At 33.8% G+C, this 288358-nt stretch overlaps 7 protein-coding genes and 3 long non-coding RNA genes across 30 annotated transcripts; 5 read left to right on the top strand and 5 right to left on the bottom strand.

Moving 5' to 3' along the window:
• The first annotated feature begins 53172 nt into the window (after nt 1-53172).
• On the top strand, nt 53173-105307 carry LOC145306539 (uncharacterized). Of its 3 annotated transcripts, none has more exons than XM_080148714.1 (20): nt 53173-53338; nt 58325-58431; nt 60672-60776; nt 61414-61465; nt 68810-68905; nt 69422-69580; nt 75064-75196; nt 91327-91409; nt 92403-92504; nt 93094-93184; nt 95069-95145; nt 95508-95537; nt 96549-96603; nt 97215-97318; nt 97804-97860; nt 98805-98962; nt 99508-99571; nt 100244-100471; nt 104244-104545; nt 104773-105307. In XM_080148714.1, the coding sequence occupies exons 1-19, from the start codon at nt 53300-53302 to the stop codon at nt 104298-104300; spliced, it is 1797 nt and encodes a 598-aa protein (XP_080004840.1). In that variant the 5' UTR covers nt 53173-53299; the 3' UTR covers nt 104301-104545; nt 104773-105307. The 3 variants fall into 3 exon arrangements, with proteins under 3 accessions (XP_080004840.1, XP_080004841.1, XP_080004842.1); XM_080148715.1 differs by having other exon boundaries at nt 104759-105307; XM_080148716.1 differs by having other exon boundaries at nt 104742-105307.
• Nucleotides 105308-108838: 3531 nt separating this feature from the next.
• Nucleotides 108839-131748, bottom strand: LOC145305241 (uncharacterized). 10 transcript variants are annotated; one of them, XR_013874544.1, is made up of 13 exons: nt 131673-131748; nt 130653-130726; nt 129706-129808; nt 125245-125328; nt 121002-121095; nt 119688-119799; nt 116550-116629; nt 114943-114988; nt 113715-113769; nt 112926-113000; nt 112577-112678; nt 109462-110780; nt 108839-109235 (listed from the first exon to the last, which is right to left on the bottom strand). XR_013874544.1 is itself a non-coding variant. In XM_080146840.1 (10 exons), exons 2-10 carry the CDS (start codon nt 130699-130701, stop codon nt 112964-112966), a joined length of 660 nt encoding a protein of 219 aa, XP_080002966.1. In that variant the 5' UTR covers nt 130702-130726; nt 131673-131748; the 3' UTR covers nt 112605-112963. The 10 variants fall into 10 exon arrangements, 1 of the variants encoding a protein (XP_080002966.1); XR_013874543.1 differs by having other exon boundaries at nt 108839-109230; XR_013874545.1 differs by having other exon boundaries at nt 109462-109550.
• Nucleotides 131749-138081: 6333 nt separating this feature from the next.
• Nucleotides 138082-194741, bottom strand: LOC145305238 (uncharacterized). The gene is made up of 22 exons (XM_080146834.1): nt 194658-194741; nt 193817-194040; nt 189947-190007; nt 189568-189656; nt 189038-189089; nt 188049-188166; nt 182660-182773; nt 181222-181303; nt 179098-179146; nt 178048-178110; nt 177304-177394; nt 175890-175944; nt 168605-168671; nt 164324-164383; nt 163830-163931; nt 163380-163492; nt 162794-162935; nt 161738-161827; nt 160611-160694; nt 160116-160175; nt 159107-159157; nt 138082-138465 (listed from the first exon to the last, which is right to left on the bottom strand). Exons 2-22 carry the CDS (start codon nt 194029-194031, stop codon nt 138364-138366), a joined length of 1860 nt encoding a protein of 619 aa, XP_080002960.1. The 5' UTR covers nt 194032-194040; nt 194658-194741; the 3' UTR covers nt 138082-138363.
• On the top strand, nt 144133-145393 carry LOC145305540 (uncharacterized). The gene is made up of 3 exons (XR_013874607.1): nt 144133-144337; nt 144880-144966; nt 145307-145393. It is a non-coding gene; the product is annotated as an uncharacterized LOC145305540 (long non-coding RNA).
• LOC145305635 (uncharacterized) lies at nt 147644-151325 on the top strand. The gene is made up of 6 exons (XM_080147335.1): nt 147644-148771; nt 149077-149228; nt 149741-149830; nt 150126-150218; nt 150363-150488; nt 150981-151325. Exons 1-6 carry the CDS (start codon nt 148300-148302, stop codon nt 151053-151055), a joined length of 1008 nt encoding a protein of 335 aa, XP_080003461.1. The 5' UTR covers nt 147644-148299; the 3' UTR covers nt 151056-151325.
• On the top strand, nt 152016-154200 carry LOC145306120 (uncharacterized). The gene is made up of 2 exons (XR_013874895.1): nt 152016-152147; nt 153091-154200. It is a non-coding gene; the product is annotated as an uncharacterized LOC145306120 (long non-coding RNA).
• Nucleotides 194658-199222, bottom strand: LOC145305242 (protein POLR1D-like). The gene is made up of 6 exons (XM_080146842.1): nt 199149-199222; nt 198800-198904; nt 196888-196963; nt 195865-195976; nt 195183-195450; nt 194658-194745 (listed from the first exon to the last, which is right to left on the bottom strand). The coding sequence occupies exons 1-5, from the start codon at nt 199178-199180 to the stop codon at nt 195314-195316; spliced, it is 462 nt and encodes a 153-aa protein (XP_080002968.1). The 5' UTR covers nt 199181-199222; the 3' UTR covers nt 194658-194745; nt 195183-195313.
• On the bottom strand, nt 199213-205633 carry LOC145305243 (uncharacterized). The gene is made up of 5 exons (XR_013874548.1): nt 205512-205633; nt 204898-204927; nt 200620-200667; nt 200214-200253; nt 199213-199992 (listed from the first exon to the last, which is right to left on the bottom strand). It is a non-coding gene; the product is annotated as an uncharacterized LOC145305243 (long non-coding RNA).
• On the bottom strand, nt 205616-214299 carry Dph1 (diphthamide biosynthesis 1). 5 transcript variants are annotated; one of them, XM_080146836.1, is made up of 13 exons: nt 213858-214299; nt 213403-213570; nt 213199-213254; nt 213050-213090; nt 212682-212822; nt 212091-212217; nt 211493-211614; nt 211085-211221; nt 208379-208540; nt 207988-208088; nt 206622-206676; nt 206286-206450; nt 205616-205775 (listed from the first exon to the last, which is right to left on the bottom strand). In XM_080146836.1, exons 1-12 carry the CDS (start codon nt 213927-213929, stop codon nt 206331-206333), a joined length of 1302 nt encoding a protein of 433 aa, XP_080002962.1. In that variant the 5' UTR covers nt 213930-214299; the 3' UTR covers nt 205616-205775; nt 206286-206330. The 5 variants fall into 5 exon arrangements, with proteins under 5 accessions (XP_080002962.1, XP_080002961.1, XP_080002963.1 ...); XM_080146835.1 differs by having other exon boundaries at nt 205616-205754; XM_080146837.1 differs by having other exon boundaries at nt 206317-206450.
• A 5538-nt stretch (nt 214300-219837) lies between these two features.
• LOC145305236 (F-BAR domain only protein 2) lies at nt 219838-285221 on the top strand. 6 transcript variants are annotated; one of them, XR_013874538.1, is made up of 45 exons: nt 219838-219967; nt 220652-220747; nt 220867-220936; nt 221173-221248; nt 221627-221676; nt 222968-223011; nt 224896-224966; nt 227611-227681; nt 229835-229911; nt 230613-230699; nt 235446-235529; nt 236335-236414; nt 236805-236863; nt 242681-242826; nt 243754-243805; nt 244471-244560; nt 245874-245950; nt 246571-246627; nt 247330-247369; nt 249797-249883; nt 251177-251234; nt 252890-252965; nt 253501-253563; nt 256355-256469; nt 258510-258595; nt 259121-259185; nt 259965-260167; nt 260688-260767; nt 261337-261404; nt 261881-261997; nt 262871-262950; nt 263715-263777; nt 264315-264471; nt 264733-264824; nt 276340-276410; nt 276811-276950; nt 277665-277782; nt 278710-278820; nt 279522-279685; nt 280081-280225; nt 280687-280768; nt 282802-282844; nt 283349-283474; nt 283873-284243; nt 284640-285221. XR_013874538.1 is itself a non-coding variant. In XM_080146831.1 (43 exons), exons 1-43 carry the CDS (start codon nt 219911-219913, stop codon nt 283380-283382), a joined length of 3687 nt encoding a protein of 1228 aa, XP_080002957.1. In that variant the 5' UTR covers nt 219838-219910; the 3' UTR covers nt 283383-283789. The 6 variants fall into 6 exon arrangements, 4 of the variants coding, with proteins under 4 accessions (XP_080002957.1, XP_080002955.1, XP_080002958.1 ...); XR_013874537.1 differs by having other exon boundaries at nt 283873-285221; XM_080146831.1 differs by lacking the exons at nt 283873-284243; nt 284640-285221 and having other exon boundaries at nt 242696-242826; nt 283349-283789.
• Nucleotides 285222-288358: the final 3137 nt, after the last annotated feature.

The following is a 288358-nucleotide window of genomic DNA, read 5'->3' as shown; positions in this document are numbered from 1 at the left end:
AATCACTAAACCTTTGTTTTAAAAAATGTTTAAATCTGAGGTTTGACGGACCTAGAAAATTAGGTCCTGGGAATGTTTTAAACTATTTTTGGGGAGGGTTTCTTGACCCCCCCCCCCCAAAAAAAAAAAATATAAAATATTTTTTTACTCTTTTGAAACTCAAATTTAAAATGGGATGAGGTAGACTTTTCCCCCTCCTACCTTAAGTGCCCCTAGAGGCTTCTAGGGGCGCAGCCGCTAGTTTCCTCAATAGTGATAAGAATAGACATAATACATACATCTAGATGGTCTATCTGACTCAAAATTTCGTCAAACTTAAAAAGGGATATTAAGCAAACAGAAATCTTTTTTTGTATCAAATTAAATCTCATACTAATTAATTAACAATAGATAAGCTCTAAAATCAGAAGGAATGACCAACGAACAATAACTCTTGTAGATAACTTAATAAGCAGAACATTAATTTTTAAGTTTAAACAAAATTATGCATAAATTTGTTGCAAAATTGTACAATAGATACAGAATACAGAAAATACATACTTTTAGTTTTACACATTTTTTATAAAGATTCCTGTTATGATAAGACGATGATTTTTATTTCTGAGAAATTGAATTTGTAATATTTGTAATAATGAGGTCAAAGAGTTGTTTCTCTTTGATAGATCAACCATGTTAGAATTGTTTTGTTATATAATATACATTTTGTATAAAGATTCCTGTTAAGATAAGAGAGTACGTAGCAACTCTATATTCTTAGTTGAAACGTGTAGATTTTAAGACCAAATAATGACCGTATGACTTATGAACTTATGGGAAAGAAGTCAGCTTTTGCCAATAAGGAAATTAGTTCTGAAAAAAAATCACGAAACCTATACGTATTTTTCAGCTGTCGTTTGGGGGGGGGGGGCAACACATCGTAAAATTGACGACCTCTTCATTTGTCCCCCAAATATTATTTTAGATTTATTTCACTTGTTGGTTATACCTTAATCCTCTATACTTTTTTGGAATGACGATTCTTTGAAGGATAAGGAATGATCTAAAAAGCACATCATCTATTAATGTTTGGTTATTAAGCGTTGCTTTATAGATTTTGACATCCTTTGTTCTCAACTAAATGTATAAAGACCTTCCAAGGACCTATTAGAAGCTACATATTAAAGAAGAACATGACGGTTTAGCGGTTAGCGAGATCCTTCGGTACAGACAGACAGAGATCCTGTTACTTTTATATAAAGATTGAATGTAAAAATCCGTTAGTGTTATACAGCAATTTTATCCAGGGAGGAGGGGCCAATGGCAAGGACGTCCAAGGGGTCGGGGTAAAGTGGTGATTACCCCCCCCCCCCCCAATACCCCCCTCAAAATATAAAATCCCTAACAAAAAAAAATTTGGCGCGCTTCGCGCGCATTTTTACTACTAAATATTTCATAATTAGGTAGGTACCTTTTTACATTATTAAATTACCCCCCCAAAAGTAAAAAAAAATTACCCCTGCCAACAGATTTCAGTGGGGATAATTATCCCCCCCAAGTAAATTTTACCCCCGGGGTATTATAAAAACATTTTCTTATTCATTCGCTTATAAATTTTGGGGAATTGAGTGTCCAAACGTTTCAACACTAATTGTAATCAACAGAAGAGGTAATTTTGTCTATCATCATTGGGGATGTACAATGTACATCAATTAATTGTTTTATCCCAGACTTTTATCAGAGGTGGATTCTTAAAAAAAAATTGCCCCATTAATCGCTTAGTGGAGCAAAATTGTTTCTCGAAAAATCCCCCAATATCACATTAAAAATCTACAAAAATTAAACAAAATCATAGAAGGGTTATTAACATAAGATTTTATCTAATTTTTGTAGAATTTTTATGTGATTTTGGAGGATTTTTCACAAAAACAATTTTGCCCCACCAAGCGATTAGTGATTCAATTTTTTTTTAAGAATCCACCTCAGAAATACATACTGTTTGAACCATTTAATATTAAAGAAAAAGTTTGGTAAAAATTGTAAATAACCTCAAGATTTGATTTCCTATGAACAATCAATTAATCATACCCTTAATTTAAGGAGGGAGGGCACATTGGACCATGCACTATACTAGTGCCTAAAGTTCAACAAACACATTCTTAGTTAATAATTCTTTGTAAAAATTCGCACCCCTAATTTGTGTGTCAGCGAATTTATCTGACCTTTAAGTGTACTTTTTATGTAAAACCAGCGGCTAAGCCCCTAGAGGGGGCCCTTGGAGTGGAGTAGGGGGGGGGAGGGGGGGGGGTAAGTTTGGCCACCATTGTAGAAAGTAAAGTCCAGTAAGTTATAGAGTACTGCCGTATAGAAGCAAATAAAAAATGTATTTTGATATTTTTTGGCGATTTTGTAAGGGAGAACCATATCGGTTCTTTTAGAGAGATCCCTCGGTATAAACAGACACACACAGTTCCTGTTACTGTTTTATTTCTAGTTTAAAGAAAAAAATACTCACCCCACTTACTGTCCATTTATTATGAAAATAAGGGAGGGGTTGGTTTGGTGGCTGTGCTCGTTGGGCACTTGGAGGGAAATACCCGTTAATTTTTATGCTAGCTTTCTTGGAAATATGGACGTACTTATAAAGTACATTTATACCTTAATTATAGAGTAGCTGCATAACTAACAAAAGAAATATTTATTTTGCACTGAGTTTTTTTTAACAGAAAAATATTTATACAAAAATTTTGTTTATTTTCAGTTAGAAACAGTCAATTATTTCAAGGAATGCAGTGATATGACAATGGGCAATAAATTAATCCTCTACATAATTAATATTAAACAAGGATGACAACACCCATAAAAGCGAAGCAAAGAATCGGTAGGACAAACGGACATTAACACTTGTATAGTGTCAGAACTGGATAATCAGAATATAAATGTATAAGAGTTGAAGCAAAATTGTAAGTAAATTTGTTGAAAAACTGCTAGATACAGGATAATGTTTATTGACCTACTTATATTTTTAGGACTTGATTATAGAGTTGTCTCGCTTATAATATTGTTCTTTCTTGTCCCAGGAATCAGTATACCAAAAATTAGATCAATCAGATAATTAGATCACATACAAATTGATAGGACAATTCTAACATGCCTAAATTAACGAAAAAAGCTATCCGTCACGGACGGACGGACCGACCCTAATTATAGAAAAGCTTTGCTTTTAATATTGTCTACCTTTCTTTAAATTTCACAGCAAAAATTTCTTTTACAGTATTTATACAAAATATTGGTAGCTTATTAGTGTTAAATGATCTCCTTAACCGCTGGACCGATATGGTTCTCCTTTAAAGTGAAGCCTTTCATATGTCCAGGGAAGTTATATAACTATTTAAGGGGGAGGTAGCACTACCCTCTTTAGAAAAATCACCCCTGGAAAATAATTCCTCTCCCCTTTAAAAAAAAACATTTTATTGTCTTTTTCTTTTTAAAACTAAAGGATCAACTCAACCCTTTTCTACTTAACTATCCGTAGAAGCCTCTAGTTGGGTAGCCGCTAGTATTTTAAAATGCAAATAGCTACATCTGTTAAATGTTTATGGTGCTTAAAGTACTATCTTTTTAGAAGACCAATAAAATTGATTTTAAAAATTCTAGAATTTGACATCATTAGTACTTTTTGAACTTCTGCGAGAAATCGATGTATAATAACTTGGATATTACATCAGATTTTCATGTACACTAATAAAATGATACTCCCAGCTGGCTAAAATATCAATACCCCCCATCGACCCCCTTTAGCCCATTCCCTCCCCTCCTACTTGGTGAACGAAATGACCAATAAATAAAGTCCATATTAGCAACCTAAATAGATGATAAATATTCGCCTGTCAATTTATCCACGTATTTTACATCCATTATGCATTTATTATTTCGTAATGACATTTCATTTTTACACAAAAAATGTGTTCACTTTTACTTATATATATCCTATTATATAAAGTTGTACGGATTTTTTGTCTGATGCTTTAGATCTCAATAACGATTAGGTTCTCATTCAAATACACATGTGGTTTATGTTTCTTTTATTACTTATGTTATAGCAATTATTTATATTATATTCACTTCATTTTCTTGTTTTAACAATTGAAATCCATCTTGACGAAAAACGGTTAGCTGCACAAAAAATTTGACTTAATATGAATTTTAGAAAATTAAATTTCCTAAATAAAAGTATTTCAGAGTGATCTTGATAAATCAACGTCTTCTTACCAAAAATGCGCATTAAATCCTCGGGAACGGCAAAAAAACGTAAAAAATTCCGCCTTTAGCAGTGAATAACGGCAAAACGGTTCGGTTTTTGCGCTTTTTGCATAAATAACAATTGATGTATCTTGAAAAGTTCTACAAAAATGAAAAAAAAGTTTCAGAGTCCCTGGATGTCTAGATATCTAGCTATCTATGAGGGTAGGTAACAAAAATTTAAAAAACACCCATTTTTTCACAATTTTAAAAATTAATTTTTTCATCAATCTTACATCCAACCTATACATTTTATACACCAAAATGATCATTTATTCATGTAAAAAGCGCACATAATGCTACTTTGGCCAAAACTCTAATTTTACAGGGTGTCCAACAAAAAGTGTATTTTGGATATCTAGCGTAATACCCAAAATACCTGTCCAAAAAAATCATTTTTTTTGGCTTAAATCCTGTGTTTTATCTGTGGGCATATGTGGTATATAATGGTTCGGAGGACCCGGGACTATAAGGTTGTCAAATTTCATTTTGGGACACCCTGTAAATGTGATTTTTGTGTCTGTAGAGCTAAAACTTGGTCCAAATTGGCTATTTTTTTCAAATTACTCTGATATGTGTCTTAGTATGTTTGGCCATAGTGTTTTCTGACCAGATCAATATTTTCCTATTTTTTGGACACCCTGTATTTTCAAAAAAAAGAAAAAAAATTTTTGTTTTTTTAAAGATTTTTTTTCTATTTCTAAGTTACTTAAAACTGCCATATAGATACAGATTTTGACTAATAACAATAATATTTGCCTATTTTACAAATTTTTACACTTTTGGGACACCCTGTGCATGTTTTTGAAAAATGATGGTTTTTGCCCATTTTTGGGAGGAAGGAGTCGTTTTAGGGCCATAGACTATTTCTTCATTTTTGTAGAACTTTTCAAGATACATCAATTGTTATTTATGCAAAAAGCGCAAAAACCGAACCGTTTTGCCGTTATTCACTGCTAAAGGCGGAATTTTTTACGTTTTTTTGCCGTTCCCGAGGATTTAATGCGCATTTTTGGTAAGAAGACGTTGATTTATCAAGATCACTCTGAAATACTTTAATTTAGGAAATTTAATTTTCTAAAATTCATATTAAGTCAAATTTTTTGTGCAGCTAACCGTTTTTCGTCAAGATGGATTTCAATTGTTAAAACAAGAAAATGAAGTGAATATAATATAAATAATTGCTATAACATAAGTAATAAAAGAAACATAAACCACATGTGTATTTGAATTTTTTTTTGACAAAAATCGGTTGGATATACAAAAATTTTTACATCACATGAAATTTAGTAAATTAAAATGCCTAAATAAAAGTATTTCACAGTTATCTTGAAAAATCAACGTCTTCCTACCTCAAATGCCCATTAGAACCTCGGGAACGGCAAAAAACGTAAAAAATTCCGCCTGTGGCAGTGAATAACGGCAAAACGGTTCGGTTTTTGCGCTTTTTGCATAAATAACAAATGATGTATCTTGAAAAGTTTTGGGTGTTTTTTAAATTTTTGTTACCTACCCTCATAGATAGCTAGATATCTAGACATCCAGGGACTCTGAAACTTTTTTTTTGGCCATCCAGCATCCTTGAATCACCCAACGGACCAAAATATAGAGTATTAACAAAATCGGAGAGGTAGTGCAGAAAAGTGGTACATTTGGCAAATAATGCACCTAGTACGTCATAATCAGTCAGACACTATTACTGTGTTCGATAGTTTTAGGCTATTTTATTTTCATATTCAAGTCTTGAGATGGTTTAAAACTATTTTTTCAAATCGATTACAAAGATCTTAGATACTAGGGGCGTATCTGCTAGTTTTTATGTAAAAGTAACATGATGTGTGTCTGTGTCCATTAGGTCTATTATATTTAACTGGCGGCTACTAGGAGCACTATAAATTCTAGTTTTGAAAAAAAGTGAAATGAATTTTTTTGGAGGGAGGGATTTTTTCTAGGGGTGATTTATCTTGTTAAGTAATTGGTACCCTCCTCAAAAACAGCTATATCCTAGAACATATGAGAAGCTACACTGTTCAGTAGAGCCCTATCAATTCAGCGGTTAGCAAGATCCTTTGGCACAGACAGACATACACATATCCATAGACGTCCAAGGGGGGGGGGGTAATGGGGCGATTACCCTCCCCCCCCCAAACGAATTTGGGGGGGGGTAAAAAAAATTCGCGCCATTTTACCCCCCCCCCCCCCCACCAAAAACCGAATTACCCCCCCCCCCCCCTTAAAAAAATTTACCCCCCCCCAAAAAAAAAAAGCTTGGACGCCCCTGCACATATCCTGTTACTTTTTAATTTGTCTGTCTTTTTTGGGAAGTATATGGAAGAATGGATTTTGGGAGGTATATCTCCCCCCCTTATTTGCGCCTTGTAATTGTATTTATTAAGATGACTTTTTAAAATATTTCTGCTCTTAATCTTATTCGACCGGAAATTTCGCAGGATAGGATTTTTTTTATGAAAAACTATTTTAAGGATTTTTTTATGAAAAACTATTTTAAATGATCATTTTGAAATTTTTCGAAACTGGGGTAATTCATTTACAATGAAGCTTGATATATGTCCCATAATTATTTGCGGGTTGGTATCAAGAGAACGAGAAGAGAGACCCCCCTCCCCCTCCCCCCGTACTAAATAAAACCCCCGCCACTAATTACTATTTTGTTCAATATGATTAAAGTCCCTCAACAGATTATGACGTCATACGATAGAATAGCCAAGGAGAGGCCAGTATACACTGTAATTGCCCAATGGTAAAATTTATGCTGGCCTCTCATTGGTTATTTTATCGTATGACGTCATAATCTGTTGAGGGACTTTAATCATCTTCTATTTTGTTAAGTTTTCATTTAAATTATGTAACTCTTTTTAAATGGCAATAAACGCATTAAACCAGACTTTAAACATAACAATGCATTATAATTCGGAAAAATCACGAAACCTAAACGTGTTTTTCAGCTGTCGTTGGGGAACAACATGTCGTAAAATTGACGACCTCTCCAGTTGCCCCCCAAATATTATTTTAGATTTTTTTCACTTGTTTGGTTACACCTTATTCCTGACTAAAAATACTTTGTTAAAGAACCAATTTTTTTCGTCATCAACAAATAATTATATTTTTACAAATATGCCTATTCAGAAGAATTACGCACATACTTGGATGTTTGTCTGTTTTCAAAAGCGAAGCTTTTTTATAATTAGGGTCGGTCCGTCCGTATAATCGTTACCAGAAAGTCCGTAAGACCATTTAAAACATGCTGATTATTACTTTTTAAAGTGTTATTATTATCCTGATACTTGGAATACTGATTCCTAGGACAAAAAAGTACAATATTATAAGCGAAGCATCTCTATAATCAATTTGCATTTGTTAAAACTTACAAAATTTATATTCTGCTTTTTCAGTTCTGACACTATACAAGTGTTAATGTCCGTTTGTCCTATCGTTTCAGAGCTTCGCTTTTATGGATGATGTCATCCTTGATTCATTAAAGATAAAGGAAAGTGTTGCTATAGATTATACCTACCGTCCAAAATTTGGTTCAATTAAACATTAAAATTATTAGTTGAATACTCAAGAACCAATAGTTTGGAACCAACTAATAAAAAAGATTTCTGTATAAAACTTTGGGTACTTTGTATTGTGGGTACCCGTTCTCCCTTGTTAATTTGCATCATAGATAAGCGTGTAAGATATATTATGCATTTGTAAGAGAATCAAGGGAAAAGTAAAGTGGTCAAAAAAAATTTATAATTCTTGTTTTTCGGTCATGAATAGGATATTTTTAATGGACGTATGGACATTCTGGTAGCGATCATAAAGTTGCTACGCTTTCAATATTTTACATAAATATTTTAGGAATGCCAAGTTTGAAAGCCATAAGACAATTTTAACTTGTAGAAATTAATGATAAAAACTAACCTTTACGAGCGGAAGTATGGACCGACGTAATGACATAATAACATGCAGGCTTCGCTTCCAAAAAAATATCTATTTTCCAACTTACCTAACGCTTGCACAAAACATACTTTGTACAAATAGTATTTTTAGTAAGGTCAGCTGAATATGACTTGTCGATTGTGTACATAGTTTCCTCATCCTATCTCAATATTTAGTACTAGCTAAAAAAGCTTAAAACTTTTTTAAAATTTTAAATTTTGAATGTATAATGTATAAATCGTTAATACAGTATATCGCTTTTTCCTTTGACCGAAGTAGCTGAAAATAGGTTTTGCAATATTTAAGTTATTTAAGCTGTACAACTTCGGAAATTAGGGAAGAAATAGGCAATTAATTTTTAGTTGATCTTTAGTGATGCATTTAGTCTCAGGGATACAGGGATTGCACATTAAATGGTAAATTATTTCCACTTCCTACCCAAACAATAGAATAAGAGTTTAGTTTCTCGACCAATATAATAAGCTTTAAAAGAATAATAAAAAATCCGCTAATGATTATCATCAATTTTCCCCTCCACCCTGTATAAGTCTAGTAGTAGTACTTAGGAATATAAGATCAGGGATTTAAGGGAATAAGACAATGGCCGATAAATTGATTTCCATATCCAATGATAATACACATTATCATATTATTAAATAACATAATATACATTATTGGTTGAATGTTTGGACACTTATTAAACCAACTAATGAAAATAAATTAAAGTTCACAAAGTTATTAAGCAACCAAATAAGAAAACGTTATTAAAAAAAAATTTGGGGACTAATGTAACAAACAGCCCAATGTCTACTCCCTCCGTGGACATATGAGACATTGTGATGCTAGTCAATGTACTAAAGACCTTATTAAGCGAAGCTTATGGTTGATTCGTCCGTCCGCCTGTCCGTAGCGGATATCTCTTAACGTTATTTTAGACATGTTAGAATTTTCAATTCTGTTGATGATTCCTGTACCAGTAAGGTAAGATTTAGAAAGCGTAGCAACTCTACAATCGTTACCAGAAAGTCTATTTTGTCAAATTTAAATTTACTGATTTTTGACTTTGTAGACAACAAATTTATATACAATTTTGTTTAGACTTAGAAGGTAATAATCTGATGACACTCTACAAGTGATTTGTAAGATCATTAGGTATAATCTTTTAAGCAAAGCATCTCAAGAATCAAGTCTTAAATGAAAGTATGTCCATCCATATTAATCATGTTATACGAACGTAACTTTATTATTAATAAATCAATTTATTGAAAATCAAGTTGGTTCCACGTGATTAATTATTCAGAAAATCAGATGTACTATTACATTCATCTTTGATTGTTTATTCAGAAAAAGAATCGTTTAGACAACTGGTTCTTATTCACTAAACTATTTTGACAAGAGAATTGATTTCCATTGGAAATATCTTTACAATCACAGCAGCCAGTTAGTCAACAATCATTAATTAGCATTTTTAAAGCAAAGCTTTTCTATAGTTAGGGTCGGTCCGTCCGTACGTCTGTAACGGATAGCTTTTTTCGTTATTTTAGGCATGTTAGAATTGTCCTATCGATTCCAAATTTTGCATGGTGATTCCTGTAGTAGTTAGGTACGATTTAAAAAGTGTTGCAACTCTATAATCGTTACTAGAATGTCCATTTTAAACATGTTGATTTTTAACTTTTTTAACAACAAAATTTGTATCAGATAAAATTATCCGATTGATCTGATTTTTAACAAACTGATTCCTAGGACAACAAAATACAATATCATAAGCGAAGCATCTCTATAATCAAGTCCTAAAAATGTAAGTATGTCCATACATTATCCTGCATCTAGCAGTTTTTCAACAAATTTACTTATAATTTTGCTTCGACTCTTATATATTTATATACTGATTATTCAGTTCTGACACTATACAAGTGTTAATGTCCGTTTGTCCTACCGTTTTAGTGCTTCGCTTTTATGGATGTTGTCATCCTTGTTTTTCAAAATTTACACTTTTTCCTTTAGACGTATAGCCTAGAAAGAGATGAGAGAGACAGACATATATTTATTTACAGGGTTTAAAAGAAAAGAGCTTTTGAAAGAATAAAATAAGAAGAGTTGAAAGCAAGGACGTCCAAGGGGGGGGGGCATTTTTTTCATTTTTCCCCCCATGTAAAATTTACCCCTACCTTACCTACCCCCCAAACAATTTTGGAGGGAGTAAACACCCACCCAAAATAGATTATTCCTTAAATAAAAATTTCAGCGCGCCTCGTGCACATTTTTACTTCCACTATCAAGATTTTTTACCACCACCGCCAAAAAAATTTACCCCTAGGGTAAAACTTTTGGAGGGGGTAAAACAAATCGTAACACGCTTCGCGCGCCATCTTCTTAACCCTCCCTCCCCCCCTAAAAAAAAATCTTTTACTTTAATATTAAATGGACAGTACTAGAGTGACACGTTTAAAAGCGAAGCTTTTCTATAATTAGGGTCGGTCCTTCCGTCCTTCCGTCCGTCCGTTACGGATAATTTAGGCATGTTAGAATTGTCCTATCGGTTTTAAACTTTGCATGATGATTCCTGTAGTAGTTTGGTACGACTTGGAAAGCGTAGCAACTCTATAATCGTTACAAGAATGTCCGTACGTCCATTTTAAACAAGTTGATTTTTAACTTTTTTTAACAACAAATTTTTATGTTATATAATAATCCGATTGATCTGATTTTTGGAGCACTGATTCCTATTACAACAAGGTACAATAATATAAGCGAAGCATCTCTATAATCAAGTTCTAAAAATGTAAGTATGTACTTAAACAGTATTCTGTATTTGAGAAGTTTTGCAACAAATATACGTATAATTTTGTCAAACTTTGTTTATTTTTGCATATATAGTTCTGACACTCTACAAGAATTAATGTTCGTCTGTCCTACCGTTTCAGAGACTAGCTTTTATGGATGTTGTCATCCTTGTTTATTAATGAATCATGAAGAGTCTCTGCAGCAAATGAATGATAAAATTTTCTGAAACTGTTTTGGTTTTAAAGGAAATAACAGTGGTAAAATTTATATTTCATGTAATACTGAAAATCTAATACATTAGCGTAATAAAAAAGACTTTATTTTAATTTTAGTTTTAAAAAGAAAAAGTATACAAAAAATTAAGGGAGATATTTTTTCTTCTGGGGGTGATTTCTCTTTAGGATGGCGGTACCCTTCCCCCAAAATATTTGTAGTCCTTCCCTTGACCTTGTAAAGAAACTTCATTGTACAGGAGACATACACATAGACATCCTGTTAATTTATATTTTTTAGTAACACTGTTCCAATAATGAACTAATATTACTATCTATAATATAAAGTAGAACGATTTCTGTCTGTCTGTCCGTCCGTCCGTCCGTCTGTCCCTTAATATCTCGGTAACCACTGAACCGATCGGATTCTACTCTTCAGGGTATATACCTATTGGTCCTGTGGTAGTTTTACGCTATTTTCTTGGAGGGTGGGACACCCTCAACCCCCCCCAAAAAAGAAAATCTCTCCCCCCCCCCCCAAAAGCAGCACCAGAATTTTTTTATTTTTTTTATTAAATTACCTCTTGGGGCAAAGCCCCTAGAGGCTAGGGGCGAAGCCGCTAGTTATGATATAAACTAAACAACCAAGTATTTCATAATGGGGTGAAGGAGGGCATGGAAGAAAATTAAATCTAATTTGGTGGGGGGGATTATATCTTGCGTAATATATAAATTTAAAGTTTTCAAAAATCTTTTGCTAATCTTTTTTAAACTTTATTATTAAAAAACCCGCAAAGTATATATTTTGGCAGATTTTAATATATTCATGATATTGAACTTTTCTAAATGCCAAGAATGACTGACTTTCTTCAAGATATTGGGATAGGAAAATTAATTCAAGGCAAAAGTTTTTTATCCTTATACTAAAATGACAGGATGTCTGTTTGTGTGTTTGTTTGTACCGAAGGATCTCGCTAACCGCTGAACCGATCGGGTTCTCCTTAACAGGGTAGTTTCTCATAGGTCCTGGGAAGGTTTATAACTATTTTTGGGGAGGTTACCACCACCCTCCCAAGAGAAATCGCCTATAGAAAAAAAATTAACAACCACCAAAAAAAAAATTTAAATTTTTTAACTTAAATCAAAAATGAGGTGGGTGGGGGTAACCCCCCTACCCCCGCCCCCCCAAAAAAAATCCAAAGTAATAAATTGGGTTATCAAATTCGACTCTCTCCTCCTCAAGTGTCCCTAGAGGCCTCAAGGGGTGTAGCCGCTAGTTCTTTTAAAAGTAACAGGATGTCTATCTGTCTTTCCTTAAACTGGATCAATGTAGTTCTCCTATACAATGCTACTTCTTATAGGTCATGGAAGGGTTTTTAACTATTTTGATGGAGGGTACCTCCACCCTCCCAAGAGATATAGCCCCTGGAAAAAAAAATCCCTCCCCCCTACTCAAAGTGGCTACTTATACTCTTCCCAATAAAATGTTAGATGTTAATGCACAACTTCCTTTACGACCCCTCCCCTCCCCCCCCCCAAAAAAAAAATAGTGCTTGATAGTGATAAGTGGAAAGGGTTAAGGCCTTTTCTCTCATGAGTGAAAATTGGGCTGTTTAAGCGCTGCTGTAATGATTTTCTGTTCTGGTGATTTGATAATGTGATTTAGGGGCAGTAGTAAAAATTCACTTATGAAAACATTTATTTCTCTGTATTTATTATTTAACTTAAATACCAGGATATGATTAATTTAATTTAATCACATTAATTACTTATTATTCATTCATTATCAAATTAAAATCATTCATTGCTACAGAATACTAGTGGTTGTGCCTCTAGAGACACCTGAAAGAGGGGGAGGGGGGAAGCCGACCCTTTACTTTCTATTCTAGTTGTAAATGAAAAAGAAAAAATGTACAGGGCCATATTTTTTTCCTGGGTCGATTTTTCTTGGAAGTCTAAAATATTTAGTTACAAACATTCCCTGGGCCTATGAGAAGCTGCTTTGTAAATGAGAACCATATTGGTTCAGTGGTTAACTAGATCCTTTGAACAGAAGAATACATGTATAGCATCGTATTATAGGCAATTATCCGAGAATATTAATATAAAGATCATAGAGTTAATAAAAGATTTGTTAGCTCTAGCTTTTCGCTCCTCGGGGCTAACCAAACTGGTTTTAATTTTTCATTTTAATATCCGCGGAAAGCAGTCTATGATAACATGCGATAAATTAGTATTAACATTTTTCTAAAGATGAATTAAGCTTTATATAATTGAAATTAAATTATGGAGATGCGACCCTCAATTTTCAAATTCTTTGAACGTACATATGAGACTTTTACAGAAATGCTTCGCATCCACAACTATCTATCTATGCTTGATATAAAGTCAACACTTTATAGAGCATATTATGAATACTTGATTGACACGTGCCCTGCAATTATCTAGTAGCACTCAGGGGCAAGACACAATTACTTTAGCTAGGCCCAAGGCATTATTTGTATCAATTTATGCATTCATAGGCCTATCTTTACCTATATGACACCATATATGGGTAACGCTAGCCTATTCATGGTAATCTGTATGTGATTTGCTAATAGTATATGTTTATTAAAGATATTATGTTTATAGTTAATGTAATCATATAAACAACCAGTACATATATGTATGCCTACAACCATGCCTGATTTACGTCACATATTAACACACAGATATTTAATTGCACAGACAAACACTAAAATCCTGGTCCAGAGCTAATGTTATAGCATGTACCTCTTGAATTTATTCAGTTATTTATTAACTCTCCTACCATCAACTTCTCTTTCTGGCCTTAAAAGGTAATGACTTAGTTGTTTGGCATGCATTGTAGTTTAAATTTAGGCCCCTTAGTACTTAGCATGAATTGAGCTCAGGCCTTATGTTAGAACTCTAACACTTAGCACAATTCACTGCTTGGGACTTAGGGCACATTTCTGTCCTACTCTACTTATAATTTTAACACTTATCCTGTAAATATTTTCATACTTAACTTATGCACTTGTAATATAAATACACTTTATAAAAACATTTTCCTTCCTTAATACTTAATATACTTATATAATTCTGATCGAATATCAAAACCAACCATTTATTCTTAGGTTAAAGCAACATAATACTTCGCGTGGGTCTTTCGTTGAGCTTCCACCAGCTCAACCAAATTCGTATTATACTTGTGGGAATAGAGGGTTAAGCATTCTAAACAAACGAACCGACGATGAGAATGTCTATGTGTATTGCATTAAAATTAGGTTTTAGTAGTACTCATAGAAGAGCGGTCTCCATACCTAAATATGGACAAACGCCCCATTCGCACACACAATGGTGCAACTTACCGGTTGTATCTTGGAAAAATTTTACTTCATAAATTTTTTTTCTTTTTTTTCCTTACCGTACCCGAACCGCCTAAGGCAGGTATTTTTACCAAAATCGAATAATTGTAGTTATGGCAAAATCGGATTTACCAAAACCTGTGAAACTATTTGAGAGCAAGGTTAGGACTATGAGGCGTTTGAAGAGATAGGGACTGAAAGGCACGACACAAATGCAATTGAGAGCCTCGTGTACGAGCAGTTGCACTAGCTGACACTCTAGAGGCCCTAGAGAATGCTAGCATATTTGTGGCCATTGGTCGCCGCCCTATAAGGACACTCGCACTGGTTGACACTCTAGAGGCCCTAGAGAATACCAGCACACCGGCACCTCCATGTCCGCCTCTCTTTAGTAAAACACTTGGGTTGGAATAATCTATGATTGAGCTATGTGCAAAATTTTGATTTCTGGACTTAGTCAGAATTTTGAAATTTAGGAGTTGTGCTAGGTGGCGGAGTATATATATAAATCTTCGGACTTAGTATGATTTTTACTTATTCGGAAATTCTCTAAGTGTTGAAATACTTGAATCTTTGATACTTAAACCAGAACTTATTAAGAATCAAGCATGGAGTAACTTTTCATTTATAAGCTATCAAAATACTATTTGTAAAGGACCATTTTGAACTGTCTTATTAAATGAAAACTTAGGAGCAAATCCTATAGAACACGGGAAACGCTGTTAGTTGGGATACATATTGTCTTTGGAGCCATGTTTCTGAAACAATATGCCGAAAGCAGTTAGTACTCTTGAGTCGTAGTAAAGGGCCAAAAGATTATTACAAACTTGTAGCATTTATACTCAAGTTAAACTGTACTAATACTTTGGTGCCGTTAGAACCGATTTTCTGAGATTTGCACTTACTTATACATGCCTAGGACTTATATTCTTAATGCAATTCTGATTTATATGCGGATGTATCAAAATAACTATTGCCTCCAAAATTTTGAGTTAAACAAAATATTTCAAAGTCTCAAAGATATTCTCAACATCGATCGGTTGGAATGATATAAGTGTAGACAAATTGCTGTATGCAATCAGAAATAATTCCAGAGATTTCCTGAGACTCTGAGCAAAATATTCCACTTTTGGACTTAGCACCGTTTCTATTTCTTTTGTTACAGAGAGAATCTCGAACTTCTGGACTTATAGTAATTTTATGAAATTGTGAACTTGGTTGGAAATTTACCAAAATTCGGACTTGTAATAATTGCGATTTTTCCAACTAGATTAACAAATTTCATTTTCCACACTTAAGAGAAAATTTTGTTTTAGAGTATTTCTGTCTTAGCCAAAATATTCCAATTATGGACTTAGAGAGATTCTATTTCTTTTGGTGAAGGATAATTCTAACACTCTAATACTTTATAATTTTAAAATCCTTAACTTAGCGAGATTTGCATTTAGTCAAAATACTCCAACAGTGGACTTAGAGTGATTCTATTTCTTTTGACTTATAGGCAATCTCTAAAGTAGCTTTGTGAATGAACTGTTAGGAAATTTCATCTCGGACAAAATATTCCACGTCTGGACTTAGAGTAATTCTATTTCTTTTGTCTCAAGATAAATTCACTATTTTTGTACTTAGCATAATTTCATTGAAAAGTTTTGGACTTAGTCAAAATTCACTAATTTTGTACTTAGTATAATTTCATTGAAAAGAAATTTTTGGACTCAGTCAAAATTCACTAACTTTGTACTTAGGATAATTTCAATAAGAAAATTTTTTTTTGACTTAGTCAAAATTTATTAATTTTGCACTTAAGATATTTTCAGAATTTTTTTTTCCTAAGCAGAAAAAATTTTTGATTTTGTACTTAGAATAATTTCATTAGAAACTTTTCGGACTTAGTCAAAATTTTCCAACTTTGGACTTAGAGTGATTCTATTTTATTTTGACTTAGAAAGTTTTTAATTCAATCTTAACTTAGAAAATTTTCTTTTGTTTGTATGTTCCTTACAAACATATACATAAATACAATAAACAGTTCACTCAACAATAAGTAGGACATGAAAACTAAATTTTTACTTGCTTTGCTAATGCTACAATTTCTATTTCATGTGCCGCCAGAATTCAACAGACAACTTGAGAAGAGTTATAAACCATCAATCATTAGTGATAGTGAATATTAGTGATTTAAAAGTATAGTCAACAACCTAAGCCCTATGTGTAATTAAAAAGCACACTTATAAGAGACAAAGTTCTAGTAACCAAACGCAGCAAAAGGTTGCAGCAGCCTATATTGGGAATCTTGGGACGTCTCTAAAAGAAGTAGCAAGTAATATTGGAAGTACTCTACTGTCTTTATAAAAATCCGGATTAAAACAAAGAAAGAACATTTTCTTTTTATACCATTGAGAAAATTTAATTTTACTTAGGATTATTAGCATAAAGACTATAACCAAGTAAAATAAAGTGTGTACATATAGTTTATAATCTTTATAATCTAAAATTGTTACCATTTAGAAAAAAAAAGTGCACTAAGTCAGCTAATTTGATTTTCAATAATATTTGACCAAATAATAACAACCTTGTAGTCTACTTTAAAGAGTTTGATTGACAACTTCCAGCGTATAGATTGATCACCTTGCGTAGGATATCACACTTCAGTAAGACACATAGAATATTGTGTTCTCACTAATTAAGTGGAGCACATCCGGTCTATAATAACCTTGAAAACAAACTGATTATATTCATATATATAGGACAATCTAAATTGAGTCTCAATAACATAGTTATAAGGATTGAAATCACAAGTGAAGCCCCATAATAATTCGCGAATAATACTTAGTAGGATTGGTAGGCATACCCTAATACAACTATAAGTATTGGGTGCGAGATCTTTGATATTCAGGCAAAACTGTTGCAATACTATTAGAATATAGACGATCCTTTGGGAGTGAACCTTAGTAAGTTATATTCATAAAGCCTTACAGGAATAAGCAGATTGTAAGCTACATATCCTTAGAGTGGAGTAAGAATTCAACAAGGATTATAAATTGCTGCTTTTCTCAACAATAACATTTGCTAGGAAAAGTCGACGCCTAAGCAAATAACAGTTAATTTGTGATAGTATATTAGCATACCCAAATTAACTTCGCTGCAAACCTTAACATTCTATTTAACTTTATAGCTAATTTGTACAGCTAAACAACCCACATTAGCTTTATAGGCAAATATAGAATAAATCTAAGCAGAAGTGTTTCTACAGTTGAGCTTAATTAAGGATAAGAGTGCATTAGCGCACACTCCAGAATAAGATTCAAAGCTCACACGCAAGCATTCACGACGTAGAAACAACTGTAGGAGAAGTAGACAATACATACTCATCTATATTTAACAATTTTAAAAGAAAAATTTGTTATTGTAAACAATTTTTGATTACTTTAACTTTAGGCGCATTATTTAGTTTCTTCTTGTACCTTTGCTATTTAAATCCTAAAATAGTACAACATCTCATAAGCTTCTTTAAAGAACTCATAGAAAGTTTTAAAGCTTTAAGCTAGCTGTAATGCCATTATTTAATAAAAGTAAGAAAGATGACAACGCTGAAAAGGCGAACACTCCACGTCGAGGACGCTCGACGACGCCTGGAAGAAGAACTCCATCAGCTGATGCAGCTTCTGCAGGAGATGATACACGAAGGGAGGAACCGATGCCCAACCAGGAGGAACCAGAACAGAATGGTGAGAGAACCAAGACGCCAGAACCAGACACGGAATCTGTAAGATCCATACCTATGCGCGAGGACTCACCAGACGCATTGATCAGAGATCGATATGTTAGAGCAACACTATCAGATCCTCTGGGAAATTTCCTGTTCCCACAATTCCTGGATACAATAAGACTTTGTAACCCCAATATACGTGTGGACTCAGAAATGATGAGGAACTTCTGTACCAACTACACACAGAGTATGAGGGAATACAAAGAGGAACAAAGACGTGAAGTTGAGTTAGAGGCCCAGCGTATTGTACACGAGGAGAATGACAAACGCACTCAACGACACTTCAGTAACTTCACCAACCAAACTGGAATTAAACCACCAAGCAGCTATGCAAGCAAGAGCACCCTATGCAACGATCAAAAGCTTAAGTTAGCCAATGGAACCTTCCCTCTCAAGCATTGCTTCAAAGGAGACGGCAAGCCACCTTACATTACTGATTATCTGTCAGAGATGAACACTGCTCAGGAATTATGTAATCTCTCAAGATCAGAATTCGAAACCTTTATGCTTAGAACCACAACTGGCGAAGCATATACTACTATCCAGCAGAGTTTCAACCTTGGACTATCTATTGAAAGTGTCTACAATAGCTTACTGCTACAGTACGATATACTCATCAGCCCACAGGAAGCTCAAGCTAAGCTGATAGCTTTTAAGGGAACCAAAGCCATGTCATTCCCTAAGCTTGTCAGTACCATTCAGAATCTTGCCAGCAGAGCCGCTGTTCACTATACAGACAAGAAGGAACGACAGAATGTATTCAACATAACTGCAGTGGAGGCACTCAAACGTAGCTTACCAACAAATAGCCGCAATATAGCATCTGAAAACCATTACAATCTCAGACATGATCTTGGAAGATCCCCTACATATCATGAGTTGACCGCTTCCATGTATCCTAGAACTGAAGACCTAGATCTGGACCTACAGCAGAATGGTGTATCAGCCAGTTACAATGGAGATTTGTCGCTTCATAAAAAGACAAACAACACCAACTACTCACATGACAGGGATACAAGAATGAATAGAGATAAACAGCCTGCTAAAGTTGCCGCTACGTCAAGCTATTATAAAAGGCCAACAGTTAGAGAAGTTACTGCTAAACCAGCCTATCCTAAAACCTACAACAGAGAAAACAGGGATAACAGAGATAGACAACCACAAAAGAACACTAAACAAGATTATCATATCTCCTATGGTACATCCAATAAGCGCTATTGCGGTGCATGTGGTCAAAATACCCACAAAATATCAGATGGATGCAGACTACTGTGCGATGACCAAGGACGACAATATCAAACAGCACTAACATCCGGATACTGCCCAAGCTGTCACAAGAAGTATGGCAAAGACCTATACCACGCTCAACACCTATGCCCTGGACGACCAGCGATGATGGAACTGTACCATAGTGGTAAAGTAAGACCTGGTGGTGTGTTTAAACAGGCATATGAAGAATGGGTTGAGGCCAAAGCCAATGGACAATCCAAAGAGCGTGGCAGAACAAGTAGGGTTAACGCTATCACCGTTCGAATGGATCCTAATGACCCCAAGATTTTAGCGGTAGATAGTTCTGCAGCTATCATGGATGAAAACAGGAAAATGTACCTGAACTGCTCCGGCTGTATGTCAAATGGAAACTACGATGTATACATGACAGCTTTGTTTGACTCAGCAGCAGACAGAAATATCATGTCAACCAGCTATTTTGGTATGTTATTTGGAGTACAACAAAATGAGGTTAAGAACCATCTGGAAAAGAGTGACATGGTTCTTGTCAGCTATTCTGGACACAAAATCCCAGTAGCTGGAGAAATAACTCTCATGATTCGTCTCACACAGTTCTCAGGCATCTATAGACCAGTACCATTTATGATTGTACCTGAGGAACACAAGAATGTCACACCTATGATCATCGGAATGAATGGCATTAGAGATCTCCAATTAGGGTTGACTTTCGTTGCGGACAACCACCCGCCAGCACCATATCTATACTCTATGTTCCATCCTGGGAGAGTACTAGATAGCCTGTTCTGTTCTGATTATGAGTTACAACTCTGCACAGGGACAATTGACAAAATTGACTCTAATGAAACTCAGACTATAGAAATGAACATCAACCATTTCTTCAACTTGGCTCCTGGAACAAAAGTCATTCTCAGCGATGACCACATTGCCAATGATAGAAACGGAGGAATTAAAATTCAACCTGGACAAACGCAACTGACTGTCAACAACCGAGGACAACTTAGTGGAAGAGCAATGATAACAAATGTCACTGAACATGCAATCACTAACACTGTTATCACCGGATACTTGGAACCAAGCAACCAATTTGTAGTCAAGGAGATCACCACAGACTTTGATTTCACACAATCATTCCTACACAATGTATCTGTGACAACTGAGCTAGATGAGATTGTACAAGCCCTGGAGCAACACGCAGAGAAAGCTACGGCTCCAGCCATCAATCAGATCTCACTAGACACCAGAAACCACTCAGTTCAACTCTTATAGCTACCAAAATACAGCGCCATCAATCTGGTAGAGCGATCTTTTCCTTTAGCTGATGGATATATACCGAATCCTACAGCTATAAACAATGACACTCCAGTACCAGGAGTAGCCTTATCTGACTATCGTTCTAATATTGATGAAATTCTAACTACACCCGATCCTGAAAAGAATAAACTCTTTGAAAATAGTGATGACGTTATTGAACTTGGCTTAAAACATATAACTGAATCTGATAACCTCATGGACTATGTAACAGAACCTACTGGCTATAGTGTGCCAAAGGACCAGTTTGTTAAACCAGAGGATCTTGTGGTGCTGTCAGACTATCCACCAGAGGTAAGACATTATATAGAAGACATATTCCTAAAATCTTACCCCGATATCATATCTACACATTCTACTGATAGAGGTAACATGAGTAAATATCTGGGCAATTATACAATTAGACTAAAACCTGGTCAAACCTTACCCCAGCATAAGAAATTATATTATTTATCACCCGTAGAGAAAATGCAAATGCAATCTATCTTAGAGTTTTTGTTAAAGAACGGCACCATTGAAAGAGCTAATTTGGATGGGGATTCCTATAACAACTATGCAAGCCCAGCTTATCTGATTCCAAAGTCGGATCAGGGGAGCTGTCCTCGTTTAATTGTAAATTTTCAACAATTGAATCCTTGTCTGCAGTCTGAACCTGCACTGTTACCCACGGCAGAAAATTTGATTCAGTCACTAAGGGATAAATTTGTGCATAGTAGTAGTGATATGGCTAACGCTTTTCATAGTATAACGCTAGAACCTTCTTGCAGAGACCTAACATTGTTTGCAACCCCATTAGGAGCTTTTAGACACGCATCCTTACCAACTGGCATTAAGACTTCACCTGAAAGTCTATCACGCTTTATGGAAAAGATATTACACTGGGAATTGGTTTATGATGATAATGGCAATGTTGTAATGGACGGTGATTTAGCCAAAATGGTATACTCACCTATCCCAGAAGTCCAACACATTTATGATGATTTCATTGTCTCAACTGAACTAGCTAAAACTAGATCAGAATCATTGAATATACATTTTAAGATTTTGAAGAAAGTTATGGGGAGAATACACACGCATAAAGGAAAGATTAGTTTAAAGAAATCACAACTTTTTAAAAGTAGGGTAAACTTCTTTGGATTCTTCATTTCGCATAACTATTGCTGTGTAGATCAAAGGCGAGTACAAAAACTTCTAAATATTCCCATGCCTACTGATATTACTATAATGAGATCTTTTATGGGAGTACTACAAAGTATGCATAAACATTTAAGATTTGACATTATGGCTCCTACACATATTCTAACTTCACTTACATCTACTAGATTAGGTAAAACTTTTGTCCCAACTCCAGAACAAAGACAAGCATTCGAAGACATTAAGAAAGCTTTAGCTTCAGGACCAATTTTCAGCAAATTAGTTAACTTATCGGCACCTAAGATTATCTTGTCAGATGCAGCCGGCACCTCAACTGGCTCATATTCAGCAGTCTTAGCGCAAATAGTGACACCAGAATTACAGGCTAAAACCCTACCCCCTGGGCTAAACTTCGATGATCCTGTACACCATGTTATTTATGATAACAGATTACCAATTTTACCCCTACCTTTGCAGATTGAAGGTGAAAACATTAAGGATTATGCTAAGCGTATGTCTGAAGATGGACCGCCCGAATTTGAATATTTGGCTAGTAAAACTTTGGGCTATCCTGAAGACGCTGTACACAATAGTCTTGGGATATCTTTACAATTGCTTTTGGAACTAAATAAAGTTCAAACACCTTTGACCACCATCCTGCAAAGAGCATCAAAAATTATACGTTCTACGATGTTGAGACAAAAGTATATTCAATTTGTATTTAATAATGATAGGGATAAATTCTTAGAATTTATTCGCAAACTAGAGCATGGATATGTATATCTAGATCCGCAACAACTCATATTTGAAGCTCTTAGTGTAGCTATGTACCGTCCTGTGATAGTTATCACAAATATAGAGGGTGCCAAACCTGTCACTCAACACTGTTCAGACAAAACAAAACCCCCTTTTGTATTTTTACTATATGGACACAAGGAGCAACACATAGTAAGACCCGCAATGGTTTCATCAACCAATAGCTTTAATTTAAAATCTTTAGCATCTATGTTTGAAATTATCGCATACACCTCAAAGAAAATTACCGTTGCTGAGTCAAGATTACATATCATAGACATTGAAATCCTAGGAATTATTTATGCAGCAAACTCGTTTAGAACTCTAATAGGTCCAAGCTGTGAATGTACTTTGCTAACAGACGCAAAGTGTGCTTATTATCTCTTCAATCCTAAAGCATTAACAGCCGTTAATAAATTGAAGAGGTGGAATACCACTCTGTTAACTCTAATACCGAAGCTAACAATGTCTTTCTTAAGAGGAGAAGACAATTTGGCAGATTTCTTAACAAGGGCATATAAGGCTACTTTACCAAGCATCAAAAAGGTAGCCCTACCTAAATTTGTTAAATCTGGGTTTGAAGATAACTTACCCCAATATAAAGTTTGGACTATTGAAGAATGGACACAGTTCATTATGGATAACCCCGACTATTTGGGTTATGATGAACAACCCCCACAGCCAAAGCAACAAAAACCCAAAATCACCATAAATTCACTTGCCGCAGAACATAGAGTTATAGGCAAAGTACTAAGACCTTTGGAAATCCTAAAAGAAAGGATTAGCATAGAAAATATAATTGCAAACCAAAAAGAAGAATACTCTGATATTTACACACGTTGTCTAACCTCTAAATCAAACACCTACACTTATAAAAGACAGAACTACGAACTTAAAGACACGATTCTGTTTACAAAAATAAAAGGAGATTTAAAGGTTTATCTCCCAACCAAATTATTACCAGTATTAGTATGCTATACTCATCTTTTGTTAGTACATAGTGGAGAAATTAAAATGCTTTTGAATATGCAAAATTTCTTCCACCCTAACCTTAAGAAATATGTTAGAAATTACACTAGATCTTGTTTAAATTGTCAACTTCAAAATTCATCTACAAAACTAGAACAAGTAGGAACTTATAGTACAATTTCAAGACCTTTTGAATGTGTAAGTATTGACTATATACAATCCTTACCCCCCTATCGTAGTTATAATCATATCCTCACTATAGTCTGCCAACTAACAGGAATGATTCTTGCATATCCCATGAAATCACTCACATCCCGTGAATTTATAGACAAATTCATGTTTTATTTCTATCCTAATTTCTCCCCCAGACAAATATTGTGTGACAATGCAAAATCATTTTTAGAAAAGCAAAATTTGATATTCTTTGCTTCTATTGGCATCCGAGTTTTGTATTCTACTGCGTACTTTTCACCCTCTAAAGGATTGGTGGAAGCTAGCAACAAAGTAATAAAATGGCCAATCATTAAAATTTTAGCGCAAGACTCAACAACCTCATGGTTATATCTACTACCGTTAATAGTCCGACAATATAATTGCACTAAAATACCAAAAACTGGATTTTCACCCATGGAATTATTATTTGGGACACGCAGCTCCCTGTCTAAATTGTTCTTTGGAGCAATAAAACCGGATGAATATCACCCTGAAATAGCACGCACAGAAGCTTATGTACAAGACCTCTCAGACGGTATACAAGAAAACTTGGACATTTCAGCAAAAGCTATTGAAAAGGGAAGGGAGGCAAGACTAAAGTATATTAACAAAACCCGCATACACAAACAATTTGATATAGGAGATCTTGTCTTGGTTAGAAATAACACTATTACACCTGGTGTTAACCCAAATCTTACTCCTATCTATCATATTTCACCCTATAGAGTTTTGGATGTAAGCCCTAACAGTTGCAAGCTTGAAAGAATTTCTGACAAGAGAACTGAAATATTTAAATACTCTTTCAACGAAATCAAAAAGTTCAAGCCAATTGACGAACATTTTGACACCCTCCCAGAGGAAATAAAGGGAATTATTACAAAGCCTTATAATAAACTCACAAATCAAGAGATAGCCACATTAGTTAAAAATGACACACTTCCGCTTATATTCCCGGTTAATTCAAAGGATCCACAACCAGGAATACGCGCACACTCACCCTTAGAAACACGAAAACAAGCGTCACAAAATAAGAAACCATTAGACTCTGATTCGGACATAGAGGACTCAAGTGCCGATGAGGACATGACAATAGATTCCGTATTTATTACCGGAGGTCGACGACTTAGGAAAATAAATGATAGACATGTCAGATTTCGAAATGGCACAAGTTCACAACCATAATTTACATTTCCATTTACCCTGTAAACTTGTGAACAATATGATAATATGTTATTCTAATCTGATAACTAAGTTATCATATTCATGTAAATTTCCCCACTCAAGGTTATATATCCAGTGGTAAAATATACATTTTTTCTCTTCAGCAGGGGAGACCAACTATATGCAATATACGTCGACTAAAGAGTCGATCCCTTCAAAAACACTTACATAAAAAAAATTGCATATAGAGAGTTTTGATTCTGTATAGGCAAACAGAGTCAAACGATTGATACAGATTGTACAAAAATACAAATGTTACGAATGTTAAATACGCACCCTGATATATACACAAAAACTATTTAAAAACATTTAATACAAATTGTATAAGGTATACAAACATAGCAGTACTATTAGGCAACCTATATATATACGCCTTGAATTGTGATGAGTTGATTAGTTATTAGAAACTATAACCACTCTACATACAAAAAAATATGTCAAAAACTTTAATTATAACTTCGGACAGGAAACGCCCACTCAGAATTTTAGTAGTAGTGAACAATAACGATAACTTAAATTTTATCCTGAAATTGAGTCAGTTTACTATAACATATCCACAAGTGAGGAAATCACCAACCTTGTGAAGTACTACAGTTATCACATAACACGTAAGTCTTAACAGAATATTTTACAAAAGTTATAAAATGCAAACTAGATTCCGAAAGCCTATGCCTAGATCACAACGAATTCTACATGAGACCTTCGCAAACCTAGTAGAATATTGTTATAACTTGCTTACGATGATTAAAGAAATGTTATCGTTTAAAATTAGTTGTGGAATCAGCCAACCTAGTCGTATTGTACGATACTTGCATTGTCGTATACTTAGAAACACTTATAGAGACGCATACAACCGTTTGGTTATACGGTATAGACAGCAGGAGTATAGAAGCCGACAGACTATAACAGACGAATTACGGGCAGTAGCACGCCAAATAGAGAATCTGAGAGACACAGTCCTCCTCATTTCTGGACATTGTACTCTCCCCACTATCCACGAAGAGTAAACTAGATTAAAACTGATGCTTATAATCTGATTTCTAACAATGACGTACGGACGTATCCTAACGATATAAAAGTTTTGCATATGATAAAACCTCTTGTACATATGTGTATTGATGTAAAATACTTATATTCTCATATATCTCTATGTAATTATTGAAAACGATAGGAAATTAATCGCATAAATCATAGTTGAGATATCAACAAGAACATAGCAAGAAAGTTTGTTAATTATAAAAGTTATCATAAACCAAGTGAATGTAAGCTAGCCTAAGCACCTTGCAAAAATAAACTTTAATTATGTATCTAACTAAATTAAGGAACAGACAGTAATACTTATAGAGTAGCTACGTAAACGGAAGTTGTACACAACAAATACTAAATCAGTAAATAACAGTGTATATGCTACTTAAAATCTCTATATTTATTTTAACAAAAGTAAATAATCTTTAGAAAAGGTATAAAATTTTTGACAAATATTTTTCTTTGGTGAAAATATAAAAATTAAATCAATTTTGAAAACAGAACATAAATTTTTATTTTTACAGTATTTGAAAACATTATGATAGTAAGAAGTTTTCTGACAATTTAACATCTTAGTTAATATAATTTGGACATAAGCTGTATATTGGCACATAATAAAACTTCAAGATTGCTAATACTATTAATTGAACGCTAAATGTTGAATTTGTACATATATAAAAGGCACATAGCCTAACAACAAGCCAACGTGAGCCAAAAATTTAACTCTACTTGTTGGAAATAAGACTTAGGTTTAAATTTAAAGGGACATAAGAACATTTTACCTTGAAACATTAAGCTTTATGACTATTGTATTGAAATTTAAAAGGGAAACGCTATTTATTCTAAGCCTTACTAATTAAATAAAGCTTCCTTAATGAGATCATCCAATCAATGATATTACTTTAACTACTTGAATCACAAACAGTCTTTACATGAGTTTTCTTAAAAATACTTGAATAAGCGTATGTAAATAACTTTGTCTAACGTCAGTCTTTCGGTCTACTTAGATATTGGTCACAAAAAAAATATATATGCTATTTACAAGTCCTCTCTATATCACAGCACAATTAAAATTCACGATTAATGCACAGGGATGGATATAAATGAAATTTAGAGAAAAGTTACTGAAGTGCGAGTTCGATTAAATATCTATATATACATAACCCTTACAAGCTAACAAGAATGAATAAACTGTGACATAAGGCTGTAATTACAGTTGTTAACATACTATTGAGAAAAGAAAAAGATTAGTTCGCTTACGAAGAAAGTAATTAAGATTGAATGAAGTTTTAAATTATGGGCATAAAGAAAATACAACCTTATAATCATTTCCTTACATACTAAATATCCTTACAGACTAAACATGTATATACATAACATAATGGCAGAAGTGTAAATTAATATTTGGTTTTGTACAGTATAAAAAGTCATAATGTCTAATAACAAAAGTCTTTACTTCATAGTGATTACTATTTTGACTAGTTACATAAAAAATTAGAAAATCTGTAAATTTAGTCACATGTTGTCTAAAACTGGTCATTGTCTTAAAATTTGTATGTCATATTTCAACCAAGCTAACAGCGCCACTTTACGGCGTACGTTTAGGGAACGTGGGACCCCGACGTCGAGGGACTCCCTCAACGCCGGAGTCCTCTGTTCTGTTATTATCTGAGGAACGCGTAGCTGAATTGAAGCTACTCTCCGCTGATGTTATCTCTTCCAAGATGGCAGGAGTTGGAGTACGCATGGAGCGGCGCAGACGCTCTAAACTGAGAACTCGTAGTGGAGTGGGGTACTCGATTTCATCACTCACCGCATTAAATCTAATAGGCGGGAGATCGGCGTCCTCGATATCGTCAACCAGTGGGACTAAACTGGCCGCATCCTAAAATTAAGAAAAGGGGCATTATTAGACAATCATTTTAATAAATGTTCACAAGAAAATGTATCAACGCTTATCCATACATGTTTGCGAGTCAATTTTTTTATACATCACTAATACTTTATTCGGAATCTTAATATTAACTATTAGGAAGGAACTACACCATAGTTAAAGTAAAATTATTGTCTAAAAGCATAGCTATCTGAGCTAAACAGCCTAGTCTAAGTTACGAAATTTTTTTTGCAACAAAGAAAATAAGAATATTATAAGAGCTTATCAAACTTACCACAGACAAATCAGCTGCAGATGGAGATTCAATGCAACTAAGGCACATAATAGAGCTCAAGGAAGAGCTGTCGCTGGATCCCTCAGCTGTCCTCTCAGAACTGACCCGATTACACCTCCCCATAGTGGTGTAGAACTGCGTCAGGGGGATTGAGTTGGTCGCCTAAAATATAATAGATTTTATTAGTTTAATCGCAACACCAACAAAGAATCTAGGAAAATCAGGAAATGAGAATGCCTAAAATCCTGTAAAGCTATATGATTAGGTAGCGATTCGACCCACTTTATAATAGAATTAAAATCTTAGATCGGTTCAAAAATGCTTATGCAACCATACATTTTAAGATTAATATTCTACCAATAAAAGAATTTTAGTTGCAAATACCTCTAGATACGTGTACAAATGTACGGCCTCTTTCTGAAAATTAATAGAAAAACTAAAGCATGGATACTTACATGTAGACGCTCTGTTTGATCAAAGATCAACGGACGGAAGCCAGGACTTCCCGACGGGGTGTCCAATCCCGCAGGCACATTACTTCCAGAAAATCGATCCTCAGTGGCAGACAGGCGGTGTACGGCAAACAGCCCAACTCTGGATCTCACTTCGGCTGGAGTCGATGGACTAGCAGAGGGAGCCTAAAACAAAAAGAAGACATTAAAGTCTTGATCTAACATTTAAAACCCCAATGAGAAACGTGCGGCACGAGCAAACTCTCAACCTTCCCAGAGGGAAATAATATTAGGTTGCTAATTAAGATTTTAGTAAATGTTAACTGGTATCTCAATTTAATTGCGGTAACCGAGCAGATTTCTCTGGTGACATAAAACGACGACAAACGGTGAGCGATATATATGGAAGAGCCGAAAGTCAACGTTGAGGAAGTGAGAATAGGACAGAACAACCCTGCAACATCATGATGCTTTATTAGACAAAACGGGTGGCTAGAAAAAAAAAATATACAAAACAGAAAAGAAATATACAACAGAAGAAATCTCACCTGTGTATCTGACAGAATATCATCCATCACAGAGGACGCGGCTTCATACATGCCTGTATCCGACGGCTCCACAGTTGGCGACGTAACTCCAGATCTAGTCCTGTTGGTCCTGTTACCGCAGTGAAGAAGCTCAATGGTCCTGACGCCTATATTACGGAGGCGCGTACATACATCTCTTATCCAGCGAGCCAGCGACCTGTCTGAGGTGTTGTCTAAACGTGTTAGAGTCTCAAGCCCTACAGCACCGAAGAAGACCACTATGAGAGCACATGAAAACAAGCCTAAACCCAACAACATGTTAATTAAGCCATCCATGTTGAGTGCGTCCAGACTCGTCTTCTGGTCTCTCCTCGACTCGGCAGACCCAGAATCACCTCCGGCAACATCGTCACCAATGTCACCGCAGGAGTTCTGCATCACCGAATTGAGGAGAGACCAGATGATTTGTATCGTTCTACTAAGCATCAGTGAGAGATGCTCGTTGCCAAACATCTCCCCTTGATCCCTTTCGGACTCTACAGTATCAAAAGTACTTGTACTCCCATAGTCATCGACATCAGCAAGGCTTGGCATCCCAGACGCGTTGCTGTACACTGAACTCGAGTCGTCTAAGGAGGTTTCGAGAAGCGAGGAATTGGCAAGAGTGGCCGCAGCCGCTCTCATCGATTCCTCGAATCTTTCCTTAATATTCTGATGCGCGTCGAGGCTGTCAGGAATATACATTATGAGCGAATGTAAATTTAAAATAAAGGACTAGTGATTCTGAAAGGCAATATAGTAAAATTGATTTTATGAAAAAGACTGTACACACGAATATTTTTCTTAGTATTTTAAGCAACTATGGTTGAGCTTCCTAACCATTAAAACTTTGATTTATCATCTAAAAGTAAAATTCTTTAAGTTAAAGAATATGTAATTAATCTTACATGATTCAACGCTTAAAAATAGCTATCGTTAAGCTATCCAAACATTAAAACTTTGTTTTATCAGATTCAATTAAGTTAAAGAATATGTAATTAATTTTACATGATTCAACGCTTAAAAATAGCTATCGCTGAGCTATCAAAAACATCTTCATTATGATGTATCAAGCAATTAAAACTTATGTACTAGCTAAATCTGAATATTTTCAATGACGTTTTAAAAGTACTTTCGATAAAGCTAGCTAAATATAATTTTTGTAAGCGACCATTTTAAAATAAATATGGTTGAGTTACTCGTAACGTAAATAACCTATCAATTAGCATCATTATAATTGAATTAAGTAAAAGGAAAATCTTATTTTAAAACCTATAGTAAACTTGTTTTAGAAGATTTGAGTCAGGACTCAATACATTTTGATTATAAAAAAAGGGACGCAGTAATCAAAAGTTAAAACGAATAAAATGATGGAACATATCTGTGTCAATATAAGTTTTGCTTACGAAGAACGAATTCAACTTTTGCAGACGGAAAACGTAAACAAAACAAGGTACGTCAATTTACCTGATGATTCAGATATGTCCTATCAAAACTACAAATATTATATAAAACAAAATTGTCATAGATTGAGGATATACCAATATTGCTTCTAACCCACTTTCGATCAAAAATATAGTGATAAAGGCCTTATCGACAAAGAAAGTAAGATTCTTGAGTCTTAAATAGAAGCTAACGAATGCAATAATGGGCATATCAACAATCTATAACATAAAAACATTCATATAAAACAAACGGGTTACTATATTTTATCACTTTTATATAAATTCTCTTGGAATTTAGCGGTAAAATTAAACACTCGAACGCAAGCTCCGCTCGCAAAGACAATTATTAATAAAATGAGCATAATTACTGGGCCGCCAGCTTTTTATAACCTCGCTCAAATCCAACCCCTATCACTTTTGACCGCCCAAACATAAACAAAGGGTTGACAACTTATTGTTACGTAAAATTTAATTACGGACGTCGAACGATATACTTTGTAGATAATAAGTCTAAAAGGTATACTTGACAAGCGATGTAATGTAAGACATTAGTCTTTAAAATGATTAAAATTTATTCGTGTTACAAATAAAATAAATACAGCTAATGCCAACAATGGTATAAACCATATGTACATATACAAAATATACAAGCAATGGTTACCAACTATTGTTAGTAAAATCTTATATTTATACATATATACGAGTAATGTAACCAAAGAAATTAATACGATATGTAAATACTAATTGTACTTATACATTTTTATATAAAATATTGTTTAAATTCAGGAAACAGTTATATTTAACAGAAATAGAGATAACTAATCAATCCATTATAGGTCTATCTGTAACGAAAAGAATTTCTAGAATATCCCAGGGATAAAATGATTAATAAAAGATTATTAAAACTTCTTTTGTTTAGATTACCATAGCCAGGATACCCCAAGGAACCGGTTGGAGCACGCGCACTAACTCTTTTTAGGATCTACCATGGACCAGCCTGGAGATAACCTAGATGATCATGGAGTATTGGAGCCCTACCACCACCCTACCTTGGACGGATTGCGGTTGTGTTCCTGTCAACACCTTGACACTATAGACGAGAACAACAACATTATCACCACACCAGAGTACGATGGATTCTCAGAGAACCTGTCAATCACCATCAGGAATTTCTTGTTAAATACAGCCCTGAATACCAGAGAAGATAGTAGAGTGGAGACCGATAGTGACATTAGCTCCAGCAGCACACTATCCCTCTCTACCAATGACCTCAACCAACTCTACTATGACCTGGAAAATCACTCAATCACCTTGGACGAGAATGGCAACGAGGTAGCACAAGTGGATGCCCTTGGCTACATATCTACCTCACCCCCAACCTCAACCTACACTTCGAAAGAGAGCATTTCACCACCTAGTTCATCATCAGAAGAAGCTGAACTATCCAGAACAACCAACGCAAAAACATTTATTGATGTGACAATGTTAGATAAAACTAAACCCCTCAAGAAAAGAATGTATTCTATTTGGGAGGTTTATCATCTTGTATACCCAGCTATGAAAATACGCAAAGCTTACTTTCTTAATGGAAAGCGTATTTAACTTAGCTTGGAATACATTTATAGTTTATTATATATGCCTATATACTGGGACTACTAAACTTTTTCTTTTTCTCTTTTTTCTTTTTTAACAACTTACCCCCATTGGAGATGCGACCCTCAATTTTCAAATTCTTTGAACGTACATATGAGACTTTTACAGAAATGCTTCGCATCCACAACTATCTATCTATGCTTGATATAAAGTCAACACTTTATAGAGCATATTATGAATACTTGATTGACACGTGCCCTGCAATTATCTAGTAGCACTCAGGGGCAAGACACAATTACTTTAGCTAGGCCCAAGGCATTATTTGTATCAATTTATGCATTCATAGGCCTATCTTTACCTATATGACACCATATATGGGTAACGCTAGCCTATTCATGGTAATCTGTATGTGATTTGCTAATAGTATATGTTTATTAAAGATATTATGTTTATAGTTAATGTAATCATATAAACAACCAGTACATATATGTATGCCTACAACCATGCCTGATTTACGTCACATATTAACACACAGATATTTAATTGCACAGACAAACACTAAAATCCTGGTCCAGAGCTAATGTTATAGCATGTACCTCTTGAATTTATTCAGTTATTTATTAACTCTCCTACCATCAACTTCTCTTTCTGGCCTTAAAAGGTAATGACTTAGTTGTTTGGCATGCATTGTAGTTTAAATTTAGGCCCCTTAGTACTTAGCATGAATTGAGCTCAGGCCTTATGTTAGAACTCTAACACTTAGCACAATTCACTGCTTGGGACTTAGGGCACATTTCTGTCCTACTCTACTTATAATTTTAACACTTATCCTGTAAATATTTTCATACTTAACTTATGCACTTGTAATATAAATACACTTTATAAAAACATTTTCCTTCCTTAATACTTAATATACTTATATAATTCTGATCGAATATCAAAACCAACCATTTATTCTTAGGTTAAAGCAACATAATACTTCGCGTGGGTCTTTCGTTGAGCTTCCACCAGCTCAACCAAATTCGTATTATACTTGTGGGAATAGAGGGTTAAGCATTCTAAACAAACGAACCGACGATGAGAATGTCTATGTGTATTGCATTAAAATTAGGTTTTAGTAGTACTCATAGAAGAGCGGTCTCCATACCTAAATATGGACAAACGCCCCATTCGCACACACAATTAAGTAATGGTATTAAAGAAACGGAAGACATTAGATTTTTTTCTCGTATTCATTCGAATCCGGTGGATAGGAACCGGTTCTCATCCATACGAAAAAACTATGTCTAGCATCATATTATATCCAGTTTTCTACGAATATAGAAATGTACAATCATAAGATTAAAACCAGTTTTTTTAGCCCGTGCCTTCGGCATCTCGGGGCTAAAAAAACTGATTTTAATCTTTTAATTGTATATTCTATATCCGCGGAAAGCCGTTTATAATACGATGAAAGAAATAACTAATATAATTTTTTGTAGCTTAGTTACTCTTTATGTATGTAAGTTTGTCCGTCCGTATGTCAAAAATAAAAGTATTTTAAAATTCGCAAAGCTTTTCAAAGCATTGACTTGTAAATTAAACTTGTACTCAATTTTTATAACCACATATAAAAACATTGGGTACTTTTATTGATTTTCTATTAGTTCGGTTCCAAACTAACAGAGTTTTATATTTTTATCCAATAATTTTAATCGATAGAAGGGGTTATTTTATTTATGATCATTAGGGACGTATATCCAAATATCGTCTATTGTCTTATGCCTTTTGATTCTCTCTCTCTCTCTCTCTCAATGTTACTCTTCTTTTGTCGTTTCTCAAAAAAAGCTATCGTACAAAAATGCCATTTTGGTTAAATATTTCCTTGTTTAACATTCATCTTTAATCTTATTAGATTCATTCCTTGTACTCTTTTTGTATTCTCAGCTGGGAAGAGAAAGATTAATGGCCCAAAGACGTCCAAGCTTCGTTTTTTCTTTATGGGGTGGGGGGTGGGTAGTTACAAAATCTCATTGAGGGGTATAATTGCACACTAATTGTGACGACATGTATAGCCCCCCCCCCCCTACATCCCCTTGCCTTCTTTTTTTTACCTGGGATAGAACTCTAATTTTGGGGGATATAGTCTTTTTGGTCGCTCTGTCAAAAAGTTCCTACAATTGCTTGTATTGTTCAATATCAAAATTTTGGGGGGGAAAGTGTTCACGCAAGCTGCTATTTAAAATAGTCGACTGCAAGTCCAGTGGATATGGCTGAACTATTCATGAGTGATGTCAACCTTGTTTGTCTCTTCTCATTTTGGTTATTTACCCACTCTTTTCAAAAGCAAAGATTTTCTATGATTAGGGTAGGTCCGTAAAGTTAGCTTTTTTACTTTCAACGGTTAGCTCTTTTCGTTTATTAACACATGTTAGAATTGACCTATCGATTTCAAACTTTGCATGATGATTCCTGTAGTAGTTAGAAACGATTTAGAAAGCGTAGCAACTCTATAATCGTTACCAGAATATCCGAAAACGTGTTGATTTTTAACTTTTTTAACAACAAATTTAAATGTAATATGATTAATTTGATTATATATCCGATTGATCTGATTTTTTGGAATACTGATTTATAGGACAACATAGTACAATGTTATAAACGAAGCATCTCCATAATAAAGTTCTATCATTTCTGAGCTTTACTTTTATGGATATTTTGTTAGATTAGATTCTGAGGACAATTTACGAAGAAAAATGTACCCCTCACACACCAGTAGTGTTATTCTACTTTTGGTGTAGCTGGACAAAGTTTCTAAAAAAATCAGCCTTGTGACGTCATTAAAATGAGGGATCACCATCTCTTTTTTAGGGCTTCACATCTCCTCTCATCTACCTCATTTTTTTGACGTCCCATGGCTGATTTTAGAGACACTTTGTCCAGTTACCCTTTGGTAGCTGATAAACTTTATAAAAGAATTTAAACGGTGAAATAAATTTTAATAATACTTTACAACTAAATTTTTAAATGTTCTTTTTGCATTAATTCGATTTAAAACCTATATATAATTTAAGGTGTAAGTTACATGGATAATATCATCAATTTTGGAAAAATTAAAAAGTGAAAATCATTTTGTTCAGTATTAAGATTACACAAGAAGCGTTATTTGGATATCTAAGAAATAGATATGTGTTATGTAAGGATTTATATTAAACTAGCGGTTTCGCCATTAGCCTCTAGGGGCTTTACCCCAAGAGGTTTGTTCAAACCAATTTTTCGTAATTTAGATTTTAAAAAATAAATATAAAAAAAAAATTGGGCGGGGGGGGTTAGGGGTGTCCCACCCCCCATGAAAATAGTTATAAACCTTACGGGACCTATGAGAAGCTACCCTGTTAAGGAGAACCCGATCGATTCAGCGGTTAGCGAGATCCTTCGCTACAAACAAACAAACAGACAAACAGACACACAGACAAACAAACAGACAGACATCGTTCTACTTTGTATTATAGATATCAAACAAGACCGAAAACTGTCTTCACACGCAAAAATTTAATGAACTATAAATACAGACGTTTTAATTCTTTCTATAGCTTATCTTTGAAGCACAATTATTAATATAATTGTCGCTCCTGTAATAACAATCTGACATACAGGTCCTAATTAAAAAAATCTTTTCTTTTATAAATTGATTTCATATCTAGAGAAATTTGTCAACTACTTATTATTAATAGTTTCATATTTATAACACCACCTCTTTTCTCATATTCATTCGAATCCGATGGATAAGAACCGGTTCTCATCCATACGAAAAAACTATGTCTAGCATCGTATCATACCCAGTTTTCTACGAATATAAAAATGTACAAACTTTTGATTAAAAACCAGTTATTTCAGCCCATGACTTCGGCACCTCAAGGCTAAAAAACAGGTTTAAATCTTATAATTGTACATTTTATATCCGCGGAAAACTGTTTATAATACGATGCGAGAAATAACTATTATTATTTTTTTAAATGCAAGACACTAACTCGCTACTTTTGGAAATTTGTTATAGTTTTTTTTTAAGAGAAGCTTTTCTATAATTAGAGTCGGTCCGTTCGTCTGTAATGGTTAGCTCTTTTCGTTAATTTGGACATGTTAGAACTGTTCTATCGATTTTAAACTTTGCATGATGATTCCCATAACAGTCCGAAAAAGGTAAGTATATCCTTAAACAGTATCCTCTATTTAAGCAGTTTTGCAAAAGAATTTTACAATTTTCTTTATACTTTTACATTTATATTCTGCTTGATCAGAATTGAAAATCTACAAGTGTTAATGTTCGTTTAACCTTCCATTCCAGAGCTTCGCTTTTATGGATGGCATTCTTGTTTTTTACGTAACTATCCGCTTTATTTCTTTTCCTTTGAAAAATCTTGATCAGCAAGTTTAAAAATCTTATAAATCAAATTCAATCCTATTTGAATAATAATATGAAATTTATCTTTTTTTCACTTTATCTTTTTTCTTATGTGTCTTTTTACTTAGTATCAACTCTTCTATGTAAATCTACTTCTACAAAACAAAAAAAAAGGTTATAATATATATAAGTTCACAAAAAATTAACCTAGGAAACTTACACATTTTAGAATTTTAGCATCTTTTTGAAGGGGAAGCAGTAAATAGCATAAAACCATCCCAAGTCTAAATATCGTATTGCCTAAAACCATCTCCCAAACTATGTAAAGCTTACCTAAAATGAAGAACTCAATCAGAAAAAAGTTTAATACATAAAATCTTACTACTTTATACCATAAGATAAATTAATAAATCTAATAGAAAAAAAGATTATATTTTCTTATTGTTAATTGTATTCTTATGATTTGAAATAATTATTTGCACTAACGCCAGAAAACTAATCTAAATTCAACAAAAATATTCTTTCTCGAAACACTTCTTTTTTTGGGGAGGTGGGGACTTATGAATACCCGCCCCAAACCAATGTTTATAAAGATTTTAGTAACACTCCTAAATAGGGTTAAGGAAGTTATTTTCTCGTATTTATTCGAATCCGGTGGATAGGAACCGGTTCTCATCCATACGAAAAAACTATGTCTAGCATCGTATTATATCCAGTTTTCTACGAATATAGAAATGTACTACCCCTTCTATAGATTACAATTAGTAGTTAAAACGTTTGGAGTCTCAACTAAATGAACTAACCAATCAAAATTCAAATAAAAGTCCTCAAAGTTGTTAAGCCAAGGGATAAAAAACGATATAATAAAACTTTGGGAACTAGTGTAATAAACAGCCCAATGCCCCCTCTTTCTCTGTGTTATTTTACTTAATTTTCTAAAATATTTTGTAAATTACAGTTACATTTTTATATTATTCATCATAATTATTCATTTAGTTTTTACAACTTTTTGCAAAATAACAATTGAATAACAAATCTTTTATCACGATGATTGCTTAATAGAAATCTTCAAGGAGGAGGGGGAGGACAATAGGCTGTTTATTACACTAGTCCCCAAAGTCTAATCATTACGTTTTCTTGTTCGTTTGCTTAGCAACCCTGGGGACTTTTATTGGATCATTAAGTTAGGTGTCCAAACGTTTCAGTCACTAATTGTAGTCTACACAAGGGATATTTCGTGTATCATCATTGGGGATATACATCATTTTTTTGGTAAATTGTCTTATCCCTTTAGATCCCTGGATATCTTATATAAATGTTACATTTTAAATTCTGTTTAAGAATCAAAATTATCTACCAAAATAAAAGAACAATAAAAATATTTTTTGTGAGAGCTGAGTGGCAACCTCCAACATATAGGTATAAACCTTCCCTGTACATCTAAGAAGATTTACTGCTAAGGAGATCCATATCAGTTTAGCGGTTAGCGAGGTCCCTAACGTCTTTCCAATATGGATAAGAACCTGTTCTCAGGACGAACCCCAATCTGTCCTACTTTGAGAAAGACGATTCCAGTGACGTCATATATGTTTCGGGAAAGAAAAAGAGAAGAGGGGAAGAAAATCTCTTCAAAAGAGATCGGAGAAAAGGGAAGAGATTTTCTTCTCCCCTTCCCTAAACGTATATGACGTCACTGGAATCGTCTTTCTCAGAGTAGGACAGATTGGGGTTCGTCATTCTCAGTCATACTGAAATATCATGTATTTCATTGTATTACAGACAATTTTCCACGTATATTAAAAAGATCATAAAATTGTATACAGATGTTATATCCCGGGCCTTCGGTTTCTGGTCTAACAAAACTGACTTTTAATTTTGATATCCGCGGAAAGCTGTCTATAGTACATTGTGATAAATAACTATTATATGTCTTTATATAAGTGAGCTTTAGAAAAAAAAGAATATGTTTAAAAATAATATTTTACAGTTTTTTATTTCATTTGTTATTACTAAATATTGGCAAAAATAGGGAAAAAGATTTTCTTCGTAAAATTTCTCACTTGCAAATTTTGGATCAAGTTTGGTTTGTTAGGTACGTTAAGTATTGATAATCATGGAGGGAGGGGACATTGGGCTGTTTATTACACTTGTCCCCAAAGTTTTATAATGACTATTTTTATTCGTTGGTCATTTGGGACTTTGTTGGATTTTGATTGGTGGTTTAATAAATCGAATATCCAAACAATCCAAGCATAATTTTTTGTATCATCATTGGGGATATACATCAATTTATCGTCCCTTGTCTTATCTCTTCAGATCCCTGGGTAATAATCTAGGGTTAATTAAGGGATACGATGCTAGACATAGTTTTTTCGTATGGATGAGAACCGGTTCTTATCCACCGGATTCGAATGAATACGAGAAACAAGTTTATTCCTTCTTTAATTGGTTGAAACTTTTGGACACTACTAGCTTGGAACTAACAAATCAAAATTCAACAAAAGTATCCAAACTTTTTAAGCAATCAAATAAGAAAACTTTGGGTACCTATGTAATTTATTTTGTGTATCGTCATTGGGGATGTACATCAATTTATCGGGCATTGTCTTATCCCTTTCGATCCCTGTTCAAAACTACTTTGTTTGTAAACAATGTAAATAATGCCGTGCATAGGGTTTTTTTCCAGGGGGGTGCGCGAAGGAGGTGTATTAGAGACAACAAGAGGGGTGTAATATTATGATTTTGCCAAGGTGGTGCACCCTCCTTTCCCCCATATGAACGCCTCTGTTTGTAGTTTATGTTATTTTCATGTGATTAAAATTAATTGAAGATTAGGAAATGTCAAAATAGTTAATCATCTATTAGGTTAACAAGGATGACAACATCCATAAAAGCGAAGCACTGAAATGGTAGGACAAACGGACATTAACACTTGTATAGTGTCAGAACTGAATAATCAAAATATAAATGTATAATGTCAGAACTGAATAATCAGATTCAGAATATAAATGTATAAGAGTCGAAGCAATATTGTAAGTAAATTTGTTGAAAAACTGCTTGATACAGGATAATGTTTATGGACATACTTACATTTTTAGGACTTGATTATAGAGTTGCTTCGCTAATAACATTGTACTTTGTTGTCCCAGGAATTAATATACCAAAAATCAGATCAATCGGATAATCAAATTTGTTGTTAAAAAAGTAAAAAAAATAAACATTTTTAAAATGAACGTACGGAAATTCTGGTAATAATTATAGAGTTGCTACGGTTTCTAAATCTTACCTAACTACTAAAGAAATCACCATGCAAAGTTTGAAATCGATGAACAATTCTAACATGCCTAAATTAACGAAAAAAGCTATCCGTCACGGACGTACGGACGGACCAAACCTTATTATAGAAAAGCTTCGCCTTTTAAAGATTTTAACAATCTGATTTTATTGTTAATATTATTTGCTTCTCTAGAATTGGTGGTTAATTTGTCACACACCTCACCCGAAGGCGTGTTAGGTTAGAAAAAAAAACCGCAGAAACGGTTTACACAGGATGTACTGGGACCTTATGGTGACTTCAGAACATGCTTTCCCTAAATTGAGTTAGTACCTTCCCATAGTAGAAAATTTTAAAATTACTTTTGGTTATCAAATTTTACTTTTATTTTTAGACCACCTTCACCTAACATGCTTTATTGTCTTATTTTGTCTTTCATGTTAATCATGCAAATTCGTTCACATTACAGTTGAAATGACAGATATTGGAGCTTTCTAAAAAGGTCTCTAACATTTTTCTAGCTCTAATACTTTTTGAGATATCTTATTTCAAAGTATTGTTGTAAAATCATCTTTTACACAGCAAAAAGTTGAAATAAAAAATTAGTTATTTTAAAGAAAATTTCAAGTATCTTCATGTAAATCTCTCTAATTTTGCTCCAAATTGACCAAATTGGACAGTTAAGGTGCCTAAAACTATCTACATTCAATGGACAATCCAAATCCACACTTTTTGAGACTTTATAAGTCAACAGGAGAAGGCTAAAATGTAATATCAACGAAACAAATGTAATTTAATTTTAATTATAAATCACTTTTAAAGCATTTTTAATAATGTAAAATGTGTTTTAAGGTACAAGAAACTCATAATTGATTATAACTTATTATTTTTAAAAATCTCAGTACTTGTTTACAGTACCTAATAGTGTATATTAACAAAAAAATGTGGCTTAAGAATAAATTGTTTCTTTTATTATATATGAGATCATCCATGAAAGTCTTTAAAATACTATGATTTCTTATTTAAGGTGGCAAAAACTAATTTTGTTTCATAAGGTTATAAAAAATTTAAAAGGCCAATCAACTATTCTTAGAAAAAATTACTAGAATTGGTAGATTACATTTGTAAACTGCTTGGAAATGCTTAAAATTCTAACAAATTTTTTGTTTATTTTCAATGATTATGTCTATTTTTCTTATGATATGTTTCTATTGGTTCAAAATATCATATGATTGTGTTTTATTGGCTTTCTCATTACAAAGTGACAACTTTATACACCATAACTTATCTTAAAATCCTTGCTAAAGTCAATTAAATTTTAATTTATTTTAATAAACAGCAAATATTTTTTCCTTTAGCATTTTTAAAATTCACTTCATCATGCTCCTGTTGACTTATAAAGTCTTAAAAAGTGTGGATTTGGATTGTCCATTGAATGTAGATAGTTTTAGGCACCTTAACTGTCCAATTTGGTCAATTTGGAGCAAAATTAGAGAGATTTACATGAAGATACTTAAAATTTTCTCCAAAATAACTAATTTTTTGTTTCAACTTTTTGCTGTGGAAAAGATGTTTTTACAACAATACTTTGAAATAAGATATCTCAAAAAGTATTAGAGCTAGAAAAATGTTAGAGACCTTTTTAGAAAGCTCCAATATCTGTCATTTCAACTGTAATGTGAGCGAATTTGCATGATAAACATGAAAGGCAAAATAAGACAATAAAGTAGGTTAGGTGAAGGTGGTCTAAAAATAAAAGTAAAATTTGATCACCAAAAGTAATTTTAAAATTTTCTACTTTGGGAAGGTACTATCTCAATTTAGGGAAAGCATGTTCTGAACTCACCATAAGGTACCAGTACATTCTGTGTAAACCGTTTCTGCGGGGGGGTTTTTCTAACCTAACACGCCTTTGGGTGGGGTGTGGTCAGGGAGGAAGGAAACAGTGGATTATAAATTTTACTGGTCCCCAAAGTTTCTTAATTTTTAAGGTTTACTTTTATTAGGTTGTACAACATCATTAACTTTAATCTACTTGCCGAGCATTGATAGATTTTTAGAATTAATTAAAACTATTAAATGTTATCTTCTTAGAAGAAAAATTTAAGCGCAAAAAGCTTTGAGGCCAAAATGCCATGGATAAAGAATTTAAAAGACATATATATATAAAAGATTTTGCTGCAGTATATGACATAAATATCTGAAATCTGAAATTGTTTAAATTTATGTCAGACGGAAGACTTTACTTATTAAAAAACTGTACCCCTTAAAATTCGCATAATGGCAAGATTAGCGAAAATTGGCATAGAGAGAAATGGGGCAATGGGTTGTTTATTACACTGGTCCCCAAAGTTTTATAATAACGTTTTCTTATTCGTTGGCTTAACAACTTTGGGGACTTTAATCAATTGTAATAGGTTGGTTCATTAAGTTAATTTTAATTTAAAGAAGGGGTAATTGGGGATATACATAAATTTATGTGCCATTGTCTTATCCCTTTGTATCCCTTAAAAATTTGAGTCACTCTTTTGCAAAGCAACCGGATCCAATTATTTAACAAGTAGAAAGCGATGATTATCAGGCATTTAAAGGGATAAGACAGTGGCCGATAAATTGATGTACATCCCCATTGAAGAAACACAACATTACCCCTTCTGTAGATTACAATTAGTGATTGAAACGATTGGACACTCAGCTTAATTAACCAACCATCAAAATTTAATAAAAGTTTTCAAAGTTGTTAAGCCAACCAATAAGAATATGCTATTATAAAAGTTTGGGGACTAGTGCAATAAATAGCCCATTGTCCCCTTCCTTCCTGAGTAGAGTGGGATAGGTACCAATATTTATTTGTAATTTCCAATGAAAAGTGGACTATTAGTTTCAGCTCTTTATATTCTAGAATCCAATTTCTCCAGGAATAAAAAAGTAGAAAAATTTCTTAAAAATTAACCAGTGCAGTGTATAGGTTCATTTTTAAGTGAAGAAATGGCAAAAAGTATCATGTTAAATGACATAAAAGATCATATAATAATCTATTGTTTGATTAGCTTTCTACAAAAATGTCAATTTTAGTGGCTACTTGGCCCAAGTCAGGTCAGTTGAATTTTAGTTGCCGAATGTGTACACAGTTTCCTCGGTGTTTCCTCATCCTATCTCAATATTTACTACTAGATAAAAACTTCAAACTTCCAAAAAAATCAAAATTTGAATGTATAAACGATTTATACATTATACATTCAAAATTTTAATTTTTCAAATTTTGATTATTTTTGTAAGTTTGAAGCTTTTTTAGCTAGTAATAAATATTGAGATTGGATGAGGTACACAGAGGAAACTGTGTACACAATCGGCAACTCAAATTCAGCTGACCCCAAATCATGCCAAAAGATTTTCAAACAGGTAGGAAAATGGATATAATATATACATATATGGATATATTGACAATTGAAAATTTGTCGTCAAATTGGCTTGAAAATATGAACCTCATTTATTGGTTAGTTCGTTCATCCAGTAGAGGTGGAGAGGGGACTTGGTAAACAGGGGGTAGATGGAGATTTTTTTATTTTAGCCAGCTGCATATATCACTTTATCAGAGTACATGAAAGTGTGGTGCAACATCCAATTAATAATATATCGATTGGTAAAAGCTAGAAATGAAAAAACCAACAACTACACCAAATTAAAACGAGAAAGAAAATTTACATGAACTCCATTGTCCTATTCGTGTATTTCTGTTTTCTATGATAAAACGTATATTTATAATAAATAGAGAGAATAGAGAAAGAGAATAAAACATATTTGCGAAGGTATTTCCCAGAACTCTATAAATGTTTAAAACTTTTCATATTTGAAATTTACTGAAACCCTGAGATCCTGTTAAATATCATCTAGAAAAGCCAGAGCATCATCCACTTGTAATAAGTTTTGCCTGTTTATAAGAATTCTCGCGACCATGACAGTGGCTCAACATGTAGCGCATCCGCTCGTCGTCGGGAAGGTTAAAGGTTCGAATCTCGGTCCGACACTGCGTCATAACTAAAGATGTTAAAAATGGTTCCCACTGCTACTATGTCAGATGAGCGACGTAAATAGTTAGAGTGGGGGGAATGCCTTGGCCCAAAACAGGCACAACTTCTCAGACAAAGGTCGTGCATCTCAGAGAGTTGGTTGTCTGATGTGTAAAAACGCTTTACACTGCAATCATGAGCAGAGTATGTTTCAAGGTGCGTGGAGAAGAGGTCTAGTACCCGAAGCGACACCTATCCCTCTAGAGTCTTATCTTATCTTATAAGAAATCTCAAGCTTGTTTACTGTAAATATTGTACCTTTGGAAATCGTTTAGCAGTCTTAATAAAATATCTTTAATATTTTTTATTAAAATTATCTTTATTTATACTATTATGTATCAGATTTCATTATTTAAATGAAAACTTTAGTTAAATCTTGTGTAACCATGACAATAAGTTTTTGTTAATCATTTAAAATCCAATTAAATAATATCTAATCATATCCTGAAATTATCTCTTAATGTTTAGCAATTTACAGAGTACATGTTATCTTTAATAGTAAAGCTATAAAGGTTTGAAATGTCAGTCTGTCTGTATTAAATACTATTTATCAGCTACTATTAGATATAGATGGCAGAATATATGTTTGTGAAAATTCCCTACACAAATAATTAGCCTGTAATTGACTTAGTCTGTCTGAATATTGTTATTTTTTTTCTCTTCTAAGTTTTTTATTTAAGAACTTTTATACTTTTCGATGTTGTCAACCTTGTTATATAGGTAAATGTTTTTGGTTTGAAAGTTAATTATTTCTTAACATTAATCGTTTTCATTTGTTTATATTTAGTCTGTTTGATTATATTTGCTATATAAATCTTTAAGATAGGTTGCTGATATTTTTCAAAGAGCATCCAATATACAACCTAATTTGTCTGCTTGTCCATGGGTTATGCAATAAGAGCTATCTCCTAAGGACGGTCTGAAGGACGGACAGACAGACATGGATGGACTGATCCTATTTATAGATAAAAAAAAAATTACCAAAACCTTCTGACATGCCTAAATTTCTTATAGAACTTAATTGTTTATTGTAAGTTACAGATCAAAACAAATATAAGCTGACTTTTATTGGCTTCAAATAAAAAAAAGATTATTAACAAGATTGAAAAATTATTACCAAATAGTAAATAAAAATTAAATTATAAATGTATATATAAATTTTACGATTTTTTAAAAATATATTTATTGCCAATAAAAACAGCTTTATAATAATTATTACTAATATTTTAGATGTTCGACTCCCTCTACCCATTTCCCCTTATGACGTCAAAAAAGCATATACGTCAAAACAATTTGAAATTTGTCCCCATTTTTTGCGCCAATACTTACAGCATCGTTTTTATAAGAAGAAGTTCTAAAATCAAAAGTTTTGAAATAACATTTTACGCAAACCCACTTACTCACACACACACGTAGCGTTCCGCAGAAAAAATGGATAAATGGACGACCATATGTTGGATGTCAGATTGAAATCATATGGACCATTGACCAGGATTTGTCCGAGGATAATAATATTATATGTATATTGTAATATCATGGAATATTTACCTTAAGTGTTAAAATCCTTGTTTTAAGTCATAAGTCATAATGTATGTTGACGTAAATAACAAGCACATTTAAACACAAACCTATGTAAGGTTCTACAAGGATTTTAGTTCTAAGGTTAGGTTACGGGTTTGAGTCTTGACAATCTTGACAATTTAATCAATATCTTTTTTTAAGATACTTCTTTTTATATTTTAAACTGAGGGAAAAAATCCATGAAACATACGCACATACTTTACAATAACTTATGTACATGTACATCATACTTTATAACAGTTCCAGGTATTTTTAGCAGCAAAGCTACTCCATAATTCAATTTGTCTGTCCGTTAGTCCATAACAGAACAGGGGAAATATGTTTTTTCTCGACAATTATTGAAGTTAGACAGCTGAAATTTGGTGTGCAGATTCCTATGACATATGCGCATCTAGTTTATACATTGTTTTGTCCGTCTGTCTTTCTGTCATGCTTCAAAATACATAAACCTTTTAATTTTTACAGGTTTTAAGATTTTCTTTGAGTTTTTTCATATTCACTAGCTCTCTTTCTTTATTTATTATGACAACTGAACATTTGCTTTATAACCAACTTTTTTTGTCCTTTCCATGATTTTTGTGCTTTGCTACTTATGGATGTTGTCATCATTGATTTACAAGGTGCTAAGATAAATTTGCCCCTAGAAAATTATAATTTGAGATGGACGGTAACAATAATTGTTAAAAAAACCGGCATTTTTAAGTCTTTTTCGCGCATTTATGTGTGCTGCGATATAACTGTATAATAAAGTAATGACTATATCCGATTATTTGTCCTTAAGTTCGCCTTATGCTACGGGGGAGAGAAACCCAATTTTTTCGGCTGTATTCATAACACCACCCTGTAGTTGTATGTTCCTGAAAATTGATTTTTATTTTGTAGAATGTATAGAGGATATAAGTTTGTCAGAGAGGGAGGGAGGGGACATTGGGCTTTTTATTGCACTAGTCCCCAAAGTCATATATTAACCTTTTTCTTATTCGTTAGCTCAACAACCTTGGGGACTGTTATTGAATTTTGATTGGTTAGATCATTTGATTGAGTGTCCAAACATTTCAACCACTAATTGTAATCTACAGATTGAGTAATTTTGTGCATCATCATTGGGGATGTACTCTAACTTATCGGCCATTGTCTTATCCCTCTAGATCCCTGTAAGTTTGTACTTTAGACATGTCTATTGTTTTCTTTTACTTTCTATCAAAGACGAAATGTAATATAATTGGTAAATTAAAAAGTTTCTTAATAGTAAGTTCAAAAAGTTCCTTGTCAGGAAAGAACAGTTTGTCTCTTTTTCTTGTCATTATAGAAGGTAATTCTATGTCAATTTTAATCATTTTATTCCATTTAAAATTTATAAAATTTTGTCTTTCTGTACATTTACTCAAATTCTCGTGACCTGTGAGCGCCCTTACTCTGACTCTTAAAAACCGCATAATTTAGAAAATGCCTACTCAAAAAACTACATATATGTACATTACGACTCACTTAATCCGTCGGTCTTTATGTAATTATCTAAAAGTTCTACGGTAGAAAATTATTAAAAGCGAAGCTTTTCTATAATTAGGGTCGGTCCGTACGTCCGTCCGTCCGTCCGTCCGTCCGTACGTCCGTCCGAGATAGTTAGCTTTTATTCGTTAATTTAGGCATTTTAGAATTGTCCTATCGATTTCAAACTTTGCATGGTGATTCCTGTAGTAGTTAGGTACGATTTAGAAAGCTTAGCAACTCTATAATCGTTACCAGAATGTCCGTATGTCCATTTTAAACATGTTGATTTTTTTACTTTTTTAATAACAATTTTTTATGTGATAAAATCATCCGATTAGTCTGATTTTTTGATTACTTATTCCTATTACAACAAGGTACAATATTATGAGCGAAGCATCTCTATAATCAAGTATTAAAATGTCAGTATGTCCTTAAACAGAATTCTGTATTTAAGAAGTTTTGCAACAAATTTACGTATAATTTTGTCAAACCTTATATTTTCATATTTTGTATATTCAGTTCTGACACTCAACAAAAGTTAATGTTCGTCTGTCATATCGTTTCAGAGCTTCGCTTTTATGGATGTTGTCATCCTTGTTTTTCTTAGCTCCTATGAACGATAAATGTTTTTTTCCAAAGATTTTTTTAAAAATATTCTAATACTCCTTCAGTACAACGGACTTTCTGAAATGATATTTGAAACATTTAATTTCTATTAAAAACAAGGATGACAACATCCATAAGTAGCTATGCTCAAATAAGAGCCGAGAAAATCACGTTTCCCCATAGCGTTACGAACGGACATATAAAGTGAATTATAGAGTAGCTTCGCTACTAAAAAAAACTGTGTGTTTTCTCAGATAGCCAGAAGACAGTTTTTTGGTCTCAAAATCTACACCATAGCTCACCCCTCCACCAACTCACCTCTAATCTTAGAAAGTGTCCTAGAATTGGTAAATTTGCCAGGGTGTTAAATACACCACCCTACTGCCCGCCTCTGGTTAAGTTCCTACCTACATTCTATTTCCTTAGAAACAAAAGATTAATCTGTTATAGTAAAAGGGTAATATAATACGATGTATTCTATACGTAAGCAACCCATGGAGGAAGGGACATTAGGCTGTTTATTAGACTAGTCCCCAAAGTTTTCTTATTCGTTGGCTTAACAATCTTGGGGATTTTATTGAATTTTGATTGGTTGGTTAATTTAATTGAGTGTCCAAACGTTTTAACAACTAATTATAATTTACAGAATGTGTAATTTGTGTATCATCATTGGGGATGTACATCAATTTATAGGCCAATTTAGATCACTATAAACAACCTATATGTATTGTGGGTTTATTATAGCAAAAGAATAGATGATCTTCAAAGCAAAATTACAAAATAAAATTTCTAAAAGATCCATTTTTAACTAGTTTATTTTGGTCTTGACTTTTTCATTTTAAGTCATTAGCAAAAAATGAATAAGGATGGCAATATCTAAAAATGCGAAGAACAACATATTAGACAAACAAACAAACATTGATATATATAATACAAATTAGAATGATGTCTGTCAATCCGTCTGTCTATCTGTCTGAAGCTTAAGATCTCAGTAACCGCTGAACCGATTGGGTTCTCCTTTACAGGGTAGCTTTTCATAGGTCCCGGGAAGGTTTTTAACTATTTTCTTGGGGGGGTGGGACACCCCCAACCACCCCAAAAAATAACCCCCCCCCCCCAAAAAAAAAAAAGATTTCTCAATAAAACTGAAATTAAAATACTTGGGTCGACTAACCCCTCCCCCCCCCCCAAAAAAAGTCGTTTTTTTAAAATTTTTCTTTTAAATCTAAAATACGAAAAATTAGTTTAATCAAACCTCTTGGGGCAAAGCCCCTAGAGGCTAGGGGCGAAGCCGCTAGTATCAATATCAATAATACAAAGTAGTACGATGTCTGTCTGTCTGTCTGTCTGTCTCTCCGTCCGTCCGTCCGTCCGTCTGAAGCTTAAGATCTCGGTAACCACTGAACCGATCGGATTCTACTCTTGAGGGTATATACCTATTGGTCCTGTGGTGGTTTTAAGCTATTTTCTTGGGGGGTGGGACACCCCTAACCCCCCAAAAAACAAAAAAATCTCCCCCTTATTTTTTATTTTGCTCTAATACAGGCTGCCGCAGGCTGCCCTTTTTATTTTTATTTTTTATTCCAGCATTTTTTTTGAATGAAAGAATAGCAACATTCTCTCACTAAAAACAATAAATATTAATTTTTTTTATCACCTTTTGGGGCAAAGCCCCTAGAGGCTAGGGGCGAAGCCGCTAGTATACATATAAAGTAAGAAAGAATTCATCAATGGCTAGAAGTTCAAAAATCTCTATAATACTCCAAGAAAACATTATTCTAACAAGGATGACAACATCCATGAAAGCGAAGTATTGAAACGGTAGGACAAACGGACATTAACACTTGTATAGTGTCAGAATTGAATAATCATAATATAAAAGAATAATAGTCAAAGCAAAATTGTAAGTAAATTTGTTGAAAAACTGCTTGATTCAGGATAATGTTTATGGACATACTTACATTTTTAGGACTTGATTATTGAGTTGCTTCGCTTAATACATTATACTTTGTTGTCCCAGGAATCAATATACCAAAAATCAGATCAATCGGATGATTATAACACATAAAAATTTGTTGTTAAAAAAGTAGAAAATCAACATGTTTAAAATGGACATACGGACATTTTGGTGATGATTATAGAGTTGCTATGCTTTCTAAATCGTACCTAAGTACTAAAGGAATCACCATGCAAAATTTGAAATCGATAGGACAATTCTAACATGCCTAAAGCAACGAAAAAAGCTACCCGTTACGGACGTAAGGACGGACCGACCCTAATTATAGAAAAGCTCCGCTTTTAAAAATAAGATGAAAAGGATAATTGTGAAAAATAGTTATAAATTAACATGTTGTTGTAAATGGAGCTATAGACTTTCTTGTAGTAATTATATATTTTCTTAAAAGTACCTACCTGTTACAGGAATCATTATGCCAAGTTTGAAAATGATAGGATAATTCTACCATGCCTAATTAAAAATAAGAGTTACTGGAAGGAAAGACCCAAATTGTAGAAAAGTCCTGCTTTTAAAACATAACTAGCAGCTTCGCCCCTAGCCTCTAGGGGCTTTACCCCAAGAGGTTTGATCAAACCAAATTTTATTATTTTAGATTTAAAAGAAAATTTTTTTTTAAAAATCTTCTTTGGGGGGGGGGATTTTTTTTTTTGGGGGGGGGATAGTCGACCCCACTATTTTAATTTTAGTTTTAAAAAGAAAATAAAATTTTTTTCTGGGGGGGGTATTTTTCATTTTTTTGGGGGGTTAGGGGTGTCCCACCTCCCAAGAAAATAGTTATAAACCTTCCCGGGACCTATGAAAAGCTACCCTGTAAAGAAGAACCCGATCGGTTGAGCGGTTAGTGAGATACTTCGGTACAAACAGACAGACATACAAACAGACAGACAGACATTGTTCTACTTTGTATTCTAGATAACTTGTATGTTTCTATTTCAGGATTAATTCTGGTTAAAGAAAACATATATCCAAATAGTATTATTCTATTTTGTTTACTAAAGACTTATTATTAAATTTGTCCTATTTTAGAGTTCTTATTAGAACCCTAGTTTCTAGTAGCGAAGTTACTTTATAAATCACTTTGTCCGTCAGTCCGTCCGTAACGCTGTGGGGGAAATGTGATTTTCTCGGATCCTATACAAGATAGACAGCTGGAATTTTTAGTGAAGATTCCTATGACATATGCCCATCTAATCTATACATTGTTTTGTACATCAGTCTGTTACTTGGGGTGCTAGATCGATTCTAAGATTTTCAAGTTTTCGTATTTTTCTCAATTCCTTTACAAGATAGAGGTCTGAAAATTTCAGGGATTAATTATGATTAGATTCTACTTATTTTCACGAAGTTTTCATAAGATTTGTCTATTAATTGGGGTGCTAGATCGATTCCTAGTTTTTTTAGGTTTTCTTGATTTTCTTGATTCCTATTTAGGATTGACGGCTGAATTATCAGGGATTGAATATGCTCATATTATAAATATCATCATCAAGTTTCATTAAGATTTGTCTATTAATTGGGTTGCTAGATCGATTCCTAAATTTTTAAGTTTTTGTAATTTTTAAGGTTGCATGATTTTAAAGCTTCGCTACTTATGGATGTTGTCATCCTTGTTTATTATATTCTATTCCTTTAAATTGTATTTAAGCTACATAAAAATAAAAAAATTAATAAGAACACATTGTGTAATAACTACTTAAAACAAACAGATGCCAAAAAAGAATCACCTGTAGGAAGAAAAACAAAAAGATAAAAACAACCTTTGTGTATTTTTGGTAATAAACTTTTTAAAAGCCGAGATTTACTATAAATAGGGTGGGTCCGTCCATCCGAAACGGTTAGCTCTTTTCGTTAATTTAGACAAGTACATAGACAAAAAGATATGTGGTATAAATTGCTAAAAATTATGTTTTTCAAATGTAAGTATATCAGTCCATTTTTAGCATGTATATTTACTTATTGATTTTTAGAAGCGAAGCTACTCTATAATTCGAAATGTCCGTCCGTCCATTTGTCAGAGACAGAGTGGAGGAAACGTGATTTTCTCGGTCCCTATTTAAGATAGAAACCTGAAATTTTCAGGGATTAAATAAATTGACATTCTTTATATTTTCACAAAGTTTCATTAAGATTCGTCAATTAAATGGGGTGCTAGATTAAGTTTTTATGAATATCTCAACTCCTATTCAAGATAGACGGCTGATATTTTCAGGGATTAAATACCTTAATATTCTGCATACTTTATTAAGTATTACTGATATTTGCTTATTGGTTGGGGTGCTAGTTCGATTCCTAGTTTTCATGATTTTCTTTACTCCTATTCAAGATAGGCGGCTGATATATTAATAAGTTTACAATTTACATATACCCACAAAGTTTCATTAAGATTTGCTTATTTGTTAAGGTGCTAGAACGATTCCTAGATTTTCACGTTATAAGTCTTAAATGGTTTCATGACTTTTTAGTTTAATGTTTTTTTTTATGAAACTACTCTATAGTTCATTTTTTCCGGATATCATTCCAAATTTTTTGAGCTTCGCTACTTATGGATGTTGTCATCCTTGTTAAATTAGACTTCTAGAATTTTACATCCCAAAAAATAATTTAACCCTATCCAATCCAGTATTTTCTGTTAGAAAACGCTTTTGAAACCTCCCCCCCCCCCCTTATTATTATCTTTTTGTCCTTTTTTACCTCCCCTCTCTCATTTGATCAAAACGAACCGCCGCCGTTTCAATTTTCCTCTTTATGCATAGCTCCCTTTTCCCCCAAAAACCCATTTTTAATATTGTTATTTGAGTATTAACCCTTTAGTGTATTAATGCAATAGACATGTTTTCAATTTTTGAATCGGGAAAAAACAGTGACATCCCTTTTTGTTAACCCTTCCCCGCGTTTTTTATTTTTGAATTCATGAACTATCTAGTTATTTAGCCCCCACCCGATTTTGGTGCCGTCTCCTCTTCCCTTTTTGTTTTCTTAACCCTTGCCCCGACAGGAAAAAAATGCTTCTAGTTGCGGCTAGTCCAACTTTTGTGGCTCCCCTCCCCCTTCTCCCAACCCTTCTTCTTTTCCAACCCCAACAAAACGCAGTTGGATTTTGAGTGTGTGTGTGTGTGTGTGGTGTGTGTTGGTGTGTTGATAGAAGGGTTAAATTGTTGTAAACAATTTTCACCTTAACTCCCTTCCCCTATTATATGATTTTTTCAGCCCCCTTTTTTTTAACCCTGTGCTTGTTTGGAGTTAAAATAACAGGATAGTATTAGTCTGTCAATGACCTTTTGAGGCGAAGCTAAGGAAATTTCAGTAAATTTAAGCATTTTTTGCAGTGATAATTACAAAATTATGCTTAAAAAGTGATTGTTGTTAGTTGAAGATAATGGATTATTTTAAGATTGAGTGTCAAGGCGCCTTTAAGGTATTTTTTCGTATTAAAAATATTGTTTTTTAAAATTTAGATAAATTTCCTTTTTTGCATACCTATTTTATTTTTTAAAAAATATAATATTTTTTTTCAAGTTCTGTTATATAAAGTAGCGTTTTAATTTATTATTATCTTTTAAAAAGCCGATTCAGGATTTTTCTAAATATTTAAACACGTCATAAATTTTCATATTTCAATGGTTAAAAACCTTGTTATTGTAAATTCTATGTAATAGGGAGGTAGACAAAGAGGGGGGGAAGGGGAGTACTGTTATATTGGATTAAAACAGAAGGAATAGGGGAGAGTAATAAAGGGTAGTGGGTAAGGTAGGTAAATGGGCTGACCGATTTTAGGTATTTTTTCAATTTCGCCGATTTTTTGTGTCTAATCTACATATATCATTTTCGCTCTATATGGAAATCAAACATAAATTACAATAGATGCAGCTAGCTATAACCAACAAGCGAATTAATTATTTAACCCTATTTCACCATACTTGCTTAAAACCTGTTTTTTCGAAGATACAACTTTAAGCATTAAAACAGACCCACTATAGTAAATGATCTATTATTACATGGATGTTGCACCAGATTTTCGTGCACCTTTAGAAAAATTTACTGTTAGTTGGATAAAACAACGAAACCCACAATCCACATCCTTGACCTTATCCCCTCCCCTCCTACTGGATAAACGAACCGACTAATAAATGAGTACCATATTAGAAAGGAGGAAGGGGCCATTTGACTGTTTATTATACTAGTCTTATTTTATAATAACGTTTTTTTATTCGTTGGTAAAACAACTTTGGTGATTTTACTGAATTTTGATTGATTGGTTCATAAAGTTGAATGTCCAAACGTTTCAACCACTAATTATAATAAACAGAGGTTATTTTGTGTAGCATAATTGGGGGTATACATCAATTTATTTATTTATTTGTCATTGTCTTATATTCCTTTATATCCCTGTTTATTAGCAACCTAAATTGACGACACATTTTCCCCTGTCAATATATCCACCTTTGCTATATCCATTGCAATATGGTGAACTACGTGTAAAAATTTTATTGGGTGCTCATTGGTTCAATGTTAGATATAATCTAGATACATAATCTATAAATCAGTCAACAGGAAAACAGTTGAGGAATAATCAGGTAATTCTAATGGTTAGAAAATGTACCGATAAAGCCTAGGATAAAGCATTTTCTTTAGCTTCGTTAAAAGTGAAACATATGAGAAAACAAATATAAGTCAGATATGCATAGTTTAATTTCTAATGATAGAATAACTTTCAGGAAATTATATAGGGAAAAAAAATTTCATGTGTATTAATGGAACAAATCCTATATATGTATAAATAAACAAAAAGGTTTGTCTGCTTAGAAACTCATTGTTAAGTTTGACGGAAAAGAAGCCAGATTTACCATCTAGATCTACTATATCTATATTTTAAATCTAAAACTTGTATTTGTACTCTCAATTAGGACTGTACAATAGGAAAAAAGAAATAAAAGTATAAATTTTACTTTATTCATATAACAATTGCTTTCTGTTTGGATTTTATATTGAAGCATAGCAATTGGAGCCCATTGAAAAATTTAACCTCTATCCTGTAAGCGACATAAAGCAATGTTGGAGGCAAAACTAGGATAGAAAACTATACAGGTCGCCAATAAAGGAGCACAAAAAACGGGCGGAAACCTTATAGTTGGAGGTCAGAAGTTTTAAAGGGATATATTTTGATTCTGTTAATATATATAGTATGCTTAAAATTTTAAAAAAATTCTTATGGACAGTCCTTTTCATTATATTGTCATTATACATAAAATTATTGTCTGCTACTAAAAGATTGTTATGGTTATTGATGATGCACACAATGCCGCGATTACATATATTTTATCTATGGTGAAATAAAAATTTTGCGCCCCAACGACAGCTGAAAAAGGCAATATAATAAAGGTTGCGTTATTTTGCCCCCCAAATCAATTTTCGAATTAATTTGCTTGTTGGTTATACCTTATTCCTGCAATAGATGATTAAAAGTTTTCAAATATTTTTTTCTTTTAATTTATGAAATGAGGTATGATGGTGGATGAGAGATTGTAGATTATTATAATTCCTTTTTCGAAAAAGTATAAAAAAAAATCATTTTACCACCACCCTCCCAAGAGAAGTCTCCTTATTTAAAATGGGGAGATTGACCTCTACCCCCCCCCCCCTTAAATTCCTCTAGGATCGTAGCGACTAGTTGCAAATAAATTGACACTGTTAGTGCTGGGTACTTTAATTAATATTTAAGAATACTTTTCTGCTTACTTGAAAGAACACTTTATACTTTTTACAATTTCATAACAACAACACTGCTATTATATGATTTTATTGGGGGTAGGCCCGTACGTCCCTCCGTCCTAGAGGAATTATTATCCATTTAGAATAGCCCTATAGATTTGAAACTTTACAAGATGATACTTTTGTAAGCGTACTTACTCCAAAATCATTTACTGAACATATGTAGGTCCACATGATATTGTTTTCAGTATGTCTTCAAAACCGATTAATATCCGCTGGATTGGAACTGGTTTTCAGGCATACTAATAAATCATGTTTAGCATATTGAAATAGAAATCTTAAAATTTATACCAAATTTGTTAGCTTATTACTATTACTTTATAAGTTAATCTACTCTATAATTCACTTCGTCTGTCTGTGCGTCCGTTTGGCCGTTACGCTATGGTGAAATGTGATTTTCTTGGCTGCTATTTAAGATAGATGATTGAATTTTTGTTTGAAGATTCCCTGTGTCAATGAGTATCAAGTATATAAGGTCCTACGACAAACGCAGGAGTCCCAAACGTCGGAGTGGACACTTAAACTAACCTAACCTATTTTAGACCATCTTATAGGTTTTTTAAATGACTAACCCCTGCGGGGGGCTTATTTGTTCATTCATATCTTAACCTAACCTAATCTGTATAGAAATACTTAATAAAATAAATATTTTAACCTTCCTGCGTTTGTCCACTCCGACGTTTGTGACTCCTGCGTTTGTCCTGGAACCGTACATAATATACTTGGTCTGACGGTCGGCCAGTAATGCTACAAATCTAGTCTTTAAATCACTTTGTCCATATTTTCTACTAGGGTTGGCAATCCGAATCCGGGATCCGGAATCCGCCCAATTTTTGGCCAATTTTGGAATCTGAATCCGGAATCCGTTTTTTAATAGCGGATTCGGATTCTTAGTTGGTAGGCTAAAATTAGCGTCTTAAAGGACGCCTGCAAGAAATAACACGCTTTAACTGCTGAAAGACTGCCACAAGAAGACCCAATACCCCAAATTATAAGCCTTCAGCTTCAATAACAAAAAAGTTCTAGGCATTTCAAAATAGCATTTTATGTACAATGGAATTTTTGAAAGATTTCCAATGCTCATAAAAGAAAAAACAATATTAAATTACGTTGCCTAGACATAAAATTATAACCTTATCTTTGTCAGAAACTTAGATTGCTTGTAACTTATTACATTTTTACAATAAAAACACCACATTTCATAGTCAAAATCTATGAAAAAAATTCGATTTAAATTGCATTTTTAAACGAAAATCATAGCGGAAACAAAGGGGTAAACTAATACAAGCTTAGCTGTGATTGGTTGTTAAGCTGATTCAGCCTTCTGATTGGCTACAGTACATTCGGTACAACGCAAGTAAAACTTAATTTTTTAAAAATGATTTTGACTATAAAAATGGGTATTTTTATTGTAAAAATATGATTAGTTACTGGAAACCTAAATTTATGACAAAAATAAGCTTATAATTTTGTTTCTAGGCCACGTAGTTTAATTTTAAAGTTTTCAACATGAGCATTGCAATTCTTTCAAAATTTCCATTGTACATAAAATGTCATTTTAAAATGCCTAGAACTTTTTTGTTATAGAAGCTGAAGGCTTCAAATTTGGTGTATTTGGTCTACTTGTGGCAGTCTTTCAGCAGTTAAAGCGTGGTATTTCTTGCAGGCTTCCTTTAAGTTTTTTCTTTCAATTCCCCCTTTTTGAAGGCAAAGATTAGCATCATTATATATAATATCTTTTAAAATCTGGTTTAATTCTTGGAAGTGAATTATAGAGAACACCAAGAACATTAATTTTTAGGACCTATGTCGCACTTAAATTTTTTAAAAAGCCTTTCAAAATATTGCTAGAATCCGGAATCCGAATCTGGAATCCGCCAAAAATAACAATCTGGAATCCGCAAGAATCCGTTATTTTTTTGACGGATTCTTGTAAGAATTCGAATCCGGTCCAAAAATTTGACGGATTGCCATCCCTATAAAGAGAGGGGTAGGTTTCTGGTAGAATCCGTAAAGGTGTGTGTTTTAAGGCTTAAAAATAGTAGTAGAACGATTATATTCACTTATTTCTTATTGAAAGGAACTATAGACAGAAAAAAACTTTAAAGTTAACATCAATTTTTATCGTTCTACTACTGTTTTTAACTTAAAACACTCAATCTTTACGGATTTTACCCGCAACCTACTTCTCCCCTTATCGGCTATTGTCTTATCTCTTTAGACCACTTCCAAATGGTAAGTTAATGGATGTAATATGCGTGAATAAATTTTCGTCCATTAAGTTTGCTATTTCCCCTGTTATTTATTGGTTAGTTTGTTCATCCAGTAGATTGGGAGGGTAAGGTATGGATCGTTATCTTAGCCCTCTACCAGTGTTACTTTATCAGAGTACATGTGAATCTGATGCAAGATCCAAGTAATAATAAAACATCGCCTCTTAAGGGGTCGTTTCGTCTTATTTTCATAGTAGCTTTTAATATGTTATTTTAGGTTAGGATAGGTGATTGCAACGCAGAGTTAGGCAATGGCCACGCAGGGGCAAAAAATAGGAGAAAGGCTACTGTAAAAATACGAAACCCCCCATAAGAGGCGATATCACAAAAGGAACTATACCAATAAATGCATTGTTAAGGTTGACCGCGGAAACCTGCTTGTTGGAAGTGTACACGACACTGTCAGATCACAGGATGCTGATATAGTCCTCGTTAGCGCGGATGGAGATATTATACCCACTCACAGGTAAAGAAGAGTTATTTATCGCATCGTATTATAGACAGCTTTCCGCGGATAGTCAAACTAGAAAAAAGATTAATTTTAAGTTTTGTTAGCCCCTAGAGGCAGAAGGCTTGGACTAACAAAACAGTTGGGTATCAATTTTCTTATTTTTATAGTAATATTCGTGAAAAATTTCTGTAATACGATACAATACGTTGTTTTTCAGTATGGCTGAGAACTGGTTCTAATCCAGCGGATATTAATCGGTTTCGAGGCCATACTGGTAACAGAAAGATACTGTGCCCCTAGAGGCTTTTAGGGGGCGTATCCGCTTTAAAGTACAGCGAAATTATTTAGGAAATTCTGATATGGATTTAAAATTTTACCAAATTAAAACACTTAAAACTAAAATTCAAATATTTCATAAAATATTAAATTGAACCTCTTTACATCTTTTTTATCAAATATTAAAAAAAACAAGGATGACAACATCCATAAGTATGGAACCTAAAAAAAATGATAGAAATGGCAAACGGACAAATATCGGATCATGGAAAGAAAACGAAGTTGCCGGTTTCATCGCATTTTCACAGTAGCTTTTGAAGGGTTATTTTAGGTTAGGTTAGGTTAAATAATGTTAATGATTGCCCCGCAGGGCTAGAGCCCCCCGCAGGGGCTAGAAATAGGAGAAAGGCTACTGTGAAAAAACCACGAAACCGGCAACTTCGTTTTATTTCCATGATTCCAAATATCTTTTTAAGCATGATTGATATATTGACTGATATGTAAAAGGAATCGAAAGATTTAAGCTGCCTATCTTTAAAAGCATCCGAGGAAATCACACTTCTTGCATTGTTTTACGGACTGACGGATAGACAAAGAGAGATATATAGTATAGCTTCACTAAATCTAGGAAGTATTTTAAAAGCGAAGGTCAGTCCGTAACAGATAGCTTTTTTCGTTAATTTAGGCATGTTAGAATTGTCCTATCGATTTCAAACTTTGCATGATGATTCCTGTAGTAACTAGGTACGATTTAGAAAGTATAGCAACTCTAGAATCGTTACCAGAATGTCTGTACGTCCATTTAAACATGTTTTTTTTTACTTTTTTAACGACAATTTTTATGTGATAAAATCATCCGATTGATCTAATTTTTGGTTACTAATTCGTATTACAATAAGTTACAATATTTTGAGCGAAGCATCTCTACAATCAGGTCATAAAAATGCCAGTATGTCCTTAAACAGAAATCTGTATTTAAGAAGTTTTGCAACTTTACGGTATTCTTTAGAAACATAGCAACTCTTTACTTGTTTTAAGATAGCACGTACGTTCATTTAATACATGCTGATTTTTAACATCATTTTATGTATGATATTATCCTATACATCTGATTCCTTGGACAACAAGGTACAATATATTATAAATAGCGGCTTCTCCCCTAGCCTCCCCAGCAATAGCGCTCGAACTACATCAAGGGCGTGCTCCAGCCTTAGGGCTACGCACTGCACCTGGCCAGCTTGACATGGATAATATCCGCATTAATCATTATGCCAGTTTATTATTATTATTATTATGTCATACTATTTTGCTGTATGATTGAATAATTGGATGGGAAATAAATAATAACCATCATGTAATGTTTATGTGATAAAATTATATTAATATGCCAAATAATATCATGTAATTGTACATAGTTTATCACAATTTTATAATATCATTTTTATTTTTCCCGTTGGAGGATAATTGTCCGAGATCGGGGGCTTGTCGGATCTATGGTTAATAAATTGAATTTTGAATTTGAATTTGAAAGTGATCAAAAAAATTAAGGTGAAATTCGTAAAAGGACCAGGGAAATCTTATGCAAAAAAAAGGACCAAGGAAATCTTCTGCAAAAAAAAAATGGGGGGATTTTTTTGTTTTTGGGGGGGTTGTGGGTGTCCCACCCCCCAACAAAATAGCCTAAAACCACCACAGGACCAGTAGGTATATTCCCTGAAGAGTAGAATCCGATCGGTTCAGTGGTTACCAAAATCTTAAGCTTCAGACGGACAGACAACATTCTACTTTGTATTATAGATATCTTAAACCAAATCCTAAAAATGTTCCTTTTACTTTATTTCACTGTACCCTGAATTAACACAATTTGCAACAAATTTTATTTTTTCGTTTTTCCTACCGCGCGTTATTATAAATAGCTTAGTTTTTATGGATATTATCCTTTTATTTATTAAAACTAATCGTATGTTTGTATTTTCCAGATGTGTGTTGGGTCTGTACAGTCGCACCCTGCCAGACATAGTCGATACAGTGCCATGCTGCCAGAATGTTGCTGTGTCCCTCCCGTTCAATGCCAACACCATTAGGAAATTTATTTTCTTAGATAGGGGACGGTTTCTTGGAGTCTGTCCATCTGTCTGAAGGTTAAGATCTCGGTAACCGCTGAACCGATCGGGAATAGGATTGAGAGGAAATTTTCACTTAGAATTGTTTGTCAGAATCACATTCCCTTTTTTCCTGATTCCATGGGTATATAAGAAGCTTTACTGTAAATGAGAACCATATCGGTGCATCGGTTAGCACAATATAACGTTTCGGACAAACGGGCAAACATCTGAAGTGGATTCTTAAAAAAACTTTTTGGCTCTGTGCCTCACTAAAATTAGTGAGGCTCGCTAAAATTTTTGTGAAAAATCCTCCATTATGACATTAAAAATCTACAAAAATTAAACGAAATCTTATGTTAATAACCCTTTGATGATTTTATTAAATTTTGTAGATTTTTTATGCGAGTTTGGAGGATTTTTTACAAACTTTTAGTGAGGCAGTGAGCCAAAAAGTTTTTAAAGAATCTACCTCTGGTTACTTCTATTTAAATATCTATATAATATATGCGCATTTGGTTAAAAACTCTTAAACTGAAAATCATTACTTTGTTTAAGGCGAAAACAATTAGTAAATAACGCTTAATAAGTTAATTATGAAAATAAAATTTGAAATTAGTTCGCTGTTAAAGCTTATCACTAACGGTACATCAGATCCTGTTGATCAAAAGGTGAGGGGATTTTTTTATAGCGAAGCTTTCTACATCTATAGGGTTTGTTCGTCTGTCTGTTATTATAAAATGCAAAATTGTTAATTAATATTTTACAGCGTACAGATAGACTAAATATACTAGACAGTTTTTACAGTAACATGCATGGATCTAAAGGGATAAGACAATGGCCGATAAGTTGATGTACATCCCTAATGATGATACAAAAAATTCCCTTTTCTGTAGATTATAATCATTGGTTGAAACGTTTAAATACTCAACTTAATGAATCAACCAACCAAAATTCTTTAAAAGTTCACAAGCTAACAAATAAGAAAACGTTTTTAAAAACTTTGGAGACTAGGGTAATAAACAGCCCATTGTCCCCTTCCTTCCTGTTAAACATGAATTAATTGACTCCAAAACAAAGTCATACAGATTATTCAAAATTAGACGTAAGAAAATTGGGGTATAGTCCCTTTTGTAGCAACGCCCCTTAAGGGGCGATTAGTCGTAATAGGCTTTTAATAGGTTATTTTAGGTTATATTGGGTAATGTAATTGCCCCGCAGAATTAGATCCCCCCAAAAGGGGTTAGAAAAAGGAGAAAAACTACAGTGAAAATACGAAGAATTGCCCCTTAAGGGGCGTTGCCACGAAAGGGACTATACCCGAAAACTATGTTTGATGTTACGGCTGCCTAATCCCGCTTATAAAACTAAGGAAAAAAATTTATTAAAATGTTTGATTTAATTTTAAAAATTGCAAGTAATTAGTATTAATGATATTTAGATTTACATTTCTGTTAAAGTGTCTTGACACTTTTAATTAGAAAGGGGGGGGGGGGGCGAAAGGGACACTTTTTGAAACCAAAACTAAAAGTCAACAAAGGAACTCAACTAAAAAAAGAGTTACAGGTCTGAGATTTTGCATGGCCGTTTCCCGCCGAAATTTTTTTTGACTTTTCTCGGCGGTTTTTGGCGGTTGCGACGCCATTTCTTCACAGTTCCATATTGTACCCCTGTAAAGCTCTTTTTTAGTTGAGTTCCTTTGACTTTTATTTTTGGTTTCAAAAAGTGTCACTTTGGCCCCCCCCCCCCTTTTATGATGAAAGTTTATTGCGTTATTTTATTGAAAGTTGCCCGCGAATGTATATGAGAATGTAAAATAGTATTATTCTTTTTTTTGTTGGTCCGAGAGGTAACCAAGTTTTTAAAACCACTTCATATTATTTATTTTAATACTTGTTTTGTAGACTAAAAAGTTAAGTTTTACCATTGTTTTATATGAAATTAACTTTGAAATGTAAAACATTTAATGATGCAATATCATTAAACGCTTTGTTGAGTTCAAAGGACAAAATAAAATAACACGGCAGAAAAGCATCAAATGCTATAAATTGCAAAAGTACTTTAATTAAACTGTTTACCATATTACAAGTTACCAACCATTTTTTAAATAAACATTTTTAATCAAAATAATATACTTTTGCAGTAAGCTTTTAAACAACAGTTTGAATTCATCAAAACATTTGATGATATCGCACCAAAAAATGGTTAACATTTTAAAGTTTTTTTCATATAAAACTATGGTGAAACCTAACTTTTTAGTTGATTAACTAAATATATATAGTCTTCTTTAATCTACAGGAAGTGTATTTTTTATGAGCATTTAACCTTCATTGACTTATCCCTAAAGATCCCTGTAATTAAGGCATGTTAGAATTGTCCTTTTGATTTCAAACATGGTATGATATTTTCTGTAACGAGTTATATACGATTTAGAAGGCGTAGCAGCTCTATAACAGCAAAATTTCAAGAATAAGTAATAATTTGGTTAATTTGACGAGCTTCGCTTTTAAGGATATTGCTTTCTTTGTGTTATTTGATTTGTTTAAATAGGAAAGTAGATAAAAATACAGCAAGATATCGGGGATCATGGATATGACATCTGAATAAAAACTAGTTGAAGATAGACGGCTGAAATTTTTAGTGAAAAATCCCTATGACACCAATTCATTGTTTTGTCCGTCTGTATGTTGTTCATGCTTCAAAAGATATAAGCTGTTTTTTTATCCTTTGCAAATCATTAATGTTGTCATTCTTTATTAAAGGGGACTATTTACGAACAAGAGCAAGTGATTCTAAGCACCTTCCAGCAGTGTTTCTAAATTTTTTTTTTTTTAAATATACTAGGGTTATGTTTAATGTTGATATATCGATTTAAAAAGTTTAGTTTCACCATGGTTTTATATGAATAAAACTTTGAAATGTTAGACATTTTGTAACTAAATATCATCAAATGTTTTGTGGAGATTTGCTATGGCACAAAAGTAAACTTTCTTGATAAAAAATGTTAATTTAGAAAAAGGGATGGTAACTTGTAATATTGTACACAGTTTTATCAGTGTACTTTCGTAATTTATAGCATTTGATTATGTTTTGGCATATTATTTTATTTGAACTTTTGAACTCAACAAAACATTTGATGATATTTTGTCAAAAATGCTTAACATTTCAAAGTTTTGTTTATAGAAAACCATGGTAAAACTTAACTTTTTTAGTCGATATACATAACCCTAGTAAAATCACAAAAAAAAAACATCTAAAATCACTACAAGAAGGTGCTTAGAATCACTTGCTCTTGTTCGTGGATAGTCCCCTTTTGTTTGTTAAAATATTTTTTGTGCAAATGTCCTATCCCTGTCCCTGTGACTACGTTCAGGAAGTTTGGGACATGTTGTTTATTACACAAGTCCCCGAATTTTATAATAACGTTTCCTTAATCATTGGGGACTTTTATTATATTTTGTTTGTTTGGTGGATGAATTGGAGTGTCCAAACGTGTTAACCACCAATTGTAATCTTTAACAGGGATAATTTTGTGTATTATCATTAGGGATGTATAATGTATGTCAATTTCTCGGCCATTGTCTTATCCCTTTAAATCCCTGGCCTATATCCATGTTTTGATAACCTGAGAAAACCTTTCTCTTCAACAGAATAATAAATTATACAGAGTGCCGATTTCTAACAGTTTCCTATTTGAGTTGTTACGAGAATTGGTTGACTTCCCCCCCCCCCCTTCTTCTTTTTTTCTAAAAAGATATTCTAGACATGGGTATAGTCTCTTTCGTGGCAACGCCCCTTAAGGGGCAATTCGTCTTATTTTTAAATGGCTTTTAATAGGTTATTTTAGGTTAGGTTAGGCTATATTGGGTTAGGTGATTGCCCCGCAGGGTTAGACAATTGGCCTCGCAGGGGCTAGAAATACGAGAAAAGTTACTGTGAAAATACGAAGAATCGCTCCTTAAGGGGTGTTGCCACGAAAGGGACTATACCCCTAGATTTATTAAAGGGAATGGTGTATATTTGACCCCCTTCCTTTTCAATAACTCACCCCAAATTGATAAAAACCTTTCCAGGACCTATGCGAAGCTATATTGTAAAGGATAACCATATCGAATTTTCGGTTAGCGAGATCCTTTAGTACAGACCGACACACACACAGAAAGGCATAATGTTACTTATTATATATAGATTATTTAAAGGCAGCTGTATAGTTTAAATGAAAATATTTTCAAATGCTATGCTAAAGTCTAACTTAATATTTATTCCAATTTTAATTTTATTATTTTTGTTTTACTAAAGTACTTAGTTACAAGGGACACGTTTGGAACTTTTTTTATTAATATAATTTTTAGCTTAAGCAGGAGGAGGGGGGGGGGGGGTGGTGGGTAATAGTATCATAAACAAATAAATAAGGGAAATTATCTATTTAGAGACTCATTATAGTGGTATATACCGGGTCAGACCTAGCCATAGGCTATCTACAAGTAGCGCAGCTGTTCTATAATTCTCTTACTTGTGCTTACAAAATAATGGATGGACAAACAGACAGACAGACGTAGTAAAAGATCATAAACGACAGACAAACGGACAAAGTTTATTATATATTGGATGGCTATTGTCATATAAAATCTTCCTAAAAAGTCTGTTGGACAGGCATACAAACGGAAACATAGAATTATAGAGTTGCTTTTCTACTAAAATTTTGTTTTTATGTTAGACATTACAAGTTTTTATTTCAATAAAAACGCAAAAAGAATTATATATAACTAGCTGCTACGCCCCTAGCATTTAAAGGGGCAAAGAGAAGCCAGGAGAATAGCTTAAAAGTGCGTTCCGGAGCCGTTTAATTTTGATGCGGCTCCGGCTCCTACCTTAAAATTAATATATCAATTTTTGTTCATTATTGAATTTGATAAAATAAAATAAATAATATAAAATATTTTGCTTTCATTTTATTTGATTAAAGCTATATAAAAGTAGAAGGATGTGTGTCTATTTGTTAAGTAATAATAGTTTTTCAGTTTATTATATGGAAATAGACCGTTGCCAAATTATAATATTACTTTAAAAAATCATTTTTAGCTAATCTGGAGCCGGAGCCGTTTTTAACGAAAAATACGGCTCCATCTTTACCAAAAATGTTGCGGCTCCCGGCTCCGGCTCCGAAACGCTGCTTAAAACCATCAGAGAACCTGTAAGAAGCTCACCTTAAAAAAGAACCAAAATTGGTTCTGAAGTTAATGAGATCTTAATCTTCAGACAAAAAGACCTTACTACTTTAGGTATATAATACCAATATTGGCTACGCCCCTATAGAAGCCTCTAGGTGCACTTAAGTTGGGAGAAGGATAAGTCAACCGTACCCACATTGCATTTTTTAATTTGTGTTTTAATAAGAAATATTTTTAAAAAATTGTTGGGGGGGGGATTTTTGGGAGGTTGGAGATACGCTCTCCTAAAATAGTTTAAAACCTTCCCTGTACCTTAAAACAACTTCACTGTAAAGGAAAACCATAAAGTTCAGTAGTTATTGAGATTGTAAGCTTCAGACAAAAAAAAACATTACTACTTTGCATAGTAGCAGTGTTGTGGAGCCGGAACCTGAGCCAGAAGCCAGAAGCCAATTTTGCTGGAGCCGTTATTTTCGTTAAAAAACGGCTCCGGCTCCGGATTAGCTAAAATAAGAGATATTTTTTATTAATTTTAATTTTGTAATTCTGTTGCGTCTGTTGCCCTTTTTAAAATTGAACTTCTAAAACCTTCAAAAGTAAAAAATAGACTTGGCAACAAAAAAATATCATGAGTTTTTCTTGATTTTAGATTGTAGCCGGAGCCGGAACCGGAGCCGCACCAAAGTCAAACGGCTCCGCAACGCTGCATAATAGGATATATTTCGTTCTTTTAGATATTTTGTTTTTTGTCCGTTTGAGTGTCTGTCTCATTAAAAATAAATATAACACGGATGGAGTATTTTTCTTAGGAACAATTAATACATCCTGTCTTATTATGTACTAGTGGCTGCGCCTCAAGCATTCTAAGGGGAAAAAATAGCCTAAAACCACCCCTAGGCTAATATATAAAACTAATTGCTATGATTAGATTAGGGGACATTAAACTGTTTATTTTACTTGTCCCCAAAGTTTTATACCTAATTAAGTTTACTTTTTCGTTGGCTTAACAACTTTAATTTTTTAATTTTGATAGGTTGGTTCATTAAGTTGAGTTTTTAGTCCCCAATCGTAACCTACAGAAGGGTTAATTTTTTTTTGTATCATCATTGGGTATGTACATCAATATATCGGCCATTCTCTTATCCAGGGTTCCGGAGCCGGGAGCAGCAACATTTTTGATGGAGCCGGATCCGGAGCCGTATTTTTCGTTAAAAACGGCTCCGGCTCCGGACTAGCTAAAAATGATTTTTTAAAGTAATGTTATAATTTGGCAACGGTCTATTTCCATATAATAAACTGAAAAACTATTGTTACTTAACAAATAGACACACATCCTTCTACTTTTATTTAGCTTTAATTAAATAAAAGCAAAATATTTTATATTATTTATTTTATTTTATCAAATTCAATAATGAAAAAAAATTGATATATTAATTTTAAGGTAGGAGCCGGAGCCGGAGCCGAATAAAAATTATACGGCTCCGACACCCTGCTCTTATCCCTTTAGAACCCGGAATATTGTAATGAAGGTTGTAAAAAAATAGCTTAAAACCGTAAACAAAAATTAATTTATCTAACAAACTAGGGAATTTTTTAAAGAAGTTGTATCAACTTTTTTTTTTATAGCTAGCCGGTTCTTTTAGTAAGTAGTAGATGTAAAATTTTTCATAGAATTCAAATATGCAATCGGTTTTTTTGTAGACCTCTTATTTTTTAAGTAATTTAAGTTTTTAAAAAAAATAATTAAGTCGGTTTTAAGGTACTAAAACGCAACAAAATAAAAGAAGAAAATGGTCAGTAAGAACAAAAATAGTAAGATCTTTAATTTGACACCTTACTTTTAAAATTCTGTTAAGTAATTATTGAAAAAATCTATTTTTTTAACCTCGGTATAATAAAAACTTTAGACCTAAATATTTTCTCAAACAGACATAAAAAACATGGGTTCATATATACCATTAGAATCAGAAAAATATTACGAATCCATTGTAAGCAAAATTGAAAAAAATTAAAAAATTAAAAAATTACAGAAATGGCCAATAATTTTTTTTGTTCAGACAACACTATTGTCTTCCCTTTTTTACCCCCTCTTTACCCCCTCTTTACCCCCTTCCCATTTTTATACTCAATTGAAGAATTAAGACGTTGCCTGTACAACATAATATGATATTTTCATATAATTCCTTTTATTGTAGTTTATATACTATATTGTAAACTTTTTTTTCAATTTTGCTTACAATGGATTCGTAATATTTTTCTGATTCTAATGGTATATATGAACCCATATTTTTTTATTTGTGAAATAATAAAATTAAGTTCAAAGTTTTTATTCTCGTGGGTTTAAAAAAATCGATTTTTTCAATAATTACCTGACAGAATTGAAAAAGTAAGGTGTCAAATTAAAGATCTTACTATTTTTGTTCATAATGACCATTTTCTTTCTTTTTTTTGTTGCATTTTAGTACCTTAAAATCGACTTAATTTTTTTTTTTTAAACTTAAATTACTTAAAAAATAAGAGGTCTACAAAAAAAACCGATTGCATATCTGAATTCTATGAAAAATTTTACATCTACTACTTACTAAAATAACCGGCTAGCTATAAAAAAAATAGTTGATACACCTTCTTTGATAGGTTGGTTCATTAAGTTGAGTTTTTAGTCACCAATCGTAACCTACATAAGGGTTAATTTTTTTATATCATCATTGGGTATGTACATCAATATATCAGCCATTCTCTTATCTCTTTAGAACCCGGAATATTGTAATGGAGTTTGTAAAAAAAATAGCTTAAAACCTTAAACAAAAAGAAATTTATCTGAAAATTAACAAACTATTTATTTAGAGTTTGGCCAGTTTGACTGAATGTGCACAAGTATTGGGAATAACTCTGAGTGGGCTCGAGATTGTTGAGAAAAAGAAAAATGTGGTCACTCTAGAGGTACACTTTGTTCTAGGGTTGGGTGGGCAGGATATCCGGCTGATTTTTAATGCCGGATATCCGGCGATTTGTCGGATTTCGAACGTGGCCAGATATCCGGCCGGAACCGGATATCCGAGATTAAAAATCCGCAGGATATCCGGAATCCGGCCAAAAAAGTATCCGGCCTAACCCTACTTTGTTCTTAATGTTATTTCAGTAACTAGCGGTTTTGCTCTGGAGGTTTTTTTTGGGGTGTGTGGCATTTTTTTTAAGGGCAACTTCCCTTGGAAGAGTGGTGATACCCTCCCCCAAAATAGTTATAAACTTTCCCAGGACCTATGAGAAGCTACCCTTTAAAGGAGAACCACATTGGTTCAGCAGTTAGCAAGATCCTTCGGTACAAACATACTAACACACAGACAAACAGACAGACATCCTGTTACTTTAGTATAAGGATTGTCATGGAACTTTGTACATACGTACGGACATGTAGTTATATAGAAGCTACGCTTTTAGAAATGTTGATCATTCTAGGTGAGAGATGGATTAGACCTAAAGTCGATGCTCCTGCAAAATGGCGGCAATGTGGCAACAGGTGATCCGCCAATTTTGGCGGGAAAAATCAAGGCACGTGGCAGCGCAGGCGCGGCAAAGCGCAAATCTACAAAACCCCGCCCATTGGATCCTTCTAAGGTAAACTTTTGTTAAAAATAGAAGAAAGAACAATGGATTGTAAATGATTCTTCCCCTCAAATTGTATAAACTCATTTTCCCATTGCTTAGCTCGTAATTTTTGAGGGGATCGGTTGGATTAGATTGAACAAAGTAACAATCTTCACATTTTTTCTCCAATAATTTTTTTTCATCTAAAAAAGAAACTTGTTTTATAAAAATTAGAAGGGGTTATTTACCATCAATTGTCCTATCTTTGTATCCTACATGTTTTTATAATCTTAATTAAGTTATTATCATTGACAACGTAAAGACATATTTTAGTTGTAGAAATGGTAAGCTACTGAAAGGAACTCTGCAGGAAATCCACAGCTTTAACTGCTGAAAGACTGCCACTTGTAGACCCAATACCCTTCATTTATAGCCTCCAGCTTCAATAACAATAAAGTTAGTCATTTAAAAATGAAATTTTATGGAGTTGTGGAAGTCTTTCATTAGTTAAAGCAGTACTGTATATTTCCTGCAGGCTTCCTTTAATATATGTACATATTAATTCAGTATTCTTTTAGTAAGTTTATGAAGTCATCAAAAATTGTAGAAAAAGTGATTAAAAGATAAATTGTTTTTTATATTAATTACACTTCAGACCGATAATTACATTTTTAATAAAAAAATAATTTAATATTTCACAAGAATATTTGAGTTACAAGGATGACAGCATACATTTTTAACACAAACTTAATCAGATTGAAGTTGGAAAAGTCCGTCTCCCCCCTTTTTTACGCTCTTACAAAACACTTTGCACGCCACAGTCCCCAAATCACTTTAAAAACTATTTTGGATGGGGTAAGGCAAAATTTTTTTTAAAAAATCCCTTTCTGGTATATTCACTAAAAAAACTACTCCAATTAGATGCTATTAGATGCTAAAAATTCCTTGCTCTCGTTCGTGCATAGTTCCCTTTAACAGAAAAACCTGAATTATTTGTAAAGAGATGGGTTTTCATAAAGTTATTAATTGATTTAAGCGCAGACAACAGAAAGAAATGCCTCGTAGGATTTAAACAGAGTATACAACTATTTATTTAATTATTTCGCTTTTGTTAGTACGGCTTTTATAGAAGAAAATAAATAATCTTAAATCGTTTTTGCTGTATTTTAATTAATGCATCTTTTTAGAGCTTAATTAGAAATTATACAAATGGCAAAAATAATAATTTTAAAATTTTGAATTCCTAAGTTGTATAGGTACTCTGTTTAAATTCTATGAGGCATTTCTTTCTGTTGTCTGCGCTTAAATCAATCAATAACTTTAAGAAAACCCATCTCTGAGATGGGTTCTCATAAAAAGAATGCCGCGTTTTTTCGACATTGATTGATTGAACGAAGACTATATCATTATACAGAGTATACAACTTAAGAGTTCAAAATTTTAAAATTATATTTTTAGCCATTTGTATAATGTCTGATACAGCTCTAAAAAGATGCATTAATTAATATGCAGCAAAAATGAATTGAAGATTATTTGTTTTTCTTCTATGAAGGCTGTACAAACAAAAGTGAATTATACAAATGGCTAAAATAATAATTTTAATTTTTTATTCTTAAGTTGTAAACTCTGTATAACGATATCGTCTTCGTTCAATCAATCAATGTCTAAAAAATGTTGAAAAAACGCGGCATTCTTTTTTAAGAACCCATCTCTGTTGTTCTTCTAAAGAGTAGCTTTACTATGTAGTTAGTGGAAGGAGTAAATTAATAATCAAAAAAATAAACAAATTGGATAAAGAAACAAACAGGATTTTTTTGGATGTATTTTTATGCTTATTGCGCAGTGATGATTTTTAGTAGGTAATTACCCCCCCCCTCCCCCTTAAAAAATTTACCACCTACCTCCAACTTTTTAGCTTCTAAAGAATTGTAATTTTTTTTTTTATGGGAATATGATTTATTTGGGGGGAAAGGATTTTTTTTTTTTTGAACAGGGTCGGGTAGATGACCCCTCTATTTTAATTTTAAAACGAAGAAAAATATTTTTTTTGGAGTGAGTTTTCATTTTTTTATTTGGGGGGGGTGTTCGGGGTGTCGCACCTCCCCCCCCCAAGAAAATATTGATAAACCTTCCCGGGACCTATGAGAAGCTACCCTGTAAAGGAGAACCCGATCGGTTCAGTGGTTAGCGCGGAACCTTCGCTATAGACAATGATTGATAGACAATGTTGATATCATTTAAATAGAGAGTAGCTTTGCTATAAGAATACATAAAAATATTTTCAAAGCAAAACTTATTTTGCACAAGCCATTTTCTTCAAATTATATTTATAGTTGCAAATTAAGAACGCAATTTTTACGCAAATAAGATACCCTGAAAGAATACGGGAACAAAATTTTCAAAAATTATCATACAATAATCGTTGCTTATACAGAGAGAGAGGGGACAATGGAATAACATTGGCTTAACAACTTGGGGACTTTTGATTGAATTTTGATTGGTTGATTCATTAAGTTCAGCGTTCAAACGTTTCAACCACGACTTGTAATCTAGAGAGGGGATATTTTTTTTAATAATCATTTGGGATATACATGACAATTTAAAGCAAAAAGTAGATCGATTAAATTTTATACCCTTGAACCTATAAATCATTCCCCTAATCTTAAAGACAAATTTTTTACCCCTTCTTAGGTGATTAGTGTTTGAAATGTCTGTACACGCAACTTAATGAACCAACCAGTAAAGGGACTTTTTTAATTAACAGTCCAATGTCTCCTCCCTCTCTAGATTCTTGCCTTAATTTTTAAAGCGAAGCTTTTCTATAATTAGGGTCCCTCTGTACGTCCATGACGGATAGCTTTTTTCGTTAATTTAGGCACGTTAGAATTGTTTTATCGATTTCAAATTTTGCATGGTGATCCCTTTAGTAGTTAGGTACAATATAGAAAACATAGCAACTCTATAATCGTTACCAAAATGTCCGTACGTCCATTTTCAACATGTTGATTTTTTCACTTTAACAACAAATTTTTATATGATCTAATTATCCGATTGATCTGTTTTTTGGTATACTGATTCCTGGGACAACATTTACAATATTATAAGCGAAGCAACTCTATAATCAAGTCCTAAAAATGTAAGAATGTCCATAAACATTATCCTGCATCGAGCAATTTTTCAACAAATTTACTTACAATTTTTCATCAACTCATTTATATTCTGATTATTCAGTTCTGAAACTCTACAAGTGTTAATGCCCTTTTGTCCTACTGTTTCAGATCTTCGCTTTTATGGATGTTGTCATCCTTGTTGGAAAAAAACTCCTTGTTTCTATATAATAATTGATATTTATGTCAGAGAGAGGATAATGGAATGTTTGTTACACTAGTACCCAAAGTTTTATTCGTTTTATTATTCGTTGGCTTAAAACTTTGAGGACTTCAGTAAGTTTTGATTGGTTGTTTTATTAAGTTAAGTGTCAAAACTTTTCAACCACTAAATTAATCTACAGAAGGGGTAATTTTGTGTATAATCAATTAATCGTCCATTGTCTTATCCCTTTAGATCCCTGTATTTATGTCTAGCAACACTAAGTTACTTTTGTAATAACTGCGTTTTATATCAGACAAGGATGATAATATCCATAAAGAGAATAATAATACAGAGATGGAGGGGACCTATTTAAGAGTTAAGACTCTAAGGGGCTAGGTGTCGCTTCGGGTACTAGACCTCTCTCCACGCACCTTGGAACATACATACAATACTTATGATTGCGGTGTAAAGCGTCCATTCACCCATCAGACAACCAACTCTCTGAGATGCACGACCTTTGTCTGAGAAGTCCAAACTGTGCATGGTAGCGAGTGGTGCCTGTTTTGGGCCAAGGCATTCTCTCCACTCTAACTAATTACGTCGCGCATCTGACATAGTATCAGTGGGAACCATTTTTAACGTCTTTAGTTATGACGCGGTGTCGGACCGAGATTCGAACCTATCACCTTCCCGACGACGAGCGGATGCGCTACGTGTTAAGCCACGGTCGCGGGTTACCATGGCCTATTTACTACACTTGTCCCCTAAGATTTTTAATGATGTTTTTAAATTCGTTGGCTTGGGGACTTGCAATAGATTTTGATTGGTTCATTCATTTAGTGATTTTTCCTGCCATATTGTCCTACTGCGTCCATCTAGCATCTAGAGGCAAGGTTTTCGGCAAAAATAGGCTGAAAATATCCTATGTTTTAGAAAAAAGCGGCATGAAACCATCCCGGGTCTAATATCAAGCTTTAAAATTAATAACCTAATTGGATTAGGAGTTAAAGAGATCTAACTACGTTTTATGAAAAGTTAGTGGCTACGCCCCTAGTGGCGAATTCACTTCTAAAAGTGGAGATAACCCCACCCGCCACCCCCCCCCCCCCTAGACCCTTGAGGTGCTTCTCGGTAAAAAAAGGACCATATTGGTTCAGCGGTTAGCAAGATCCTTCGCTTCAGACAAAAAAGCCTACTACTTGATTTGAAAGGATTTGATTAATTAGCAGACAAAAAAGCAAAACTATAGATTAGCCTTGCTGCTAAAAATATAAAAAAGTATGTTTTAGTTCTATAATTAAGTATTTTGATACTCTACAATTAGATATAGAAAGTATAGGTTACAAATTACTATTAATTATAGATATAGTTTTATAATTATTAGTATCACACAACTCTTGCCTTTTCTAATTAATATTCTTTTTTTAAACGCGCAATTTGTGTTCTATACCTAAAATATTTCAGTTACCAATAAAAATATTATTAAATTGCTGATAAATTTTAACGATACTTTTTAAAAGTAAAACGGATAGCTCATATCAACAATTAAGGAATCTTAGAATTGTACTATCGATTTCAAACTTAACAGATGATTCCTGTAAATATTAGTTACGATTTAGAAAGTGTAGCAACTCTATAATCACAACCAGAAAGACCGTTTTTTTCTAGACATTGGTCTATTTAAAACATGTTTTTTTTTGTAAATTCTTTTTATATGATTATCCCATTCATCTGAGTTTTCGGAATAATGATTCCTAAAACATAAAGGAATAATCTTATATATGAATAAGTGAGCATTTCTATAATCAAGTCTTAACAATGTCAGTATGTGCTTGAAAAGCATTCTGAATATCACCAATTTTGTAAAGTGTTTGACCTACACCTTCTGATTTTAGAGTTTCATTTTATGGATGTTGTCATCCTTGTTTATTTTTTAATTCCTAGCGGCTTCCCCCTAGAGGCCTCTAGGGGCACTCGACCCGCTCCCTCTTTCCTATTTCAATTTAAGTTTTAGTAAGTAAAAGTAATAAAGGAATGGGAGTTGAAAATTCTCTTTTGTGGGTGGAGATACCCTCCTCCAAAACAGTTATAAACCTTAAAAGGTCCTTTAAGAAGATTCACTGTAAATGAAAACCATATCGGTTCAGCGGTTAGCGAGATCCTTCGCTTTCTACTTTATATTATAGGATAACATTTTTCAGGGCCCAGCTCAACGCTACAGCGAAGATGATATAATAGAGATAACTCCGGAGATGTATGCCGCCACAGGAAACCTGCACACCGACATTGCTGAACCAGAGGAGGATATCATGCCGCACCATTTTCTTATGCAAGGTATGTCGTCTTCCATTTTTAATTATTATTTGTCGAATTTAGATTTTTGTTTAAGTCATCTTTGCTTTTAACAAAGATCCTAAAGGATAAGACTAATTAGATGAATAGATTTACATCCCAAATGTACTAAACACATCCTTTTGAGGATTAAAACTAATAAAACAATTTTTAAAAAAGGATCCAAATTTTATGTAACAAAGAAGATAACGTTGTGAAAAAGACTTTGTGTACTAGTGAAATTTACAGTACTAGCGGCTTCGCGCCTAGTGAAATTCGTATATTAAAAAAAAATAAGAAGGACCAAAGAAATCTTCTACAAAAAAAAAGGACCAAGGATATCTCTTACAAAAAAATGGAGGAGGGATTTTTTTGTTTTTGGGGGGGTTGGGGGTGTCCCACCCCTTAAAGAAATAGCCTAAAACCACCACAGGACCAGTAGGTATATTCCCTGAAGAGTAGAATACGATCGGTTCAGTGGTTACCGAGATCTTAAGCTTCAGACGGACGGACGGACAGACATCAAGCTACTTTGTATTATAGATAATGTTCCTTCTCTGACATTGGTGTACACATTTTTAGATAAAATAAAATTGGCATAAAGTAATAAACTGTTAAATTTAAAATCTTTAAAAATTCGAACGTCTTTAGTATGACAATGAAAATAGACCTCCAAGGGTGAGGGGGAGGGTTAAAGGGTTATTTACCCTCCCTACAACTTTTATACCCCTCATTTTACTTAATCTGAAAAAAGGTGCTTGCTTACATGTGAAGACCGGAGTACCGAAAACCCCCCCCCCCCGCTTAGTTTTGACAAAAATCAAAAATAAGGGGGGGGTAGTTTTTTAACCCCCCGCTTAGTTTTGACAAAAATCAAAAATAAGGGGGGGGTAGTTTTTAACCCCCCCCCCCCCTTAATTATGAAGAAAATCAAAAATAAGGGGGGGGTTAAGTCTTTGCCTTGCTGAGCTTTTTTCCTCCTTGCCGTTTTCCAGACATTAAAAAACTACCCCCCCCTTATTTTTAATTTTTGGCAAAACTAAGCGGAGGGGGGGGGGGGGGTTTCGGTGCTCCAGTCTACCACATGTAAGCAAGTACCTGAAAAAATATTAAAATTTATTCACCCTCAACCCATTGAAACCTCACAGTTTATCCGCTCAAAAAAAGCTTGGACGTCCTTGGCACTGAAAATAGCATTCTTTTAGTACTTGCAAAAAGTACAATAATGAATTAAAATTTGTATTTTGTCTCTTTCCTTTAAGTTTATTCAGTGAGGGAGGAGACATTGGACTGTTTATTGCACTAGTCCCCAAAGTTTATAATCATGTATTTTTAATTAACTTTGAGTACTTCAAATTAATTTTGATTGGTTGGTTCATTAAGTTGAGTGTCCTAACGTTTCAACCACTAATTGTAGGGGAAATTTTGTGTGTTATCATTGGGGATGTACATTAATTTATCGGGCATTGTCTTATCCCTTTAGATTCCTGAGATTATTTGTTTACCATAATAACCTGGATATTTTTATAGATGGAAATTCCAAGTTGAAAGTATTTCAAGGGAAACTTTCATTCATAGATTTTTTTTGGATCATGGAAAGAAAACGAGTTAGCGGGTTTTGTTTTGTTTTTACAGTAGCTTTTGATTCGTTATTTCATGTTAGGTTAGGTAAATGTTAATTATTGCCCCGCAGTGTTAGAGCCCAAACAAGGGCTAAAAATAGGAGAAAATACGACAAAACTCGTTTTCTTGCCATGATTAATTTTTTAAATCTATAATACAAAGTAACTTTATGTCTGTCCGTCAGTCCGTCTGTCTGTCCCTGTAGATCTCGGTAACCACAATACCGATTGGTTTCTACTCTTTAGGGAATATACCTACTGGTCCTGTGGTGGTTTTAATACAAAAAAATACCCCCCAGTTTTTTAGGGCAATTAATTTAAGTTTAATGCAAAATTAATGGTCGCAGTAATGTTTTTTTTTAATTACCTCTATTTTTAAAAGAAGGAGGGGAAGGGTAAGACTAGTCGTTTCTGAGATTTTTCTTTGCTTACAGAAAGGAAGATATGCTGCTTCTATAGAATAGAGATTTATTTCAATTTGATTGTTGAAAATTCATTCTAAAGCACATAGAAACCAAAATCAAAGTTTCCATTTAAAGTTATTTAAAGACTAAACTGTTAATGCATCTTTCACTGTGGAGTGCTTTCATTTTCGCTAATGAACCACATTATCAAGTATTCTGAACCGCATCAATTCCAGTTTCTTCTTGCTTCATTCTCATTACAAAACATCCTTTCTTAATTATTTGCTATAATAAAGAGGTAGAGTGATTTAAAAGTTCAATCTTTTGACAGTAGACAAATGAAGTCTGAGAAAGGGGGAGGTAGGTTTTTCTAAAGATCCGTAAAGGTGTGAGTTTTAAGCCTTAAAAACAGTAGTAGAACGATAATATTCACTAAATATGTGTATTCCTTATTGAAAAGAACTATTGACATAAAATTTTTTTTATTAAATTAAGTTAACATAAATTTTATCGTTCTACTACTGTTTTTTAGCCTTAAAACTCACACCTTTACGGAATTAAAGCACAACCTACCTCCCCCTTTCAAGCTCAATTCTTCTCAAAGACTTTGGAATTGAGTGAAATTAATTTGCAATTTGTTAAAATGCTATCCTGCAACTTTCTCTGTGATTCCTCTAGGGTGTAATGAAACAGATTTGTAGGGAGCTAGGACCCTACAAATCAAGCAAATTATATCATACTCCATAAGTAATAATTGAGTAGCTTCCAAAACTGCGGGTCAGCCTAAATTGTAGCATGAAATAGATTTAGCTGTGCGCGAAGCTTACTAATCTAGTGATTGGCGAGAGGATTCTGATGAATAATCTCTGTTTGCATCTGAATATTAATATGAGAGAATCAGAGCCCAGTTCACAAGACAAAGGTCGACCTAAGAAGCATTAGGTTGACCGATTTTATAAAGGTATTTGTGGGTTGTACTTGTTCAGGTTGACCTACAGAAAAATCGTTCGACCTTTAAACGTTATTTGTGAACTGGGCACAGGGCTACTACAACCACAACTAGAACCAATGCAACTTTGAATAAGTGTGAATTTATGCGGTAGTGATCACCCAACACCTAAAGTTTCTACTTTGTTGCACAATTAATGTCAATGGCCTTAGTTACAACTTCATTCATTTAATCTAGGACAGGTTAGGATATCAACCAAGATAATTCTCTGTTGAAAAATACATCAAATTTATTTCATGTGTTTTTCTTACTTTCTGATACCAACTTCCATAAAAGCGAAAGTTCTATCTAAATATGTTGTAAAATTGACTAGATACAAAATACTATTTCAGGACTTACTTACATATTTTAGACTTGATTTTATAGATGATTCGCTTATAATATTAGACCTTGATTTCCTAGGAATCGGTAAACAAAATTTTCTCCATTTTTTTGTGTTATCTCTTGGGAGGGTAGTGGTACCCTCCCCCAAAATAGTTATAAACCTTCCCGGGATCTATGAGCAGCTTCCCTGTAAAGGAGTACCCGATAGGTTCAGTGGTAGCGAGATCCTTCTATACAAACACATAGACAAACATTCTGTTACTTTATTATAAGGATTGTTTCTCCTCTTTTTATTGAAACAAGTGGATCCACCCCTAGCATCTAGAAAAGGGCAGGAGAAGTCAGCAAATAGCCTAAAACCCTAGCAAGATATTGGTGAAACTTTTCTGAAAAATACAACCCATTCAGACCAGCACATTCCGAGATCATTAGCTTCAGACAAAAAAAGTCTTGCTACGTTATATTAAAGGACTAATAGGGGAAAAAAATATTACAAGATTAATATAAAATAAACTTAATGAATACCTATCAACTTTTCTCGCAATTATTTATAAGTGTATTTTTAGTTAAATGCCGAACTAAAAAATAAATATCATTGTTTACCTATTGTTTCCTAAGCTTTTTGATATTTTTAACTATTTCAAAGGGGTTTAGTAAGGTTCTTTTTGTTGAAAAATTAGGTTGATCAAACCTCTTAAGGCAAAGCTTCTGGAGGCCAGGGGCGAAACCGCTGGTACTAAATAAAGCATTACCAAGTCTATTTATATATAATATATTTATACATTAATTGAAATCAGAAATATATCTCAATCTTAATTACAATCTAAATTTCATATTTAGGTCTGTTGTACTACAGGGAGGGAGGGGACATTGGGCTGTTTATTACACTAGTCCCCAAAGTTTTGTAATCACCTTTTCCTATTCGTTGGCTTAACAATTAAATTTTAATTGGTTCATTAATTTGTGTGTCTAAAGTTTTCAACCACTAATTGTAATCTACAAAAGGGGTAATCATAGGGGATGTATATTATTGTATATCAATTTATAAGTCATTGTCTTATTTCTTTAGATCCCTTTCTGTTGTAGCAAATTTTCATGACATCACATGAAAACATGAAATAAATAATTTAGCACGTCACTGGTTTACAACTATAAAAAGTTATAAATATATAAAAAAAAGGGAATTATATTTAGCATTCAAATCATGAGCGTTTCACAACTACTATTCACGGATAAATGTATTGTATTCGTGTAAAATACCTTGTTAACCACTGAACATTAACTCTTGTAGAGTGTCAGAACTGAATATACAAAATATGAACAAAAAGTTTTGACAAAATTACGTAAATTTGTTGCAAAATTTCTTAAATACAGAATTCTGTTTAAGGACATACTGACATTTGTAGGACTTGATTGTAGTGATGCTTCGCTTATAACATTGTGCTTTGTTGTCCTATGAATTAGTATTCCAAAAATCAGATCAATCGGATAATTTTATCATATAAAAAATTGTTGTTAAAAAAGTTAAAAATCATCATGTGACGGACGGACCGACTCTAATTGTATAGAAAAGCTTCGCTTTTAAAAATTTAAAATAACAAAGCGGAGCGGGTAATTTTCGTTAGTTTGTCAGGTTAGGTTATAATGGGTACTGGGTAGCACTGCCAGGTTAGAGCAACGCAGTTATAGGCCCCAAAGGGTTAGACATTAAATTAAATTACAAAATAAGAGGGATTGGGAGGGGGGGGTCAGTGCTTCACAGGCAGTTTGTGTGAATGCACAAATGTATAATGGAACACAATAAAAGATACTTAATATACACATGCCTAACGACAATAAAATAAACTAGGGTTGGCAATCCGGTTGGAATCGGGAATCCGCCCAATTTTTGGCCAATTTTGGAATCCAGAATCCGAATCCGGAAACCGTTTTTATTATAGCGGATTCGGATTCTTAAATGTTAGGGTAAAATTAGCGTCTTGAGTTTCTTCTTTCAACCCCCCCATCTTTGAAGGCTTTAGATTCTTCCCAGTGCCCGGTATAATTTATTCCCTTAATTTATTTTTTTTAAATCTAGAATCCTGAATCCGTCAAAAAAATAAGAATCCAGATTCCGCGGAGAATCCGGTCCAAAAATTAGACGGATTGCCAACCCTAGAATAAACAAAACATTTTCATTAGTAATGACTTTCCTTATTTCTTGATAGACATTAAATCCAAGAACATTTATTGTTGTAAATAAATGATGGTTGTTTCTTTAAAACAACAAATTTCTAGTTAAAAAACTGCAATTTCATTAAAAAAGGTAAAAAGTGGAGAAATTAAAAACTTTTTTTGTGTTAAGTGGCGGTAGTCTACTTCCTGAAAATGGTCTAAAACTAGCTATAGATTAGTTTTATTAGGGATTTATAGTTGCTACGGTTTTCTAAACCGTACTTAACTACTACATGCAAAGTTTTTAATCGATAGGATAATTCTTACATGCATAAATTAACTAAAAAAGCTATCCGTCTCGGACGTACGGACGGACCTTAATCATAGAAAAGCTTCGCTTTAAAAAATTATTAAAAAATTGCTACATAATGTGAACATAATAATGATTGACCTAAAAGTAAATAAAAAGCCTTGGGACAGACGGAATGGCGTCACTCCAAGTTAATTATGCTTTTTCTGTTCAAAAGTTTTATGTAAAACCAAGTTAGGCTTGCAACAGGTCTATAAATATAAATACTTTCTATATATAGCAAGTTTCATTTTCTGCCCCCCCAAAAATTTGGACCCCTTTTTCAAACAAGCGAAGCACAAAAAAGTCATGGATGTACAAACGGACAAAGTGAGTTATAGAGCATATGCTCTTTAATTTAAACAACACATATTAATACTAGAAAATCACGAAGCCTTTATACAAGTTAAATATATATTCGCCTTTTGAAAAATGACAGACAGACAGACAGACAGACAGACAGACGTTCTAATTTTACTAGACGTCTTTGGTAAATAAATCTATCTGAATTAGCAGCTGAGAAAATCACTTTTCTCTTAATGGTAAAACATTATATTCAACCCCCCTCCCCCTCTCACTTTATTCTAGGTAGAACCGTACTTAAACAAAAAAGGGGCGAAAAAAGGATCAAAACGAAACAAAAAAATATTGTTTTGATATAAAAATAACTTTGATTTATTCTTTCTATTTATGGTTCGACAATTTTTTTGTGTGCAATACTAAATAAGAACAATTCTGTAGAATCCATTTTACCCACGTAATTCTAGCAAAAGTTTTGGGCTATTTTTATCAAGGAAAAAATAAGGCTTATTTTTGGAACTAAAAGTTTTATCTTTACATCTTTAGAAATTTGGAGAATGATAATATAAATCTATTATTAGATTCTCTAGTAGGTGTGTATGTCAGCTAAGATCTCGTAAAATGCTTAAACGATTGTTACATAATTTTAATAAGTAAAAACTAAATCTTTTCTTCTATAAATAAACTCATTGAAGCAGGACCCATTATGACAAAAAAACATCTATACTAGGAGTACCAAACACCTTAATTTAAATGGTAGAGTGGGGGTTTGATTTTTTCTAGGGTTGATATCTCTTAGCAAAAACAACACCCTCAAAATTGATCTAAAATTTCAAAGTGCTCTTACGGAAAGCCATATCGGTCGGGTGGTTAGCTAGATCTTTTAGCACAAACATTAAAATTGTGCATTTTAATTAAAAGATTTAATTACTCATCAAACACTCTTCTAAAGTCTAAAATGCTTAAATTGTCATTTATTCATAGCAGGGGCTGTGAGTCAGCAAATAAATTCCATTTGAAATTTCTAAAAAGTTGGATATTTTTGTGGCGTAATGTTGACGTAAAACCTGTTTTGTCATGCAACTGAAAGGAAATGGGTGAGAAGGGAGAAAAGAAAGAAGTTGGTTGTGGGGGAATTTTTGCTTAGAAGTGTTTGTCAGAATCTTGGTCCCTTGTCCCTGAGAATAGTAAACGCTCCTTCTAATTTTTTAAAAGTTGTTTATCTTGACTCGTCTTACTTTAAACCTGAGGTGGATTCTTTAAAAAAATTGGGGTCACTTACTGATGCAAAATTAGTTTTTTTTAAATCCTCTAAAATCGCACAAAAATTAAATAAAATCATAAAAGGGTTATTAACATTAGATTTTGTTTAATTTTTGTAGATTTTTTATGTAATTTGGAGGATTTTTTATAAAAACTATTTTGTCTCACTAAGTAGCCCTAATTTTTTCTTAAAGAATCCACCTCTGTTTAAATACCTAAGAGTACTGGATATGTTTTGGCTCGTAACAGGTTTAACTTTTTTTATGCAAGTTTATGATGTCTTAAGATGATTTGTTACCTTATGGCGAAAATTTGGATTATACGTAGCGCGCGCGCGCGTTAAGGTGCAGGTTAGTTCAAATATCGACATCATGGCCTCAATTCCGTTAACTAAATTCATTGGTTGAAGAGTTAGGACACATCATTCATGGAACCAACCAATTAAAATCCATTTAGAATTATCTTAAGCTAACAAATAAGACAACGTGGAAATAAAACTCTGGCTACTTTGTATTTTACCCTCTGATTAGACTCAATTTTATGATTTATTTTAAAAATAATTTTTGTAAATGCAAAACATTGCATTCGAGTTTGAAATGATTAATGAGAGACGTGGATATTCAACATTTGTGTTCGTTTGTCACTTAGTTTTAATGAATTTAGGGTTTTTTTTATCATTTAACAACTAAATAATTGAATTAGCAATGCATAATCGACAATTTAGCAAAATAGCCTAAAACCCTCCCAAGACATTAATTTAAAAATTAAGTAGCCTAAAACCATTATGGTTCCTATTTAAATCTTCCCCTAAAAATAGGATTCAATCGATTATTTTAAAAAACTACTTTATATAGAGGCTCTAAAGGTGTGGAGTATTAGATAAATCGACCTCGCCCCCTTCTTAATTTTTTTTTTAAATTAATTTTTTTAGGAGGTGGGTGGCAGGGAGTAAGGGAGGGGACAATGGATCGAATATTCAATTTTTAGGAGTCTCAGACTTTGGGGACTGGCTTAAAGGGAATGTGCAAAAATTTAGCAGTTTCTGACTGGGTTTGGGGACTTGCGCATAGAATGCCGCTACTCGTTATGTATGTTTTGAATATTGCAGACGGGGAGACGGGATAAGGGAAGTGGGGGGAAGGGAAATAAACACTCGTTGTGTTAGTTTGGAATGTAGCAGACGGGGAGAAGGGAGAAGGGAGGTGGGGGAAAGGGGCAAGGGAAATAAACAGAATAAAAAGGGGCAGTCATATTCTTGCTAGGAGCTGGCCGGGTCCAATAATCTTTTAATATAAAAATCACACCAAAAAACCTCAATATATTTCATCAAAAACAAGTTGTGATTTCACTTTAAATGACGCTATGGAAATCTATTATTCAATTAACAATCCCTTTATAATTTCCTACAAATTTATTGAATTAAACTGGATTTCATGCCCTTTCTTTGATAACTCTTATATTGAATTAATTGCCCATTGTCCCCTCCCTTACTCCCTGGGTGGGTGGGGGGTTTCTTTAGGAGCGTGGTGGTAACATCCCCCCAAATTGATGTAAACCTGCCCAGGACATATGAAAAGCTACAATTAAAAGGACAATTATATCACTGCAGTGGTTAGCTATTTTGTCCTTGTTTTATTTGACAGAGAAAGAGTACATACGCTAATTGAACTTTGTTTAATATAAATATGTTCAACAAAAGTATAAATAGTATTTGTATTAACAAGGACGTTAATGTACTAAATAAACATAGCCCGCAGTAATAGCGTAAATGATGGCGTGTCTGCTTGCTGTCGGGGAGGTGTCGGGTTCGAGACTGGACCACACTGCGACATACTGGAGACCTTAAAAGTTATCTACTGTTGCTATGTCGGGCACTTGATATTAAAAGTTAGAAATACTTAATTACCATGCATAGACAAAGGTCGTACAATCAACGGATGGATAGACCGACCCTAATTATAGAAAAGCTTTGCTTTTAATAAATGTTCACCTAAAAATAGAAAAATTGCAAATGTTTAAAACTAATCAATCAGTAGATATTATATAAAATTGGTACCAAATTTATGGTTTATATTGGACAAAATAAATTGATTAAACCGCATATTTAATTAAAATTTTATTGAAATATAAATACATCAAATGTAGTATGATTAATGTCAATTTTTAAACATGCATTTATTGTAGTGTATGTTTTGTTTGTCTATTGGTTACTTTAGTGTAAATATAGACCAGATAGAAATGATCTATGATTTTAAAACTTCAGTTTAATGTTCTTTGGGGGTAACAATACCCAACAGACACTTTATGTGAAGCCATGGTTTTATTCTTATTTTCCCCTTTTTAAAAGCGAAGCTTTTATATTATCAGGGTCGATCCGTACGTCCGTCCATAACGGATAGCTTTTTCGTTAATTTAGGCATGATAGAATTGTCCTATCGACTTCAAACTTTGCATGATGATTCCTGTAGTAGTTAGGTACGACTTAGAAAGCGTCCATTTTAAACATGTTGATTTTTAACTTTTTAACAACAGTTTTTATGTAATCATCCGATTTATCTGATTTTTTTAGTACTGATTCCTATTACAATAAGGTACAATATTATAAGCGAAGCAACTCTATTATCAAGTCCAAAAAATGTAAATTGAAGTATAATTTTGTCAAAACTTGTATATTTATATTTTGTATATTCAGTTCTGACACTCTACAAGAGTTAACGTTCGTCTATCATACCGTTTCAGAGCTTCGCTTTTATGTATGTTGTCATCCTTGTTTTCTCATAATTTAAGTATTAATTGAGATCATTCTATTGCGTATTTAATATTGAAAAATTCCTTTATTTCTTTTAATCAATATAATGAAAAAATATCCTTTTGAAATATAATTATTTTATTTATTTTTATTTTTAAATTTACCTTCTATCTAATGATAAGAAATAGTTTTATATTCAAATTTTTATGAGCAAATCTCTTTTTTACAAAAAAAAACTCAGAAACTTTGTACTTTTATTGAATTTTGATTGCTCGGTGACAAAAATTTTCAACAAATAATTTAATCTACATAAGGGGTAATTATGTTTATTATCATTTGAGATGTTTAGAAATTTTTCGTCCTTTGTCTTATCTCTTACGATACCAGGAAATAACCCAATTATTTACTTGAATGGGTTGAACTAAACACAGACTAATACGTCATAAACTTCAAAGACATTTGGGCTAAATACTCTTCCAAACAAGTATGTCAACATCCATAGTGTCAAAGCTCAATAATAACACAAAATGGTCAGTTTCTTGTTAATGAAGATTGTTTTTAAAAGCAAAGCTTTTCTATAATTATTAAAAGCGAAGCTTTTCTATAATTAGGGTCCGTCCGTCTGTAACGGATAGCTTTTTTCGTTAATTTAGGCATGTTAGAATTGTCCTATCGATTTCAAACTTTGCCTGGTGATTCCTTTAGTAGTTAGGTACGATTTAAAAAGCGTAGCAACTCTATAATCATTACCAAAATGTCCGTACGTCCATTTTAAACATGTTGATTTTTTTACTTTTTTTAACAACTAATTTTTTATGTGATCTAATCATCTAATTGATCTGAATTTTGGTATATTGATTACTGGGACAACAAAGTATAATGTTATAAGCGAAGCAACTCTATAATCCAGTCCTAAAAATGTAAGTATATCCATAAACATTATCCTGTATCAAGCAGTTTTTCAACAAATTAACATACAATTTTGCTTTTGCTCCTATACATTAATATGCTGATTATTCTGTTCTGACACTATACAAGTGTAAATGTCCGTTTGTCCAACCGTTTCAGTGCTTCGCTTGACACATGAGTATACCTGGTCTTTCAGGGGATCACCACTATTCATTAACATTAAATTTTTAAAATTATATGTGTAATAACTCATAATAATAATCAGGGATCTAAAGGGATAAGACAATGGCCGAAAAAGTGATGTACATCATTCACACATGAATAATGATACACAAAGTTGGGCCTTCTGTAGATTAATATCAGTAGTTGAAACGTTTAGACACTAAACTAAATAAACCGACCAATCAAAATTCATTAATAGTTAAAGTTGTTAAGCCAACGAATAAGAAAACGTTATTATAAAACTTTGGAGACTAGTGTAATAAAGTTAAACAGCCCTTTCTCCCTCCATAATAATACTTTTAGATTATACTTTGATCCATGGTTTTATAACAATATGACGGTTTTTAACATATGTCTATTAACGATCATAGCAAACCATTACTGACGGATGGACAGACAAGCTAACAGACCCTAAAAGTAAAAATTTTGCTTTGAAAAATCTATCATGTACAATTTGATTTAAATGAATGGAGCTGAAAGTAATGAGGTCATAAACCAAACAAAATAGATGTAAATGTTATGAAGTAAACATTATAAATGGAATGAAGTTTACATAAAATATTGTTGGATTCGAACCTTCCCTTCAAACAAGGGGGGGGGGTGATTTTGTTTAATTTGGAGTGATTTCTACAGGGTCGATTTGAAGTTGTTCTCAAATTCTTTGAAATATTTCTCCATAGCATTATAGTACCAAGCTTATTCATAACTACGATATGAGTTAGTATTTCATTTATATTTCAATTTCATTAGTAACATAATTTGATGCGGGGCTTTTCCCTGAAAACGTCTCTGTACAACATATCCCCCCATCACAGTTTTGAAAACATAAAAAAAATATCTTCAGTTTTTATAACCGACCGACTAATAGACAAAAAGACGTCTGTCTTGAATATTAGCAGAGAAAATCATGTTTCCCCAAATATGCTTTGGACGGACATTTTGTATTTTAATATAAGATTGGCTATTAAAAACTGAAACGCGACTCTGGCTGACATAACAACGCTACTGTAACAATGTTGTTAATAGTTATTTCTCACATCGTATTATAAACGGCTTTCCGCGGATATAGAATGTACAATTATAAGATTAAAACTAGTTTTTTTAGCCCCTAGGTGCCGAAGGCACCGGCTAAAAAAACTGTTTTTAATCTTATGATTGTACATTTTTGTATTCGTAGAAAGCTGGATATTATACGATGCTAGACATAGTTTTTTCGTATGGATGAGAACCGGTTCTTATCCACCGGATTTGAATGAATACGAGAAATAAAGTTATATTTTGCATAGCGTAAAGCATGGAAATTCTAATAGAATAGGTTTATTTATTTATTGTATATTGTATAAAATCAGGGATCTAAAGGGATAAGACAATGGCCGATAAATTGATATACATCCCCAATGAATTTACACAACATTGCCCCTTCTGTATATTACAGCTAGTGGTTGAAACGTTGGACACTAAAATTGATAAACCAATTAATCAAAATTAAAAAAAGCCTCCAATGATGTTAAGCCAACGAAGAAAATGTATAAAAAAAACTTTGGGGACCAGTGTAATTACCAGCCAATTGTCCCCTCCCTCCCTGGAATAAAATACTTAATGATAGCACAACTGAGGATTTCCCTGTTTTATTTATGATTTATTATTTTATGGGGTTAGCTCAATTGTTTACAAAACATTAATCATCTATAATACAAAGTAGTTTGATGTCTGTCTGTCCGTCCGTTTGTCAGTCCGTCCGTCTGTCTGTCTGTCTGTCTGTCTGTCCGAGTGTTTCTTAAGATCTCGGAAACCACTGAACCGATCGGATTCTACTCTTCAGGGAATATACCTACTGGTCCTGTGGTGGTTTTAGGCTATTTTCTTGGGGGATGGGACACCCCCAACCTTCGCCCAAAAAGGCTAAGGGCGAAGCCACTAGTCGTATATTATAAAGTAGTAAGTTTATTGTATTTGTTTGTCAGCCTGTTTAGATCTTGTAAACGACGGGACCGATCCTTACACAATTTTTAAGGCAGGGCTTTCTATTGTTCCTCTGCAGGTTTGAAGCTATTTTGCTATCACTTACATGGTATAGAGATATGTTATAAAGATTTAAGCCCACCCAAAAAAAATTTCAGTGACGCCAGGCGTGCTACATGTAAGGTTTCGTGATTTTATAGTATCCTCTCTCTCTCTCTCTTTTTCCCCTCTTTTTTTAAAACATCTCTGTTCCTCTCAATTATTGGTTTAATATTTATGTTATGCATTAAACAGCTTAGCTTTTATGTGTCGTAATCTTCCTTGTTTTCTGCCCAAATAGCTTACTACTTTAGTTGTGTATGTTTGACTTCAGTCAAGCATTTAATAGAATCATTTCTCTTTACATAAATGTAAAAATTATTCGTCTGTGTGACAATCTATAGCAAAGAAATAATTGGTGTTTAGACTGAAAATTCAGGAAAGACCTCAATCTATTTAAATCTATCCAGCTTTCTACGAATATAAAAATGTACAATCATAAGATTAATCTTATAATTGTACATTCTATATCCGCGGAAAGCCGTTTATAATACGATGCGAGAAATAACTATAAGTGTCACAAAATTAGGAACTATTGGCTCATTGGTTAATGAGATCTTAAGCTTCAGACAAAGAGACGTATAACACAACGTTCTATTTTGTTTCCTTTTTTGGGGAGGGTACCGTACATACCCTAAGAAAAATTGCCCTAGAAAATTAAATTTACTTCTTTAAAAATAAACTATAATTAAAAGTTGGGTGGGTGTCTACCCCTCCCCCCGAACTCAGGTAAGTGCCCCTAGAGGCCGCCATTTATAAATAACAAGTTAGTGGACTAGATAAATTTACAAAAAATAATATCAAAGCAAAGAGTAACCGTTTAAAGAGTTGTTGCTAAGGAGAGTTTTAGGGTATAGTCCCTTTCGTAACATCGCACCTTATAGGGCGATTCTTCGTATTTTTCACATTAGCTTTTCTCCTATTTCTAGCCCCTGCGGAGGGCTCTAACCCTGCGGGGCATTACCTAACCCTGTCAGGCAATCACCTAACCCAATATAACCTAACCTAAAATAACCTATAAAAAGCCATTTTAAAAATACGACGAATCGCCGCTTATTGGGCGATGTTACGAAAGGGACTATTCCCGAGTTTTTTATTCCAGATAAATAGGAAAATAAAAATGAAGAACTTTTCCGTGGGGTTATTAAATAAATATATTAAAAGGTTACTAAAGTATTATTAAGTCATTCAGGGATCTAAAGGGATAAGACAATGGACGATAAAATTCATAAACAATTACTATGATAAACAAAATTATTAGTTCTGTAGATTAAAATTATTGGTTGAAAAGTTTGGACACTTCTATTTTGGAACCAACCAATCAAAATGTTAGTACTCAGAGTTTTTAATTGAAGTAATAAGATAACGCGGTTATTAAACTTTGGGTACCAGTGTAGTTATCAGTCCAGCGTCTTCTTCCTCCCTGTTTTTATCTTTTAATTTTACTAAAATATTAAATAAAATATATTTCATATCTTTTTTATTAAAAGCGAAGCTTTTCTATAATTAGGGTCGGTCCGTCCGTCCGTACGTCTGTAACAGATAGCTTTTTTCGTTAATTTAGGCATGTTAGAATTGTCCTATCGATTTCAAACTTTGCATGGTGATTCCTGTAGTATGATTTAGGTATGATTTAGAAAGCGTAGCAACTCTATAACCGTTACCAGAATGTCCGTATGTCCATTTTAAACATATTGATTTTTAACTTTTTTGACAACAAATTTGTATGTGATAAGATCATCCGATTGTTTGGATTTTTGGAATACTCGTTCCTACGACAACAAAGTACAATGTTATAAGCAAAGCATCTCTATAATCGAGTCCTAAAAACGTAAGTATGTCCTTAAACATTATCCTGTATTTCTGCAGTTTTTCAACAAATTTAAATAAAATTTTGATTCGACATTTATGTTCCGATTTTTCATTTCTGACACACTATGAGTATAAATATTCGTTTTTCCTACCGTTTCAGAGCTTCGCTTTTATGGATGTTTGTCATCCTTGTATATTTTTATACAAATATATCTTATTTATTGGCTCAAAAAAATTATTTGTTTTAGAAAGTTTGAAATTAGCAGTGTTTAAATTTTTAACTAATAATTTTGATCAATAGAAGGAGTAGGTACTTTTGTTTATCATCATTGGGGATGTATGTCAAAATTTACCTTCTGCCGGCCCAGGACCTGATTTCCTGAGGGTGTATGAATACTCACACCCCCCCCCCTCTACATTTATTTTAAGTGGGTAATTTTTTCTTCAACTCATGTCAACTTTTTAAAATCCCCTAAGAATGGTGAAACAATAGCGTAATTTCTCTAAAAACTAAAGTTGGCAATCTGTATCCGAATCCGGGATCCGCCCAATTTTGGAATTCGAATCCGGAATCAGTTTTTTTAAAGCGGATTTGGATTCTTAATTGGTAAGCTAAAATTAGCGTCTTGAGGTATTTCCTTTCAACTCCGCCTTTTTGAAGGCAAAGATCATCATTATTATATATAATATCTTTTGAAATCTGGTTCGATTCTCGGAAGTGAATTATAGAGAACATTAATTTTTAGGACATATGTAGCAATAAATTTTTTAATATTTTTAAAAAGCCCTAAAATATTGCTAGAATCCGGAATCCGAATCCGGAATCCGCCAAAAATAAGAATCCGAAATCCGCGGGAATCCGCCTTTTTTTGGACGGATTCTTTTAAGAATCCGTATCCGGTCAGAAAATTTGACGGATTGACATCCCTACTAAAAACAACCTTATCTTATTCAGGTAGTGACCCGTTGAAAGACAGCGCCGCTGGGTGGGGAGCCATGCATATTGATGAGAACAGCTGGGATATCAATGATCCAAAGGTTCATATTTTTACAATGGATATAGAATATGTGGATATTGTGAGAGATTCTTGCTTACCCTGATAAATATTTCTCGCAGTTGGGTAATGTAACAATACCCCCCCCCCCTCCTCATTTCCCCTCCATTTACCCCATCCCCTCACATAACCACGGAGTAACGTATTGACCTATATCCGAGGACTATATTAGCAATCTAAAATGAAGACAAAAATTCCCCATAACAGTATCAATAATATCCATTAATTTTAGAAAGCAGATACTTTATTAATTAAAGAATAGTTATTTCTCGCATCGTATTATAAACAGCTTTCCGCGGTTATAGAATGTACAATCATAAGATTAAAACCAGTTTTTTTTAGCCCGTGCCTTCGTCACCCCTGGCTTTTAATCTTATGATTGTACATTTTTATATTCGTAGAAAGCTGGATATAATACGATGCTAGACATAGTTTTTTCGTATGGATGAGAACCGGTTCCTATCCACCGGATTCGAATGAATACGAGAAAACCTATACTTAACTTTGCCAGTCGGGGCAGCAAAGAGGAAACTTTATTTTCTTAGCTCCTATTTAAGATACTAGCGACTACGCCCCTAGAGACCTCTAGTGGCACTTTAAATGTTTTTTTTTTTAATAATACGTCACCTATCTATGTTGCGTTCAAGTCTATATACGTAAAATTTATTTTTTTGGGATTTCTCTTGGAAGGGTGGTCATACCCTCCCCAAAATAGTTAAAAACCTTCCAGGTACCTATGAGAAGCTACCCTGTTAAGGAGAACCTGATCGGTTCAGCGGTTAGCGAGATCCTTTGGTACAAATATACAAACACACAGACGAACATCCTGTTACTTTAGTATAAGGATAAAGCTGAAATTTTTGGTGTTTTTCTAACCATCGCTACCGCCATTTAAAGACATTTCTTACATATTAGCTAATTTGATTGCGAGAGCTGTAATCGTTTTATTTTATTTATTAAAATAACCTTCTTTAAGAACCGTCCCATGGGGCATGGCAGCTTTAATGAGGGAGTAGTTGACCCTGCTGTAGACGCTACCCCCGAGGTCGAGGAGATCCCAAGCCCAGATGACCCTAACGTAAGTATTTTATAAATTTACCAACTTAACCCTGATCAAACTTGTGTAACCCAGCTGTGCGTGAAACTTGCCGATCTATGATTGGCCAAAGGATTCTCATCCCCAATCTGTATCTGAATTCGGAGAATTAGGGCTACATCCATAAACACATAAAATTTAGGGATTATTTTTGGAAATATAGAATATTTAACAACGTGGGGGGGGGGTTAATTTATAATTTCATTAACAGTTATTGATGTAATGGTATTGTATGATTCGATGATATTTTTTCCGTTTTTAGTAGCGAAGCTACTCTATAATCTACTTTATCCGTCTGTACGGCAAAGAGAATACTTGATTTTCTTGGCTCCTATTTAAGATTTAAATCTGAAAAGATTCCTATGATTTATGTATCCATTCTGTATAATATTTTGTCCGTCGAGTTGTCAGTGACACTCTGAGTCTCAGCCACCTCATTTTCATTATGGGGGCCCTATTTATTTTGGTGTTTATTCCTATGTCATCTTCGAAACCATTATAAACGTTGTTTTGTCTGTCTGTCTGTCCGCCATATCCTTGTAATGTTCTCCATTGTTTTTTTTTATCTCAGTGCAACGTGTACACGTGCAGTTTCTGTCCTGGCCAGTATTTCAAGAAGAGGAATGATATCAACAGACATCTCAAGAAACATGTTCCCATAGGTAAGAAATATATATTGTAGAACAAGGAATGATATCAACAGACATCTTAAGAAACATGTTCCCATAGGTAAGAGATATATGTAGTAGAACACGGAATGATATCAACAGACATCTCAAGAAACATGTTCCCATAGGTAAGAGATATATGTAGTACTAGGAATGATATCAACAGACATCTCAAGAAACATGTTCCCATAGGTAAGAGATATATGTAGTAGAACTAGGAATGATGTCAACAGACATCTCAAGAAACATGTTCCCATAGGTAAGAAATATATATTGTAGAACAAGGAATGATATCAACAGACATCTTAAGAAACATGTTCCCATAGGTAAGAGATATATGTAGTAGAACACGGAATGATATCAACAGACATCTCAAGAAACATGTTCCCATAGGTAAGAGATATATGTAGTAGAACTAGGAATGATGTCAACAGACATCTCAAGAAACATGTTCCCATAGGTAAGAGAAATATGTAGTAAAACTAGGAATGATATCAACAGACATCTTAAACATGTTCCCATAGGTAAGAGATATATGTAGTAGAACTAGGAATGATATCAACAGACATCTTAAGAAACATGTTCCCATAGGTAAGAGATATATGTAGTAGAACTAGGAATGATATTAACAGACATCTTAAGAAACATGTTCCCATAGGTAAGAGATATGCGTAGTAGAACTAGGAATAACATCAACAGACATCTTAAGAAACATGTTCCCATAGGTAAGAGATATATGTAGTAGAACTAGGAATGATGTCAACAGACATCTCAAGAAACATGTTCCCATAGGTAAGAGATATATGTAGTAGAACTAGGAATGATATTAACAGAAATCTTAAGAAACAGGTTCCCATAGGTAAGAGATATATGTAGTAGAACTAGGAATGATATCAACAGACATCTTAAGAAACATGTTCCCATTGTTAAGAGATATATATATATAGTTGAACTAGGAATGATATCAACAGACATCTTAAGAAACATGTTCCCATAGGTAAGAGATATATGTAGTAGAACTAGGAATGATATTAACAGACATCTTAAGAAACATGTTCCCATAGGTAAGAGATATATATAGTTGAACTAGGAATGATATCAACAGACATCTTAAGAAACATGTTCCCATAGGTAAGAGATATATGTAGTAGAACTAGGAATGATATTAACAGACATCTTAAGAAACATGTTCCCATAGGTAAGAGATATATATAGTTGAACTAGGAATGATATCAACAGACATCTTAAGAAACATGTTCCCATAGGTAAGAGATATATGTAGTAGAACTAGGAATGATATCAACAGACATCTAAAGAAACATGTTCCCATAGGTAAGAAATATATATTGTAGAACAAGGAATGATATTAACAGACATCTTAAGAAACATGTTCCCATAGGTAAGAGAAATATGTAGTAAAACTAGGAATGATATCAACAGACATCTTAAGAAACATGTTCCCATAGGTAAGAGAAATATGTAGTAAAACTAGGAATGATATCAACAGACATCTTAAGAAACATGTTCCCATAGGTAAGATATATAGTAGAACTAGATAGTCAATCTGTTTAAATAGAAAAACCATAGTGTATTTTTTGCTACAATTATAACGGTGAACCATATCGGTTAAGCGGTTAGTAAGATCCTTTGGTTCGGACAGAATTTCTGTTTCTTTTATATAAGGATTATATGACTCATAATGGGATTCCTGGTATCTGCTTGAATTGAACAAGCTAGATTCCAGTTGAAAAAATGAGATTAATAAATTTTGAAGACAGTTTTAGAAATTCACTTTTCCCTTATGCTATTTCTAACAGACGGACATTTTGAATTATAGAATAGATTCACTTCTAGAAATTTTACTTTTGATTGTTTTAGAAATGCGTAAAAGATTCCAGTGCGAAGGTTGCAAAGAAAAATTTATCAACAACAGTAACCTTAAAGTTCATATGAAGGTATTTTTGTGACTAAACAAAGGCGTTTGACAGTGTCCTATAAGCATTTACATTATAAAGGGAGGAGTAGGTTGCGCTAAAAATCCGTAAATGTGTGAATTTTAAGGCTTAAAAATATTAGAACGATAATATTCACAGCCGTTTGTGAGATCTTCTTTAAAATTCACTCACAAGACTTACTAATTATTTTTTTGCCAAATGAAAGAAGTTGACAGTATCCCTTCTCAAATTAAAGATTAAAACTTAATTTCATACAATATACAATACAGGTATAATTTGGTATTTTGATGTCTTCTTAAATTCAATAGATGGTGATTTTTGGAATAAAATAATTTTAAATTAATGAATTTTGTATATTTTAGGTTTGCACGGGCAAAGTTAGAGAATTTCCGGAAAGTTTTCTTAAATTTCATTATTTTTTCATTAACAAAAAATAAAAATCATTCTGTCAATTTAAATAATATAAAATGGATACATAGGAATTTTTTACAAGGTGATATTTCAAAATTTTAATTGATTGCAAAATCTACAGACAGACTGATAGATAATACCTTACGTTTATTAAAGCGTAATAAATTTTGACTGCTTGAATCAGGCGAAACTCATTACCCTGTTAGTATTTCCAGAAAAAAGGTCGTGCAATCAAAGGTTGGTTATCTGCAGGGCGTTTGACCATATATTAATAATGCAGGGGATCCCATGTAGAATATACACCCTTGGCACATAATTAAGTAATATTTTGTTCAATTAGATCTCGAGGTGTATCCTGTTCTTTATAGGCTTTCCAAAACTAAGTTTACATAGAAATATAAAGGGGGGGTGGGGAGGGTTAATGCAACCATCTCGTAATCAATGATTAAATGGCACTTAGAATTCGAATTTCGATTTGAAATTTTGCATGAATAATCCTTGGTATGTCTGTTTTCCCTAAATCGAACAAAAAAGTAACGACTGGCGGCTCAGCCGTTTTGCCATTTGCGGCTATCTTACGAGTAAATTAGTCACGAAACCTATCTCCACATAATACTTTTGGTCGCTCAAAAACCTTATCAAACGATTCTAGCTAGTAGCTGTTGGTACTAGAAATTTAAAAAATGGTTATTGCTATAATTTAACATAAATTAAACCAAAAATATGTTATAAAAAGTTGATTCCGACGTAATTAATAATGAATTTGCCCTGAAAATAGGCAAAAAACGGCTGAGCCGCCAGCCGTTACTTTTCCAACTTTTTGTTCGATTTAGGGAAAATAGACCTACCAAGGATTACTCATGCAAAATTTCAGATCGAAATTTGAATTCTAAGTGCCATTTAATCATTGATTACGAGATGGTTGCATTACCCCCCCCCCCCCCACCCCCTTATTTAAAAATATGAAATGAAGAAAACTTGAAAATTTGCAGTGTAAAAAATGTGGAGAAGTTCACTACAATAAGACTGATCATCTTGAACATATGGGTAAGTTATTGATTTATTGATAATACTTTTTATTGATTGATAGATTAGTTGTTTTATAAATAGATAGGTATATTAATGGATTTAGTGATGAAATTCATTTAATTAAGAAAATATTCATATTGAAGATTGCTAAATGATTTATTTACCTATTGATTGATTTATTGATGTAATGTATTTAATAAAGAATTTATTAATGAAATTATTGATAAATTATTTATAATGAGTTTAAGATTGCTAAATAAGTTATTTATCAATAGATAGATTGATTGATTGAATAATTGTTTGATAGATTAATTGATAGATTGATAAATTGATTGATAGATAGATTGATAAATTGATTGATAGATAGATTGATAAATTGATTGATAGATAGATTGATAAATTGATTGATAGATAGATTGATAAATTGATTGATAGATAGATTGATTGATAGATTGATTGAATTAATGATTAAATTATTGATTGATTGAAATATTGATAGATTAATAAATTGATTTAGTGATGTAATGTATAAAATTAGATTGAAGCTATTTGATTGAAAGATTGTTTATAAATTTATTGATAGTGGTTATCATGATAGTTTGATTGATTGATTGATAAAATTATTGTAGCCCGCGCGCACAATGTAGTAAAGAAGCATGGTTGCCCCATCTGTCACAAACAGCTGAAGAAAACTTCGGACCTGAAGAAACACATGGCAACCCACTCAAACCAGGTAGAAACTTGCTCAGGACTAGTACACAAAGTTTTATAACCACATTGTCTTATTCGTTGGCTCAAAAACTTTTGGTGTTTTATTTTATTGAATTTTGATTGGTTGGTTTAGACACTAGTAGTGTCAAAACTTTTCAACCAATAATTCTATTCTACAGAAGATTTTTTAGTCCTTCAATTGTGGATGTACATTAATTTATCGTCCATTGTCTTATCCATATATACCTAAGAGGAGCTATTATGTTAAGGTACATCTTAGCTAAGAGAAAGAATGAGGATTTCCACCTTTGGTTTTAGTATTACAGATGTACATAAAACAATTTTAAGGAGTTGGAAGGGGAAGATACTAACAAACGACATATTAACTTCCTTAATAATTTTATTAAAATTGAAGTAAAAAAATTAAATTTTTATTCTTATTGCGTTTTAAAAAATTGATTATTAATTCCATTAAAACAATTTTGTATAAACTTAAAATGTTTTCAGAAACCGTTTTCTTGTGAAGTCTGTCAGAAGAAATTTAAGACTGAATCTTATGTAAAGGTAAATTATTATATATGTACACATTTTACTTTAAAATATTTTTGTGTGTGTGTGTGTGGGGGGGGGGGGGGGCGGGTGTTGTTAAAAAACCGTGTTTTTTTTTAATCAAAACCTATAACCAACCACCCAATAAAACCATTGAATGTAAAATTTTAAATACTGAGGCCGGGCTTTAAACTAGCCACTGTTTTCAGGAAGTTTCAGGTTTTAAGAGGAAAAAAAATTAGTCAGGATTTCATCTTTTAGGGGTCTATCTTAGTATTTTTATTTGTTCTCCCCCCCCCCCCCCAAAAAAAAAATGGGATATAGTCCCTTTCGTAACATCGCATCTTATGGGGCGATTCTTCGTATTTTTCACAGTAACTTTTCTCCTATTTCTAGCCCCTGCGGGGGGCTCTAACCCCGCGGGGCCAATTACCTAACCCTGTGGGGCAATCACCTAACCCAATATAACCTTAAATAACCTATAAAAAGCCATTTTAAAAATACGACGAATCGCCCCACATGGGGCAATGTTACGAAAAGGACTATTCCCAAAATATGTTTATATATATGCTTGTGTGTTATACCCATTCATGGCACTTTTCTTATTTTATCTGATACTAGCGGCTACGCCCCTAGAGGCCTCTAGAGTGGCACTTTAATGTTTTTTTTTTAAATAATATGTTATCAATCTATGTTGCATTCAAGTCTCTATACGCAGAATTTTTTTTGATTTTTTTGTGATTTCTTTTGGGAGGGTGGTGCGACTCTCCCCAAAATAGTCATAAACCTTTCCGGGACCTATAATAAGCTACCCTGTTAAGGAGAACCCGATCGGTTCAGCTGTTAGTGAGTTCCTTCGGTACAAACATACAAACACAAAAACAGACATTCTGTTACTTTAGTATAAGGATTTAATTACTCTGCTATTTATGGAGAATGACATACTTGTCCTTGTTTAGGTCCACATGAAATCTCACTTCCCTGACAGCGAGATCCCCGCCCACTTGCTCGAGCAGCTGGTGGCCCAACAGGCGGCCATAGCCGCGCTCACTGGCAGCCCGCAGAAGAAGATGCTCGCAATGGGCGGACGGTCAGACAGCCTAGATGATGTTCGAAGGTAAAAATATATAGAAATTTTCAATCCCTGTATAGAAAAAGAGCTCGGATAAATGAAATGATAGCCAGATAGATAGAAAAATATAAATAGACAACACATTACTATCCTTTTAAATAAAGTAGTAAGGTTTTTTAGATAAGCTTCACATAGGCTTTACTTGCGATGATTTAGGCTATTTTCGCTCATCCTATCCCTTCGAATTTAGAGCCCCCAGATGAAAGTGGCCAATACCTGGGGTGCCAAAACTCTGCAGGGCTACCCAGTAACCAATATAACCTAACCTAATGTGAAAAAATGCTGCCTAAACTGTCATCATTCAAGAAAAGAGTTGCTGAATATTTAGCCAACCAAGACTGATGACTGCTGCCCAGTAAACCTCTTATTATAGCCCTATGTTTGGACTCTCAAGAGTATTATCAACATAAACATAAATATAATTTATTTCAAAATAATGTGGGGGGGGGGGGGGGGGGTAGTTAATTTGTCCGTAACAAAAAACTGCTCCAAATAGTTTTAGACATAATTAGATTATATTTTAATTTTAGCCCAAGCTCGGAGGGTCCACTTACTGATGGGCTCCAAGATTCTGATTCAGAACAGAATGGAAAGGTGATGATTTATTTAGTTTTATCAAGTCGGGAGGGGACATTAGACTGTAAATTACACTGGTACCAAATGTTTTATAACCTAGTTATCCATTCGTTTGGCTCAAAAAGATTGGGTACTTATGCTGAATTTTGATTTGTTAATTCCAAACTTGTGTCAATTCTCAATCAATAGTTTAATCTACAGATGGGGTAATTTTTTTCATTGGTGATTTACATCGTTCATTGCCTTATCCCTTAAGATTTTCGAATTTTTGTCTTGACAGCATGTTGTTCTTTAGTCTGTTTGTCTCTAAAATTATTAATTCTGTCAAATTAAAAACTTTAATATTAAAGCACCAAAGTGCAATAGATTGTGTTTTAGCTACAAGGTTACAATTCCAAAGCCTGTTACATAAAAAAAATTAAAGCTTCCGTTCCCTAAACTCTGACTGCATTGTTTACTGTGCATATACTTCACTCTTAAGTGGAAAAATTTTGACCATGATTGTCTCATTTTATTTGATACCTTGCCAATACCCTACAAAAGGGCAATACACATGTTAACACCTAACAGACAACCGACTAATTGATTGCACGATCTTTGAATGGGAGTAAGTTTCATTAAAGGGCTAAGACATTTTATCACGCTTAACATTTTTAATATCTCTATTCTGATTGTATTCAATACCTTTAGGACATGGAAGATGATGATGAGCGGGAGCTGATTATCGAAGAAGACGACATTGTAACAGCTGATCACGACACTTCCGCTCAGATGGAGTACGATGACGTCACAGATTCTCCCGCCATTTCGCACAATGATGATGCTGAGGTGGAAGAAAATGGCGCCAAAGAAAAACAAAATGGCGGCGACGTTGGGACTAAATTGAAAGCTCCCGTTCAAGAGATATATCCTAAAAAGGTAATGATGACTTTTCTCAACTGACTATTATTCTGTTTATCTGTCTCTAGCGCCCTATAAACCTCTAGGGGCACTTAACTGCAATTTTAAAAAGAGAAAGTAGAATAATAAAGGGATTAAGGGTCATTTTTTGGTAGGGTGGAGATATCCTCCCTTAAAATAGTTCCAAACCTTCCCTTGAAGCGTCACTGTAAAGGCAATACATATCGGTTCAGCGGTTAGCGAGATCCTTCGATACAGACAAAAAATGATCATACTTTGGATTGTTGCACCTCTAAAGGTACTTTCTAGGATTTTTATCCCTTTGCTTTAAATAATTTTGCGACAATTTTTTTTATAAACCTGAAAACCTTTCTGCTGGGTAGCCAGAAAATACTGGGACATACCTGTTAGATTAAACCTAATGGCAAAGTTATTCAAGAAATAAAATTTTGTTTTCCCCTAGTACAGTGCAGTGTGTAAACGACATTTTGGATTTGATAGCCACTTTGTTTTACAGTTAGTAGATTTTGTCTTAAAATTTTGGAAGATTTTTATAACTTTTAAAATTGAATATTTACTTAAAACCTCTTTAGTTCATTTGTCGGCGTACTCTTTAAAATTCTGTTGGCAAAAAGCAAGTAAAGATATGTTTAAAGCGTATTTAATAAAAGTCCGCTTTAAATCTAATGAAATAACTTGGTCCCTTTTGGATTTAATCATCCTTTTTTGTACTTCAGACAACAATTACGACTTTAAAAACGTACATAGATATATATATGTATGCAAGAATTTCCTGTTTAGTCAATCTATCTATTTAAATCCTGTGGGACATATTAGATTGTCTAACACAATTAAGTTGAAAGGTCTATGCGATTGTATTTAGAATTGGCTAATAGATATACTTGAATAGATAAGCAATCCAAAACACTAGGATAATTAGTTTTTTGAATGTGCTTGGTTTTGTCTTTTTTTCTCTTGAATGATTTTCAGAAATGTTTTTCTACTGGTAATTTGCATCTTTTAGGCTATTTTTTTCTCTTTGAAAGTGTAAGGTAAATAGATTTAGTATTTTTTTGGAAATAGCATTGAAGCAACATCTGAATTAAACATTTTACAGAACAGTCTTTACTCTTTAGATAGGCTAGGTTGATATAGTCAGGATACCGTAAGGTTTATGCGTTCCTTAGGGTTTGGGTGCAGTTTGTGGTTGAAATCATTATCTTATCAATTACCTCATACGGGCAGGGATGCTTTTCTGTCCAAACTCCCGGGGTAATAGGTTAAGTAACACCCATCAGACAACCAACTCTTTGATTGCACGACGTTTGTATGAGAAGTCCTAACTGTGCAATGCATGGTAATGATTTGCGCCTGTTTTGGGCCAAGACATTCCGATATTAATGTCGCACTCGGGTTGGAATCGTATGGAACCTAACTTTTTTTTTGGTGTGTTCGTCACAAACATTATTTTAAAGCTTCCCTAAAAAAATAATGGACGTTTGCAAGATTATAATGGACAATTCCCGATACTCTAATGTGAATAATTCGATTGCTAAGTGCAGGTAAGACTGTACATCATTTGACTGCAGTCGTCTATGTACGAATTAGTGATAAGGTTTCAGATTGTATATTTTTCTTTGAATTGTCATCAATAAGACAAAATATTGTGTTTTATGCATCTTATTGTACAAAGCATGCTATGATTATCATCAATGAAGCTATTGTACTTTTATTAGCGGAAAAAATCAGGTAGGGAAGGGACAATGGGCTGTTTATTTCACTAGTCCCCAAAGCTTTATAACAACGTTTTCTTATTCGTTTACTTAGCAGTTTTGGTTGTTTGGTTCATTAAGTTGAGTGTCCATACACTAAGTGTATTCTACAGATGATGTAATTTTGTTTATCATCGTTGGAATGTACATCAATATATCGGTCATTATCTTATCCCTTTAGATTCCTGGGAATTTTTTTTTGAAAAAGAGCAAAAATGAGGGTTGATAGAATAACCCCCTTTTCCTAATTTCAAGCTATCATAAACAAAATTTTATTGGCGGAAAAGACTAAACAGAATTCTATAACTGCCACATGTCTGTCTCTGCACAGACTCGCCTGATGCAATTTTCCTACTCCCAATAGAATTAAAGTTCAATCATTGAGATGAAAGAGGATAGACCTATTCAACATTGACAATGAAAATTTATTTCAATTCCTTGAACCTAAAAGTGAAGGATATAAGCCCCCACACCACCACCATCCCATTTTTTTGACGCAAAAATTTGTTTTGGTATAATTTTGGTCGGAGGATATGACAATGGCCGACTAATTGATGTACATCATCAATGTTAATACACAAAGTTACCCCTTCTGTAGATTACAATAAGTGGTTGAAACGTATGAATACTCAATTTAATAAATCAACCAATAAAAATTTATTATAAGTCCTCAAAGTTGTCAAGCCAACGAATAAGAAAACGTTATTATAGAACTTTGGGGACTTGTCTAATAAACAGACTATTTTCCCCTCTCTCAATGGAAAAAGTTGATAAATTACTTTTAGGGTTCCACCTCTTTTCATACATTTTTGATTCGAACAATTTTTTTGTGGGTCAATGTTTTTTCTTCTTTGGGGGTGGAGGCTTAGCTCTATGGTTTAACCTTCAATAAATTTGTAAATAGACATCATTGATTAATTTCAGTTGATTGTCATTACGTTTCAAAGGAAAATCCAATTCTGTATATTTCATTTAGTCTGTTAAAACGTAGTTAACAAAGAGGAAAATTTAGAAAAAAATATACAGATTGTTACCTAATGATTTTCAAATATTAGATAAGCGGGGTTAGAGTCCCTTTCGTGACATCGTCGTATTTTCACAGTAGCTTTTGAAAGGTTATTTTTGGTAAGGCATTTAGCCTCACAGGGGTTAGAAATAGAGGAAAAGCTACTGTGAAAATACGACGAAACGCCCCTTAAGAGGCGATGTCTTGAAAGGAACTATACCCGAAGTGAAGCCACTATATAAGTAATCATCTCCTCTTGATTATAATTTGATTATGTCTAATCTAGCAACTGCGTAATCTATCGATCTTTCTTTGTACATGTATGAAATAAATCCTTATATAAAAGTAACATAATGTCTGCCTGTCTGTGTCTTTGTGTACCGAAGGATTTCGCTAACCGCTAAACCGATATGTTTCTTCTTTACCCTAGAAGCCCCTAGAAAAATGCGGATATTGTCCCTTTCGTAACATCGCACCTTATGGGGCGATTCTTCGTATTTTTTACAGTAGCGTTTCTCTCATTTCTAGCCCCTGGGGCAATCACCTAACCAAATATAACCTAACCTAACCTAAAATAACCTATAAAAAGCCATTTTAAAAATACGACGAATCGCCTCTTATGGGGCGATGATACGAAAGGAACTAATCCCAAAAATCCCCCACTCAAATGGGGGAGACTGAATATAATCTTATATCAAATGCTTTGCTTAAATCAAACTGCTTATAACTAATACCTACAGAAAATGTATTCCGGATATTGACTGTTTATTACACTAGTACCTAAAGTTTTATAATAATGTTTTCTTAAGCGTTAACCCAATAACTTTTTGTACCTTTATTGAATTTTGATTGGTCGTTTCAATAATGGGTGATTTTGCGTATCATCATTGGGTATATACATCAATTTATCGGCCATTGTCTTATCCCTTAACATCCCTGGGTAAACCTTAGGCCGCTATCAAATGCTTTATTTAAATCAAACTACCAATAATTAATACATTCATTTGTTTAGGATTTGTACGTGTCCCAGATTAGCAGGCTGAGATCTCCAGAAATTGGAACAAATTAAAAGAAGATAAACGGACATAGTAGAATTGTAAAGTAGCTGGACATCTCAGCTACTATCCAAATCCAAATATAAGAACAAATCCTATGAAATTTCGTAGGCTACCCTAGTGCTAAAACATCTTTATAAACATACAAAAACAACCTTACTACTTTTTTTATAAAATAAGAAAACAAGCTCAGAAGCTTTATTGGATTTAGCCTAGAAAAAGAAACATTTGAACTTTTAAAACGTATAAAAGATAACGGGTATAGTCCCTTTCGTGGCAACGCACCTTAAGGGGCGATTCTTTGTATTTTTCACAGTAGGGTTTCTCCTATTTCTAGCCCCTGCGGGGCCAATTGCCTAAACCTGTGGGGCAATCACCTAACCCAATATAACCTGACCTAACCTAAAATAACCTATAAAAAGCCATTTTAAAGATATGACGAATCGCCCCTTAAGGAGCGTTGCCACGAAAGGGACTATTCCCAAGATAACTATAGTAATGTCTTTCTAAAAATCTTCCAAAATAAATCTATTAAAACATTTTTGTCAGATTAAAAACTGATTTTATTGTCAGAAATCTTTAATGAAATTTAGCTTTAAGTTTTGTAAAAAAAAATATATTTTTTAAGTTTTATAAAATCGTGCAATATTGTATTGGAATTTATTATTTTTTATTATGGACAAACCCACCTGTATTAATAGGTTACCAAAGGCAAAATTAATAAGAAATAAAGAAGATTCGCTAAACGTATTATTTTTTATTATAATTAATTTAATTTACCAATTTTATATATAAAACTTGTTCTAATATGGCTTCAAAACCGATTAATATCCGTTAGATTTTACCCTGTTCTTAGCCATACTGAAAAATCCTGTATTGTATCTTATTATTGACAAAGCTGTCTTTAATACGATGCGATAAATAAGTATTAAAAGGATAAAAAATATAAATGTTACTTTGTTATAATGATTTTTATTGTATTTTGATTAAATTTAGTTGTAATACACAGTGTTTCAATTCATATTTTGTTTCTTATTCTCCTGTATTTCATTACTTTTTTGAACTAATCATTTTTTTGTGTAAATCAGCGCGGTTTGCGAGATCTTACTTAGTTTATCCTCCCCCCCCCCCTCCATTTCAAGTTTTTAGATAAGTATAAAAATTTATTGGTTTATTCATATTTTTTCAATGATACAACGACGAGAAAGTATTAAAATAAAGCTTATATACCTATATATAAAGAAATTAATTCTGAAAAAAAATCACAAAACCAGTACGTGTTTTTTAGCTGTCGTTGGGGGGCAACACATCGTAAAATTGACGACCTCTCCATTTGCCCCCCAATTATTATTTAGATTTGTTGGTTATACCTTATTCCTGGATCACAAGCCAGCTTATACCATTAACTAAATTAATTCGGAAAAAAATCACGAAACTTATACGTCTTTTTCAGCTGTCGTTTGGGGGTAACACATCGTAAAATTGACGACCTCTCCATTTGCCCCCCAAATATTATTTTAGATTTGTTGGCTATACCTTATTCCTGATTAGAATACCCTCAAACTCAATTAAGACTAGTGGGCAGTTTGCACTATTTGAAAAAAGTATTTCATTGCCTATTTTAGGTTAGGTTATAAGCAGGAAAAACAGATTGATATTCTGACAAACAAAGATTTTCCCACAACCGATAGTGGACAAAATAATGCCACGGTCGTAGCGGATCATGCGTCTTATTGGAAGGGCAAATTTCAGATCTCAGTTTTTGCTATTTGATTTACTATTTTTCTCTATAAGATAAAAGCGATGCTTGCTAGATTATCTGATTCGCTATAATATAAAGGAAAATTTTTCTCAAATCGCCAAATCTGGGGTCTGAAATTTGACCCTTCCAACCTGACGCAAGACGCATAACCGCTACGACCGTGGCATTATTTTGTCCACTATCTTCTTACCCACCCCTCTTCAATTTTATGAAGAAAAAAAAATATACTTCCACCATACTTAAAAGGTTTCGTGATTTTTTGTAGCATTGATTGTTAGAATAGCTACCCCTGGTAGAGCATGGCTAGAAATCAAATTCTTTAATTAGATATCTGTATTCGAAAGGGGTAGGAAATACAAAATAAAATAGCCCAAAACTATCCTGGGATCTATGTGAAGCTTCTCTAAAATGAAGAACTTTGTAGTTACCTATCGAAATCTTAAGACAAAAAACCTTACTTCTTTTTATAATAGTATACACCGGTGTCCTGGATAGGAAACAGGTTTCTTTTGATATACGTCTCACAAGACCTATGTAGTCATGACCGGGAGACAATGACAGTTCAGTACATGACTTTCATTAAATCACAGCTGATCATTTTTGTGGCTTTTTTTTGAAAATTACTTTTATACCCAAATTTTCATAGTTTTTCCTTCAAAAATCACAATTTTCTCACATTTGCAGCTTAGTTAACTTAAATTTACACAAGAAAAGTATAATAAATACAGCTGAACTAAAAAACTGTGTTATCATTAATAACAAAATCTTTAAGAATCTTGAATAATCTAAGATTTATAGTCTAGAAATGAAATAAGAGTTATTTGAAGTAAATATTTGAATTGATGTCTAAACAACTCTTGTAATTAACTTTAAAAAAAATATTTCATGTCCCTGTTGCATGCCTCATGACATATTATATTTTTAAAACAAGTTTCCTTGAAATATTAACAAGTTATCCTGCTCAATATTGGTTCCTGGCTGATTTGATGTCTCAACATCAAAACAATATCTGCTTGGAGTATAACATATATATCCACAACCACAGTTGCCATGTTTAAAGTCCTATATTACCATATATACCAGGCTACAATTGAATATACAACCAGTCCTTGGTTCAAAAGAGCTTAGTAGAAGGTTAATATTTTTAACAAGTGGGATTATCACTTGTAAGTGTTTGACATGAACTTGGAATCTGTGTAAAGACCAGTCTATAGCTGGTCTTGATTGAGTCTCTGCCTTTTGTACACACTGCTTGTCTTTACTACTGATTAAATGTCATAGTGAGAACCATGGAAGGTTTTACATAGGTGAACCTACAGAATTATTATAGATACATATTGGATTCTAAGCTGGATGAATAATTTGCAAGATAGTGTATTCAAGATAGTGTAAGAGCAGCTAACTGACAGGAGAGCACTTGGCTCATAGCTTGAAGAAAATAATAGTAGCTTATTACTAGAGTGAATGTGAATGCTGGTTACATGATCATAACTGGATTTTATTCAAGTGTGATTTCCAATGGCGACTTTAAAATCCAATTTGAAAATAAACACAGGCAAGTTCTTTGTCCTAAGCAGATCAATACTACCCTTCCTAAAAGCTACCAGTAGTAAAGGGACCTAGGAAGGTGTTGAACAGGAAGACCAAATTGTAGGATTAGCAAAGCAAAAATAAAAGGCAGTTTGTCTATCAAGTGGTGTTAAATTTGGAATCATAGACCCACCTGACTTTCAATCAGCAGAGAAGGCGGAAACCATGGTGAATTTCTGAGTAATAGAGAATGAGAGGATATGAGCTCTTAGCTGAAGTAACTAAGGCAAGGGAGTCTTAAAGACCATGTAGCTAGATGCATGGCAGTCTTGGCTTTCATTCATGGAAAGATCTCTCATGACAGTAGTTGGTTCATAGGAAACCAAAGGAAGTAAAAAGTAAGAATACTTGAAAGTTTATTCTGAATCTTGAGGTTATCCCTTTATATGGCAAAAGTCAAGCCACAAGTTCAATAGCAAACAAGTGCCATAAAGAAAGAGTCAAAAGTGTGTGGAATTGTTGATTAACAAACAAGGTCAGAATTCTAAACTGACTTCCATCAAGATTAATAGGCTGGGTGAAACATGTCAGCCGGCTAGAATAGAGGTCTGGCTATACCAGGGTGGAGAGAGGTACCCTGTTTAGTGGAAAGTATTATGAGGCATACTTGTTAAAGTTGAAGGACAGGGACGGTAACTTTAACGTCTTTAAACAAGAAGTTTAACATGTGGATTGATAGGAGATAATGTTTTAGTGAAAGAAATTTTATGTTGTGGAGTCAAAGGCAAAGCCAGATAGATTGAATCATGTTAAAGCCAGGTGAAAGCCTATGGAGGCTAGAAGCAGTTCTGACGTGTAAATTTATTGTTGAACATTAATTCAAAATAATTAACTCTTACTCAATTTCTAGACTACAAATCTTATTCCATTGATTCTGAAAGATCTTGTTATAGGTGATAGCACAATCTTCAGTACAGCTGTTACTTATTATACTTTTCTTGCGTAAATTTAGGCCAACTAAGCAGCAAATGTGAGAAAATTGAGATTTTTTTAGGAAAAACTATGAAATTTTGGATAAAAAAGTAATTTTCAAAAAAATCCACAAAATGATCAGCTGTGATTTAACAAAAGTCATGTACTGAACCGTCATTGTCTCCCGGTCATGACTACATAGGTCTTGAGAGACGTATGTCAAAAAAAAACCTGTTTTCTATCCAGGACACCGGTGTATAGAACAAGCTGCGAGTACAAAAAGTCATCACGATTTAATCATTTATTATTTACATAATGATTTAACCAATATTACAATTTCAAATTATTTGTTTTAATATAAGCAATTGTGTTTTATGCTACAACATAATTATTTTAGGTGCCGTGATTTTTGGTCATATTACAATTTCAAAACTGACTTTAAATAGAGAAGATAATTTTAGATAAGTTATTTTACTCTTTGACAAAACCGTTAATAGATTTTTATGCACGATTCCTCCCTTAGGTAATTAAAAAACCATAAAGTTTTATTACATATTTTTAAAGCTTATGAGAAGTTTATGCAAAAATGGCCTCATGTTTTAAATTACATTAAGACCAAAAGTCATGGTACCCGTAAGGGTGCGATTGTGGTTTCGTTGGCTGACCTCGATTTCTATCTACTGTGCTCAAAAACAATGGATTTAGAATACATGGATATTGTGAGAGATTATCGCATTCCCTGATAAAATGTTATTCTCAGCTGACTAACATAACGATAACCTCCAATTATGATTTCACCCCTTTGTTAACCACGGAAGAACCTATTGAACAATATATGAAGACTATATCAGCATCCAATTTTGACGATAAAATTCCCCTGTTGCAATATCCACGTATTCTATATCCATTACTGTGCTTTATATCATAAAATAGGGTACTATATATTGAGTAAAATCACATAAAGGTTTGGTAATAAAGGATATTTATTTTATTATTTCAGCTATTATTTTATTATGTCTTATAACTTATGAGTATGAAAAAAGTGTATTTCTTTAATTTTCTTAGAAATATTGTAATTGTATTGTAAAGGGGTAGTTGCACGAAATGCAATTAAACTTGAATTTAGTGAACTGCATATTTTTTCCTGTTCAATGTTTTAAACTACATTTATAGGGTATGTATTTGAAATAATTTACATTTTCTACCATGTAGTTTTGAAAATATCATGACTTAAAAATCGTATTCTTGTGATACATACAATTTATATAGCTAGCTGTTTTTTTAAACAGCATGACGGCTAATTTAATGATATCTAGTTATTTGTTATTTATTGTAATACAGGCTTATATATGTTTGATGGTCTACTTGTAACTTATGCCTGAAATCAGTTTTCTAAAATGCTCTTCATGCAACTATCACTTTGAAAATAGGAGATTTATTAAAAGGTCTTGGAAGATTTTTTTATTTCATATTTTAAATTAGAGGAAGAAATCTTTGATATTATATTTAAAATCGTAGATTGTACAAAAACGTACAAAAACAAGTACCAAATAGGAAAGTTAATATTTATTGTATTACAAAAAAGGGATAAGACAATGGACGATAAATTAGGTTTAATCCACAATAATGATGAAGAAAAGGGGGGGGGGGGAGTTTTGACACATTTGCGTAAACCTGGAGTAAAGGCTTTATCTTTGGATTTAGAGGATAGGTTATTAAAGATAAAATCATTCTTATATGATGAAATACCCGCAACGTTAAGATTTTTTGGATAGGCTTCCAGGTTCCGGAGCTTTTTGAATGTTATTCACTTATTTGATGAAAAAATATGCATATTTTGTTTCATAAGCTGACCCCTAACTCTTAAAATTTTTCCCCCCATTTTTACCTGTACAGAGACCACCTGGAGGCCTGGAGCTCCGGAACCTGGAGGCCTATCCAAAAAATCTTAAGGTTGCGGGTATTTCATCATATAACAATGATTTTATCTTTAATAACCTATCCTCTCAGTCCAAAGATAAAGCCTATACTCAAGGTTTCAAATCCCCCCCCCCCCCTTATTCAATCCATATATCTTAATTATTGGTTGAAAAGTTTATAACCAAACAATAATGACAGTTAAAAAAAGTACCCAAAGTTTTAGAGGCAAGGGATGAGATACAGGTACCAATTACAGGTACCAATTACAGTCCAATGTCCCCTCCCTCCCTCTAAAATATTAAACTGTAGCCTAAAAAAATAGTAAAAAATAAGTACAAGAAAATTGAATAAAGTTTCTCTAGATATTTAAAGGCACTTGTATAAAAAGTCTTTTATTTCAATTATAATAATACTAGCGGATATGCCCCCTAGAAGCCTCTAGAGGCAGTTATGATGGGGGATAATTGTTTACCCCACGCCCCACCTATTTTCAATTTAAGTTTTACAAAGAAAAAATGAGAAGAAAAAAATTGGAGGGGGTCATTTTTTTGTCGGGAGTGTGAAGAATAGATATCCTCCCCAAAAATAGTTAATACCTGCCTTTGACCAATAAGAACCTTCACTGTAAAGGAGAACCATATCGATTCAGCGGTTAGCGAGATCCTTCGCTACAGACAAAAAAAAGCTTACTAATTTGGTCGTTGGATCAAATTTGCGCAATAATAGACCTTAGATGATCAATAATAGTTATTTCTCGCATCGTATTATAAACGGCTTTCCGCGGATATAGACTGTACAATTATAAGATTAAAACCAGTTTTTTAGCCCCGAGGTGCCGTATTTATCGCATCAATTAAAATAATAAAGTAAAAATCATAATATCAATACCTACCAGTTTTGTAAAAAACTGGTTTAAATCTTATAGTTTTTAATTTTTAAATCTGCAGAAAGTTATTCATTTTTTTATCTGCGGAAAGTTATCTATTAAATAATGCAATAAATAACTATCATGCCAATCTCATTTAACTTAAATCTGTTTTCCACGGGTAAATTGACACAAACAAAACATACTTCAAATCGATTTAAATTTCCTATTATCAGTCTCTGCCCTAATTTTTAATTGAACTCTTGTAATCAGCTGAGAATTATTAAGATTTCAAGTATTACAAAACAGGGTTCCAGGACAAACGCAGGAGTCCCAAACGTCGGAGTGGACAAACGCAGGAGTGTTATTTAATATATATTAAGTATTTCTATACAGATTAGGTTAGGTTAAGATATGAATGAACAAATAAGCCCACAGCAGGGGTTAGGCATTTAAAAAACCTATAAGATGGTCTAAAATAAGTGTCCACTCCGACGTTTGGGACTCCTGCGTTTGTCGTAGGACCCAAAACAGCACTGGACTCTCACTACAACCAAAAACGAAAAAAATAATTTAAATTGTGCTCTTACTTTTTTTGTGTTGTACTTTTTTTTAAAAAAAGCTAGTGACTTTGCGCCCCATGAAAGGTGAAATGAACCAAATAAAGAAGTTATTACTTGGATCTCAAACCAGATTATCATTTATTCTAACAAACTGAAACTTGTAGCTGGCTAAAAAAACGACACCCCTTTACCCCATTCTCTCCCTTCCTACTGGATGAATAAACTGGCCAATAAGTGATGTCCATGTTAGCAACCTAAATCAACGACAATTTTCTCTTGTCATAATATCCACGTTTATTATATTAAATATCCATTCACCAAATGATGTGCCATAGTTAGATTTTATTAAGGAAAGAAGTAGTTTCCTAAAAACCCCCATAAAAAAAGTCTAAAACCACCTCAGGACCAGTATCTTTATTCCCTGAAGAGTAGAGACCAATTGGTTCTGCGGAAACCGAGATCTTAAGCTTCAGACAGCCAGATAGATAAATGGACAGACACTTTGTATTGTAGATTAACAACAGATTTCAAAGTATTTATCAAATATACAAAAACATAAGACAAAAAATTGTGTAACACTTTTAAAGGCAGTTTTCGTTTTTAAAGTTGAAGTAAAAAGAGATTTAAGCACAAAGTTCATAAAAAAATTCTTTGTCTGTATTTTTGTCCTGTACTTACATAATTATACATTATAACTCAAATATTCAAATACAAAAATAATTTATCATACAAACGTTTTTTACAAAAATTACAACATTTTTATAAAAATATAAAATTACTAAAAAATCGTTGGGTGATTAATCAGGGATGGAGAAGTCAATGAAAAATAATTAGAAAGAGGGGGGGGGGGGGGACATTGTTGATTCGTAAAAATATTTTTAAAACACTTGGAGGGCTGGGGGGATATATTTCCATAAAAAAAACCTGCGCGTACTGATAATTAAACCTGTTAACAGGCCAAGGCATTTATGGATTGTGGGGGGGAGGAGCTAAAATTATGTTTCATTGACGTATCCCTGGCATCCCTGGGTGAATTATAAAACACAGCACAGTTATGTTGAGTTTTTATGTGTAGTGGTGGTTTCGATGGTTGGAATAATCTCTGAAAAGATAACAAGACGATTAGGTATAATCATAGATGCACAGGGGGGGGGGGGGGGAGGGTGTAAAGGAGGGTTTTTCGACCACCACTCAAACTTTGAAACTCCTCATTTTATCCAATTAATATTTAAAACTTAAAACTTGCATTAGATTACTTGAATCATTTTACCCCCCCCCCCCCTTAAAAAAAAGCTTATACGTCCTTAGGTATAATAATAGAATAACAAATAAACGGATGCATTTGATATAGCTAGAAATTTTCTATTTTCTCTTCCAAAAGTGAAGCTTGTCCAAAAATAGTGTAGGTATCTAGGACGTACAATGGGGGGGAGGGGTGTAAAGGGGTGATTAACCCCTCCCCCCCAACCCCACAAAAATTATACCCCCCCCCAAAAAAAAAGCATTGACGTCCTACATGTTATAAACAACCCCCCCCCCTAATTTTGAATTTTCACCACCCCCCCCCCATCCAAATAAAAAAATCTTGGACGCCCTTGGTAGGTATGTATGCAAATAGAGCCGGATCTGTGCAAATCTGCAAGGCTAATTAATACATCCTCAAATTGGAGAAATTATTAGTTGAAATCATTCTTCTTTAAAGATAATTGATTTGAAAACATTAATATAATTTTTAGAGCGCTAATTTAGAGTAACTTTTTCTGAAAATTCTATTTAAAAGAAGGAAAGTTTTACATGAATAGGACGAATCTATTACCTTGAGTATTCTCCCATATCAAACTGTTGTGGGGCACTTGGGTAATATTCGGGACCTGACAAAAAAAAACAAGAATGAATTTTTCTAAAAACTTGGAGATTCTACGAAATGTTGTTGTAGAAGCCCTGATTCTCTGAAGTTAGGATTCAGTTGCACACAGAGATTGGTTGTGAGAATCCTTTAGCCAAACGCTAGATTGGTCAGCGTCGCACACAGCGCTGAATGTATTGCATGCTACATTTCAAGTTGACTCGCAATTTTCGTGGAAGCTACTAAATTATTACATCACTCTGACATTATTGAGTATGGCAGGTGTTCCATTTTAAGCCACCCTAATGAATGGCACTCACATAGGAATGAAGAGCATGGATGAGAGAAAGCATGATTGAATTTGCTTGATATGTAGGCCAGGGTCCTTTTTAACAAATTGCGATTTAACTTGTCATTCAAGTTCAAAGTCTGTGAGGAGAATTAAACTCCAAATTTCTCAACCACAGCGCAGTGCGTTAACCACTACACTATGGGACATCTCTGGATTCTACGAATTCATGCATGGCCTTGTATAAACGTAACAGGATGTTAGTCTGTCTCTCAGTACCGGATGATTTCGCTAGCAGGTGCTGAACAAGTATGGTTCTCCTTCACAATGTAGCTTCTCATAGGTCCTGGGAAGAATTTGAACTATTTTGGGAAAGATACCACCTTTTTTACTTTTAAACACACCCAACCTTAAACTCCTTACTTAATTTAAATTCTTGGTAGAAAAAAAGCTGGAGGCTCTAAACCTGCAGGCCCATACCTGCAGGGCTAGCCTATCCTATGATTAACCAAAACTAACCTAAATTACAATGATATGACATCACGTGCCTGTATATCCAAAAAGGTTCATCCATAAAAAAGGGAAAGAAAAATTGATCTTTATTCCATACCTCACTTTCACAATCTATCAACTTTTCTCGTATTCATTCAAATCCGGATGAAAGGAACCGGTTCTCATGAATACGAAAAAACTATGTCTAGCATCGTATTATATCCAGCTTTCAACGAATATAAAAATGTACAATCAAAAGATTAAAACCAGTTTTTTTAGCCGGTGCCTTAGGCACCTCGGGGCTAAAAAAAACTAGTTTTAATCTTATAATGGTACATTCCATATCCGCGGAAAGCCGTTTATGATACGATGCGAGAAATAACTTTTCTACAATTTATGTTGTCTGTAGATCCTTACCTTTGGTAGGCGCTGGACTATACTCATATTCCTCACTTCCAATAATCTAAAATAAATCATTAGTCATCATTTTCAATATTTAGTCATTTTCATTATTTTAGGAATTAGTATTCCTAAAATCAGGGTGTCGGAGCCGTATAATTTTGATGCGGCTCCGGCTCCACGGAGCCGTATTTGGAAATATGCTCCGGCTCCTACCTTAAAATTAATATATTAATTTTTTACATTATTGAATTTGATAAAATAAAATAAATAATATAAAATATATAATTATAATAGAAGTAGAAGTTTGAAAACGATAGGGCAAGTCTAAGATGCCTAAATTAACGATAAGAGCTATCCGTTACGGACGACGATCCGACCCCAATTATTTCAAAGCTTCGCATTTAAGAAGAATATACGTTTCGTGGGTGGATAATAACACAAATTAACTTGATATTTTATTTTTTTTTCTGAGATCTAATTAAATATATGCTAAGATCAATTTTGTGGGTGGATAATAGCCTTAAATTAAAGTAATTATCCCTAGTCTAAAAATGGTATTTTAATATTTTCTGAGATGTGATCGAGCAACCGCTAATCAAATTAGGAAACTATAAATATCTGGCCTCATAATTATCAGGGATCTAAAGGGATAAGACAATGGCTGATAATTTGATGCATATCCTCAATAATGATACACAAATTTCCATTAGTCAAATGCGCTAATTAAGTCAAACTGTTCTTAAATGGAAACATATGAAATGGTAATGATTAAATTAAGAACAATTTGACCTAATAAGCGTATTTAATTAAACGGTCACACACAACTTTACGAAAAATACGCGGTAAAAATATTAGAGTAAAACACTAGAGGGAGAAAGGGTTAAATAAACCAATGGTGACTTTTATATTAACAGAGCCAAGGAGCAGAAAATAATTTAGAAGCAGACGAAAGAGGTCTTTGAAAAAGGAAGGGAGGTATACATTAAGAGATATAAGTTTTCCGGAATTTTAATGTAGGGAGTAGATTTGAAATCTGCATCAAATTTTAAGGATTTTTTATAAAATTCGTTTTTTGGATAATTCTTTATCTAAAAGCGGAAATACAAATTAAGTTAATTAATTTTGGCATCTGTGATTGGTGGATTTAAAAAATCTGCGCTCTGATTGGATGTCGTACATCATTCAACCAATTAGAGCGCAGGTAGTTTAAAATCCACATATCCTATTGTTCAAAATTAATTAACTTAAAATGTATTTTCGCTTTTAGATAAAGAATTTTACAAAAAACGAATTTTATAAAAAATCCTTAAAATTTAATGCAGATTTCAAAACTACTCCCTACATTAAAATTCCGGAAAACTTATATCTCTTAGTATACATCTATACTATAGATATTGTGATGGACAGTAAAAAATGCTGTTTCTCAAAGTCGTACGCTTTCATACGCAATGTTGGAAGGGTGACGCATAAAATGAGAAATCAAATCGCGAAACTAAGATCTGAAATTTTCGTCATCCTTCCGACATTGCATATAACCGCGTACAACTTCGAAAAACGGCATTTTATTACTGTCCATCCTTTTTTTCACTATACCAGTATAATAGTAAAAAGTAATAGTTTACCTTGTAAGCTGCAAGAACCACTGCCCAGAAGAAGAGTGATAGAATTGCAATAATGATGTACACGATAGCTGAAACTATCCCTAAAAATTATACTTTTTATGTCAAAATCTATTTGGGAGATATAACACTCTCGTCAAATTAGTTATATTATTATATCGCATCGTATTATAGACAGCTTTTCAAAGATATTAAAATGAAAAATTAAAAGATTTAAACCAGTTTTCTTGGACCTGAGAGGCCGAAGGCCCGGGCTGACGAAAAAGGTATTAATTTCATGGTTTTTATTGTCTGTAATACGATGCTATACATGATTTTTCCGTATGGCTGAGAGCCTGAGGTCCTGGAAAGGTTTTAACTATTTTGGCAGAGGGTACCCTAGAAAAAATAACCCCCAGCAAACAAATTTTCTTCTAGATCTAAATTAAAAATGATTGGGTCCAATTCACATTCCCCCCCCCCCTCTATCCCCCACCTAAAGGTCCCCCTGGTGGCATCATGACGTCACAAAAGCACATTATTAACAGACAAAATAGCTGTAGATTAGCTTCCCAGCTAAAAATTCCAATCGTTATATATTAGTTTGGAAAAATAATATTTGTTGGTTTTTAGCTCTAAACAACAAAATATGATTTTTTAGAAAATATAAAATCTTTGTCGAGCATATGATAAATAAATATTTGTAAAATTAAAAACAAACAAGGATGAAAACATTACAGCAGTTAAATTAAATATCCACGACGGAAAAAAATACATAGAACAGTAAAAAAATCTCCACAAAAGAGTGAATTGTAGCTTTCACAATATTGCGTAAAGTTGTGAGTCAGATTCCAGTCAAAGGCGCTTATTCATAGGTCAAACTGCTTTTACATATGCGTTTAATTATACGATGCGTTTCGTCAACTTTAAGAAAAGTTAGATTTAATAAGCGCCTTTGACTGGAATCTTACTCACAACTTTATGCAATATTGTGAAAGCTACTATTCCCTTTGTAGCCTTTTAAATTTCATAATTTATCTAAAAAACGACAATGTTAAAGACAAAATAAGTTGATAAATTGATGCTCATTGGTAAGAGAATTTTCAGAGAAAATTTCAGCCCTGTATCTTACTTAGAGGCTAGGTAAATGCCCTATAAAGTACAATGTCCCTAATAGCACAAACCGCAGACAAAATAAATTACGGGCATGAGGAATCTTACCAGAAAATTTCAGCGTTCTACTTTCAATAAAAGCTTGGAACACCACGTTCATACGGAAAAACAGTCGTACAAAGTAAGTGGTAGATTAGCTTTTTAACTAATAAAAAATCCAGAAACAATATTTTCAAAAGTGTCTAAAAAACTAAAATGCGGGAGATTAACGTAATAATGTCAAGTCGCTGATGGCGTTTAATAAAGTGTAATACAGTAAAAAGTTAAGATATTATTCATATTAGGATCTATTAGGAATAAAAAACATACCAACGATGATACACAAAATTATCCCTTCTGTAGATTACAATGAGAGGTTAAAACGTTTGTACACTCAACTTGATGAACAAACCAATTGAAATTCAATAAAAGTTCCCAAAGTTGTTAAGCAAACACATAAGAAAACGTTGTAATACAATTTTGGGGACTAGTACAATAAACAGCCCAATTTTCCCTCCCTTTCTAATATGTTGTTAACATGTTCTTAGTGCTTTAATATAAAGTACGATTACAGACTAACATATGAGACTACATTGTAAGGTTGCTTTGAAAATAATAATAAAAACATTCATTTAGCATATTTGAAAAATCCAAGAAAAATAAAGCATAGCATATTAGTAAAATAAATTATTATTATGAAACTGTTTGGATATTTTTTAAAAGTAGCTGAGTTTAAAAAACCTCTTATAAGCTTGACATTATTTATAACTAGGAATGGCAATCCGTCAAATTTTTGGACCGGATTCGGAATCGGATTCTTCAAAGAATCCGTCCAAAAAATGGCGGATTCTGGATTCTTATTTCTGGCGTAATCCGGATTCGGATTCCGGATTCTAGCAATATTTTAAAGGGCTTTTTTAAAAAAAAATTTAAAATTTAAGTGCTACATAGGTCCTAAAAATTAATGTTCTTTGTGTTCTCTATAATTCACTTCCGAGAATCGAACCAGATTTTAAAAGATATTATGTATAATGATGATAATCTTTGCCTTCAAAAAGGGGGAGTTGAAAGAAAAAACTCTAGACGCTAATTTTTGCCTACCAATTAAGAATCCGAACCGCTATTAAAAAACGGATTCCGGATTCGGATTCCAAAATTGGCTAAAAATTGGGCGGATTCCGGATTTCGGATTCGGATACAGATTGCCAACCCTATTTATAACGCAGTTTTTCTACCTCTCATTCGTTAACTAAAAAACTTTCTTTAAATCATGTCTTGTTAGTTCAAAAAAGCAAAGTACAAACTTTTCAATCAATAATTTTATTTCTTTAGATTCTTTCAGGGTAATTCTGTCTATCATCATTGTTCATTGACGTTCAAACTTTGAGACCCCTTATGTTACCCCACTCAAAATTTTAAAAACAGTTACCCACTAAAAAACTTTTATAGTTATTTCTTTCATCGTATTATAAACCGCTTTCCGTGGATATAGAATGTACAATTATAAGATTAAAACTATTTTTTTTAGCCCCGAGTTGCCGAAGGCACGGACTAAAAAAACTGGTTTTAATCTTATGATTGTACATTTCTATATTCGTAGAAAGCTGTATATAATACGATGCTAGACATAGTTTTTTCGTATGGATGAGAACCGGTTCCTATCCACCGGATTCGAATGAATACGAGAAAACCTCTTATTTTACTCTGATCACAAAATCTTAGACGTCTTATCCCCTAATCTCCCTAGTAGTATTTACTAGGGTTGGGCCGGATACTTTTTTGGCCAGATACCCGGCTGATTTATAATGCCGGATATCCGGCTCCGGCCGGATATCTGGCCAACGTTCGATATCCGACAATTTACCAGATATCCGGCCGGATAACCGGATATCCGGCGTCAAAAATCAGCCGGATATCATGTAACCGGATAGTTTTAATATCCGGTATCCGGTCGGATATCCGTCCGGATAACCGGCCAAACCGGATATCCGGCCCAACCCTAGTATGTACCTGGTATCAAACTGGAGTAGAATAGAGCCACCACGATGATGATACCACCCGCCCCGGCAAATATAATGTCCAACATGCTCATCACCAAAAAAGGAATCATCAAACACCGAATCTAGGATAAAATAATTCAAACCAATACAAATATCATCCTTATATATAAAGTAGTATTTTTTTGTCTGTAGCTTAAGATTTCTCTACGTCAAGGAAGGTTCACATAGGTCAGTGGGTTGTTTAAGCTATCTTATTTTTTATTTAGGTAGGCCGTAGGATGATTTTAGGCTATTTTTCTTCTCTTCTCTACCCATTGTAATACATTACAGAGCCCAAAGATGCTAGGGTCGCAATAGCAAGTGGTAAGATTTTATTGTCTTAAGCTAAAGATATCGAAAAACGGTGGTTTAATTTGTTGTACTTTTCAGGAAAGCTTTATACATGTCTTGTGGTAGTTTATGGATATTTTTCTAACATCTCCCCCCCCCCTTCCAACCCCTAGAGGCTAGGTGCGAAGCAAAGTTGCATGAAGTGTTAATGGTTGTATGACCAATAAGATCTCGTGCCCTAACACTTCGGGGCTTCCTAGTATCTAATACAACTTTACCTAATCCAAGCTGAAATAAAGTTATAGAACTCCCCTTATTTTCAAAAAAGTTTTTTTTTTTTAATGCAACCATCTCGTACCTAATCAATGATTAATGGCACTTAGAATTCGAATTTTCATGAGTAATCCTTGGTAGGTCTATTTTCCCTAAATGGAACAAAAACTTTGAAAAGTACCGGCTGGCGGCTCAACCGTTTAGCCATTTTTTGCCTATTTTCAGGGCAAATTCATCATTAAATCAACTTTTTAAAACATATTTTTGGTTTAATTCATGTTAAATAAAAGCAATGACCATTTTTACAATTTCTAGTACCAACAGCTACCGGCTAGAACCGTTTGATAAGGTTTTTGAGTGACAAAAAGTATTATGTGGAGATAGGTTTCGTGACTAATTTCCTCTTAAGATACACAAAAAATGACAAAACGGCTGAGCCGCCAGCCGTTACTTTTCCAACATTTTGTTCAGAAAAATAGACCTACCAAGGATTATTCATGCAAAATTTCAGATCGAAATTCGAATTCTAATGGCCATTTAATCATTGATTACGAGATGGTTGCATTAACCCCCCCCCCCCCACCCCTTATTTTTCAAATAAGAAAGGGAAATATCTGAGCCCATTTTTGTCTTTCTATTTCAACACGAAATTGAATGACACAAACATACACAAAAAAAACTTGTAAAGTAATTTTGCTGGCCAAAAAAACTAGCTTCGTACCTGGCACCTCACACCAAGAACAAGCATAACAGAGGCAGTTGCGCTGATGGCCATTATCGAGGCAAATATAAGAGCTACTGTAGGCCACCATTGTCTAGAAATAGAGAGGTTGAGTGATTTTTAATATGTAATATTGTAAAACTATATTGTGATTATGAAGGTAGATACAAGAGTTACTGTAGGCCACCATTGTCTAGAAATTAAGAGGTTGAGTGATTTTTAATATGTAATATTGCAACTCTATATTGTTATTATAAGGGTAAATATAAGAGCTACTGTATGCCACAATTGTCTAGAAATAGAGAGGTTGAGTGATTTTTATTATGTAATTGTAACACTATATTGTTATTATGAAGGTAGATACAAGAGTTACTGTATGCCACAATTGTCTACAAATAAAGAGGTTGAGTGATTTTTAATATGTAATATTGTAACACTATATTGTTATAATAAGGGTAAATATAAAAGCTACTATAGGCCACCATTGTCTACAAATAAAGAAGTTGAGTGATTTTTAATATGTAATATTGTAACACTATATTGTTATTATGAGTGTAAATACAAGAGTTACTGTGCGCCACCATTGTCTAGAAATAGAAAGGTTGAGAGATTTTTTTACACCCCCAACCCCCCCCCCCCAAAAAAAAAAAAAATTTCTCAACCCCCCCATATTTTTTTTTTTTATTTTTCTTTAAATCTAAAATACGAAAAATTGGTTTGATCAAACCTCTTGGGGCAAAGCCCCTAAAGGCTAGGGGCGAAGCCGCTAGTGATCAGATACAAAGTAGTACAAGGAAAAACGCATCTCAGCAGTTCACGGTAAAATGTTGTTGGTATCGATTATCTCAAAAAAAACCTATCAACTTTAAAGGCATCTACTGCCAAATGACTAAACCTGAACATTGATGAAAATTGAAAAGTGACACTGCTGGTTAACACCAACCAATCAAGTTTTTGAGCCAACGAATGAACGAATGTACAAATAAACCAGACACATAGCGATTCTAGAGCAAGAAACTTTAACTTTCAGCAATCAACAAACGAAAACTTCAGTCCTATGTAATTTTGGGTCCAGAATCATAATCTGTTAAAACTAAAATCCTATGTCTTCCTATTTGCAATAAAATCGCATTAAAATTGCAACAAATATTTGCGATACCTTATTTTCATCTTATAAGAAACAATAATCCATTTTGCTAAAATAAAAATTAAAGTTAACCATTTATTAAATACTTTCATATCTTTAAATTTGCAAAAAAAGATATTTTTTTGCAGAATAATGCCATTTATGTCAGCGATGTAAAAAGTCTCCTTAAAAACAGATTGTTAGAAAAAAAAGTAAATGTAAGTATTATAATATGTTTTTCTGAAGTCATTTAATAAATTTATACAGTAAAAACCAGAATTGTGCAACTTATTTCAATGAAAAGCCAAAAAACGTAATTTGCAAAAAAATTGCAACCCCTAAATCACCTAGAAAAATAAACTTTTAACCAAACTAAAGTAATATGTTTTAAAAAACATTAAAAAATATTAATCTTTTATAAAAGAAAGTTTGTTAGAAAAGTTCTAATCAAATAGAACAGGGCAAAATTATTTTTTCAAAATGTAAACAAACACTTAACTTTGAATATTTCTATACTTTTTCTAAAACTTAAAAATCAAATCGTACTTAAAATCAATGTTTTGTTTGTTAAATCTTCTTGTGGCGAGATTTTTAAATGTTATTTTTTCATATGTATTGAATAATCATAAAACAAAGAAAAAAAAATTGCATTAAGCCGATTCAAATATATTAAATATTTCCTTATAAAGGCAGCAAAATAAAAAAAGGTGTTAAATAAAAATTATTTATATTTATTTCTTAAGCTGTATAACTTTAAAAAAAAATTTTAAAACATGATTTTTGCTAAAATAGATATTTTTTCATTAAAAGGAAATATTGTTTATCAAATCAGCTGTTATCAAAGAATATATCGTTTTCTTATGTTGGGCTACGAATAGTAATTTCAAGGGATCGACAGCCGCGCACAAGCCTAAAATTCCGCAGGTGTGCAAAATAAGATTTTAATAAGGAGAATTGTCTGTTAAGAAACAAGTTTAGATTTTCAGCTTAATTTTAAAGATATAATATGACGATTTAACTGAGGCTTACCCGCGGCTGTTGAACCCTGTTAATTTAAATTAAAAACTATATATCTTTAACAGTCTTTAACCCTCAAAAGTAGGACCCCGTTCCGCATCTTAACCAGTTGTACTTAGCAGCTCCGCCGCAGATGGTGGTTGGCGGGAAAACTTTTTCATGAAATTTTTTTCATGAAGCTTTAGTTTAAAATTTTTAGTTTCCAGCCTAAAATATAAGAAGTAGGATGTCCTCCTTATTGAACAAAACTCAAATAAAAGTTGGGTACGATTTAGGAAGCGAAAAAGCTATATATTTCTGACCACAAAATGCTGATTTTTACTTTTCTAACAGCTTTTGTTGATATAATTATCATATTCATCTGATTTTTAGATTACTCACAACAATTTTATAAGCGAAGCATCTCTATATTCAAATGTATGTTCTTCAACAGTATTTACGTAATTTTGCAACTTTATGTACAATTTTGTTTAATAACTACAAATTAATTGCCTGCTTATAAAGTTCTCACATTCTACTTTTGCACGCATCTGGGCCCTATTTTTTCATTTGCAAATTGAATACATGTTTGCGGGAGATAATTTAAATTTCGTCTTGGTTACCGCAAAATAATACGGCACTGCTTTGACTGTAATAAAAAAACTCCAATGCTAATTGCCTAATAACACGTTTTTTTATAGTATTATTTCTTATAAAATCAAATACGAACGCTAATGCATTAAAAATCTGTTATAAATTACAACAAATTAATATTATTATTTTTTTACCACTGGGAGTTATTTATATGAACATTTATGTTATGTTGTGAACATTTTAGCAGACAATTATTTATTTTAAATTTATAAAGGTAAAATTTTCAGGGATATAAAAAAAAGTTTAGATTTTTTTTCATTTTAAAAGATAATTTAATTAATTGTCAATAATCGTATTTCAATATAATATATTTTTGATAGGCAATATATTAGTCCTAAAAATTGAAAGTCGTCGTACTGATTTTAATGATAAGGTTTTTAATTTTAAAAAAAAACTTAAATATCTCTGAAGAAGGGGAAAGAAGGATTTAACTGTAAATGAAAACATGAAATATAGGCCTTAATTTTATCGCCACACTTTGCGGATTCTTGCGGAGAGGTGTGGATAGTATAATTCGCCTCTGACTCGATGTGCAGAGTAACAGATTATATTCAATTACAACAAGGTAGTTTGCACTTATATTGGTGTTTTAGAAAAGGGGGGGTTTTATGCAAATCTCGTAATCAATGATGAAATGGCACTTAGAATTCGAATTTCGATCTGAAATTTTTCATGAGTAATCCTTGGTAGGTCTATTTTCCTTAAATAAAGCAAAAAGTTTGAAAAGTAACGGCTGGCGGCTCAACCGTTTAGCCGTTTTTTGCCTATTTTCAGGGAAAATTCATTAATAATTACGTAGGAATCAACTTTTCAAACATATTTTTGGTTTAATTCATGTTAAATGATAGCACAGGGGTGTATATTCTGCACAAGATTTATTTTTTTTCCCCTGCTACAAATTTTTTTTATTTTTTTCCCCCCTAGATTTTTCTTTAAAAGTAGGGGGGGGGGAAATAGAAAAATATTTAAAGAACTCTATATTTTATTTATTTTATCCCTCCTACCACATATTTGTTTAGTTTTGTTAACCAAGGAGGGGGGCGAAATGGAAAAAATGTTTTCAGTTTTCTTCATTTTTAAATCTTTTTTCCCTCCAACCACTTATTTATTATTTGCCCCCCCCCCCCCCTTGAGCCAGGGATCCCATGCAGAATATACACCCCTGTGATAGCAATAACCATTTTTTAAAATTTCTATTACCAACAGCTACCGGCTAGAACCGTTTAATAAGGTTTTTGAGCGACAAAAAGTATTATGTGGAGAATAGTTTCGTGACTAATTTACTCTTAAGATAGCCATAAAATGGCAAAACGGCCAACAATTTGCTCGATTTAGGGAAAATAGACCTACCAAGGATTATTCATGCAAAATTTCAGATCGAAATTCGGATTCTAAGTGCTATTTGCGCATTGATTACGAGATGGTTGCATTCCCCCCCCTTCCTTATTTGAAGGGAGCGGAACTAACCTATAATTATCCATGATCTCGTTGTAGTTCTGGCTTGTCCAACTGTGCTCCCGCAATACGTCTTCCAGTACCATTTCAATGTGTCTAAAAAATTAGATTTAGTATTGAATTTTAGGGATGGCAATCCGTCAAATTTTTGGACCGTATTCGTATTCGAATTTTTACAAGAATCCGTCCAAAAAAATTGCGGTTTCTCACGGATTCCGGATTCTTATTTTTGACGGATTCCGGATTCGGATTCAGGATTCTAGCAATATTTTAAAAGGCCTTTTTTTGATTAAAAAGTGCTACATGTGTCCTAAAATTAATGTTCTTGGTGTTCTCTATAATTCACTTCCAAGAATCGAACAAGATTTTAAAAGATATTGTACATAATGATAATAAGCCTTCAAAAACTCCCCGTTGAAAGAAAAAACTCAAGACGCTATTTTTAGCCTACAAATTAAGAATCCGAATCCGCTATTAAAAAACGGATTCCAAAATTGGCCAAAAATTGGGCGGATTCTGGGGGTATAAAATGTGCCCGCCTCCTTATACAACCAAAAATTGAAATTTCTTCAAACACAGGCATATTGCATATCAAAATGACCGCATTGAAATGCTGATTACAGATCTGAAAACCGTTTTGAAAAATATTGATTCAGTCTGAAATGATTTTCAAATAACATACCAAAATGAACAATTTTGACTAAATCAGCTATTTTTAGGTACTTAATGAGATCTTATTCGAACTAGGGTAAGGCGGGGGAAGTTTCGGTAAGGGCTATTTTCGGTAATTTCGACCTACCTTCATTAAATGACCTTTTTCTCCATGTTTCTTTCAAATGACAGAAAAATACATAAAAGCAAATTTGCTCTTTATTAAATTGCCTACAAAAAAGTATAAAATGAATTTTTTGTGAGATGAATATTAAGGGTACTTATTAGGTCTCAAAGTCGGACGAAAAATTTTTTTTTTCAAAAATTTTTTAGTAGGTGTGTAAAGATCGATGTACACAAAAATTGGTAAGACCTACAGCTGATCCTTAAAAACCTTTTGAACTAAGAATTGCCCGCTCTTTCCAAATCCGTTGAGAGCTTTAAAATCGGGTTAATTTTTTTTTTCAAAAATGACCAAAGTTGGTGCCGGGGGAAATTTCGGTAATTTTCAAAAATAATTTACTATATGTATTTCACTAACCTAACCTTAATTTTCTCAGGAACCATTTGACCAATAGAGATGATTTCTTAAACTTAAGCTTTTATGCTTATAAACTACCTTCTAGTTTAGAAGTCACCCCCTTGCCGCCAACCCCTAGCCCTCCGGGGCTCAAAAAAACCTAAAAATTAACCTAACCTTAATTTTCTCAGGAACCATTTGACCAATAGAGAAAATTTCTTAAACGTAAGCTTTTATGCTTATAAACTACTTTCTAGTTTAGAAATCACCCCCCTGCCACCAACCCCTAGCCCTCTGGGGCTCAAAAAAACCCCTAAAAATGAACCTAACCTTAAGCTTTTATACTTATAAACTAAGTTTAAGTTTAGAAGTTGCCCCCCTGCCGCCAACCCCTAGCCCCCCGGGGCTCAAAAAACCCTTAAAATGAACCTAACCTTAATTTTTTCAGAAACTATTTGACCAGTAGAGATGATTTCTTAAACTTTAGCTTTTATGCTTATAAACTAACTTCTAGATTAGAAGTCACCCCTTTGCCACCAACCCCTAGCCCTCCGGAGCTCAAAAAACCCTAAAAATAAACCTAACTTTAATTTTCTCAGGAACCATTTGACCAATAGATATGATTTCTTAAACTTAAGCTTTTATGCTTTTAAGCTACCTTCTAGTTTAGAAGTCACCCCCCCCCCCCCCGCAAACCCCTAGCTCTCTGGGGCTCAAATAAAATTTAAAATTGAACCTAACCTTAATTTTCTCAGGAACTATTTGACCAAGAAAGATGATTTCTTATACTTAAGCTTTCATGCTTATAAACTAACTTCTAGTTTAGAAGTCACCCCACTGCCGCTAACCCCTAACCCTCCAGGGCTCAAAATTTAAATAACAAATTTTAATTAAGGTTAGGTTCATTTTTAGGGTTTTTTGAGCCTGAATATCTTACCTGCTAACAACCTAGATGAACCTTATTGATGTTATAAACAACATTTTGACACAATATCATGTTATTCCTAGATAAAAATGAACAGAAAGAAATATCATAAATGAAAATGTATGCAGGGTGAAAATGGTGAATTTTTGTCAAAGATGACACTTTTGCTTCAAATTCAATTTTTGAGGTCAATTTTTAATCAATTTTCATGTTTTTTTTGGGCTAAATCTATAGTTCAATGTGAGCTTTTTTAGGATCAGGCCTAAAAAGTAATAAAATACGTTTTTTTCTTATATTAATTTTAGTTTTTTTTTAAAAAAATTTTCGAAAAAAAAAATCGAAAATTCGCGTCTTTCAAAAAAATTCATTTTTAACATAGAAGGAATAGTCCGCTCATTATGAAATTTTTTGTGGATAATCCCTATAACCTATACTAATTATGATTATTTATGTTCGACTGGCCGTTTGGCCGTTTTTCATCGATTTTTTTTGCGGTCAATTTCGGCCAACTTCTAAAAGTCCTAGGATAACGTCCTTTTAGGACCTGATAGTCCTTTCCGTAAGCTTTCTACTGGTCTTGGTTTCATTTGAAAATATTAATATTTACCCCATTTTTTTTTTTAAAAAACGAAAAAAAAACCGAAATTTCCCCCCCCTTACCCTAGGAGCAATATTTTTCAGAACGGTTTTCAGATTCGTAATCAGCATTTCAATGCGGACATTTTGATATACAACATGCCTGTGTTTGAAGGAATTTCAATTTTTGGTTTTATAAGGGGGTGGGCACTTTTTATAACCCCCGCGCGCCGGCAGCCAGAAGAGCCAAGTCACTTTTGAAACTTAAATGGGGCCTATTATACATATGACTTTTGCAACTTATGATTACATTAAAATCTAAAAAAAGCGGGGAAATGGACCCACCCTGACCTACATACAACCAACCCGCACAATATTGTAATTTAAAGAAATATCACAAAAACAACAATTTTGTAGTTTTTAGGGTTGGCAATCCGAATCCGCCCAGTTTTGGAATCCAGAATCCGAATCCGTGATTTAATAGCGGATTCGGATTCTTAATTGTTAGGCTTAAAGTAGGGTCCGGTCTTTTTCTTTCTTTTTGTCTTTTTTTCTTTCAACCCCCATCTTTGAAGGCACCATCACCATCCCCAACATTTCGACCCACCTACACCACCAAGAAATAGGAGAAAAGCTAGTGTGAAAATATGAAAAAACGCAGCTTTAGATTCTTCCCATTACCCGGTAAAATTTAATCCCTTAATTTTTTTTAAAATCCGGAATCCGTCAAAAAATAAGAATCCGGAATCCTCGGTGAATCTGTTTTATTTTATGACGGATTCTTGTAAGAATCCGAATCCGGTCTTAAAATTAGATGGATTGCCAACCCCAGCAGTTTTACACCAATGCAATGGAAGGAATAAAAAATCTATGAACAAAAAAAATATTATCAAATAAATCACTGATTGTAGTTGCGCGGCTAGTGTTAATAGTAGAAAAATACTATGTATACCATTAGAACCGCTATTAGCTCTAGTTTTTGGAAATATAAAAACGGATCCTGAGCTACTTATAGTTAGGCAGCTATGTGGTAAATGTCCCAACTGACTTAAAACTTGACTTGCGAGTATATTATTAAATATTAGAGAATAGGGTATGCAAAAAGAAGTGTATTGTACATTTTTAAAATTCAAATTGCATGGCTTGTGTTTGTAGTAGAAATGTCTTACGCATACCGTCAGAACCGCTATGAACTCTAGTTTTTGGAAATATAAGAACAGTTCCTGTGCTACTAATGAGCTAGGTTGTAAAATGTTCTAAAATTTACTTGCAAGTCTAGTTTTAACTCAGTTGGGACATTTTACCACATAGCCTCCTAACTATACGTAGCACAGAAACCGTTCTTATATTTCCAAAAACTAGAGTAGTTTTTTTTGCACAGCCCTTATATGTACACTAGACAAATACTTTAATTTATATGCATTTTTTGTTTTAATATTTCTAAAATAAATAAAAAATAATTGCATGCATTTTAAGTCTGATAAATATATATGTATATACCTACGGAATTTCAAATAATACTTTTTATACATAAGTCCGCTATATCTTAAAAATGGTATAGTCCCTTTCGTAGCAACACTCCTTAAGGGGCGATTCTTCGTTTTTTTTCACAGTGTAGCTTTTCTCCTAATTCTAGCCCCTGCGGGGCAAATTGTCTAACCCTGCAGTGGGGCAATCACCTAACCCAATATAGCTTAACCTAAAATAAAATAACCTATCAAAAACCAAGTTAAAAATACGACGAATGGCCCCTTAAGGGGCGTTGCCACGAAAGGGACTATTCCTCTAAAAAGTTACTTACTTTTGATTTTCTTTGATGAAATTAAGTCCGGGGATGTCAGAATCTGCGAGAAAGGCAAACAGGGGGATCATGATGGCTATAGATGATATCAGGTTCAAACATCCTAAAAAATATAATTAAGCATTGTGTTGTTGTCAGCAGAGATAGTAAAAAACTACCTAGGTTTTTAAAAAAAAAGAACAAACCAGTTTTTTTTTTTTTTTTTTTTTAATAATATCCAAATTACAGACCTGCCCCCCCCCTCTTCTTTCACCCCCCAAAACGGGGGGTGCCCAAATCTGCTCAAAAGGACCCGATAAAGGGCAGCCCAAAACCACCTGCCCGATCTGACAACCCTGGCTGATACGGTAGTTTAGGATTTTGACACTTATTTAATGTATTATTTACATTATAAAAAGATATAACTGGAAAGATAGGCCTTTGAATAAATATTTTTTTTTAAAACTATCCCTACCTTGTTTTTTTTAAGCTTGTTTTTTTTTATTTAAACCAAGTGGGTTTTTTAATTCCAACTCTGGTTGCCAGGGACAACCATCTCGACACCCTTAAGTTAAAGTACCAATATTTCTCTCACTCCCTCACTAGATACTATTTATTTAAAATATTGAACTGTAGATTATACTGGTGCCTCAATATATATTTTATAACCACATTCTCTCATAGGTTAAATTAAAACAATGAGGACTCTTATTAAATCTTGACTGGTTAGTTCAAACTCAAAATCAAAGCCTACAGAAGGGGGTATTTTGTTTATCATCATAAGGGTTGTAAATCGAATCAACGTGTCATTTGTTCTATACCTACCTGCTGAGCTACCCTATACAGAAGTTAACCTACCCTGGCCCAAAGTTTAAAACAAACCCACATTTACCTCAAACAAAGGATAGGGGGGAGGGTTTTTCTGTGCTCAACTGAACACTTTGAGGGAAACCGCCGATCTTGCTCACCTAGTATAATTGTGCCAGTTCTGACGTCACAGCAACAACACCGTCTCATCTTTGCGGATTTTATTTTGTGCGATCTGAATTAGAAAAAACTTTTTGTAGATTAGCTTCGCAATAAAGTAAAACCTGGAATAGTTATTTAGTATAGACAGCTTTAGCGGTTTTTAATACCTATGAAAAATTGTCAGTCATACATGATTTTTCAAAAAAGCTGAGAACCGGTTTTAATCCTGCGGATATTAATTGGTTTCGAAGCCATACTGCAATTTTTTTATTCATTTTAGCAAATAGACTTTTAATTACTGCATGTTCGATTAGAAATTACTTTTAGTGTCATTATCCAAAAAAAAAAGAAAATACTAAAAATTAACAGAAGCAAAAGGCACTATGAATGTGACACACAAACTTATGGAAGGTCTCAGTTTAGAGGTCACTGGGGCCACACAAAAAGCATCCGAAAAATTTACTTATGGAAGAAGTAAAAAATATAAAAACAAGGTTGACAACATCCATAAAAGCGAAGCACTGAAACGGTAGGACAATCGGACATTAACACTTGTAAAGTGTCAGAACTGAATAATCAAAATATAAATGTATAAGAGTCGAAGTAAAATTGTTAATAAATTTGTTAAAAAAACTGCTTTATACAGGATACTGTTAATGGACATACTTACATTTTTAGGACTTGATTAGAGTTGCTTCACTTATAAAATTATACTTTGTTGTCCCAGGAATCAATATACCAAAAATCATATTAATCGGATAATTAATAAAATCACATAAAATTTGTTGTTAAAAAAGGAGAAAAATCAACATGTTAAAAATTGACGTATGGACATTCTGGTAATGATTATAGAGTTGCTACGCTTTCTAAATCGTACCTAACTACTAAAGGAATCCCAATGCAAAGTTTGAAATCGACAGGACAATTCTAACAAGCCTAAATTAACGAAAAAAGCTATCCGGCACGGACGTACGGACGGACCGACCCTAATTATAGAAAAGCTTCGCTTTTAAAAATACCTGTTGATAAAAAAAGAAGAAACAAAAATTGCGTCCAAATAACTCTAGCAAAGTTAACAGGACATTTTAGGTATCTACAAGTAACAAAATATACCTAACATTGTTTTAACTCGAAATTATATAGTTTTTAATATATCATTTTAAGACAGAGATTATTCACAAGAATCTTAATGGATAAGACAATTGCCGATGAATTAATGTACGTTCCAATGATGATATACACATTTTTCTCTTTTGTATAATACAATTACACTATGGTCTATTTAAGGGGTTTAGTGGAAATTTGGTATAGCTTTAATCAAATTTAAATATTTACACTTCTACCAGTCCGAATTCATTAAAATAAAAAGTTATGAGTAATATATTACATTAGGCAACTTTTTAAAGTTGGTCATGTATAGGTGCGTGCACAGGAATGTGATTGGGGGGTAACCAAAAAGGGGTGATTTTTAAAATATAATTTTTGTTACTACTCTGTTATTTTTAAAGATAATTGAACCAAATTTTTAACCTGATTCAATTACTACCCTAGATAAACGATTATTAATAAATAATAGGGATTTCCCGCCGAAACCGCCGTCTACCGCCGAATTCCGCCGTGTTATTTGCTACCTCATTTGGCTGCTTGGAGTCAATAAAAAAAGTGATATATTTAAATAAAAGTATTATAGTACACTTTTACTATCCACTTACAACTGCTTTTTAATATTTAAAATTTATTTAAGAGAGGTTAGGTCGTTTTAAACTTAAAGAAAATGAATATTGAGACTGGATAATCGAGCTTCCCAATAAAGATATTGATTAATTTTTTTTTTGTAAAGTATCTTATGTGTATTTTTCTACTTGTATAGTTTACCATTATAAGTATCTATTTATATTTAGTACTGTCCCTAAAGGGCCTACAGGGGCCAACACCGCCACCCCCCCCCTTTCTACTACCAAACCAGAAGTTAAAATTTTACTGTTTTTAAAGGTATTATACTGAGTTTAAAAGGAAAAAAGTATTCTCATAACTAACCAAAATATTTTTTTGTATCTATGCCCCCCCTCCCCCCCCCCCCCCTCCTATCTAACCAAAAATTAGATAACCATCATAAAATTGATATCAAACAAAATTTAATTCATTTTAGAACAGTAAAGAAAAACCGGTAGACCAAGTAATAGACTAAAACAGTATTTGCCAGCTAAATTATAACCTATCTTACAAAAAAAAGACAGAAAAAACGAACACATTTACTCTTTGAAATCTTAATGTTCTTAGAGTTTTACAGACAGATGAGGGGACCAAGTGAACTAAAGAGTAGGTGCTTGTTGGTGAGCTTAACCATCACCAAAAAATCAGCTTTCTTACAAAATAAAACTGCTTAGTAGATCAAATTTTCCCTACAGATATCTTATGTCTGTAAGAGAATTAACAACAGTCCGACGAACCAAATAAATCTTACAGTAGATGGTTGTTTGTACAGATAATGTTCATAAAAAGATTTTCTTTCAACCGTCTTGAGTCGTAGCAATGAAATTCACGATGTTTACATATCGATTCATACAGACTGACGGACTTTGCGAATTTGAAAGTAGCTACGCTACTACAAAATTTATTTTTGCACTTTCCTTCTAAGGACTAGAGTTGCAAACACCTACCCTAAACATTAAAATCAAAAAAGAAATGACCTATATGCAATAAATGTTTTGTTTTTTAAAATCTGCGGGTGGCGGCTTTTTTTGCGGGAACTGCGGGTAAGTCGCGGTTTTCCTTTAAAATTATTGTTCCTCTAGTAATTACTGATTAATTTTAAAAAGTTTTACTCGATTATCTTTTATAGTAATGGAATAACAGAGAAATTAAGATTGCTGTTATGGTTTGTAATTCCCCCCCCCCCCTCAAATTTAGGTTTTACAGGCAATTTTCAGATTAAAAATTTTGGGTATAGTCCTTTCCACGACATCCCTCCATAAGGAGCGATTCTTCGTATTTTTAAAATAGCTTTTTATAGGTTATTTTAGGTTAGGTTAGGTTATATTGTGTTAGGTGATTGCCCCACAGGGTTAGGTAATTGGCCCCGCAGGGGCTAGAAATAGGAGAAAAGCTACTGTGAAAAATACGAAGAATCGCTCCTTATGGAGGGATGTCGTGGAAAGGACTATACCCAAAATTTTTAAAGTTGCGCTACCGACCCCACTCTGGAAACTTCACTTAAAGTTGTATTATATTCTCAAAATTTAGAATCATATATGGTTTGGTATGGGGTCGGTAGCGCAACTAGGAGTAAAATGAGGAAAACAAATTTTTTTTGCTAAATTTTTCAGTAAAAAATGACGAAATTTTTTTCATAAATTTACTTACAGAGCAAAAAATTAACACTTTTAAGGTAAAATATATAATAAAAATGTTTTTATTTATTGATTTGGTATATATATTTGTAAAGAATATGAACGAAATTAGTTTTTAATAGATATTTATGCAAAAAAAAATTATTTTTCATATCTAGGTAGAAAATAAAAAGTAGATTTTTGACCTTCAAAAAATATTGATTTGACCCAACTTTGAAGTCAAAAAAAACTTAGTTCCAAACGTTTTTTTTTTCTTTTCCTTGTCCATTATGCATGGGCTGGGGTATGTAAATCAATAATATCAAGTTAAAATAAGAAAATTTGATCATGACTTTTTTGCCAAATTTCCACCCTTAGACCGTTGTGAATTATTGGTTGTAACGTTTGGACACTCGACTTAATGAACCAACGCATCAAATTCAATAATAGTCCCTAAAGTTGTTAAACCAACGAATATTAAAACGTTATTATAAAACTTTGGGGACTAGCGCTATAAACAGCCCAATGTCCCCTGCCGCCGTGGATTATTCATCTGAAGAATATAAATTTTACCTACATTTTTCATAGTTCTTCATTTACCAAGTTAAATGATGTAACTCAGTCTTGGAGGCAAATGATATTTTCTTCAGATAAATTATTCCCTTTAATTGATATTTTCCAGAGAGAGAGGGAACAATGGGCTGTTTATTACACTAGTCCCCAACGTTTTATAATAACATTTTCTTATACTTTGGCTTAACAACTTTGGGGACTCTCGTGAAATTTGATTGGTTGATATAATAAATTAAGTGCTGAAAAGCTTCAACCGGTTATTTTTATCTACAGAAGGGATAATTTTGTGTATCATTACTGGGTATGTCTTATCTCTTTAAATCCCGGGATATTTTGAATTTAGTTACAAATAATTTGGTACAATATCTACTAAAACGTGTTTTGACTATACATTTTTTTAAGCATTAGGTACATTTTTAAAAATTAAGGCATTTTTTTAAAAATAAAAAGAATAAGAAAATCTCCATAAATGATTTTGAAGATTTAAAAAAAAAAATATTTGAATTATAGCGCAAATTCTTGATGTAAACTACATTTAATTTATAACTAACCTTAAAAACTTTTAAAAAGTGACTTAAAAAGCTTTTTTAAAGCCAACAATAAGACTCAAAATTATGAAATTCAATGCAATAAACACTACTGAGGTAAATTAAATATAAAAATTCAAGTAATTTTACCTTATTTCGATTTTTGTTTGTTGCTTTCTAATATTTTTAACTTCAATTTAATTAAAAAATTCATTAGAATTTTAAAGCATTTCATTACAGTATTTTATTTTACTAAAACATGAAGTACCAAAAAAAATATGACTACAATAAAGACTTAATTTAACTGTTCTCGACAAACGTGTGTAATTCACTTTTTTTTAGAGTAGCTACGCATTAATGATGTTTTGTGAAATCTGTTTTTTTCTTCATATCAGTAAAGAGCACAATATCAAAATAAATAAAAAAAATATTAATAAGATAAGGGGGGGGGGGGGAGATTGGCAGGGATCTAAGGAGATAAGACAATTACGGATAAATTGATGTACATCCCTATTGTTTTTATGGTTAACAAAATTACCCCTTATGTAGATTTCAATTAGTGGTTGAAACTGTTGGACACTCAAATTAATGAACCAACCAGTCAAAATTAAATAAAAGTCCTCATGGTTGTTAAGCCAACGAATAAGAAAACGTTAGTAAAAGACTTTGGGGGCTAATGTGATAAACAGTCCAAAGTCTCCACCCTGCCTAGTTATTCATAAAGCCAAGGATACCAGGGCATGTCAATGGGTGGTAAAATTCTGCCTTTATCAGCAGGTAAATTATGATCAGGGTTGGCATAAAAAAACTAAGAACCCAGGTTTTTTTTTAAATGTACCTTTTGTCGATAATGTTTTGACTCATAAGGAGTACTATTTTCAAACAACTAATAGAAATTATAAAAACATTTTATCCTTATAATAAAGTAACAGGATGTTTGTGTGTTTGTCTGTGTGTTTGTATGTTTGTACCGAAGGATCTTGCTAACCGCTGAACCGATCAGGTTCTCCTTAACAGAGTAGCTTCTCATAGTTCCAAGGAAGGTTTATAACTTTTAGGGGGGAGGGTACCACCACCCTCCCAAGATAAATCACAATAAATCGAAATTTTTTCTTCTCGAATAGAGACTCCTACGTAACATTGCAAAGTATCGTAGAAGTTTGATAGAGGCTCCTTGGCAACATTGCAAGGTACCGTATTATTTTTTTAAAACACCAAACAATTAAAGTGCCACTAGATGCCTCTAGGGGCGTAACCGCTAGTTTTAAATAGTGTATAACTGCATTATTGTAAAAATGCTAATTTTGATTTTAAATAAATTTGATAAATTAATGTTTAAATCTTTTCCCTCTTTTATAAAGTTTATATTTGAAGCGCAGCAACTTTGCAATTGACTGTACTCTACTGGTCCGTCAGTCAATTAGCACTACATCTACGCAATAAGTGGGGGAGGGGGGGGGGGATGGAACATTGGCTAGTAAATTACACTGCACTGGTACCCAAAGTTTTATAACCTCGTTACTTCATACCTTAAACTTTGGTACTTTCATTGAATTTTGATTAGTTGGTTCAAAACTAACAGTATCAAAACTTTTTAACCATTAATTTTAATCTAAGGGGATAATTTTATTTGTCATTATTGAGGACGTATATTAATTTATCGTTCGATGTCTTATCCCTGATATATAAGTCGTTCCTATATTCCCATATACTCGCATGTACTAGCACGCATTTAAAGTATTTTCCAGTATGGCTTTGAAACCGATTGATATCCGCTATATTAGAACCGGTTCTCAGGCCTAACAAAACTGGTTTTAAACTTTTTAAATTGCATATATCACAAAAAGACGATTTTCAAGTCTTATTTTCAAAACTACGTGGTAGAAAATTGAAATTCTTTCAAATATATGCCACATAAATATAGTTTAACACATTAACTAGCAAAAAATATGCGGTTCACTAAATTAAGTTCAAATGCATTTCGTGAAACTACCCCTTTGTTAATGTTGCGCTACTTATGAACACTAATATACATGTTTATGTCCTAATGAATAACAATTCACATTTTTAAACAAGGAATGTAATACAAAAGCGTAGCAACTACCTCAAAATTTATATTTGATTTTTTAATGAAAAGAAAGTTAAATTTTTTTACTCTCTTACAAATAATGATTTCAAGTTTAAAATAAATTCTAACTATTTTTCACAAATTCATATCTAACTTATTATATTATAATAGTTATTTATCGAATCGTATTGCAGACAGCTTTCTGTGGATACTGAAATGAAAAATAATAAGATTAAAACCAGTTTTGTTAGCTGTGAGGGGCCGAAGGCCTGGGCTAACAAAACTGGTAAAAATTATTTTTATTTTCATATTCGTGGAAATCTGTACAATACGATGCAATAAATAACTATTCACAAATTATACCATAAGTAAATTTATCACATATCTAATGATTAAACAATAACAGAGTGTAGTACAATAATAAATATAAGAATGTATATTTTGACACAATAGTCGAGTATAGACACCCAGTAGACCATGATTGTACGCAAGTTTTAAAAAGTATGAATGGTTAAAAAAAACTACTACAATATTTCCCCTTATAATGAAATTGATATTTTACTTTCTAAAGCTCTTTGTTCTGAATTATAGATAACCCCCTATTTTAAAGAAACTACACTAAACCCTTTAATTATCCTATCATTACAAATTATCACAAAGAATTTTCCTAACACGTAAAACATACTAAATGTACAGAAAAAATAGTTACCCCCCCCCCCTAAATATTTTAAGGTGCTAATTTGGATGGACTGGATATGAATAAAATGCCGTTTCTCGAAGTCGTACCTGGTCATACGCAATGTTGGAAGGGCGATTCCAATTTCAGATCTCATTTTTCGCGATTTGATATACTTATTTTCTCTATAACAAAGCTTAAAAGATTAATTAATTCATTATATACAGATATAAAGATGAATTTTTCTCAAAATGCGAAAACTGAGATCTGAAATTTGTGTCACCCTTCCAATATTGCGTATGACTGCGTACTACTTCAAGAAACGGCATTTTATTACTATCCCTCCTTATTTGGGCAACTTGTAACTATCAGGAGTAAAATTATTGTGTAGTTTAGATTAAATAAAATATATCCAATCCATCTCATAAATTAGTTTCAAGTCCTTATATAACCAAAAAGTTTCGCAATTTGTCATTTGTCACTTTACATATTAGGAAAGTTTCTTCAAGTTGATTTAAATAAAAAATTAACCTAATGCTAACTTGATTTACTCCCTGATTTCTTCCTAGTTCTGCTACTACTGCTGGATGAGGCACCAGACATTCCCACCCCTTCCATACGACTGCTGCTTGATTCCAGCTGGAAAAAAAAAATATATTTTTAGCACAAATATCCAGTACCCTTATCCGAAGCTCCTCTGCGGAGAGCGTCATTTATTACGGTGACTTAATTTGGGACACCTGCCATACTCAGCGAGGCTGAGGTAATAAAGAGTAACTCTCATGAGATAGCGGGTCAAGTCATAATGTGCTTGAACGTGGAGCTTGATAGCCCTAGTGGCTAGACAAAAGTGTCTCAGCCTACTCCATGACTACTTAAGCCCAAACCCTAAGAAACTATGGCTAATCAATCAATCAACAATGGGCTGGTTTTTCACTCTTATTCCTAAAGTTTAAAAATAACCTTTTTTCCGTTAGCTTAACTTTGGATTCTTTCTATAAATTCTGATTGGTTAATTCGTTAAGTTTAATTTGTCTAAACGTTTCAACCATTAATTGTAACCTACAGAAAGTGTAATTTATTTTAGGTTAGGTTAGGTTATATTGAGTTAGGTAATTGCCCCACAGGGTTAGGAAATTGGCCCCGCAGGGTTAGAGCCCCCCGCAGGGGCTAGAAATAGGAGAAAACCAACTTTGAAAAATACGAAGAATCGCCCCATAAGGTGCGATGTTACGATTTTACCCCCTTTTTTCCCGTTAGCTTAACTTTGGATGCTTTCTATAAAATTCTGATTGGTTAATTCGTTAAGTTTGGTGTCTAAACGTTTCAACCATTAATTGTAACCAACAGAAAGTGTAATTTTGTGTATTATCATTGGGGATGTGTACATCAATTAAAAATTAATTGTCTTATCCCTTTAGATCCTTGAAAAAAATCTGCACCAGACGATGATATGACCCTGAAGAAATTATCATGGCATAATTTTTAGGAATAGTCCCTTTCGTGACATCGCACCTTAAGGGGCGATTTGTCGTATTTTTAAAATTGCTTTTTATAGGTTATTTTAGGTTATATTGGGTTAGGTGATTGCCCCAAAGGGTTATGTAATTGGCCTAGAGTATGTATTTGGGTTAGAGCCCCCCGCAGGGGCTAGAAATAGGAGAAAACCTACTGTGAAAAATACGAAGAATCGCCCCTTAAGGTGCGATGTCATGAAAGGGACTATACCTTAATTTTTAAGTAGGTAAGTAACGCAGCTTTAAGAAAACTAAATTTATTTTCTGCAAAAAAAAGCAGTCAACTGCAATGAGCTATTTTCACTTATCACTCTAAAACACTTAGCAATAGCATTTAAAAAAATTATCAGATCAAAAAATGTCAAAATTAAATAATATTCCAAAAAATCTTCTAAAATACAAATCCAAAAAATTGTCTATTCAAGATGAATTTCGCTTTTGAATTTCTAAATATGAACATTTCAACCCCACACTATATCTTATGGAATAAGGAAAGGGATAATCCTTATATAAAAGTAACATGATCTGTGTGTGTGTGTACTAAAGGAAAAAAATCTTTCGACGCTAGACGGTGAAAATAAAAATATCCGCTAGGCGGCATTTTTTCATTTTTGCCGATTTCTCTTGGAAGGCTGGTGGAGTGGTGGTACCATCCCCCAAAATAGCTATAAACCTTCCCAGAACCCAGGAGAAGCTACCCTAAAAGAGAAACATATCTGTAACGCGGTTAGCGAGATCCTTCGGTACACACACAGACACCCTATTACTTTTATATAACTTTTTGTTTGTTATGTTTCCTATTTATTTTTTCGAAGTACTTATCCCTAAAATCTCAAAATAAAAAGCTTTGATAATTTCTTTCCAAATTTTTTGACGCACAAAAAAGGGGGGGGGGCGTAATGACATCTATTCTTAATCCGTGAGCAAAATGGTCTAAATATTGAGCTAGACCCTTCAAACTTGGTATATAAGCCTAGTACTATAGGTATTACATCTAAATGGCAAAAAAATCCAAAAAATTTTATTTTTAGGTTAGGTTAGGTAAGAAAAACCCTGCGGAAATGGGGTTTTTAGGCTTTTTTGTTGGTCTATATTGATGTGGAAACTTACCTTAAATTGTGTTTTCTTAGGGTTTTCACTTAAATACACTGTATCTATTCATAAGAACATTATTTAAGATGATTCAGCAAGTTGGGGACCGACCCCAGGGGGCTAGGTGGGTGGCCCGCAAGGGTTAAGTGCATTTTTCCATTATACATGTTGTGACACATCAAATTATAGGTTTTTTAGGTCAAGGAACTCAAATTCAGAGCTAAAATAAGCATTAGACTAATCTGAAGCTAGCCCCAGCGGGCTAGGTTGGTGGCCCACAGGGGTTAAGTGCATTTTTTCCAATATATATCTTGTTATATATCAAAATATAGGTTTTTTAGGTCAAGGAACTCAAATTCTGAGCGAAAATTAGCATTAGACTAACCTGAAGCTAACCCCCCGGACTAGGTTGGTTTTCTGCAGGGCGTAAGACCATTTACCTAACCTAACCTAGAAACTTCCTTATATTTTTACAGGTTTTTTTCTTGAATAAACTGTGTCTATTAATGAGGACTGTATTTAAGATGATCCAGCAAGTTGGGGACCGACCCCAGGGGGCTAGGTAGGTGGCCCGCAGGGGTTAAGTGTATTTTTCCCAATATATATGTTGTGATACATCAAATCATAAGTTTTTAGCAGGGTTCGGAAGCCGCAGCCGCAGCCTCAGCCTCAGCCACCATCAGCCGCGCGGCTTACGAGAAGCCTCAAAATCAGCCGCGCGGCTTTCTCAGCCACCCAATAAGCCTCAGCCTGAGTCACAGCCGCGCGGCTTAAAGAAAACATAAGCCACTGTAAGCCTCAGCCGCATTCAGCCACTGTAAGCCTCAGCCACAAAACTCCAATTCAGCCACATTAAGCCTCAGCCGCACTAAGCCTCATTCAGCCAACGCCCCTCTAAGCCTCAGCCGCAATCAGCCGCGCGGCTTATAGTTGGGGAAGCCTCAGCCACACTCAGCCGCGCGGCTGTTAATGATTTGAAGCCGCAGCCGCACTCAGCCGCGCGGCTTCAAGAAAGCCTCAGCCGAAGCTGCAAAGTTTTGATTATGCCGCAGCCGCAGCCGCGCGGCTTGATATTTGTAAGCCGCAGCCTCAGCCGCAGCTTAAGTTTTTTAATTCAGCCGCAGCTTTGACGCAGCCGCGCGGCTGAGATATTGTAAGCCCCAGCCGCAGCCGCAGGTGCTAAATTAGTACAAGCCTCAGCTTTCAATTCAGCCGCGGGGCTTAATTTTTATTTTATTTTGTCTGTCTGAAGCTAAAGATCTCAGTAACCACTGAACTGACAAGGTTGTCTTTCTCAGAAAATATATATATGGTCATTGGGTGGTTTTGAGCTAATTTTGGGGTGGGGGTCAGACATTTCCATCCCCCAAAAATAATTTTTAAAAATGTATTTTTTAATAGTTATTTCTCGCACCTCGGAACTAATAAAACTAGTTTTAATCATATAATTGTACATTTTTATATTCGTAGAAGCTGGATATAATATGATGCTAGACATAGTTTTTTCGTATGAATGAGAACCGGTTCCTATCCACCGGATTCGAATGAATACGAGAATAGTTATTTCTTTCATCGTATTATAAACCGCTTTCCGCGGATATAGAATGTACAATTATTAGATTAAAACCGTTTTTTTAGCCCCGAGGTGCCGAAGGCACGGGCTAAAAAAAATTGTTTTAATCTTATGATTGTACATTTCTTTATTCGTAGAAAGCGGTTTATAATACGATGCTAGACATAGTTTTTTCGTATGGATGAGAACCGGTTCCTATCCACTGGAGTCGAATGAATACGAGAAAAAATGTTATCCTATTAAATTTTTTTTATATTATATTGTTTCACCTGGAGCAATACGTTTTTGAACGTTAATACTTATGGACAAACAAGCATACTTTATTTTAAGGATAAAAATAAATATTTTAAAAAATTTATATCATTTAAGACTTATTAGTAAAATGTCTCTTTGTCAAGCTTAAGATCTCTGTAACCGCTGAACCAATAAAGCTGTACTTCTCAGGGAATGTATTTACTTGTTATATGGTATTTTAAAATTTTTATAAATATTTTTTACTTAATTGTTAAAATTTCAAGCGTTAAAAAAATAATTATTTCTAGTTCAAGGAATCCAAAAAAAAGATTTTAGATAAATTGTACAATCCCTATATCCCTGCTTAAAATGTACACTAGTGTTGTTTTTTGTTCTGTTGCGATATGGATGTGTCCGTGCATCCATTTAAACATTTTATTACAACATAATTATTAAAATAGACATGTTTCATTTATCCTATCAATTTCAAACTTTGCATGATGATTCCCAAAACAGTTAGGTACAATCTAGAAATTGTAGCAACTCTATAATCGTTACCAGAAAATCTATTTAACATTTTTAAATTTGATCAGGCTAGATAAAGATTAGAAGAGCCCTGTAGGAATAATTCACCTTGTTTTTTTCTCTAAATTAAAAAATTAAAAATGGGGAGGGATAGCCTTGTGTGAAATCAGCTTCTATTTCATATCATGTCAAGATTTTTTTCCGTTTTCATCTAACCAATACTCTGTCAATTGATGCCTGAAATTATTTTTCTATCAAATGTTTCATCATATTTTCCAATATTTCAAGTAAATGAATTTTCCTAAAAATGCCACAAGTATATGATGGTATATATTACCAAGATGTGAAAGAAAAATTTAGGTAATCAATTTCTACCGTTTTCCGGTTTTGAGAAACAACCAGGGAATATGAAAAAAAGGTTTATAGGCCCACATTCTATGTAAAAATATACATCAGATTTTAAACTTTGACTGGAATTGTGCAACATTAGGCCCTTAATATAATATAAAAACTGACCGAAAAAATTATCATTCATGCATTTTGAATTAATCAACTCTAAAATGCGCCGTTGTTTTTAGTTACTTTGATGTATATTTCTAAAGAGAACATGGACCTATAGTTATTTTTTTGTACTCCTAATAGTTGTTTCCCCCAAAAAAAATTTTGAGACACCCTGTATATTGATGAAAAGTAAAGGGAAAGTTTTTTGCAATTATTGCCCACAAACAATAATCTAACCATTCAAAGTATATAAAAAAATCATTTATTACAAAAGACATACAGACTACATACTGATGTATAGATTAACCTTACCTAATTTCAAAAAGCTCTGCTTTTTATATTCAAATATTCAGATTTGAATCTGACATAAACAAGTTTCAATGTCTCGTAAGCAATGGAGAAAGTCAGTGCAAAGGAAATACATTTTATGCATACATTTTATATGGTCCAGTTGTATCCATATATAGTTGTTATTGCCAAATGGCGTTATCCCAAAGTTTCTTATCATTTGATTTAGTAGATTTTATCCTCTTAGGAATATTTTTTTCAATTTTGAAAATTGTATACACTCCCCCCCCCCCCCACTGACAGAAGTATGACTATGGCAGAGAACAACTATTTTAGATTAGGTTAGGTTATAGGCAAGGGTGCTGAGCACCCGTGGCAAGGCAGGCTAGGGGACCAAGCGCTGCGGCTAGTCAGACAAGGGTGCCAAGCGCCGCAGCCAGAGTTCATAGTTCTGTTGGGGTGGGGGGGGGGGGGGGGGTTATAAAAATTTTCAAAATAGAAAAAATATTTCTAAGAGTACAATACCTGCTATATCAAATAATAAGAAATTGTATAATTGTAGCAAACTTATTTTAATACAACTAAGTTTCAAATTCTTAACTATTCTACTATGCTTTGAAATCTCAAATTAGTTTTCAAAATTTGTAAATTAATGTATGATATCATAATATGTAATTAAATCTAAATAGTTAAAATAAGTGGACCAAAAGGTCCCAGGGCCGGTTCTCGTATGTATAATCTAAGAACGCATTTGAAGAATGTCCATCCTGAAATTTTTCAGGTATGTAAGTTTGTTTTGATTAACACCTATGAAAGGAAGCCTGCAAGAAATACACCGATCCAACTTCTAAAAGACTGCTACTAGTAGACACTTGTTGGCATTCAAAGTCAAATTTCGCTTTCTTCACCCTTTTATATAACAACCTTTGTTTTGTAGCTGCGCTTCATAATTTATGGATATTTTAATCCATAACGTTTGTATCTTATTTATTCAATATTTATGGCTTTCTTGTATTAATTTTACCACTTTATTAAAGCTCTATGTCCTAAAGTATGTTATGACACGTGGCTTGAGAGATCTTCACTCAAAGAATTTCATTGAACATATATATATGCAAACAGGATATGGGACTTACAATGCATTCTGCTAATTTGGAACCAACAACTCTGTACTTATTTGAGCTCTCAAAAGCGATCCTTTTATTTTTAGTCATATATGGATAGCAGCAACAGTTTTAAGGTCCTTTTTTCACTTAAAAAATTAAACAGCTGTAATTTTCTTATTTTTGAAATTAGGCCTTACTGTTAAGGGTTAAATTTTAGGCCCTGGAATCAACCAAAAGAAGCCTTGAAGAAACAAAAGAAAATGTTCTGAATAAAAGGCCTAGAATTAGCCAGCCTAGTGCACAGGTAATTAGAAAATCATGAATTTTTTAAGGGATCTATAAACACTTAGCTATAACTAAGAAACAGCAGCAGAAAAGTAGAAATATAATTTCAAGTGTAAAGTAAAAATAAAAGGAATTTTAAACTAACAAGTTTTTCTCAAATTGTTTATTCAAATTTCTCTAATTCAAAAACAAAATTTCAGTGGTTAATTGTAAGCTGAAATGACTACTGTTTTATAACAGCATCATATGTTAGCACTCCTGTTTATAAGTCTTAGCACACATAACTTTAATTCAAAACACCATGAGTGTCCCTTCCCCCCTTTACTGATATTAAGTTATATATAATTTTAACATTTTAGATCAAAATAAGAATGTCAAAAGAGACATTTGAAGAGGCTATCTTGGCAATGTGCTGCTATAATGCAGTTCCATTCTCATTTTTTTTCGAGCCAGGCACAATGTTTCAGAAATCTCAAAAATGACAAAAATCATAAAGATTTTTTATTTTAAAATTTTCTATTAGTTTTCAAAACAATAAAAGGGATCCGAGGTGGATATAAGTGGAGCATTCCCCTTCCCCCACCCCATTTAAAAGCTGTGCTTAAAGAGCGTAGATATTAAGGGATATTTTTCAACTTGTGTATATTAATAAACAATTGTTAAAAGAATATTTTAGACATTATCAAAATCGACTTTTTGTCACTCTCTGGAACACTGTGCTAGGATTCCAGCTGATGAATGGCAACATTGCCAAAATTCTAGGAGTACCATTAGGTGCCAAACTAGTAAAGAACCTAGTTATGAAGAGAGCTGAGGAGGTTAGTATCTCAGTAAACTTAAAGAGACAAAAAAATTATCATCAGATTATCAAACCTTAACATTATAATAATAAACAAAAATGTTTAGATTTTCCATGTTTTTCATTTTTTCCTCTCAAAAGGCCTAAAAATCAGGATGTTTTTGGTTGATCAGTATAGCAAAAGGTGCCTAGAAAATGTTAAGGTTTGATAATCAAATGATCAATTTTTTCACGCACAATCCCTTAAATTGTGATAGTTCCATGGAGTATATTTAAAAATAAGCTAGAAGTGTGAAGCTTTTGATATTATGGGGTGTGTTTAAAATCTTGTTCAAAGAATTGGGGTGGGGGGGGGGGCGGGGGAGGGGGAATTAAGTTTTAGTTAAATATGTTTGTATTTAAATAAAATCATAATAAAGTGTTTTGGGCATTAAATCAAATTAATTATTTTTAAATTTTGAAGGAGAAAATGAAAATGGCGGAAAAACTGAAAAATAAGTGGCTTTACATCAAAATTGATGGTGCCACCCGCCACCGTCATAGCATAGTTGCTATAAATGCCAGATTTGTAGGTACAGTTTGTTTTATTTCATACAAGAGCAGTTTAGTTGCTATATTTTAGGCTTACTAGGAGTTATGCCCCTATATATAAACCTTAACATGATCTATGTGAACCATGTCTTAAGTGGAGAACCCAATTAAGTAGTTATTGAGATCTCAGGCTTCAGACAAAAAAAAATTTGCTATTAATATAATTGGATATAATCTCATTTCCTGTATAAGTTTTGTAGCAAAGCTGCTCCATAATTCTCTTTGTCTGTCTCTCAGTCAGTCTAACTATTAAATAGGAAAAAAATGATTTTCTCTGCTGTTATTGAAATTTTCAGTTAATATTAAGAAATATGCACATTCTATACATTGTTTTGTCTGTCTGTTGGTCATGCTTCAAAAGACATAAAGCTAATTTTTAAAGGTTTCATGGTTTCATGAGTTTTTTTTGCACATTCTCTATTTTTTTGTTTAATTATTATTAAACAGCTGCTGTATAAATTACTTTGTTTGTTTGTCCATTACATGAATTTTTGGCAGCAAAATTTGTAACAACAATGAAATTTCTTCATAGATTTTTTGAAATTAAGAATAAAAAAATTTAAACTATTCTATTTGTTAGATGATAATGGATTTGGAAAAACTGTAACTCTATCTGTAAAAGGAAATAAGCAACAAATGATAGAACTTTAATTATAAATAAAGATAATGAAGATATTCATTTATCAAGTCAAAAATAACAGCAATCAAAATTAAAATTGTTACTAGCAGTGTATGAAATTCAATTAAAGTTATATTTCAATTATATATTTGTTGCAAATTCTATTAGATTCAATGGGGCGTTCAAAAAGTAGTGATTATAGGAGAATTTTTATGGATACTTTGAGTGAGTTCCAGATTGACCTTGGACATGTTGTTAGTATTGTCAGCGATAATGCAGGAAAGAATTTGTTATAAAAAATAATAGTAACTTTTCTAGAGGAATAAAAAAATGTTATGGTTTATTAATTGCAAATTTGTATATAAGAGGGCTTTTTTGTAAAAAAGATACTAATAATATGACATGAAATAACTAGCTCCTCTGAAAGTACATTTAAGTTTTACCTTAAAAATTTTATTATTTAGAAAATATGAAAATTTTACCAAATTATGCATTAATCAGTATTTCTTTGTATATGTGATATTTGTTGTAAAGCTATTTCAAATTCATTTATTTAGCGAATATGTGCAAATTTGCACGTGAATTAGATGAAGAGGCAAGAAGTCCCTCAGGCGAACCACATGTTCCTGATTATGATGATCTTGAGGACAATGAAGAGGACATTGTTACTTCCCTTGGGAACTTTCGAGAGATAAACAAAATGCTTGCTGATATCCCTGCAATTATGCACATGAAGTGTGCCGCTCACACACTCCAACTTGGTGTTGAAGATGGCTTAAAAGAGCAGGATTAGAAATAGAATAACCATTCATAATTTAGTTGTTTTCTTTCCTTTCATGGTGTCTTGACAGGGAAGTTTAATGTTGTTCCTCAGCCATTATTTTCTTTCCTTATTCCAATTTGTGTAATTGATCAGCAAAGACTACCTTAGGAAGTTTGTATTAGGTAACTTTATCTGAGTGCATTTTTTGTTTTTAGTAGCAAAGCTACTCTATAATTCACAATGTCTGTCTGTCCGTCTGTCCGTCCGTAATTAATGAATTGGGGGAAATGATGTAATGTCCAGTTAGTGCATCTATATTTTAAAAGTGATTACTCGTGGCCATTTAATTTGTTTGATTATCTTATACCTCCCCGCTAGTCTGGGTTGGACTGACACAAAAAAATCTAACAATGGCTATATTTTGGCTAGGAGAATGGTTCTTACAGTTTTAGAATAGCAATTCTACTTAAAATGTTATCCTTTTTTCATGAATCTATTCTATTTGTTTGATTAGGAATCCAAAGACAAAATAGATTTTTATCGAGAAGTTGTGAAAAAAGCAAGAAATAAAACCTACAGTATGTATTTCAAAGCCAATAATGAAAATATACCTTCAATTGACAATGATACGAGATGGTCCAGCTGTTTCAAAATGCTTGAAAGTTTATCAAACTGCAAAGTAACAATTTCTCAACTGGCCAACATTGGGAATGTCATCTTTGAGAAAATGAATGATAAGGAATTTGATGATCTAAAAGATCTTGTGCGTGTGCTGCGAGATCCAGCCAAATTGACCCTAGAACTCCAGAGTGAAACACTCACTCCAGGTGAGTTTGTTAAGCTCTGGAAGCTTTTGATCAACAGGCTAGAAAAGCTTACATCACCTCTTGCCACAGAACTATCATCAAGTTTACGCCTGAGAGAAGACCAACTATTCAATTCAATGCTGAAAGCAGCCACCAAGTTAGATCCAAGGTATACTCTTGCCATCACAGATGATGACGACGAAGAAGTGAAAAAATACCTCTTATCTAGAGTATCAAAATTAAAAGGTTTGTTCATTTGAAATTCTAACAAATAAGTAACAGATTTTTTCCTTAATCTAAACACTGGACCACTTTATTATGCAATCTTCATTTTCATGAATATTTTGACTATGTTAAAGCAAAACATATGATTCATTTAAGTAAAATGCTTTAATCGTAAAAGAAAAAATCAAGTCCTTCCTATAAGAATTTTATATAAAATAGTCACTGACAGGTAGTCAATATCTTTATTGGGATGAAACTCTAAATGTTTAAATTGTTAATCTACCATTGACTACACACATTGAAGATGATTTAAATTTTTTGTTAAGATATAGATTCAACTCCTCTAAATGAGGTTTCAGATGAAATAGTTGTCGATGAGCCACCTACTCTTGCTGCCAACACAGATGGTGAAGAAAGTGACAAGGAATTCGAGGAAATAATCAAAGAGAGGTATCGCCAAAGACCACCAATTAGGAAGGTAGGATTTTAACTCAAAAAACAAGGATGACAACATTCATAAGTAGCCAAGCATAAAAAAGCATGGATGAAAATATGTACATACAAGTACATTTAAAGATTATTTGTTAAAATCTGGAATACATTTATTGGAGAAAAATAAACATGAAACCTCCTTTTGATTTCTATGATAATTGTGACTGACTGTCAAAGTAAATTACATATAGGAGGCTCAGAACAATAGGGAAAATTATTTTGAAACTAAGATCCAAATTTTTTTGAAAATCGGACCAAAAACACCAAAGATATGGGGAAATAAGTAAAAAATATAAAAATAGCCAAAAACATGCTGAAAGGCAGTCCGATCGTCATGGATGTCTCTTAAAACGACTAGTAAAGGTGGGGCAAGGAGCCTGACTGTTAAGGGGTAACATAGATTAACATAGATAGAGTACATCCAAGCGGATGCAAGTTAAGTGAATTAATCAATATATGTTCATTCTTTCTCATAAACAAACATATTTATTTTATTAGAGCAGTACTATCAAAGAACTTGAAAAAGAAATTTGCCGCGGATTGGAAGATTTAGTTGAGAAAAGAGACTCTTTGAAAAATATGTTTAAGGTATGTAAGTATCATTTACCCTGTATAAAAGCACTGCTTTAAGGACAAAATTTTAAATGTTTTGCTACAACCATCAATGAATTTTGTTCTAAGCAGTTTCTGCCAAAATAGTAAGATGTGTATGTCTTTCCATAAATACTTTTTACATTTTTACATTTTGACAATTTTTCATTGTTTATTTCTTTTTATTTGCTTATAACTTCCAATTGTTTGATTGGGTAAGTATGTTTTATAAAAGGACAGTAGTCTTTTCCTTAATTTAAAAAAAAATTAATAAAATTTTTTTTTGTTTTAGTCTGGAATCCCATATCCAAAAATAATTGAAGATCATTACCCAGAGTGTCTGAAAGAAATTGCTCTGCAACTATTTGCATTACCCACAACTCAGGTAAATTCATATGCTTGATTTTATATCTAGGCTTGCAGAAGGGTGGCAAAATAAAGAAAATAGCCATTAATCATTAATAACTATGATTTGGGTAAATTGCTTTCAAAACAGTTCTAATAAAAAAAAACACTGTATTGGTTTTAGGTCTCTGTGGAAAGAGTGTTTTCTGTTGTCCGTCTTTTAAAAACAGACCTTCGAAATCGCCTTCAACCTGAGGCCTTGGACTCTCTAATTTTTTTGAGAGTAAACAGATTATTGAATACAGAACAGGTATGCAACAAAATATGTTCGTATTTAATTATGAAATACAAGCGGCTACGCGCCTAGAGGTCTCTAGGGGCATTTTAGGGAAGGGAGTGGACACATTTTTTAAAAATTTATAAAGAAAAAGTAAAAAAAATTGGATGGTAGTTTTTATATTTTTTTCTATGGTCGATTTCTCTTAGAACGGTGGTGGTACCCTCCCCCAAAATAGTTATAAACTTTTTCAGGGCTATGAGAAGCTAACCTGTAAAGGTGAACAATATCGGTTTGGCGGTTAGTGGAATTCTTTGGTAGAGACAGACAGACAGACATCTTGTTACTTTTAAACAACCTCTTCCCCCTGTTTATGTTTCACCATTTATATTATATTAGATTATTAAAACATTCTGGTCAATTGCAGATAAACTGTAGCAAAATAGATTTTTTACGTCAATCATTGATATTAAATCTAACATCTTGATGTTTGTTGAATAAAATACTCATTTATTAATTCTTTAGGACACTGAAGGACAGCCAGGCGCCGCTACCCAGGAGCAAGGCGAAGTTTTTGAACTTCATGAACAGATTTTTTAGCTACAATCCACCCACCTCTCCCCCATCCAGTAATATATCAAGGAAAGATACTTTATAAAAATAATGTGTTAAAAACAAAGGCTTTTTTTAAGTTTTGAAATTTTTTCAGGACATTTTTCATTGCTGGATAAAACTACAAACTTCAAACCTAAAAAAAGTCTTGCGGAACCAATTATTGTTTACCTATACAACTTTTTTTCAATTATTGTTATGTTTGTAATTTGTTGAAAGTTTGAATGAATGTATATTTTCATTGTTATTTTTTTCAGACTTATAATGAAATGTTTTGTTTAATTCCAGAAACTTGAATGCAACAAAAAAACAAACATTTATAGTGCCACTAGAGGCTTCTAGGGGTGTAGCCGCTAGTATCTATTACTCTACTTCCTCATTCCATTATTTTAAATTCATTTTAAAATAAGGGGCGTTCAGTGATAAACAAGCTACTTTGAGGGAAATTGCTGTCCATACGAGAGGGTTCCTGTGCGATTATTTACATTATGAAATGGTTTTACACCTGTCCATATGTATCTAACAAAAAGATGTTATGTTGAAAGTCAACATCTGGTTTTGTAAATTTGTATGGCTTTTTTTATTTTTGCTTCGAATAATCGTATAAAATAAGTTTTTCAGACTGTCAGACTTTAAGGGTACTATTCACAAATGAGAGCAAGTAATTTTAATGACCGTATACTTTATTATTGTAAATATTAATCAAGTTAAGCTAAGTTAACCGGTAGGGAAAAAAAAAACATTAGCACTTTATTCTTATTTTTGCTTTGAATAATCGTATAAAAAGTTTTTTCTGGCTGTTCTTCTTTTGTAAAGGGTACTTTTCACAAATAAGAGCAAGTAATTTTAATTACTGTTAGCTAAAACAATTCTAACATGCCTAAATTAACGGAAAATGCTATCTGTTACGTATGGACCAACCCTTATAATAGAAAAGCTTCGCTTTTAACAAAAGTAAATTTGCAAAACTGTTCAAATACAGTATATGGTTCAAGAACATACTTTTCAGGATTAGATTAGAGATGCTTCGCTTACAATATTGTGACTTGTTGTAATAGGATTCAGTATTCCAAAAAACAGGTGAATAAGATAATTTTTAAAAGCGAAGCTTTTCTATAATTAGGGTCAGTCCATATATCCGTCCATCCGTATTTCTGTCCGTCTATCCGTACATAACGGATAGCTTTTTTGTTAATTCAGGCATGTTAGATTTGTCCTATCGATTTCAAACTTTGAATGATGATTCCTGTAGTAGTTAGGTACGATTTAGAAAGCGTAGCAACTCTATAATTGTTACCAGAATGTCCGCACGTTTATTTTAAACTTGTTGATTTTTAACTTTTTAAAACAATTTTTTATGTGATATAATCATCCAATTGATCTGATTTTCGGTGTACTGATTCCTATTACAACAAGGTATAATATTAAAGCAAATCAACTCTATAATCAAGTTCTAAAAATGTCAGTATGTCCTTAAACATTAATCTGTATTTAAGAAGTTTTGCAACAAATTTACATATAATTTTGTTAAAACTTACATATTTATATTTTGTATATTCAGATCTGACACTGTACCAGAGTTAATGTTTGTCTGTCATACCGTTTCAGAGCTCTCCTTTATTGATGTTGTCATCCTTATTTCATATAAAAAATTTGTTGTCAAAAATGAATCAGCATGTTTTAAATATATATACAGATTTCTGGTAATGATTATAGATATACTATGATCTTTATCGTACCTATATAAAACTAAAGTTTGTTAAATAAAAGGGTGAAGAAAGGAAAATTGACTCACTTGTAGTCAGAAATTCATTATCTAATAGGGGATATGCACAAATTATTTTTAGCCCAATATCTCTTATAGCAGGCGAGATAATAGTGGACCCCCTGACCGATAAAGATCTATGAAGGGGCCTGACCATTAAGGGTGAAAGGGTTATGTACACAGACATATTCCAGTTTTAAAACAAGTTTTATATATTGACTTTAAATATCCGTTACTTTTTATTATAATTTTTTTTAGATATATGCTGTTAAGAATAGTAGAAGAGAATTATAAAGTCCTGGAACAGATCTTGGCATCACTCAAGAATGAAAACAAATCTATAATATATAGTAGAACAATGTCTGTCTGTCTGTTAGTAAGAAGGATCTCCCTAACTGCTGAACCGATCAGGTTCCCCTTAACAGGGTAGCTTTTCATAGGTCCTGAGAAGGTTTTTAACTATTTTGGGGGAGGTTAACACCACACCCCCCAAGAGATCGACAAAAAAAGTACAATTAGTTAAAAACAAAACTAACACCATCTTTTGGCGAAAAAAAGTATTTTTGGTAAATAGCTGGTTTTAAAAGAGATTTGAGAGAAATAATGTTATGTCTTCCTAGAGGCCTCTATGGGTGTAGCCGTTAGTAAATAAAATAAAGCAAAACAAACACTTATTTTGTAAAAAATAAGTTTTTTAAACAAAAATTATTTAGGTGGGTTATATACCTTTCATGTGAGTTATATGTTTTATTCTTTTTGTGGGTAATTTTTTTTTGTAAGTGTGGGGAATAATCTAATGTTTTTCATTAAGAATAGGAATATTATTACCTTTTCCACAACACACCCCTTAAATATACTTGCTCAGTTTTAATTAACTCAAATCTTGTAATTGATTGTATCAAATATTTGTCCAACTGTAATTTCCTCACTTTGCAAAATTATCTGACATTAAAATTGTTACATTGCAATTATCTAATTAAATTAATTTTTGTATAATTTACTTTGTTTGTAAAGCCAAGCTCTCTGATTAATAGATCTACTCTATAATTAAACTTAAAGGTTATAGTCGTAAAATATGTTTATACTCATTTATTTAGTATTATGTTTTGTATCATTTGGAAATAAATTTTTAGTATAAAAGCTCCTTTATATTTTAAATATCCTTGTAGTGGGACAGACCGACTTATGAAGAAGCTAGGCTCCCTGAAATAATAATAATAAGCTAGTTAAATTTTTGTTAAGATTCATTATGCTGAAAATTCTAGTATTGTATTCTGCCCATTCCTTTCTCCAAATAAATAATGGAAAGGAATCCTGTATAATCTATTTTAACCCAATCCAACCTATAAATAAACATGTATAAAGTTATTTTGAGTTACTTTTGATTAAAACAAAGCTTCTCTACAATTTTGACATTAGTGAAAACGTCCATTGTGTCCGCACTCCCGCTCAGCAAGCTAGACTTTTTTCACATTTATAATATGGATGACCCCAATAAATCCAAGCATCCTTTACAAAACAAAGCTCAATTTGTTCTTTTGAGGTCATGAAACGATCCTTTATTAAACTACATGATCTAATGCATTTTCTCGCTTGCTAATTCAGTAAAATATTGATTTTTTTTCGTTAATTTAGGCATGTTAGAATTGTCCTATCGATTTCAAACTTTGCATGGTGATTCCTGTAGTAGTTAGGTACGATTTAGAAAGCGTAGCAACTCTATAATCATTACCAGAATGTCCGTACGTCCATTTTAAACATGTTGATTTTTCTACTTTTTTAACAACAAATTTTTATGTGTTCTAATTATACGTTTGATCTGATTTTTGTATATTGATTTCTGAGACAACAAAGTACAATATTTTAAGCGAAGCAACTCTATAATCAAGTCCTAAAAATGTAAGTATTCCATAAACATTATCCTCTATCAAGCATTTTTTCAATAAATTTACTGATTTGCTTCGACTCTTATACTTTTATATTCTGATAATTCAGTTCTGACACTATATAAGTGTTAATGTCCGTTTGTCCTAACGTTTCAGTGCTTCGCTTTTATGGATGTTGTCATCCTTGTTATGTATGCGCAGGGCTCTACAAAGCATATCTACCACCTGTTAACTACAACCAAATTAATAACATAAAAAGACTCAAACAAGAAGCGAAGCAAAAAATCATTGATACAGACGAGGAGATTTGTTAAATTAAAGCACAGATTTATTGGAGAAAAAATAAAAAAAAAGTTTCTCATGTATTTTTAATATTTTTTATGATGACTGATAGTCAAAGAAAGTTACACACTGAATGGTCCAAATAACGAAAAATTAAATTTGATACTATTATCCTAGCTTCTACCAATAACGAAATTAATTCGGGAAAAAATCACAAAACCTATACATGTTTTTTAGCTGTCGTTGGGGGGCAACACATCGTAAAATTGACGACCTCTCCATTTGCCCCCCAAATATCATTTTATATTTATTTTGCTTGTTGGTTATACCTATTCCTGCTATTATCCACAATAATTTTGAAATTCGGACAATAAACACATAATACATGGGGAAATATGTGAAAAATATAACAGTAACTAAAAAACTGTCTTAAAGCAGTCTCACAGATATGGATGTTTATACTTAAGCTCCATATTGAAAGGAATAGTAGCCACGTAAATAAATTGTAAATTGAATATTGGAAGCTCATTTGGTAAAGGGAATAATCTAAAAAAAATTCAACTGTCTATCTTGAATAGCATGAAAGAAATTTACGTTTCATCTATTTCTTAAAGACAAACCAACATTTTGAATTATAGAGTAGCTTCGATACTAAAGATGCACCTAAAATATGTTGTTTTATATTGCCTCAGAGTTAATAGATATAAATAAGAATGACGACATTGTAGTTAGCGACACTCAACTTAATGAACCAACCAATCAAAATTCTATAAAAGTCATCAGACTTAATAAGCCAACGAATGATACAATTTTATAAAACTTTTGGGACCAGGTGTAATAAAAAACACAACGTCCCCTCCCTCCCTGAATAAAATAACATTAGCCTTGAACTTCATACATGATTTCACTTACCCCCATATTATAATCCTCAAAAAAATATCTTGATAATATAATGATTTTAAGGTTAGCTACGTACTAAATTATGAAGGTTGTTACGCCCTCCACCCTCCTCCACTAAAAGAACATCTATGGTTCCCCCTCCCCCCTAACACTAATTCTGAATCAAACATTTTGAAAAAAATCCTGCTGTCCTCCCCCCTCTTCCCTACACTCCCATTCTCATAAACCCTAACCCCCCTCAACTCTCCAAAAAATGTCCTAGAATGCATTTAAAAATCCAATTTAGCCGAAGCCTCAGCTGCAAAGCTTATTTTATAATCAGCCATAGAATCAGCCGCAAGGCTTAATATTGTATGCAGCCGCAGCCGCATTCAGCCGCGCGGCTGAATTTAATTCAGCCACAGCCTCAGCCGCACGGCTTTCAGTAAGCCGAAGCCTCAGAATCAGCCACGAGGCTTAATTATGTAATCAGCCACTCTCAGCCTCAGCCTCACTCAGCCGCGCGGCTTAATTTTCCAATCAGCCACTGTAAGCCGCAGCCGCTCTGAGCCGCGCGGCTTTCAGTAAGCCGCAGCCTCAGCCACAAATCCTTCAGCCACTGTAAGCCTCAGCCACCCTAAGCCACTGTAAGCCTCAGCCGCTCGAAGCCTCAGCCACAAAATTCCAATTAAGCCACTGTAAGCCTCAGCCACCCCAATTCTTATTAAGCCTCAGCCGCATTCAGCCGCAGCCAATCTCAGCCGCACTAAGCCTCAGCCACTCTCAGCCACTTCCATAACTATAAGCCTCAGCCACGTCAGCCGCAGCCGCAAATTAGGATTCAGCCGCAGCCGCAGCCGCGCGGCTGATAGCGCGGCTTCCGAACCCTGGTTTTTAGGTCAGTATCTCAAAATCAGAGCTAGAATTAGCATAAGACTAATCTGAAGCTAGCCCCAGCGGGCTAGGTTGGTGGCCCGCAGGGGTTAAGGGGAATTCAAATTCTGAGCGAAAATTAGCATTAGACTAACCTGAAGCTAACCCCCCCGGGCTAGGTTGGTTTTCTGCAGGGCTTAAGAGCATTTACCTAACCTAATTTAGAAACTTACTTATATTTTTATAGGTTTTTTTTTTAATAAACTGTGTCTATTAATGAGGACTTTATTTAAAACTAGCGGCTACGCCCCTAGAGGCCTCTAGGGGCACTTGAGAAGGGGGGAGTCGAATTTGATAACCCAATTTCTTATATTAGATTTTAAAGAAAAAGTAAAAAAAATTTTTTGGGGGGGTGAAAATTTTTTTTTTGGGGGGGTGCCCTTCCCCCTCCTTTTTTATTTTAGTTAAAAAAATAGAAAAATAAAAAAAAATTTTGGGGGGGAGGATTTTTATTTTTTTGGGGAGTTGGGGGTGTCCCACCCCCCAAGAAAATAGTTATAAACCTTCCCAGGACCTATGAGAAGCTACCCTGTTAAGGAGAACCCGATCGGTTCAGCGGTTAGCGAGTTCCTTCGGTACAAACACACAGACATCCTGTTACTTTAGTATAAGGATGATATAATATAATCCGCAGGGGTTAGCCTTAGGTCAGTCTAATGCTTAAAATAGCTCTGAATTTGAGTTTCTTGACCTAAAAAACCTATAATTGTATGACAACACATACTTTGGAAAAAATGCACTACACCTCTGGGCCACCCACCTAGCCCGCTGGGGGTGGTCCCCAACTTGCTGGATTATCTAAAATAATGTCCTCATTAATAGACACAGTTTATTCAAGGAAAAAAAAACAAAAAGAATAAGTAAGTTTCTAGGGTAGGTTAGGTAAAATGTACATAATCCCTGCGGAAAATCTACCTAGCCCGCGGGGGTTAGCTTCAGGTAAGTCTTATGCCAATTTTAGCTCTAAATTTGAGTTTCTTGACCTTAAAAACCTATATTTTGATATATAACAAGATATATATTAAAAATAATGCATTTAACCCCCTCGGGCGACCGACCTAGCCCGCTGGGGCTAGCTTCAGATTAGTCTAATGCTAATTCTAGCTCTGAATTTGAGTTACTGACCTAAAAAACTTATAATTTGATGTATCACAACATATATATTGGAAAAAATGCACTTAACCCCTGCGGGCCACCCACCTAGCCCGCTGGGGTCGGTCCCCGACTTGCTGGATCATCTTAAATAAAGTCTTCATTAATAGACACAGTTTATTCAAGAAAAAAACCTGTAAAAATATAAGTAAGTTTCTAGGTTAGGTTAGGTAAATGCTCTTAAGCCCTGCAGAAAACCAAACTAGTCTGGGGGGGTTAGCTTCAGATTAGTCTAATGCTTATTTTAGCTCTGAATTTGAGTTCCTTGACCTAAAAAACCTATAATTTGATGTGTCACAACATGTATATTGGAAAAAATGCACTTAACCCTTGCGGGCCACCCACCTAGCCCCCTGGGGTCGGTCCCCAACTTGCATCTTAAATAATGTCCTTATGAATAGACCCAGTGTATTTAAGTGAAAACCCTAAGAAAACACAATTTAAGGTAAGTTTCCACATCAATATAGACCAAAAAAAGCCTAAAAACCCCATTTCCGCAGGGTTTTTCTTACCTAACCTAACCTAAAAATAAAAAATTTTGGATTTTTTTGCCATTTAGATGTAATACCTATAGTACTAGGCTTATATACCAAGTTTGAAGGGTCTAGCTCAATATTTAGACCATTTTGCTCACGGTTTAAGAATAGATGTCATTACGCCCCCCCCCCCCTCTTATTTTCAGATAAAATATCTGCTGTTACAAAATTAATATTATAGTTAAGAAACCTAAAACTAAAACTATAAATTAATTTTATAGTTAAGAAACCTAAAACTAATACAAAATCATCTTATAAAAGTAACAAGAATCTGTCTGTCTGTGTGCACCGAAAGATCTCGCTTACCACTGAACCCGTATGGTTCTACCTTACAATGAAGGTTTAAAAGAAATTGCCTCTGAAAAAAATAGCTTACCCCTCATTTAGGAAAAAAAAAAATCGAATATTGAAGTTGGAGGTTTTACCCCCCCCCCCCCCACACCCCCTAAATTTCCCATAGTATATTGTAATAGCATAATGCCTGTTTGTATGTTACAGCAAATTTCTCGCTAACAGCTGGACTATCATAGGTTTTAGGCTATTTTTCTAGGATGGTAAGTCAAACCCAATTCTTTTTAGAGGCTAAGGAAGTGTATAGATACTTACTGAAGTTTGTAGCTTTTTCTGTCTCTTAGGATCAAACTTCTTACTGTGGTCCTAAAAAACATAAAAATTATTATTAATATCTCGGAAAACGGAAAAGAAAGAAAGATAAACTCAAGTATATTTATTTAATATTTTAAGGGAGTCGGGCATTTAGTCTAAACTAATTATTAAGTTAAAGCACCCCCCCCCCTTATTTCAAAAATTTAAAATAAGTTGGATGTGGGAGGTTAATTTATTACTTTAGGTGAGGTTAGGTTATATCGGGTACTGAGTGGGTAGCCCTGCAAAGTTAGGACCCCGGCCCTCGTAGAGGATAGGCATTAGAAAAATAAATCTCGCTGCGTTTATTTTCAAAACAAAGGGGGGCAGGGAGATACATAGCTCCACAGGCACTTTGTGTGAAAGCACTGGAACTTTGATTTGAATTAAATTGACAGAAAACTGTCACTAATTAAAATTAAGGGAGGGGGGGGGGGGGGATGCAACCATCTCGTAATCAATGAGTAAATGGCCCTTAGAATTCGAATTTCCATCTGAAATTTTGCATGAGTAATCCTTAGTAGGTTTATTTTCCCTAAATTGGAAAAGTAACGTTTAACGGCTGTTGGCTCGGCCGTTTAGCCATTTTTTGGCTATTTTCAAGGAAAATCCATCACGAAACCTATCTCCACATAATACTCTTTGCCGCTCCAAAACGTCTTCAAACGTTTCTAGCCGGTGGCTGCCGGTACTAGAAACTAAAAAATGGTTTTTTTTTTGTATCATTTCACATGATTTAAAGCAAAAATATGTTTCAAAAAGATGATTCCTACGAAATTTATGACATATTTGCCCTAAAAATTGCAAAAATACGGCTAAACGTTTAGGGAAAATAGACCTACCATTACCAAGGATTACTCATGCAAAATTTCAGATGGAAATTCGAATTCTAAGTGCCATTTACTCATTGATTACGAGATGGTTGCATTAAACCTCCCCCCCCCCCATAAAATAAATTATATACTATTACCTTAGGTCTAGGTATGCCAGGAACAACAAATTCTGCCGCTGGTTCCGTCACGTGAATATTCTGTAAAAAAAAACAGGCATGAAGACATCCATAAGTAGCGGAGCATAAGATAATCATGAAATGTGCAAACGGATATAATATAGCAGATGTTCAGCTGTCATAACAAAGAAAAGAAAGAGAATATGCTAAAACTTAAAAATTACGAAACTTTAAAACAGAAGATTTACGTCTTTTTATAGTTTTGGCAGGTGTTCCATATTAAGCCACCCTAATTAATGGCACTCTCATATATGAATGAGGAGCATGGAGTAGGAAAAGCATGATTGCAGTTGTTGGATGTGTAGAACCTAAACTTTCTACAAATCTCCCTCCTTGCAACCAAAGGGCATCTAAGGGAAGGTTGAGTGGTCATTATCACGTAACTTCTTTTGACGTGCAGACGTTCAAAACACCGTAACTGTAGATTAGCTACGCCTATGAAAAAATGTGTGTTACCTTTGAGATGACAATACTGTTTGGTTCCTCTTGTGTCCATGACAAACTATATAAAGAGGCCAATCGTAGCACCGTCCCCCGATCCTAGATCATAATAATATAGTTGGGTCGGATACCGGATATCCGGCTGATTTCTAATGCCGTATATCCGGTTATCTGCCGGATATCTGTCAAACATTCGAAATCTGGCATATTACCGGATATCCGGCTTTAAAAATCAGCCGGACATCCGGTATCCGGATAGTTTCAATATTCGGTATCCGGCCGGATATATAAAACCCTAATAAATGAGTTATGTATTTAAGCTTTGAAGCCGATTAATATCCGCTGGTTTAGAATCGATTCTCAGTCATACTGAAAAATCAAGCAAAGCATCGAATTACAGAAAATTTTCCACGAATATCATAACTAATCATAAAATTAATACCAGTTTTGTTAGTCCGGGCCATTAGGATTTAGAATTGCTATGAAAGATGGAGGTCTGTATTTAAGTAGATTCCTATATTATTGATTGTAATACATACCGTTTCTAGGATGATTTTAAACAGAATTATTAAAAATGTTTCCTTTTAACATAAACATGTATCATCAACTTTCCCAATCCAGAGCTAATTTAAAAACGAAAATTCATCAACACAAAAAAATTTAAAACACATATTGCAATAAAATATCTTTTTCATAAATAAAAATGTGTGGTTATATAAATTTTAACTAAATATTTTTTGTTTTGATTGTAATTTAAAATATATTTAGAAGAATTACATAAAATAATAATATAATAGTAAAATATTTATATTAATTGTAAAAAAAAAGAGTTTAGATAATAAAACCAAAAGTCTTATTGGAGGAAAGGAAAGAACAGGCTTCTCCTTTAAGGATAAGAACCAATATAAAGCTTCTTTAATTATATAAAATTGATCACTCTAGTGAATGGTTGAGTATGATTGAGAACTGGTTCTCAGCCACACCTGAAAAATCATGCATAGCACCGGGTTACAGATAATTTTCATAAAATCATAAAATAAATACTAGTTTTATTAGCTCGGTCATTCAGGCCTTCGGTTTTAATTTTAATATCCGCAGGAAGGTGTCTATTATGCTCTTCAAGTGTCTATATAAAGGATTACCTCTGTGGGCTGTGACCGAAGTATCCTGTCGTCCTGACCTTCAGATGACCGGACAGGTAGCGGGATGCACAGACTGTTCATACTTGGATCCTGTATAGATAGAATGTTTAGTTAAATACAGTGTGTTTTTTTATGAGAACTTTTTTGAAAACATTTTACCCCACTTATAGTTATCTGAATTTAATGATTAATGACTTATTCTCTTCGTTTTTTATAACCATTAATAGAAAAGCAAAAAATATTTCAGTTTTTATTTAAAAGTATACCTAGTAAATTTAAAAATTCAAAAATTAGGTGTCTACATCTAAAAATGGTTTTAGTGCATTTTTCTTATGCTAAAATCTTCTACCCTTTGCACGAATGGAGAGAGTACTTTGAGGGGCCAGTTCTCCCTCCCTGGTTAAGATATGGCCTTCAAATTTTTAAATGTTCTAGTACATGTCACCAATAGTATCTGTATAAATTTTTAGCTCTATATCTCAAGTTTGAAGCGTTTTGCAGCCATTCTTGCAAAGGGTAGGAGATTTGATCATAAGAAAAATGCTCTAAAACCATTTTTAGATGTTGACACCTAAGTTTAGAATTTTTCAATTTACTGTACTTTTTGAAGAAAAAAAACTGAAATATTTTTTTTGCTTTTCTATTAATGGTTATAAAAAAACGAAGAGAATAAGCCATTTATTATTTAATTTTGATAACTATAAGTGGGGTAAAATTACTTTCAAAAAAGTTCTCATAAAAAAACACACTGTAGTTAGAAAGTAAATGGATTGAGAAAACGTGAATAGATAGGTAGATGGAACGGTAGAAGATATAAAAATTATTCATAGACAGATAGATAGAATATAGTTATATTATATGTAGAAAACTAGCGGCTACCATTTCTTCCCAGTTTTACATTTTTTTTGCAGAAGAAATGACTTACATTTTGTCTGATGAATTCAGACATATTAACGTTCTTTAAGGTCGAGCTTAAAGTGATCACGAGGCCTAGGATGTATATGCTTTTTTTTGGAAAGGGGGGGGGGGGATGCAGGGATCTTAGGGATACTCTACCTGAATGAATCTGGCAATTATCTCAGAGAGTGTAAGTCGTCTTCCAGCCTCGACAGTTGGAATGGTCCGTTGAGTGCGCAGACGCCGCGCACCTGCTTTTATTTCACGCGCTGTAAAACTCCGCCGCGTTAAAGTTCCTTTCCTAATAATAAAATTTTAAATGTAATTTTCAGAAATATCCTAATAGTTATTTCTCGCATCGTATTATAAACGACTTTCCAGCTTTTTAGTCGGTGCCTTCGGCACCTCGGGGCTAAATAAACTAGTTTTAATCTTATGATTGTACATTTTTATATTCGTAGAAAGCTGGATATAATACGATGCTAGACATAGGTTTTTCGTATGGATGAAAACCGGTTCCTATCCACCGGATTTGAATGAATACAAGAAAAAATATTACAAAAATATTAAAAGTTTTTAAAGAAACCTACCAGAAAAAATAACTTTACGTTGAAACTTTTAAATCATTTCAATTTCAAGCTTAAGAACGCCGCTGGCCCCAAAAATCCCCCCCACATACCCTAAATAAATAGGGACTAGAGTAAACCTTCATCTATTAGTTATTTGGGTAAAACTAAATATCTACCTAGTAGTATTAACATTGAAAGTGACTTCAGAATCTATTTCCTCATCAGTGAGCTGCATGACCGACATGGCAGCAGGTTCTGGTCCCGGCCAATCTGACTGTTCATCATCAGCCTAGACAGACAAGCAACCAATCAATATATTAGTCTAAGCATCAATCAATCCATTTATTTTGTGGTGCTTTCTTTCCCAGTCAACTGAATCCCCCCCCCCCCCATCCTATATTTTAAATAATTGAAAATAAGAGGGGGCGTAGCAACACAGTTCCTAAATAACCTAAGCTAACCTGCCTCAAATTAATAAAGAAAACACATGAAAAAAATTCACTTACTTCTCTACCATCATTATCTGCATGACTAAGATCAGACCCTAGGACCTCCCACTTACTTACCTTTCTACCATCATTATCTCCATGACTAAGATCAGACCCTAGGTGCTCCCACTCACTTACCTCTCTACCATCATTATCTCCATGACTAAGATCAGACCCTAGATCCTCCCACTCACTGCTAGACAGAGAACTACCACTCACATCATCACACTCCATACGATCCTGAAAACATCAGAAGATTAAGCACTAGTATAGGTAGTACGTACATAAAAGCTAAATAAAAATAATTTTATTTTACCAATAGGTAATAATGGATTCAGAATATATCATAAATGACATGTCTTCATACAAACATAATAAATAACTATACCAACTACATATTTATGGACCCAAATAATAATGGCTAGAAATAAACAATGCCCTATTAAAAATCTATATAAAAGGCATTTTCTTGAGGTAGGCGATTTTTGAGATGGGCATTTTTTGAGATAGGCGTTTTTTGAGATGACCCGATATTATGACAGGGGAAAAATCGTCGTCAATATAAATTACTAACATGGAACTCGTTTAATTGTGCTATCAAGATTCAAGAATGAAAAATAATAGAAGGTTACCTCTCTTTCTTTATTCTTATCTGAAGTATGATAATCTACACTCTTCTCTCTTGCCGACCTACTTTCACACACCAATTCTCATTCTATTTAATTTTATATTGTTACAGAAGTAGTAAGGATTTTTGTCTGAAGCTCAAGATTTCAATAACAACTGTACCAATTACGTTCACTTTTATCATGTAAGCTTTACATAGCTCCTATTATGATTTTAGGATATTTTATTCTCAGATTTGAGTTTAGGGATAGTGATGGGCTATTTTTTTAGCTCTCTGCCTATTCGAATACAAAGCTCCTAGGGACTAAGACCCTAGCCGTTAGTCTAATTTTCAACGAGCAAGAATTGGTCTTTGAGGATATGATAACTCGAATATTCTGAAATGAGAATTCTAGAATAAAAGGGGAAAAAGATATATGCACAAAAACAAAATTAATTATACAGGGAGGGAGGAGACATTGGGCTGTTTATTACACTAGTCTCCAAAGTTTTAAAATAACGTTTCTTATTCGTTGGCTTAACAACTTTTGGGACTCTTGTTGAATTTTAATTGGTTGATTCATTAAGTTCAGTGTCCAAACGTTTCAAACACTAATGTAATCTACAGAAGGGATAACTTTGTATATCATCATTTGGATGTACATCAATTTATCGGTCGTTGTCTTCTCCCTTTAGATCCCAGACAATTATACTTAACCAAGAAGCAGTTAGTGCACGTTTTAATTCCTCTAGTTGTAAATCAAACAATTATTGATAATCATCAAAATTTGAGGGAAAATTGTCAAAATTATTGATGAATATTTAATTCTTGTGATTGACAACAAAAACACGTTTTTGTTAAATATTACCTTACACATTTTTTTGGTTAAAATATGTTTAATCTCATAACTTTAACGGGTTGGAATTTAAATTGACGAAGGTGTACTTATTACTTAATCGCAGAGATATTAGATGATAAAACAATGGACGCTAAATAGATGTCCATACCCAAAGATGCTTTACAAAATTACCCCTTTTGTAGATTATATTAAGTTGTTTCAACGTGTGGACACTCAACTAAATGAACCAACCAATAAAAATTTAATAAAAGTCCCCAAAGTTGTTACGTAACAAATGAATAAAAAAACTTTGGGGACAAGTGTAATAAACAGACCCTTTTTTTCTTAATTGGCTTTCCTCAGTTTTAACTTTCTGTAGCATGAAACGCAGCAAAGCTAGGAACGTATGGGATCAAAACTAAAAACTTAGCATAATTCTGCTATAACAAATACGTGAAAGAAGAGAAGATAGAATGCTTTGGCCCACAATAGGCGTAACTTATTACAATATACATTTAAGTTTTTCAGATCAAGGTCGTGCAAATGTAACGATGGCTATCTGTAATTGTTTACAACTATTAAGCCATTATTTAGCATGTTATTGTACATTAAGATGATAGGTAAACAAATCATATAAAAAAAATACATTGAACTCATATTTTTGAATTATCAAGTTCATCAAACAAGTAAAGGACAGTCAATTCAATTGACAAACTGAAAAAATAGATATTTAACAGAAATGCTGATGATCTACAGAGCAAAATTGACGAAAATCAAACTAGATTAAATCGTAGAACATTTTTAAGATATAATTATTTGGAAGAATTATTAAAAAAAATATTAAACGGCAAATAATACCTTGAAAATCTTTAAATTCAACAAAAAGAAAGTTATTTTGCCTTAATTTTGTTTTACTATGCTCATTCCTACGAACTCGACTGATCCAATGACCTTTTCCTCTGTGTTATAAAAAACTAAAACTGTTTAAATCTATAATCAAAGTAATGTCTGTCCGTCTGACTTAAGATCTCGGTAACCGCTGAACCGAAGAGGTTGTGTTTCTAAAGGAATAAACCTACTGGCCCTGTTGTGCTTTTGACAGAGAGAGGGGAAAATTGGCTGTTTATTTAACTAGTCCCCAAATATTTATAATAACGTTTTTTTTATTTGTTGGTTATCTAACAACTTTGGGAACTTCAGAGACTTTAGATTGCTTGTTTCATTAAGTTGAGTGTTCATACGTTCCAACCACTAATTTAAATCTACTGAAGGGGTACTTTGGTGTATTATAATTAAAGGATCTACATTAATTTTTCGACATTGTCTTATCCCTTTAGGTCCCTGTTCTTTTAAGCTATTTCTAGTGGCGAGAATATTTAGTTTATTTTAAATAATATATAAAGTATTTGTCTTTATACGAAGTCAGCCAATCAAGGTTCTTATTATTCCTTTCCAGCGTTGCGGAGCCGTTTGATTTTGGTGCGGCTCCGGTTCCGGCTCCGCGGAGCCGTCTGTGAAGACAACGGCTCCGGATCCAACTAAAATCAAGAAACTCATCATTTATTTTTTGCCTATTTTTACTTTTGAAGGTTTTGAGAAGTTCAATTTTTAATAAAAATGGACGTGAAAAACTTAAAAGGGGCATTTGCACACGACGCAACAGAGTTACACAGTTATAATGAATAATAAATCTCTTATTTTAGCTAACCAGGAGCCGGAGCCGTTTTTTAATGAACATAACGGCTCCAGCTCCAGCAAAATATGGCGGCTCCCGGCTCCGGCTCCACAACGCTGTTCCTTTCAGTGGCAAAGTTAAAATATAAGTAAAATTTTATATCCTATGTGAACAAAAACATGAATTTAAAATTGCTGCTACTGTCATCAACAAAGAAAATAATCAAATTATTTTTTAAATGTTATTTTGGACCGGCAGATATTTCTTTAAAAATTCAAGACATTTATATAGGTATCAACCGATTTTTCATAAAATGATGATATTTAAGCAAAAGCATTTTATTTTATTGACTTTTCAAAGAAAGAATTAAATTGACATAAAATATTGAAATATTTGTAGCTTAAGCAACACAAAATATGCAAATATAAGCATTCTTAGTAGAACAGCCATTCTATAAGTAACATGTTACTGCCTGTCTGTCTGTAATGCTTTAATAACCATCACTACAAATCTATATTTTTCTTTTTATTAGTAATCACATCTTACTTTTCATTCTCTTTTTTTAACCTGGACTTTTCAAATATAAGTAAATCACCTTTGTCCCTGTAGGACGTATGTCCTCTAGGAGGTTTGTCCCATTAGGAGGTTAGTCCCTTTAGGAGGTTTGTCGGTGTAACTTATTTTCTAGGGGCAATTTCTATTGGAAGGGTTTTGGTACACTCCCTCAAAATAGTTTAAATCTTCCCAGTACTTGTGAGAAGCTACATAGTAAAGGAGAATTATATCGGTTCAGAGGTTAGCAATATCTTTCGATACAGAAATTCACACGAACAAACAGACAAAGAAACATTCAGTATTTAAAAGCTGGAATTAAAAAACTTTTCAAATCTTGGATGTTATTATCTTTGTTTTATTTTCTCTGCACAGAGCCTCACAAAAAAGCGTAGGATTCAAAGAATAGATAATATATACAAAATAATTTATAAAATGTAAAATATTGATTAAAATTATATTAACAGAGCAGAAACCTAAAGAGAGAGAAAGCCAAAGGTTTTAATAAAAAAAAGTAAAAGTAAAACTTTTTTCCGTCTTATTTTCAGTTTGTTTAAAGAAAGAAATATCTGCTCTTAAATGTAACGTGTGTAACCTAAAATCCAGAGGCCTAGCAGATGTGAACGTCCTCATTTTAAGGCAGATTAGCTGTGGATTGTTAAGTAACAGCAGCTACACATGTCTAAAAATTGTTAAACACAAAAAAAAGGTGTGGATAGAATTTTTTTTGAAGACCATCGTTTGTGGAAATTAAGTACTAAGGGATTTTATAAACTTGGATGGTTAATTAAAATTAATTGTCTGCCTAGCCGCAGCGCTCGGCCCCCTAGCCTGCCTAGCCGCAGCGCTCGGCTCCCTAGCCTAAAATCTAACCTAACCTAAAATAGTTGTTCTGTCGGGGGGGGTTCTGTATGGGGGAGGGTATAACAATTTTGAAAATTAAAAAAAATATTTCTAAGAGGAGAACGCTAAAGCATCTGTCAATTCTTTTACAGAACGACCTTATAACATTTGTAAGCATTTCAAATTATTCTTCTGGTGGGTTTTTACCTGTTAAGAATATCCTGCTATATAAAGTTGGATGTAAGGTTGTTTTCTGTCTAAAGCTTAAGATTTCAATAACTTTAACTACTGAACCGATTGAGCACTCTTTTTTTTTTTTTTTTTTTTTTTTGAATACAGAGCCCCTAGAGGCTAGGGGCGCAGCTGTCAGCACGTTAAAATTGAATAAGAATTTTCCTTTTTCGTTTTCCCGGTGTAATGCCACTAGTTCCCTTCTTGCCTGTTAGGAATCCATCACAGCCTGACCTAAAAAAACAAAAGCAACTTTAGAATTCAGAAAATCTTAAAAACAAGGATGACAACAGCCTTTAGTAGCAGCTGTAACCAATAACTGAGCTGGATCTTTAAAAGCGTAGCCGTTGCCGTAGTCGTGGTCAGAGTTACAGCCACCAACCTAATAGCGATCTTTAAATCATATTAACCACGCGTTGCCGTGGCCACAAAAAAAAAATGCGATCTTTAAATCATATTGGCAACGCGTGGTCGTAGTCGTAGCGTGGTTAACCACGCTAAAAGTGACCACAGTCCGTTAGTGTGGCTAAAGCGTTGCTAAAGCCACAGCCATGACTACGGCCACGGCTACAGCCACGCCAACGGCTACACATTTAAAGATCCAGCTCTGAATTAATTTGAAAAAAATATATGGTAGGTAAATTGAGCTGATTTTTGAGATTTTTGGGGGTAACGTTTATTATAGACGACCTTTTTTATCTGCCTCCAAAATATTTATTTATTGCGGGTAACAGAAAAATAAAAATGCATTCAAATATGGCAAAGTAAACTATAGAGAAATTTAAAGTCTATTTGATAGAGCAGCCGAGAATATTTGCTTTTCCTTGCAGAAGCATGTTACTTTGTAGCATTATGTACCGAACGTATAGACGGACATGGTGAGTTAAAACCATTTCTTAACCGCAACTTTTAAAACTTTTCTATCTTTAAATAACACATTTCCTTAAAAGTTTTTTCAAAAGCATCACCTTTTTAACAACAGCTTTCATGACACGCGGACATACTGTTGAAACTATGGTGTGGCTTCGTTTAAAAGAAGTCAGAATTTGTAGGCGTAGGGTTTGATTAAGATTGAATTGTACAAACTAGGGTTGGAAATCCGATCCGGAATCTGCCCAATTTTTGGAAAATTTTGGAATCCAGAATAAGAATCCTGAATCCGTTTTTAATAGCGGATACGGATTCTTATTTGTTAGGGTAAAGTTAGCGTCTGGAGTTTTTTTGGTCCGAATGTATATTTTAATTTTTAACAGTCATTTTGGCAGCTGTAGGTTCTAGAAATAGGAGAAAAGCTAGTGTGAAAATATGAAAAAACGCAGCTTTAGATTCTTCCCAGTACCCGGTAAAATTTAATCCTTTAATTTATTTTCTTAAAAAGCCTTTTAAAATTTTGCTAGAATCCGGAATCCGTTAAAAAATAAGAATCCGTTTTGTTTTTAGACGGATTCTTGTAAGAATCTGTTTTACTTTTGGACGGATTCTTGTAAGAATCCGAATCCGGTCCAAATATTAGTCGGATTGCCAACCCTAGTACAAACTAATAGTATTAAACTTTTACACTTGAGCTGGATCTTTAAATCATTTTAGTGGTGAGCCAGATCGGGGTGAGCCGAATTTCAGCCAATCACAGCGCGGCATTTCATAAAATGCTGTGCTCTAATGGGTGGAAAGTTGGCTCACCCCGATCTGGCTCACCACTAAAATGATTTAAAGATCCAGCTCTGTATATTATTGTCAAAAGGTCTAATTTTGTTTATCGTAGGTGGATGAATAAATATTAATTTAAAGTTCATTGTTCTATCCCTGAAAGAATATGCAATTAATAAATTACTCTTTATTTGTTAATATTATATTATAAAGCAAATAACTTCCAAAAAATACATGACTTTAGTCCGTAACATATTTTTTTCCTATTAAAGAGGGTAATTTTATAGTGTAATTGAATTCCATAAAGTTTAGTGCAAGCTTCCAGTCAAAAGCACTTATTAGGTCAGACTGTTCTTAATTATCTACAATACAAAGTAGAATGATGTCTGTCTGTCCCTTAAGATGTCGGTAACTACTGAACGGTTCAGATTCTACTCTCCAGGAAATATACCTACTGGTCCTGTTGTGGTTTTAGGCTATTTTCTTTCACACCCCGCCCCCAAAAATAAAAAATCCCCCCGAGGAGTAGGGGCTTCTCATCAGGTACTTATTTTTTTTAATCATTTAAAATTTGTGGGGGCATATCCAGAGGTTATTATTTTTTTCTCTTTAATTAGGTACCTCTTGGGGCAAAGCCCCTAGAGGCTAGGGGCGAAGCCGCTAGTATACTATACATTAGGTTACAATTAAGATCAATTTGACCTAATAAGCGCATTTGACCGAAAGCTGGCACCCAACTCCAAGAAGTTCCGCAAAAAAAAAATTATGCTCTTTATTGTCCTAAATGGTAATTCAGACACTTAACCATAATTTAAATCCAGGAATTGAGGCAGGTTTGTTTAATAAAAAATTTGAAAAATAGACGATAAAAACATCTCCCACAAATTCTAAATAGATTTAATAGTCTTCATTATTTTTAGATTTTAATGAAAAGATTTTCTTGCTAAGTACCATACTATTTCAAATCTATTCCATGATAAGACCTCTAAGTTTTAAAAAATCTTCCTTACAAATTTTCTTGTTAGATTTCCTAGCAAAGTGGCTATAAATACATTTAAAAATTCCATGGAAAGTCCTGAAAGTAAGTTTTAAAAACAACTAACTTTGTAGGTTTTACTAAAAAGTTTCCCTTGCTAAGTACCATAATGTACCAAATCAATTCTATGACAAGTCCTCTAAATTTTAAAAACAATGCAAAACCAAAAGAAAAGGGGGTGGGGTATTGATGAGTTTCATTATTTACAATTTTGTTGAATTCTAAAGAAATACATCGCCTACTCTTAGAAAATAACAAAGACAATTATGTAAACAAGTAGTGCATCTATCAATGAATCACAATAGCATTATACTAGCTGGGGGAGGGGGTGTGCCCCCCCCCCCCTCATTTTCAATTTTAGTTAAAAAATAAATTTTTTTTGGGTGTGGTATTTTCATTTTTTTTTGGGGGGGGGGTTGGGGGTGTCCCAACCCCCAAGAAAATAGTTATAAACCTTCCAAGGACCTATGAGAAGCTACCCTGTTAGGGAGAACCCAATCGGTTCAGCGGTTAGCGAGATCCTTCGGTACAAACAAACACACATCCTGTTACTTTAGTATAAGTACTAGCGGCTACGTCCCTAGAGGCCTCTAGTGGCCTTTAAATGTTTTTTTTTATTTTAAATATCTAATTTGAGAAATAACTTGTCTATGTTTTCAATTGTTAAATTCATGCGTCTACGCAGCGCGACAACGTAGCGCGACTATGCTAGCGACACTATGCGGCGGAAATATTTATTATTTTTGATTTTATTGTGATTTCTCTTGGGAGGGTGGTGGTACCCTCCCCCAAAATAGTTATAAACCTTCCCGGGACCTATGAGAAGCTACTCTGTTACGGAGAACCCGATCGGTTCAGCGGTTAGCGAGATCCTTTGGTACAGACACACAGATACACACACAGACATCCTGTTACTTTAGTATAAGGATAAAAGGTAGGATGTGTGTCTGTCAGTCTTTTGTACCAAAAGCATTAACTGTACACAAATGATTCTACTTTAGGAATAGGAAAGGTTTTTAGGGGCTCTTCCTTATCAAGAGTAATCAACCCTAGAAAGGGATAAAATTCCCTCCAAAATATACACGGTTAGTTTTTTATTAAATGAATAAGTTAGGGTACAATGTTTGGCACTTTCGATATAAGTAAATGATAATAAAAAAGCCACAGAATACGATAATACCTTCAGAAAAATCGATGAAAATAGTTTTCATACTAAATTTTGTTTTTTTTATATTTTTTCTAAAATGTCATGACAGAAGATGCAAAATGTCGTCTTAGTTTTTTGAAAGGATTAATCTTCTCTGAAATCTAAATTATCAAAATATTTTTTTTGGTAAATGATTATACGATATATGTCAAACATTTTATCAAAAAGAAATATTTAAAAATGTGAAGTAGAAACCTGAATAATTTTTCTTGTGGAAATAGTTTTCTGCAAATGTTGATAAACATATGTCTGCTAGCATTAAGATGTTTGTACTGCCAATACTCGTTGGGTTTTATTTAAAGAATTTCTTTAAAATGTTTTTTTTTTACATTGTATACCAATAACGCAATATTTGCTATCAGAAAACCCCCGACTAAGACTTGCCTACGACCCGATCTTTACATTTTTAAGAAAGTCTTTTAACAGTATACACAACAAATTCTCTCTTTTTTAACTAACTTTCCGAATAATATACCTAAAGCATTTGAATTGACAAAGGCTATGCTAATATTTTTACCATTCAAGTTTATTTAATATTCTAATAAATAGCGCAACCCTCCAAGTTTATGACTACTTTTCATGAACATATGATCTAAAGAATAAGCTCTGACGCAATGTCATATAAGGATATTATAATATTCATTAAAAAAATTGTTATTTTTGCATATATGTTACATTTTACAGTGTTTTGTGGCTCAAAAGAAAGACAATTAAAAATTATTTCATATTATAAAGTTTAAAGTACATAAGATAACCTAGAAATAGTAAAAAATTCCCTTTCTTTTTTTGTCGCAAAAGAGAATTCAACAAAGATTTTCATTAAAAAACACCTTAGTGTAAAAATTAAAAAGTTTAAACATGGTCACAAAAAGATTCAATTAGTTTATTAAATGTTTCATTTTCAGCAAATGACGATTAATCTCTATTACAAAGAATAAAGTGTAAAAAGATATTCTCGTTTTAATTTTAAGCAACTTAAAATGCATTTTAATACCTTTTAATGATTTATTTTTTAAAACATCATTTTATAAAATGTTATTGATTTTTAAAGTTATATATTAGAATGTTTTTAAATTTTGTTAACATTTTGTTTTAAATGTAGAAAATTGGTAATTCTAAACATTCAAAAAATGATTTTATTAAATTTTCATCACTTAAATTGCATGTTTGATGAAATTTTCAACTGATAATTCAAGAAAAATCGTTTAAGTTTTATTATATTTTACTTTGAAATGTTAAAAAAATATATTATTGTCAAAAATGTGGAAGTTATACTTTCCTCAAAAAAAGACCTAAAACATGCAAATTAACACGTGTAATGAGATTTTTTTTCTTTCAGGTTTAATTTTAAGTAATTATTGATATTTTTTGTAAAAAGGATTTTATATAAAAAGTTTTAAAACTCGAGTTATGTAGTGGTTCTAAAATAGGTTGCGAATTTATGCAATTTTCTTGCAAAAAAAATTTTCTAGGATTTTAAAAATAGCAAAGGGTGTTATTAGACGTCTTACAGATACAATTGCTAAGTCATTTTGGCCAAACACTAAAATAAAGTTTTGACATCTGAGGGCCCAACCGTGTATAGTCTTATTCACCTTTTTATGACTTTAAAACAAAACTTTTAAAGTAGTAGGATACCCCCCCCCCCCCCTTCTTCAAGTTGCCCTTGGAGGTCTAAAAGTGTTAATAATCACAATTGAGCGCGCTATAGCAAAAAAAGTTTCTCATAGGTCCTGGAAAGGTTTATAACTTTTTGGGGGGAGTGTACCCTAATCCTCCTAGGAGAAGTCGCCCAAGAACAAAGCTAACTTCCCAAATTTTTGGAGGGCTTTTTCTATTTAAAATTAAAAGAGTTTAATTAAGTTCCCCTAGAGCAATCTAAGGGCTTAGTCGCTAATCTATAATACAAAGTAGAACGATTTGTCTGTTTGATTGTCTGTCTGTTTGTTTGTAGCGAAGGATCTCGCTAACCGCTGAACTGATAGGGTTCTCCTTTACAGGGTAGCTTCTCATAGGTTCCGGGAAGGTTTATAACTATTTTCTTGGGGGGTGGAACACCCTTAACACCCCCCCCCAAAAAAAAATATCCCCCCCCCACAAAAAAAAATTCTTTTTAAACCTAAAATTAAAATACCTAGTGGGGTTGACTATTAAAAAAATCCCCCCCCCCCCAATTTTTTTTTATTTTCTTTAAAATCTAAAACACGAATAATTAGTATGATCAAACCTCTTGGTGCAAAGCACCTAGAGGCTAGGGGCGAAGCCACTAGTAATAATATAGAGTGGTTGCGCTTTAAATAAATTGATGATTTGACATTAATATTATGCAGCTTAGCTAACATATTTTTATAGCGTAGGAAGTCCAATTGACGGTTAATAATGTTACAAAAATAAACCATATAACACCCATGGGATAGTGTCCGCTAGTTGACGAGTTCAAGTCTGGATAACAATTTGAAAAAATAAAGAGTTCACATTAGGAAAAAAACTTCGAGCTCTTTGGCGAAAACTTACGATAAGTTAATGAAGTTTTAGTTTTAATGATAGGCGAGGGATGTCAGGTTCGAGAATTGACACCACCCAATTATGCCAGAGACGTAGGAAATTCAGGGGGAAAAGGGTATTTTCCCTAAAACATTTTTCTTTACTTTTAAACCTTAATTAGGAAAATAAATCGTCTCATTTTTAAATTACCTTTTGATGGGTTATTTTAGGTTAGGTGATTGCCCCGCAGGGGCTAGAAATAGGGGAAAAGCTACTGTGAAAATACGAAACGCCCCTTAAGAGGCGTTGCCACGAAAGAGACTATACCCAAATAATCTCTACATAGTATACTTTAGTTTATTAGCAAACTTTAATGTTTTATTCTTATTTACTGAACATATAGGTATTTAATATATTTAAATATGTTTTTTAATTATTTGCTGAATAAGTAGAAATTATCCAAATAAAGAAACATCAATAAATCAATCTTAAAAAGTTAAATATTTGCAAATCTTTGTTTTGAGAATATGCGAAAAATGTTGATATTAGAAAAATTTAAATAAACTTCCAAGAAATATTAAGAAATGAAATAAAAATAAAGATGTGTGTTTGGGAAAAACACCTTTTGGATTGATTTTCAATTAACATGAGCGAAGGTATTCTTTTATTATAAATTTCCGCCCCTCCTGTTCATGAATGATTTACTCGGCTGATATTAATGTCAGGTGTGTGACACTGTAATTGAAAAAGAAATCTAGAACTTACTAGGTCCCTATATGTCCGTATTAAGCTCATAGGAAAATGTGAGTTACTCAGCTGCTATTACAGAAAAACCTCTAAAATTTATAGTCAAGTTGCATAAAGATTACAAACTCGTTCTACGATTCTTTAGCTTAAATCTAAAGGGGTAAAAATGAATTTTGATTTTTAAGCTAACAGTGTCCAAACTTTTCAGCCTTTACTTTTCAGTTGTAATTTTGTTATTCTTTGGGGTTACACCAATTTATCGTCCAATTTATTGTCACTTTCTTTAATATCCCTGAAAATGAAAACACTGAACATTTTATATAAAACTAACCTGCCCCGAACCTTCTTTCTTTTGGTTCCCTGTCCAGGACTTCGAAATACAAACCCTAAAATAAAACTTTTATCATCAACACAACCGAGTAATACTAAAGACGTTAAAAATGGTCCCTAATGCTGCAATATTATGCGTGTGACATCAATATTAAGAGTATGTGAATGTCTTGTCCCATAAACTCGCTAAAATGCAAGACAGGCCTTACATACAAAGATGACAAGATTTGTGACTAAAACAGAGAAATTGACTGTCCCAGACAAGTATGGATTTAGAATACGTGGATATTGTGAGTTTCTCACATACCCTAAAAAAATGCTTCTCCCATCTGGATAATAAAACGATACACTTTACCCCATCCCCTCATCTGGCAATGGAATAGCGCATTGACCAATATAAGAGGACTATTTAATCTAGGGATGGGAATCCGTCGAATTTTTGGGCCGGATTCGGATTCCGGATTCTGAAGGAATCCGTCAAAAAAAGTGACGGATTCTTGCGGATTCCGGATTCTTATTTTTGGCGGATTCCGGATTCGGATTCCGGATTCTAGCAGTATTTTAAAAGGCCGTCCGTCATAGAGGGATAGCTTTTTTCGTTAATTTATCACTATGTTACTTGGTTGAAGCCTTGATTTGTTTAAAGTGTTGACTTCCAGCATAACTAAAACATTTACACCACATTAGTAAATTTAAAAATTTAAGTGCTACGTATGTCCTAAAAATGTGCTTGGTATTTTCTAACCTATTTAAATTAAATTTAGCCTACCAATTTAGAATCCGGAATCCGCTATAAAAAACGGATTCCGGATCCGGATTCGGATTCCAAAATTGGCCGAAAATTGGGCGGATTCCGGATTCGGATTCCGGATCCGGATTCCCATCACTAATTTAATCAACAAAAAATGACGACAAAATTCCCCTGTCAAGATATCTATGTATTCTATATCCATCCAGATAACCAGAGCTGGATCTTTAAATCATTTTAGTGGTGATCCAGATCGGGTGAACCGAATTTCAGCCAATCACAGTGCGGCATTTCATAAAATGCTGTGCTCTCATTGGTGGAAAGTTGGCTCACCCCGATCTGGCTCACCACTAAATGATTTTAAGATCCAGCTCAGGTATGAGGTATATCCAACAAGTAAAATACATCATAGAAAATATTTGGGGGGGGGGGGGGCAAATGAAGAGGTCATTAACGACAGCTGAAAACCACGTATATGTTTAGTGATTTTTTTTCTCGAATTAACTTCGGTATAGGCATGAAATGCCAGACAACTACCAGACAAGACGGGTGTAACAAAATAATATTTGTTTTGATTATTTATTCATTATAATAGTTTTAAACAAAAGACGACATTTGACTTTACAATCAGCTGATCAGTAAGTAAATTAATTTTACAACAGGTTACCTGCTTGAATCACTGGTTTCACATTTTCAGAACTCTGGTCCACAGCCATCCGTTTAGACTTTCTTTTCCGCTTACTATGGCACCGAAATTCCTAAGTAAAAAAAGTATATCAGGCATAGTAAGTTTTCCGCTTACTATGGCACCGAAATTCCCGAGTAAAAAAAAGTATATCAGACATAGTCAGTAACAGGGGGGGGGGGGGGGGGGTTATAGGGGTATTTACTATCCAATCCATCCCCCTTTCCATGGCCTTCACCCCCCTAAAAAAACGTCTTTGATCAATGATCTTATTACAGGATAGGAAAATGGATAATAAATTGATGTACATCCCTAGAAATCATGGCAACTCTAGGTATAATCAATACTAGAATATTCTTGGGTTCATTTAGAACATGTTGATTTTTTACTTTATTGTCAACGAATTTCTATCGGACATAATTATCCTGTTCATGTTCTTTTTGCCTTAAGATTCCTAGGACGATTAGGCACTAAAAGCTATGTATCTATATGATTAAGTGTAAAAATGTAAGTATGTCCTGTATTTTAGTATCTTTGGGATATTTGTTCATGGAATTTTTGTTTATTCGTTTGACTTTCTGATCAGTTAAGCTTTGCTTTTATGGATGTTGTCATCCTTTTTTTAATAATTAGAGTAGCCGTATTCAACGAATTCTACTCTATATTCAATCCATTTAGCATATGTGATTGTGAAATAATAAATAAGTTTTATATTTTTTAACATACCTTATATGGTGATATATTTTCTGTAAAAGAATCACTCTCGATAGTAAAAGGATCTAGTACAACCTTAACAAACATGAATTGGTAAATTTCTGGTTTCTTGATGAAGTAAATTTTTTTCAAACTAGAAAATTAACGTTTACTACAGTGGAACTTAAGGAACTTTATTTTTAGGGGAAGTCAATTAATTCTTATGTGGGGCTGGTTGCATTGGGCGATTTTTCTTTAGGAGATAGATGTACACTCCCAAAAAAATAGTTTTAAAAATCTTCCCTACACCCAAAAGAAGCTTCAGTGTGAAAGAGAACCATATCTGTTCCGAGGTTAGCAAGATCTCTCAGTATTAACAGACATCCTGTTACTTTTATATTAAACATTAAATAAAATGTAAAGTAAAATACACTAAAATACATTTATATAATTTTTGTATAACTTTAAAAGCATAAATTAAACAAGGAAGAAACAGTTCAAAAGTAGAATAGCTTTTTTCAAGAAAAGGAATGTGTAAGAAAAATAGCGATGTAAAAAAAAGGGGAAAGAAAGGGAGGGTGTTAGGAAATAATAAAATACAATGATAATAAGCAAAAATAATACGTATCTCAGCTAAAAGATGCATATCCAATGATGATAAAGTAATAATAACTACCTTTATATAGAACAAAAATTATTGGTTGAAATGTTTGGACACTGCTAGTTTGTACCAACCAATATTTTTACCAAATGAATGGAATAACTTGCAAGTACAAAACTTTTGGACCTGAGCTGGATCTTTAAATCATTTTAGTGGTGAGCCAGATCGGGGTGAGCCGAATTTCAGCCAATCACAACGCGGCATTTAATAAAATGCTGTGCTCTCATTGCATTGGTGGAAAGTTGGCTAACCCCGATCTGGCTCACCACTAATATGATTTAAAGATCCAGCTCTGTATAATATAACTTACAATACATCCAAATGTCCCCTCCCTCCCTGAGGTAACGATACAGCCTTACATACGTTCTAAACAAGTGACTTATAGAGTAGCCTCGCTACTACAAATAAAAAATATATTTTACCCGTCTCCGTTGATTTTCTTGTCCCCTGGTGGTTCCTGGTTTATTCCGCCTGATTTATTCACATTTTTATACTCTTTATGTACTTTTTTAAAACAAGAACGAAGCATTTCTAAGGACACATATCATAATCTATAATACAAAGTAAAACGATGTCTGTCTGTCTGTCTGTTTGTTTGTAACGGAGGATCTCGCTAACCGCTGAACCAATCGAGTTCACCTTAACAGGGTAGCTTCTCATAGGTCCAGGGAAGGTTTATAACTATTTTCTTGGGGGGTGGGACAACCCCAACCCACCCAAAAAATAAAAAATGCCCCCCCCCAATAAATTTTTTTTCTTTTTAAAACTAAAATCAATAACTACTTAACCGAATTGTTTACCTAAGGAAAACTTCATATAGATCCTGGTATGTTTTTAATACTGAGCCCCTCCAGCAAGGCGCGTAGCCGCTATGAAAGAAAATTAATAGGGTAGGAAAAGTTGTCAGGAAAATAGGTCAAATATTTATAAAGCTTAGGTACTTGAAACGTAAAACCAGTTCGGACCAGCAATTTCTGAAATCTTTAGCTTCCGACAAAAAAGCTTTAAATTAAGCCATAATGAAAATTCATGTATCATTATGTTGTTGTTGTTGTAGCCATGATTCTCTGAAGTTAGGACTCAGATGCACACGGAGACTGGAAGTGAGAATCCTTTGGCCAATCTTAGATTGGTAAGCTTCGCGCACAGCTGATTGTATTCTATGTTACATTACAAGCTGACCCGCAATTCTCGTGGAAGCTACTCAATTATTACATCACCCTGGCCTAGAGTTTTGGCAGGTGTTCCATATTAAGCCACCCTAATTAATGGCACTCTCATACGAGGAGCATGAAAGAGGAAAGCATGGTTAGAGCTGCTTGATTTGTAGAATCCTAACTTCCTACAAATCTCCCCCCTTACAACCCTAGGGCATCTTAGGGAAGGTTGCGTGATCATAATCTGACAAATTGCGACAGCATTTGTCAACCAAGTGCAAAGTCTATGTAGGGACTTAAACTCGGTTTCTCCCAACCACAGCGTAGTGCGCTAACCACTACACTATGGGACACCCCTTCATGTATCATTATAGACAATGGCCGCGAAAAAAATAAAAAAAAATCATTTTATTAATCTTTATCATGTTGGCCCGGGCCTTTAACCCCTCTGGGCCAACAAAACAGAAAGTAATCATATTTTTTAAATTTTTCTTTCCGCGGACAACTATCTATAAAACGCTACGAAAAACATGATTATAAAGTTACAGCGCTTGTTTATTTAGAACAAGTTCAACATTTTTGGACGTTTATATAAACCAAAAACATGTAAGAGACACATAAATCTTTACTTCCTATTTTTTTTGCTTTTCAAGTAGCGCAGCTACTCTACCTAATACTCTACGTCTACTATTGGTCCAATCTAAAGGAAAATAGGATTTCCATGGCAGTTATAAGAGCTAGCCGACATATTTTAAAATGAAGATTCCACTGAGCAGTGAGCTTCTACTCTATACATTACTGTCTGTCATTTGTTCTGGGCGACGTCATAATTCTTTTGGAAAATACTCTTTTCTCAGCGGTTATTAATGATAAATGTTTGAAAGTTATCGTGAATGTTTCTTTCAACAATTACTATCTACTTTATAATTAACTTTGTCCGTCTAAGTTTTTATGAAGCTGAGAATCCATAAAAATAAAAATTTGCTCGGCTACTTCTTGTCAAAATTTCTATACCAATAATCAACTTTTTAACCGGTTCTCAGCTATACTGAAAAATCATCTTATTACAGACAATTTTCCATGAATATAAAAATAAAAATCATAGAATTAACAGTTTTGTTAGCCCATGCTTTCGGCCCCTCGGGTCTAACAAAACCGGTTTTAATCTTATAATTTTTATTTTGATATCCACAGAAAGCTGTCTATGATGCGATGCGATAAATAATTAATACTAATCCAAAGTGTACACCCAAGCTAAGAAGCGTATGTATACTAAATGACAAAAAAAAGTAAATATTGTATAATACAATGATTTTTAATATTTTTATCTACATAATGAGCACTTTTTACCCTGTAGTAGGTAGTTTCGTTTTGGTAAAAAAAATGTGCCTGTTAGAACAAGCAGTTATTCCAGCCGTCGCATTACTCGTCGCACCGCCTCCAACTACTTGTATACAACCTCCTGTGCCAACTTAAAACATAAGACAATTTTTCATGAAAACTTACGTATATTCAACTAAAAAAGCTATTCCTGACCTTTTATAAATAGCCAATTTAAAGGGAGTGTGAAGGTAAAAATTTCTCATCTGATTATCAAATCTTAACATTTTCTAAGCATATTTCACTACACTGATCAACCAAAAACGTCCTATTAACAAAAAAATCCAGTAATAATGCCTTGATTTTATGGTATTTTGGGAGGGAAAAAAGAAAAAACAGGGAAAATCTGAACGTTTTTGTTTCTTATAATGTTTGTAGGGATCTTTAACTTGTCATATATAGTTGAAACACAACAATAACAATTTACAATGATATAAAATTGCCAATTAGTTTTTTTATAACGTAGTAATTAGGTAATAAAGATCTATTTTAAATTCGTATTATGGACAAAAAAATACCTCACTGTCTACAAAAGTTTGAATCTCACGGGTTATTTAAAATAATAATATCCTTTTTTATTGTGTTGGACAATAAATAACCCAATTTGGAGAAGTTTACACTTTTATCAGACTGTTTATAAAGAAATATTGCACCTTTGTAATTGAAAAATTTGTAATTAAAGGTGGGCGAGAGATGGGCCATCTAAAGTTACTTGGATACTAATAAAAAAACCTGTTTCTAGCTTTGTTATTGTATTTGGTTTTCAATAAAAAATATTGCATATTTTATCAATTTCTAAGTAACTATACATTGGTTTAAATCAAGGATTATGTTAAAAGTCAGCTTAACCGTTAGGATAAAAAGAGAACTATGACAAAAAGTTTAATTTTAGCTATAATGGGAGAAAAAAGCAATTTAATGCACATTTATATAGTCAGGAAAATTTCTTCCTTTCCCTGGACCTTATAAAAATCGTCGGAAAAAGCCGTTTTTTAAGCAAACAAAAGCGCGTTTTGCTCTATCTGTGAGATATTATGAATGAGATATTGTTAAGATTTGATATTAAGATGAGAAAAATTTACGTTCACAGTCCCTGTAAACAGACATGGACTAACGAAAACTACATTTCTATAGAGCTATTAGAATAGTTATTAATCGCATCGTATTATAAGCAGCTTTCTGCGGATAATAAAATAAAAATTATAAGGTAAACCCAGTTTTGTTAAACCCGAGGGGGCATTCAAAACTGGTATTAATTTATTATTTTGAATTTATTATTCGTAGAAAATTATCTATAATATAATAATTCGATGCTATACGTTTTTTTTAATATAGCTCAGAGCCTGTTTTAAATCCAGCGGATATTAAATCGGTTTCTTAACCATACAGTTTATAAGACAAATGTATTGGCAACTACCGTTTTAGAGGTCTTAAAGACCATTTTCACCTGCTGCTCCTTCAGGATCTGAATCACTGAGCTGAAGGCTGGAGGTCCCCCGGTCACGTGACAGTAGACCAACATTATCAAGACTGCTGGAACTGTCATCACTTATATTTTGGCCTGAAATTTAATCCTTATGATAACGTAACAGGATGTTTGTCTTGTCTGTCTCTGCAAAAGAATCTCGCTTACCACTGAACGGCGTTGTTACAAAAGACCTACTCTACAAAAGACCTACCCCTACAAAAGGTCTACTCTACAAAAGACCTACCCCTACATAAGACCTACTCTACAAAATACCTACCCCTACATAAGACCTACTCTACAAAAGACCTACGAATACATATTGTTATATAAACATCAAATTTATTAATAAAGTAATACATAATCAATACATGGCCGCAGCGCTTGGCCCTCTTACCTATAACCTAACCTAACCTTACCTAAATATTGTAAAAAAAAAATATTAAAATTTGAAAAAAATCTACCAACCACTTTTTGTAAATCAACGAAATTCTAAAATATAATTAAGTTAATGTACGATAAACATTTATACATTATTACATATAAGTTAGGTTAGGTTAGGTTATAGGCAAGGGGGCCGAGCGCCCGCGGCTAGGCAGGCCAGGGGGCCGAGCTCTGCGGCCATGACCTTCTAGCATTACGATTTTTTGTAGAGTAGGTCTTTTGTAGGCGTTGGTCTTTTGTAGAGTAGGTCTTTTGTAGGCGTTGGTCTTTTGTAGAACCGTCGAGTAGGTCTTTTGTAGAGTAGGTCTTTTGTAGCAACGCCCACTGAACCGATATGGTTCTCCTTTACAGTGTAGCTTCTCATAGGTCCTTGGATGGTTTATAGCTATTTTGGAGGAGGGTACAACCATCCTCCAAAGAGAAATGGCACCTAGAAAAAATAGCCCCCAGCCCATGTTGTTGTTGTTGTTTGTAGCCAGGTCAGGAAGCAGATAAATTTAGTTACAATAGTCCAAGAAATTCTGCGCTCTTTTTGGGCTGCGTCCAGAGGTCAATTGGTGATAAAATAGTGGGTTTGAAAGTACAGTTAAAAAGATGCTCAGTTGTGTGGTCCGCTATGTTACAGTCTGGGCATCGTATGCTCTTTGAAGTGTCAAATCTTGAAATTGTTGACTGCAGAAAAGTGCTGTATCCTGATCTTAATTGGGCTAGTGTGCTCCTCGTCTGTCTTGAGAGTGTTTTTTCTTCCTGAATATTAATTGCAGGGGGTCGTGAATTTAAAACTTTATTTACAGGATACTTATTTCTGCAGTCTCTGTGAGCATCGTCATGGATCTTCTTTAGTCTCTTCTTGTAGTTCTGTTCGACCGGTGGACCATCTCTGAGGTAGGGTTCCACATGAGGGAGGTGGTTGATGATGGTGTTCCTCATGTTCCTGGGCATGGATGGTTTATGCAGCAGGTGATGATTAGGATGAATTGGGCGGTGCATGGAGAGTAGGTACTGGTTGGTAAGCATATCATTGTGTTCCTTCACCGGGAGAAGATTAGTTTCTTGGTGAAGGTGGCTGACCTGAGTCAGCTTGATGCAACCAGTTGCTACTCTCAGAGCGTTGTTCTGTGCTCTTTGCAACTCACTCCAATTTGTTGCGCTCAGGGATGGTGTCCAAACCGGTGCCCCATAGTTTAGAACTGATCTTCCTATGGCCTTGTAAGTGTTTACAATCGTCTCCTTTGACTTACCCCAGTCAGTCCCTGACAAGCACTTCAGCACGTTGTTGCGCTGGGTCACGTTCTTCTTGGTGGCGATGGCGTGCTGCCCGAAGTTGAGCATCGGGTCGAAGGTGACTCCAAGGATCTTAGGGTGCTTGACAGTCGGCACATCTTTGCCCTTGATGATGATGGGTAGGGTCATGCTTACTTCATTGCTGAAGGTTGTGAAGATGGTTGCCGTGGATTTCTCCGGAGAGATTTCCAGACTGCGTTCCTTGAACCAGTTGACTAGTTGGTCAAGGTAGGGGTTGATTTCATGACAAATTTTGTCAATGGTCGGCCCCGAGTTGAGTACCTGGCAGTCATCAGCATAAGATATTAGTTTGATGTTACCGGGTGGTGCTGGTAGGGTTCTCATGTAGAGGTTGAAAAGGAGTGGTGACAGTACTCCTCCCTGAGGTACTCCTTGTCTGACAACCCTGTATTTACTCTTGCAGTTGCGGAAGACAGTATATTGCTGTCTGCCTCGGAGGTAGCTGCAGAGAAACTTGATAAGGGTGTCGGACAACTCGAGGTGCAGGATATCTTTCAGAAGAAGCTCGTGGTCAACAGTGTCGAATGCTTTGGAGAGGTCAATGGCAACAAGGATGGTGCGGTGACAGGGTTTCTTCCTGTTGAGGTTGCTTGCGATGTGGTGGTTAACTTCCTGAAGAGCGCTCACTGTTGATCTGTGCTTTCTGAAGCCATGTTGATGATCCTGCAGGTCTACAGCTGCTGAGACTTCTGGGAGGATGAGTTTTTCCAGAATTTTAGCAGCTGGAGACAGGAGAGAGATCGGCCGATAGGATTTACCTTCATCAATCGACTTTCCCGGTTTGAGAAGCGGGATGATCTTGCCTACTTTCCAGATGGATGGAATGATGGATGTGTTGATGGCGATGTTAATGAGTGTGGCAAGATATTCTATACCCTTGTCTCCAAGGTGTTTGAGCATGATGGGAAAAATACCATCAGGTCCGCTTGCCTTGGAGTTCTTAGAGGTTTTAATTGCCTCTTTGACCTGTTGGGGGGTATAGTTGTACACCTTGTCAGCCTTCTTCCGTTTTATGTGTCTGATGGTCTGACGGAATTGTTTTGATGGTCTTTTGGGGGCTGATGGTGTGTATTGTCGATTGAGGAGGTTTACAATCTTCCCATTTGCTGAGATGATCCTACCATTGAATTTGATGGCAGTGTTGGTAGGCGTTTTTTGAGGTTGACAGATGCCTTTTATTGTTTTCCAGTACTTCTGAGATCCTGCTTCACATTTTTCGAGATGTTCTTGCCGTTGTGATTTTCGATGTTCGTTGATCTCATTTCTTATTTCCTTGTTGAGAAGTTGGTAACGTTCACTATCAGGTTGTTGCACCCGGAGCCTGTCTCGTTCATTGATTTTATTGACGGTGCTTGAGGGGATGTTGTGGTGAACGTTAACAATACGACCTTTAGGAATGAACTTTTTGGCCGCAGCATTCATGATTTTCCTGAATGCCTTCTCTCCCCTGATGGATGAGGTGGGGGTTGGGAGTCTGGAAAACTTTTTCTCAGCAAAAGAGGTGAAACCAGTCCAATCAGCTTTGGCAAAGTTAATGTAAACTTTGTCGGCAGACTTGGAGGTGTTTATGTCTGCCTTTAGCTTGATTATTAATGGTAGATGGTCAGAATTTAGACTGGATTTCACTGTCCAGGATGTATATGGCAGTATTGATGGTGTTGCCAATGTGATGTCAGGGGAGCTTTGATTCTGGCTGGTGACTCTCGTGTCTAGATCTTCGTTCAGAATACCTAGGTCTGAGTCAGAGATCTCGTCAGCCAGTTTTCTTCCTCTGGCATCCTCCTCTCCTTTGGAGAACCAGTTGGCATGGTGGGCGTTGAAGTCGCCGCCTGTGATGGTGTGTTTGTTGCCAGCAGTAAAGGAGAGGATATCCTGGAGTGGAAGATTGGGACCATTTTGACAGCTAGATACTGGAGGGATATAAACGTTGTTTAAAGTGATGTTTTCTTTGATCCCTACTATGGATATACTCTGGAGTTCAACATCTTGATGGGTTTTGATGTTGTTGGGGATGTTGTTGGTGTGGAAGGGGATGGTGTCTTTGACAAGGAAGGCTAGGCCTCCGCCCTTGTCTCTCTTCCTATCTTCTCTTACCAGAGTGTATCCAGGTGTTGAAAAATCTTTCGATTTATCTGTCAATTTGGTCTCTTGCACCATGGCAACATGAATGTTTTCAGTTGTCATTAGGTGCATCAGTTCTGTGTTCTTGCTCTTGATGCCATTGATGTTGATTTGACATAGGTTCAGTTCAAGTTCGTTGTTGGTGTGTTGTTGTTGTTGTGTTTGAGGAGGTGGGGTAGGAGAAGGAGGGGGGGGGGTTGTGGATGGGAGTGCAACAGGAGCCTTCCCATTGCTGGAGGGCCTTCCTCTCGCGTAAGGATTTGAAGGGGGAGCATTTAAGGTGAAACCAGGAGGTGCATTTGGAACATTGAACTGAGTAGTGAGCACGGGTGATGTTTTTAGAACACTTGGGGCAGATCCATGGTCCAGGGTTCTGCTCGGTTCCGGCGATGAAAAGCAATAGCAGAAGCAGCTTCCGGCTAGCATACTTCCTTGTCGAGTGTATTAAAAAGATGGCAGAACTCTGGCATTGAACTGTAATTCATCTGCTCCTTCTGGAGCTTTGGTTCGGCAGGCGCTGATCCCACGGGGGTGGGCGTAGATGTGGGGCGTACACCCCCCTGCCATGACATCCCCCCCCCAGCCCATAATTTTTTTTCTCGTATTTATTCGAATCCGGTGGATAGGAACCGGTTCTCATCCATACGAAAAAACTATGTCTAGCATCGTATTATATCCAGCTTCCTACGAATATAGCCGGCGCCTTCGGCACCTCGGGGCTAAAAAAAACTAGTTTTAATCTCATAATTGTACTTTCTATATCCGCGGAAAGCCGTTTATAATACGATGCGAGAAATAACTATTACTTACTAATTGGAATGGGTAAATGCAAGGGGTGAATTTTTTTGTGAAAAATATATAGGATAACCCAACTCTAAAAATAACCAAACTTGAAATTTTAACCATACCCTCCCCCCATTAAAAAAAAACGTGCTTAGGTTAATCTATGGTAAAGGAATTTTTTACACTTACACTAAAAACTATCCTTTCAGGCTTTATATTATATGTAAATTTAATTACAAATATAAAAAAATGCACGAAAAAAATACCACAAATTGCCGAACTAACGCTCCAAGGAAATCAAATAAAAGTATAGACGTAAAAAATACTTTCATAATACATTTCTTTAAACTGATCGATATTCAATGTCTATAATTATTACTTTTCAGCAACAGAGCATACGAATAAATTTGTTTGGCGAAAAACACCCTTGTGCCAAAAATTTTACTAAATATTTCGCCCGGATTGCAACTTAAAGTGGCATATGGAATTCAATGTACACAATGACCCCTTTAGACCAGGGATCTACAGGGATAAGACAATGGCGGATAAACTTATATACATCCTTAGTGATGACAATAACTGGTTTAAATGTATGATTACTCAAATTAAGGAATCGACCTATCGTTAAGCAAACGAATAAGAAAACTTTATTTTATACCTTTGGGGACTAGAGTAATAAACAGCCCAGTGTCCCCTCCCTCCCTACTTTAAGACTGACCTGCCATGACTAGATTACTGGTGGACTTGCACCTTCTCTTCCACGCCTTCCTTCTTCCCCCCGTGGACCTTTCACTGCTCTGAGACCCGGCCGTCTCGTCCAGGGCCATGTTGAAGTCCTGAAAACGATTAAGTTGTATTTTTTTTTACTTGGAGGTTGTTAAAGTCGATGTTCATCTTCTATTTAATCAAGGTATCTTAAGGGATAAAACAATGGAAGATAAATTGATGTAAATCCTCTTTGATGATAGACAAAATAGTGTAGTTTTGTGATTTAACTGAAAAATGTTAATGAAAAAGAAAACCACTAAAAAATTAAACTGAAGTGCATAATTATTCTCTTATTATTGCAAACACTTTGTACCGGCATCAGCAAAGTGCAAGCGCCCTTACTTAGAATATTGTGATTAATAATGCTAAGTTTATTATTCAAATTAATGCTATTAAATATTTGTACCTACACTATTTCTAACTAGCGGCTACGCCCCTAGAGGCCTCATAGTGGCACTTTAAATGTTTGTTAAAGTCTTTACGATAATTCTTTATGTTACGGATACCTCTTTATGTTACGTTGAAGTCTTCCAGATATTAAAAAAAATTCAATTTTTTTTTCATTTCTCTTGGGAGGGTGGTGGTACCCTCCCCCAAAATAGTTACAAACCTTCCCGGGATCCATGAGAATCTACCCTGTTATGGATAACCCGATCGGTTCAGCGGTTAGCGAGATCCTTCGGTACAGACACACAGACAAACAAACATCCTGTTACTTTAGTATAAGGATATAGGTAGGGCCATATTTTGATAACGTTATACTAATGGTCTTTTAAGCCTGTAATGATGCAGTGCAGTGCAATAAAACGAGGCGAGCATTTCTGGCACAGGAAATAAATTACAATTACAATATTTTTTATTCAGATCAGGGCATGATGTAGGTAATATCTCTTTACATTGCTTAGGTTCATAAAGTACGAAAGATTGCGGGCTATCTACCTGTACAAGACCCTCCATGGCCAGAGATCTCAAGAGCCGGTCAGAGTGACCTATAAGGACAAATTTAATAATATCAAATGTTGCAAACAAAAAGTTAAAAAGATATTCATTAAAAAAAACAGAAATAAAGTAAATGTAAAATCATGCTTGAAAAGAACGTTTAAAATTTCCATTTATGATTTAATATGTCAAAGAATCTTTAAAAATCTGACTTGCAGGTAAAAAGAGAGATAATGAAAATAAAGAATAGTTATTTATCGCATCGTATTAAAAACAGCTATCCGCGGAATTATAAGAATAAAACAGAATTGTTAGCCCCGAGATGCTGAAGGCACGGGCTAACAAAACAGGTTTTGATTTTAAGATTGTACATTTTTATATTCGTAGAAAACCGGATATAATATGATGCGATACATGATTTTTCATTATGGCTTAAACACAATTCTAATCCAGCCGATATTAATCGGGTTCGAAGCCATACTGGAAAAAAATGAACTATTTAATTAAGCAATTAATTTGTTATCATTCCTGGGTTGGCAGGGAAAGAACGGCTGTTCCAATGACCTCTGAGACAGCTGAAGTTAGTTGCTGGCCGTTCACTGGTATTAAAGTCACCCCTACAACGCCCAAAAATTAGTTACAATCTCAGCGGACAACAAAAATTAAGGATATAATGGCTGATAAATTTATGTACAATTACATCCCCAATGATGATAAACAAAATGACCCCTTCTGTAAGGACACTCAACTTAACAAACCAACCAAAAAATCAATATAAGTCTCAAAAGTTGTTAAGCCAATGAATAAGAAAACATTATTTTAACACTTTGGGGGATAGAATAATTAAAAACCCAATGTCCCCTTCCTCCCTGCTAAAATAAAACTTTTGATTGAAATTTGTGGGTTCCTGGGTGTTGCAGGTCTGTTAACTGGTCGAGATATTGGCTGTATGTAGTTTCCTTCTCCTCCCCTATAAATTTTAAGTAACAATAAGTTTTTTTTCGTAAGCAAGGATGACAACATACATATAAGCAAAGCTCTGTAACGGTAGGACAAATGAACATAAACTCTTATAGAGTGTCAGAACTAAATAAACAAAATATAAATGTGTAACAAAATTGTACGTAAATCTGTTGCAAAACTGTTAAATACAGGAAACTGGAGGACAAACTTATATTTTCGGACTTGATTATACAGATGCTTCGCTTAAAATATTGTACTTTGATTTACTATGAATGAATCAGTATTCAAAAAAAACTCTTGTCAAAAATAAAAAAAATCAATATGATTTAATTGAACGTACGGACATTAATTCTGGTGAAGATTATAGAATTGCTACACTTTCTATGTCGTACCTAATTGTTGTAGGAATCAACATGCAAGGTTTGAAATCGATAGGACAATTCTAACATGTCAACGAAAAGAGCTAACCGTTAAAGACGGACGGACCGAACCATTTTTTTTAGCCTCGAGGTGCCGAAGGCATGGGCTAAAAAACTGTTTTTAATCTTATGATTGTACATTTTTAAATTCGTAGAAAGCTGGATATAATACGATGCTAGACACAGTTTTTCGTATGGATGAGAACCGGTTTCTATCCACCGGATTAGAATGAATACGAGAAAATACTTTTTTTTCTATATTTTTGTGTATACATATTCTTTAGTCCTACATGCTTAAAAATTAATGTAATTTACATAAGATAGTTTTAAACCAAATAATTTACCATAAAATATTTCTTAAACCAAATATTAAAATATGAGTACACTTCGTAGGTTATGGGATATATGGTTAACAATAAGAAACAAAAGTGGACGAAATGGATTTGGATTTAGTTAACCACATATATTGTCCTGTTGGTTTAAACTACATGCATTTATAGACTAGCAGCTACGCCCCTAGAGGCCTCTTGAGGTTGTATTGGTATGGGGGGGGGGGTAGGGGAGGTCGAACTAATCCTCATTTCCTTTCTTATGGGAGGGTGGTGCTACCATTACTCAGAATAGTTATAAATCTATGAGAAGCCAGGGGCTGCTATTCAGCCAATTCATTCCATTTAAAATGCCGAAAATTAAACATTTTGTTGGAGTAAAACTTGTTTTTTGGTGTAACTGAAAGGGAAGTGGATAAGAAGGGAGAAAAAAGGGAATGGGGTTTGAGGGGAAATTTTCACTTAGAATTGTTTGTCAGAATCAAATACCATTTTCCCTGATGAAAAGCTACCATTGAGTTAAACTTTACCCTCTATAAAATTTAAATTTAATCATTGGCTTTTCAGGGGAGGGCTGTGAGGATGTCAAAATTGAAAAGGAGGAATTCTCAAAAATCAAGCAAATACATAAACTTATTCCTTTTTTGCTGACAAAAAAACTAATAAAATGTAGTATGGAGAAAACAGAGAAAATTTTTGAAATAATAACAAATATCTTAGTATTTAATTTTCGAATATTATATATTTGAAGAAAGAGGGGATATGCAACATAAAGAAAACTTTGTTTTGCCAATCTACCAAATAGATGGTTTACAGTATCATATTGTACAATGGCGTGATGTTATCCTATAATATAAAGATTTAAGAAGCAAGGTTTTTGTCTGAAGCTTAAGATCTCGGGAATTAGTGGTGGGAATTAGTTAATATGGCTAAAAATCCAACAAGAACTTATTTAACTTACCCAAAAACATGTAACTGTCATTATCAAACTACATTTTATCAAAACAAACTATAGTTAAAAAAATCATCTATTCTCATTTAAAAACATAAAACTAAACTGAAAATCAAAGAAAAAAATATGGAAAACATATGAAGGGCGATTTAAAGGTTTCCTTCAGATTTCTCTTATTTTTAATCTAAAGTCGTAATAAGAATTTCATGGATTTTTTGGTAATTTTAATTTAATTGGAAGATTTTTATAGGATAATTATACATATATTTTTACATCGTAATAAGATAAAATAAGATAAAATACATGTTTTACAACATGGTCAAGAACCGGTTTTAATCCAGTGGAAATGAAAAGGATTTGGAGTCGTGGTGGAAAAACCTTTTAATATTTACAAGAGACTCACATGTTTAATAAATAAAATGGCTTCTTTAAAATAAACTAGCAACTGCACCTCTAGCATCTAGGAGCTCTGTATTAAAAGGAGGGTAAAAAAATAGCCATAAATTATACCAAGGCTTAAATCTAAAAACAAAAGAGCCTAACACAATCCCAGTTCCTATATGAAGCTCACCTTGAAAGGAGATTTTAATCAGTTAAGTTGTTATTGAAATCTTCAGCTTTAGACAAAAAAAACCTCAGGTTCTACTTTGTAAAATAGGATTAAGAGTAAGTACTTCATAATTCATTCATTCATTTAGCCCACTTCTCTACTCATCCATTATCGTCATGGTCTAGGGTTGCCAGGTTCAAAAATCTGGCTGCTTCCATTGGTCTGGTCCACAGGTCTCGTACTGTAAGATCTGTCCTATTGTTGGGACATTCAAAGAGGTGTTGTGTTGTGTGTCCGGCGTTCAAACAGAGGGGGCAGGTGTCTTGTATTGTTGGATTCAGGCGGGACTTGAAACTATGCAGGTAATTGCTATATCCAGAGCGGAGCTGGGCCAAGGTTGCTCTGGTTTGTCTAGGAAGCTGTTTCTCGGCGGCATTTATAGGGGGAGGAACAGCATTTAGAACTTTATTGGGTAACATGTCACTTATAGCTTGAGAGACAGATTGAGTGTGAATTTGTTTTAGTTTCTGTTTGTACTCGTCCTCAGGGAGATCAGGTCTGGACATTTGCCTGATAACAGCTCCAAATCTGGAGGACAGGGTCTGTTTCATCTGTCGAGGGGGGGGGTGGCTTTGACAGGTCAGTTTTGTTGGGATGTTGGGCCTTCTGAGTGGCGAGCAGAAACTGTTTACTGAGCATTTCACAGTGTGGTTTTACCTTCATGATTTTGGTCTCGGTGTGTAGATGATCAATGTCAGACATTTTGTGGCATCCTGTGGCCGCTCTGAGAGCGCCGTTTTGCGCTGTCTGAAGACCTTTCCAGGACGTTTCACTCAATGAAGGTGTCCATATGTGGCAGCAGTAATTTAGTTGTGACTGACCAATGGCTTTATATGTATTGACAACTACTTCTTTTTCTTTGCCCCAATCGGATCCAGTGAGAGCTTTTAAGATGTTGGTTTTGGACTGGACTTTTGTTTTGAGGTCTGTAGCGTGTTGTTTGAAAGAAAGAAGGTTGTCAAGATCAATTTACTTCATAATCTGATTTAAGTACGCTTGACTAAATATTAGCGTTAGATATTAAGATATATGAGTTGGAAAGAATTTTAATGAGTATAATAGATTTGAAATCTGCATAAAATTTTAAGGATTTTTTTTTATAAAATTCGTTTTTTATATACCTTTTTCTTTGTATAAAAGCGCAAATACAATTTAAGTTAATTAATTTTGACATCCGTGATAGGTGGATTGAAAACTACCTGAGCTCTAATTGGTAAAATGATGTACGACACTTAGGCATCTCCAATCAGAGCGCTGATTGTTTTCAATCCACTAATCACAGATGTCAAAATTAATTAACTTAAATTGTATTTGCGCTTTTAGATAAAGAATTATACAAAAAACGAATTTTATAAAAAATCCTCAAAACTTTATGCAGATTTCAAATCTATTATACACATTAAAATTCTTTCCAACTTATATAGCCTATTAGATATCTTAAATATTTACAAAAATAATAGATTTTGAACTTTCTACCTAATTTGAACAATAATAACATCAAATTACCTTGAGTGCTGTAAAGCTGAGCCTTTAGTTGTCGGCCTTTGAGAGTCCTGTTGCTGGCTTGTTGCGGCCGCTGACGACTCAAACGTGGCTGCAGCAAACGCCTCCGGTGGCTGACAAACACTGGCCGGCTGAAACGCGCCCGACAAAGTAGCAGCAGCAGTGGCAGCTGGCAGAGCAGAGTCGTGACTTGGAACGGGTAGCTGCCGCAGTGCCATTAGGAATACCTAAAAAATCATTGAAAGGGGCGTCGTAGCTCAGTGGTAACGCACTGAGTTACGGTGATGAGAGTTCGAGTTCTAGTCCCCATGTGGCAACTCGAATTTCTCAGTTGAATACATTCACGCAACTTCCCCTGGTTGTGTAAGAAGGGGATTATTGAGTAAGTTTGGATACTTAATAGTCATGTACATAATATCGGTACTACCCTTATCCCAAGCTCCTCTGTGGAGAGCGTCATTCATTACGGTGACTTAATTTGGGACACCTGCCATACTCGGCGAGGGTGAGGTAATAATGAGTAGCTCTCATGAGATAGCGGGTCAAGTCATAATGTGCTTGAACGTGGAGCTTGATAGCCCTAGTGGCTATACAAAAGTGTCTCAGCCTACTCCATGACTACTTAGGTCCAAACCCTAAGAGACTATGGCTAATCAATCAGGACAATAGAAGATCGAACTAGGTAATCTCTCCCTGTCTCCCCCACCCCCAATTTATTTACTTCTTCTTTCTAAAATGGGAGTTAAGTGCCCCTAGAGGCTTCTAGTAAGTACATATAGCAGAGGAACTTATATGTATAGCCTATCTATTGCCCCCTTCATCCCTTTTTAAAAAAAATGCAAACCTGATCAAATGATTGATTTGCTGTGTATTCTGTTTTGTAAAGATTTGTCCACCTCTTGCTACCATTTCTGGATGCACTGCACTCTCAACTGACGTCAATAGGTGGATGTAATTATTGATATATCTTATACATACAGGAACCTAATTCTACCCATATGGATCTAAAGAGATAAGATGTTGATGTCAGATAAAATTACCCCTTGTGTAGATGAAAATAAATTATTCATTGAAAAGATTCAACACTACTAGTTTGAAACCAATAAAATTAATATGAAAGTATAACGTGGTTTAGAAACGTTGGGTACCTAAGTACTTTGCAGTTTAAATGTCCCCAATCATAAAATGACAAGGAATGTGTTTTACTATCTGAAAATTTACCTTGACATTAAAGGTTCTAAACCTGGCAAAACAGGTCAGTAATATATTTGAACAGGCTAATGATACTATAGGGAATACATTAGGCCTTTGTTTTTTGTTAATTCTATTAGGTACAATAATACTATATGTACATTGTACATCCACCTACCTAGTTCTAAAAATTATTTTTCTTTGAAAGAAATGATTATAGGTATTTTCTTCTTTAAAAAGTGTTAAGAAAAAATAATTTTTGTTTTTTAGTAGCGAGGCTACTTTAAAACTCACTGTTGTAACTGTTAACTAATCACTATCACTATTTGAATCCGTAGCTGACGGATTTTCTGAATTTACGTTTGGAGGATTTTTTTCTTGATTTTCTTCTTTTTTAGAATTTTCTGAATCTGCTTCGGATTTTAAAGATTCTCTCTTTTTAGCAGCTGAAACAATAAAGAAATATATGTTTGTCTGTATTAGGTAACTAACAATTTATAAAACAATAAATTAATTATAATTAATTATAGGTAATAATTATAATTAATTTAATAGTATAGTAACAGGATATGTATGTGTGTACCACTGAACCGATATGGTTCTTTTTTACAATGTAGCTTCTCATAAGTCCAAGGTAGATTTATAACTATTTGGGGGAGGGTACCACCACCCTCCCAATAGAAATCACCCATAGAAAAATATGTCCTCTGCGAATTTAAAAACAACTTTTTAATATTGAAACTACAATTGAAAGAACGGGGAGGGGAGTAGGGCAAGAGGCCTCTAGGGGCAAAGCCGCTAGTAATATATAAAGTAGCATAACAACGATACTAATGTACCTATCTAATATAAAATTATACCTAAATAAGCTTGAAATCTTGACTTGCTGTTAACTTTAATCTTTGGATTATACTTCTTTTGTTCAAATTTATTTCTTGGCACTTCTGTAGTTAGCTTTTCCTCTCTTGTCAACTAAAGTATAGACAAGAACGATTATGATCAATAGTTAGTAGCGTAGTGTATACTAGAAAGTGTAAAAGGGGCTTTGCGCCAACGAGAGCAAGTGATTTTCAGCCCCTTTCCTGCAGTGAATGCGATCATTTTTTTGGTGAATACACTAGGTTTCTATTTGATACAGCTATATCAACTAAAAAAAAACAAGTTTCGCCATACTTTTATATAAAAATAAAATTGAAATGTTAAGTGATTTTGAAGAAATATCATCAAATGTTTTGTTGAGTTCAAAGTGCCAAATAAAAAAACACAAGACATTATTTAATGCTGTAAAATTCAAAAGTAGATTAATCAATCTGTTTACATTATTACACATAACAATCCCCGTGCAAAATATGCATATTCATCGAAAAAGTATACTCCTGTGTCAAAGGCATTTGATGGTTTAAAATCTCAACTTGTTCTACATTTTCAACTTTTTCGTCAATAAAATGGTTGACCTTAACCTTTTTCAGTCATTTGGTCCTATATAACAAAAACCAAGTGTATCAACCTAAAAAAATGCCTTACATCACTGCTGGAAAATCACTTGATCTCATTTTTAAATAGTCCTCTTTAAAGTATTTAGATATGCAGAAATGCATATCAATGAAATATGTACAATAGATTTCAAATTTATAAAATAAAAGGAAATGGAAAAAAAGTTTTAATAACAAATGGATTGGACAAGGGTGTCTTAAAGAAAGGCTTCGCAACTAAAAATCAATAGGCAGATAAAACTAAATATCAATTTTGTTTAGCCAAAAAGTTAGAGCAAACTATATTCTATTTAGTTAAAATTTATTAAGAGAGAGTCAGTGTAATGACTCTATAATTGTAAGTTAAGCTCGTGAGTAGGTCGCTACTGCACACTACGTACAAGTACATACCTTCTCCAAAGGTTTGGTCTTGTCAAGCCTACAATTGTTTGACACTGTGGAAACAACAGTATTATTCAAAAATCTCCTGAAATAAAAAAAAATCAAAATCAACAAGAGTTTTATATCTTTATACTAATTTCCATTTAACTTTGTTGCTTTTTTTTCTAGGCACATATTTAATCCAATGGGGAAGTAGATCTAAACAGCCCAAAATCTGCCCAAGACCATAACTTATCTTTCTCGTATTCATTCGAATCCAGTGGATAGGAACCGGTTCTCATCCATACGAAAAAACTATGTCTAGCATCGTATTATATCCAGCTTTCTACGAATATAAAAATGTACAATCATAAGATTAAAACTAATTTTTTTTAGCCGGTGCCTTCGGCACCTCGGGGCTAAAAAACTAGTTTTAATCTTATAATTGTACATTCTATATCCGCGGAAAGCCGTTTATAATACGATGCGAGAAATAACTATTCCTAAACATTGTTTAAATTACATCTGTTCACCGTCTACGAGATCTTACTGAACAAACACACTGATGAGTTTACACTCATCCTGCCTTCTATCTAATTACAGATCCTTTTATTATTAAGTAGTAGGTAGGGTTTTATTGTTTTTCTAGCAATAAGTCAAGAAAATTAGTTGTCCGAATGGGTTGTACTGTACATTTCAGGGAAGCATTATAAATGTATGGTTATAGGCTATTTTCTTGACATCCCCGCCAGAGATGGGAAAAAACCAGGTTTTTTTAAAAAAGATCAAACCAGTGTGGTTTATTTGGTTTAAACCGGTTTTTATTGGTTTTTATTAATAAAAACCAGGTTTTTTTGGTTTTTTTAATAATTTTTTGGTTTTTTTTAATAATATCCAAATTAAAGTATTCTAATTTAGTTTAAAGGGGTAGTTTCACGAAATGCATTTGAACATAATTTAGTGAACCGCATATTTTATCCTGGTTAAATGGTTAAACTACATTTATATGGCATATATTTGAAAAAATTTCAATTTTCTACCACATAGTTTTTGAAATATCAAGACTTGAAAATCGTCTTTTTAAATTGCATATATCACAAAAAGACAATTTTCAGGTCTTGATATTTTAAAAACTACGTGGTAGAAAATTGAATTTATTTCAAATATATGCTATTTAAATGTAGTTTACCCCATTAACTAAGAAAAAATATGCGGTTCACTAAATTAAGTTCAAATGCATTTCGTGAAACTACCCCTTTAGTATAAAGATTTAAACTATTAAAAGAATTTTGAATTAGGTATTTATGTTTTTGACTGTATTTTTTACATTATAAAAAGACTAGCGGCTAGGCCCCTAGAGGCCTCTAGGGGCACTTGAGGAGGAGAGAGTCGAATTTAATAATTGAATTTTTTATTTTATATTTTGTAAGAAAAAGTAAAAAAAAAATTTTTTTTGGGGGGGCGAACATTTTTTTTTTTTTGGGGGGGGGGTTGCCCCCCCCCTCATTTTTAAATTTAGTTAAAAAGTTTTTAAAAAAATTTTTTCGGAGGGGGGGTTGGGGGTGTCCCACCCCAAAGAAAATAGTTATAAACCTTCCCGGGACCTATGAGAAGCTACCCTGTTAAGGAGAACCCAATCGGTTCAGCGGTTAGCGAGATCCTTTGGTACAAACATACAAACACACAAACACACATACAAACATCCTGTTACTTTATTGTAAGGATATAACTGGAAAGATAGGCCTTTGTATTAAAAAAACCATTTAAACCATCCCACCTTGGTTTTTTTTTGGTTTTTTTAGCTTTTTTTTTTGGTTTAAACCACTTGATTAAAACCACGTGGTTTTTATTTTGCCATCCCTGATCCCCGCTTTTCCCCAAGATGCTAGGGGTGAGGCAACTAGTAAAAGATAACGTAAAATCACTATCTACAAAGACCTACTTGTTAAATCCCGAGAAGGTGGGTTTCAGCCAGCCACTGGCCCCGCCGATATCGGCTCGAATCTCGGCCCTACGGGTCTCCGCTAAGATCTCAGCAACGGCTCTCCTGAAAGAAGGCAAAAATGTGTATAATTGAAATCTCTTCGAAAATAAAAAAATTCTAAGAATTGATTGTTTTACACAAAGTACCTTGTTGAGCACTATAATATAGTTATCAGAGGAGTGGATTCAACACTTCCTGGTAACGAAAAGAGCTAACTGTACCAGAAGGACATACGGACCTAACGTAATTTTTGAAAAAAAAGCTTCGCTTTTAATAAAACGGAAAAAATTGGTGGATATCTTGTTACCTTTTTAATTCATCCTTATCAACGCCGGACATTGTACAAATTAATTGGCATTTTTTTAATAAACTCTGAAATAAAAATTTTTTGCATCAACTTTAACATTGTACCTAATTACATAACAAAAATGCATAAAAAAATATAAAGGAATATCTATGCATTATAAATGAGTATTTTATAACATTAAATGTTTTAATTCTATTAACTCTTAATAACATAACATGATGTTTAGTACGCCCCTAGAGGCCTCTAGGGACACGTAAAATTGTTTCTTTTGAATCTATTTTAAAATCAGCTATTTACAAAAAAAAATTTTGCCGATAGATGGTGTTAGTTATGTTTTTAGCTAATTGCAAATTTGTTCGTATGGTGGATTTAAAAAAAAAAAATTTTGATGAAAAGCTTTCCTGTTAAGGAGAACCCGATCGGTTCAGCGGTTAGCGAGATCCTTCGGTACAGACAGACAAACTCACATCCTGTTACTTTATTTTAAGGTTTAATTTTGTATTTTAAAATAAAAACAGGGGTGTATATTCTACATGGCATCCCCGGCTAAAGGGGGAGGGAGGGGTGGAAAATATGTAGGGAGAGGGGGAATGAAAAATATAATGTGTACTGAAAATATCAGCTGATACTAAGAACCAGTGCAGAATATACACCCCTGAATAAAAATGTAAAAATTTAGTTTTATAATGAAAACATATTTTTATCTAAAAAAAAAGATCTGTAGGTACTTATAAACGAGAATTTTTAATTATCTATTGCTAATTTTTTCATTCTTTGTCAAGAAAGTCTTTGCCCATATGAAGTTTGTAAATTTCTAGAAGTTCAACCAGCCGTCGCCTTTCATGATGGATATAGATTAAACGTGGATATTAGGACAGGGGAAAAATTGTTGCTAACATGAAACTCGGTTATTATTCAGTTCGTTCATTCAGTGGGAGGGGAGGGGTTAAGATAAAGGGAGTGTAATGATGATAACATTATTTTAGCCCGCTGCGAGTTTTATTTATTAGAGAACATGAAAATCTGGCGTAAGATCCACGTAATAATAGTATCCATTCCTTTCATTCCACTTTTCTTGTACAGCTTCATATTCACTTTCTAACTCCTGAAAAAAAAGAGGCATTTCCAGGGATCTAAAGGGTTCAGAAATGGATGGTTGTACACCCCCCCCCAAAAAAAAAAAAATAGTGATGAACCTCTCACGGTCCTATAAAAAGACCAAATGTAAATGAGAACCATTTAAATATAGGGCTTAGCTAGATCTTAAGCTACAGACAAAAAAAACTATTTTTATAATAGGATAGGATGATATAGCATAAATCACAAAAGAGATATGCAATGTTATTTTCCAGTATGGCTTCGAAACCAACAAATATCCGGTGGATTAGAACCGGTTCTCAGCCATACTGAAAAAATCATCGTATAAGACAATTTTCCACGAATAATACAATAAAAATCATTAAATCAATACCTGTTGTTTTTTCTTCCTGTCGTCCTTACTATTTCTTGCGCATTTCCTATATTTTCATTGGTTTATTTAATTACTAGCGGCTACGCCCCTAGAGGCCTCTAGGGGCACTTGAGGAGAGAGTCGAATTTAATAATTAAATTTCTTATTTTATATTTTAAAAGAAAAAGTAAAAAATATATCCCCCCCACATTTTTAGTTTTAGTTTAAAAAAATGAAAAAAAAAATTTGGGGGGGGGGGATCTTTCATTTTTTGAGGGGGTTGGGGGTGTCCCACCCCCGAAGAAAATAGTTATAAACCTTCCCAGGACCTATGAGAAGCTACCCTGTTAAGGAGAACCCGATCGGTTCAGCGGTTAGCGAGATCCTTCGGTACAAACACACAAACACACAGACATCCTGTTACTTTAGTATAAGGATGTGTATTCTAATAGAATTAAAGTTGACAATATCCATAAGTAGCAAAGAACCAAAAAAATTGAAAAGACCAACAGACAGTGATTTATAGAGCATTTGTTCAGTTGTCATAACATAGAGGAGAGAGAAAACATAAAAAAAACTCAAAATAAAATAAAAAAAAGGTTTAGATATGTCTTTTGAAAAATGACCGACAGACAAACGGACAATACAATGTATAAACTAGATGCGCATGTCTTGGGAATCTTCACTCAAAATTTAATTTGTCTATCTTTAATAGCCGCCAAGAAAATCACATTGATAAACCCAGATCGTTACAGATTGACAGACTTGCATACAAAGTGAATCATAGAGTAGTTTCAGAAGCCTGTTTCATACACAGTAAAGAGCGAAAAATTGCATAAACCGTGTAATTGCTTTCCCAATGAGAGTCTGCCGTTCAATGTAAAATATTTTTTTTTCTTCAAGCGAAGCATTCTATAATTAGGGTCGGCCGTCCGTACGTCCGTCCGTTACAGTTAGCTCTTTTCGTTAATTAAAACAGGTTAGAATTGTCCTATCGATTTCAAACTTTGCATGCTGATTCCTATGACAGTTAGGCACGACTTAGAAAGCGCAGCAACTCTATAATCGTTACCAGAAAGTCCGTGCGTCTATTTAAAACAAGCGGATTTTTTCACTTTTTTGACAACAAACTTTTGAATGTTAAAATTATCCTATTCATCTGATTTTTTTAATACTGATTTCTATTACAGTGTGTTTTTGTATGAGAACTTTTTTGAAAGCAATTTTACCCCATTTATAGTTATCAGAATTTAATGATCAATGGCTTATTTTCTTCGTTTTTTAATGAAATTAATAGAACAACAAAAAATTAGGATCTACTGCAGTTCACGGTAAAATATTGCTGGTAACGAATATTGCTAAAAAATTATGAATTTTAAAGGCTGCTAGCTGCCAAACGGCTGAACGTACAGATCATGCCCGCACATAGTTTTAAGCAGCATAAAAAGGTCTACAAATAATCTGAAATAGCCATAAATCAATAATGCATATTTATCTTGCAGTGAAGAGAAATGCGCGAAAAAGACCCATTTTACGCGGTTTTTCTTCAGTGAAGCTTTCCCTGTGCATCATTGGATCTTGGCTATTCCAGATTATTTGTATGCCTCCTTATGCCGCTTAAAATGGTGTGCGGGTATGATCTGTACGTTCAGCCGTTTGGCAGCTAGCAGCCTTTAAAATTCATAATTTTTTAGCAATATTCGTTACCAGCAATATTTTACCGTGAACTGCAGTAGATCCAAAAATTATTTCAGTTTTTATTTAAAAAGTACAGTAAAATCTAAAATTCAAAACTTATGTGTCAACATCTAAAAATGGTTTTAGCCCATTTTTCTTATGCTCAAATAATCAACATTTTGCAACACTTCAAAGTTGAGATATAGAGCTAAAAATGTATAAAGATACTATTAGGGACATGTACTAGAACATATCAAAGTTTGAAGGTCATATTTCAACCAGGGAGGGAGTACTGGCCCCCCAAAGTCGACTACAGAAAATTAAATATTTTAAAGAAAAATGCACTAAAACCATTTTTATATGTTGACGCCCAAGTTTTGAATTTTAGATTTTACTGTACTTTTTAAATAAAAACTGAATTTTTTTTTGGTGTTCTATTAATTGCATTAAAAAACGAAGAAAATAAGCTATTAATCATTAAATTCTGATAACTATAAGTGGGGTATAATTGCTTTCAAAAAAGTTCTCATAAAAAAAACACACTGTACAACAAGGAATAGTGTTATAAGAGAAGCATATCTATAATCAAGTCCTAAAAACCTCAGTATGTCTTTAAACAGTAACATATATTTATTCAGTTTTGCAACAAAGGGGGGGGGTAAAATGTGGTGACTCGTGCCACGACATACCAGCAATTTTATTTTGGGTGCTACTCCCTTAGTTTTAGAGATAATTGGATAAAATCTTTTGGGCTGGGTCAGTAATTACCCCAACTAGAGGTATCTTTCAAAAAAACGGCGGCGGGACCGCCGCTCCCGCCGCCCGCCGCCGTTTTCCGCCGCCACCAAAAAAAATTTTTTTTTTGCATTTCTCGCCGAATTAGGCAATTTGGAATCATTTGAGACCATGTTATTTTTTTTAAAAATTTTCCCCTTACAAGCAGCCCTGCGGGGGGACTTAGTCATTTTTTTCAAATTCTCGTATATCAAGGTATATCTTAAATACAGTACTTCTCCTGTGATTTTGAAGATATTGAAACAAAATCTTTTTAGGTTGGTAAGTAAAAAATATTTGAATTAAGAAAACGGCGGCGGGACCGCCGCTCCCGCCGTCCGCCGCCGTTTTCCGCCGCCAACAAAAAAAATTTTTTTTTTTGCATTTCTCGCCGAATTAGGCAATTTGGAATCATTTGAGACCATGTTATTTTTTTCAAAAATTTTTCCCCTTACAAGCAGCCCTGCGGGGGGACTTAATCATTTTTTTCAAATTCTCGTATATCAAGGTATATCTTAAATTCAGTACTTCTCCTGTGCTTTTGAAGATATTGGAACAAAATCTTTTTTGATGGGTCAGTAATAAATATTTGCGAGAAATGCAAAAAAAAAAAATTTTTGTTGGCGGCGTAAAACTGCGGCGGACGGCGGGAGCGGCGGTCCCGCCGCCGTTTTCTTAATTCAAATATTTTTTACTTACCAACCTAAAAAGATTTTGTTTCAATATCTTCAAAATCACAGGAGAAGTACTGTATTTAAGATATACCTTGATATACGAGAATTTGAAAAAAATGACTAAGTCCCCCCGCAGGGCTGCTTGTAAGGGGAAAAATTTTTGAAAAAAATAACATGGTCTCAAATGATTCCAAATTGCCTAATTCGGCGAGAAATGCAAAAAAAAAATTTTTTTTGTTGGCGGCGGAAAACGGCGGCGGACGGCGGGAGCGGGGGGGCTGCTTGCATTTCTCGCAAATATTTATTACGGACCCATCAAAAAAGATTTTGTTCCAATATCTTCAAAAGCACAGGAGAAGTACTGAATTTAAGATATACCTTGATATACGAGAATTTGAAAAAAATGACTAAGTCCCCCCGCACGGCTGCTTGTAAGGGGAAAAATTTTTGAAAAAAATAACATGGTCTCAAATGATTTTAAATTGCCTAATTCGGCGAGAAATGCAAAAAAAAATTTTTTTTGTTGGCGGCGGAAAACGGCGGCGGACGGCGGGAGCGGCGGTCCCGCCGCCGTTTTCTTAATTCAAATATTTTTTACTTACCAACCTAAAAAGATTTTGTTTCAATATCTTCAAAATCACAGGAGAAGTACTGTATTTAAGATATACCTTGATATACGAGAATTTGAAAAAAATGATTAAGTCCCCCCGCAGGGCTGCTTGTAAGGGGAAAAATTTTTTTAAAAAATAACATGGTCTCAAATGATTCCAAATTGCCTAATTCGGCGAGAAATGCAAAAAAAAAAAATTTTTGGTGGCGGCGGAAAACGGCGGCGGGCGGCGGGAGCGGCGGTCCCGCCGCCGTTTTTTTTTGAAAGATACCTCTAGTTGGGGTAATTACTGACCCAGCCCAAAAGATTTTATCCAATTATCTCTAAAACTAAGGGAGTAGCACCCAAAATAAAATTGCTGGTATGTCGTGGCACGAGTCACCACATTTTACCCCCCCCCTTTACTTACAATTTTGTATAGACATAAGCATTAATATTCAGTTTATCCAGTTCTGACACTCTTAAGTGTTGATGTTCGTTTGTCCATCCATTTCAGAGCCTCGCTTTTATGGATGTTGTCATCCTTGTTTGTGATTAACATTATCTTAAAAGCCAATCTTTCCTGTTTCTTGTTATCTTTAAGACTTCTTTACTCTAAAAAAAAACCTGGCGTACTCCTCTTAATTTTTTTTTTCAATTTTAAAAATTTAAGTACAGCTATGGAGCCGAGCGCTGCGGCTAGGCAGGCAAGGGGGCCAAGCGCTGCGGCTAGGCAGACTAGGGAGCTGTGTCGCGGGGGGGGGGGGGGGGGGGGTACTAAAATTTTCAAAATTGAAAAAAAAATTTCTAAGAGGATATTACCAAAAACCTTGTTATACCTACAGATAAACTTTTAGGAGTCCTGTTAAAAGGGCCTTTGGGTCATACATTACCGAGAAATTCATAGAAAATATAAAACTATAATATGCCTATCTTAAATATAATCTTAAAAATCAAAACAAAGCTAATCATTAATAATGATGTAACAGTTTTAACCAAGCAAGCAGAATAAATAAAACAGATTATCAAAACTTGTGTTGAAAATAAACAAAATTGTTCTTATAACCATAATTTTTTCATTGAAAGACTTATAAACAAGATACATTACGTACCAAACTTTTAAAATATATAATTTAATCCCAAAGGGTTAAAACTTAATCAGATAAAAAAACCTACAACTAGCGGACGTGTAAACTTACAAATGACTCAGCTGGTTCAGAAGGGCTTGCAGATTCTTCCATTTTAGTAGCAAAGCTATTCTATAAATGTGTGCACGTCACTGGTTTATTTTGTCATTTAATAATTTCTGAAATAATATAAAATAATAATCTTCACAGCCATTTTAGTTAATAAACAATAACATAAATAAACAAGAGATTTAATTCCTGTTTAAGAAGATGTTTAACAAGGATATAAATTTTCGTAACATCAAATTAGAATGACTTTAATAGGGTATATGGTGCCTTTTTTCAAAGTGCCAGTTGAAAACTGATAATCCTTCCCCCCCCCCCCTTATCTTTCAAACAAATTAAAAATACGGGAGAACGGGGTATTTTTTTATATCCTATGCTTATTGCTTAATGCCCTAAACCCTGCAGGGCCTATACCTGAGTTGCCCTAACCCTACTACCCAGTACATGTAAACTAACATAACCTAAAGTAATAAACAATAAACGAAAAACTAACTCCCCTCTCATTTAAATTTATTTCGAATTAAAGGGGTCTAAGTGCCAAAGAGGATGGTACTTTGTGAGATAGCGCCGGGTACAGGAATTGGGCCGGATACTTTTTTGGCCGGAAACCGGAAACCCGGCTGATTTATAATACCGGATATTCGGTATCCAGCCGGACATCTACGTTCGATATTCGGAAAATTACCGGATATCCGGAATTAGAAATAAGCCGGATATCCGGTATCCGGCCAGATATTGAAAATGACCGGATATCCGGCCAAACCGGATATCCTGCCCAACCCTAATAGGAATCTAAGAAGATATCACGGACCGACAGTATAATGCCTATTTTTGTGATTCTGATGGTTTGTGATTTGGCGTCCAGGGGCCTAAGCTACTGTTGGCATAAAAATCCATGGGATAAATTTCTTGTTGCCAGCTTACAGTTTGCAAGGCCACAGCAGCCTAGTTTTACATATATGCATTACTTTAATCTGAAAATAGGCAAAAAATAAACATGTTGAAAAAGGACGTACCTTCTGATTTTCTGATAAGCAATGATTTTATAGAGATTCTTTTGTATAGCCACACACACACACAGTAGAAATTTGTATATAAGTTGTAATGCATATGAACCTCGTATGGTGATAACAGGGGTGATTTGAACGCCAGGCCCCAGTCTATTGATAACCTGAAAATATATTCAAGATTCATTAGTTCAGGTTCAGATTATTAAAACAGGGTTGCAGTCGTAGTGATATCAGTTGCGTCAGATGATACAAGTTACAGTATTAGAAATGAATTGGTCTAATTAGAAAAGTGTCTAATACAATTCAATTATAGGATTTCGACGCATAAGTCATGCAATCAAAGTGTTACTGTTAGTTCATAGTCTGTAATGTCAGAAAAGACTTGCACTACATTACCCACCTTAAGAAAAGTTATCTGAATAGATGGGTTGGGTGGGGGGGATTGTTTGATTAGCCATAGTTTCTTAACGTTTGGACCCAGGGTGGGCATACAAAAAACCCACCCAAAAAAACCCACCCAGGGTTTTTTTAAAAACCCATTGAAAAAAACCCAAGGTTTTTTGGGTTTTTGATAAAAACATTGAAATTTCACGTTAAAATTTACAAATTAAATCTATATTTACTCAAAGACTAGGATCTAATAACATTTTAAAGCAAATTTTACCTAAAAAACAAAAAATATGAAGTAATTATATAAATGATGCTCTACTTCTTGTTCAAATGTTTATGAAATTACTTTCTCTCAAAACTTAATTTCAGAAAACGCTTTGCTACTAAATTGATGATATATAAATTGTGTAAATTACATAATAATAATTGATTTTTTAAACTAAAACATAACAATTTATGAAAGGAAATAGTTACAGTGGCGTGCAGAGGGTTTTATTAAGGGGATGTAAAAAGGAAAAGACCTTAATAATTTCTGGGAGGGGGAGGGGTGTTGACAGCTTAAGAATAGAGGAGTAGGTTCCATGTTTTGAAGCTTTTAACCTCCCCTCCCCCTTAATAGAATATTTTTTGCACCATTGCTAATTGATCGGAATGCCAGCTTTCTTCATTATCTACCTTGTTTATAGTGAAATCTTGCTTACCTTTTACCTACAACAACATATAAAACAACATATATTTCATCAACATTCAATATATCAAATGTATTTGACTCCTAAATGAAAAAACCCAATAAAACCCTAAAAACCCATAAAAACCCAGGGTTTTAAGGGTTTTTACGGGTTGGGTTGGGCTTTTTAAAAAAAACCTGGGTTTTTCCCCACCCTGTTTGGACCTAAGACTCCTAGAGTATAACGAGACACTTTTGTACAGCAACAAAGGCCATGTCAAGCTCCACGTTCAAACTGGCCCAGGTGGCTTAACCAATGTGTCTCGGAGGATAATAAAGTTTGGGTTATATTCCACCCCGCCCCAACAATCCTTCTTTTTCCAAGCCAAAATCGTTTGCACGCCGATTATCATACCTGGGACAAGCAATTTGGACCCAGGCTCCTACATCCTCCATGAGAGCCAGCTTTTGTGGAAATATTTCAGATAGTAGGATAGTTACCACCTCTTTACCCTGGTTACAAAATATACAAATTAACATAAAAGGATGATTGTGCCCGTGAGTAGTGCAAAATTATCAAACATAAGTTTGAATGAAAGACCCTGCTGGGATCTAAGACCAGTAATACAGTTACACGGTAAAAATATTGAAGGTGTTAGACCTATTTAGATAATACATAAAATTCACAATAATGGTCCGGAAGCCGGCTCAAAATTAGTTGCCGTACTTCTTACATTTATAGATTAAACTGCAGCAATTTAAGCCAACAGGTAAATGTGTTTTATTTTGTAGGTATATCTTTCCTGTTTTTCACATTTTTCTTTGAGATGATATAGAATATTTGGGTTGCCCTGTTTCCCCAGGGTACCCAAAATTATTCCCCATTTCGTGGATTTTTGTGCTGTTTCAATTGCGGATTTTCTGTTGGACTTCATTGTTTCGTGGTCATAATATTCTTGACTAAACACCTAAAATAATATTTTACAATACTTGGGAATTTAAGGGTAAGGAGGGGGAGCGGGGGTTCTGACAGAGACCACCTGGAGGCCTGCAGCACCTGAACTTGCAGGCCAAATCCAATTTTTTAATATATATATAAGGAAACTACATCCTATAAAGAAACTTTACTTGTTAAATAACACATCCTCTAACTCCTAACACAAAGCCTATGCTACCTTTTTACGCAAAAGTGTCAGACCCCCCCCCCTTTTGGGATACATGTATAAGACAATAGACAAAAATCTAATCACCTGTAAAATAACGTAGATGGAAAATAATTTTGAGTTGATTATTTTTTTGTCTATTTTAAGAGTTGAATGTATTTTAAAAGGATCTTGGACAAAGTAGCTTCGGACAAAGTAGCTTCTGGACAAAGTAGCTTCAGGACAAAGTAGCTTCCGGGCAAAGTAGCTTCCTAAGATAAGTAGCCTCCACTGTTAATAAAGGTCATGGCCGCAGCGCTCGGCCCCCTGGCCTGCCTAGCGTCGGGCGCTCGGGCCCCTAGCCTATAACCTAACCTAACCTAACCAAAAAATTGTAAAAACATTATTAAAACTTATAAAAACAATATTAAAAATTGTAAAAATCTATCAACCACTTTTTGCAAAATCCACGAAATTCTAAACCACCTATGTATTATCAGTTGATGATATTTTTCTTAAATAAATATTCTGAGGCTAACATAGGTTAGGTTAGGTTAGGTTATAGGCTATGGAGCCGAGCGCCCACAGCTAGGCAGGCCAGGGGGCCGAGCGCTGCGGCCATAACCTTTATTAATATTAGAAGCTACTTTTCTTAAGTAAATGTCCTGAAGCTACTTTGTCCGGAAGCTACTTTGTCCTGAAGCTACTTTGTCCGAAGCTACTTTGTCCAAGATCCTTTTAAAAAGGTAAGTTACACGAAAAGCATTTGAACTTAATGATATCATATGCATTGATAAACATAAATGAATGAATTAAATTTTTTACAATATAGTTTTAGAAATATCAAGACATTGTAATTAAACTCCTGTGGCATATTCATCTTTTAAAGATTTTCTCGTAAAATGCATAAGTCTAATGTTAGAACATAAACACCCAAAATTTACCCTCTTACCCCCTCCCTTCATTTTACTTCCATCTATGAGACTACTTTTTTCATAACTAACCTTCTTAATGACAAAAGTATCAAAAACAAGGATGACAACATCCATAAAAGCGAAGCACAGAAACGGTAGGACAAACGGACAATTGTATAGTGTCAGGACTGAATAATCAGAATATAAATGTATAAGAGTCAAAGCAAAATTGTAAGTAAATTTGTTGAAAGACAGCTTGTTAAAGAATAATGTTTATGGACATACTTACATTTTTAGGACTTGATTATAGAGTTGCTTAGCTTATAATATTGTACTTTGTTGTCCCAGGAATTAGTATACCAAAAATCAGGTCAATTAGATCACATGAAATTTGTTGTTAAAAAAGTTTTAAAAATCAACATGTTTAAAATGGACGTACGGACATTCTTGTAAGGATTATAGAGTTGCTACGCTTTCAAAATCATACCTAACTACTACAGGAATCACCATGCAAAGTTTGAAATCGATAGGACAATAATCATCCCTAAATTAACAGAAAAAGCTATCCGTTCCGTTCCGCTATTATAGAAAACTTTCGCTTTTCAAAATAAGAAACAAATATTATCTTAAATATTTAGAGTAAATATTAGTACAATATCGATAATTTGTAGTTTCTTTAAAGTACTTAAGAATTATAAAATATTTTTTGACAAAAAAAATCTACCTACCTAATATTTATTTTGCGATTAAATATGTAGGTAGATATTAAGAATTTTGTAAAAGACTCAGAGACAAAGGTTTATGTAATCTATAATACAAAGAAGCTTGATATCTGTCCGTCTGTCTGTCCGTCTGAAGCTTAGGATCTCAGTAACCGCTAAACCGATTGGGCTCTACTCTTCAGGGAATATACCTACTGGTCCTGTGGTGGTTTTAAGCCATTTTTCTTGGGGGGTTGGACAAATAAATGAAAACCGTATTTTTTCGTTATATTATAAACTAGCGGCTACGCCTCTTGTGGCACTCAAGGTGTCGAAGGGATGTCGAACACGGTTCATTTTAAATAATTTAAAAAGAAAAGAAAAAAATTTAGTTGGGGAGGAGGGGGGCGTAATTTTTATCTGTGCAATTTCTTTTGAGAGGGTGGTTGTAGGTACAATATACCCTCCCCTAATATCTATACCTTCCCTTGACCTATGAGAAGCTGCATTGTAAAGGAGAGCCTTATCGGTCAGCGAGATCTTTTAATACCGACGGACAGACACACCAATGGACATCCTATTATTTCAAGATTAGGATTATCTAGTAGAAAGTTAGTAATATAAATAAAACTACAAATCTTACCTACCTATTAACCCTTACTACAATGGAAAATTTTTGAACAAATAAAATAAGCATATGATATTATATATCTCTATTTAATATTTAATTTTCGATTTATTTTAACTGAAACTACCTTGCTGTAGGGGTCATATCTATAAGCTTGCAGGTCTGGATTGGCAATCATGGCGCTCTCCAGGTGGAAACGGCCGTCCCCGAGATAGATTAGGCAGTCACTTTTCATGGCAGGTGAGGTACACCCGAGTATTTCACCTACAAAAAAAATTAAAGTAAACAAAATAAAATGAAAACAAATAACAAGGATGACAACATTCTTAAAAGCGTATCTCTAAACGAACATTAACACTTGTAGAGTGACAGAACTTAATAAGCAGAATATGAATGCATAAACTATATCGTACAAAAACTTGTTGCCAAAAAGTATATATACAAATGAATAACGACTTTATCCTATCTTTAAAACAGACCAACTTTTAAACATGTGACAGGTAGAAAATCTTCGCAGTAAAACCAGCCTAATTACCTGGAGATAAAGGTTTAACTTGTGGAACAAAAATTGTGTAACCGTCCTCTCTCAGTTCAGAAGCTACAGCTTGTAGAGTTGCTACGAACTGAATAGTACTCACCAAGCTTATACTACTTTCTAAATTTTTATGCTTTCATTTTATGACTTATGTTGAAATAGCAATTAAATTAAAAAGTTGGTTAGATAAATACTATGCAAGTACTAAAGAAGTAGGTTGTGTGTGTGTTTGTTTGTCTGTACAGAATTATCTCGCTAACCGCTAAACATTAAGTAATCTTTAACATATTTGAGCAAAGCCCCAATAGGATCTAAGGCGATACAGCTATTAATAACTAATAAGACTATGGGTGCAAAGTTAGGAAATTCAAAAATAGCATAAAAGTTTAAGATACATATAACAATTTTCTTGCGTAATTCAACAGTTTGTGGTATGAACTTAACTTTTTATAAAAAGCTTTAAAATCAACTTGTAAATATTGCAGTTTTTAAGTTTTGATTACAATAAAATTTGTAAAAGATGCATAAAGTTAAATTCACTATATTTCAAAACTACATTCTATAGGTACAACTTAGATCATTAAATGAAAATATTCCTGGTTTAATGTGCGCCTTGATATTATTGACAAAATGCAGTGAGTCCATCTTAATATCCACAAACACATACAGCTTCTTTAAATCTGATGTTTGATCTACTGGTATTAAACAGCTGTGACCGTAGTGTACTGGGTTAAAAAAATACGTTAGTAGATATTTTCATTTGTTTCAACTGAAGATTAACAAGGATGGCAACATCCATAAAAGCGAACATTAACATTTTTAGAGCGTCAGAACTGAATAGTCAGAAAATAAATATACAAGTTTAAACAAAATTTTAAGTAAATTTGTTACAAAACTGATAAAATACAGGATACTGTTGATACTGTTTAAGGGCATAATTGCATTTTAAGGACTTGTTTAAAGAGAGGCTTTGCTTATAACATTTTACTGTGTTGTCCTTGGAATCAGTATTCCAAAGATCAGATATGATAATTATATCACATGTAAAATTGTTGTCAAAAAATAAAAATCAGCATGATTTTAATGGATGAATGGACTTTGTGGTACTGATAGTGATTATTGAGTTGCTTAAAATATATGACCCTTCACAAATATTTAAGCTTCAGAAAATCTACTAAAATATCCTTGCCTAAAAAGTCACAGCCAAGGGCTTTGGCAGAAAAATCATCTACACAACAAGCCCCATAGGTAACGTCGGACATGATTAGTGTTTCAGCCTCAGTAAATCTTTCAATAATATCACAGATTGTTGTTGCAAACATGGTTAAACCTAAAAAACAAAAATAAATATCAAAATAAAATTTAGAAATAGAACATAAGATAAAGGAGTTAATAAAATGTAGAGCCAAACCTTATGAGAATGTCGTAAGGCCCTTATTCCTTGCAGTTGTACACAACTAAGTCTAACACACTAATTTTATAGCCTTTTTCTGAAAGTTCCAACTATGCTGATAATTAAAAAATGTGCCTGATGGCTAAGTTAATAATGGATAATACCTTCTGGCATTTGAAGAGCTACACGTTTGAAACCATCTTTCCTAGGGTAAAACATTTCATCATAATCACATTTACAATTTAAAACAATAAATCATAAACTTGATTGAAAATAGAATTGTAATTGATTTATTAATTGCATAAATATTTACCTAATTCTCCATATTGTTTTTGGTATTTCTAGGTTATAGTTATCTGGTAAAACCTTTTATCGATAAGTCTTTATATTACTTTTCATGTCAGTTAGGAAGAATATTATCTTTTTCATATTTTAAAGATAAAAATGCATTAATCTAAGTATAATTACATAATTTTTCTAGGTATTAATGTTATCATAATACAAAGACTCATTCCTTCATAGCTAATTGCAATTCTTGGTTATTCAAAATATCGTCTGGAATTTTATTCAGAACTGTCCTCCGAGCTTTGATAATTTTCTTTGGGACGGCTGAAATCACAATTGCTTGGTCATTTTCTGTCGTTGCTTTTTTTGTTTTTTGGCAACACGCGGTTGGTGTTTCATCCTGCCAATTAAAGAAAGAATTAAGAACAAAACATTTGTTGGAGAGTATTAATAATTTTTCGAAAATCTACCATTCTTAAATTTTAACTTGTACGGATCCCAATTTAGTTCATGGAGACTTCACCCAACTTCGTGGATGGGTTCAGGATATTTATTTCTTAACTGAAGTATTACTTTAGTCTATCAATTTCTACACCCTTCCCTAACCAATCATTAGACATTGAGCCTCCCTTAGGACAGGCAAAAAATGTCGCAAATACTTTCAAAGAAAAATCCTTGATTCTTTACCTTTTGAAGGCAACATGAAGCTTCTGGTATACCGTCTTTAGCCTGGATACTTTTACAACACAATTTTTCCATTTTGCATAAATCTTTGTAACGTCAATTAAACTATAGATTAAATTCTTTACATTATTTATTATTTAGTGTTATTTTTCAGGCAAATAAAACATGAATAATATTTTATCTGATAATTATACAAGGTAGGTGGAAATAATTTAAATAGTATTTTTATGGAATATGTGATTTGGCCAAATTGGGAGAGAGAAAAAAGTTTAAGAAAAATAAATCAAAAAGCCCTGCATATTATATGCTCAAAACTAATTAATATTCTTTTAACCATACCACATTTGTCGAATAATTTAATATATTTCATGCTAAACTAGTTAATATGACTAAGAAGGATTATATTTCATTTATAAAGAAATCATATATCTACAACAAGTTGTAAAATAAACAGAAAATAAAAAAAATTTGTAGTGAAAATAAATTTTTATAACAAGTTTTGTAGATTTCAAAAAAAAGGTTTTTAAAACGTCTTTTTTTACAAATATATTTGTTAAAAAATTAGGAAATGCAAATCTACAAAACTAATCCAATTTAAATCCGCCAAATTGAGCGCAAATTTTGCTAAAATGCCGCGTTTTCTTTTGTAAATATTGGGGTGGCTTAGATTTGTAGAATATAACTATTTTAAACTATTTTTTGGTTAAGAATCTTTAGGAAACATAAAATATTTCTGAAATAAAAATTAATTAATTTTTTTTTAATTTTATGGACGAATATTTCGTATTTTTTAATCAAAATTTCATTCAAAATTTTGTAATCTACAAAACTGTTTACCCCCAAAAGGGGGAGGGATGTATTATTTGTCCCCCGCCCCCATTTTTAAGCCGAAGTTTTCAAGTGCCTTTTATTACAAGAAATAGTTATTATTATTTTGATTTGTATTAATGCCTTGTGTTATTTATTTCGCTAAATATGTTATAGGATCCATCGATAAAAAGCGACTCATACATTTTGTGATGTAATAATTTTAAAACTGCATGAAGATACCTACCGAGCTATTATATAACTATTTGTAATAAAAAAAAACACGTAATTAATTCATCAATTTTGATTTTAAAACTAAATTTTTAATGCTAGAGAACCAAATTCATAAATTTTCTTTTTATTTGAACTCTTTTTTTTTCTCTTTAACAAGCGTAATGCATTTACTTGTTCGAGGGGGGGCTTTTTCTTCTCACCCATAAGTTAGTCCTAACTAATGTTTATTTCAATTTCTGCCACTACTTTTGACCACAGACGTTTGATAAAATAATAAACAGTAACTAGTCAATAACTTGTAACAATGTAAAAGTTATATAAAAAGCTAGGTACATGTAAGGTGAGATCTTTTTGTTTTTATGTTACTTTTGAAATAGTTAGAGATCATCCATTCAATTAATCAAAATTAACCCCTCAACTCAATGTTGTTAGTGTTACTTAATTTAACTTATTGTTCGGCTTACATACTTTAAGCACTCTAAATAATTAAATTTTTGTTCAGTTGGTACAAACTTACCTAGAATCTGAACTTTTCAAGCAATGATTTTAATCCACACAAAAGTTAATTTTGTTTTTAATCATTGTGGTATTAATGGATTTCAATTTATCGTCTGTTAATAATTTGTATCGTTTAATATGGGGCCCTCTGCATATATATTTCATAAACCCGCGACCGTGGCTTAACACGTCTTCTTCTTCTGTTAGCCCAGTACTCCTGCTCATCCATGTTCATCATCATCTGTTGCCAGATTTAAAAATCTGGCCACTTCCAGTGGTGCTGTCCAGAGGTCTCTGGCGGTCAGGTTGGTCGGGTTAGCAGGACAATTGAAAAGGTGATCTGTAGTGTGTGCGGCTGGGCAAGATGGGCATTGATCTGTGGCATTATTGTCAATTCTTGCCTTGTAACTGTTGAGGAAAGTACTGTAACCAGAACGAAGTTGTGCAAGAGTTGTTCTGGTGGCTCTGGGAAGGTCCTTTTCAGAGTCACTTATTTTTGGTGGGGGAGCATTCAAAACTTTGCTGTGAGCCATGGAGTCAATCATTTCTCTTACAGAGTTAGTATGAATGACTTTGAGCTTCCTCTTATAGTCCTCAGAGGAAATGTTTGGAGCTGAGAGGGCCTTGATAGTGGCTCCAAACCTAGACTCAAGGGTTTGTTTCATTTGGCGTGGGGGTGGGCGGCCATTTAGGTTGACTGGGTTAGGGTGGTCCTGTTTTTGAGTTGAGAGAAGATACTGTTTACTTAGCATTTCGCAGTGGGGTCTGACCTTCATGATTTTGGTTTCATGATGGAGATGATCAATATCAGACATCAGATGGCATCCAGTGGCAATACGAAGTGCTGAGTTTTGAGTAGTCTGAAGTTTCTTCCAATTTGTGTCGCTCAAAGATGGAGTCCAAATTGGTGCACAATAATTCAGATTAGATTGGCCTATGGCTTTGTAGGTGTTGGTTATAATCTCCTTGTCTTTGCCCCAGTCTGTTCCAGCCAATGCTTTTAAGATGTTGTTCTTGGACTGAAGTTTGGTTTTCATATCTGTGGCATGTTGATTGAAGGAAAGGAGACCATCAAATGTAACACCTAGAAACTTGGGTTTCTTTACTGTTGGAACCGTTTCACCATTGATTTTTATGTCGAGAGTTTCATTAACTTCGGCAGAAGCAGTAGTAAAGAGTGTAGCCGATGATTTAGATGGAGAAATGAATAAATTTCGCCCTTTAAACCATTCATCTAGGGTGGACAGATAGATGTTGATCTCTTGTACTGCTTTGTCAATGATGGGGCCTGAGTTTAAGATGTTAGAGTCATCAGCATAAGTCACTAATTTAACACTACCTGGTGGAGAAGGCATCGAGGACATGTACAGGTTGAAAAGCACAGGTGACAAAACACCACCCTGTGGTACTCCTTGTTTGACCTTGCGAAACGTAGATTTAGAGTTTCTAAAAACTACATACGTTTGTCTGCCACGTAAGTAGGCACACAGGAAACGTTTGATATGGTCATTGAGGGTAAGGTTGTTGATATCCTCCAGGAGAATCTGATGGTCGACAGTATCAAACGCCTTGGAAAGGTCGATGGCTACAGAAACAGTACGATGTACGGGTTTCTTCCTGTTGAGTCCAGCGTTAATGTGATTAAGAATGCTGTGGAGGGCTGTTGTTGTTAAACGGTTTTTCCTAAAGCCGTGCTGGTGGTCTGCTAGATTAACTGCTGCATTGATGATAGGAAGGAGTAGTGCTTCCAATATCTTAATGGCGGGAGAGAGAAGTGAAACCGGGCGGTAGCTGGTCCCTTGGTCTGAAGGCTTGCCAGGTTTGAGAAGTGGAATAATCTTTGCTGTTTTCCAGATTGATGGAATTATGGAACATTTAATGCATTCATTAAAGATGTTAGTGAGGAAGTTTATTCCGTTTGGGCCAAGATGTTTAAGCATGATGGGGGACAACCCATCTGGGCCCAGGGCTTTTGAGCTCTTAGCCTTCTTAATCGCCTCTAAGGTCTGTGCAGGGGTGAATATAGGTGTTGGGTCCTTAGGTTTCTGTTTCATTGACCTAATGAGCTTCCGAAGTGCTTGTTGTGGTTTCTTACTTGTTGTTGGGGTATACTGTTTATTGAAATTTGTAGCCAGTTTTTTGGGATGGTTGATGGTCCTGTTATTGAAGTAAATACCCTGGTTATCAGGTTGCTGAGGTTGGTTGTTCAGACTTTTTATGGTGCTCCAGAGTTTTTTCGATCCAGGTTGGCAATCATCTAGATGTTCAATCCATTTTTGTTTCCTGTGATCTTTGATCTTTTGATTGATGTTGTTATTAAGTTCGTGGAGTCTGTTGTCGCCAGGATTATTCTTCTTGATGTCATCCCTGATATCAATCAATCTAACAACTTCTGTGGGTAGAGCATTTATTGTTTTTGGTATTCTTCCTGCTGGAATGAACTTTTTGGTGGCTCTTAAGATGGTGTTACGGAAGAATTTTTCAGAATTGTGGATGTTAGAGACGTTTCTAGCAGTGGCGAAGATGTTTTCTGTGAATTTGGTAAATTCAGGCCAGTCTGCTTTAGAAAAGTTGATGAAGTTGAGATGTTGAGTGTTGTTTTTCTTAAGTTCAATTGATAGACTGATTGAGATGGGCAGATGATCTGAGCTGAGCTTGTTTAATACCTTCCAAGTTGTTGTGGGAATCAGGTTTGGTGAGGCTAAGCTGATGTCAGGTGATGTGGACGACTGGTTTGTTACACGGGTGGGCTGATCTTCATTGATTATGCCATAATCTTGCCCTGAGATGGTGTCAGCAAGAAGTCTACCTCTAGGATCAGGTGTAGCTTCAGAATACCAGAGTTCGTGGTGAGCATTTACATCACCAATAATGTAGTATGTGTCACCAAGACCAACATGTAGATGTTCAAGTGGTGGTCTGTATTGTTGTTCACAGCTGCTTTGAGGAGGTATATACACATTACGAATGTAGAGGGTGTTGTTCTTGCCAGGTATACTGATGGTGATGGATTCAAGATGTGGATCTTGTTCGAGGATGGCTGGTTCCTTTTCAAGATTGAAATTTACATTCTTATGAACTAAGAATGCCAGGCCACCTCCTTTGTTGAATCCACGGTCTTTTCTGACAAATGTGTAGTTAGGGGTGTTTTTCAGCTTTGATCTGTCTGTGAGTTTTGTCTCCTGAAATGCGGCAATGTGATATTTTCCATTCTCTAGTTCGTGGAGAAGTTCATCATTTTTGCCAGATATACCATTGATGTTGTGTTGGTATATGTTCAGGTTCAGGCCTTCAGGGGGTGTGGGTGGACGGGGGGGTTGAAGTGGTGGGTTATTTGGATGGGGTGGACTAGGGGGAGGTGTGGGGGGAATGGGAGAAGAAGAGGGGGCGGGGGCACGTGAAGAAAGGGTGGGGGAATGAGAAGAAAGGGTGGGGGCACGTGAAGAAAGGGTGGGGGGACGAGAAGAGGGGGCAGGGGCATGAGAAGAAGGGGTGGGGGGACGAGAAGAGGGGGTGGAGGCACGAGAAGAGGGGGCGGGGGCACGAGAAGAGGGGACGGGAGCACGAGAAGAGGGGGCAGGGGCCCGAGAAGAGGGGGCGGGGGCACGAGAAGAGGGGGCGGGGGCAAGAGAAGAGGGGGCAGGGGGTGATGGGGGGGTGCAGCATGGTCCAGTCCAGGATTTTAATTTGTTTCTCTGATTTGTAGATTTTAATCCAGAGCATTTGACATGGAGCCATTCTAGACATGTTGAGCATTGTACAGCATAGGGTGAAAGGTTTCTGTCACAAATAATACAGGGCCAATGGTCTGGGCCAGGGTTTTGCTCGATTCCAGCTCTGATTAAGAGAAGCCGAATAAGACAGGCTGGTGTTGTCTTACTCTTTGTCAGGCATACTAAAAACTCGAGTTAGCAGAGATGTTCTCTTTGTCGACGTTATTGAAAAACCACTGGAAGAGTAGTTGATGATGGTAGGTATGGTAGGATGGGAGATTGTTGTCGTTGGCTCTTGGCTTCTCTGCTGCTGCTGGTGGTGTTGCTGCTGCTGATGAAGGTAGATACACAGCGTAGATGTGGCCAACATAGTATCCGGCTTAACACGTAGCGCACTCGCTCGTTGTCCAGGAGGTAATAGGTTCGAATCTCGGCTTAACACCGCGTTATAACTGAAGACGTTTAAAATGGTTCCCACTGCTTCTATGTCAGGTGCGTGGCATTAATAGTTAGAGAAGGGGGAATGCCTTGGCCTTAAACAGGCGCAGCTCATTACCATGCACAGTTAGGACTTCTCGGATAAAGATCGTGCAATCAAAGGGTTAGTTGTCTTATAACGAATGAACGGCTTACACCGCAATCATAAGCGGAGTTTGTTTTCAAGGTGCGTTGAGATGTCTAGAACCCGAAGCAACACCAAGCCCCTTAGAGTCTTAACATCTTATATATATTTCAGATAATATGGTTTAGTTTCTAAACTATATACTTGACAAGTGTTATTAAAAGTGAAAAAAAAATCAGAAAATGGGAACCGTGGACTTCGCGGATTATTTCTGGGGAGAGAAAAATGACGGTTTCCAGGTATTTAATTAGTAGAACAGGACAAACAAAGATTTAATACTTTTTATCCAGCTTGATAAAGTACCAGATGGAAATATCTTTATACATTGCTAGTTTCATTGCTATCCAAACCAATTATTTCATTGTTAAAATCATTGGTCATAGCCTACAAGAGTCCGTTTGAGCACTGATTATATACCCCCTACTCCATTCAAAAAGAATTTGGAAATATGAAGGAATTTTTTCCTATGCTTAATCCCTCGGGGGCTACCCTGTATAACATAACTTATTCTTGACCCGAAGAAATAAATAAACAACGAAAAAATTATCTACCCTTATTTACAAATTATTTCGAAATAAAGGAGGGGGGGGGGGGGGGGCGGAGGGGTACAATTCAATAGGTTACTTTGTGTGATAAAACCGCAAATTAACTTTATAAGTATTTATAGTTCAACTATTGGATCACTGAAAACCATATCTATCATATTCAGGGATTTTTATTTTTTTTGGCCTTGCGGTGGATCTAAAACAGAGGGGAGGCCTTATCCTTAGGTTTTCTAGCCTTATGGGGCACTAACCCTTTGGGACTCCTCTAACTAACCCTTACTTAATCTTAGGGATAAATGGTTTATATTCTTCTAAAATGTTTTGTGTGAAATGGTCAAAAAATATACCTAAACTTTATATTATATACATTAATTTTAGGTTCTCATGCAAAATTTGAAGGCAAGTTTGCTCGCCTGCAAAGAATTGGGGGATTTTGTCAAAGAAACTTCCCTCATTTTTGAGCAGAACACAAAGGTACATTTTTTAATACTTATTTTTTATTTGAATCAAATATAATTTTATTTTATATAAAAATAATATGAAAACAGTCGATCCAGAATATAGCAAGTTGTTATTATTTTATTTGAATTTAGGCCTATGCTCGAATGAGTAAACAGTTAACGAGTAATCTTAATTATGGAACCTACAGCCCAATACTCACAGGAAATATACCAATTTATTCATTATCATTATCACTACTTGAATTCATATGAGAAACATGGTAGAGGCACAAGGGAAAAGAAATATTTCACTTTGAATACAGGGTCCCTAAATGCTAGGGGTGCAAACGCTGATTAGATGCTCTGCTTAATGTTCTTTGCTTTTTAGTTTCACTTTGTTAGGTGGTGTTGATAAGCGGAATAGTTTAAAAAGTATGAGTTTGAATTGGTAAATTTTAGCACTGAAAACCTGTTCTGAAAAACTGAGTTCTGTACACAACGCTACATTGAATAAAGTCAACGAATTACTTAAGGATTGTCGAGTTACTTTTAATCAGATTTTAAAAGTAAAGCCACTCAATAATTCGTCTGAAACACTGAGAGAAAAGGGTTTTTCTCTGTTCATATTTAAATAGACGAATGAAACTTGTTGTGGAGATTCCCTAGACAAATAAGCATGCAGTTTATGATTTACTTTGTCCGTTGGTCTGTCAGTCGTGGTAGAAAAATCATTATTTAAACATGTGTAAAAAGTTTTTAATTTTTAAGTACTTAGGTAGGTACTAAATTAATTCGGTTATCAGGAAGTTTCGATCTTTTGTTTAATGCACTATTAAAATATTGCACTTTTATCTCATATTTTGTTATTTGGAAAAAAAAAATAAAGTCTCAAAGTAACGACGCAATTTTAGGAAATTTTGAGGTACAGCGAAGACCTACATAAAAAGCATAAGCAAATAAAAGGTAGTACTTTTTATTTGGAAAAGGATGCTTTTCTATGATTTGGGTGTGTTCGTCGCAGGATATAAGATTCTGTATATCCTTTATTTATATTACTAATTATGTAATAGGTGAGGACGCGACGTACATTTTATTATAATTAAAAATAGCCTAGACACAATAAAAGGTTCTACTTGAATCTTCCCCAAATGGAGAATTTATTCGGTTTAAAGGTTTACGAGATCTTAACAGCCAAACAAAAAATATTAGGTACTTCTTCATATATATGATTTACCATGCTCTTTTAATTTCATAAAAAGTACGGTTGTTGCAAGTTCGGTCTTAGTGGATTTTGTTATCCTTGTTTACACAATTTATTTAAAATCTACCTACACTTAAATATGAACTTATATCTTTACTCTACATCAAAACTTGTTACAATATAATATTAGAATTTTTGTTGATAGAAATTTTTTGAAAGATGGAGGGGGAGGGAATATTCAGACTTCAGAAGGAGGATTTAACACCCCTAGGAAACGAGAAAGAGCAAAATTCCTTAACCAACTTTTAAAAAATTTAAAAGTTTTTTTTGGGGTGGGGGGGGGGGATTTACACTTACCTCCAAAAAATAATTGGTGGTGTATTAAATGTCTCATTGTTGCTTATCATAATTCTGCATTTCTTTCATAATCTAATCTTTTGTAAAAAAAAAAGAATCCTATTTTAAAAATGTTAGGTATGTTTAGTTTTTTGAAGTGAATTAAATTGTTTTTAATAAGTGGTTTTTATAATTGACGTATTTTTTTTTATAAAAATACCTAGGTACATTAGTTCTGATTTATAAATGATTTAAAAACATTTAAACGTAAATTAGGAGGTTGGCATTGATAATTTGATAGTTTAGAACTAAAAAGTCCTTAAATTCAAATGTTAATATAATTAAATTGAAATGTATTTTAATTAGAGGACGGTTTCCCTCAAAGTAGCTTAAAAAATCCCACCAACTGATATGAAATAAATTAGAATAAGAGAAAGAGGTTAATTTTTCGCGTGCTTTTTGGTTACTTAAGTTACTTTGGGTACTGGGTGGCCCCTGCCACGCATGGTTAGAGCCTCCGCATGGGTTAGTAATAATAGTCATGATAAAAAAAATATGTGCTTACTCGTCTTAAGAATCATCATCCTAAAAATAAAATAAATACCTAGGTATATTCTAATTAAAAACCTGATTAAATAACCAACAGACTTTCTATGAGTTATAATAGTTTTGACATGCCTTTAAAAATGTTCTAATTCTTAATTGTTAATATTTTAGATGAGGAATCGGCCACGAGTGAAGTTGTCAAAAGCCTACAGGAATTAAAAACATCAAATACTTACCTATGCAATAATCTTCATAGAATAGCCATATTTTTTATGCATTGATTATGATATAATGGGAAGAATTCAGCAAGAACCAGCCAAAAAATCTTTTTTAACGTAAATACTGGCGATTTGCCTCAAATTACATTTGGATCATTAAAGAAAAGGCAGTTTGGGTTCTTATTTTAGCTTAGGTTAAGTTCAGTAATGTTGGGTGAGCCCAACAAGAATGGTACACTGCACTGTAGGAAAATGTTCCCGCCGGGGCTCGAAAGTTTGTTTAAAAAATGTAAATGTAGGGGTTGTTCAAGAATTGGGTCTAAGTGAAAGTACCTAATTATTTGATGCGGCCCTTATGATACTATTTTCTAAAATCTAATATGTTTATTTAAGTAAGTATTTCATTCACGCATTCACGCAACTTCCCCTGGTTGTGTAAGAAGGGGATTATTGAGTAAGTTTGGATACTTAATTGTCAAGTACATAATATCAGTACTTCCCTTATCCCAAGCTCCTCTGCGGAGAGCGTCATTCATTACGGTGACTTAATTTGGGACACCTGCCATACTCGGCGAGGGTGAGGTAATAATGAGTAGCTCTCATGAGATAGCGGGTCAAGTCATAATGTGCTTGAACGTGGAGCTTGATAGCCCTAGTGGCTATACTAAAGTGTCTCAGCCTACTCCATGACTACTTAGGTCCAAACCCTAAGAGACTCTGGCTAATCAATCAATCAAAGTAAGTTTTTCTATCTAATAATAATAATAATAATGTTTATTTGGTGCTGCTAGGTACCCCCTAGCTTAGGAGATAGCACATACAATACTCTAAATTGCTGCTATCTATCGACAATTTAGAGTTTACATTATGATGTTTAGTCTCATACAAAAATAAAATAATATATACTAAGAGTTTAATTATTAACTAAATATAAATTGGTGGTAAAGGAAAATTTTCAGGATATGCACCAGGAGCTACAGGAGTACTATCTTGACCAAAATGGGGATAGTGTATTTGATTCCTGAAGCCCCTTTTTAAGGAAGACAAAAAGAAAAAAAGAACATAAAAAAATTAAATGTTAAAGGGAAAATCGAAACTTTAATTTAGTTAAATTGAGTTGTGAGGATGGTAAAAAAAAGAAAAACACAAATAAACATTTATATTATGTTAGAGAAATCAGTAAATAATAAGAAGGATGAAAAAAATAGATAAAGGATTTTAGAGAAAAATAAAACAAAATAAATCAATTATGAAAGCAAAGAGAGTATAAAAGGAAAAATTATAAGATAGATCATAATTTTAATACCATATTTTAAGTTTTAAAATTTCATTGAAGATTAATAAGTAAAGTTTTTATTTAAAAAGAAAGGAGAAAGAAAAAAGCACATAAAAGGGGAAAAAAAGCAATACTTCAAGACTTTGTCATTCTATTATTTCATTATTTTTCAAAAACAGAAATTTCTCAATTCAAAATAATATCTTTTTATAGAATGCCACTTTGATCTTTGCCCTGTATTCAACCCTCCCCTCCCCGCCAAAAAAAAAACAACAACACTCCCCTCCCCGTCAAAAAGACAACTCCCCCCCCCCCTCCTTAAAAAATTCACTAGGTTTTTTATGAAATCAATTTTTAAGATCTGTTTATGCACTCAGAACAGTTTTCTCTATTACAAATAAAATTAAGTTTTTCCAACAAAAAAAAAATCTTTAAGTTTCATAATAAGTTAATACCTATCGTTGCATAGTATTGAAAAAACAAAAAGTATAAAATGAGATAATCTTCTTGCTGGTGACATATTGACCTACCATTCCCAAACCCTAAATATACTCACTGACACACTAACTAGAATTTAATTTGATGTTTTTTTTCTTTCACAGGAAACAAATTCTTTACTTTTGAAACACAAAGAATTTTATAAATCAAAACAACTAGAATTGGAAAAAGTTAAAAGGTAAGATTATTTATCGTATCATATTATAAATAGCTTTCCCCGAATAGTAAAATAAAAAAGGATAAGATTACAATAGTATACATAGGTCATAACCAGTTTTATTTCATTCAATTTAATTTATTTCAAGTCTTGCTACTTCTCCTTAATTAACATTGTATTTAAACTATCGATACTCGTCAGTGACAGTATTGATCTTAAAGTCGCCCTATTTCAACCATGTCATATTATTTAAACAAAACAAAAACAAGGATGGCAACATCCATAAAAGCGAAGTTCAAGAAATAAACAAATGAACAGCGAAAAATAAAAAATAAAACAATACATCCACGCAGTGTTTCGGATCCGCATTGATTGTATGCGGATCCGGATCCTCCAAATTTGGTCAGTGCGGATCCGGATCCGGTTCCAGATCCTTGACAATAAAAATAAAATCACCAAATTTTTCAAAAAATATTTATTCTTTAATTCGAAGTCAAAAATACTTTTAATTTTTAAGTCTGAACCTAAACCTTAAAGATTGGCTCTCATCAAGAGAATGTCTGAGATTTGATATGAATTTAGGTAGATTTTTTCATTTTTTTCGCATTTTTTTGAGTCCAAGGATCCGGATCCGGATCCTTGGACTCAAAAAAATGCGGATCCTTGCGGATCCGGGTCCGAAACTCTGCATCCACAATTTGATAATAGCTAAAAGATTAAATAAACATTAAACAAACAGTAAGTTTGCTCAATCCCTTGATGTTGTAAATAGTAAAATAGTTCACCTTCCAATTTTTAAAACATTGGTCCTTAGTATTTTCATGTTAAATACATTTTGCAGTAAAATAATATTATAAAGAAACCATATAAATAAAGTATGATTTAAACTCACATTATTATTATTATTTAAAACGCAATACCTACGGATTTAAACTTTAAATTGCTATGTAGAGACCGATCCCCCCCCCCCCCCAACCTTATTTAAAAGAGTTGAGTATTTAATTTTTTATTACTTTAGGTGTAGGTTAGTTTAGGTTGTATAGGTTGTATAGTGGTTTGTCCCGCATGGTTAAGTCCAGGCATAGAAGTATAAACTACTAGGGTTGGCAATTTGAATCCGCCCAATTTTTGGCCAATTTGGGAATCTGAATCTGGAATCCGTTTTTTCATACCTAGCGGATTCGGATTCTTAATTGTTAGGCTAAAATTAGTATCTTGAGTTTTTTCTTTCAACCCCCCCCTCAGCTCAGGCAAAGATGACCCCCCCCCCCATCTCTGCCCACCTACACCACCAAGTGGAGAGTTTAGAAAATATAAAAAAACGCAGCTTTAGATTCTTCCCAGGACCCGGTATAATTTAATCCCTTAATTTATTTTTTTAAACCCTTTTAAAATATTGCTAGAATCCGGAATTCTCAAAAAAAAATAAGAATCCGGAATCCGCGGAAAATCCGGTCCAAAAATTAGACGGATTGCCAACCCTATAAACTACCCCTCCCTCTTATTTTCAATATATTTTTTTTTATAAACAGTGGGGGGAGGGGTGGTGCAGGGTGCTCGACATAGACTTTCTGGGAAAGTACCCGCGATATTTTTACACAATAATGCAACATGATATTATTGCAGCAACTCTATAAATTAAATGTTAACTAGAAACAAGGACAATTATGTACATAAGTAGAAATTATAACAGCGTTGGCATTGCCCAACATTTACCTACTGTTATAATATGAACATTTGACCCATTAAAATCAGGAATTTTAATTATCTATGTTAAAAAGTAAAACTATGTCTGTTTGTTTGTGCATCTCTTAAGATATTAGCCGCAGGACCGATGAGGTTATGCTTTTCAGAGATATGTGCTTACTCGTCTTAAGAATCATCATCCTAAAAATAAAGTAACTATATAGGTATATTCTCAGGGGTGTATAATCTCACAAGATTTATTTTTTTTCCCCGGCTACAATTTTTTTATTTTTTTTTCTCCTCTAGTTTTTTTCACCAAGTAGGGGGGAAAATAGAAAAATATTTAAAGAACTCTATATTTTATTTATTTTATCCCTCTTACCACACATTATTTTATTTTTTTTTCACCAAGGAGGGGGGTGGGAATGGAAAAAATGTTTTTAGTTTTCTTAATTTTTACATTTTTTTTCCCTCCCATGTAGAATATACACCCCTGTTCCATATCAAATAGACTGGTCCTGTACCTAATGGTTTTTAGCCATTTTTATGACTTTTCCATTAAAGCACTTGGACTGTCGATCCCAATTTTATCCATGTAAAAAGTATGCAGAGCTAGATCTTTAAATAATTTTAGTTGTGAGCCAGATCGGGGGGAGCCAACTTTCCACCAATGAGAGCACTGCATTTTATGAAATGCCGCGCTGTGATTGGCTGAAATTCGGCTCACCCCGATCTGGCTCACCACTAAAATAATTTAAAGATCCAGCTTAGGTCTTGCATAGGTTCTGCATAACCGAAATACTAGTTTTCTTAACAGTGGCATGTAGTAGGGGGGTGTCACCCCCCCCCCCCCCCTATTATTAAAATTTTGTTTGATCTGCTGCTCCCTTTTTCACCCCCTAATGGATTCACATCCCCCTGGATAAACGCTGCGCACGCCACTGGTGTAGATAAAATACTTAGGATGTAATTTTTCTAGGGACAATCAGAATTCCAAAGATGTGGAAAAGGTTGAAGCAAAAGTAAAGAAAGCCCAAGAAGATTACAGGAATGTTACTTTTTATTTTGCCACAAAAGCCTATTGGGTAGAAGCCAAGTCTGTAGGTAGGAATGAGACATTGGCCGATAAATTGATGTTCAAAATACCCCCTTCTGGTTGAAACGTTTGGACAATGAACTGAACATAATGAACCAACCAATCAAAATTAGATAAAAGCCCCCAAAGTTGTTAGGCCAACTAATGAGAAAACGTTATCATAAAACATTGGGGAATAGCGTAATAAATAGCCCAATATCCCCTCCCTCCTTGTTTTACTAAAAAAAAAAGGCAAAGATGGTAATAAATTATGAATTCCCCCCCCCCCCCCCCCTAGATATACCACACTTTTTTGGGATCTTGCTGAGTCAAGTATCAACTATTGGGAATATCAAAGGATGACTCCATGCAAAATTTGAGCCGGATCCGGCCAAAACCGGCCGTAAATTTTATGAAAAACCGTTTTTTTCCGGTTTTTAGGGGGTATCTGTAAATCGATTCAGCTGGAGCAAAACCGGTTAGAGGTACAACAAATTTTACTTCACATGAAATTTAGCCAATGCAATTGCCTACAAAAATGTACTTCATCATCAACTTGATTGGACAACTCTTTCCCCTCCTAAATGTCCATTAAAACCTCGGAAACGGCAAAAATCGCCAAAAATCACGCCTTCGGCGGCAAATAACGGCTAAACGGTCATCCGGAGGCGAATGAAACATAAATAAAGAAATGTCTGCCTCAAAAAGTTGTTCAACATCAAAGAGATGCTTGAAGTCTCTAAAACGACTCCTTCCCCTCCTTTAAGGGGAAAAACTGAAAAAACGTGATTTTCAAAAGTATGCCCACTTCGTGGGTGTGGGGGGCACTGAACCCGTCACCCCAGGGTCACCAAATATAAAGTCTAGGCGGCCCACAATGCTGAATTTTTACCAAGTGAAAGTCTTGTGTCATTATCTCTTATGAGAAAAAAGTTATTAATTAATTAAAATTTCAAATTGTGATTTTTGGATGGATTTCTTTGATGAAATGACGGGCTGGTCAATTTTTAGGCCATTTTTTGCGGTTTTTGGGCTGTCACGCCCAAACGGTTTGAGATAATCTCACGGGACCTTTTGCCCAACCTAAGTCTGGTTATTTGTGAGGTCTAGGGAAAAAAACAGACTTACGCAAAAGATTATAATTAAAATCTTTACACAGAAAAATGGCACGAGGTGAGGGTTTGAGGGGGCAAAATGAGCCGACCAGCAATTTTTGACGGCACGCAGCGACGTCGTGCTTCATCCAATCCGGGATTTTTTTTTCTTAGACCTTACAAATAACCAGGCTTAGGTCGGGCAAAAGGTCCCGTGAGATTATCTCAAACCGTTTGGGCGTGGCGGGCCGAAAACAGCAAAAAATTGCCTAAAAATTGACCAGCCTGTCATTTCATCAAAGAAATCCATCAAAAAATCACAATTTGAAATTTTAATTAATTAATAACTTTTTTCTCATAAAAGATAATGACACAAGACTTTCACTTGGTGAAAATTCAGCATTGTGGGCCGCCTAGACTTTATATTTGGTGACCCTGGGGTGACGGGTTCAGTGCCCCCCACACCCACGAAGTGGGCATACTTTTGAAAATCACGTTTTTTCAGTTTTTCCCCTTAAAGGAGGGGAAGGAGTCGTTTTAGAGACTTCAAGCATCTCTTTGATGTTGAACAACTTTTTGAGGCAGACATTTCTTTATTTATGTTTCATTCGCCTCCGGCTGACCGTTTAGCCGTTATTTGCCGCCGAAGGCGTGATTTTTGGCGATTTTTGCCGTTTCCAAGGTTTTAATGGACATTTAGGAGGGGAAAGAGTTGTCCAATCAAGTTGATGATGAAGTACATTTTTGTAGGCAATTGCATTGGCTAAATTTCATGTGAAGTAAAATTTGTTGTACCTCTAACCGGTTTTGCTCCAGCTGAATCGATTTACAGATACCCCCTAAAAACCGGAAAAAAACGGTTTTTCATAAAATTTACGGCCGGTTTTGGCCGGATCCGGCTCAAATTTTGCATGGAGTCATCCTTTGATATTCCCAACAGTTGATACTTGACTCAGCAAGATCCCAGAAAAGTGTGGTATATCTACCCCCCCCCTCCATATTAAGGCCTTTTTTAAATGTAACATACAAAAGGACGTTGGTGGAAAAATACTCAGTTATTCTGGATGATTTTGAAGTTAAAATGGCCTCGTCTTGCAAACACTTTCAGCAGGTACGTCTTTCTATGAATGTATGTAGTAAGGCTTTTTTTTTGTCTGGAGCTAAAGATCTCGAAAATTGCTGGTCAAATTGGTGGGGGGAAAGCTTGATATGTTTGCGTGGTAAAAGGATATTTTTCTGATCTCCCCTGGTTTATCATAGAGGTTAGGGGCAAAGCAATTTTAGTACTTTTGTCTTGTATCCCATTGTAATAGAAATAAGCGATTATTATTTACTTTAATGTAATCTATATCTATTCATCTTCTATCTGAGAAGTATGTCTTTTCTCTTTATGTGTCAATACTTCATATATCTTCATATTCTTTAATATGTGTATGTATCTAAAGGGATAGTTGCATGAAGTGCATTTAAAAAAAAGTTTGATAGCAAGCATAAGTTACAAGAATACTATTTAATATTTATAATTTTGTATTACAATAAATTGTAATCAATTAGGCACCACCAAAATAGTCTTCATGCTGTTTTTGATAAAACAGGATAGCCATTTATGTTGCATATACCCAAAAAATATGATTTTCAAGTTTTGATATTTTTAAACTACCTGGTAGAAAATTAAAATTCTTTCAAATTTATGTCCTATAGATGTATTTTAAACTATTGAACTGAAAAAAAATGCAGTTCACTAAATTCAAGTTTAAATGCACTTCATGCAACTACCCCTTTTAATTGTCACTAAATAATCTATCTATTAAGGCTGAGACTCTGTACCTAACCCAAATGATAGACTTTACTCAAACCTACATTGATAACCTGGATGACAACCACAATGAAATTGGAAAGGTTAGGCATTGTTATTTTTATAAGAACCCTGCAGGATGAGTGGAACTTACCCTAATGTAAAAAAACAAACCAACGAAAAACTGCAATCCCTGTTATATTGGATTTTTTTTTAAAATAAGAGGTGGGATATCTGTGATCGACCAGGCATTTTTTTTATTGGCGTGCCACTACTGTTTAATTTGATTGATATATGTACTTTTTCAAGTTTTTCACCTTAACCGAAAAGATAACTGTTTCCATAATGATTTTATCGTATTTTTGACTTTTGTAATATTATCGTACATTCGGGAGTAGGTTTCCACGTTATTCTGTCATATTAATGATTACATGGCAAAAATTGTATTTTCACCTTCTTCGAACTAGGGTTGGGCCGGATATCCGGTGTGGCCGGATATCCGGCCGGATACCGGATATTGAAACTATCCGGCCGGATATCCGGCAATATAATCTTTTATATTTTACAACAAAAATCTCTGTTTTTTTTTAAATCTTAAATGGCTTTAATTTTCTTATTATTAAAGCTAGAAGAACAATTTTTTCTGAATATGTTTATCTTTATGTAAATTTTATATTAGAAATCTCAAAACATAAATTTTGGCGGTGGCAGCAGTACTCGGCAGCTGCCAGCCGCAAACCGACGGTTGGCAGGTAAACGGCAACGGATTTTATGAAATTGTAATATGTCATGAAGATATAAAAAAGTTTAGAATTTGAAATCTTCAAGTAAAAATTTGCGGTCACAGGAACCGTTTAAAGATTTCTGGAGGTTCAGGATTTCCAGGATTATACCTGAACCTGAAATCGACTTGAACACCTATATTACATATGAGGATGTACGACTATAGGATATTTTAATATTAGATAACATCAAATGCTTTGTTTAAGTAAAAAAATATTTTTACATTTTACCTGAATGACCTTACCAGATTTGCTGGCATCCTGTGCCCGCCAGGATGGAGGTATTAAAAAAATTTCAACTCTCAGTTATGTGTCATACCCATATTTCGAAAGTCACTCAGTTATAGCCCTCTACCTTTAATACACAGAAAATGGAATAGAAAAAAACAGAGGAGTGGGGGGGGGGGCAGGCATTCAACTCCACCTCCCCGCCCATCCTCCAACCGTTAGGGGTTGATATTACAGATTGAGGTTAGTAATAAACTGCGAACCAAAAAAATAGGCAAATCTGAATTTGCAGAATAGCAGCTTTAATATTCATTTAGGATGATTTTACTGTAAATATAAAATGTAGATGCATCTTTTGGTTACAAGTTTCCACCGTTAATTTTTTATTAATAAGCACCACTGAAGCACGAGATCTCAAAAACAGCATTTTGGGTAAAAACTGGTGAACCAAAAAGATATGCAAATCCAAAACAAATCAATAGAAAAACGATTATTTTGCACCTTTCTTCTGTTTTAAAGATTGATTCTGATAAATTAACAATTTTTTAAGGGATTTATGCATTAATTATTATGAAATGTAGTATAAGGTAGAAATTAATGATTTTTAAAAATAAGAAATATTAGAAAAAAAGAAATTCGACCCCTATCACTTTAGAGGACAGTTGCTGACCTCCAGTCTTATGGATGAAGGTAAATACATATTGAAAATAATAATTACTCCCAAAAGTATACAAAAATGATTTTTAATGTGTTAAAAAAATCCATTTTAAAATCTTGATTTTGAGAATGATGGCCTTTAAGATGCTCATATGGGTAGTGATGGTGAGCCAAATGTTATCAAAGTGCATGACCATGATGACAACTTATATATTGAACTATGGTCCAATTTTTGTATTCATAGCAGCCTCAGCAAAGCAGTATTAAAAAAGAAAAAAATTGCAATTTTAATTACTCCAATGCATAAGGTAAATACTGTCGTTTTTAGAAGATGTTTATATTTCTTGTCGGTTGGCTCCATTGGAGATTGCTATGACTACAAAAAATGGTACATAGGTTGATAGACAAGTTGTTGTAATTGACATGTACTTAGATAACATTTGGCTCACCATCATCACCAATAGGAGCATCTGAAAGGACATCATCCTCAAAATCAAGATTTTAAAATGTTTTTTTTTAACACATTCAAAAGCATTTTTGTATACTTTTTATGGTAATTTTTATCTTTAACATGTATTAGGCTACATCCATTAAGCTGGAGGTCAGCAGCTGACCTCTAAAGTGATAGGGTTTGAATTTCTTTTTTTCTAATTAGGGATGGGAATCCGTCGAATTTTTGGGCCGGATTCGGATTCCGGATTCTGAAGGAATCCGTCAAAAAAAGTGACGGATTCTTGCGGATTCCGGATTCTTATTTTTGGCGGATTCCGGATTCGGATTCCGGATTCTAGCAGTATTTTAAAAGGCCGTCTGTCACAGAGGGATATCTTTTTTCGTTAATTTATCACTATGTTACTTGGTTGAAGCCTTGATTTGTTTAAAGTGTTGACTTCCAGCATAACTAAAACATTTACATCACATTAGTAATTATTAAAATTTGTTATGTAGAAATTTTTTTTTGATCTTTGCCTTCAAACAGAGGGAGTTGTAAGAAAAAAGACGGTAATTTTAGCCTACCAATTTAGAATCCGGAATCCGCTATAAAAAACGGATTCCGGATCCGGATTCGGATTCCTAAATTGGCTGAAAATTTGGCGGATTCCGGATTCGGATTCCGGATCCGGATTCCCATCACTATTTCTAATATTTCTTATTTTAAAAAATCATTAATTTCTACCTTATACTACATTTCATAATAATTAATGCATAAATCCCCTAAAAAATTGTGAATTTATCAGAATCAATCTTTAAAACAGAAGAAAAGTTCAAAAAAATCGTTTTTCCATTGATTTGTTTTGGATTTGCATATCTTTTTGGTTCACCAGTTTTTACCCAAAATGCTGTTTTTGAGATCTTGTGCTTAATTGGTGCTGATTAATAAAATATCAACGGTGGAAACTTGTAACAAAAAGATGCATCTACATATTATATTTAGAGTAAATTCGTCCCAAACGAATAATGAAGCTGCCATTTTGAAAATTCGGATTTGCCTATTTTTTTTGGTTCGCAGTTTAGTTAATTAGATTTATTTGCTAAGAAAAAAGATCATTTAATAGTTATTTAATTTTTAAGTTTTAACCTTAATTTTATCCAATTATATAAAATAGTAATCTTTTTTTGTCTGTAGCGAAGGATCTCGCTAACCTCTGAACCGATGGTTCTCCTTTAGGATGTTTAATTTTTATAAAAAAAGTCGTTGTAAGGTTTTAAGTTATTTTGCACTTTCATGTCCCTTCTAATATTCATAGATACTAGGGACACAGCCGCAGTATAATAAAAAACACCAGTTTATAAAGAAATTTTTTTTCTGGTATAGTCCCTTTCGTGGCAACGCCCCTTAAGGAGAGATTATTCGTATTTTCACAGTAGCTTTCCTCCTATTTCTAGCCCCTCACGGGGAACTCTAACCTTGCGGGGCCAATTGCCTAACCCTGCGGGGTAATCACCTAACCAAATATAACCTAACCTAACCTAAAATAACCTATTAAAAGCAATTTTAAAAATACAACGAATCGCCCCTTATGGTACGTTGCCACGAAAGGGACTATATCCTTTTTTGATACTTTAATATTTAGTAATTTGGCCGGTTATCCGGCCGGATATCCGGTAATTTGGCCGGATAACCGGATATTTGCCGGATATCGGATATCCGGCATTTGAAATCAGCCGGATATCCGGTATCCGGCCAAAAAAATATCCGGCCCAACCCTACTTCGAACTCGAAGGTGAGAGAGAAATTTTAAAGGGGACTATCCACGAACGAGTGCAAGTGATTTTAAGCACCTTCCAGCAATGATTATCCTAGGGTAATGTTTAATTTTAATATATCAATTTTAAAAAAAATAAGTTTCACCATAATTTTTATCAATAAAACTTTGAAATGTTACCCAAGTATTTTTTTATGAAATATCATCAAATGATTAACTGTTCAAATAAAATAACACGCCAAAACATAATCAAATGCTGTAAATTACGAAAGTACACTAATAAAAATGTTAAGAATATTACAAGTTAGACACAGACATCCTTTTTATCCCTTTATCTAAATTAACACTTTTTTAAAAAAAAAAGCTTAGTTTTGTGTCACAGCAGTTTGAACTCAACAAAAAATTCGATGATATTTAGTCATAAACAATTCCTAACATTTTAAGGCTTTTTTTCATATAAAACCATGGTAAAACTTATTTTTTTAAATCGATATAATGATATTGAATATAACTCTAGTATATTCACTAAAAAATCATTTAGAATCACTGCTAGAAGGTGCTTAGAATCACTTGCTCTCGTTCGTGGATAGTCCCCCTTTTGCTATGTGATCAAATAATGTCAAAATCTTTGAATTGCCCATTCCAGCATGATCAATATTACTAATACACAATAATAGTTATTTATCGCATAGTGTTATGAACAGCTTTCCGCGGATATAAAAATGTAATTGTACAACCAGTTTTGTTAATAAAAAAAAAACTGGTTTTAATCTTGTGATTGTACATTTTATATTCGTAGAAAAATCGATGTAATACGATGCAATACATAATTTTTCAGTATTGCTAAGAACCAGTTCTAATACAGCGGATATTATCGGATTCAAAGCCATAATTGAAAAAATTATTCTACCACGTAGTTTTCAAACTACTTATAAATCCTACCTAGATAATTGGAGTCCTATGTATAAATTTGTAGGTAAACCTGGAACTAGAGCAAGGACTTGTACAGAACACAGTGGAGGGAATGCTGGAACAATTTGTTCTCCAGAAACATACAGGAACATTAAATTTGGATTTAGTGTCTTTACTTATTTCCAAATGTTACAGGAAACTACAAAAAATATTAAATTTAGTCTGTCGTAAAATTGTTTAAAACAGGATGTTTTTTTATCCATGGAATCTAAAAATCCTTTTAAGTAACAGGATATCTGTTTGTCTTATGTTTGTACAGAAGGATCTCGCTAACCACTGAACCGATCGAGTTATCCTTAACAGGGTAGCTTCTCATTGGTCCCTGGAAGCTTTAGAACTATTTGGTGGGGGAGGGGGGGTGGGGGGGTTAGGGTAACACCATCGATTCCCATAAAAAATCAACAAAAAATTATAAAAATAAAAAAACGCCGCTCTTCGGGTATTTTTGCAAATAGATAAAAATATAACTAACACCATCTTTCGGCGAGAAAAATATTTTTGGTAAATAGCTGATTTTAAAATAGATTGAAAAGAAACAATTCTACTTTTCCCTAGAGGCCTCTAGGGGCGTAGCCGCTAGTTGAAATAATAGGACTATCATGAAAAAAAGGCTAATACCTTAACTCTACAAAAACCTACAATCATGCCTGGCTATCTGGTGACAAGTATAAATTTGATTCTCTTTCTAGACTAAGCCTAATTGTGACAGGTATCATCGTTTATGGGTCATTTCTAATTCAAAGTAGCTACTAGAGCATTCAGTTACGGACATGGGGACAGACGCGCTGACCCTAAATATACAAAATTGCAACCTTGAAAAGAGGTTAAAATCTCAATATATCTTTTGTGGATAAATTTATCAGCCAATATTAATGTAAACATGCTGTGAAGGATTGGTAAAACCGAGCAGGATAGAATTTACAGAGGCTATCAAATCTACCAGTGGCGGTCCTCCTTCTGATATTTCGGACAGGTAGGGGTCCACTGACTATCTTATCTGGAGGCTGAGAAAATTGCACTTTCCCCACATAAATCTGCATAGTAGCAGTAGTTCTTTTTTTAAAGAGTACATGTTTAAAACGGTCATAAGATTCTTCATAAATAATTTCATCCATTTACCTTTATAAATGTTCAATTGAATTACTTTTAAGTTTATAGAGCATAGGAGTCGTCACAAAAAAAATCAAAATCATATGTTTACTTTTATCAGTAACCGAGAAAATTATATTTTCTTTAAGCCATAAGGACAATGTAAAGTACAGTGATACAATTGAGTCAAAGAGTATCTTTACAACTGAAAGGAACTGTGATAAGTTATTTATAATTTTTTTATACCTATTCTTCATAGAACTCTCCTATTTAGATCTGGAAATTCTGACAGGTTGTCCGTAACTTCCATGTCCAAGAAAGAGCTATCCACAGGTAGGGGTAATACAGTAGAAGTTGTTTTGAGAGGGATACGACTACTGAAGAAAAACTAATTTTCTCTAACATTTCCAACAGTCAAAAGTAGAATTTTCTTTAAGATTGTTATTTTTATTCCACAAGTTGGAGGCAAATTAGGTTTTCTTTAAGATAGGGTATCCTTTCCTAAGAAGATGTCAAATTAAGATATAATGTTCTATGGAACAATTCGTAGAACCGGACGGATTAAGATCTAAGAAATATCCAAAGAGTTTTTGTTTAATGAATTTTAAAAAAACCTAGATGAAGTTTCTGTATGTCAAATCTTTGGCGTTCCTGTTCTGCGATTTGTAATATGAATTCCTTTTCTTTATTTAATTCAAAGATTATATAATAGTAAGATTAATTTATCCCATATTTTCAAGATTATTATTAATCTAACTTGAAGTAATCTTTGAATTTAAATAAATTCTTATTTCGGTTGAGGGGTATACATTTCTCATTCTTTGTGTTAGTAGGTAATATGTTTTTAATGTGTATTTAAGAGAATATTTACCCCTAAATAGTTATTGCTCGGGTTTCCTACTCCCGAAACCTGATATTTATTCTTAAAAGCCTATGTATGTAATTTTATGGTGATGGTGGTAGTATTGGTGATTGTAGTTTTAGCCTTCTTTTAAAAGTAACAGGATGTCTATCTGTACCGAAGGATGTCCGCTGAACCGATAAGATAGCTTCTTTTAGGTCCTGGAAAGGTTTACAACTATTTTGGATTGGGGTACCACCACCCTCCTTGGAGAAATCGCGCCTTAAAAAATGACTCCTCCCCCCCCCAAAAAAAAAAAAAAATCTAATTTTTCTGTTTAACTAAAAACGAAAATGTTGGGAAGTCGACTTTCCCCCTCCCCCCCCCCCCCACACACCCTCCTAAAGTGCCCTATTGGTCTGTGGGGGGCGTAGCCACTAGTTTGTGTTGATTTGATAGATTGAAAGAGAAATTTTTCTAATTTTGTACCGAGATTTTTATCATGTTATGTTTGTGTTAAGTTACAGTTTAGAGCTTACGCGGGCAGAGGGGGAGTTGTTGGCAGTGGGCACCCCCTTTTTTAAATTGAAATTAGGAATGTCTTTTCTTTTTTCATTCCTTTCATTCGACCCTAGTGAATCTTTTTGCAATACACTGGATTAGAGTGGAAGCAACGATACATTGATTGTCATTTACATCCCCAATGATGATCAACAAGACCAACCCCTCTAGATTGGTTGAAAAAAAATTAATCACTGCTATTTTGATCCAAACAAGTTTTAGATTACCAGCGAATGAGATAGCGAGATTTTAAATCTTTGGTTTTCATAATAATTTACAGTCCAATTTCCCCTCCCTCCAATAATATTTCAAAAGGATTATTTGTTTCCATAAAAATGTATTTAAAAAATCTATATTTTCTATTTTGTTTTACTAAAATCTGGTTTCAAAACTGGATAATTCTGCACTTCAATCTAATATAAAGCTTAATTTTTTTTCCATATAACAGATATTACTGGATCATTTTTATTGTTTAAAGTTTGATTTATAGTTATTAGAAGTTATGAAGAAAATCATAGATTTAAAATTAAGAAAAAGGGGGGGGGGGGATAAATGTGGTGACTCGTCACACGACATACCAGCAATTTTATTTTGGGTGCTACTCCCTTAGTTTTAGAGATAATTGGGTGAAATCTTTTTGATTGTGTCACTAATTACCCCAAGTTTTGGTATCTTTCAAAAAAAACGGCGGCGGGACCGCCGTCCGCCGCCGTTTTCCGCCGCCACCAAAAAATTTTTTTATTGCATTTCTCGCCGAATTGGGCAATTTGGAGTCATTTGAGACCATGTTGTTTTTTTCAAAAAATTTTGCCCTTACAAGCAACCCTGCGGTTTATCTTAAATTCAGTGCTACTCCTGTGCTTTTAAAGATATTGAAACAAAATCTTTTCAGGTAGGTCAGTAAAAAATATTTGAATCAAAAATGTCGGCGGTACCGCCGCTCCCGCCGTCCGCCGCCGTTTTCAGCTGCCGCCCTAAAAGAATATTGCATTTCTCGCCGAATTAGGCAATTTAGAATCACATGAGACCATGTTTTTTTTTAAATTTTTTTGGGTTGGTGGCGAAAAACGCCGGCGGCGGCGGCGGATGGCGGGAGCAAGGTTGCTTGTAAGGCAAATATTTTTTGAAAAAAATAACATTGTCTCATATGATTTCAAATTGCCTAATTCGGCGAGAAGTGCAATATTTTTTTTTGACGGCGGCGGACGGCGGGAGCGGCGGTCCCGCCACCGTTTTCTTAAATTCAAATATTTTTTACTTACCAACCTAAAAAGATTTTGTTTCAATATCTTCAAAATCACAGGAGAAGTACTGTATTTAAGATAACATGGCCTCAAATGATTCCAAATAGCCTAATTCGGCGAGAAATGCAATAAAAAAATTTTAGGTGGCGGAGACCAGGGTGTCGGAGCCGTATAATTTACTACCTTAAAATTGATATATCAATTTTTTTTCATTAGGTATTGAATTTGATAAAATAAAATAAATAATATAAAATATTTTGCTTTTATTTGATTAAAGCTATATAAAAGTAGAAGGATGTGTGTCTATTTGTTAAGTAACAATAGTTTTTCAGTTTATTATATGGAAATAGACCGTTGCCAAATTATAATATTACTTTAAAAAATCATTTTTAGCTAATCCGGAGCCGGAGCCGTTTTTAACGAAAATACGGCCCCGGCTCCGGCTCCACCAAAAATGTTGCTGCTCCGGAACACTACCTAAAAAATTTTGTTTCAATATCTTTAAAAGCACAGAAGAAGGGCAAAAATTTTTGAAAAAAACAACATGGTCTCAAATGACTCCAAATTGCCCAAATCGGCGAGAAATGCAATAAAAAAATTTTTTGGTGACGGCGGGAGCGGCGGTCCCACCGCCGTTTTTTTTTAAAGATACCAAAACTTGGGGTAATTAGTGACACAACCGAAAAGATTTCACCCAATTAACTCTAAAACTAAGGGAGTAGCACCCAAAATAAAATTGCTGGTATGTCGTGTGACGAGTCACCACATTCCCCCCCCCCCCCCTTTAAAATGAATTGTACAGTTATTTTGAAAACAATTTTTAAAATTGATTCCTTAATTTAATTGTTTTATAAAATGATTTATTAATTTTCTTAAGTTTTGAAAATCGTTTTTTAAACTTTCAAATCCAAGTCTTGGGATGGTTTAAGGCTATTTTACTGACCCAGTGACCTCCCTCCCCAATATATGCCAAGTGAACACCAGCTAGTTTTTATGAATTAAGAAAAACACAAACATTAATGATTAAAATCGAGTATATGTACCAAGTTCCTGGTTTAGGATCACGGGGGTATGGTAAGGGTTAGAAGATAGGTGACAAGGGCAAGGTTGCAGAGAATGTTGAGCATGTATATGAACGAATGGTTTGGTTATAATACCCTTTACTTACACACAAGTTGTATACTGATAAACACATCTTACTTGTAGTTTTAGCGTTGTAAACAATCCTTATACTAAAGTAACAGGATGTCTGTTTGTGTGTTTGTACCGAAGGATCTCGCTAACCGCTGAGCCGATCGGGTTCTCCTTAACAGGGTAGCTTCTCATAGGTCCCGGGAAGGTTTATAACTATTTTGGGGGAGGGTAGAAAAAATTCCCCCCCGAAAAAAATTTTGTTAATTTTTTTTAACTTAAAATAAAAATAAGAGGGGGGCACACCCCCTCCCCCCCCAAAAAAGTTTTTTTTTACTTTTTCTTTTCAAATCTTAAATAATAAATTGGGAAACGGATCCCAACTTTCAATTTAGTTTTATTAAAAAAAAGAAATTACTTTCTATGGGGTTATTTTTTTCTATAGGCAATTTCTCTTGGGAGGTTTGAGTTACCATCCCCAAAATAATTGTAAATTTCCTTATCCTATAAGAAGCTTTACTGTAAAGGAGAACCATATTGGTTCAGCGGTTGGCAAGATTCTGCGCTAAAGACAGACAGACATACACACAGAGAATAGACATTCAGTTACTTTTATTAAACGTTAAAAAGAACATTTTCATCAAGAAAAAGTTTTGAGAAGATTAATTTATCTTCACTAAGGGGGTGGTAGCTTAGGTTGTTAAAAAATTCCGTAAAGGTGTGAGTTTTAAGGCTTTAAAACAGTTGTAGAACGATAATATTCACTAAATATGTGTAATCCTTATTTAATAGAACCATAGACAAAAAATTTTATTTATTTATATTTAGTGAATATTATCGTTCTACTACTGTTTTTAAGCCTTAGAACTCACACCTTTGCGGAATTTTAGCACAACCTACCTCCCCCTTTGTCCATAAATCCCTGCATTTGAGATGATTATTAACATACAACTTTGTGCATTGTTATTTACTTACATGTTGCCCCTCCTATGTATGGTGTATTGTTGTGTAATATTAGGTAATTTAAAGGATTTGTTATTAGAAAAGAAATTCAGTCAATTGTGAGTAAAATCTGTCCTAAAAGCCTATTTTGGTCCTATGACAAACGACTTAACCGAACCTAACTTATTTTATACCATCTTCTAGGTTTTTTAAATGCATATCCCTTGCGGGGGGCTTGTTTGTAAATTCATATCTTAACCTAACCTTACTTGTATAGAAATACTCAATTAACTTAATATTTTCTAGATACTCCTGCGTTTGTACACTACGACGTTTGTCACTCCTGCGTCTGTCCTGTAACCCTTGTTATGAGTATTCAAATATTTCTTCTCTAACTACAATTCCCCAATGTACATGAAATAAAAAATGTAATTAAGTAATAGGGTTGGGCCGGATATCTGGCCGGATACCGGATATCTGGCTGATTTCGTATGCCGGATATCCGTTAATTTTCCGGATATAAAACTTTCGCCAGATATCCGGCCCATCCCTAGTATTGAATGTTGTAAGGAAAGGCGCATGAAACAAACAAGTATATGTTTGTTTTCTATCTCTTTGTATCTAGCTATTATCTATCGTATTTGTGTATCTGTAACCCTGTGTATCAATATTCAATCTTTATTTTATGAGGTCATCTTCCCTACCCTTTGATAAAGGGGGTCGTTTTTGTGAATTTTCCGTAAAGTTGGGTGCAAGCTTCCAGTCAAATGTGTTTATTAGGTCAAACTGTTCTTAATTATAATATACGTTTGGTCAAAATTAAGAACAGTTTGACCTAATGACCGCATTTGACTTGCACTTAACTTTACGGAAAATGCGCAAAAAAATGATCTCCTTTATGTAATGCTCTAAGTAATGAATGCATGAGCATTTTGGATAATTTATGATTCTCTTATAAAGCTTTTGCTTTAACTGTAAATATATGTTTTGTCCGCAAATAATTAGGACTTCAAATATATATAATCCTTCTTTTGTTAAGACGAGAAATGAACTTAGAGCTAATAATAGTTATGATAAAAAAAATATTTTTTGTAACCAGAAAGGCTTTTTGCAATTTTTTCTATCAATTGTTTTTCTCAGAATAATGGCGTCCAGTGTCAAGAGTCAGACATTCATGAAATTTAATGGACTATTTGATTTTAAATAAAAGCTTATTTATTAGATTGTATTGTGTAATAATATTGCAAATATAAGTTATTTTATCCCACTAATAAAGAAATACTGACGTCATAAAACTAAAACAACAAATGTTTGTGGTGTATGAAAAGGTATGTCTCAAAAAACGCCATCTTTAAAAACGCCATCGCCAAGAAGGCCAAAAAATAATAACCCGTGATCAGTAGACGGAGTGCGTGTAGGTAAATCCTTTAGGTGGAACTTCTCTAGATGCCGTCCTTCAGTCAGAGGATAAGGAGGTGGACCCTCCGGACATCAGTGTCTCGTCCCCATCCTCTCCTCATCCACCATCAATAACATCTCCATCCTGGTCAGGCCATGCAGCTCTGCGTGGCACTGAGGTAGGGTGCCTGGCATGACTTTCAAACTGTAAACAAGGATGATAACATCAAAAGTAGTGAAGCACAAAATAATCATGGATGGACTAAGGAACAAAGTGAATTACAGATTAGATGTTACTCGGTCATAAAAAAGTGAGAAAGAAAATCTAGAAAAATCAAAAAGCCTTTATATATGAATATGAATTCTTTTGTCGCTTGACTGACGGACCTAATATGTTAGATAAGGATAAAGTCATTAGAGAAAAAAATGTGTTTTGTATCAATAGTTCTATCTTTATAAGCACAAGCTTATTCTAAAGTATTGGAATTTTTTAGTTTTCTTTTAAAATATCAGATTAGAAAAATACATACCGAATGTTTATTTATTAATTTTTGGCTTAAGTCCTTGGAGGTCTGTGAAATAAAGAATGGACTCAATGCTTCTTTGATTTAACAAGGATGACAACATCCATAAAAGCGAAGCTCTGAAACGGTAAGACCAAGCAAAATTGTAAGTAAATTTGTTAAAAAAAACTGCTTAATACAGGATAATGTTTATGGACATACTTACATTTTTAGGACTTGATTATAGAGTTGCTTCACTTATAATATTGTACTTTGTTGTCCCAGGAATCAGTATACCAAAAAACAGACCAATCAGATAATTAGGTCACATACAAATTCATTGTTAAAAATGTAAAAAAAAATCAACATGTTTAAAATGTACGTACGGACATTCTGGTAATGATTAAAGAGTTGTTACGCTTTCTAACTCGTACCTTACTTCTACAGGAATCACCATGCAAAGTTTGAAATCGATAGGACAATTCTAACATGCCTAAATTAACAAAAAACCTATCCGTTACGGACGGACGGACGGACCTACCCTAATTATAGAAAAGTTTCGCTTTTAAAAACTGTTTTCATGCTTGGCACCTGTGTTCTCAGGATGAACATTCAACCAACAACAGTAATCCAATCTTGTCAATAGATACTCCAGGCTTGTTTGTTTACATACATGACGCAATAACTTGGTACCAAAGAGAAGGGACAATAGGCTGTTTATATTACACTAGTCCCCAAAGTTTTATAATAACATTCTCATATTCGTTGGCTTAACAACTTTGGGGGATTTTGTGAATTTTGATTGTTTGGTTCATTAAGTTAAGTGTACAACTTTTCAACCACTAATTTTAATCTACAGAAGGGGTAATTTCGTGTATTATCATTGAGGATGTAAGTCAATTTATCATCCATTGTCTTATCCCTTTAAATCCCTGACTTAGTACCTACATATTTAATTTCGGGAAAATTTTTTTATTGTTGCTTAATTTAGTTCATTTTGATTTTATTTTAAGTAGCATTAGCACCAAATAACACAGTTCAGGGAGTTAGGGGATATTGGATTGAAAGTTACACAGGCACCCAAAGTTTTATAAACACGTTTACATATTTTTTGGCTAAAAAATATTTACATTTATGGAATCTTGCTTTTTTTGCTACAGGCTATTCTAATCTATAGAAGAAATGGGTACTTTAGTTTATCATAATTGAAATGTACATGTATAGTTCATTTTCTTATCCCTTCAGATCTCTGTCACATATACAAAATCGTCCATGTTTTACAAGATCGAAATAGTAAACAAATGAATTTTGTCTGGACAGTGTCAACGCAAGCAGTAAAAACAACAAGTACAACCAGTCTTAATGAGCACAGATCACCCTATGCTAGCTTAGCAGGCTGGTCAGTCCCAGGTATAGTTGGACAGGTTATTTGTTACAAGTATAGATCATCCTGTGTCAGTCAGGCAAGTTGGTTACAGGTATAGATCATCCTGTGTCAGTCAGGCAAGTTGGTTACAGGTTTAGATCATCCTGTGCCAGTCAGGCAAGTAGGTTACAGGTATAAATCATCCTGTGCCAGTCAGGCAAGTTGGTTACAGGTTTTGATCATCCTGTGCCAGTCAGGCAAGTTGGTTACAGGTATAGATCATCCCGTGCCAGTCAGGCAAGTTGGTTACAGGTATAGATCATCCCGTGCCAGTCAGGCAAGTTGGTTACAGGTATAAATAATCCTGTGCAAGTTAGACTGATTTGTTTCCGGTAAAGAGTTCACGGCCTTTGCTGATCTAGGAATCTGGCAAATATTAGTATAGTCTAACAGGATCTCTGCTATAACTCCCCTTTTTGACAGCCCAGCTTTCTAGTCAGTTTCAGGTATACTTATATTTGGACACTGACAGGTTAACTGTTCCAGGTATAGATCGTGACCTATGACAGTCTAACATGCTAGTCAGTGGCGTGCAAAGCAATTCACAAGAGGTATATGAATCCTTGAGGGAAAGAATGGTTGAGAGATTTCTCCCTAAATTTATTTTAGGAGGTTTTAACCCCCCCTTCCCCCACAATCCTTTGCACTCCATTGTTCCAGATTTGGATTACCTTATGCCAGCGTCAATGGCTTGTCACAGGTATACATATATTTATATATTTCCTTATATAATTAACTGGAATTGAATCAGTCTTTCATTAAAATATAACAGTTTTTTAATGCTAGAAGTATTTTATAGTTCTATATTTTTTATTTAATAAAAGTATCATGATTATCTATTCTTATTTTCAGGCCTTTTATTCTGTTTTTGCTGTAAGGCAAAAAAATGTGACACTTGATTTTTAAGAAAAAAATCTAGTTAAAAAATATTGTACATATGCATGTCTGAATGTAGCTATGTTATACCATGAATGAGAATATTTAGCATTGGTTTAGGATAGGCTAAACACTTTCTTTTAGGGTTTGGTGGAATGATAATTGATTGATTAGGTGGTTGGGGGATTTTTCATCGAGTGAACAAAAATTAATGTAAATTTTTGTTCATTAGACATTTGAAAACTCATAATTTTGGCTTACTTGATGATAAATCCCCCTTTCTTTATATTTTAGATTTTTCTGCATTAGAAGCATGAATTGTTTAGCTATTGTTGCATGTTATCTTTATATCTAATGATGAAAAAGTAAAATCCGCGACAAAATAAATATATTGTTCAATGATTAATTAACATTTTTTTAGGTTTTTTGAAATCTCGCAAGAAAAAAGACAAAAGTAAAAGAAAGAATAAAGAAGAAAATATTGAAAACGAACATAAGGTTTGATAATATTTGCAATAGATTCAGGATGATAACATCCATAAAAACCAACTCGAAGATCAAACAGTATACATTCAAACAAACATTTACACTTGTAGTGTTAAAACTTATTACCAAAGCAGACTAACCTTTATACTAAAGTAACAGAATGTCTGTTTGTCTGTGTGTTTGTGTGTCTGTACAGAAGGATTTCGCTACCCGCTGAACCGATCGGGTTCTCCTTAACAGGGTAGCTTTTCATAGTTCCCGGTAAGGTTTATAACTATGTTCTTGAGAGGTGGGACACCCTAACTCCCCCCAAAAATGAAAAATTCCCCCCCCCCCTTCAAAAAAGTCCCCCCCACAGGGTTAGTTATTAAAAGGGGGAAAAATAAAAATAAAAAACATGGTCTCAAACGTTTCCAAATTACCTAATTCGGCGAGAAATGAACAAAAAATTTGGCGGCGGCGGAAAAAGACTGTTTTCGGCGGGAGCAGCGGTCACCGATAAGCTTAAAAGTAAATTTGGCCCTACAGAAGCTAAAATCCGAAATTAGCTCACTCTAGCTTTAAGGGTTTTCGAGTAAACCGAATCCCCCCCCCCCCCCGCCCAAACCATTTTAGTGCACACCCTTCTTTAGGAGCTTGGAAGCGATGCCGAGGAACATAGGAAGAGTCAGACCCCAACCCCTGATCAGGAATTTTATTTGTTTGATATTTGAATAATTGGTTCTCCCCTTGCCTCTAAGGGATGGCGGGGGAGGTAAGGAAAATAGCCTAGATCAACCCTAAAACATTTATAACGTTTTCCTGAAAATTACTACCCATTAGGACTAGTAGTTTCTGAGATCTTTGGCTTCAAAAAAACATTACTACTTTATATTTATTTAGCGGCTACGCGCCTAGAGGCCTCTGGGGGCACTTAAGAAGTTGAGGGAGGGTGGGACGCGAACTCCCCCCTCCCATCCACTTTCAATTTTTTTAAGTAAGAAAAAATAAACCTTTTAAGGACCCATTAGTAACTACTGTGACGAAACAGACACAAATACAGAAACTGATCCTCTTACTTTTGTTTAAATGATTTGAAATGAAATAACCATTAACACGCGACATGATGAAAGACACCTAGTTGACGAGAGAGTGTTCCTAAGTTTTATAGGTACAAAGGCGAATACACAATCCGGCCCTTGTTTTCATCACCAAAGATTGATTTTTTGAACTTATCATCTTTGTTTATATTTTTGCGCGTAATTATTTTCATGTAAATATGGAACATTATGCGAATTATAATGTAATAGATATAATCCAGATACAAACTTTCTAAATCAGCCAAAAGGGGAACATTGAAGGAACAATCTGTCCATATTATTAATTAAATAAAATAAATTTGATGTCTGCAGTGGAGATCTGGGCTACGTGGGGGCGAAGATTCCGCAGGAGGTAATATTTATTGATATTTGTTAACAAAATTGCAGGCTGGCCACAAACATACTATTTCCACTATATCCACTATTTCCACTATTTTTGCATACTATGCAAACTATTCCAAAAAAATATGCTATTTCCACTATTGTTCAAAATTGCATACTATTTCCACTATTTCTTTGGATTTCAGATAAATCTTCAATTTTTAGGTAACTAAAACAAACTGATTTTTTTGATCATGAAAAGAGCCAAGTAGCAGGTTTCATCGCATTTTCACAGTATCTTTTCTCCTATTTCTAGTCCCTGCGGGGGGCTCTAACCCTGCGGGGCAATCATTAACACTTACCTAACCTAAAATAACCTATCAAATGCTACTGTGAAAATACGGCAAAATCGCTTCTTTATTTTTTTTTAGAAATGTTTCCAGAAGAAAGTAGTCTTTCAGTTCAGATTGTTGTACCTTTATTGAAAGTTATTGGTATTTCTACATTCAATATAAAGATTTTTTTTGAAAGATACCAAAACTTGGGGTAATTAGTGACACAACCAAAAAGATTTCACCCAATTATCTCTAAAACTAAGGGAGTAGCACCCAAAATAAAATTGCTGGTATGTCATGTCACGTGTGACGAGTCACCACATTTCTCCCCCCCCCTTTTGCAATTAGATGATAGGGTTGATTTATCAATTACATAACACTTGTTGCTTCGCCCCTCGCCTCAGGAAAATAGCTTAAAACCAACCAAGTTTTTTATGAGCTTAGCTGAAAAGTATAACCGATTAGGACCAACATACTTTTGGCTTTAGAAAAACAAACTTACCTACTACTTATATTATAGGATAAAAATTAAACTAAAAATAATCGTTCATAAAATTGTGGCTAATCTTCCTTTGAATCATAATTAAATCATACTGACAATAATTATAAAGTATCTAACGGTTTCTGACATTATATAATGCAGTTTGAAAACAATAGGACAACTTTAACATACCTAAATTATCGTCAAGAGCTATCCGTTACGTACGGACGGACATACATGAAAACCTATTTATAGAAAAGAAGCACTTAAAAAAACTCCCAGCTGTAGTAAAGGTAAACAATATACTGAACATAACCTGTCGCGACAATATATTGACGTAAAAAGTATAAATTGAACATACACAACTTGAAATAGAGCAGCTACTGTCTATATGAAAAATGTTAAAAATGCTACGTACTTTCTAATCATAGATAGGCTGGTTTTAAGAATTTAGAATCAATTGTATACTATTGGAATGTGTCGATCTACTTTAAATAAATATGCCATATCTAGTATATCAGTTTTATTTCAGTATTTAGTGTTATCGCTGCGCTACATACTTTTGGACCGGATTGTCCTATATATGAACAACAAGGATGACAACATCCATAAGTAGCGAAGCACAAACAAATAAATAAGAATTTAGATATTAGTTGTTTAAAGCATGTATATTAGGAAAAAATCACGAAACCTTTTCAACATTTGTTTTTCATTTCTTAATATTTATATTTCAGTACTATGACTAACAGACTGACGGTCAAAGTAAATTACACACTGGATGCTTAAACCAAGGGAAATTTAATTTTGATATATTTAACTACAAAAATTTTTAAAAGCGGACCATAAACACCAAAGATAGGAGGAAAAATATAAAAATAGCCAAAAACCTTCAAAAAGGCAGTCTGACCGCTATTGATGTTTTCTTGAAACGACAGGAAATTTAATTTTGATATATATAACTGAAAAACTTCGGAAATCGGGCCATAAACACCAAAGGTATGGAGAAAAATGTGAAAAATACAAAAATAGCCTAAAACCTGCTTAAAGGCAGTCTGACCGTCATAGTTGTTTTCTTGAGACGACAGGAAATTTAATTTTGATACTATAACTGAAAAATTTTTGGAAATCGGACCATAAACACCAAAGATATGGAGAAAAATGTGAAAAATACAAAAATAGCCTAAAACCTGCTAAAAAGCGGTCCTACCACCATTGATGTTTTATAGTTAATTGTGCTCCTTAATAATGGGAATGTTGTCTAAAAATTTCAGCCTTTTATCTTTTATAGGAGCCGAGAAAATCACGTTTCCCCCAAACTAAGACATACGGACAGACGGACATTTTAAATTACTGATAGCTAACCAACATTTTAAGGCCCTGTAGTGTTTTAAATGCCTGCTATTTCATACTATTTTGTTTAAAATGCATACTATTTCATACTATTTTTTAAAAATTTGCATACTATTTTTAAAAATTTTACATACTATTGCATACTATTTACTTTTTTTTTGCATACTATTTTATACTATTTTGAAAAAAAGTCTGTGGCCACCCTGAAATTGGCATTAATTTTATCATTTTTATTTTAATATCCGCGGAAAGCTGTCTATCTAGGATATGATGCAATAAATAACTATTTAAGGTGGCGTACGAAGCCAGATAGCCACAGATCCCTGGGCGGATTTGGGTCCTACCACCAACTTCAACTCATCCTCGGATTCAGATTCAGGTATGGTTAGATACCTAATGGATATAGGATATACGTGGATAGATTGAAATGGGAAAATTTGTCGTCAATTTAGCTTGTTAAGCTTTATTTGAACCACATTTATTGGTCAGTTCGTTCATCCAGTAGGAGAAGTGGGGATAGGGTATTGCCCTATCCTCATTTCTATAGTAAAATAGTTTTTTTTTTTTTATAAAAAACATAAAAATACTATTAGAAAAAAATAACTTTTTATGACTTTTAAGGCCTGATCCTTAAAATTCAGGCAATTTTGAATAGATTTGACCAAAAAAAATTAGTTCTATTAGCAAAATTTCCTGAAAAATTCAAGTTGAAAAAAAATAAAAGTTTGGCAAAATCTGTGGTCGATTTTCCAGCTTCAAAAAACCTATGACATATTGATTTAATTACAGCATGCCCAAAAGGTTAAAGTTTCTAAATGTATTAGAGAGCATTCACAAAAAAAATTATGAAGATCGGACAATTTTTTCTATAAAAAAATAAATTTTTTCAACGTACGAGAAATTTGACTTTTTTCTCTCGAAAATTTCACTTTTTTATATAAAATTTAAAAAGTTAGTATAAAAAGTGAAAAAACCGAGTTCGCCCCGCTTCACTTTTAGTCGATTTAAGAAAAAACTAGACAAGCTTTTTTAAAGTTTTAAACGGAAATGAATAGCCCATTAGATTCTTAATAAGTCCCCTGAAGACGTCTAAGCTCTAGCTCTTACCAGTTTTTGTCCAACTTACCGTTTTTCCGACCGAAGCAAAAAAATCGAGAAAAAAAATTTTTTGTCGTCCGACTTTGAGACCCAATAAGTACCCTAACAAATTTGATTTTAACAAGGAACAAATTTGATTTTATGTATTTTTCTGTCAGTCGATTAGAACACGGAGAAAAATGTCATTTAATGAAGGTGTGTAAAATAATAAAGACTTCGCCCCAATACCGAGATCGCCCCGCTTTACCCTACTTATTCCTTTTTGAATTAAGTTCACTCTATTTTGATTCACCTAGGTGAAATTTTTCTTTGGAGTATCACTATAAAACAACTAACAGAAATTTTAAGAACATTTTAGTCTAATTATGGTATAAATAGTTGCATTTAAAAACTCCTGAATGTTCTTTTTCTATAAACATATAAAAAAACATATGAAGTAGAGCAAAAGAAATATTGTAAATACCAAGTATTTAATTGCATATTTTCAAAAACACACACACAAAAAAATATTTTTGCAACCCCGAAATGGTTGATATGTTACCTAGTATTTTATATTCTTTCTATATTATTTTAGATGAAGAGATAAAAACCGCCATCAAGGTGAAAATAAAGCCTGTCGCCAGTAATGGAAGGTAAGAGTATTAGGGTTGGGCCGGATAACCGATTTGGCCGGATATCCGACCATTTTCGATATCCGGCCGGTTACCGGATATTGAAACTATCTGGATAACAGATATCCGGATGATTTTTACTTCCGGATATCCGGTAATTTGCCGGATATCAAGCGTTTGCCAGATATCCGGCCGGATACCGGATATTTAAACTATCCGGATACCGGATATCCGGTATACGGCTAAAAAAGTAGCCGGCCCAACCCTAAAGTATTCTAGTTTGCGGAGATTTTCAATGTATGTCCGTCTGTACGTTTAAGTGTGTTCAAAGGGATAGATTCACGAAGTGCAATTAAAAAAAAAATAGTGAACTGTAAGTCTTTTCTATTTTAAATAACGTAGTAGTGCATAATATAAAATTATTGCTTAAAATTAAAAGATTTGACCAGGGATTTTCCTTAAAAAATGAGTTTTTCATTTTTATTTTCAACTTCGTTGCATGTTATAAATGGCAAAAACTTTTTTGTCATAAAAACAACTTTATATAGCATTTACTAGTTAAAAGAACTTCAAACTTTTTATACATCAAAATACACATAACAACAAAGAATGACCAATAAAATATTTAATATAGTACTTAGAGTAGTGATCTTTTTATAGCATATGTCTTAGTAGAATATATTAGGCATTGGATAGATATGATTGTGATAAAGAATTTTAACATTGACCTGACCGAACTTTTTTTATTTGACAATATCTAAAAAAGTTAGTGATTTGCAACATAAATTACATGAGAATGGTTTTTTATATATATATATATGTTGTAGGGTTAGTTGGTATTTCCGCGTGAGATAATGTGTATATTGTAAGTAAACCGGACGGTTTTCTTTATTTTTTTAAAAAGAATCAATAGAAAACCTGTCCTATAATGAACCGGACGTTATTTTTTATGTTTTTTAGTAACTTGTCCCAAGGGAAACCCCTGTTCAATTTTTTTATAACTCTTGTGAAATATGTGAAAAAAGATTCTCTGATATTGGTGTTTTGGCTATACATATTTGGAAAAAAATAGACCATTCTCATGTAATTTATGTGGCAAATCATTTTAACTTTTTTAGATATTGTCAAATAAAAAAAGTTTGGTCTGGTCAATGTTAAAAATTCTTTAACATATAATCATATCTATCCAATGCCTAATATATTCTACTAAGACATATAAAAGTTCACTACTCTAAGTACCTTAACTCTTTAAATACACTTCGTAGAACTATCCCTTTCGTTATCTTTGTTTTTGATCCTTTTTTAAGGAGGAGAGGGGGGTAAAAATCTCATTTAGGGAGTAATTTTACTTTGCGGGTGTGGGGAAAACACATAGTTGGATGTAAAATGTCAAAATCTACCTTCTGGTTTATAAAAATAAGTGAATTTCAAAAACTTGAGGGTGTCACTTTTACGAGATTCTGGGAGGATACCTCAGCCCCTCCCCCCCCCCCCCACAACACTCTCACAATCCCTCGACAAAAAAATATTAGTTGATGAGATTTTTTCTGTTATATTTTGATGAGAGTTTTTTTTAACCATTTATATTCAAAAATAGGTATTTATTTTTAAATCCTTAATTTTATTTGAATGAGGATAAAATAAATCTCCCATTTACAACTTCCTCCTTTTTTTAGATCTGCCACATCAGCCAGTGTTGACGAACTACAGAAGGCCATAACAGGCATTGATCTGGCTGTAGCTACTTTACCGGTAGGCTTTTATTTTTTCTCTGCCTGTGACCGTTTAAACGATTCAAATTCCTGCCCATACCTCGTCATATAAAAAGACACTAATGATTCTATTAGGGACAGTCAGCACTTACAATCAAAGTTTTACAGAAGGGCACTTAAATTGTGTTATCTATTCCCCCCCCCCTCTATTTTTTCTACCTCTAACCTTTACTAAATTTTCTAAGTCTTGAAATTCCCATTAAGTCTTTTTGACTATTTGATATTTTTGTGCTAAAGGCTATAAAGGGACTATTTGCAATTTGAACTCAATCAAACACTTTCCTTAGGTCTAAAATTTAGGTCTAAAATAAGACTAGGTCGTTTTAAAGTAGAAAAAATATCCATTCCCCCTTAATATGTAAAATTCTGCCACTAGTAGTCGGTAATATAGAAGGGGAAAACAAGGGTTGTAGATTGATTTAACCGGCATTGTATTTTTGTAAACCGACTAACTGTTGAAATATGTAATTTTATTTGTATTATTAAAATTTGATTTATTTAAACTATATTTGAAGACGAAGGGCAGATCTAAAAGTGTGATGAAAGAAGCCATGGGCAGTCATACGCTTAAATTTAAGGTTTTTTAAACACTACACAGTGCTGCACATACTCATACTTGTTTAACATTTTTAACCCTTTAGCTTTTGTTTACTACGGTTCCAAAAAAGACTGGGATTGATATTTTTGTAATGATCTATTTGTATCATGTAATTTTGTGTTGTAAATAGAAATTATATAATAATTTTTGGTAAAGGAATAATTAACTACATATTTTTTTTATTAAGTTTTAATAAGGATTCATGATCAGATGTTCATTTTCTAGTTTCAAAACACATCATTCTTTCTTAAAATTGTTCATGTCATTCTATAATGTTAATAGCTAAATATAGCTGTGCTACAGTACTTAAAATTAAATTTTCCCAGCTTAATTGTTAGTTCCTTATAAGTGTTACATGATTCAAATAGATCAATATATTGATCCCAGTTGTATTTGCCCCTTAGCCATAGAAGGTGTTATAACTACCTACTAACAATTATTTTATTTTTTTATAAATATTAATTTAGTAAATCATGCATGTATTTAATTTTATTTTATTGGTTTAAATCAGTTTTTTTAAATATCAATATAATGAAATATTATTTATTAGAGATAAACATTTTTATTGAGTATAGTAATATATTTTAAAAGATTTGAAGCTACAAAATATACTAACGCCAAACTAATTTAACATAGATAATGACACTAACCATCAATGCGGAGCCTAAGCTTACATAACCTAACCTAGAACAGCTTTTATTAATATTGAAAGGATTGGGATTTCTTACAAGAATAGATTAGCTAAAGATTTTAAATAAGATCTAAACTACAGTTTTTAAAATCAAAAGTACAGTTGATTATGTAAATGAAATGAATAATTTTAGATTTGACAAGTTGTATCAAATTTAACAATACGTATGCAAAAATCTTAAGTAATAGTATTACGTGACTTTTTAGGTGCAAAATAACAAGTAAAATTATTTTCATTTTTTGCAAAGTGAAAATATTGGAACGAAAAAAATCTTCAAATTCCATACATTGAAAAAATCCTTCAATGAAAACATCAAATTATTTTAATGCAATCGATAGACCAACATGTATAAAACATAATAGTAGCACCGGTACTAAAGTTAAGTTCAGCATTATAATGAGAAAAAAAATGTAATATCATTTATAGTATGCAAATTTTTTCTGTAATTTAAAGGAAACAATAGTTATATAAAGTTTTAAATGATAAATGAACGTCTTAAGAAATTATTCATTATTGTATTATGTAAATACTTAGGTTTTTTTAAAATCTCTGATAAAGTAATGTTGGCAGAACATAAGAAGTACTGAATTTAAGTTAAACCTTGATAAACGAGAATTTTAAAAAATGACTAAGGCGGTACCGCCGCAGTTTTTTATTCCTATATTTTTTACTGAACAACCTGAAAAGATTTTGTTTCAATGTCTTTAAAAGCACAGGAGAAGCAATGAATTTGAGATATATCTTGCTAAACGATAATTTGAAAAAAATGGCCAAGTCTCAAATGATTCCAAATTGCCCAATTCGGCAAGAAATGTTATAAAAAAAATATGACGGCGGCGGAAAATGGCGGTGAATTTCGGGTGCGTTTTTTAAAGATACCAAAACTTAGGGTAATTATTGACACAACCACAAAGATTTACCCATTTATCTCTAAAACTAATATAGTAGCACCCAAAATAAAATTGCTGGAATGACGTGTCATGAGTAACCCCCACTCCCCCATATAATGGTCCCATATGTTTCATGAACAAGTTCTTAGTCTAAGTTGGCAAAAAGTTTTAATTACTTAAGTTTTGGTAAAAATTAGGAGTTTCCAAACTACCCCCCCCCCCCCCCCCTCCACAAAAAAAAATCTACAGAAAGGGTAATTTTGTTTATCATCAATTTATGTAATTTTTATTATGACGTCCGGATTGATAAACCCAAATTATCTAGAAGCTGTGCGTTTTTAGTACTGACCTATAGTATTAACTGTTACATAATAACTATAAAAATCTAATGTCTATTTATTAAGAAACAATTTGTATATAATCGTCATAGTTATTATAGATGATAACCTTTAAACCTTTTTTCCTGCATTTTTTGCATGATTTTTTTTTTGTATTAGTTCAGAATATAACATAATCGAACTAATTTTTATATGTTAGAATAGTTCATTAGACAAAATTATTTCGTTTTTTTTTTAATGCATGAAATACCATACTTAAGATTAACAAATTTTTTGGATAGATCTCTTTACTTTTGGAGACTGGAGAAATTTGTAAACGTGTTGTGTTTACGCCCCTCCCCCTTATTATTTGTTTAGAAAAATTGTTTTGTTTAACACTTAATAACACTAGATGTAATTGTATAATCTGTTTTGTAATTGCACTTTCAAATAAAATAGAATAAAATTGGAAATGGGGGGGGGGGGGGTTCTAAAGGGGACTAGCACAAACGAAAGTAATCTATGCTTAGCTATTTTTTTAGGCAAGATTTTTATTGTTTATGTACTAGGTTTTATTTTAATTTTAAAAATATATAAATGACAATTCTGTCCTATCAGAGAGAAAAAGTAAATGTAAACAAAGATTTGTCCAAAAATCATCAAATGTTTTGTTTTGTTTAAGATGCAAAAAATCACGAAATATCATTAGATAAAATTAAGTTTGACTTAACTGCTTTTTAAATTGCTAGCAAAACTTGATCTCATCAGTGCACAGTCCCCTTTACTTTTTGGTTTAAATGAAGCTTAGAATTATTATAAAAACATCCCATCCCCTTTATTTTTATTTTATACGCTAAATACTTATTTTTTTAGTCCAAACGTATGACACCGACTGTGGACTTTGAGAGCGGAGTAAAAAGGTCTCAGTCAACGAATCTGGTAGTTTCAAACAAGGATATTCTCAGCCTTTACAACAATATTGATGCAGGTATAGTTGGCCAGGGGGGATGGGGACATTGGGCTGTTTAATATGCTAGTCCTTAAAGTTTTATAATAACGTTTTCTCATTCGTTTGCATAATGACTTTGGGGACTTTTATTAAATTTTGATTGGTTGATTAATTAAGTTAAGTGTACAATTGTTTCAACCACTAAATGTAAATTTATAGATCAGTGTATCATCATTGGTGAAATACATTAAGAGGGAAGTCATTTTCTAGTAAATCCCGTAAAGGTGTGTGTTATAAGGCCTAAAAATAGTAGTAGAACGATAAGGTGCTCTATATATTTGTATTCCCTATTGAATAGAACAATAGGGAAATTTTTTTTTTTTTTTTGATAACCGTACCTGGAATATCTTTAAAAAATAAGAAATTTCTATCAAACGCTTTGTTTGGCTCAAACTGACAAAAATTTAAAAAAATATAATTATAATAATAATGTTTTCTATAGGTACAAGGTAAAGGTTAAGAACAATCTATACCATTAAACAAAGGAAGAACCCATTCTTTACAGGTTGATTTATTCAAGGTGACAAAAATTAGTTTTATGTTTGTGGAATTTCATGTTTGTTTGCTTTGAAGTAGAAGGTTTCAATGTGCATTGTTTCATTTCAATTTCACTACAGCGAACAACTACATTTTAGAACATTTTTTTCTGTAAATTAAACTTTCATTATCAAAAAACTAACTTGTTTTTCAACTATATTTTGGTCAATCTTTATTATAAAAAAAATATTCTGGCTTTAAAATAGGATTTGAAACTAAAAATGACATACTACACAACAAGCAAAGAAAGAATATGACATGCAACCTCCACTTTGAATCTCTTACCTTCTTATATAGATTGTATATCTGAATGTTTTCAAAATTGTCTGTATGTAACTTGTTGTGTTGGTTTGTTTCACTAAGTCATTGTATTAATGATTTGTTAAAGTTTCATTTTAATGTTCACTGCTCGTACAACCTGTAAAGAATGGCTTCTTCCTTTATTTAATGGTATAGATTGTTCTTAACCTTTACCTTGTACCTATAGAAAACATTATTATTATAATTATATATTTTTTTAATTTTTGTCAGTTTGAGCCAAACAAAGCATTTGATAGAAATTTCTTATGATAGATATTCCAGGTACGGTTATCAAAAAAAAAAAATTTCCCTATTGTTCTATTCAATAGGGAATACCACTATATAGAGCACCTTATCGTTCTACTACTATTTTTAGGCCTTATAACACACACCTTTACGGGATTTACTAGAAAATGACTTCCCTCTTTATCTGCCATTGTCTTCTTCCTTTTTATTCCTGATAGTTGGCGGATTTATTAGAATTGAAGCTATTTTGTTGTTTGGTAATAATTCGACACAATGGGTCTATCTCTGATATTTTCATTTACGCACTTTTTTCAGACGTTTTAATCGTATAAAGTACTATAAATATCAGAGATAGGCTCTATGGTGTGTCGAATTCTTTGAAAATCTGTCAAGACGCTTCTATAGACACCTTAACATCGATTCTAGCTCATACTTAGACCATCTGAGGATAAATCTTAGAAAGGTATTTTCTGCCCTGTTTGTAAAAAACTTACTCTGTACATGAACCAACGTTTTTTTCACTACAACATTAATGATATATTAGTAGGTTTGACTTAATTGGCTAGATTACTTTATAACACTTTCCTCGATTTTTATTGGTTTTAAATTTCTCTGCTAAAAGCATTATAAATCATTTCCCAGTCGTTCTATTGAGTATTTGAATATCCATGTCATAGTAGTAGGGTGTATATGTATCTGTCTAAAGGAAATTTAGCCTATCTTAGCCAAGTTTCTTCGCATTACAAGTTTTTTAGCCACCAGAAAAAAATTCTGTATGTTCTAATGGGTTTGTACAAGAAAGTACAGTAATTTTAATTTCAAATAGTCCTAAGTTTTCAATTTCATGATCTAACTAATCTTTTTATTGATTTATAATAAGTTAATAAGTGGTAATCTATATAACTTTCCTTTGATTGTGAAGTAAAAACATTTCAGGTGCTAGTGATGTGAGCGGGGGTGCTCCTGGAGCCGAATCTACAAGACTTGATGTCAGCACTCTCAGCTCTAATAGCAATAAGGAGGTAATTTATTATTATGCATTTTTTAACAAGATAATTCACAGTTAGTTCTATAAATAAAATGGGTAATGGAGGTTAATGTTGCTCAAATTTTATATACAAAATTATCCAATATGTATGTAGATTCAAATTAATGCTTGAAAGTTTGCACACTTTGTAACTTTGTAAAACTTCATCATAATTTAAAGTGTATAAGCTATAAAATGGCTAAAATCACATATTCGTAATTTCGGGTATAGTTCTTGCGTGACAAGGGGCGTTTCTTCGTATTTTCACAGTAGCTTTTCTCCTATTTCTAACCCAAACTAAAATGACCTATCAAAAGCTACTGTGAACATACGACGAAACGCTCCTAAAGGGGCGTTGTAACGAAAGAGGCTATACCCGTAATTTCTTTGTAAAGGTTTCGTGACCTAATAATTATATATTATATTTTTATTGTTTGACTTTCACAAGGCTTTTGATACCTAGTCAGTTGATGGTTATAGAAAACAAGAGAGCATTACTGATAAGCGTTATTTATTTTAGGTATCTAATATTTTAAAAGACATGAACGATCCATTGGCCATCAGTGAGAACGACAACAACCAGGAATGAACATAATAACATTTTTTTCAATTTTATTTATAGTAGCACAGCTATAATACATACCATCGACTTAGCCCCTTGCATCTAGTTTTCTCGAATGGCAGAAAATAGCATAAAACCACTCCTAGATTTATGTGTAGAAGTACTATACCTAACCTACCCGCGATCGTGGATCAACACGTAGCGCATCTGCTCGTCGTCGGGAAGGTGATAGGTTCGAATCTCGGTCCGACACCGCGTCATAACTAAAGACGTCAAAAATGGTTCTTACTGCTGCTATGTCAGATGCGCGACATAAATAGTTAGAGTACCCCCTACTTGACCAAAAACAGGCGGAACTCGTTACCATGCACAGCTGGGACTTCTCAGACAAAGGTCGTGCATCACTGAGAGTTGGTTGTCTGTTGAATGTTACTTAACCTAATATCCTTGGGTGTTTGGACAGAGAAGGGTGCGTAACAGTCATTCTTAGTTCTCCTGGATTGCTGGACCATGACCTGGACAGTACATCAAGTCGATAAGGTCCTTGACTGCAATCCCGCCCGTACGAGGTAAACTATACCTAACCTAAAAACATCCCGGGACCTACCAGTTCAGTGACTGCAGACCTTACTAGTTATTTGTTGAGCTTCTCTTTCTAGAACTTTGTCATTCTTGTTTAAAAGGGTACTATTTTAATAGGTTTGTTGTGATTTTTGCTAAATAGTACATTACTTTATTAATCTTATCGGTTGGTCCATTTGTTCGTCGGTAATGTTAAATTATTATGTTGAAATCTCCAGGACGACCCTCCTCCGCCCGAAGATTCTCCCCCCTCCCCTCCCTCCAGCACGCCGCCTATTCTACCCCCACTCTTGCCAACCCCACGCAGCGCGTGGCCAGAAAAGGGCGGCAGATTTGGCCTAGATCTGAACCTGCCCATGAGTACGGCGGGTATGACGGCAGCTACAGCTGCTTTGTCGGGCTCTAATACTGCTCTAAATTCAGGTAAAGCCTATAACCTGCCGTTTTAGATATTTTAAGCAATATACAAACATACATACATGCATATAGTATTTAAGTTTGTTGATTCCGGTCCTTTATAAAGCAACTTCCATGCCAAATTTCAATGTTGTATCTTTATATTTTGAAAATAGAATTTATATTTTGGATAGAAACATGTTTAATTCCATTTTTGTTGGCCCAGTCCTTGTACTTTAACCCATAATCTTAATTTTGGGAATAGTCCCTTTCGTAACATCGCCCCATAAGGGGCGATTCGTCTTATTTTTGAAATTGCTTTTTATATGTTATTTTAGGTTAGGTTAGGTTATATTGGGTTAAGTGATTGCCCCACAGGGTTAGGTAATTTGCCCCGCAGGGTTAGAGCCCCCCGCAGGGGTTAGAAATAGGAGAAAAGCTACTGTGAAAAATTAAATACGAAGAATCGCCCCATAAGGTGCGATGTTACGAAATGGACTATTCCCTTCATTATTTATCCGCGGAATACAAAAATAATTATTTGTAGGTGATAAAGGTGCAAGTGGAACTCCTTCCAGTGATGCTGCGTGGGCTAGCTCCTCTGCTTGGGGTGATCAGGATAATAAGGTAGGTAGTTATGTAAAGTATAGCCAGTGCAGACTTACTTGAATGGTAATTTGATAAGACTATCAGGTTCAAATCTCGGCCCAACACCGCGTCGTCAAAGGGTTGGTTGGGTTCCAGGACAAACGCAGGAGTCCCAAACGTCGGAGTGGACAAACGCAGGAGTGTTAAAATATTAATTTAATTAGGTATTTCTATACAGGTTAGGTTAGGTTAGGTTAAGATATGAATGTACAAATAAGCCCCTCCGCAGGGGTTAGGCATTTAAAAGACCTAAAAAATGGTTTAAAATAGGTTGGTTAAGGTTGGTTGGTTAAGTATCCACTCCTGCGTTTGTCCACTCCGACGTTTGGGACTCCTGCGTTTGTCGTAGGACCGTTGGTTGGCTGTAGAGAATAATAATACTCTTCTTTAGCAAGATTTGGTTTAGAGATACTACGAAAATTAGATCTTATGGTGTATCTCGTCCTAGAGGATATCCAGATTAATATTATACATTATATTATAATATCAGAAAAATTTATTGTCATTTACCTATGAGATCTTTATTAACAAGAAATAATTTATTTTAGGAGGAGTCCAGTTGGGCCAAATCTTGGGCAGATCCTGTTCAGCCAGCCCTTCCTCCAAAACAATCCAGGTAATTTTATTGGAAGCCATAGAAAGCTAAACTAACGCATATAATCTAATAAATCTAAGTTGTTTCGAGACCCTCCAATTTGATTTTAAAGAAAGTGAGAAAAAAAATAAAAATGGGTTGGGGTATTTTTACTAGGGGCGATTTCTCTTATAAAATAGTTATAAATAGTCTCTAAACCTATGAGAAGATTAAATGAAAATAAGAACCATATCGGTTAAGCCACTAGAGAGAACCTTTGATACAGACAGACAAAGGAAAAACTACTCCTACTTTGATTAAAGATCATTTAAAAAATAGGAGAAGGGGTAACTGTGATCAACCGGCCACTGGAGAGCAATACTAAGGTGGATTCTTAAAAAAATTTTGCCTCACTAAAAAATTCTTTGCCTCATTAAAATTAGTGAGGCAGTGAGCCAAAAAATTTATTTTTTTAAGAATTCACCTCTGATTAGCGTTATTAATCTTATTTAATTTAGTGTAAGTTCCTTGAGTGGAGTGAACAGCACCCGTCCTTCCTCCGTACAACGAGATAAAATAGCCAACAGTCTTATATCTTTGCCACGCCCTCCCTCAAGGGCCCGCCCTGAACCAAGGTAATTAATCCAGAGAGAGACAGGGGAGATAATGGGCTGTTTATTACATTAGTCCCCTAAGTTTTATAATAATGTTTACTTATTCGTTGGCTAAACAACTTTGGTGGCTATATTGAAATTTGATTGGTTGTTTCACTTAAAGGGGTGCATATTCTGCAATCTGATTCTGCATGTTTGATCCTGCTTAAGGTGGGGATAAAAAATATATGTATGGTTGGTGGGAAAAAAATGTAAAAATTTAAGAGAACTGAAAATATCTTTTTTCCATTTCCCTCCTTGGTGGAAAAAAAACTAAAAGAAAATGTGGGGGGGGGGGATATAATATTTTTCTTTTTTTCCCCTTCCTTGCTGGAAAAAAACTAGGAGGGAAAAAAATATAAAAATTAGCAGCAGGGGAAAAAATTAATCATGGCAGAAAATATACCACTGTTCATTAAGTTGAGTGTTCAAACGTTCAATCACTAATTGTAATCTACAGAAGGGATAATTTTGTGTATCATCATTGTGAATGTACATTAATTCATCGTCCATTCCATTGTCATTCCTTTAGATCGCTGAAACATTGGAGTATAAACATTCCTGTCAGTACCTAAGTTTATACGATGGTTCTGCTATTTGCTTGCTTTAAAACTTTTTGGTGCCTTGATTTGGTTTTACAGACTAACAGTGTCAAAACTTCAATAATTTTTAATCAAGTTGTAAATTTCTTTTTAATTGGGGGTATTTTAATATAACATTTAATTGTTGTTTCCCTAAAGCTCTAACAAATGTATGAACTATGAAGTATCTCATATCTCGCTATCTACCTATTTACATTCGCTCCAGTCCAGGTGACATCAAATAGTCTATATAGGTAACTAACTATCTATCTAGATTACGTGGTACGCCTTCCCCCACGCCAACATCTTTACTCCAATCAACGGCATTATCCTTGGCTAGAAGTGATAGTATTGGTAAGTTTCATCAAAAATTTTTTTTAAAAATACCTATTACCTACCTACTGAAAAATTGCCTTTTAAGATTTTATTTTTATGTTATTGTTCAGCATCGCATGTTTACTTAGTAAAGGCCTCGAAGAGGGGAAGAAAATAACTACCCCCCCCCCCCCCCCTCCTTTTTCAATTTATTTTTTGAAATTCTGTTGGGGGGTTGGGGGGTTGGAAGAGTACCCCTTTAAGGAATGCTGTATATTGGTCTAGGAAAGTTTTATCTTTCATTGTTGGGGTAGGTTTATTTAGATCAATTACTGATTTGGGCCATTTTTTTTTAGGTTTTTATAGGATTCATTTTTGGCTCAAAGTAGACCAGTATATTTTTTTTCTTTAGTCAACTTAATGTTCATTAAAAGCTAATTCATTAATTACAAATCAACTTTGTAACGACCACTTAATATTTTTCCAGGGGTGTATATTTTCAAAATTGACCCGGCTCAGGGGAGGGGGGGAATAAAGAATAAGTGGTTGGAGGGATAAAAATGTAAAAATTAAGAAAACTGAAAACATTTTTTCCATTTCCCCCACCCCCCCCCCCTCCTTGGTGAAAAAAAAACTAAAAAAATGTGTGGTAGGAGGGATAAAATAAATAAAATATAGAGTTCTTTAAATATTTTTCCTTGGTACTTTGTGAGAAAAAACTAGGAGGGGGAAAAAATAAAAAAATTTGTAGCAGGGAAAAAAAGGAATCATGTGCAGAATATACACCTCTGTATTTTTCACAGGATCTTCTAGCAGTGATAGATACGCAGCCTTTACAACGCCAAAAGTTAGAAGCGAAAGTGTTGGTAAGACATTAATTTTTTTTAGCAAGTACCTTGATGTTAAACTTTGCTTGTCAGTATAATTTATATATTTTCAATGCTAAAAGGCTCAGGAAGGTCGAAAAAAGCGTCCTAGGACAAACGCAGGAGTCCCAAAATGCAATAGTGGACACTTGACTTAACCTAACCTATTTTAAACCATCTTCTAGGTCTTTTAAATGCCTTACCCCTGCGGGGGCTTATTCGTATATTCATATCTTAACCTAACCTAACCTGAATATAAATACTTAATTAAATTAATATTTTTACACTCCTGCGTCTGTCCACTCCAACGTTTGGGACTTCTGCGTTTGTCATGGAACCGAAAAAAGATATTTTAAATTCGTACTTCCTGTTTTTATTCAAGAAAATCAAAACATGTAAGGAAAAAAAATGCTTAGTACCTATTTAACTAAAAAGATGGCACATGTGCAAAAAAAATGTAAACGGGACGAAAAATATACTGCACCCTTTAGCTAGGTATAGTTTTTTTCATAGATATTAGGCAATGTTTGTATTCAGGATCCAAACAGGATGGATTGTCAGAGTTACTAAAACCCTCTCGGTCAGCAAGTCACGCCCACCTAATGGCGGGTGCGCCCCTTACCACGGCTAGGGCGGGACCATTAATGCCCGCCCCAGATCCGGAGGCAACTCCACGTAACAGAACAAAAAAAAGGTAGAAAATTATTTAGTTTACAATGATTACATAATACATATGCTTTTAGATCAAAACATACCCTCTTTATGCTTGATTTAAAAACTTTGGGTACTTTAAAAAATTTTATGGGTTGTTTTATATTTACAGTGCCTAAATTTAAATCTAAGGAAGGTGTAATTTTGTTTATCATCATTAGGGAATTACATTAATTTATCGTCGATCGTTTTATCCCTCAGGTATACTACGCTTTCAAAGTATTAATTATTTTTTTTATTTTAGTTTAAGTGAATCTCCACCCCCTCCTATAATGGCCGCCCCCACCCTCTCAAATTCAAGAGGGGCGTCTCCACTTCCCCATCCATCCACAGGAATTTATTGTGTTCATAGTTAGTTATACCCCAAATAATATAAAGCTTTAAAGTAAAAGGGGTCTCGATTCTCGAACCTTAAAGACATAGTGTTAATCATAAACGACCAAGATAGTATTGCCATTGATAATAAAGATTTTTTCTTTGAAATACATATACAGGGCGACCACTGCATACTATATATACTATTTATACTTTATAGGATGAATTTGGATACTATATCATACTATATGACCAAAATTTACTATATATACTATATATTATTACCTTTACTTGACCAAAATTTACTATATATACTATATAATATTACATTTATATAACAAAAAACGAATATTGTCAGTTTTGTAACAATGCCTCTTAAGGAGCGTTTTGTCTTATTTTCACATTAGGTCTTCTACTATTTCTAGCCCCTGGGGGGACTCAGAAGATACTGTGATACGACAAAAAATGCCTAAAGCTCTAGGTACAGTAAAAAAGAGATAAAGAAAATCCTTTAAAATTTATTTTTGTTCGTGATTATGATTTAAATATCAGTTATTTTTCATAGAATTAACTTAAGGGTAAGGGGGAAGTTTTACCACTTTTACTTACTCTGTGATTATTAGGCTAGGTATCAATGTGAGACTATAGGTTATTTGGGATATTAGTTTACTTTTGGGTAGTAGTTAACTAATATTTAATAATTGTTTTGGATAAGTTTCCAGGTTCAGGTGCTGCAGGCTAAAAGGTGGTTTCTGGACAGGTAAAAAAATGTAAAATTTAGAGATCAACTTGTTAAACTTGGACTGGTAAAATTCAAATTTTTTGAAGAGTTAGAGGTCAACCTATAAAACAGAATATGCATCTTTTTGGATGTTATTAACATATCTGAAAAAAAAATTAACTAGCCCCCAGGGTCAAGCCCTGCAGGCCTCCAGGTCCACTCTGGACAGGTAAAAAATCAAATTTCTTATTTTAAGAGTTAGAGGTCAATTTATAAAACAGAATATGTATTTTTTTTGAATCTTATTAACTTATCTAAAGAAAATATATAAATCAGCCTTCAAGTTCAGGTCCTGCAGGCCTTTAGGTCCACTCTGAACAGGTAAACAATCAAATTTCTAATATGAAGAGTTAGAGGTCTATTTATATAACAGAATATGCATTTACTTGGATAATATTAACATTGATATCGGGATCCAAGTTCAGGTTCATTCAGAACATGTAAAAGACTCAAATTTCTTATTTGAAGAGTTCAAGTTCAGGCCTCCAGGTTTTCTCTGAACAGAGTCTACATGGAAGCCTGCAGCTCCTGAACCTGGAGGTCAATTGTATTTTTTCTTCAGATATGTAAATAACATCAAAAAAGATGCTTATGGTGTTTTATAAACTAACCTCTAACTACATAAATAAGAAATTTTGATTTTTACCTCTCCAGAGTTTACCTGGAGGCCTGCAGCATCAAAACCTTGAGGTCGGTTGTCATTTTTTCTTTAAACATATAAATAGAATCTATAAAGATGCTTATGTTGTTTAATAAACCTCTAACTCCTTAAATTTAAAATTTTTATTTTATTCATGTACAGAGTCCACCTGGAGGCCTGCAGCTCTTAAACCTGAAGGCCAATTTTATTTTTTTCTTCAAATATATAAAGAACATCCAAATATAAGCTTATTTTGTTTTAAAAATATACCATTAACTGTTCAATTGAGGGAAGTTTGAATTTTACCTGTCCAGAGTCTGCAGGACCAGAACTTATAGGTCGATTTTAATTTTTTTCTTCAGTTATGTTATGTTAATCCAAAAAGATGCATATTCTTTTTTATAAGTTGACCTCTAACTCTTCAAATAAAAAAAATATCTAACCTGTCCAGAGTGGACCTGGAGGCCTGTAAGACCAGAACTTGGAGGCATATTGTATTTTTTTCTTCATTTATGTTAATAACATCCAAAAAGATGCATATTTTGTTTTTTAGTTGATCTCTAACTCTTCAAACAGATATTTAATTTTTTTTACTTGTCTAGAAACCACCTTCCAGATAGCCTGCAGCACCTGAACCTGAGACCTATCCAAAAAATGATTAAATATATGTGAAATACTAACCAAAAGTAAACTTTTATCCTAAATAACCTATAATCTCACATTAATACCTAGCCTAATAATCACAGAGTAAGTCCCTTATATGTTAAATTGCTTTGATAACAGCTATGCTTTGAGTTTTTATTGATGATGTTTATACTATGTATTACTTAATAATTCTAAAGTCCGATACTATATCATACTATACGAGTTTAAAAACATATACTATATGGATTTTAAAAATATACTATAAAAATACTATATTTTTTTTTGTTTTGAAGTGGTCGCCCTGCATATACAGGGCGACCACTGCATACTATATATACTATTTATACTATATAGGATGAATTTGGATACTATATCATACTATATGACCAAAATTTACTATATATACTATATATTATTACCTTTACTTGATCAAAATTTACTATACATATATACTATATAATATTACATTTATATAACAAAAAACGAATATTGTCAGTTTTGTGACAACTCCTCTTAAGGAGCGTTTTGTCACATTTTCACAGTAGGTCTTCTTCTATTTCTAGCCCCTGCAGGGGGCTCCAAAGATACTGTGATACGACAAAAATGCATAAAGCTCTACAGTAAAAAAGAGATGAAGAAAATGCTTTAAAATATATTTTTGTTTGTGATTATGATTTAAATATCAGTTATTTTTCATAGAATTAACTTAAGGGTGAGGGGGAAGTTTTACCACTTTCGCTTACTCCGTGATTATTAGGCTAGGTATTAATGTGAGACTATAGGTTATTTAGGATAAAAGTTTACTTTTGGGTAGTAGTTCACTTATATTTATTATTTTTTTTTGGATAAGTTTCCAGGTTCAGGTGCTGCAGGCTAAAAGGTGGTTTCTGGACAGGTAATAAAATTGTAAAATTTAGAGATCAACTTATTAAACATATATGCATCTTTCAGGATGTTATTAACATATCCGAAGAAAAAAATTAAAATTGGCCTCCAAGTTCTGATCCTGCAGGCCACCAGGTCCACTCTGGACTGGTAAAAATTCAAATCTTTTGTTTGAAGAGTAAGAGGTTAACCTATAAAACAGAATATGCATCTTTTTGGATGTTATCAACATATCTGAAAAAAATTGAAAATTAGCCCCCAGGGTCAAGCCCTGCAGGCCTCCAGGTCCACTCTGGACAGATAAAAAATCAAATTTCTTATTCTAAGAGTTAGAAGTCAACTTATAAAACAGAATATGTATTTAAATTTTTTTTATCTTCTTAACATATCTGGAAAAAATATATAAATCAGCCTCCAAGTTCAGGTCCTGCAGGCTTTTAGGTCCACTCTGAACAGGTAAACAATCAAATTTCTTATATGAAGAGTTAGAGGTCTATTTGCATAACAGAATATGCATTTATTTGGATAATATTAACACATCGGGATCTAAGTTCAGGTTTATTCAGGACAGGTAAAAGACTCAAATTTCTTATTTTTAGAGTTCAAGTTCAGGCCTCCTGGTTTTCTCTGGACAGAGTCTACATGGAAGCCTGAAGCACCTGGACCTGGAGGTCAATTGTATTTTTTCTTCAGATATGTAAATAACATCTAAAAAGATGCTAATGGTGTTTTATAAACTAACCTCTTACTACATAAATAAGAAATTTTGATTTTTACCTGTCCAGAGTCCACCTGGAGGCCTGCAGCATCAAAACCTGAAGGTCGATTGTCATTTTTTCTTTAAACAAATAGTTACTATAAACTTATGTTGTTTAATAAACCTCTAACTCCTTAAATTTAAAATTTTTATTTATTTGTGTCCAGAGTCCACCTGAAGGCCTGCAGCTCCTAAACCTGAAGGCCAATTATATTTTTTCCTTCAAATATATAAAGAACATCCAAATATAAGCTCATTTTGTTTGACAAATATACAATTAACTGTTCAATTGAGGGAAGTTTGATTTTTACTTGTCCACAGTCTGCAGGACCAGAACTTAGAGGTCGATTTTAATTTTTTTCTTCAGTTATGTTATGTTAATCCAAAGAGATGCATATTCTTTTTTATAAGTTGACCTCTAACTCTTCAAGTAAGAAATTTGAATTTTTTACCTGTCCAGAGTGGACATGGAGGCCTACAGGACCGGAACTTGGAGGCCGATTAAATTTTTTTCTTCAGATATGTTAATAGCATTCAAAAAGATGCATGTTCTGTTTTATTAGTTGGCCTCTAAAACTTCAAATAAAAACAAGGATGACAACATCCATAAGTAGCGAAGCACCAAAATTATGTATAATAATTTAAAGATTAGCTGTCAAAAACATGTACAATTGGGGAAAAATCACGAAACCTTTTCAACATTTGTTTTTTTAATTTTAATACTTATACATCAGTTCTATGACTAACAGACTGACGGTCAAAGTAAATTACATACTGGATGCTCAAAACAATGGGAAATTTAATTTTGATATTTTAATTTTTAAAAATTTGGAAATTGGACCATAAACACTAAAGATATGAGGAAAATTTTTTTAAAAATATAAAAATAGCCCAAAACCTGCAAAAAGGCAGTCTGACCCCATTGATCTTTTCTTGAAAAGAAAGGAAATTTAATTTTGATATCTTAAACTGAAAAAATTTTGGAAATTGGACCATAAACACCTAAGATATGCAGGGCGACCACTGCATACTATATATACTATTTATACTATATAGGATGAATTTGGATACTATATCATACTATATGACAAAAAATTACTACATATACTATATAATTTCACCTTTATTTGACCAAAATTTACTATATATACTATATAATATTACATTTATATAACAAAAAACGAATATTGTCAGTTTTGCGATAACGCCTCTTAAGGTGTGTTTTGTCTTATTTTCACATCTGGTTTTCTCCTATTTCTAGCCCCTGCGGGGGGCTCTAGCCCTGCGGGGCAACCAATGACCTTTATCTTATCTAACCTAACCTTCAATAACTTATCAAAAGATACTGTGATACGACAAAAATAAAGCTCTACAGTAAGAAAGAGATGAAGAAAATCCATTAAAATATTTTATTGTTTGTGATTGTGTTTTAAATATCAGTTCTTTTTCATTATAGAATTAACTAAAGGTGGAGGGAAAAGTTTTGCCACTTTCACTTACTCCATGATTATTAGGCTAGGTATTAATGTAAGACTAAAGGTTATTTGGGATAAAAGTTTACTTTTGGGTAATAGTTCACTAATATTGATTGATTTTTTGGATAGGTCTCCAGGTTCAGGTGCTGCAGGCTGGAAGGTGGTTTCTGGACAGGTAAAAAAATTTAAAATTTTGTTTGAAGAGTTAGAGATCAACTTATTAAACAAAATACCTATGCACCTTTTTGGATTTTATTAACATACTAATCCGAAGAAATAAATAAATTAGGCCTCCAAGTTCTGGTCCTGCAGGCCTCCAGGTTCACTCTGGACAGGTAAAAAATCTAATTTCTTATTTTAGGAGTTAGAGGTCCACTTATAAAACAGAATATGTACCTTTTTGGATGTTACTAACAATTTTGAAGAAAAAATTAAAATCGACCCCCAAGTTCAGGTCTTGCAGGCCTCCAGGTCTACTCTGGACAGGTAATCAATCAAATTTCTTATATGACGAGTTAGAGTTAAATTTATATAACAGAATATGAATTTATTTGGATAATATTAACATATCAGCCTCCAAGTTAAGGTTCACTCAGGACAGCTAAAATATTCAAATTTCTTATTTGAAGAGTGAAGAGGTCAGAATATTCATCTATTTGGATGTTATTAACATATCTGAAGAACAAAATAAAATTGTCCATCAAGTTCAGGACCTGTTGGCCTCCAGGTCTTCTCTGAGGTCTGAAGTCTTCTCTGGAGGCCTGCAGCACCTGTACCTGGAGAGCAAGTGTATTTTTTCTTCTGTTATGTAAATAACGTCTAAAAAAATGCTTATGGTGTTTTAAAAACTAACCTTTAACTCTATAAATAGGAAAATTTTGATTTTTACCTGTCCAGAGTCCACCTTGAGGCCTGCAGCACATTAATATAGAGGTCAATTGTCATTTTTTCTTTAAACACATAAATAACATCTAAAAAGATGCCTATGTTGTCTAATAAACTTCTTAAATAAAAAAATGATTTTATACCTGTCCAGAGTCCACCTGGAGGCCTGCAGCACCTAAACCTGAAGGCCAAATTTTTTTCCTTCAAATATATAAATAACATCCAAATATAAGCTCATTTTTTAACAAATATACCATTAACTGTTCAAGTAAGAAGTCCCTGTCCAAAGTCCACCTAAGGCTCTGCAGCACCTGAACCTGGAGGCTAAATGTCATTTTTTCTTCAAATATGTAAAAAAAAATATTCAAATACTCGTTTAAAATTTTACCTCTAACTCTTCAAACAAAAAATTAAATTTTACCTGTCCAGAGTAGACCTGGAGGCCTGCATGACCAGAACTTGGAGGTCGATTTTAATTTTTTCTTCATTAATGTTCATAACATCCAAAAAGATGCATATTCTGCTTTATATGTTGACCTCTAACTCTTCAAGTTAAAAAAAATTGATTTATAACCTGTCCAGAGTGGACCTGGAGGCCTTCAAGGCCAGAACTTGAAGGCCTATCTTAATTTTTTCTTCAGATATGTTAATAACATCCAAAATTATGCATATTCTGTTTAATAAGTTGATCTCTAACTCTTCAAACAGAAATTTTCATTTTTTTTACTTGTTCAGAAACCAACTAGCCTGCAGCACCTGAACCTGGAGACCTATCTAAAAATGATTAAATATGCATGAAATACTACACACAAAAGTAAACTTTTATCCCAAATAACCTATAGTCTCTAATTAATACTTAGTCTAATAATCACAGATTAAGCGAAAGTGGCAAAACTTCCCCCCCCCCACCCCCTCCTTATATGTGAAATTGCTTTGATAACAGCTTTGCTTTGAGTTATTATTGAATGATGTATATACCATGTATTACTAAATAATTCAAAGTCAGATACTATATCATACTATATGAGTGAAAAAAAATATACTATATATACTATATGGATAAAAAAAATATACTATAAAAATACTATATTTTTTTGGTTTTGGAGTGGTCGCCCTGGATATGGATAAAAATGTGAAAAATACAAAAATAGCCTAAAACCTGCTTAAAGGCAGTCTGACCGTCATAGTTGTTCTCTTGAAATGACAGGGAATTTTATTTTTATATCTAAAACTGAAAAAATTTTGGAAATTGGACCATAAACACCAAAGATATGGAGAAAAATGTGAAAAATACAAAAATAGCCTAAAACCTGCTAAAAAGCGGTCCGAACGCCATTGATGTTTTATAGTTAATTGGGCTCCTTAATAATGGGAATGTTGTCAAAAAATTTCAGCCTTTTATCTTTTAAAGGAGCCGAAATAAAAATTTTGTTTTATAAGTTGATCTCTAACTCTTTAAACAGAAATTTTAATTTTTTTTACCTGTCCAGAAACCACCTTCCAGATAGCCTGCAGCTCCTGAACCTGAGACCTATCCAAAAAATGATTAAATATATGTGAAATACTAACCAAAAGTAAACTTTTTTTCTATGTAACCTATAGTCTCACATTAATACCTAGCCTAATAATCACAGAGTAAGCCCCTTATATGTTAAATTGATTTGATAACAGCTATGCTTTGAGTTATTATTGATGATAATTATACTATGTATTACTAAATAACTCTAAGTCCGATACTATATCATACTATATGAGTTTTAAAAATATACTATATATACTATATGGATTTTAAAAATATACTATAAAAATACTATATTTTTTTTGTTTTGGAGTGGTCGCCCTGCATATATTTCAGTATGAAGCAGAAGTAGTTACTAATTTAAATGTTATGGTGTAAATAGATTTATACAGCGTGTCGGAGCCGTTTAATTTTGATGCGGCACCGGCTCGGGCTCCGCGGAGCCGTATCTGGAAATACGGCTCCGGCTCCTACCTTAAAATTAATATATCAATTTTTTTTTCATTATTGAATTTGATAAAATAAAATAAGTAATATAAAATATTTTGCTTTTATTTGATTAAAGCTATATAAAAGTAGAAGGATGTGTGTCTATTTGTTAAGTAACAATAGTTTTTCAGTTTATTATATGGAAATAGACCGTTGCCAAATTATAATATTACTTTAAAAAAGGGGGGGGTTTTTAATGCAACCATCTCGTAATCAATGTATAAATAGCACTTAGAATTCGAATTTCGATCTCAAATTTTGCATGAGTAATCCTTGGTAGGTCTATTTTCCCTAAATCGAACAAAAAGTTGGAAAAATAACGGCTGGCAGCTGGCGGCTCAGCCGTTTAGCCGTTTTTTGCCTATTTTCAGGGCAAATTCATCATTAATTACGTAGGAATCAACTTTTAAAAACAGATTTTTGGTTTAATTCATGTTAAATGATAGCAATAATCATTTTTTAAATTTCTAGTACCAGCTGCTAAACGGCTAGAACCGGCTGAAAACGGCTGGGAGCTGCCAAGAGTATGAAGAGTTGACATGGCATGTGACATGTCTAGGGGTAGGTTTTTATGGTTGCTGAGCTCAAAAATACTACCAAAAATAGTGTCAGCCCATCCATATGGCAGCTGGGTAACAGCTGCAGCTCAGCTGGTAGCGGCCAAGAGTAGAATGAGTAGATAGGGCTTGTAACGTGTCTAATGGTAGGTTTTTATGGGTGCTGAGCTCAAAAATACTACCAAAAATAGTGGCAGCTCAATCATATGGCAGCTGGGTAACGGCCGCTGCTGAGCTGGGAGCTGCCAAGAGTTGAATGTGTAGATAGGGCTTGTGACGTTTCTAGGGGTAGGTTTCTAGGGGTGCTAAGCTCAAAAATACTACCAAAAATAGTGGCCGCCCATCCATATGGCAGCTGGGTAACAGCTGCAGCTAACCTTGGAGCGGCCAAGAGTAGAATGAGTACATAGGGCTTGTGACATGTCTAGGGGTAGGTTTTTATGGGTGCTGAGCTCAATACTACTACCAAAAATAGTGGCCGTCCATCCATATGGCAGCTGGGTAACGGCCGCAGCTCACCTTGGAGCGGCCAAGAGTAGAATAAGTAGATAGGACTTGTGACGTGTCTAGGGGTAGGTTTTCGGAGTGCTGAGCTCAAAAATACTACCAAATATAGTGGCGGCCCATCCACATGGCAGCTGGGTAACAGCTACAGCTCAGCTAGGAGGGGCCAATAGTACAATGAGTAGATGGGGCTTGTGACGTGTCTAGAGGTAGGCTTTTATGGTTGCTTAGCTCAAAAATACTACCAAAAATAGTGGCCGCCCATCCATATGGCAGCTGGGTAACAGCTGCAGCTCAGCTGGGAGCGGCCAAAAGTAGATGAGTAGATAGGGCTTCTGATGTGTCTAGGGGTAGGTTTTAATGGACGCTGAGCACAAAAATTAGTGCCGTCCCTTCTATATGGCAGCTGGGTAATGGCCACAGCTCAGCTGTTTTTTGAGGCTTAAAAAATTTATTATTTCAGTGGAATTAAACTTCTCCCTATTAACATTTTACCTTTTTTTCATGGATATATTACTAATAACTCTTTTTAATTACTAGATTTCACTGTTTCAAGAGCTGAAAACTACCAAAAAACGGCTGAGAAAAGCTAACAATAGCCAAAAGTACATAGCATGTGACGTGTCTAGGGGTAGGTTTTTATGGGTGTTGAGCTCTAAAATACTACCAATAAAAGTTCGGGCCTGTCTCTATGGCAGCTGGGTAACAGCTACAGCTGAGCAGCAGCCCTTACCATGCTGCCATTTGGATGGGCTTTTCTATTTTTGGGAGTATTAATGAGCTTGGCACCTATAAAAACTTACACCTCTTTGACACATCACAAGCTATTTCTTTACTTGTTTACTTTTATCTGTTGGTAACTGTTCTCAGCCAATTTCAGCCGTTTTACAACTAAATCAATACATTGATAAGGTGTTGTTATTAATAATATAAAATGACAATTGTGTATTTATACTGAAATATTCAATATTTGGTTATCCTTCAATAGTCCCAATAGTCAATGAGTCTTAAATAATGGCTTACTGCTAAGCTAAGCTGTTACCCAGCTGCAATATGGATGGGCGGCCACTTTTTTTAGTAGTATTTTTGAGCTCAGCACCCATTAAAACCTACCCCTAAACTCGTCACAAGCCCTATAAACTCATTCTACTCTTGGCCGCTCCCAGCTGAGCTGCAGCTGTTACCCAGCTGCCATATTGATAGGCGGCCACTATTTTGGTAGTATTTTTGAGCTCAGCACCCAATAAAACCTATCCCTAGACACCTCATAGGCGTTATGTACTCATTCTACTCTTAGCCGCTCCCAGCTGAGCTGTAGCTTTTACCCAGCTGCCATGTGGATAGGCCGCCACTATTTTTAATAGTATTTATGAGCTCAGCACCCCTAAAAACCTACCCCTAGACACGTCAAAAGCCCTATCTACTCATTCTACTCTTGGCTGCTCCCAGCTGAGCAGCGGCCGTTACCCAGCTGCCATATGGATGAGCTGCCACTATTTTTGATAGCATTTTTGAGCTCAGCACCCCTAAAAACCTACCCCTAGACATGTCACAAGCCCTATCTACCCATTCTACTCTTGGCCGCTACCAGCTGAGCTGCAGCTGTTACCCAGCTGCCATATTGATGGGCTGCCACTATTTTTGGTAGCATTTTTGAGCTCAGCAACCATAAAAACCTACCCCTAGACATGTCACAAGCCCTATCTAAACATTCAACTCTTGGCAGCTCCCAGCTCAGCAGCGGCCGTTACCCAGCTGCCATATGATTGAGCTGCCACTATTTTTGGTAGTATTTTTGAGCTCAGCAACCATAAAAACCTACCCCTAGACATGTCACATGCCCTATCAACTATTCATACTCTTGGCAGCTCCCAGCCGTTTTCAGCCGGTTCTAGCCGTTTAGCAGCTGGTACAAGAAATTTAAAAAATGGTTATTGCTATCATTTAACATGAATTAAACCAAAAATATGTTTTAAAAAGTTGATTCCTACGTAATTAATGATGAATTTGCCCTGAAATTAGGCAAAAAACGGCTAAACGGCTGAGCCGCCAGCTGCCAGCCGTTACTTTTCCAACTTTTTGTTCGATTTAGGGAAAATAGACCTACCAAGGATTACTCATGCAAAATTTGAGGTCGAAATTCGAATTCTAAGTGCCATTTATACATTGATTACGAGATGGTTGCATTAAAAACCCCCCCCTTATTTTTAGCTAATCTGGAGCCGGAGCCGTTTTTAACGAAAAATACGGCTCCGGCTTCACCAAAAATGTTGCTGCTCCCGGCTCCGAAACGCTGGATTTATAACTTTATTTATAAATAAGCAGACACACACAGACATCCTGTCGTTTTTATACAAGGGTAAATATTCTTTACATGAACACACTGACTCGTACAGGAACAGGAACCCGTGGACCATCCCCGTTGACTCTGTCAGGTGCTGAAGTAGTGCCATTAGCCGTGGCCTTTCAGGTGGGTGTTTCACTAATTCTGTTTGTTTTAGATACTGGTGCTTTGCTTGCACTAAAAATGTCTTGTGGAGCGCAGAACCCCCCCACCCACCCACTCACCCATATTTTGAAAATAAATCAAATACAAGGGGGTTAGTTTTTGGTTTGTTTATCACTTAATGTTAGGTTATTTGGGGTACAGGGTTGCCTCTCAGGCCTAGTGCAGTGTAGGGTTTATTTCAAAATTAACGGTGAGTGGGGATGGTTCAAGCACTGCGTTTTAAAGCACTAAAATACTTATTTTGTTGATTACGTAGGTACCATTTTACTGATAAATTTACAAAAATTTGCAAAGCAACCAAAAAAATCTACTAGACGAAACGTTACGCTTGAAGTTAAAGTCAAGCTCTTATTATTTGTAGGAAGTTGTACACGCGGCATTCCGCGGACGGGATGAGACCCGTTGTATGGTGAAACAGCTGGGAGACATGATGGTTTCATTCCCCGCGGGTATTGTCTCCGTGCTGGCCTCCAACCCTTATCCAGCCCCTCTTCAGTTCAGGTACTGAATCAATTTATTTATCAATCTAAACAGTTGCTATATATGTCTATCTTTATAGCTTCCCTATATCCCCATATAGGGAGGGGGACGACTGTAAATTACACTGGAACCTAACGTTTCACAGCAACGTTATAATATTTGTAGGCTCAAAAACTTTGGATAATTTCATTAAATTGGAATTGGTTGGTTTCAGACTTGAAGTGTCTCTACTTTCCAACCAACAATTTTAATCTACAGTAGGATTATCATGATTTTTTATAAGCCTTTGAATAAATACCATTATATATTTTACATTTTACACAAATTACCTAAAATTCCAAAATTTTGATTCTGTTTCAAGGGTGTATATTCTGCACAAGATTCATTTTTTCCCCTGCTGCAAATTTTTTTATTATTTCCCCTCCTAGTTTTTTCCAGCAAGGAAGGGGATAAAATGGAAAAATATTTTCAAAACTCTTTATTTTATTCATGTTATCCCCCCTTCCACATTTTCTTTTAGTTTTTTTCACTAAAGAGGGGAGAAAAACGAAAAAAATGCTTTTAGTTCTCTTAATTTTTACATTTTTTCCCTCAAACACATATTTTTTTTTACCCCCACCCCTCAGCAGGTTCAAATTTGCAGAATATATACACCCCTGCTCTGTTTTCGTCATTTGCATGATTTTAAGAACCTCTAAAACATTGGTCTCCAAGATATAAACTTTCTTATTTTAGGATTAAGAATTCTGGTCGGCTAGAATCCGTGCTTCCAAACAAACAGTTGATAACCAAACTAAAGAATTTGTGTACAGATGATATGCTAGTCTTTGAATTTAATATGGCAAATTTACAGGTTACAATTTTTAGATCATGGAAAAAAATCAAATTGCAAATTTCGTTGTATTTTCACAGTAGCTTTTGATAGGTTATTTTAGGTTAGGTTAGGTAAATGTTAATGATTGCCCTGCAGGGTTGGAAATTGGCCTGGCATGATTAGAGCCCCACGCAGGGGCTAGAAAGAGGAGAAAACTACTGTGAAATTCGACGAAACCCGCTAATTTGTTTTCTGGGATAATCTTTTTTGTATTTATTATTAACTTTAGTCAGGTTAGGTTAGGTTATATTGGGTACAGGGTAGCCTCGCAAGGGTTATGTGCAATAAGAGAGAAAATACCATCTCCCTACCTTATTTTTAATTAATTTTTTTTTTAGATTGTTAGGTCCTCACTAAGCCTTCTTGATTTCTCATTAGATGGTATATTTACCCTCCCCAAAAGAGTATAAACCTTTCCTGAGACATCAAAATCCTCACTTTTAAAGAGGATCATTTTGGTCTAGCAGTTCCCGAGATATTTTGCTACACACAGACAGACATCCTTTTAAAATATAATTAACATGGTTTGTTTGCTGGAAAAATTGTTATTTTAGATGAAATAAGCATGCCGTTTTGTTTTGAAAAATAATATAAGCTACCAGGGGCGTCCAAGCTTTTTTTTTTGGGGGGGGGGGGTATTTACCCCCTCAAAATTGTTTTAGGGGGGGGGTTAAATTCCCACATTTCAATGGCTGGGGGTGCCTACAGCACCCCATAGGTAGGGGTTAATTTTAAATCGGGGGAGTAAAATAAAAAATATTTTAGGGGGGGTAATCATCCCTTTACATTCCCCCCCTTGGACGTCCTTGGAAGCTACCTAACAATCTTGTTTTTAAAACTTCAAGATTTTACAGTTCATTAAAAGATTTTTAAACCAAACAAAAATGACGAACTGTTTTTATTTAGGAATTATTGAACAAACAGATCCTCGTGAATCCGGCAGCTAGTTATTTCAATATAGACATTCTCAAATATCAGATCACTCCGGACACTGGTGCTAAATCTTGCCCATTGCAGGTACATATATTAATTTTACATCTTTTTAGTTTGAAATTTCTCTTTAAGTAATAATGTATTACTTGTCTTATTGTGTCCGCCATTTTTTTGGAAATTGAATGTTTTTTTCAACACTGCAGATTGTTACACTTTGACTCATCCGTGAAATTTTCTACCTTCCAAACCAATCGAATCGTGCAAATTTAATTGATGGTTTCTGATATAGGTTTAACTGGGAGGGAGGGGACATTCACATCGAGATGTGTATATAACACTAGTCCCTTAAAGTTTTCTTATTCGTTGGCCTAACAATTTAGGAACTTTTATTGAGTTTTAAAGCTAGGTGTTCGAACGTTTCAACCACTAATTAAAGTCTACAGAACAACTTTTGCGACTTTGATTGGTTGTTTCATTAAGTTAAGCGTCAGAACGTTTCAACCACTGCTTGTAGTTTACAGAAATGTTAATTTTCGGGTTGTACATCAATTTATCAGCCATTGTCTTATCCCTTTAGATTACTGAATTAAATAAGGCTCCTAATGCTATGTTATAATAGTTATTTTCTCTTATCGTATTATAAACAGCTTTCCGCGGATATAAAATACACAATTTTTTTTAGCCCTTGCCTTCGGCTATCTTATGATTGTACAAATGAACATAAAGTATAGAATAGAATTCTTGGATATATATTATATAACCATAATTTCTCTATTTTTGCTCAGATGGTCTCCTATTGGAAATGTGAGGACGACCACACGGACCTACGGCTGGACTACAAGTACAATGGGGCTGCGATGGCCCGCACCACTCCCCTCAGCAACCTAACCTTGGCCGTTCCTGTGGATGGTGGGGTGGTCAACATGACCAGCCAACCTAAGGGTTCTTGGTAAGTCACGTGTTAACACTTTCTTATTCGTTGGCTTTACAACTTCGGGGACTATTGAATTTTTAATGATTGGTTTATTAAGTTAAGTGTTCAAACGTTCCAACCTTTAATTTTACACTATAGAAAAGGTAATTTTGTGTATCATCATTCGGGACGTACACCAATTTATTGGCTATTATCTTATCCCTTTAGATCCCTGGGAGCTTGTGCTGTTTTAATAATATGCGGTTCTCATGATTTGATAATGTTATATATTCGGACATCTTGAGTTCTCTATTGGTCTTCAAAAAACAAATCCAATTAATGTTACAAATACAGAAGATTAAGTACAATACATTTATAATTACTACTCCAAATCTGCATTACCATTAAGTAGTCATCCTTGTTGTTTTTAGGCATTCCGACAGTCAACGGGCCATGTGGAAGCTTCCTGAAGTTAGCGGGAGCCAGCATAACTGCATAGGATCCATACGGGCCAGGTTCCAGCTCTCCAAGGGACCTGGAGCCCAGGGCACCGTGGCTGCACAGTTTAACTGTGAGGTAGGTTTATCCAATCAATTTAATTGGTAAACTAAATTAATGCGGCTGTCATATATTTTATTAGCGTCTACGCCCCCTTTAGGCCTCTAGGGGTCCTTAAGGCGTTATTGGGGGTGGGGGGTGGTTCAACTCACCCCCTTTCAATAGATCATGATGTATTAAAAAGAAAAAGTTTCGGCACCCTTGTAGGAAATTAAACCAGTAAGTCATACAATTGCGTCGACTAGTGGGACTTTATGAATATTTTTTTTATATTTTTGGCGATTTCGCTTAAGATGGTGGTATTATACCCTTCCCCAAAATAGCTTCTAACCTTTCCAGGACCTATGAGAAGCTACACTGCAAAGTTTCCGCCATTAGTGAGATCCTTCGATACAGACAGACAAAGAAAGACACACGTTAGAGATTCTTTTACTTTATTATAAAGTAGCATAATTTAAAACAAAATATTATATTTTTAGGGAACCACTCTTTCTGGAGTAGAATTCGAGCTTGCAGGGTCTGGCTACAGGGTCTCCCTTGTTAAACGAAGATTTGTGTCAGGTATGGTAACCAGGGTGGGAGTGGACAATGGGCAGTTTTTTTATTCGTTGGAAAACTAACTTTGGGGACTTTTATTGAATGTTAATGGGTTGGTTTATTAAAATGAGTGGCCAAACTTTTCAACCACTAATTGTAATCTACAGAAGGGTGAATATTGTGTATCATCAATAGAGAAATATATCAATTTATCGGCCATTGTCTTGTCCCTTTAGATCCCTATCTCAACAATATTGGGAGTTTTTCTCAAAGTGCCTAGTTGAGCAAAGAATCCCCTACCCCCTTATTTTAAAATAAATTCAAAACAAGGGTATGTTTTATTAGTTACAGATTTAGGATATCGTAGATATAAGCCCCTCAGGGGGTTTGCATAATGAAACAAAACTACTCTCCCCTACCCCTTCCCTTATTTCAATTTATTTTAAAAATAAAGGGGAAAGGAGGATTCTGTGCTTGCTAGGCAGTTTGAAAGAAAGTAACGCAATATTTACTTTTGATTTTAGCATAAAGTGTAATAAGTCAGTTAAGCTTATAAAACCCCAAAATTAACTTCATAATATTTCATCAAATAATTAAATAAAGTTTTTTTGGGGAATCTTTCTTCTAAACACCTAAAATGATTATATTTTTTACTTAAAATTTATCTGAACATACCATTACCTACCTACCTACAGACTTAATTGTATTATTATTATTGCTTATACAGGTTTGTTTTTTTAATAGGACAAAAGTATTGCTTAATATAAACCACTTGCCATTGACAGAAATTAATAATCTATATCTTAATTTCTTCATTGGGTTGGGGCAATTTGTATAAGAAATAATACTTGGTGGTTTTCAACAAATTATGCCTTAAAACCCGGTTATAGATTATTAATTTCTGTCAATGGCAAGTATGTTAAATTAAGCAATACTTTTGTCCTATTAAAAAACACCCTGTATATCCTTAAAAATTATGTTTTGTACATGCTTATCTTTATAAGAATGCTAATACCTACCTAAGGTTGTTATGTCTGTAAATCAACGGGTGAACTTCTAATATCTTCCGTTTGACACAGTCCGTCCATAATGGTTAGCTTCTGTGTGTGACAGGGAGGGATGGTTTATCTGAAGATAATCTATTTGCCCAAACAATTTTGCCAGTTAGAATTACAACATTCTTGCAGAAGTTCAGCCAAATGCTCATTTACACTTTTTTTCTGACTGATGGAAAGTTTTGAGGCATAATAGATTGTCCTCTGATAAATTGATCTTCCCTGGATGAGTGAGTTTTTTTTTACACAGTTAACAAATTAACATAAAATAAATAAAATTTGTAATTTGATCAAAATATATTAATTTTTAACATATGGTTTATTGAGTTTATAAATTAGCTTTTTATGACTAGCTAACAATATCTTATAGTAACATTAATAATAGCTCTAAAAACGTAATTTTGTACTCACTGGTTACAATGATATCGTATTGTTTTCTTTGAAGGTTTGAAAGTGTTTACGTAGGTAGTAACAATTATCCTGCATATAATATCTTATGACTAATCCATTCCAGAAACCAATTTAAAGGAAGATTTCTATGATTACAGAACAGATCTATAGTATTGATGAATATACAGATATCTACCTCCCTCCCTTTTCAATACCCTTTTCGTCTGCTACCAAATTGTCTGCTACTTGGCTGTGTAAATATAACTGACACCATTGGTTGATTATCAATGACCCAATTGAGAGTCGGCACAAGGACACTGCGATGGGGAGATACAGTTATTTAACCCCTTCTTCCTCTAGTGTTTTACTGTAATATTACAAAAATAACTAGGATGATAACATCCATAATTAGTGATTCACAGAATCACATTTCATTAACATTTTAGTGTAATCTTATAAAAAAGATCAGAGTAATTCCAATTGCTGTTATGGAAAGACAGAAGTTTGACGGGCATATTGACTTACAGAGTAGTTTTGTTACCCCCCCCCCCCCCCCAAAGAATAAAAAGGAGGTAACCTGAAATTATATCAATTTATTTTTTTTTATTTTAGGAAAATATATTTGTGAGGGTGACCCAGCAATGGATAATAACAGGTATAATCATTCAAGTAATATGATGTAGTATTTGTATAACACTACTTATTAAACACTGATACTCAATATCTTGCGCCTAAATACTTCTTAAAGTCACCCACATTGACACAAAATCACACACCAAGTTCTAATGCTTTATTATATAAATACATTTTCTTAACATCTAACGAGTATATATATAGTACTTCTGCTTTACTGTTCTTCTATTTTCTCTAAAGTCTTATAGCAGATATATAAACTGAAAACCTAAAAACAACAGGTGATTTAATTCATCAAATTAATTCCATTTATAATTGTCAAAAATTTGGATGTTTTTGTGCCGTAATGTTGGCGTTGTTATAACTAAATGGAAGTGGTTAAGAAATGGGGCGAAAGGAGGAAGTAGGTTGTGTGGAATTTTTCCCTTAGAATTGTTTGTTAGAATTCCGATCCCTTGTCCCTGACAAATAAGAAGACAGCAAGCAAAAAAAAAGATATTTATAAAAGATTTATTTATTAATTTAGATATGCCGCGCCCCCATCAAATGTGGAATACTGAGAGAGGAATAAATCTACAAAAATAAGACATTTAAACGTACTGAAAATATAATTATAGTTATCTTTAATAAAACATATAAGAAATTGTAGAATGTAATTAATATGGAACTAAGCAGCTTAAGATTTTTTTGTTTATAATTTGTAATTTTTAAGCCCCTTTAAAAAGTTTCTAAAAGTAATCAAAATAGCATTTTTTTAAAGTAATCTTTCATTTTAGCAATATTTGCGAAAAAAAAACCTATTTTTTGACATTTTGATGTTCTACCTAAAAAATAAGTCACTTTTTTGTTTTGAAAGAAAACCTATGAAATTATATTGTTTATATATAGTTAGATAATATAAGTGAAGAATTGCTTATAAGAAAGATTGGCCCTATTTCAAATTGAGGTTTTGGTCAATTGTGGTTTTATTGGGTGTATGTTTAAGAAGCATATTGTAAATGTTATTGTTTTAAGCTTAGATTTCATAATTTTCTATATGATTTTAATCAGGACAAACAAATATTCACTTATGTATGGGTATACAATGTTTTCTGACATAACATAAGAAAAAAGTATGTTATAATTTACTTTAATTTAATCTTTGTCTGTCTTGTTTACTAGGTTTTCATTATGGTTTCAATTTTATATAATAGAAACAAAATCAAATGAGTAGATTAAAATATGCAAAAAGTAACTATTATGGCCCTAAACCAGTTTTCAATCCAACTGTTCCAATGCCTGTCGGATAAAGTTAATATTTTAAAATATCTTTTAATTTCTAGATTTAATAGCAATAAAACAAAAATAATAGTAATACTTAAATAAAGTTATAAATAGTTAAATGAAAAACAAACCAACATTAGGATCAACTGCAGTTCACGGTAAAATATTCCTGGTAACGAATATTTCCAAAAATATATTAATTTTAAAGGCTGCTAGCTGCCAAACGGCTTAACGTACAGATCATACCTACACACCATTTTAATCGGCATACAAATAATCTTAAATAGCCAAGATCCAACGATGCACAGGGAAAGCTTCACGTAAGAAAAAACGCGTAAAATAGGTCTTTTTCGCGCATTTCTCTGCACTGCGAGATAATTATGCATTATTGATTTATGGCTACTTTAGATTATTTGTAGGCCTTCTTATGCCGGCCGCTTAAAACAGTGTGCGGGCATAATCTTTACATTCAGCTGTTTGGCAGCTAGCAGCCTTTAAAATTAATAGATTTTTAGAAATATTCGTTACCAGAAATATTTTACCGTGAACTGCAGTTGATCCTAACATTTAACTATTCTTTCTTAAAATTAACAAAGCCTTAAAACTGGAATATATTCTCATTAATCAAGAAACAACGTAAAAATATACAATTTACAAATATTATATGTTTAAAATAATAGTTTTTTCACACTGTCCTGTAGTGCAATAAGTTAAAAGCAGAATAAATGTACCCCAAAATTGTAATGAACAATTTCATCCCTTATTTTTAAAAATTGTGATATAGTTTTGACACAATAATTTGCAGTCTATAGTTCTCTTCATCCCTGAAAAAAAGATCTTACTTGATATTTCAAAAAGCAATGTTTAATACCAATCAATTGAATTATGATTGGTTAGTTCCAAACATTATGATTTGATTTACAGAAGGGGTAATTTGGTCATTTATTTATATTAATTTATCGTCCATTGTCTTATCCTTTTAGATTCTTGAATATATTTAAAAATGCTAATTTGGTTCTATTTTGGTGTCATGGCTAAATGTCTAGATTTCATTACAGAACAGTGTGATTTCAATTAATGCCTTCAATAATATCTCTATAATAATAGAATACCTCATATACATGTTGTTTAAGAGTAATGTCGTTGTTATTGGAGTTTTCAGTACCTAGTTAATATAATAATTAAAATTTCTTTGAATATGTTCACAAATTGATTAAGAAAAAAAATAGATGGGAGGTTATATTTATTTATCGCATCGTATTACAGGCACCTATCTGCGAATATTAAAATGAATAATTATAAGATTAAAACCAGTTTTGTCAGCCAAGACTTTATTCATATTAATATTCTTGGAATACTGGCTATAATACGATTCGATATATGACTTTTCAGTATGGCTTAGAACCGGTTGAAATCCAGCGGATATTATTCGGTTTCAAAGCTGTACTTGAAATTAATTTTCTATTTTAAAGCAAATATTTAAAATTGACCTTTTAGTTAGGTTCCATATTAAATGTAAGAATTTTAGGGATGGCAATCCGTCAAATTTTTCGACCGGATTCGGATTCTGACAAGAATCCGTCCAAAAAATGGATTACGGATTCTTATTTTGGCGGATTCGGATTTCGGATTCTAGCAATATTTTAAAGGGCCTTTTAAAAAAAATTAAGTGCTACATATGTCCTAAAAAAAATGTTCTTGGTGTTCTTTATAATTCACTTTGGAGATGAGAATCGAACCAGATTTTAAAAGATATTATATAAAATGATGATAATCTTTGCCTTCAAAAAGGGGGAGTTGAAAGAAAAATCTCTAGACGCTAATTTTAGCCTACCACTTACGAATCCGAATCCGCTATTAAAAAACGGATTCCGGATTCTGATTCCAAAATTGGGCGGATTCCGGATTCGGATTGCCAACCCTAGTAAGAATACCATTATAATAATTTTAAAATAATTTTACCACTTATAACTCTATAGCTTTAAAGAAGGCTACATATCACATCTAACATATAATATTGGATCACTATAAATCAAAAACAATAATATACGGACGGCACAGCTTAAATAATGCGCGAAATAGGAATTTTTCTTCTGACACCTTATTATAGGACTTTCATTTAGTTGTTGTTTTTTTCGGATTATGTTTTTTTTTGAGTTAATACTTCGTTTTTCAGACTTCATCTTAATTTGAAAGTAAATATTACAAATTGAAACTAATCATATCATTAGAAGAAATCTCATAGTTATATCCTTTTGTAAAAGTAACAGGATGTCTTTGTGTTTGTTTCAAAAGATCTTGTTAACCGCTGGACCGATATGGCTCTTTACAGTGAAGCTTCTCCTATCCAGAAAAGGTTTATATTTTATATTTTGGGGGTTTAAATTCGCCAATCTAAGAAAATTGCCAACACCACCCACCCCCTCCCAAAAAAAATACAAATTGAAGAGTCGACTCCAACCTTCTTCCTAAAATGCCCCCTGGAGGCCTCTAGGGGCATAGCCGCTAGTTTGAAATGGCAAGTTTCAGAAAGTTAAGTTTATAAATAGTTAAATATATGAATTGAATATAAGAACTAACAGACATAAATTATGGTATTAAATGCAAAATACAAAAAGTTTAATAGTTTAAATTAAACCTAAATTAAAACCTAAACCTAACTTTAACGTTCAGATATAAGGTAGAGACGGAAATTTTCTTTAGAAACAATATCCCTATTCAAGTAAAAATGGACACAACTCTAAAGCGAGACAATATGCGTTTCATAAATATTTTGTTGGCTCGAAAATAGAACTTCTAGACGATTTTTTATAACATCTGTCATGTATTTAAGAGATTTGGTATTATTAAAGAAAACTGATTTCTGAACTAATATATTAAGGATATAGAATACATGGATATTGAGACGGGATAATTTTTGTATTAGGGAATAAAAGGTTGTTGCCATTAACTTAAGGGTAACATTTTTATGGTGGGGGGGGGGGGGGTTGGCATTAGACTGCAAATTAAAACTGGTATCCAAAGTTTTAACTACTCTAACTTTGGTTGCTTTAAAACTTTGGGTACTTTTACTGAATTGTGACTGGTTAGTTCCTAACTAAAGTATCAAAACTTTTCAGTGAAGGATTTTTAATTTCAGATGGGGTCATTTTGTTTCTAATCATTTGGGATCTGCATTGATTTATTAGGTATACAATACATTGTCTTAAACTGGAAAAACAAAAGTTTCTTATGCATGTCAAATCCTTGATATTCCTGTAGGCCTCTTAGATTCTAAAATATCTAACCTTTAAAGGTGTAAAAGAATAATTACCAGGGTGTTCTTTCATTTAAACCAAACATTTGAAATTGCTGTTACCAAAGCCTCAATTTAATGTTAATATATCCTTGTGTGTGTGTGTATTTTCGTGCGTAGAGACAAACTATAGACTGCTTAAATACTGCATTTGGTAGTGAAAATTATCTAAAGGGATAAGACAATGACAGATTAATTTATGTACATCCAAAATGATAATATACGAAATTACGCCTTCTGTAGATTACAGTTCAAGGTTAAAAAGCTTGAACACTTAATGAAACAACCAATCAGAATTCTTTAAAAGTTCTTAAGATGTCAAGCCAATGAGTAATAAAACTTTGGGAATTAGTGTAATAAACATCCAAATGTTCCCTCCCTCTCTGGGAAGTTATTCTATTTAAGGTGTCTTAATGATACAATTACAGACCTACATTTATTTTTACCAGCAGCGCTTCAACTTCTTGATAAAGAATTTTAACGGTAGGGCATAAACATCGATAATTATGTTTTTATTTTCAATACAAAAAGTATGTTTAAATACCTATTCAATAATTTTTAGAGAAATACTAAATAAATTGAAAGATTCTTTACGGAAAGCATAATAATTTTGAATTGTAAAAAGCATTTGCTTTAATTTAGGTCTGTTTTGTTCTTAAATTTCCATGATTTTTTTATTTTACCAAAAAAAATTCGCTCGATATTGTAATAAGACCACAAACGATCCTAACATTTAAAAAGTAAAAAAATTGGATTTGGCCTCCTGGTTCAGGTGCTGCAGGCTTCCAGGTTGTCTCTGGACAGGTAAAAATGAAAAAATAAATTTTTTTTTAATAGTTAGGGTTCAACTTATAAAACAAAATATGCATCTTTTTTAATGTTGTTTGCACATTTGAAGATAAAAGATGCATATTTTGTTTTATAAGTTGAACTCTAACTATTCAAAAAAAAAAAAATTTTATTTTTATCTGTCCAGAT

The sequence above is a fragment of the Acartia tonsa genome, chromosome 14 (genome assembly GCF_053477335.1).
Source record: "Acartia tonsa isolate MP-2025a chromosome 14, ASM5347733v1, whole genome shotgun sequence".
NCBI classification, from domain to species: domain Eukaryota; kingdom Metazoa; phylum Arthropoda; class Copepoda; order Calanoida; family Acartiidae; genus Acartia; species Acartia tonsa.
This window is presented reverse-complemented; position numbering and strand designations above follow the sequence as displayed.

Excerpts from the sequence above, each read along its gene's own strand:
- LOC145306539 (XM_080148714.1), top strand. The coding sequence starts at position 53,300 with ATGGATTATTTTAAGATTGAGTGTCAAGGCGCCTTTAAG. Across the intron at positions 92,505-93,093 it reads CAAGCCCAGATGACCCTAAC|TGCAACGTGTACACGTGCAG; the intron begins GTAAGTATTTTA and ends TTTTTATCTCAG. Across the intron at positions 99,572-100,243 it reads ATTCAGAACAGAATGGAAAG|GACATGGAAGATGATGATGA; the intron begins GTGATGATTTAT and ends CAATACCTTTAG.
- LOC145305241 (XM_080146840.1), bottom strand. The coding sequence starts at position 130,701 with ATGAGACGGTGTTGTTGCTGTGACGTCAGAACTGGCACAATTATACTA. Across the intron at positions 114,989-116,549 it reads TGGTTCTTGCAGCTTACAAG|ATTATTGGAAGTGAGGAATA; the intron begins GTAAACTATTAC and ends GATTTATTTTAG. Across the intron at positions 113,001-113,714 it reads GATATGGGAGAATACTCAAG|AGATTATTCCAACCATCGAA; the intron begins GTAATAGATTCG and ends TTATCTTTTCAG.
- LOC145305635 (XM_080147335.1), top strand. The coding sequence starts at position 148,300 with ATGTATTTCAAAGCCAATAATGAAAATATACCTTCAATTGACAATGAT. Across the intron at positions 150,219-150,362 it reads TTGCATTACCCACAACTCAG|GTCTCTGTGGAAAGAGTGTT; the intron begins GTAAATTCATAT and ends TATTGGTTTTAG. Across the intron at positions 150,489-150,980 it reads GATTATTGAATACAGAACAG|GACACTGAAGGACAGCCAGG; the intron begins GTATGCAACAAA and ends TTAATTCTTTAG.
- LOC145305238 (XM_080146834.1), bottom strand. The coding sequence starts at position 194,031 with ATGGCACTGCGGCAGCTACCCGTTCCAAGTCACGACTCTGCTCTGCCA. Across the intron at positions 189,090-189,567 it reads CGTTCTTTCCCTGCCAACCC|AGGTCACTCTGACCGGCTCT; the intron begins AGGAATGATAAC and ends ATTTGTCCTTAT. Across the intron at positions 163,493-163,829 it reads GAGATAATGATGGTAGAGAG|GCTGATGATGAACAGTCAGA; the intron begins GTAAGTGAGTGG and ends TTGTCTGTCTAG.
- LOC145305242 (XM_080146842.1), bottom strand. The coding sequence starts at position 199,180 with ATGTCCGGCGTTGATAAGGATGAATTAAAAAG. Across the intron at positions 196,964-198,799 it reads ACCTTCTCGGGATTTAACAA|GAGATTTTTGAATAATACTG; the intron begins GTAGGTCTTTGT and ends TTTTTATTTCAG. Across the intron at positions 195,977-196,887 it reads AGACCAAACCTTTGGAGAAG|TTGACAAGAGAGGAAAAGCT; the intron begins GTATGTACTTGT and ends TCTATACTTTAG.
- Dph1 (XM_080146836.1), bottom strand. The coding sequence starts at position 213,929 with ATGGAAAAATTGTGTTGTAAAAGTATCCAGGCTAAAGACGGTATACCA. Across the intron at positions 213,571-213,857 it reads CTTCATGTTGCCTTCAAAAG|GATGAAACACCAACCGCGTG; the intron begins GTAAAGAATCAA and ends TTTAATTGGCAG. Across the intron at positions 211,222-211,492 it reads AGTTAAACCTTTATCTCCAG|GTGAAATACTCGGGTGTACC; the intron begins GTAATTAGGCTG and ends TTTTTTTTGTAG.
- LOC145305236 (XM_080146829.1), top strand. The coding sequence starts at position 219,911 with ATGGGAACCGTGGACTTCGCGGATTATTTCTGGGGAGAGAAAAATGAC. Across the intron at positions 252,966-253,500 it reads TGGCTGTAGCTACTTTACCG|ACGAAGGGCAGATCTAAAAG; the intron begins GTAGGCTTTTAT and ends CTATATTTGAAG. Across the intron at positions 264,472-264,732 it reads CGTAACAGAACAAAAAAAAG|TTTAAGTGAATCTCCACCCC; the intron begins GTAGAAAATTAT and ends TTTTTATTTTAG.